At 38.0% G+C, this 288,358-nt stretch overlaps 4 protein-coding genes across 4 annotated transcripts; 2 read left to right on the forward strand and 2 right to left on the reverse strand.

The window, feature by feature from the left end:
- Positions 1-22,608: 22,608 nt before the first annotated feature.
- NPY1R (neuropeptide Y receptor Y1) lies at positions 22,609-23,901 on the reverse strand (the record flags this gene model as incomplete). Its single annotated transcript, XM_081999787.1, has 2 exons — positions 23,188-23,901; positions 22,609-23,067 (listed from the first exon to the last, which is right to left on the reverse strand). Exons 1-2 carry the CDS (start codon positions 23,884-23,886, stop codon positions 22,609-22,611), a joined length of 1,158 nt encoding a protein of 385 aa, XP_081855913.1. The 5' UTR covers positions 23,887-23,901.
- A 9,259-nt stretch (positions 23,902-33,160) lies between these two features.
- Positions 33,161-41,319, forward strand: NPY5R (neuropeptide Y receptor Y5; the record flags this gene model as incomplete). The annotated part of the gene is made up of 2 exons (XM_081999121.1): positions 33,161-33,286; positions 39,976-41,319. The coding sequence occupies 2 exons, from the start codon at positions 33,161-33,163 to the stop codon at positions 41,317-41,319; spliced, it is 1,470 nt and encodes a 489-aa protein (XP_081855247.1).
- A 31,004-nt stretch (positions 41,320-72,323) lies between these two features.
- TMA16 (translation machinery associated 16 homolog) lies at positions 72,324-94,759 on the forward strand (the record flags this gene model as incomplete). Its single annotated transcript, XM_081998896.1, is given in 8 exon segments — positions 72,324-72,407; positions 73,343-73,455; positions 82,696-82,733; positions 83,526-83,610; positions 84,705-84,853; positions 92,486-92,528; positions 94,172-94,303; positions 94,305-94,759. Coding segments are annotated over 8 exon segments (690 nt in total). The 3' UTR covers positions 94,351-94,759.
- Positions 94,760-104,234: 9,475 nt separating this feature from the next.
- On the reverse strand, positions 104,235-196,171 carry MARCHF1 (membrane associated ring-CH-type finger 1; the record flags this gene model as incomplete). Its single annotated transcript, XM_081998763.1, has 6 exons — positions 104,235-105,301; positions 108,986-109,133; positions 125,229-125,409; positions 139,263-139,342; positions 151,732-151,782; positions 196,070-196,171. The coding sequence occupies 6 exons, from the start codon at positions 196,169-196,171 to the stop codon at positions 105,000-105,002; spliced, it is 864 nt and encodes a 287-aa protein (XP_081854889.1). The 3' UTR covers positions 104,235-104,999.
- Positions 196,172-288,358: the final 92,187 nt, after the last annotated feature.

A 288,358-nucleotide genomic window follows, 5' to 3' on the forward strand; every position in this document is an offset into this window, starting at 1 on the left:
GTACAGGCTTCTGCGACGTGGCCAGTTATCCCAGAGAATTTTTCAGTAACCTAGTCTGAACTACCGACATAGGTCAAAGTTGGTCTGAACCAAGTTGCTAAAGATCAGCACAGCCCCAAAAAACAAGCTGCCCTAAGTGGGACTGATGTCAGGTTAGCCCCATGTCCTCACTAGTGCGTTTGCAGTTGGTTAAAACGTCATCAAAGATAGATTGGGAGTGGGGGAATTAAATCAAGGGAAGTTTATAACAGTAAATACAACTGTTCCTCTTTATATCCATTGTGTGTTAAGCCTTTCTGATACCAAAACTAGTTATCTTGAGAAAACATTTATTGAATGGGGAAACTAATGTTGCTTTTATTTACAAATTCAACAAAATTCTGCAGCTTTTCATTTTACCAAAATTCTGCAAAGCCAGATAGGTGGCCAGTGTTACTGAAAATACCATAACCTTGAGAATTTATTCAAACTGGCATGTCTTGGTGCTGGGTATTACACAGGTATCTGGAAGGGCTTATTTCAACACACTGACTGTGTTAGCTTTTGGATATATCTAATTATACACCTATAAGTAAAATGAGGATCATTGTTAACGCATAGTTACCAACACAATCACTGATGAAATAGAGGCAAACTCATGCTGTGGATGGTTTGGCTTGAAGCCTTGGATATCTTATGAAGATTTAGATGTCATTAAGAAAAATCCATTGTTTTCAGAATTATTATTTTCCTGCTGAGGAAACATCCTCCAGTCTGCAAAACCAGCATATTAACTTAGCATGAAAAAACAATCTTATGACATTTATTTCCACTAGGATGCTAGAAACTCTAATGAGAAACCAAATGTGCAAAGATGTTTATTGATGGGAACAGGCTTAGAGAACAAAACCTTTTTTTTTTTAAGCAAGTTATCAGGAGTTTCATGTAATTCCACAAACACATACTGTTTAATAAGGTATTTAGGTTACACTGGAGTAAAAAATAACTTGGAGTGTTCCTGGCAGTTATCACTGAGAATTTATTTTTCTTGGTATAACACAAGATTGAGATTTGAACTACAGACTCTTTGCAGGAGAACACTAGAACCTTATGCACCCGTGTCAAGGCTGGCAGCTGCTTTCCTGAGATACACTGGCTTACACAGGCTAACGTGTATTGCTCTGGATCCGCTCTCCTTTGGGCCCTTTTGACCCCTCTGTATGTGGAAACAAGAAAAATAAATGCCTCAGAGGCAGAAATATCTGTGCCTAACTCCACCTTTGGTCTGATGGATGTTGCACCTCAATCCTCTCTGATGTTAGCCTACAAACATGACAGAAAAGGCTGCATGCGCTGCATTTTTTAATTTTGCTGTGCTGTTATAACCAATTATTCCAAACAGCAGTACCAAGATTCATTACAGCATCTACTTTGAATGGAAAGTGATTGGTTTTCAGTAATAGGAGCAGTAGTGAAAGTAGTTAAATAAACTAAATGCTTGAAAAAATTTTAGTCCTGGACCTGAACTCCTGTTTTCATTTGCAGAACAGGAACATGCGAAGGATAATACTTCCCACGTAGTCTCTATTCAGACTGCCTTGGGTTGTTTGATGGGCTTTTCAATTGCATTGGTTACAGTCCCAGATGGGGTGATCAGGCAAGACAGTCTCTGAGCACATAAAAACCTTACCCTTTTTTCTGAAACATCTAGTACTTAGTCTCAATCCTAATATAGAAAGCTTTTTCCTACAGGATTAACGGGAGATTGTTAGGTGCTCAGGGATTTAATTTCTCTAGTCTTTGCATCTTGTGCCACTTACATACCTTGAGCTGCATGCTGAAAAATAATCTTGTCAAGATGTTTCCTTATGTATGAATCAGTCTACGTTTAGAAAGCACGTGTTTTGCAAGCAATATCTTCCAGTATAAAAGGCAATTAGGCACCTTGGTGAGATGCATGCCTGTCAGACTGACTTGAAAAATCTATACTTCAAACAGGAAATAATTTAGGATCATAACCATTTCAAATATGAAATGTAATCAAGGAGAGGGCAGCTAAGATGAATGCAATTTATTTATGATGCAGGCAGGTGAGACAGTTATATTATCTCCATAAATTCAGCTTTGCTCTTTTCTATGAGTTATTCAAGCTTTCAGAAAACTTGTAACTTAAAGTAGGAAGGAATACCTGTGGAAGTGCTGGGCTTTGGGTGGTTTTCTTTTAATATTAAATTGTTGGGAGCATGCTTTCCTACCCTTTTCTACCTAAACATTAATACATTCATGAACTTAAAAAATTAAGATTTTGAATTTACTATCTGAGTAGTCTAAGAAATTGGAATTTATGTTAAATTAAGATTAATTAGGGAAAACAAAAAAGGTATGCATTGTTAGATCAAAATCTTAACTTCCCTTTAAAACCTGAACTATCAATTTGCTACTTCCCATGTATCAGTCATGAGCTATTGCCCCAAAAACAGCATCACAAAAGATTCCATGTTACTCAATCTGCAATGAATCTCTTGTTGCTTTCAATTCAAAGGGCTTTGTGGGGGTGGGTGTGTGTTTAAGCAATAAAAGATTTGTGAGGAAATTATCTAGATTATTATGATACACAATAATAAATGGTAATTGCAACCTTGAAAGAAAAGCAATAGCTATTTTATTTAGACTTTAAAAAACAGTGTGTCATTCTGTCAAAACCAATGTAAAATATTGATTTTGGGTGGCTAACTTTAGGAAAGTTCCTGCTGTTCATCATCAGATCAATCATTTCTTTTCAGTTAATAAAATTGAGAGTATCTGAATATTGGCCATCTGAATTCTGCGCTGATAAACAGAGAAAACACAATTATTCCCCTAAATGGGCCTGATGGACTCATAAGCAATTATTTTCACCACACTTGGCAATCAGTGTCCTTGTTGCCTAATGGCACCTGTCGGTATACTGAAAACTGTAGTTTGATGGAAAAAGGGAAAAGATCACCTGCGGGTCCACAAATAAAGGAGATAAGAGGAAGAAAAACAGTAGGTTGGACATATAGATATTAACTGTCTTTACTGACGCACTACACACACAGTAGCCAGGGAAACAAAGGAGGCGAAGGAACAGTTCATTTATTTATTTTAGTAACTGACAGTTCTGGTTGTGTAAATAATCATTTAAGTCTAAGCAGAAAATAATACTATAAAAATATGTACTTTCCTGAATTAAATTAGGTTACACATTTACACGTGTTCTTCTTGAGTGCTGATTATAGCATTATTATGGCATCTGAATGTCTTCCAGCAGCTCACCAGCTATGTGATTAGTACTTGTTATGTTATATTTTATTAGAGAGCTTGATCTTACAAAATGTACGGGCTGCATTTGGAACAAAGATAACTGACCATTTGCCAGCATCAAAATTTCAGGAATGGACTGAAAAGTTCGTATTTTGTCCAATCTGTTACATTTCATTCCCCACACACATACACATCCAGCATAGCCTGGTTCTCTCTCCCTTTAAAAAATTGAGGGAGAACTTCCAGTATTGTAAAACTGAGGACTTCTGTCACTTGTTGACATGAACTACAGTGCTTATAGTGCTTAATCTAATTTTTCTTTTCAGCTATCAGACAGAAATTAAATTATTGGTAATACTAAAGCAATTTGTTCTCTTTTAGCTCCTTTTGATTACTTCCTTCACTTTTGACTAAACTGTACAATTTATAACAGCCACAGAAATTCATTCCTACATCAACAGGAAAGGTTCACACATAGACCAAAGAACAACTTTACTATGGCAGAGGACTTGAATCAATATCCCAGGTGGTGTCTTCTGGTATTGTATCTGCCCAAAAGAGCCCAGAGGAAAGCACAACAGCTTGGGAAACTGCATTTTTAGGAATCTTGTACTGCAAATTTTTTCACTGTTATTAAACAAATCTAAAGAATAGCAACAGGTATGGTCAAAATTAAACAAGATGCAGTAAACTAGCCCTTGATCTGCAGTGCATTCAGTTTCCAAAAAGAGTGATAACTAACAAAATAATCATTACAGTTCGAAAATTGTTCTTCAGAAGTTTTTATGGTGGCAAGGTAATCATTCAATGGGTATTTGGTCAAACATTGGAACAGGCTGCCCAGGGAGGTGGTGGAGTCACCATCACTGGAAGTGTTCAAAAAACATGTAGACACGGTAGTTCAGGACATGGTTTAGTGGGCATGGTGGTGTTGGGTTGGTGGTTGGACTTGTTGATCTTAAAGGCCTTTTCCAACCTTAATGATTCTGTGTGATTCTGTGATTTAAAAGTATTATCTCTGTACACAGCATTGCATTACAGGGTTATGCAGCCACAGTTATTAGACTAAAAGAAACAAGAAAAACTCTTCCATCACGTTGTGTGTATACACACACACACTTGTATGTATGTATGAGGATATATAAAATCATATAGTCACCTTTATTTTACTTGACTAATGACTGAAGCCATTTTTCCACTAACAAATCATTATTAGTATGGCTCAGCTTTAAAGACAGAACATGCATTTTTTTATGCATCCTGTCAGTTGCTTGCATACAACTAAATACTTTATTAAATAGTTGAAAGCTTACCAATAGTTCCATGTACAGTCCCAATGGGAATGGTAGCTTTCAGTGAATTAAATTCAATTGCATGCCTGAAACTAAGCAATGAGTAGAAAAGTGCATTGCATTTCTGCATGCGAAACTTGAAAGTAAAATTAGCTGTTAAGTATCTGCTGAACAAAATTGACTTAAAGCTTATAGCTGAAGCTAACAAAACTGTTGTCAAGAAAGACTGATAAAGTATTATGCAGGTATTCTCCCTCATTTCTTCCTCTCTTTTTATCTTTCCCCTTCTGTCTCGGTTTTTCTTCATTTTCCAGCGCCACAGGATCTGTGTATTAAGCTTGATGTGGCTTGCAGAATTGGGCTGTAAATCAACACTCACTTGTTCTTTCATTGTATGTTACATTGAAAGAGAGAGAGGAGGAGAGGAAGGAAGGAAGGAAGGAAGGAAGGAAGGAAGGAAGGAAGGAAGGAAGGAAGGAAGGAAGGAAGGAAGGAAGGAAGGAAGGAAGGAAGGAAGGAAGGAAGGAAGGAAGGAAGGAAGGAAGGAAGGAAGGAAGGAAGGAAGGAAGGAAGGAAGGAAGGAAGGAAGGAAGGAAGGGAGGGAGGAAGGGAGGGAGGGAGGGAGGAAGGGAGGGAGGGAGGGAGGGAGGGAGGGAGGGAGGAAGGGAGGGAGGGAGGAAGGGAGGGAGGGAGGGAGAAACATAAAACAGAGGGAAAAAGAAAGGAAGGAAGGAGGAAAGGAAGGAAGGAAGGAGGAAAGAAAATTTGAATCTTAAAAATCTTACAATGGCACATGGCAAGTTTAAGTTCATTGCCATAGTGACTACAGCTTATTTTTCAAGCTTAGTCTTTCTACAATAACAAAGCTATCGCCCACACATCTCTCAGCTTATTCTTCCTCGCATAAACATTCTAATACATAGCACTACAGAATAAGTACAGTAGATACTGCACTTTGTTTTTTTGGTGAAAAATCACAGAAAAGACTGTGAACTGCATGTGTGGTAAGAACTACTGTGAAAAAATGTACAAAGATAGGAGTTAGCTTACTGAAAAGAGAACTGTCATTTGCAAGGGATTCATGACTTTCTCTACTTTTCATCTTATTTTTTTAAAAACATTTCTAGAAACATTTGGAAAATGAAGTTATATCACAATTTTTTTCTGATTTTCTGAAGTCATATTGATCTTCGGCAATTTGCAAATTTGTTTTTTAAAGCAACAAACATTATTAGAGATTCTAAGATGAACGTGGTCTAAAAGCCATGCTCCCAAGCTTCTCTTTTGTTTCTCCTTTGCAGTGCTTCTTGTTATGGCTGTTTTTTCCTTCAGTTACCACCTCCTCTAGGAAGAGGAGGTGAAAAGTTACAGTGCAGACATTCTGTATCCTTTTCTAATTCTCCTGTCCCATTCTGCATAGAATTGTCATAACGGGACTTTATAGTTCCATGCCATTATTCAGATGATACCGGATGCTAATAGGATATCCAGCTATTTAAAGTTTTGTATTTCACAAACAGTTTCTATAATAATACAATAATATTTTAGCACCCACAAACATGGCATGCAGGATAATTCATGACAAAAAATTATGAAAGAAGACAAATGGTTTTCATTTACACTAAAAGTGTTGTAATTTATTGTGAAGTTACATGTAACATCTAGGATGTTGTGAGAGTGGGTAAGAACTGGATTAAGCGCTATCAATGCAAAAAACACAAAACCACCAAAAATGTAATTTATTTGGAACAATGTTATTCACAAAACTTGACTTCATTCAACCAATATGTTTTTTCTGGGGGGAGGAGAAGATTTAAAATGCCTCTTAGTGCTTAATTTCATGGTCTTATCAAAATATAATGTTTTATTTGAAAAAAACTGAAACAACTAATTTTGAACATTTAAAAACAGTATGTAATTTTCTTGTTTCGCAACAGCATTTTTCATTAAAATTTTACCAATACTTAGAGAAAAACATGTTTGAAAAGGTTAAATAATGCTGAACAGTCTAAAAGTCTTTTCATTTTGGTTTTTTTTGTTGAATAAAATCCAAAACTGGAATTCTCACACAGTCCAAAACAGGTATTTCCATGATACTTTTTTTCTGTTTGATCCTGAAAAAAACTTCTGTTATTATTTCAACATCAATTTCAGCATCCAGTGAAGCTATTACACATTTTCCTTATCCGTTCACTACACTGGATCTTTACCAAAGGATTTGCAAGCTCTGTTGCCTCTATTAGCAATCTGGTGCCTGCAGGGAGATAGCTGCAAATGTTGTTTCTCCCTCTAAACCATAGTCAAAAAAGTGCTAAATCAGAAAGTTTATTACGAAAGCTACTTTTCTTCTTATCCTCGTTCCATCAGTTTTTTATTGATAACCACCTTCATTGACTTGTGAAAATTTTTTGCCTTATTTTTCATAGAATTGTCAAAATGGAGCTTTATGGGTTCAGTGCTTACCTGGCAGGTTGATCTTACTCATCTCACTTGGATGTAAAAGTATTTTTTCCAGATACAAAACTTTCTCAACTCCAGATTCATGAAGAAAGCTATTATTTCAAAGGCAGGCTGGCTGTGTGGATACCCTGTCCCTTGGAGAACTATTCTGTCCATCAGATCAAGATAGTATAAATCACCTATGTATGGAGAGAGCTCCCATCTTGACACTTCCAGTTGTTGCCTATTACCTCCATCATATTTTGAAGGCTCATTTCCCAAATTGTACCACCTGTACTACTTCAAGAAGTAGCAGACAGACTGGCAAGATTTCAGAGCTATAATTGCATTTAGTTATTAGGCTGTAAGAAAACTGCTTGTATTATCCAGTACTCACTACAATCGTTTCTTTGGTCTTCACAATATTAAGAATATTAGCTTATGCCTTATGGTATAGGTTGCTTGGAATAATTCATGCTAACTTTAAGATATCTAATGTGGGTGGTGTTAGTGCTGCAACATAGAAACATATGTATAAATATCACAGTGACTTATCTCAGCCAAATTTGGAATATTTCTAACCAAGCTGAGATGATTTATTCAAGAACAGCATCCTGCCAACAGGAATACATACACTTATATGACGACCAGGGCCCTCACAGAAAAAAATTTGAAAAAAAAAAATCTGCAGGATAGTAAAACCTATAAGATACAATAAAAAGCTAGTCTTGTAAGTAGTTTTTACAGCAGAAGGAATTGTCTCTTATCTTTCCCAGAAGATTCATCCTTTCCAGTTTTGTTTGGAGAAGGGCAGCCCAAGGTTTCTTCCAAAACCCTGAATCCAGGGATCTGCAGGGCCGTGCCCTAATTGTCATTGATTGAAAGGGAGTCAAAAAATTCTGAGCAGGTTTTCTGAAATTATCGGAACACAAAAAAGTGTAGGATGCGTCATGGAGCACAGCTCATATGCAGCAAGAACATTAATGTTCAACAAGGTAAAGAATGCACATCTCGTGTTGCAATGAAGTCTACTTTCCTATGGATTTTTGTAGGCTCCACAGCAGGACCCTGATATTTAATACTGAGTCAATCAAATATAACCTAATATTACATTTAAGACTCCCAGTATCACAAATTATAAATTCAAAGCAACTCTAAAAAGTTGCCAGAGGGGATCAGCAGGGAAAAACCTAAGACATTGATTTGAATGGCTAGTGATGACAATTGTGCTGATCCCACATCAAGTTACCATATCTGAAATCTAAAGGAGGTTTTATTTCTATTTGAAGAGTTTGGGGGCAGGAGGTGGTGGGGAACAGACAGCATGGGTATAGAAATGGGTCACCTGTTTTGAGTTTGTAGGATGGTTGTCTTAATCCCCCAGGTTACAAAAGACAAATGTAGCAGCTGTTAGTGAAATTATCTGCAACATATTTGCAGCACAAATGGGACTGTCCCAAAGACAGGCAAGGTACAGAGCTGGAGGTAAACACCGCTGCACCTCTTACTGCGCAAGATACACCATTTTGAGCTGTCAAAAGGCTTTATGCTTCTACAGACATACATGGCACCTAAACTAGGTTTTTAGTGATAAATATCTGCTTAGGAAATTGAAGGTGTGATTGCAGTTCATGCTGGCTTATTTCACTATAGTTCTCCATGCTCGTGACAGTGTGGGTTATTCCACATGTTAATACTAATGCAACAAACATAGGGAAGATCTTAGGGAAAGGCACCTGGATGATTATCCCATGTACAGCATTTTGGTCATTGGCCTCCGTTAAGCTGTCATGATGTCCTGCTTTCGGCTGGGGTAGAGTCAATTTTCTTCATAGAAGTTAGTATGAGGCTATGTTTTGGATCTGGGATGAAAATAATGTTGATAACATAGTGATGTTTTCAGTTGTTGCCAAGCAATCAAGCACAGCCCAGCTTCTCGTGCTGGCCTGCTGGGAGACAGCAGAGCTGGGACAGCTGACCCAGGCTGGCCAAAGGGATATTCCATACCATACAACATCACGCTCAGTATATAAAGCTGGGCTAAGAAGGAGGAAGGGGGGACATCTGGAGTGATGGCATCTGTCTTCCCAAGAAACCATTCCGCGTGCTGGAGCCCTGCTTCCCTGGAGATGGCTGAACCCCTGCCTGCCCGTGGGGAGTGGTGAATGAATTCCTTGTTTTGCTTTGCTTGTGTGCGCAGCGTTTGCTTTCCCTGTTAAACTGTCTTTATCTCAACCCACGAGTTTCCTCACTTTTACTCTTCTGATTCTCTCCCCCGTCCCACTGGCATGGAGTGAGCGAGCGGCTGCGTGGGGCTTAGTCGCCAGCTGGGGTTAAACCATGACACGAGTACAAAAGTTAGAATGGTTCAGGGCTAGAGACTAACAGAGATAAACGTATTCCAAGGTCTTTTCTAATGACATTGGACAGGTTACTTTCTGCTTCTTCATCACTATAATGTTTATGAGCAAAAAGAATTTCAAATGCATGAGAGAGATAGATACTGTGTTTTAATGAGAGTTAGGTGTCTAAGTCTTTATTATGTCTCTGAAAACTATGCCTTTAGTGCTTCTGTGTTAGCTTTCCCATTTTTATACATGCTGACCACAGTATAAAAATTAAATGGACCCTGTAGAAACTCTAAGTACTGTTCAATAAAGAAAGAACAAAATAAGAACAAAGAACCCAAAGTCCCGGTACTGGGAAAAGCTAAATTCCTTCTGTAAAATACTGATCAATTTCCTCTCCTAAAAAGTTATTGTAATACTGTGATGGGTTTATTTCATACATTGTTATTTTTCATGACTGTCCTTAAATCCATCTTAAATTTTAAAAAACTGGCCATCAAATTCTGTTTACGTTGTGAGAGAGCTAGTATGACTGGGCAGAAAAAGGAAGTTATTTTTAAAAGCGGAACAGAACAGAAGGAAAACAATGGAACAAATTCGACAGAAGAAAAGGAGAACACCTGGGAGTATGCCAATGTTAGCACAATAGGCAAGGGACATAAAGCAAAACCAGCAGCTCCTACTACTCCTTCCTCTGGTAAAACCAGAGAGGAACTCCATTTTGATCTCTTAGAGTTTATCGATCTTACGAATTAGGACAATTTACTGAGAAGAAAGACACTGCTCAAAATACCAGGCTATCGTGGGTTCTTTTTAGAAATATGTTTTCAACTATGTGACAGAATGGTCTGCATCAAAGTCAAGTTCTATCTTACTGTGAAACTTCTGAACAGTCAAGAAGTAACACTATTCTAAAACCCTATAAATTTTTACTTCAGTCACTGTCCTCCTATTCAAAGCAATCTTACCTATCCATTTAACGATGGATTTGTATGCATTTATTGTAATAAAATAAATTTTGCATTTACGTGCAAAAGTTATAATGTCTAATCCAGATATATTCCTCTGCAATTATTTGTTAATGCAGTCAGTTAAAAGATCTCAGCACTGGGTATTAATATAATGTGCACATCTATATCTTAGGAACTGGACTGAAACTCAGTTAAAACAATTTCACATTCCAGATTTTAGGTATTATTTCTCTCTTTCAAGAAAATGCTGCTGTTCAAACTTAAATATGTAATACCAACCAGCTTCAGTGAGCATAGTAAATAAATTCACACTCAGAAATAGGCTCTCTGTTTATTAGTATCACATATCATAGTCTCTGAGCAGTTTACAAGGGAGACAGGATGAGTCATACATAGTTTCACAGGTCAAGCTTAGCTAAATCAAGGCAATTCCCTCTAAGTTAGAACTTTGAAAGTGAGCTGAAAATGAGAGTTCACAGTGGTTCAACACAGTAATTGCTGGTAAAAGTATCCCACTTGGATTTAAGCAAGACAGTTTGAACCTACTTGCATACCAGAACATATTTGGGAAAGCTCAAATAGCAGGGCTAGTGACATTGCTTAACCTATTCATCAGACAGGATCTTGACCACTGCCTTTTCCTGAATACACTTCTGCAGACTCAAGGGCATAACTCTTTCTTTACTCGTTGGATGTAGCCCTGCAGCAATCTGTTTCTTCCACGTAGTTTCCAGGTGAAGAAAAAAAAGATCCCAGAATACCAGCATTTGCAATCCAGAGAACCACACTGTGGGTCGCTGCACATGGTTGTAGAGTTTACTAGAAAACACCTATTTCCATGATTATGATGTTTCTTGGAACAGAGCTAACACCATCTACAGTATAGTATGCATGGAAGGTGGTTCTGTATGGAAAGACAATAATGGCTGTCAGCATGCAAGGCTTAAGTCAAAAGGCAAAGCGCAGGCTCATTTAAAGCAGTAAGCGCTTGAGGCTCTAAACAAGGTCCAGTCAAGTCATTTCACTTGGCAAAACCTGCTGTTCACCTGATGGTGGCCGCCCAAAATAATCAACCTCATAGCAGGCCAGAGCTAAAACTGATGGATTAACAAGTATTTTCCGTAGTACAACTTCAGGGCACAGTTTGACTAGCATCTTTATGTGGCCATGCCAGCCTAAGCGCTGTGCATTCCCATCCTCAGTCATTCACTCATTCCCCCCATAAACCTCTGCCCTTCACATCAGAACAAGTGTTTGTGTACCCAGGTGATAAATTGGACCAATTCCCTTATTCAAATCCCCTCTGTATTGTTAGGTTTATTGTTATTAAACTGGATCTATGCTGCAGCTTAGTTTACCCTTCAGTGTGACGAGTAACTGCGATGCGTAGGCGTGGGAAGAGAGGAAGGTGGAGAGAGGGATTGCTTAATCCTGAACCATACCTACAAGAGGTCTGCGTGATCATCATGTCTGTGATTGCAATATTGGCTGCTTGCAATGGGAATAGAGAGGGTCAGTGTAAGGAGTTACAAACACAACACTGAAAGGAAACAGATCGAGCTGCTTAAACCCTGGCTCACTTGGAACTTGTCTTACAGTAAGTTTCCTGTTGTTCTGGAAACAGTACTCTGTTTAAGATGTTTCTAAACAAGCGTTGCACAAAGAATATGTTTTATCTCCATTTCTGTCTAATTAAAGCAGTCCTATCTGCTTTGAATTCTGTCTAACTACTGGGGCATAGTAGCAGAATAGCTTGAGGTCTAATTAAATACTCCTGCTAGCAGTTGTCTGGATTCAGAGAGCATTGGAAAAGCAGAGCAGCTTTCAGATTGGGTCAGTGTGGGTAGAGGCCTTCAGTGAGGTTTTAAAAGTTGTCAGAACTCTCTCTGCTACCCTGAATTAAAAACACAAGTTGGAGAGGTGTTTGATGGAGACAGGGGAGGGTTTAAGAGATCATGTAAAAATATACTTTCTGAGCAGAGAGTTTTTGTTTGGCTCTTTTTTTTTTTTTTCCTAGCTGCAATCATAGTCATTGTACAAACAGTGCCGCATTTCTAAGAAAACCATGCGAGAAATCAAATGGCAATACCCAGTGTGACAGGGCTAGCACCAATTTTTAGTAAAAATGTATGAATAACACTTGTGTCTTTATTATGCAGCTAGTAGTATTGCATATATATTCATCAGAAACGCTGCTTCATCTGTATCTTTTAAAAAATATATATATAGCAAGTAAGCAAAGTGTATTAGAGCAATCAGAACTCTTTCAAATTCAGTTGGCTTTAGAGTTGCAAAAGAATAATTTGTAACGTCAGCACCTTCACCAACAAGTTCTCTTTCTAACATAGGAACTGTGCTAGACTAGATTTTATTATTCAAATAATTGTGAGCTTTATTTAAAAAAAGATGCCCAACACAAAAACTGTGACAAACACGTGTACTGTAGCTTGGCCTAGAGAAACTGATAATTATCATAGATTTCCTACCACAGGTTGTTCTAAATAACAAAATTAATAAGATTTGGATTACATGTCTCTATGTTCTGTATCTGCTCCTCGGCCCACCAAATTTGCCTCAGCTCTCCCCTCATATTTCCATGCAGACTAATGCTGCAATACTACAACTCTTGGTTGTGGTCCACAAGTTTTGGACCCTGTGGTCCTCCTTCCCATGTTGCCCTGCCTGGCTCTGGTGTAAGTGCATACTCATTGCCTGGATAATGCTGGCCAGCTGGCTACTGCCAGACATAGCAGGCAAGAGTGAGTTTTCTATTCTTTTCCTTACTCAGGCACTGATAAAAATGCTTTTACCTGCATAGTTCACAGTCTTCACCAAACCTGTAAGAGTACAACTGTACCAAGTTACTCTTATATTCAGTGAGTATATAAATCAAGTATAGTTTAACAGGTCTGTCTAAGAGTTTATTATACCACATTTGGATATCAGAGTGGAGTAAGTGGCAGTACTTCTGTAGAAGTGTAACTTGGATCTTGCTTAATGGATTAGCAAAAGAAATACATCACTTAATGTGTTAGTATTGAAATGTTTACAAAGCAAGTAAAAAGGCTTTTTCAGAGTCCAGTGTCTTTTAACAGATTGGTGAAATCAGATTGTGTTTTTCAAGATGCCTGAAGAATTGACATTTGAGAACATTTTCTGTGGTGGTGTTATAACACTGGAGTAAAATAAATGGAAAGCTAACAGTAACTACAGTGTAGTAAATATGATTGCCAATAAATATGTTTTAGAAACACACAATAATTCATAGCTTGGAGATAAAGACAGCTTCTCTGAGAGCTTTATTTGAAGAGAGAAGCAGCTCTGATTCTGATGCTGTAGTCCACAGAATCACAGAATGGTTGAGGTTAGAAGGGTCTTTTGGAGGTCATCTAGTCCAATGCTCCCCTGCTCAAATGAGGCCACCTAGAGTCGATTGCCCAGAACCATATCTAGATGGGTTTTTAATATCTCCAGGGAGAGAGACTCCACAACCTCTCTGGGCAACCTGTGCCAATGCTCAATCACCCTCACAGTAAAAAAGTGTTTCCTGATGTTCAGAGGAAACATCCTGTGTTTCAGGCTCCTGTGTTTCAAAAGCCCTTCCTGTTGCCTTTCTTGTTGCCTTGTTGTCTTGTTCCCTCACCAGATTCAGCTCCAGCTGGGCTTTGGCTTTCCTAACTATGTCTTCGCATGCTCAAGCAGTGTCTCTATATTCTTCCCATGCTACCTGTCACTGCTTCCTCCTTCTGTATACTTACTTTTTATGTCTGAGTTTTGCCAGGAGCTCCTTGTTCATCCATGTAGGCCTCCTGGCATCTTTTCTTGACTTCCTGCTCATTGGGATGGACCATTCTCGAGCTTGGAAGAAATGATCCCTGAATATCAGCAATCTTGCCTGGCCCCCTCTTCCCTCCAGAGCCTTATGCTATGGGACTCTCTCAGGCAGATCCCTGAAGAGGCCAAAGTCTGTTCTCCTGAGTCCAGGACTGTGATCTTTCTTTTTGCCCCACACCCCCATTTTAGGATCCTGAACTCCACCATCACTGCAGCCAAGGCTGCCTTCGATCTTCACATCCTTGACAAGCTCTTCCTTGTTTGCAAGTACGAGGTCCAGCAGAGCATGTCTTTTCATTAGCTTCTCTATCACTTGTGTTAGGAAGTTGTAATCAATGCTCTCCAGGAACCTCCTGGATTGCTTATCCCCTGCAGATATCCAGTTGGTTAAAGTCCACCACAAGGATCAGGGCTGGTGAACATGAGGCTATTTCTAGCTGTCTGTAGAAGGCCTCATCTACGGTTTTCCTGATCAGGCAGCCTATAGCAGACACCCACTACGGTGTCATCTATACTGGTTTGTTCTTTAACCCTCACCCATAAGCTCTCAGTTGGCATCTCATCCATCTTCCGAAGAGCTCCATGCACTCCAACTGCTCTCTCACATAAAGGGCAACTCCACCTCCTTGTCTTCCTGTCCTGTCCTTCCTAAAGAGCCTGTATCTCTCCATTGCAACACTCCAGTCATGAAATCCATCCTACCACATCTCCACGATCCCAAGAAGATCATAATCCTGCAGCCAGACACGGATGTCTACTTACTTGCGTTTATTCCCCATGCTGCATGCATTAGTGTACAGCACTTCAGAGAGGCACTCTGGCATGTGGATTTCCCAGGGAGGGTCTGGGGATCTTTCCTTGCTTACCTGCAAGTGCTCAAGGTAACCCTATTTAAGCTGTGTTTTGTTGGTCTTGTCTTTGCCTTCATTCACACCACTCCAGGCCCTTTGCTTGTCAGCCCTGTCCATCACTGCCTCACAGGCTGCTGGTAAAACTCTCCATCCCACATCACTACCAGTTTAAAGCCTTTCTTACTGGGTCAGCCATCCTGCTGGCCAAGATACCTCTGCCTCACTTAGTGAGGTGTATCCCATCTCTCCCAAGCAGACGTTGATCCTCAGACAGTCTGACAGCCTCCACAGACTGATCTCATTTACCTGCTGCATGTACGCCATAATCTTCTGAACAGTGCCAGAGATGTTACCACAGCATTGGACTAATATGAGTGAGACCAGCCAGGCTCAGGCTTTATAATTTCATTAAGTCACTGAGTTATCTGAATGCATAATTACCAGCATAAAAAGCATTAGTTTTTTAATTCAAGTTTCTATATGTTGACCTAAAGATGTCCTTACCCAATTCTGAAGATAGCCTTTTGTAAGCAACTATTTGCAGTGGTTTTCTTCATGATTGCAGATGTTCCTGCTGTAGGAGAACATCACGAGATAAATCCACAGTCCCTGCTGCAGGCTGAGATTCCTTACTGCCTGGAGTGAATTTTAAATGTAAACTATGCTGTCCGGGTGTTAGTGATCATTTTTTATGACAAAGTGGAAAAAGCAGCAGCAGCAGTAGTAATAATAATAATAACAACAACAACAATCAAACCCCACACTTTTAGTAGTGGAAATCTATAAACATGAATGTAGTCAAAACTACATTCAAAATTGCTAGTTCCCTCTTCAATTTTCTGTGAAGCAAATTGGTTCAAATCAGTAAGCCAGACAGCTTGGCAGATACATTTAACTTGTAACTATGTCAAGAAAATGCATCAGAGTAAAACTTGCAGAAGACCCTAAGAGGACAACCTTACTGTAAGTACCAGATGAAGATGACTTTTTGGTATGTCCCTTGGACTGACATGGAAGACTGTGGACTTGTGTCTCTGCTGAGTCCACACAGGTAGAAAAATGTTACTTTTTATGGCCTGCTGCCCTCTCTAGGAAGCAGATATTCAGACCTGTATCACACCTCAGTGTCAGTTGAAAAAAGGACTTTAACCAAAGCTCACTGAAGTCAATGGGAGGCTTTCCTTTAACCTTGCAGTGGTTTAGGTCAGGCTTTAAGGGTCTTACTTTAGCACCAGTCTAATTATAAGCCCATGACCATGGTAACTGACATCCAGGGGACTACACCTGTGCCAAAAATTATAATCAAGGCCTAATTAAAGAGCCTCAGACATTAATGGAAAAAATCAGAAAAGATTTTCCAGTCCTATCTATTAAATATTTTAAATGTACAACATTTACTAGTCTTAAAGAGAAAGAAGTGTGCCCTTTCACATATATATCGTCAAGTATATCACAAACAATGAGAAGCTTATAGGCAATCATGAAGGCCATAGGTAAGGAAACAAGTTGTGTTACCCAGCGTCTTCTACTAGCTGGATGTCTCCAGAGGATGGTGACCAAGACACTAGATACATCGACTTAGCTAACATTTAGATTACATTAATTAAATTTATAACAAAAGCCTTAAAAGAAAAGGGCAGAATAACAGTATGCAACAAATGTATTTTCTACTTCTCTACCTGCTGAAACATCGTCACATTGCCAGTCACATTTCTACAAACCCTGTATGGCCTTTCAGCCATATGTTCAAGCACACATTGAATAGGATCTTTCAAGAACATCTTTTCACAGAGAGCTTTTATTAAGAAACAATATAAATAGCATAATAAAAATGTCATAGCTTATGGGGGGAAAAAAAGGATTGCAAAGTGAAAAACAGCAGCACAGTATCAGCGTGAACACAAACCAAGAGGGACAAGGAGAGCGTTGTTGATCAGGTGGCTCCTCCTGCCATAAACAAACATTCTCCATGTTGTGCAGAAGTGAAAGCAAATGGACTTGTGTGCTGTGGGTGGGTGCAATGAAAAGCTGTTAGTTTTCGACTGGGCCAAAAACATTTTGTTTCCTTTGTGTCAAAAAGAGATCTAGATTAATCTAAGGTGAAGAATCTTAAAATACATTTTGAGAGTCATTTATAAAGATCCATATCCCTTTTCTGAAAACAGGAGCAGAGAACCTATTAATCACACATCATTTTTGACCACCACTTTGCCCAAAAAAACATTTGTGTATCAGTCTGTTGGCCCCCAAAATAAATAACTGAGTCCTCCTTGTAGTCTTTTTGTGTCTATCTGACAGAATGCATCGAGGCTTCACCTAGATCTTCCGCTGTTTTGCTGCTTTCCAAACTCTGTGTGTCTATTTCCCTTTATAGCTGAAATTTTGCATAATTTGTGGCAAGTTAGTTAACCATGCAGAGCCTCCCTTATGCAGCAATCTCAAACACATCCGAACCTGGTGCAAATCTTTTGCAGCTAAGCCTGACCTATGTCAGGTAACCAGATCATCAACCCAGATCTTTGGAAAACATGAGGCAGAGTGTCCTGTAAGTTTTGCTGCAATTATATTCTTACACAGAGTGCAAATTCCGAGAAACTTGCCTACCAGAAACTTGCCAGAAGAGAATTTTAACAGAAGAAACTATTTAAAGCTGAGCACATGCTTAAAGCACTGTCCTGAATAGAGCTGAATTTTACCATCTACTCGGGCACTTCACAAACTCAGAGTACAAATGCCCGTAACTTCCTCAGAAACCAGCTGCCAGGGGTGTGAAGCATGAAGAGAGAGCAGCGGCACCGTGGAGGCTGGAGGAAGGGAGGCAGTAGTCACTGCGCCTAGTACTGGCCCTGGAAGCTGGACATCCCTCAGCATCCTGTACAGATAACGGAGAGAAAGATGTTTTGGTAGCTGCATAGCACCTGGAGTGGAGCAGGTGTGAGTGCCCTTGGGCTGCCACTGAAAAGGCTAGGAAACTGCCATCCTCCAGCTGAAGTTAGCCTTTGTGGATGCTCTCCTTAATCTTTGAACTATCGACTTCAATTGGACCATTAATAGTGTTTTGCACGGGCAGAAATATTGAAGCTATTTCTGGCCACAGGTAAATTAAAGTGTAAAGAATCTAAAGCTGGTCCTATTTTTTCCCTCTTACATGTAATCCTCAAACATTTTAAATTCTGCAAAGCATGGATAGAAGAAAAGAATTTTCTTTCACATCAACTTTAGTAACGTCTTGGGTATTTAGTAATGACTCAGGGAGGCAGATACCATATATTGAATAGCACAGGAATGAAGAAGACATGGTAGAACATAGAGTTGTATATATCCTTCAGCTGAGAACTGGCTGTCAAAAAAACTTATAATTTCGTTATAATTATTATTTCTCCATCCTTTCTACTCAGCTGAATGAATTTGATCTGTTGCAGACAGAGGTATTATTTAAGATCATGTTTCCTACTGTTATGTATGCTTTAAAAATAAGAACAGAAAAAAAAAATTCCTTATTGCCTTCATTCTCTATGCACTAGTTTGGTAAATTCTTTGATCCAATGAATAAGGAGACAAAGCCTTACACTGAAGCACTGTCAGGCACTGGAGTCCAGAGAAAATCCAGAGAAAAATCCGTAGGACAACAATATGCCATTAATTTATTTCTAAAACAAGCTGTAATCCAAAACCTGATTTTTAGGAAAGAATGTGATCTGCCAGCCAGCAGTACACTTTTGTTCAGTAGAGTGCCTAGGTAAATGATCAACTTTAAGCAAATTCTCCAGTTTCATTGATCTCAAGAACATTTTCCTAAGGTCAGAATCAGAATTTGATGACGACACCTGGAATGAAACATACGCTGATTTACAGTCTGAATATGAATTGGTATCAAATTTTGCTTTTAGGATCCATTAATAATAGCTGGTACTATACTGCAAGACAGCAGAGGCAGAATATATGAACCCTTAGCTCTTCACACTGTCATCAGTGACAAGATGCAGTCAGCACCAGATCAAGCGACCTCATGGGGTTCAGCCATGTTAATTCCTTTTCCTGGTTTAAATCTGAATTTTTTTTACGAGGTGGAAAAAAACAGGATTGCCTTTTTTTTTTGTATATCCATCTTTTTCCTAGCCTACCAAAAGCAGATATTAATGTCAATTAATTGCATCCTTTATTGTTATACTTTTTTTTATGAAGATGTGAAAGTTGTGGATTACCATACATAATGACAATGACACAACAAAGAGATATGTTGAAAAAAGCAATGTGGGAATACAGAAGTGCTTATTAAGATGATTTACAAATATGCTGGTGTGTTTAGATTATGCAGAAGCTTTAAATGTCTGTGGTGCATAAAAGTGACATTTAAGGTGATAAAATAACTGACAGAGGAAGCAGACGCTACCGTTTATTAAATAGTTACCTTTGTCATTTAAGGCTGTAGACTCGACATGAAATGTACTGCACATAAATAGTAAGAAACATTATAGATCCCTCTCTGTTCTGTTTTTCTGTCAGTAAAACTTTTCTCTCAGTCTGCAAGAATAAGAGGGATCTTTGGGCTTTTGAAATAGGAATCAGCATGTGCTGAAGTGTGGGGAGTTTGACAAAACAGCACATAGGAGGAACAAATACCAAGCGAGAATGACTGAGAAATGATAGAGGAACATGAAACCCAACAGCTTACCCTGTAAAGAAATTTAGCATACAGAGGATGAGAAGCCATGCTGGGGCTCTGAAAGTGAAAAAAGAGGGTTAGTGTTGTAGCCAGGCATCAGGAGGGGAAGGTCTCCTGTGGCTTTTGAGGACTCCAGTGTCAAGTCATGAAACCAAAGACAAAAACACCGCTCTCAGTAGATGTCATCTATGCCCTGCAGACGTGAGGTCAGCACCTCGGAGAGACTACTTTTATCTTTGTCCTCATAAAGAGCAACAATTTGTCTTCTGAAATTCTCCAAATGCATTTTCCTGCTGAACGCTCTGTACACCGTGTTCATCCCCACTGTTGCTTCAGGCAGCATCCCCTGTGCTGCTCGTGTGACGATGTTCTAGCCTGCATCCTTAGCAGAGGCTCAGAAAGGCTTCTTGCAGGGAGGTAAGGAAACGTGTAAGAGAAGCCTGATCCTAGGGCAGCAGTGCAGCAGAAAAATGGCTCCTGAGCTTAACACAGATGAGCCGAAGGAATGCTCCTACTTCAACTTGTGTGTCAGGCATTGGTAGGCAAAAAAACACCTGAGACATTCTCAGGTAACATTATGAGGCGGTGTCAGGTGGGCTGTATGATTTGAGACCGTACCTTAAGCAGGAGAAATTAGAACATAAGAGAAATTATGTTGCTACCCCACTGAAGACCTCCGAATCTTAGGACACGCTAGTTTTAGTTCTCTGGGCACCAGCAGGTTCCTCTGAAGTTGCTGCAATGCCTACTCTGCATAAACACCTAATTCATCCTGATCAAAAAGTTCCAGCAAACTAACTGGAAGCTTTCTCAAATAATTCCATTTTCTTCTTCCACTGGATTGGAAGAAAGTGCTTTTTTCAAAAATGGGAAAAAAACCCATACAATTCACTGTGATTTTTTTTTTTCTAATGAGAAAAACCCACTGTGAAATTTTTAATAGCTAAGCATGGCTGGGTTTCTACATTGTATCTCCTTGTGAAAATACACACCCTTTAGCATATGAAAATTATCGCAGAGTGACAGGGGAATAATTTCAGAAGACTCTTGTCAAATTATTAGCAACATGCTCCACAGAGAACCACAAAGAAAAGGGAAATTCAAAAAATACAAAAGGGCAAAGCTCTGAAAGAAAGTTCGATCTTATAATTCATTTTCTACATTCCCTCTCTCTGTTCTCAACCACAGAAATTAATTAAATTACCTGCCAGTAGAGAAATACATGGAATTATAACGCACAAGAACACATTGCTACTTTAATATTCTACACTATTTATAAGACAGCACAAGGCACAGTTTTTTACTTCTAAATACTGGCAAACCAAATAATTGTCATTTCTTAGGCGTTTATCCATGTCAAGTTTAGAATATATTAAATTCACCATCACATTCTGACATCTGTTTGCTCAGATTTCCATTTGTGATACATTAACATTTATATGTATTTTAAAGACCCTCTTCTCTGCCAAACTGTTAAAAGAAAGCAGGTTCTATAGTGCATTTTTAAAAGTGGATTATTCAAAAAGGCATTGATTATATAGCAAAGTACACTATATGACACAGAACTTCAGCTGGCTGATACTGTTGTAGTTTCATTTACAGCAGTCAAGTTATGCAGGTTTCCCTCAGCTGGGGATCTAGTCGTGTATATTTTGTGTAAATAGAGGATATATATATATTTTAAGCAATAACACACAGACCTCTATTGTATATATTTGGCAAATATTTCTGCACTTCAACCAACTGTGGAAACTGTGAGTTTGGAAGCTAAACATACCAATTATACCCAGACTATATCCATATCCTCCTTTTAAATTTTGAAGATCTTGATTAAACCATCGATTGTCTTGGAGATAATCCAGGTTTATACCATTGCATCTGAACACAGAATATTATGAGGCTATACATAATTTATATAGATCAGCACTAATTATTACAAAAAGACTCAGGTAGCTAAAGCATATTTTTTTAATACCAGACCTGATTTTCACTGTTACCTGGAAGGATGGAATGCACCTTGGACAGACAGTGAACAGTCCCATCTCCCTTTAGATTCTGGACATAGGTCTCAAGGAGAATTTACATGGTTCATAGGCTTGGAATGGACAGTACATTTCATCCCAGCAACATTATCTCCTCTCATGAAAATGGGATTTGTTTTTTTTAAATTAAAAGGCCTTTATTATTAAAATCATCTATAATCAGTTGGGACTGAAGGCCCGTTTGTGCTTTCATTTGCTGTAGTGAAATATAAGGGTTATCCCATTGTGCTGTGTGGAGTTACTGTAGGTTTTTTCCTTGTAAATGAGAAGAGAATTTCTCTCTAATCCTGTCTTTGAACCTAAGTGATTACAGCCTGAATTGCCTCTATGAACGAGACAAATGCATGCCCCCGTTTAAAAATTTCTACAGGTTTCACAGAATCATTTTCTGTGTGCCTACACTGATTTTACAGCATTTTAACATCGAACAAAACCTGGATTTAAAAAAAAAAAAAAGAACTCTTCAATGTCCTAATTTTATGCTGGGATGGGTGTCCTCTGTAGTGACAGCCTCCCTGGAGTTCGTATTGTTTCCAGTGGTCTTAGACGGACACTCCTGAAAACTACTTCTTTGAAAAACATCAATAAATATATCTTTGTGCTAAAGCGCATAACTGTACAAAGAAAACAGAACAAAAGACAGCTGATGTAAACCATAGGTAGTAGCAGGCCTGACTATGTCTTATAATAAGATTCAGATATGGCTGCTGCAAACATTAAAGCAGTAAAAGGGGCAAAAATGCACAGCGTACAATTTCAAAGTGACAACAATCAAGGTTCCTTGGAAAAAGAAGCAAAACATTACCCATTTTGTACTTGTTATGTAATTGTGCTTGTCCTTGGACACATTTCACCTGTGATCACACTTCCAGCAGTTTGGGGTAGAATTTTTATTACCTCCTTATATTTTGTCATCATCGTCACTATTTATTTTTTTAAATGCAACTGGACTTGCCTGCTTTAAAGAGGTTTTTGAAACATCTGTGTGCATGGTGGACATGGCTATAGTCTCATAATCCTCCTCACGGGAGCGGAAATGACAAAAATGAAATAAAAACTGCAGGTCCCTTTGGAAGTTCTTATTGAGAAACCCGTAGAAGATGGGGTTCACGCAGGTAGAGATCATGGCGGTGAGGTGGCAAATGAGGAACAACAGGTTGTGGCTGCAGGTAGCGACAGGCAGAATTTCGTGATTCCAATCAAACACAATGTTGAAGATGGTGAGAGGCAGCCAGCAAACTGCAAATGCGACCACTATTGAGATCAGCATGATGTTGATCCTTTTGGTTTCAGAGGATCTGTACTTATTGTCTCTCATCTTGTCCATCATGTTGTTCCTTTTTTTTAATCGTATGTATATCTGCAGGAAATTCAACAAACAGAAACGTGTGGGGTGATTTAACCTACAACCATCATCTCTGCAAGGATAAACAAACATCAGACAGAAAGAAGTACATATCGCAAGGGGATTCTCTCTTACCTTTAAGTAGCAAATAAATATAAAACAAAGTGGTCCAAAGTATTGAATCACCAAAAGCGTCGTGGTATAAGAAAGCCTGGCAGTGTCCAAGGGGAACAGGTCCAAACACACATATTTGTCCTTATATTCATCAAATGTTATGTTTCGGAAGGGTTCATCTGTTAACACGTGGTAGATCAGGAAAGGCAATGAGGAAGCTGTGGCTAAAATCCATATGGCAGCAATCCCCAGGTAGGCATGTCTGTTGTTGGGCCTCCAGCCCCGGGGATTGATGATCAGCTGATGGCGTTCGATAGCAATGAGGACTAAAGAAAAGACCGAGACGGTGATTGAGGCACATTGCACGAAAGGATTCAATTTGCACATGGCCTCCCCAAAAATCCAGTGGTCCATTAAAGTATACACAAAGGTAAAGGGAAGACACATGATGGTCACTAGAAGATCAGAAAAGGACAGGTTGACAATGAGGATGTTGGTAACATTGCGCATCTCCTTTTGTTTTAAAATAATGATAATCAAGGCCAGATTCCCAGAGACTCCCAGAATTATCACAGTCCCATAAGCCAAGGCCAAAGTGAAGACCATGGCCAGAGGCACGTGGCAATCCTCATCCTCAAACTGCAAGATCTGCGAGTTCTTCTCTGAAAAATTCAGGTGGCCAGAAATATTTCCCAGGGGGGTGAGAACCGAAGTATTCATGTTGTTTCCAACTCTCTGTACAACGTTCACAGCCGCCACCGCTGCTTCCATCCAAACCGCTCCCGGAGTTCAAAGCGCGCCCATCAGCCCGTCATTCAGGAGACTCTCGGCCGAGTCCCGCTCCTCGGTGCCGCATCTCCCTCACAGCACCTGGGGAGAAGGCAAGGAGCAGGGCCGGTCACCCCCGGGCACGTCGCCCGCCCCAGCCACCCCCACGCCTGCTCCTCCGGCATGGAGCCACGGCATGGCCGGGTCCTGCGTGGGGAGGGCGGGAGCGGAGCCACCCCGGAGCTCGCCTGCCCGCGCCACCGCTCGCCCCGTGGGTGGGGATTTACCAGCCCAGCGGCCGGGAAACCCCCGCAGGAGGGCTGCGGGGAAGAAAGGCAGAAGGCAAGATCAAAATGCAGGTCTGCCAGCGGGGGATGTGACCCCTTCCCAGCCCCTTCCCGCCGGCACAAGTTACACGAAATAATGAGCTGAGAAGCAATTTCAGTCTTCCACCCGTGTAGCCTTTACTTGATATTTTACATCTCCTTTACATCTCTGCAAAGGTCTGATTCCTCAAGCTGCTCTAACTGGAACTATATCCAGCCATCGCATGGGGGGGGAACCCCATCTGACTCATGTGCGGGGTGGAAAAATTACTCCAAAAATTGCTGCATTCTTTTTTACCTAGTACATAGACTTGATGTTGAGCGGCTGAGTGCCCACAGCAGCACTGGCACTGAATCAAAGGCAAATGAGGAACTCTGAACACCTTAATCTCAGCTAGCAAGGCTGTGCAGCAAAGAAAGAACAAAAGAAGATGAAAGACAAAAAACAGCAAAAATTAAACACTGCAGAAAATTTCTTTACCTGTGCAACACAAATAGGCATGCCTAAATAACCACCCCTTTGCAAGGCCTTGGATTTTAAAATCAGAGGACTCAGGCATATGTGTTCAGGAGAAAAAATAAAGAGAAAAAAAGAAAAGAAAGAAAAGAATAAAATAACTTGACACAACTTTACTCCAACTTGCCATTAGTGGCATCCACCCTGAATCTGCCTGCACTCCCATGAGCTAAATTTATTGTTCACTTAACCTTAGGTTATGGTAATTAAAGTAATGCAACTAAAAATTCAGACAAGTAGGTTTCAAACCCAGCTCCATATGGCAGTGATCACAAATGCTGTAAAAACTTTGCCCACTAAAACATACTTCATTAAAAGTTACCCTGAACGGGTAAGCTTTCGGTCTTAAATGATACACAATATAAATCTCAGTGCCATCTAAGTCTTGGGAGCAGAATCATCTTTGTTGCTGGTGGCAGACACCCTTTTAACCATCCACATGCTGGGGACCATAGCCAGGGCTGCCTCCTCACTGGGGCAGAGCCAGTGTGCGAGAGCTGGGCTTGCAGCTCTGGCTTCTCCTGAGGGTCAGCCAAAGGATGACCATGCCAACGTCATGTCTTCTCGCTGGCATCACGAGCTCACCTGAGCTGGCTTTGCTGGCTCTTTATAATGACCACATGGCTACATGAAAACACGACAGGTGATGTGGCTTGCCTCTGAGTGACATTTTACTGTCAAAGTTAACATCAGTGAATTCAGACAAAAAGCATCTCTGCCTGAGGTTTGGCTACTCTGATTTTCAAGCTAGCTAGGTGTGCACCTGAGCATTATCTCTGAGACCTGCTGCCTCTGCTAACTAAACTTATCAAGTCTCCCTAGTCCACAAAGTCTGTTTTAGGGTCCAAGAAAGAACTTCCCACTCCCACAGCCTCTTGAAGAATAGCTTCAGCCAGAGTCAGAAGCAGGTGCTTTACCCAAAGGGCAAGCCTGTGGGTGATGCAGAGAGCCAGGACTACTCGATTTCAACAGTATGACTTTACCCCAGCCCAAAAATCAACGTCTGGATTTAATCATGATCTCCACTGTCACTTGTACAGCATGAGGCAGGCAGTCCAGCCCTGGGTCTTGACAGGATGATGGCAGGAGTTGAGTGGGTGAGGAGCCACGTCCTGCAAGGAGAGAGCTGGGCAGCTTTTCTCGCTAGCTGGGACCAAACTGCACCCAGCAATGAGATGGCCTAGGTTTCACGCTCTTGGTTTTTCTTTTCCCTTAGCCAAGCTCTGTTCTTGTTTATTTATTAAATATCAAACTCAAAACCAGAAAATGCCACTGCTCCCCATAGCAGAAATGGAACCTAAGAGCATGGCTGGGAACCAGATCAGAAACACAGCACTGCTGGCAAGTGACAGAGAGTCCTTCCTCCCTGCCCACCTCACCAAAATGGACCAGACGTCAGGAGAGGATGAAGTTGCATCTCCTGGGCAGCTGCACTGTTCCCTGTCCCCTACCCCACCAGCGCCCAAGCCAGGAGGAGGATCCATCCCCATCCTGGGTGCTGACGTGGGCTGGGGAGAGCCCACAGCTCTGCAGAACCCTCCAGGTGATTGCACAGTCTCCCCCACCACACATACCCCTCTGACCCTCCAGGAGGATTTTGTTCAAAAGTTTAGCACTAACAGACAGAATGGGTGAAATAACGTGCTGTGAGGTGAGAGGAAATGCACTGTAAAAACTATTGGAGCTCTTCAAAAGGAAGCACAAAACGCTGTCAACCCAAAGCCAATGGTTCACCCAGCCACCCACAAGTCCAGCCTGGTGCCTACTCCTCCCTGGGATTTTGTCATCTGCACCTAAGAGAGCAAGCAAACGCCAGTCTAACGGGCACGCAATGCCCATGGTGGTGGGAAAGCAACCGTGGGGGAAACTCACCTTGCAACTGCTCTGCCCGTCTTTGATGTGCCGGGGGGCTGGCTCAGGAGGCTGGAGAGAGAAGAAATAGTAGGGAAAGAGGAAGGATCCTCTGGTATTCCTCCAGCTGAGATCCTAAAGATTGGTGAGGAAGGCTGGAGACTCCCCCTTAAAGCCGAACTCCACCTTATCCCGGTATCACATGATGATGCTCTGCTGAGCAGATCCTGAAAATCTCACTGCAAGCACATCACCTTTAAATTACACATCTGGGGGTGGGTTGCCTAGTAATACCGAAATAAATGCAATTAAATATTGAAACAAAAGAGGAGGGGGAGAGCGCAGGGAAAAGCTTAGGAAAGGAGACAGTTTCAAATCGCTGTCTGGCTGTTTCAGCATTTTGTCTGCAAGTTATTGCCATCTTGTGGCCAAGCTTAAGATGGAAATAAAAGCTTTGCTGGAAAGGGGATTTTAAATATGAGTGAGTTACAAAGTTCGGCGTTGGCTTTTTAAACTAGTACAACTAGCTTCAGGTCTGTATTTATCACGAAGAGCTATGACTGCATTAATAAAAATTGCCAAGTTGCTGTTCTTACTTTTCTTTTTTCAGCTAGAAGAAAAAAGAAACTATTTTAAAAGTAAATTTGAGTCAATAAAGTATCAAACCTCAAGAAAATACAGCTGTCACTGTGGCCCTTGTGGGTACTTTTATGATGCATCCTAGCCAAGGCGTTCACCATCCTGCATGGTGTGTGGAAAAAGAAGGGCATTTCTGCAGGTTCATACACAGCAGTGGAATATTCCAGGGAGTTGGAAGGAAAATGGACCCCTGAAAATGAAGAACAAATCTCCATAGTGAGATGCAGAGCTGGAAAGGTGGTGGTTGTTGACTTGGCCAGCTCTTCTACCTCTTTGGAGAACTCCAGTTTCCAGCAACCAGACTTTTTCTTTTTTACGCAGCTGACATGAGTAGCTCTGCAAACTACCACCAGCTATAGGAGAGTAGTTTACTGTTTACTGGAAAAATTCATAGCAAGCAAAATGGAAAACTTTATTTTACATTTTCTCTTTACATGATCCTGAAATACCTTGCTCGCTCACTCACAAAAAGCACTGCTGCAGAAAGTCTACTTCAGTAGGCATAAAACCCAGTGAGTTCGGAAGCTGGTACAGAAGTCCCAGAGAAGTTACCCACATAAACTTAAGCAGCACTTTAAAAATGCCCTGACAAATCCTGCAGGCTGTATTAGGATTTTGGATTTCTTGGAAAACAGACATGCCCTAACTCTTCCAAGGCTCCAGATTTCCAGATTAATTTTTCAAGTGTAAGGAGTTACAGTGTCATACATTCTCACCTTCAGGGAGGATAATGCTCAAGTGAAGAACCACGTTAATTCTAGCTAAAAAATGAGTTGCACATAATAAACGATTGTAATGGTTTTTGCTTCCTGGGAAGGTTTCGGAATCCAGCACTGAGGTTGATGTTTACGCTGTATTTCCAGGAGCTGGTCTCAACTGCATTGTAACTGCAGTCTTTGATGTGACGAAGGAAAGTGCAGGCATACCTCAAGGTTGCTATAAACTGGTAGCCAGGGCACAGATGACATTTTAACAGCAGCAGCCAGAAGGTAAGTGCAGGCTGTATATAATGCCCGTCGAGAACTTCAGTCACACGTGGCTCATTTAACATGCACCAGAATCCATCCGAGCAGAGCAAAGGTAGATACACTCAGGCAGAGATCTGATCCGAAGATCCCATAAAGAGCATATTTCTGTCTGAAGCAGTTACACACTAGGACATGTAGAACTGAGGACTCTCATTGCTGTGGATGTAGAATGATCCATTCACATTACAGAAAAAGAGAATTATTGTACAATAATTTTTAAGGGCAATAGATGTATTGCTAGGCAGGAGAAAAGTCTTTTTCTATGCCAGGATGATCCCACTACTTCTGTGTAATGCTCTTACCTGTATGGGCAAGATGACTATTTTAAAAATTAAAGTAAGCATTCTGTGATACAGAATTGTAGTACTCTGTCAGCAGGTATCCAGAGCAGAGATACATTTTTAGGACCAGTTCAGAATAAGACGATTGGGTTTACATGACAAGATCTCAACACCAAGCTGAGCGTCTCCAGCTGGAGCACCAAGCTTACAAACATGTCACATGCTTCTTCAATAACACTTACTCTATTGATGACCACTGTCAGGACATGAGAACACCGGAGTAGCAAGATAGCCATTGTGTTAAACATGATCCTCTTCCAGGGAGTAAGTTATTTCAGTGCATCAAAGGCACCCTGGACTGTATGACCCTGTTTGTTTGTGTGCATATGTTTATCTGTGTGAAGGTATGACGAAAAGAGAATAAGTACAATAAACAGAACACAAGTAACTCAACTACAGAAATAGAACAGCTTGAGTAAAAGAATACAGGATTTCTTTGAAGCAAAAGCATTGAGAAGGGAACAAGATATTTTTAAGAAACACATGGAAAAAATATGCCAAGAGATAACCCATTAAAATACTCTCTCAGTGTAACTCTTAAAAATGGAAAAGAAAAGATGTCATAAAATGAGGTTGTCACTTTCATTACAAAGTATTTTCATGTGTCCAGGCAATGCAATCCCTCTGTAAACCTTAAAATACCCTCAGTGAAAGACCCCCACAAGAGTTGTTTGTGGTTTCTACTGTATATAAAACAAACTGAAGTCACCACTATGGAAATGAATGGAAACACTCTCTGAAGGTTTTTTAAACTTTATTTTTATTGTTTTAATCTTCTGGTAATGAACTTCAGTACTGTTGAAATACTTTCATTTCACATTACGCTACTCATTGATAAGGGAACTCATGCTCCTTGGGGCAAAAGTCTGTCATCAGCAGACTAAATAGGCTCTTTGCTGTTGAGTACAATGACAATAGCAGCAAATTTTCTGTTTGGCTAAAAGCATGTTTATTCTGCAATGACTGCAACTGACACCAAACATAACAACACTTCATTTGACTGCTACTGTCACAAACCCAAAGATGCTGTGTGAATAATTATATGGTTAATCTCTGCTGAGAGTCTTGCTGCTGCAGTTCCATTTTCATACAGCCAAGCTAACTAGCTGAAAGCTATCCTGATCATATGCAATGCTGCTTACAGACTGCTCGAGATATAAGCTAAATTATGTCCACCCACCTAAAATACCAAGTCATGTTTCCTGCTACAGCCACCCCACTCTGTCCATTTGGGGTTCAAACTCACGTGTACTCATACACAAGCTCTCATCTGGCTTCAGATGAAGCAGAAATAAGCCCTGTGCTTCAGCATGATCATCCAGAAGGGGCATCAACAGTTAATGTGTATAACACGAGCCAACAAATGTGATGAAACATGTTAGGCAGCAAAAATGATCAACTACATGCTCAGCCTTGGAAGTATTTTATTAGCTAACTGTCAGATGTCCTGCCCATCATTGCAAGGACATCTCAACCATTGCAACCTTTTTAGTAGACCAAGGCTTGCTGCCTTCATGGCCAGCTGCTTTATGTGAGGTAAGAATCTGTGGAAGCAATGGGCCAAATATACATCTACAGAAGCCAGACATAAGTGGTATTTTTAACAGTATTTTCTAATTGTATTTTAAGAGTATTTTTGTGGGGAATGAATAGTTGGGTTGATGTGTGTGAAAAATTTCAACCAACAGAAATACTTTACATGTATCTCTCAAAATGCCTTACACTCTGTAGTAGCTATGTCCTACCATTTAGAGCATGGGCACATGCTCTGTTGGTAGCACACTTTACAATAACATTAGATGTTGATTCATGGCAAGCTTTGACTCAAGGCAATCGACTGCAAGCTGTGGAATTTGGATGTTAGGTGGTTTAGATCTTGATTTTTCATGGCATTCATCAGTTTTCACCAACTTCAGTTTGAGCCTTCATTTCTTTCACCGTTAGCCTTTGGAAGGTAAATTTTCAAAGATATTGGACAATACTCCCAGAAGAAAGATACATTCAGAAGAAACATGTCAAAATTAATTTGTATTATTATAACCACAGAGTTCCTTCCTGCGTTTTCTGTTGTGCCTTTCTGACTCAGGAATCCCAGCTTTCTCTCTCTCTCCAATGCACCATTTTTCTTCCCCAGCTCCTCCACAACACCTATCTTTCATCACTACTGTCTCTTACTTCGTCAAGGACTCCTCCATGGTTTCAACAACCTTACGGAGGCTGGTTTCTAGGGAACTTGTACTATTATCTATTGTCACTCCTGACATTAGATACCTCTAATGACAGTAGCTTTCCTATCTCTAGATCACCTATTTTATTATTCAGTACTATTACTGGCAAGACAGAAGTACATAAACAGTGAAAAGGAAAAAATCATAATGGTCTGAATAGTAATTTCTTCTGATGTGTGCAAGTATCAAGCGATGAATTGTCCATGCACAGCTGAGAGAAATCTGGTGTTATCTACAGGTCCAGGGGGAAAAAACCCAAACTCACACCTGCCAGTACATTACTGGTTGATGAACTCTCCTGAAATAAGACAACTAACAGAAAAAGTATGCTATTTTGTTCTTAGAGAAAATTGCTTTGAGGAGGAAACCCTTGTCTTACTGACTGCTCTTGCTAAAAAGCATGTCATTTCTGGAGGCTGTTGGGAAACTGTAGTAGGTGACTGCCCACCTTAGAAATGGTCAACATGGAGGTAGGACGCTTTACCTTTACGAAGGTACAACAGCATCCCACATAAATCATAGCTGTGCAATGCAAGAAACCGTAATTTCCCATTTGTGGGCTCTGCCAGCAAATCTAGATTTTTTTTTAAAGACAATCGCAGTCTGCTGTAGCCAGAGGTTTCCATAGAAAGACACAGTGCCTCTAAAACTTCCCTCTTTCCAGGAACCTCTACTTCAAGCAGTGGGGTCAGCAGTGTGGGAAGCTCTCCTGGAACAAGGGACATCCATGTAAATTGGTGCCCTGGGAGATGGTCTTAATCCCCACTGTAGCAAGTTAGAACCAGGGTGGGTTTGTATCTTCAGGTCAAATATTTGCATGAACAGCTCCAAAGCCATCAGTGTTAGGTGGGAAGATGGTCGAAAATGCTAAGAAGAGCTACTCACCCCTAAAAAGGATTAATTTTGTTCTCCTTTGTGACTAACAGAAGAGCTGTCTTAAAAGGATGAGATGGATTGGCACGTCACTTCCACTTGGCAGCTCCCTGTGCTCCACTTGCACATGCAGTGATTCACCTGCAGTGGGTGGTGAATAATGCAGAAGCGGGCGAAAGAAGACGGGACGCAATCTTCCTCACCATCCTGAGCTCATCCGCTGAAGATTAAGGTTTACTGTTCCGTGACCACTTACCCTAAAATGTATTTTTTTTGACCTAAGTTAAATAAGGAACCTAGCTGGACTTTCAAAGTTATTTTACAGCTGACCCAGCTGTTTTGTCTTTGTGTAGTACAGACTTTCACAGGCTAATTATACTGACAGCTTTTCTGCAGTGCTGTGTTAATGTCAACTGTCGAAGGAGTGCCTTGGCAAATGGAAAAGTCATTACATTTTCGTGTCAGATTCTGCCACTTGTGCTCCCAGAGACCTGCACGTCACCCAGTTCTCCAGTAGCCCTGTAATTGGACTATGATCAATGAGACTTCTTGTGCTAGCAGATAGCAGCTAGTGAGAACAGCAGAGTTTGTCTTTTCATGCTTTGTGCTACAACATACCCAACAATTTTTAGGCTTTAAAATGTTGCTCACTTAAAAAGAAGTGCCCTGCCTTCCCACTGATGGCCCAGATAAAATTAAAACCACCCTTCAGATATTTGCCTCTGTTAAGAACAGAGTCACTCAACTCAGAAAGGAAAACTGTTTGGGGGAAACCCGTCACCTCCCACCTCTTCCAGAATAACGGTAAGACAGTAAAGGGTGTTCGCGTAGTGGGGATAAATACCACCAAAGCTCCGCTCCAGCCGAGGAGAGGGGAACCAGGCAGCGCTCCGGTCAGTGCTCTGCGCCTGCCTGGCGATGCCCACGCTTTCCCGTGTCCCGCCACGCGTGGCGCATTTCACCCTCGCAAAATGCCGCGCCCCGAATTCCGGGTGAGAAACTGAGAGCATCCCTGAAATACTGCCCGGCGGGGGGTGTTTACAGTCTCACTGCATTTCCATGGAAACTCCCACTGTCACACCGTGCACGGCTGAAGTAACAGGCTCCAGGCACCGCACGGAACAGCTTCCCGAAATGCGCCCGCGCGGCGGCTCCCGCCCTGACCCCGTCGGCGGCCGGGCGAGCAGCGGGCGCGGCCGGGCGAGCAGCGGGCGAGCAGCTGGCGAGCAGCTGGCGCGGCGGCTGGCACCGGCACCGGCACTGGCACTGGCATCCCGCCCCGGGGCCCGGCCCTGCGCCGCAGGCGAGCCCTGCCGCCTCCGCGGCAGCCGCGTAAGATGCGCCGCCAGGCAGCCCGGGGGATGCGCGCTTCCCCCCGCTCGCGGGGAGCCGCGCTCTCGTCACCGCGGCCCCGGCTGGGGCTATGAGTGCCGCCCGGGGCTGCCCGCCTCGCCCTGCGCTCCGCACCCGCGCTCCGCACCGCGGCCCTTTCCGCCTACCACTGCCGAGGCGAAAGCCCGAGGCGCCCGCTTCCGGCAGGCGCGCGCAGGTAACGCTCCGCGGGGCGCGGAGCCGCCGCGCAGGGAACGCCGCGGCGGGGCTCCGCTCCTCTCGCGGGGCGGCTGCGCAACTTTGCGCGGGGCAGCGCCCCGCCAGCAAACGCGCGGAAGCCGTGGGGTTTCGGGGCTGCGGGCGGGGGACGGACGTCGGGTTTCGGGCGCAGGGCGAGGCCACCCTAGCGAGGTGGGGAAGGGCAGAAAGCGGCCCTTCCCCGTTCGGTGTGTTGGGGTTTTTGGTGGTTTTTATTTTGCAAGCCAGGAGCTGCTGTGCTGCCTGGCGTAAGATGTAGTCGTGCGTTTCAAGTTTTCTGTTCTGACCAACAAATAGCCCACCACATTGCGTAACTTTTCCCTGGAGCTGGAAAAATGATCCTAGTAGTAGGCTTTTGCTTATTTTGGGAAGCTGTATTCTTGTTTTCCAGGATAACGTTGCAGTTCTTCTTTTAGTTAGGCAAATAAAGAGGCATACCATTAACATCCACGAAAATCCGTTTTTTCTGCCCTTCTGAAGTAATCTCGACCTTTTGAATTCTCCCAGGGTGTCGGACTAGTTTTTGCAGTTGCATGTAATGAACAAGAACATTTGAAGCAGCAGCATTTCATCTGTATCTTCTGTTGTGAATGTGACTCTTCAGTGGTTTCAATTTCTGGCTCGGACGTTATCTCAGTCTTTAATGATAGGAAGGCATAATTTCTCAAGTCGTAACAACATAGCTCAGTGTTTTCCTTAAGCTTAGGTGGTCAGGCAATTATAGCCTGTCATATTAACTGTTTACAACCGTGTAGAAGTTTAAAAAAATCTTTCTCTGCCTTATTTTCTATACAGTCCTGATACTACTTCAGTATTACGGGGGCAGGAAGGTTGTATTTCTTAGGGAGTCGTCACATTTTGCTTCCTCCCTGTATATATTGTTTGTTTTTAAGGTAGAAAAATGTCTCCTAAGACTGTAAATTGTTCACAGTTGTAAAGATTAATTGTCCTGTTCCATGGACTGAACTGACTAGATTATAGAGGCACCAGCCAGTCAGTTAACTTAATAGGTATTAATACTGTAGGATATGAGGTCTTATCTATGAATAAACCTAGCTATAGGCATCTTATCTAATAGAAGGAAGATTTTCTGAAAGAACAGTTGCCTTCAGAGGAGGATGGTTTCCTGCCTAACTTTTGGGTTCTTGAAAATTTCCCTTGAAATAAGTAAAGAGAAATATCTAGCCTATTTACTCTCATAAATTATGATTTATGGATTTTGTATTTTAAACAGTAGCTTTAAGTGGAATAATGAGATTATTTTTAAGATTTTAAGCATATTAAGACAGCATATTTTCAGTTATGTGGTACCTCTAACCCAGCTAGCCCTGAATAATAGTTCAAGTTCTCCCTGTCACTCTCAGGCCTTAGAGCAACTGAAAACTCCTCTGAAGCATGATTTTGGTGAAAATAAGAGTCACACCAGCCACTCACACTGAGGTCTATCACAGATGAATGTGATTTGAGGAGGCGTTACTTGAAATCTTTCAAGAACATGGTACATCAGCTGCCATAAAACACATTTTAATGTAAAAGTTAACCAAAAATACTCCTCGTATTTAATGTTAACTGCATTAATTTGATTCTTACAGTAAATATACAAATCCACCCTGGATCCTGCCACAAAACTGCAGTCCCTCCTGCCTTGTGCAGCTTAGCCTCCTGTCTCAAGCATCCCACTGAAACGAAAGGAGGCCAAAGCAAAGCCATTTAAAGCTCATGGGGTGTGAGCTCACACAGTGTGAGCACAGTCTCGGGGAGCGTACGCGGGAATACGAAAAGGGGACCTCATTTGCTTGACTGATGTAGGAGATGAAAGTGATCCACCTTTTGGAGCTGACAGCTAGAAAATCTCCATCAGGTACCTTCAGATTGATGAAATTTGATCTTGAAAACAGGCACAAGAGCACACTGGCACTGTAGTGCATTCAGTTTAGAAATACATTTCAAATATGAGGAGAATGTTTTCAAAAGAGGCTACCTATATTATTTAATTCTATTTCCCACAATGGGATTTTCAGGAATTTTCATTTCCTTGAAAGCTATGGCCATGTGCTGCACTGGGATTGACCAACCGACAGAGAGAGAGTGAGCAAATCCCCAAAACCAGAAGCAGATGTTAGAACAAAGCAGGAAGATAAATGCCAATAAGTACCCTGTGAAATCAGTGGTACGCTAATGCGAGTTTGGGGACTGAAGATCAATGATATGGGAGGAACACTTCTGTTTGCATCTTTACTGCCAGTGGTACTCAAGCTTGGAGAGCAACTGGTTCCTTTTGAGCAGGAGAGGAAGCTTGGAAAGCAAGAGATCCACTTGGTGATTTTTGAAATTTTTTGGGAAAAATCTGCTTTCATTTCACACATCCAAAATGAAGATAAAATTCTCTTTGGGCATTTTGCAAAGGCAACTTCTTTCAGCACAGCAGTTCTCTGTGGTAACCATCAGCTTAGAGTTTTATTCCCTCCCTCTCTGTCTTTCTGTCACTCTGAAACTGTGACTATAAGGAGATGGTGTGGAAGTGGCTTCAGTGCACTGTGGACTCCTGTGGTGCCCCACATGTCCAGCCAGGGCCTGGCCAGAGCATGCTGTGGCTTCGTCCAGTGCTCCTTCCTCAAGGAAATCGGGACACATGGTAGGGGAAATGGCACCTGCTCAGCTCTCACCCAAGACAGAAGGCAGCCAAGCCATAGCACAGGGGGGACGGAGCTGGAGAGCCTGCACTGGACTTCGGAGGCTCTCCTGCTAAGCTTTTTCAATATCGATGCGTCTCAACAAAATATGTCTACTTCACCACAACCAGCATATTAACTTTTTGTTTTTAAAGAATTCTATGAAAATCATGGTGAACAACTCTGCTAAAGGCGTACTGCACGAGCTGTGTATGAAGGTGTAGAAATCCACGGAACCTGGCAACAATCTTTCAATTGAATTTTTAAGAAGAGCTTGGTAAACATTCATTTAATGAACATGTTCCAGTATAACGTCACATAAAATTTTGTTCCTTGGCCCTAGTCTTAGCATTACCTGTATGGAATATAAATTTCTAGAAGAGAAAATAATTATGGTGCACCTGACTTGAGAGCCTCTTCCTTTCCACTTTCAGTCACCCAAAGCTGAAAGTGGCAGTAGGAAATAACAGCAACACCACCAGATTTTTTTCAGTTCTATTTGATTAAAAGTAAACAAAATTAAATGAAAATGTACAGATTTCTCTTCAGACCATAGCACATAACTGAAATGGAATGGAGTAACCCGATAGAGAGCCTTTTCTTTCGGTAGGCATGCCTGCTTTTGCTCCATGCACTGATGCACATATGGCCTATGGTCAACTTTTTCAATGACAGCCAATATCACCAACTAGTCTAGGGAGGAAGCTGCAGTTTTTTGGTACAGGGATCAACAAAACCTTCACACATACACAGCTGTCCTCAAAGGCTTGCTGTTGTAACTTAAGCACCAGTGTGCACTATCACTACTCAGTGTCTGTACTTTCGTACAGATATGACTATGTGGGAATTTAACTATTACTGAAAACACCCATAGATACTCTAAAAGCAATCCTAATCTCCAGGTTTCTGAGAGAGAAACAACATCTGCAGTCTGTTTCTCCTTTACAGGCTAGTCCTTCAAGTTAGTATCAGTTAAAATAGAAGAATGTACAGAATGATCCTTCTTAGCAGGCAGTTATATATGTAGGCACATGTAATAAATTAAAAGCTCCTTCCTTCAGAGTCATCTTCACTTAGAGAGCATTGTAAGAGTTTTTGAAGTTGGCTTTTTTTTAATCTCAAAATGCTACTGGATTTCCTTCCCTCTTTCTTATTGGTCTTCCTATTCTCAGCCAATGACTGGCTGGTCAGTAACCAAGATTTGGGCAGATCTACATCTTGAAAAAAGTTTCATTTCCCTTTCTCAAATAACTCCTCATTGGTTTCAAACCTGCTATCAGGAAATGGGTTGCTCAACTCATAATGTTCTCTTAATCTGTGGAAGATACAAAATGGAAAAGGAAGGTGTCCAAGCAAAAAGAAAATTGTCCAGAATTACGCTAATGGTTTTTTCATTAACTCCTGAGTTATATCAAGGGTTTTTTCTACACTTCTCAGCTAAGATGAATGTGGTAGTGCAAAGATAATGGAGTGTTCACCCTGAAAATATTAGGCAGATAATATTTCATATTGGAACATAATCACAGAATCACAGAATCACAGAATCACCAGGTTGGAAAGGACCTTTAAGATCATCAAGTCCAACCATTAATCCAGAACCACCATGTCCCCTAAACCATGTCCTGAAGCGCCACATCCACACGTTTTCTGAACACTTCCAGGGATGGCGACTCCACCACCTCCCTGGGCAGCCTGTTCCAATGCCTGACCACCCTCTCAGTGAAGAAATTTTTCCTAATATCCAATCTAAACCTCCCCTGGCGCAACTTGAGGCCATTTCCTCTTGTCCTATCACTAGTTACTTGGGATAAGAGACCAACACCCTCATCGCCACAACCCCCTTTCAGGTTGCAGTTGAAATGGCTTTCATGAATCAACAGAGAGCCTGCAGATTACAGATGCGCGCACACACGGAAATCTGCGAAAGCATCAGTCATAGCAAAACCCATCGTTCCTCCATGCTGAACAAAGGGGGGAAAATGATACAGGTATGACATAACAGGGACGTAATTCCATAAGACTGAGGTAGGGGAATGTATTTTATCCAAAGGAGAGTCCTGCTGTGGTTTTCTCAGGGAAAAATTACGTTGAGATACATTTAGAGAATAGAAAGAAATTTCTGCTGATTTTGGAAGTCACTGTGGTCTGCAGATCACACTGTTTTCAGATGATTACTAGCAACTCAGAGAAATTAACTCAGAAAACTTAAGTAAAAAAATATTTACTTCTTTAGCTAATAGTTGTATAAAGAGAAGCCCACCAAAATGAAAACTTCTGATAATATCAATATAGAAGTAGAGAGATTGGATCACTTACAGAATCTCTAGTCTGCTCCTTTAAAGTTGGTCTAGAGGCAAAGATAGTCTCAGATAGTGTTGTTTGTCTATTATATGGTTTTCCACCACCATTTCACTAGAGATTGGGAAAAATTAAACAGAAATAATTTTCATTAATGCCACCCTGCTCATACACACGCAATTATAACACTAGATTATCTAAATTCACATATCCAATTCTTACTTCTATTTTAGCTATTAAAAAGCACTTTAACTCAACATTGCAAGAAGTTGGGAAGTCTTAGTTCTTTTCACCTCTCCGCAACACATTAGATGCAAGACAGAAAATAACTTACTATTTTTTTTTTAAATAAGTATTTCTAATCTTACATGAGGGACCTTTCCATCACAACACACTGTCAGTGAATATTCTGAGGGTGCTTTGTAGTTTGAGCTTCCTTTTGGCATCCAACAGTAGGAACACACATGTTGTGAAGGAAGGAGCACATCCGCATGTGTAGAGGAAACCAAATAGTACTGCACTTTGAAGAAGTCAGCAGGATACAACTCACTGAGGATAGATACATTCTTGAAAAACCTGCCTTTTTTAGTTGACAGGTTTAGCCTTCTGTTCAATTTAGGTATGTTTTGGTTTTGTTTAGATCTTTTTGCTTTGTCTTGCCTAAGATTTCTAAACATTAAGCAATTTTGCACAGGACATTGGCACTTTGGGGAATTCTGACTTTGAAACTTAGTACCTGCAGGTGTTTAAGGTAAACTGGAGTTTAAACTGAATTCTCTTGTCTTTCTGTTTTTTCTAAAATGAAGACTACTATATGAAGATTCAGTAGACAGAATAACTTTATGCTGAGCTAGGTTTTAATGTTACATGTTTCTGTGCTGACAAATTATCAGTTCCCTGAATTTTCAAATGACTGTGTGGGGTTTGCTTCCAGTTAACACTATCCTCTCTGCATTACAACAAATTACTTTACATGTTTTGCAGGCAGTTTTCCCTTCTGCTTGAGCAACAGTTAAAATATTTTCAGCACTTAATAGAAGATGGTTTGTATATGCACCACATTAGGAATTCCGTCGTGGATCACCAACAGCCAATCTCCTTATAAACTGATCCTTTTTGAAAGCTCTTACCTATTTTGTGTCAGTTTTCTACTAGCAGGGTAAGAAAGACTACTGCAGTTGTTAGCATATGTCAAAACATCATATCTTTTCAGGTGCTCTCATTATAATTTGCTGTCATGTAATGATTAGGCACATGCCCAGATGGTGATTGTAATTTCCTTACTCATATCAATGAGCTGTTATTCACATGAGTAATCTCACCGACTCTAAATGGATTGCTTTTGTAGCTAACTGCTCCCTCATGGAAAGGCTGGCAATATGGTCTAGAGCAAAGCATAGTTAAAAGCCAGCTTCATAATGCAGAACCTTAAATTTTCATCGTCCCACGTGAGCAGGCTGGTGGGAGGCATAGGTGTGCTGAACGCCGCCTGATAAAACCTACAAAACTAATTCATGTTGACCTGAAGTTATGCGGGATCTGCCTCATGGTAGAATAACACCACTATTAATTTATTTGCATTAAGTTGATACACGGTAAATTTATATTCCTTTACATTCTGATTAACAGCAGTATCATTCTTCCTTCAGATGCTAATTAATGCCTTTCTCGTTCTAAGCAGGACTGTAAAATGGATTTAGGATTCAAAGACCGTAACAACAGGACACCTACCAAGAACACCTCTGCTACTACAAAGAATTTTTCTGCCTGGGAAGACTATAAGAGTAGTGTTGACGACATACAGTACTTTCTTATTGGGCTGTACACACTTATAAGTCTGGCTGGCTTTATGGGAAATCTGCTTATACTGACGGCTCTACTAAAGCGCAAGCAGAAGACAATAATAAACATTCTTATTGGTAACTTGGCCTTTTCTGACATCTTAGTGGTGCTGTTTTGTTCACCTTTCACACTGACGTCCGTCCTGCTTGACCAGTGGATGTTTGGCACCATCATGTGCCACGTAATGCCCTTCCTCCAGTGCGCATCAGTTCTAGTTTCAACTTTGATGTTAATATCTATTGCTGCAGTCAGGTACCGTATGATAAAATATCCCCTTTCTAGCAATTTAACAGCAAGACAAGGCTATTTCTTAATAGTGACCATTTGGGCCCTCGGCTTTGCCATTTGCTCCCCCCTGCCAGTTTTCCACAAAATTGTGGACCTCAGCAAGACGCTGAGTTTAGAGGCACTGGAGAACAGGCTCTTGTGTATTGAGTCTTGGCCTTCCGATTCCTACAGAATCGCCTTTACGATAGCCTTGTTGTTCATGCAGTATATATTGCCACTGGTGTGTTTAACCGCTAGTCACACCAGCGTCTGCAGGAGCATAGGTTCCAGACTGTCAAACAAGGAAAACAAGTTTGAAGAAAAGGAGATGATAAACCTAACTCTTCATCCCTCTAAGAGTACCGGCACGCAGGTGCAGCCCTCCAGCCATTCCAGGTGGAGCTGTGCCTTTGGCAGAAAGCACCACAGAAGATACAGTAAAAAGACCTCAAGTGTGATGCCAGCTATTTCAAGGCATCATCAAGATACTCATTCCAGACACCTCCCAGAAACCTCTGGCACAGAAAAAAGCCAGCTCTCTTCCTCCAGTAAATTCATCCCTGGGATACCCATCTGTTTTGAGATGAAACCAGAAGAAAATACAGAGATCCGGGACATGATTACGGTATCCCGATCCATCATCAGAATTAAGACAAGATCTAGGAGAGTTTTTTGCAGACTGACAGTGCTGATACTAGTTTTTGGTTTCAGTTGGATGCCTCTTCACCTTTTCCACATTGTGACAGATTTTAACGCCACTCTCATTTCTAACAGACATTTTAAATTAGTATATTGCATATGTCATTTACTGGGTATGATGTCCTGCTGCTTGAATCCCATCCTCTATGGGTTCCTTAACAACAGCATAAAAGCCGATTTAATGTCCCTTATTCCATGCTGCCAAATACCATGATTTTATGTGTCCCAAGATAAAACAAAACAAGCAAGTTTGGCTTTCAAGCATACTGACGTGTATTGCTGTAAAAGCTAAATTAGTTTAGTTTAGTTAATCTGACTTGGTTGTGATTAGTAGCATTTTGTGCGAATGGATATTTCTACAGCTGCATGTATTTCTTGCTTTGGGCAGAAATGTATAAATATACTACAATATTCTCCTGACTATTACACACAGGAAATCATGCCCAGTGTACAAAAGCAGAATAGCATTTTCATTACCTGACATACTGTCAATCTGTACTTTGGAGTTATACAGAATATATAATGAGTAATAAATGTAAGACTACTTAGACATATCAGTATTAACTGTCATAAAACTATAATACATACCGTTTACTAAATAACTATTGTTGAGACTATTTCAGTGCCAACTTTGACTGTTTTCTAAGATAATTAAACATCTGTTTCCGAATGTGATTAGGAAAATATTTTTCCTTAGCTTTTTGGCTCATACTTTGCAGTATCTTTGCAAAATGCTTTTGCTGCTGGTTCCCAGATTATTTTATTCCCTGGAACAGGTTTGTCAGTAGTTGTTCTTGTCTAGATTGTTTCCATCTCACTGTGTTTACCCAGTACAACCTACCTCTGATTTCCTTAGCCAGTTTTTACTCTGACTTGTCACTTTATGTAATTTTCAGCCAGCCCTGAACTTACCTATAGTTACGCCTTTGTTCTTAGAGCGGTGACTGCCCTGCACGTACAACATGCTTCTGATCAGAGCAAGCCTTCGCTAACTAAGTAAGGGACAGTGGAAAGAAAGAGAAAATGGAAAGACAGCAGCATTTTTTTCTTTTCCTTTACCAAAAAGCAAAAGCTTACTGCACTTCATTATAGGTGACCCACTTGCTTTGGAGAGCTGCAACAGCTTTCAAATAAACGTGCACATGTGTACGGCGCGCGCACACACACGCGCTTTCTGCATCTCCCTCCACTCTCTTCTCCTTTTTAACCAGACCAGTACTTTTTCTTCCAAATTTAAATCACATGCACCTTCCCTAAGGAAGTCATATTACCTTTCACAGCACAAATGCAAAGGGGGGGGGTGTGGTGTGTATATACACACACACACAAACATATTCTCCCCCTCCTCCTTTGTGTTACTCTAACTTAATAACCCACCTCCGCCCTCAGGATTCAGTAAGCGTACAAAGCCTCTGCCCTGAGTTTTACGCTGTAGAACCTCTACCCAGGTCTAGCTGGTGATTATTTCCTTTTCTCCACTAAGATTTCTAATCCAATAAGCTTTTTTACATAGCCTTTCCAGGCTGAGAAATAAATGTATTATTTTTATAAATGAGTGGATGGGAAGGGTCATTGTGCATTTTTTGCCTCGAGATACTTCCCTTCCAGTTAGTCTTTAAAAGTGAAAGCAGTTCTTTTATTTTGAGGAATTGTCAAATTATTTTTATCACAATGTTACAGTTCTGAGACCTTTTCTCCCCAAGCCATCATATGCTAAGGAATTTATTACATACCAGTTGGTAATATCTTTGCTTCTATCATTAAGGTATTTCCCTGAAGTCTAGTTCCCAGTAACCCATTGTTCTTTGGGTTTGCTGGTGATATACTTTAATAGTTTCTTCCTAGACACTGACTACTGCATTTTGGAGATTATTATCTCCTAAAAACCGACAGTATGCCATTTTATAGAGTACAACTGGTACAGAATACAGAATATTGGAACAATAGATTTTAAAAAAGCATTTAAAAAGTTTTAAATAGTTTAATTTAAAAATATTTCTAGCTAACCTTTGTACATAAACTTCAGAAAAAAATAACTAAATCCACAGCCAGAACACAACGATGTAGTTTTACAGAAGTTACAGCACTTTATGCTCTGTTTATGACATTTTCATGTCATTGTAATATATCATTTAACCTTGCTTATTACCATATGAAGTAACCAAATAGTATAAGAGAATAAGAAAGCAGTCGCTTCCTTCCTACTTGCTGTTTATTTTCTATTCCTTCCTTTCTCTTATATAAATTCAGATTTCAGCCATTTTTAACTCCTACACTTAGGGCTGTTGTTAAAATATAAAATAACTCAGTAATTACTCTTTTCAGATCAAAGTCTACTCACTTGCACTGTATATGATACAGAATCATGGCAGCACTTGAGTAAGTGCTACCTCTCATTTCTGAGGTGCACAAAGATTAGTCTGTACACTGGTGATTTTATATGAGCCCTACCCATTTTCCTGGATGAAGGCAATAACTGTGCTCCCTACTCTTTCTATTGATCAAAGCACAGCAAATTGTAATTTGGCAACAGAGAATTAAATCCAGAAACTAATGAACTTCTTTAGTCCTGTGCCATCTAAATCTGTTGTTCTAAATCACTTTTTTAAGACTATCAATGGTGGGAGAACGTGGAGTTTTTTGTAGAGCCATCATCAGCATTACATTTTGACATCTCCAGAATGTCACTGTGTTTCCACTGAAATGTTAAATAAAAATAAAATAACTTTTCCACCTTCCACCTTCCTTCAACAGCCAGCGTGACTTGGTCCCAGTATCAGTAAGAAATACATACAAAGCAGATGGGAGCAGTAGCAAGTTAAATCAGAAGGCAGAAGGCGATTCCCAAAACAGCAACTTCTGTGAGTGAGAGAGGAAACAACAGAACCATGCATTTAAGTTTTTTCTAGTCTGGAACATTAAAAAAATATATACTTCAAACCACAAAGATCCTCTTACCCCATGCTTGTGGAGTAGGCCTAATCTAGTTTGAGCTGCAGTAGATGCTCCTGTGGGCTTTATGGACAACGGTGACTAGCAGTGTGATGTTGTCTCCATTATGCATGTCAATATATCTTGGGAAGATGTATCTCACCACAATATCCAATGACATTATGTCATTCTCATATGTATACAGGTATATGTACTGGTACAGATATAGGTATGTAGACTTCCTAGAAAACAAAGCATGTTACAATGGATAATCAAATAGCACATTTAATCAAGTCCTTAGGCCAGCTAAACTACTATGGATTGATTCCTTCTGTAACTAAAAATCTAAATAAACAGGAAGGTAGGAGTTTTGTTTTGATAGCATCTGCTAAATGCAATCGGGACATGCCAATTGCAGAGCCATCTACCCATTGGACTTAGAAGAGTGAAGGATCATAATGGTACAGTGATCCCTCTCTATTAATAAAAAAAAAGATTGGAAAAAACCCTCTCAGGCAGCTGGTCTTTCTGTATGAGGAATGTTAATACTTTTATGACTTGACTCGTATGAGGAAAATAAATGTTTGTTTTCACTTCTGCAAAATAGTATCATTGACCAAGTTGACTTTTTGTAAATGTCAGCAAAGATTAAATGTCATTACTAGCTGGCCTTTGTCCCTCCTTTTTCAGCAGAGAAGAAACAGATGTCCATTAAGAAGTGCTGGCGTGGCCAGGTCACTCCTGAGCCAGTGTGCCTGAGGATGCCAGGAGCTCAGCATGGGCTAACACTGGAGTATATCTATTTCGGTTTTGGGGAAGAGGTTGGAGCCTCTGTGGCCCTCCATAGTGCCATGGCAAGAGTGGCTGAGACAGATGCATATGGCTCCCATAGGTCTAGAGTAGCTGTAGTCACAGCAGGCAGTGCAGGGTCCCCACCTGGGCCCAGGGCACTGCGTCCCGGGAAGCTCCTTGGTGGCTGATGGGGGAGAACCAGCCCTGGGCAAGGGCGGTGGGCGTGGGAGAGCCAGCGGTGGGGACACAGCAGGAGAGAAAAACCGCACTGCTGCTGTGTTTGCTGGGGGTTGCAGCCTTTCCAGGCGCATAGCCCTGTTCCTGGAGCCTGGAAGCTCTCCTGACAAAACATTTCCCTCTCAGCAGTGTGAACACCTGAGGAAAGGAAAAAAATGCATCCACCGATCTGAAGATATGCAAGAACCAAGAAGAGGAGCACAGTCTGGAAGAAAAATGTCCGTTCTCAATCATGCTGAGAATAGGCTCCCGCTCTCCTTTTGAGAAGTACAGGACAGGTGGCATGGAAAACTTCCCTACCTAAAGGTTATTAACAGATCAGAAAGCTCTTCTGTAATCCATAGGGGTCTGTTAACTATCATTGCACTTTAAAAAAAAAAAAATCAATAATTTTCTCACAGTAGTCCCAATATTTGTGCAGCATACAAGAGAAACAGTATTAAATATCATAGTCTCCAGGACGACATCCTTTGTAAATATTGTTGGGTCCAGGAATTTAGCCTTTGATTTTCACAGAATCACAGAATCGTTAAGGTTGGAAAAGACCTTTAAGATCATCAAGTCAACCATTTTGATGAAAGCCAAATTATGCCTATGCTATTTACAATAAAAAGTCTTAGAGAGACGAATGTATTGTACCAATACATTGGTACAATCTGGAAGTCAAGAGTTTTTAAGCTTGAGAACTGTCTTGGGACAGTGACAGGACTTGAATCCTAAACAAGTCTCTTCTTTTTTCCCCACACGACTGCAATAATGGTATAAAATCATGATCCTCATGGAGGACTTTTATAAAGACTATTAGGTAGATTTTCAAACCATTTTTTACCGTGATATATGGTGTATAATCTCCGAGATCAGGTTTCTTGTTCTTCCATTTAAAGTCTTTTCATGTACTGTTCAATCCAAAAAAGCCTTCTTTTCTAAGGCATATAACACCCAGCACGTAACGAAGATTCCTGAAGTTGCTTGGTTTTGATCCAACAGTATATATGTTTATTGGAGGTATATCTAATTGGTTGAGAGTTGCCTTTCCACTGAAGGTAGGCAGAGCTGCTGTTATTGTTCATACTCAGTTGAAGTGACTTTTGACAGGAAGAAAAATGAAAGACAGCAAGAGAAATAAAAGCATACCCACAGTAACACTCGCCAGCCATATCTTGCCAACCACAAAGGAACCTGCCAGAGCCAGACCCTTCTCAAGTGTCTGCCAGGGACAATGAGCTTGCGACAGTACGACTGAACTTCGCTAATCCCATGTGTGGCTAAGGAGCCTATTGCAAATTTTTGAATCTGGGGAAGCAATAGCTAATAAATTAGTACGGATACACATACCCTTGCCCCTTTCAAAATGTCTTCATAAAGTAAAAGCATTTTCTTTCCAGCCTTTTGATAAGGATAGTTTTGCTTGTGATCGCTCATAATGCATCATTCGGTGCTGTTAAGACAATCTGTGCTGTCATACTAGGGTATGATGCCATCCACATGCCAGTAAGTCTTACCACAGCACTTTTTAAACCTCTGCAAGCTCAGAGATCTAGCGACATCTGCTCTACTCCAAAGGTTACCATGATCTCCTGGCCTCCTTATTAAACTTTGTCCTATTATATATAGTAAAAAAAAAAAAAAGCCTAATATAGCATGTCCTTGGTAAAAATAGTCTTATTGCTTCTGACACAAATTTTGTCAAAAACCTGATTTCCCTAGAAAGAATATCACTACAGAGAGGAAGATGTGGTCACAGTGCTTTTCAAAAAGCTGAGCTGTGCATTAAGGGTACAACTAGCACCATTGTTATAAATACAGTATAGCTATACAAGTCAGATTTTTATTAATCTTATTTGCTTTTGAAAAGAAAATATTGCAAAGTATTTGAAAGTTACAAAATTACTTAATTACATGCTAATATTAGGAAATATTGTAAAAGAAAACACTGACACAACCCAAATTAATTTCTTTTGAACAAATATGAAAGCTTCGTTTTGCCCTTATAGTCACATTAAGATGATCCTTTTAATAATAAGGCTTAAAAATACTCCTTTGGGAAATTATCAGAATAATGATTTGACATTCAAGACTAAAATAGATTGGCCCTGCTCTTGCATCCAGCTAAACAAATGTTTGCTTTGTCTTAGCAGGAGAGGACTTATGTCTATATTACTTGAGTGCCACATTAATTGAACATTTTTCAGCAGGAAACATTTATTACTGTCCATGTGAACAAAATAATGTACAAAAGGACTTTAAGGGCACTTCTGGTGCAAAATTTCTTCAGAGGAGTAACTTGGTGGTAAGCAAACAGTTGTCTCTTCAGATTCAGTTGGAACCACAAAGGCACAAAACCCATTTAATGATAGACCACAAGGCCATTAATTACAATTGTAACTATAATTTTTTTTTTTGAATGGCCAGAAAAACAGCTAAGCAAGGAGATAAATAATACCATTCTTACTACAATTTTTGTAGTACATCTTTGTACTACATCTTTGTACCTTACATCCACATTTACCTACGTGGAACAAGATGATAAGTCTTACTCTGTTTTGACTCCTAGTAATTCCCTTGGCTTTATGAGGCTCTCCACCAAATTAGGATTCATTTAGTATTCAAAAGGACTTTGGCCCTTTGGCCTAAGGATTAAGGAGCTGCGCAAGAGGTCAGAATACAACCTAAATCTTGTCTTTCTGCTGATTTTGGGGTTTTGTGGTGTTAGCAAAACTGGGAAAAGTGCAAGCTGTTTACTGCAGGAAAATTAAACTCATTTTTATGTAACTACTGGGACCCAATAGAAGCAAAACAATTATGTATTTTTTTAAGACTCCATCAGTTCCAACACACATCTCATAAAGGTAATTGTCTGAAGCCTCGATAATGCATTGTCTCAACAGATACCCTAGGGTACGAGAGCACATTTCAGACAGCACAGTTTCATCTGATCCTCACAGCAAATCATGACGGGTGACATTCAGAACTTCATTGCTACTGCGGAACCAAATTGCAATATGCCATACTTGAGATTGCTTCCTAAAATCATTCGGGGACTGAAGCTCATTCAGGGCACAGTTGATCTCTTACCGGTTTTGAGGGAGCCCATTCTTCAGAAAAGCTGCTCCAAGGCCACTTATGTCAGACAAATTACAGTTCGTTCCCAGGAGCTCTCAGGGGCACCGAACACCAACCTCCCCCCTTGCACATCATCACACCTGCACTCAGCAGGGGCCCTCGAGTGCTGTTGCTTTCACAGGAGAGAGGAGATGGCTGAAAAAGCAGTGAATGAGACTGCAAACTCTATGGTACTTGTTTTCCCTCTTGATCTGAAACAGTCTAAAATTGGACACCTTCCAGAAAGGTGTAGAAGACACCTGTGCGAGACTTTTTGGAGAGGGAATGAGGTATCACTTCCCAGAGGTGAAGTGGAATGAAGAAGTCTATCAGTGCAGGACTAGCTGATTAATTCAATACACTCAGGTTCCTAGGGCCTTACTAATAGTATGGGGGGGAAAAAAAAAAGTTGAGTCTGCAGGTTTATTTTCTCCTATTAAGATCAATTCATTTTAACTCATTGGAGGTAGACTCTGGAATGTGCTCTGACCCAAGCAACTTCGCATTGTAAGACAGCTCCAACACCATACTACCCTTTGCTATTAAGGTATTCCCTCCATTTTTATTGGTCCATTACATGGCACAATAGATCTGACCCTGATAAAAGATTTTGTTGAACTACTACCATGAAAATGATTAAAGAGAGTAGCACTAGAAAAAAGGAGCACATCTGTCAAAATGAGAAGTTGAATAGATCACGCTGTCCCTAAAAAGCTATGAGAACACTGCAGCATATTTCACTGACATATGTTCAAATGTGTGAAAAGTAAAGGTTTCTTTTCCATGATTTGGCAGCTGTTTTTGCTGAAATAGAACATCTGACCTGTCCCTTTAATTATGAACACCTATAAAAGACATGACCGTACTAAGAATTTTATGAGCAACAACAAAAGAAAAACAGGCTAGAAAAAACTTTTATTTAAAGAACACACCATAAATTAATAATAGTTTGTTTTCTTTGCTTATATTACTGACTGCATGCACTGTAATAACCTGTTTTCTACTTTTGATGCATGAATTTCATAGGATAATGCTGACACTAGATTGTAAGCAGAACTAAACCTGTAATTTACCATGATAAACAGGAATTAAAAAGCAGAGTTCATTTAACCGCAGTTAGAAATACAAATAACCTTGCTTTATTTTGTTTAAAGCAGAAATGAAGACAGCATCTGTTACACTAGTTGTGCAATAGCATTCTTCTCCCAAGTAACTAGTGATAGGACAAGAGGAAATGGCCTCAAGTTGCGCCAGGGGAGGTTTAGATTGGATATTAGGAAAAATTTCTTCACTGAGAGGGTGGTCAGGCATTGGAACAGGCTGCCCAGGCAGGTGGTGGAGTCGCCATCCCTGGAAGTGTTCAAAAAACGTGTGGATGTGGCACTTCAGGACATGGTTTAGGGGACATGGTGGTTTTGGATTAATGGTTGGACTTGATGATCTTAAAGGTCCTTTCCAACCTAGTGATTCTGTGATTCTGTGATTCATATAAAGATTTTACTACATTTATTTTTAAGAAACAAGAGACATAATAAGAGGTGGTACAGCCTGGCTGATTCTGTGTTTGTATCACAATATAAACTTACCCTTCATGATGCACAAGGTTATTTGAAGGACAGCAAAAAATTATAAACAATAGGCAAAAAAATTTGCTGTTTTCTATCTAAAATATGAATTTCTATTCCCCTAATAGTGATTAAACCATATTAAGCACCCCAAAATGACGAGACTTCATAAGTCTCTTGAATTTCCTTGGCAAAGCCAAGCACAGAAGTTTTAATCTGCACATTGGTGGTGGTGCTGTTTACAAAGCTGATTTCTATACTACCATTTAAATGCTGTTTAAGAACAGCCTTATGAAGGGGAAAAAAAATCAAGCTGTGTTGCAACAGCATCCTTGTTTTTCACTTTTTTTCTAAAAAAAAAACATTTAAGCAAAATCCGACATATTTATTTAAGTTTTACATTTATGGTATCTATGGCACACTGATGCGAGCAGTTCTTGCATGAATTTTTCTGCAGCTACACCTTTGGGTCTTCAGGCGCCCAAATTCAGTACTATCAGAAGGCTGCGGGAGCCCTCTCCTGGCGAACGCGATTTATCTCCCTCCGGCTGCTGCTTCCCGACCAGAGGTTACGGTGCGGCCACTCCAGCTGCAAAAGAGGATCGTTTTTAGAGCTTTTAAAGTTATTTCCCCCCATGAATGTCCTCTTAAGGTTTTTTAAAATTTACTTATTAAGACCTCTTTAAAATTAAAAAAGACCAAAACCAGAGGTTCTATTTTTCAAACGCCACATTGCAAAGTGAAGCAGAAAGTCAAGCAAAACAATACTCAAACCACCAGTATCTGCCAATAAACACACGCTTCAAAATACCGTCGCTCCAGTGCAAATTTTACACCGTTAAAACTGACATCCTTCTGGAAGTATTGCAGTGTTTTAAATAAAGCTACTTCAAAGACTCGTTCATTTAGCGTCGGGTGTCGAGAAGGTTGTGTGCACGCAGAGCTTCGCCGGCCGGGGAGGGAATGAGCAAGTGCAGTGTGAAAAGCCCGTCACACCTAAAGGGTGACCTGGGGTCCTCTAAGAAGGGCAGCGAAGAGGAAGGCTTTTGGCAGGAGCACTTTTTTTTTTCCTCTGTAACAGACAATGTGCTGGGTGCAGAGGTTATTCTTTCATGCTAACAAAACTGTATCTTTTCCTACATGTTCCCCTTCACTCCTAGCGCATGTACGAGGCAGGCTGCCCACGTTCTTCAGAAAGGGGGGGGGGCACAGAGTATATTAAACACCATTTATTTTCCTGTAAACCATCTTTCCCCATCTGCAGTTACTTTTATCAAATTTTGCACTTTGCTTAATACCTATACCTGTAATATAAATTTGGCTTATTCTCCTGCTCTGCTCTCCCCTTACACTGCAGTAAGCACTTAATTTAGGTTGAAACACTGAATTCAAAAATGCAGTCTCTTTCACTTGCATTTGTTGTGCTGCCTACTTTCATATATAAGGTAGGTGATTTACTGTATTAACTCTAAGGACACTGTGTCTCACTGTTCCATCACTTTTGAGGCCCTGACTACATTAATTTTAAGTTCAAATCAGACTCAGTCAATGAACCGCCAAGTGCGCTTGAGTCCAGCTTAATATCTAGATAGTATCTCAGTCCAGAGGCAAAGGAAGTTTAAATATGTCAACACAATAAGAATACATACATGCCTAAAGCCAAGTTCCTAGTTTGAGAGCTTCAGGAGATATAGAGGCAACCAGCAACCTTCAATTTCAGTGGGAACTAAGCATTAGGGTAGTGATCGTACCCCCACGTGTTGGGGAGCAGGAGACTGCTCACAGCAGTTTCCCAAGTGCTTCTCTGGGAAGCAATGCTGGCCCAGGCAGCCTAAAATGAACTCACCGTTCACTTGCATCAAATTCATCTCACCTCAGAAAGGTGAGCTTTAGCCAAGTTAAAAGCATCACCACTTTTAAGATGGTTCTTCTTAAACCAGAGAGGCTTATGGGTCTGGTTTTCTGCTCAGCAGCTTAAATTGTATTGGCTTATCTGAAGGGTCTGCATGGAGATGGCAGGGGCTGGCTGTGTAGCAACCGCCAGGAAAAGAAATGTTCAGAAAACAGGGAGTTTAGTATATGTACTTTGCTTTTAATATTGACATATGGCTGATTAAGGTGTGGTGTGTAGTCACTTTAGCGAGTCAGAAAAGCTATATACAACTGAAACTATTACACAGTGGATAATTTTTATGATATGCAATTTGCAATCAGTTAGAAAAACAAGTGTTTCACAATGTAAATTTTTCTGCCTGAAAAAGGAAGGTCTAATTTGCAGCTAGAAAAACAATTGTTTTCCTCAGAAAGAAGGAAAACATGAGCAGAGAATTAACACGTTGAAGAACCTTTGACGAGTTCAGAGGCAAGCATTCCCAGTTCAGCTTGCACTAGCACTGCTATCTATTGAAGAGCTCAGAAAAGCTGAAATACAACAAGGCCTCCTTGTTAAAAAGGAAATGCTTTTATATAAATATGTAGCTTAGACCTCATCTCAGATGATCTAACACAAGATCTTAGCTCCTCTGCTTCTTTTATAGCAGCAAAGCACATTAACAATGCTCTTTCTAGCTTCAGTTATACCAGCTAGAATCCTGCATACCAAGGAAACATAGGGGCCAACTGGGAGAAGTAATATTTGGAGGCAGAGTAGTGCTAGCCAAGCAGATCCCTAGGCTTCTATGGCTGAAATGTGCTGTCAAGATTCAAAGTGACAGTTAGAAAAACACTTCCATATGAAACAGACTTCAAGATTGCATTTTTTTTGTTTCATTCCTCACTGCCTTTTTTTTACCCTAGTCTTTTGCTTAAATAAAGCAAACAAATATATTTTTGTCATAGAATTCAGATAGTATTAAAGGTAAGTTCAAATGACAGCAGTAAGTAGAAGAGCTCACTGCTTGTCTGGAAATGACTAATTATTGTGTAATGCAAAGCAAACCAACTGAGAGCCTTTCTACTCTAAGACAAGTTTGGAAACTGGGATGTATATCCTGAAAAGCTAAAGGGACTGGTCTGAGGACTTGTATCACTAGGTGAGAGAATTCAAGGAGAATTTTCTGGCAGCCATTGGCCAGTGCTGCTGCATCAAAAAATGTAACAGACCACTGATAACGTTGAAGGATTGATTAATTATCACAGAAGCCCTAAGGATCCTAAATTAACACATCTAAATTAGGGCAAATTTTCAGAAGTGGTGAATACTCTGCAGACACCAGTGTCATCAGGGGCAAAACAAAACAGAAAAGCCTCAAAAGGAGAAGATGTTTCTTGCTCACCTCTGTTCAGGAGCTGTGAAGAAAGCTGCTGGATCTCATCCTGAGGAGGGCTCGGCTGACTGCCACTCGCTTTTTTGAGCTCTGCTTCCAATTTTGCCTCACATCAGAGGCAGCTAAAGCAGGGTGCACATCTTAGCTTCCACTTTTACCTTGAGGACCTGAAGAAAAGATAGAGCTGTAGAAGTTTTGTCTTCTCCCTGTTCCTCTCTGTTGCTATAGTACATCTAAGCTGAAATACCTGGGAGCACTTCCCAGGGCTGCGCACACCTTCTTGTCACATCCCCGTGTCAGACTGGAGCAAGACCCAGGCACACAAGGTGATTCAGAATAACAGAACAAGACAGAAGGTATGATTCCTCAGACACCTGATGTGCCATTTCCAAGTACAGCCAAGAAAGCTAGTTCCAATCCAGTTTATTTTCTCTAGCAAAAGACTTAATCTTTTGGGTAGATCGGTGGAAGCAGCAGCTGACCTAGGCAGCACGTTTAAAAAAACCAAACTGGCCCAGCTCCTCCTCTAATTCAGTAAACTAATGACTTGTGAGGTGTGTCATTTTAGAAGGTGTTGCGTTAAGAGGCAGAGCAATTTGGCAGAAACTAAACCCTCTTGCTTTCCAGTCGATTCTCAGATATCAGAGGGACTGGGGACGGCTGAGCTTAGGTTCTGAGTGATGCCCAAAGTTAGTGTTAGTAGTCCGGTCGCGCCCAACACCTTTGTTGGACTATCACGGGTCCGGATGCACTACTAACATCGCAGTACCTGCTCAGCCGGACACCTCCTGAACTAACACGGCCGCACTCAGAGGTACGGTCGCGTTCAGGGACCACACACGGCTGAGTCAATCAATAGTGCGATTTATTGAAGCAACAGATATACAGGTTCTTTGGATTGCCGGTGATAAATTCACTACCTATAAAGCACGTGCAAATGCTAAAACTACGAGGGACACTACTTGGCTATAAACGCGTTAAAAGATGTAAAGTGACTCTATATAGAGATTTCTAAGTTTCCCAGGGAGGCACTTGGTATGACCGAGGGTTCGAATCTTACCCAACGGCGTCCCGATGGGGGGAAGAGAGGCTCAGCCCGTCGACTGATCCCAGAAGTTAGAGTGGTACATGACGATGGTATCTTCCCTAATATCCAGCTCTTAAAACATTATTTTATAGTGTTTTACTTCGCAGGTGGAGCTTGAGTGACTCTAGTCATACATACCTTTATCAGGATTGGTGCAGAATTCTCTTGCTTCGCGTTTAAAGGTACAGACTAGGAAAAATTCAGTGCACACACTCATTGAGGAGGGGTCGCACCTTGGGGGGGTGGTAGCCTTTGAGAAGGGTGTGCGTTTTAGTATTATAATGATATTATAATTAGCAAAGTTCACTCTAAGTACAGCACTTCTTCAAAGTTGACAGGTCTTTGGCCAAGGACATTGTAAGCGCAGCTTATCAATGTACATCCTGTGCATCCCTAAACTCCCCTGTTCACAGAGCGTGGCCGCGATGTCTCCACTCCGCTCCACCCTCCATGTAATCTCTCCCAGAGTCAGCACACCAGGCGCCCCTGATGTTGCCAACATCCAAGGCCGTTCAGGGAGTCTCCATGTCACAGACCTGTTGTACACGAGTGCTACGTTCCACCTGGTTTCAAGGCTGTTCTTAGAGGGTAAATTTCCAAAGTACCCCTCAGCGATTACTCCACAGAAGGGACTATACAAGATGATTATTTTTAATTGGCTAAGGTGTGGCAAATAAAATAATGTGTCATGCAGTTCTTTAAATTAATGGTATGCTTTCATCTACAATTGCATGTATCGTTCTGATCATCTGTATTTAAACAGAGCAGAAGATGATCAAAGAATCAGATGATCTCCAGATGATGAACACATTACTAGCAAAAATATAAATTGGTGAACTTCATAAAAAACCAGCTTTAATGAAAACGTAATAGAAATCTCTATTAATCCCTCTGAATCATACCTGCAAATGATTTTTTTTTTTTAAAATAAAAAAACCAAATGGGCTTTCTTGGATGAACTGAAACTGCAGATTGTAAAAAGACATTATTAACACAACACGTAATTAATCTGTAACTTTGTTGTCAAAAGTATTGCAAAGGTCAGAGCCTTGCCAAACTGTATCGGTTGTTGACAACATAACCAGCACTTTCACAGAAACACCTTTTTAGACCTGCTAAGTGATAAAAGAACTCAATCAGGAGGCCACAGACTCATCTGTAAAATAGATCTATTTTAAAAAAATGTATGAACAAAATATTGTGACTGCCACTTGTGAGGCTCTGAGCCACACCAGTCCCTGGTCTGATCCATCTAGAAATACCTACAAAATTCCACCCTGAAAGTTTAAGTTTTAAGTCAACACATGTTAAAAAAAACCCACCATCTCTAATTCTTTCTGATATGATGCTTACAGAAAGCTAACAATAAATGATCCAGAGAAAAACTGTAATGATGATAATGAATTATTTCTGCATGTATTTACCAGTTCAGTTTCTCTCAACCAATTCACTTAAGATAATAATTATGCAGATACTGCCATAAACAGCTATGCTGCTCGTGATACCTGCTTAACAAGACCTGTTAGTTTAGCCAACGATTTAAAATTTAACACTCTAGAACTAAAATAATTCTAGTTCTAGAGTAAAACAGGGCACAAAGGTACATCACTGACAGTTTCTTTATCTTGTGAAAACCAGAATAACTGGATGCCAGCGCAACAACTGGATAAAAGGAATCTAGTATAAGATTCTCATAATTATCATCAAGGTAATTCTGAATTAGATTGAGGTATTGTCCTGCTAATAAAAAGCATTTTAGGTTTAATGTCCAGTAATTTTGGTAACAATTAGGCACTGTAATCCAGACTTTCAAATAGGGATAACATTATATTTTTGGAGAAGTTCTAGATCTGTCACTACCACTAAAAATCTTAAATAGCTTAAAGCTACAATGATAGTGGAGAGGGAAAAAAACCTTATCAAAGATCCAGCTAAAAACATACTTGTGAAAGTTCACGCAACAGCAATCAAGCGTGTATGAGAAAAGACAGCCCAATTTTCCTACAAAAATTGCTTCATTACAGAAGAACAATAGCACAAACAGGAAAAAAACAATTTCCCAGAGAGTTTCCCTCACACAGTAGATAACATTTTTCTTCATATCAAGACTTTCACTTCTTAGTTGACAGACATTTCAGGTCGCTTCTTCCAACTATAGTTCCCCAGCGAGAAGCACCAAGTAATTTCAGAGAGCGCTTCAGCTTGTCTTCCCATTCCCCCCACTGAAACGTGTCCACCTCCTTAGCAATACATCTGTGCAACTGAATTGCTCAACAGAGCGTCAAGGACCAAGCCAAGGCAAGGCACAGTGTGCACGGCAATGCCTTGTACTTTAGAAAGTTATTCCTTGGTGGTGCAAGGAAGCCACAAAGCCCTCCTGCCTCCTCGCGCTCACCCGCGAGCTGCAACGCTAACCTCGGCCCAGCCGCCCAGCCCACCCTCTCCTGCTTTCCCCTCCCCGAGCCTTCAGGTTGCACACAGCAACGCTACCTCCCTCTCGTGTTCCTCGCTGCACCAGGACCCGTTTTAAAAATCCACTGTATTTTGGAGTTGTCGCCTTCCCCTGTACCAACTCTGAACAGAATTTTTGCCAAATTCTAAAGTTGCTTAAAGTCTGCTAGCTGTTATTTCATAGAAGTTGCAACCCTCGAGGCGGTATTCTGCTCATAGCATTCGTTAAAGCTTTTCTTTCAAAGTGCCTGCTCTTGCCGTATTCTTAGGTAGCGTTTCTTAAATTAGCTGTTGATAAATGGGCTATTTTTTGAAGTGTCAGATGAACTGAAAGAACAATTTTATAATGAAAGCAGCAAATACCCACCAAGTATAAAATTGCTTTTTAATACATTAGACTTTTATAAAGTAAGCCAATTCCTCTTGATAGAAGTTGTCACATTTAGGAAAAGAATTTCTCTGGAAAGTCTGAAGAGGAAAAGATCGTGATCTGTCAAGGATGGTAAAACCAAAATATTCCCAAATATCCCAATATTTTTGTGCTATAAAATTTAAAAAGAAGGCAACAGATGAAAAACCAAGAAATTACTAGGCAATTATAAAACCTGCATGACATTGTGTGAAACATTTTACGTTTTTTCTCTATTTGCAATAGAACACCTGCAATGCCTTTATGCTGATTTTACTGCCATCAGGAACTCCTAAAATCACGCTGATAAGTTGTCTCAAGAGGATTTTATTTAACAGACAAAACAAAATCCAACCAAATTCCCCCCTCCAAATTCACACCCCTCTGCACAAAAAAATACTACAAATCCCTTCTCTTTCAAGTCAGGCATTAGTTCGCCAGAGGTTTTTAAAGAGTACTCCTCCGTCATAAAAGAAAAGCTTGTCTGTGTCCATCTCCTCTGACAGCCTGCCTGCAGAGCGAGATGTCAGCACCCTGTCTCCTAAAAAAGTCCTCACGACCACCCTCTAGAAGCTATTCCCCTCAGGGTACGCATACTTCTTTTCGTAATATATGCAAAATCTGATGATCGCCGTGACCGTGGGAGCAGAACGCCACGAGAAGGTCTCTCTGCCCGCTTCCCGTGTGCTGCTGTGACTTCAAAAGCCAGGAGCCGCCACAAAGTCACGAAGTCCACGAGTCGTTCTGCGTACACATGTACAACAAACAGTGATAACCCATGCACTCAGTCATGTGCCTTCTGTATTGATTAGTTGTGGGATAAACACAGTGACCACAATTATTTATACTTAGTAAGTGCTAAGTTAGGAGTGGTTGACTGAGGATGAAAATAGGATTGACCGCAACACCTGACGAACAAAACTAGTTGTATGAAATCTGCAGTTATTTAATAGTTCTCCACTATTGTCCATGTTTCCCTGGTAGCAGTAAAATAAATTCAGGTACCTCTTCTCTGCACTTTCTTTTCACTCAAGAAGCATCTCCAGCCCAACGCCAATAAACAATTGCTCTGATTCTTTCCACCAGCAAGCCCATGGACAACCTGCACATCAGCTGATTGACCACATAATGAATGCACCTACACAGAGGTACCAAGAAAGGTTCTGTGTTAATACACATCCTGATCTGGAGACCACTGTGGTCCAAGTTTGTCCACCTGACAGCCTGAATGGGTACAGGTTGGTGTTGTACAAATCCCTTTGTCCACAGGATAAACCTGCAACAGAGGAGCCTGCAGGCAGCTCCCACTCCACACTGGTGGTTATGCCACCTGCCCGGCCTTGCCTTTGTCTAAAATCGCAGCAAAAAGTTCTCATGGGAACATCCTTTAGGAATAGAGTTGTTTTCTTGTAAGGAAGTTATACATCAGCTCGAATGGCCAACAAGGGAGGGCTTCTCTCCGTGGACAGGATCTGCTCTGCGCAGCGTGGCATGAGAAAACCCCTCTGGGCTCCGTCCAATGCTGCACGAACATGAGGTGTCCAGCATCTGAGGGGACATAAGATTTATTCACGATCTATATTCCTCTTTTTATTTTGTCTCATTAAGGCACTTATCTTATTAAGCCATTTGTGGTAACAGAAAAGGAAAAGAGATTAAATTCTGAATGCATGCAGCAGGACGTTACACTGAAGCATAAATAAGCAAAGGAACATTCTTTTTGAACACTGAAGCATAAATAAGCAAAGGAACATTCTTTTTGAACACACTCAAATCCTATTGTGTTCTAAATTTTTTTAAAAGATCATTAGAGACAAGAATGGCAGATTAATTTAGCTCCTAGATTCCACATGATGCCATGCATAAAATTTGTACCTCCCTGCTCTGGCGCTGTTTCACTATAAACTAATTAAGACTGCAGTATGGCACATGTCATCCTGAAATCCTTCCAACTTCCTCTGGGAAACTGAAGAAAAATAAATGTAAAAGAAAATCAGAAGGAGATGAACTGCTTTTTCTTATCATTTTTGCAGTACCAAACTTACAGTTGGACTAATTCATCTGTTTTGCTTTTCTGCTTATACAAATGAAATTGCTTCCAGAAGCTCGTTAGGAGGAGTAGCTGCCGGTAAGCAAAGGGAAGGAAGAGTCAGCCAAGGTGACTGGCCTTACCTATGAGGAAAAAAAAAGTGTGAAATTCAGTTTTATCTATGTAGATCCACACTTGCCCACACAATTCATTATTTAATAACAACATTTAATAATTAGTGTAAATTGAGTAGGTTGTACACTTCGTGTACCTACGTAGACAGGGAACACTGATTGTACTGTCAAACTACTAGATCTGGTTGTTTTCATGAAAAACTGCCAAGAGTTGTACAATTAATATGTTTCACGACAAATGTCATATTTGGGAAAGATTCAGACACACAAGGCCGATTTCACAATAAATGCCTCTGTTTCTCAGGAGCTCTGAATTTTATTCCAATTATAGTATAAACTGACTGCACGAATACTTCATCGAAGACTTCTGTGTCTGTTCCACTCTCAGTAAAGCAAAGAAAATTATGCCCAACATCATGAAGTACTTCAGCATTTCTGGAGAACAAGAAGACTATGTAACTCAGCCATTGAATGGTGGACACTCCAAAATGGGTATGTTGTTCACAACATCATGCCAAATTTTACAGCTGGCAAAGTTTCAAGCCAAACTTGTGCTACAGCTTGAACTTAGGTAATTTTGATGCATAATACTTCAGCTAGATTTATGGGAGACAGGGTTATTTTTCTTCCCAATATAGGAAAAATACGGTACCAATTTGTTTATTATTTAATAAAGATGATATGGAAGTCAGTATAGTTTGGAGATATGCAGTTTTCAGGGCTCTTGACACATCAGATCAGGCCGGGTCACTGCTGCACTTGCACTGTTTCTTTTTAAGGCTTGTCCTCCATTGGTTCAGGTGGTGCCTACTATGCTACAGTAATTCCCATAACATGCAACTGAAATCATGGATTACAACAATTTAAAGGTATTTCCATTACAATCGCCACCCCTGGTCCATTTGGACCAGACCGTCGGGTTTAACACTGCAGTGAACTCCTCCCCTTACCCCTGCTCCAGCTTGGACTTATCCACAGCCACAGATGCTTCGAGGTGTACCTTCTCCAGTGCAGGCTTATCCCTCAGCCACAGTCCCATCAGAGGTGTACCTGCTGTGGCACAGCCATAACCACAGCCACAGACGCTTCGAGATGTACCTGCTCCAGCGTGCACTTATTCACAGACACAGACACTTCGGGGTGTCCTGCTCCCACGTGGACTCATTCACAGGTCACAGTCCCTTTGACTTGAGTTCACAGTGGAGTTCCAGCCAGTAGATCAGCATGGAAACAGCAGCGATGCCCCGGCCGTCTGGCAGCCCAGGCGCATCGCCATTGCTGTTATCAGAATGTCCCCAGGCACAGCAGAGCAAGGTGATAAGCAGTACAGCAGTATGGCAAGCAGCGAAAGCAAAAAGCAGCCACTAACGACCACTAGATTCTAATGCACAGTAAGGCAAGCAAGTCCCTTGGCAAGCACAGAAGCCTAAAAATTAATAGCTAAACAGCAACGACAGCTACAAATTCAATCTAGCACTTTCCAATCAAACTTGTCGTTATCTCTAACCCTTTGAGCCCCACGTTGGGCACCAAAAAGGACTGTTGTGTTTTAGCCCCAGCCAGCAACTAAGCCTCACGCAGCCTCTTGCTTGGTCCCCCCATGGCGGGATGGGGGAGAGAATCAGAAGTCTCATGGACTTGACTACGACCACTGTTGCACAGGTTATCCACGAATGATATCTGTGTGTATATATCAAAAGACAGGAAAAGAGGCAGTGATTAATTGGAATGTATTGGAGTGTAGGACCTGGCATGAGGTAGATGGTGTGGAATAAGGGGTGGATACTGTCCTGGTTTCAGCTGGGATAGAGTTATTTTTCTTCCTAATAGCTGGTATAGTGCTGTGGTTTGGATTTAGTATGAGAACAATGTTGATAACACACTGATATTTTCAGTTGTTGCTAACTAGCAACTTATACTAAGTCAAGGACTTTTCAGCTTCCCACGCTCTGCCAGTGAGGGGGTGCACAAGAAGCTGGGAGGGGGCACAGCCAGGACAGCTGACCCAGACTGGTGTGTTGGGTTTGCGTGGCAAGGTTTTGGTAGCAGGAGGACTACAGGGGTGGCTTCTGTGAGAAGCTGCTAGAAACTTCCCCTGTGTCCGACAGAGCAAATGCCAGCCAGCTCCGAGTCGGACCTGCTGTTGGCCAAGGCCGAGCCCATCAGCGATGGCGGCAGCGCCTCCGGGGAAACGGAGTTAAGAAGGGGAAAAAAAAATGGCACACACCATTTTGCAGCCAGAGAGAGCACTGAGAATCTGAAAACAACTCTGCAGACACCAAGGCCAGAGCAGAAGGAGGGGCAGGAGGTGCTCCAGGCACCGGAGCAGAGACTCCCCTGCAGCCCCTGGTGAAGATCATGGTGAGGAAGGCTGTCCCCCTGCAGCCCATAGAGCTCCACGGTGGAACAAATCTCCACCTGCAACCCAGGGAGGACCCCACGCTGGAGTGGGTGGATGCCTGAAAGAGACTGTGATCCCATGGGAGGCGCATGCTGGAGCAGGCTCTTGGCAAGTCCTGTGGACCTGGGGAGAGAGGAGCCCAGGCTGGAGCAGGTTTGCTGGCAGGACTTGTGACCCCATGGGGGACCCAGGCTGGAGCCGTCTGTTCCTGAAGGACTGCACCCCATGGGAAGGACCCAGGCTGGAGCAGCTCGTGAAGAACTGCAGCCCGTGGGAAGGAGAAGTTGGAGAAGTTCGTGGAGAACTGTCTCCTGTGGGAGGGACCCCATGCTGGAGCAGGGGAAGAGTGAGGAGTCCTCCTCCTGAAGAAGGAGTGGCAGAAAACAACATGTGATGAACTAACCACAACCCCCATTCCCTGTCCCCGTGTGCCCCTCAGGGGGGAAGTGGTAGAGAAATCGGCAGCAAAGTTGAGCCCAGGAAGAAGGGAGGGGTGGGGAGAAGGTGTTTTAAGATTTGGTCTTATTTGTCATTATCCTACTCTGATTTTGATTGGCAGTAAATTAAACGAATTTCCCCAAGTTGAGTCTGTTTTGATAACTGCTGAATGATCTCTTCCTCTCCTTATCTCAATACACAAGCTTCTCATTATATTTTTTCTCTCCCCTGTCCAGCTGAGGAGGCTTCCATGAGCACCTGGAATCTACCCAAGGTCAAACCCATCACAGCTGGCCAAAAGGATATTCCCTACCATATTACATCATGCTAAGTACATAAACTGGCGTTGGCTTGGGGATAGGAATCGCTGCTTGGGGACGAGCTATCAATTGCTGGGTGGTGAGAAATTGTTGCGTTGTGTATCACTTGGTTTTGTATATTACATAATCATTTATTATTATTATTATTATTATTCCTTTTCTGTCCTATTAAACTGTTTTTATCTCAACCCAGGTTTGTTTTTATCTCACCAGGTTTTTTTTCCAATTCTCTCCCCCATCCCACCTAGGCGAGAGGGAGGCAAGCGAGTGGCTGCATGGTGCTTAGTTGCTGGCTAGGTCTAAACCACGACAGCCATGTAGACAATGAGTTTTCAAGTAGGTGTTTACTGTAAACAAATAACAAATTTCAGGTACAGATTTCTAGGCATAGATGTAATTGCAAAGCTGAAACCTCCTTTGCAGGAAAGTACTAGTCTGTCTTTGCAGATATCATGGCAAACTTATGATAGGGCTTTTCTGTGGATCGTTGGTATCTGCTAGCAGCAGACCCTTGAAACCTCAGGTAAACACTGGCACCTCCGGACGTAACAGAGTCTCCCGTAGTTTCCAGATGTAAGGAGGCTTACAGAGAACAAAGTATAGTGCCTACGGATCATACCTTGTTGGATACGTTTCAACTTGATGAAGACACATGGTCATATTTAAAACAGATTACAAGGTTATCACTTTATGGGGCATTAAGATTTCCTAATGGGATGAACTTAACCCTCTCAGTTCCCCGCAGCCCTCTCTTTCCACATATATTGCTACTAGACAGCATTTTGTTAGCCACACCGAACGACTCTCTGTGATCCGATCCCTGAGAAGTTACTACGCATGAACAGGTCTTCAATGATAGGAGGTAAATATGGAGGGGAGCAGGAAGCTTGTACGGGAAGGAGTTTTGCTGAATGGTGGCTCAAGATTCAGTGCTACATAATGGCTTGTAACTTCCAGTTGTATCACAGCTTGATAGAATCATTGCTATAATGCAGCAATTGTTAGTAACATTTTATACAGCCCCAAAAGACACCGTTTAATTCCACCAATTCACATTTACAGCTGGAAACAATGCCACGCAAAAATGGTTTGGTGTTTCTAAACACGTTAAGTGCCTATTTTGCTATTTCAGCTTATGTCACTGTGGTTTTAGTTGTTTCTTCTTCTTGGTTTTAATTATCCTTCCCTCTCCTGCAATCCAAGAACGAAAGACAAGGTAAAGGGACTAGCAACATAAAACTGTAATTTTATTCACTTGGGAAATACTGTCACCAGTAGCTATCTTTTAGTTTGTTTAGATCCCAAGCTATTTTGAACCACTGGAAAATGCAGATATTATTTGGTTATTTTTGTACAGTTTTATGTAGCGATACTTAATTTTAAAAATAATGAGGCTTTTCACATTGCTTTAGCCAGAGTGGTAGAATTATGTTTTCTCTGCATGTCATATTACACGATAAGTAATAAAGACCGAATCCTCAGGAGCTGTTACTTGAAATACTGGCTTCAATGGCAGCTGTCCCTGAAGAAAGAAAAGTAATGTTAAATCATATTCCAGGTTCACAGCAGTGCCAGCTTATAAAAGCTGAGGGTCTGGCTGGAAAGCCTTTAGGAACAGAGATTTTCTGTTGCAGTGTTTTGCTTTTCTCTCACCAATGTCAAACCAAGAACTTCTGGGTTCCTGGCTTAGTCATGCAGATTACAATCAGGATAATGCAGAAGTCAATACTGATGCGAAGGCTTTTGCCGGAGCTTGCAACTTTGAGGGACATTTAGCCAGAAAAAAAACCATTATGCAACCTTTTCCTTAGCATGGCAGGAAATGAATGCTGGAGGCAAGATTGCTCACGGGCGCTATAAGAGTCTGGGGCAGGGGGCATGGTTTTTCCAGAGTCCCTCCAAAATTGCTTCTAAGTCTCTGCAGCAGTGAGCAAGGGGACTCAGGGTCCTGATGTGAGTGATAAGCATCAGTGCCTGATTTTCTAGAATGTAATGTTATTTAATGTAAAGATCTTCTATAGAAAAGAGTTAAAAGTCTTTCAAAATTATTTTTACAAATAATGTCCTTTATTGGAAAAAAATATTTTTTCTACTTCTTATTCCACAAAGTTTTTGTTTTGGTTTGAAATTCAGAATTTCACAGGGAAGTGAACTAATGATGAGTAACGGTACCAAGGATCAGAGCCAGAGCCTATTGGGCATATCAGTTAGTACAGCTATCTTGTAATACTGTGAAAGTGTTTATACTCTAAATACAATTTCTTTTCATCCTGTTTTAAATACCAGGGGCTACACAACAAGTTTAACTCCAGTGAGTTTTCTTCTCCAAACTAATTTTTAACATACAAAGGAGTACAGTAGCCACAGCACAGAGAGTATCATCAAATTTGCTGTAAGCTAGCAGGAAAATTGCCTTGGATGGCTGCAGTTACACCAACTGCGGAGCTACATTGGAACGGCTCTGAATATGGAGGCAGAGTTTTCCCAGGATTTCACTCCCTTCAATCAATGCCGTTAACCTACGCAGAGCTCACTGAAGATCTTTGCCTTGAAGCAATTTTGCTTTGATACAACAGAAGTGCATTACACAGCAGTCACTACATTCCACAGTGACATAATCGCTCTTAGACTAATTGCATTCAGCAATGATTTAGATCATAGTAACTGTTAAGTCTGTGCTCCCAGTGTTTCTTACAACAGGTGGAGAAGTGCATTTAATTCACTGACTGAATCTGAAACATATCTATTTATCCAGGGTAAAATTAGAAAATTTTTCACAATGACCAGTCCAGTTACTATAATCTTAAATGAATCATAACTTGCCTCCTCTAATACCTCAATTTCTTATTTTATCTTGTGTAGTTCAGCAAATGACATTCTATCCACTGGAAACACCATCTATTTTTTCTTCTATACAGTGTTGTGTGCATTGCATGTTGCTGATGCTGGACATATGCATAAAAATGAGTTCAACACAATTATGTTTGATGAAACATATCACATGTTAATTACTTTTTCTAACTTTATATTCTTAATAAGGACTTATAAATGTAATGACCTATTTTCTTGATTAAAGATCCTCTGTCAAAGCAAGTATTACCATTAAGTAGGGTAAGATTTTTTTTTTTTTTTAAGGAATAAACACACTGTTGGACATGGGTCATGGTACTTCTCAGTCTAAGTGATTTCAGAGACTATTTTTTGACACTTTACAGAGGATGAAATGATCCAGGCTCTAGAGGTCACACACTCCAAAAGCTGAAAGCAATCCAAGATCATCATTATCTTCCTCCTCTTCTAAAAGGTTAATTTCTTTAAGCAGACAATAATGAAATCATGGAAAAAATAGAGAACATTAAAGCGACTACAGAGATAACCAGAAAAATTATTAGGATGGCAGAAGATTTACAAGGAGAAGTTATGTCTAATGAGCAAACCTAGGCAATCAGCTACATCAGTGAAACAAAATTTAAAAGGATGTAGTTTGTGATATATGTATATAGCAATGATCCTGAACACGTTTATCTAGACTATACCTAGATCACTCTTGCAGATGCAGTTTGAAACTCAAAAGTATGAGGATTCTCTAATGAAAAATAAACACTGTAGGAGAGATGCTTGCTTCCTGTAACGTGGTGTAATGCTACAGAAGTTACAGGGATTACAAGATTTTAAACTGGAAATATGAGAGGTTTGTATGTATGTATATTTTAGCTGTGCATAATACTGTGACATCCTTTGACTGCAGTAATGAGAAAGTCTATTCCAAGTTTAAAAGAGGAAAAGAAACAGTATGAACAACAAAATAAAACACGATTTGTAGCCTCACAGTCACCTGACACCACACATGCAATAAACATGCTAGAGGAGCTGGTGAAAACCTCCTGAGACCTGACGGATGACACTTGTTTCCATGAATCTCAGATAAAATTGAATTTCCAGAGTCACCTCATCTAAAATATTTTACAATATGTTCATTTAATAGCCTCAACTGCTGCAGCTACAGGGCCTGAAGTGAAGGAGATTGAAAAGGACAAGAAGGAAAAAGACCACTAAAACCAGACAACAGATAGGACTAAGAAATTATCTACTGTCACTCAAACTTTAATGGTACACAAAACATTGAGATTTCAATCATTTTACATTTTTCTGTATCACACAGAAATAACAATTTTTTAGGCTAATTCAGTAGGCACCTTCTATATTGTCAAAGATTTTTTTTCTTATGCTTCCATTCCTAGTGTATGTATAGTGAAAATATCAGACCTAGGACAGGTCTGATAAATATATTGGGCAGTAGATTCAATTCACTATTGAAAAAAGCTACAACAGCTGAAGTCTCACGAGAATAAAATTAAGTCATTACGTTGTGAATTTCAGTTGCAACGTCACAAATAGGTTGACTACGCCAGGTAATTGCATTAGCCTAGGAGGCTCTGTCAAAAGGAATAAGTCCTCTTCTGCTTCTCTGGTTAGTGACAGGAATCCATTAGGAAGAGCTTGAGTGTAATTAGAAAGGAGAGATTAAAAAACAAACAAAAATAATTAAATAGCATTTAGAAAAATCAGGAAATGCAGAAATAGATAGCATGAAACATAATCAAAGGATCATATTAGGTGTTCTTAGTAGTTTCTTGTGCAATATAGCTCAGAAATAGCTGTAAACCAGGAAGGGAAGAGTAAATTGTATAAAAAGGTACTTCTTTCCTACCTCTTCTTAGTTTATCAGCAGAGAAATTAAGATACCAGTGCAAAACACACCAGAATCAATGACAGAAGTCAAAACAAATTTGCTGAATATAAGCAATTTAAAGAATATTTCAGACAAATGCTGGAAAATCTGCTATAATCCAGGTGAAGAACACAAGTCTCAAAACAAGAGACTCTACTGTAGAGTTTAGAGTTTACTCTACTGTAAACGGTAGACTTAAACAATGGCATTGAATTAATAGGAATGTAATTTCAAAGCATAAACCTGGCTAAATTAAAAGAAAATTGCACTGTATTTATGAAATCAGGATACAGCAAATATTGAGGTATGTCTTTAAACCAGTGAATACATCCCCAGATTTGCTGAAGCTCAGTCAGTGACCTATCCGTGACAACGCTGAGCTCGGTGTTAGCTGATTTATTCTCCTAAAGGTTGATTTAAAGATTATGGAGATTGTGCATCAGTTTCAGTGACCTATCATTCTTACCCAATTTACTGATATTTAAACAATCCCTGGAACAATACCATACCATTTCATTCATACTCTCACTGCTGTGAGCAGATCTGAATTCTGCCTATGTAGGCATTCCTAAGAGCATATCATTCATCAGGAACTTTGCAATAAATATACATTAAGTGAAATGGGGAAAAAAAAACCCCTACAAAACAAAACAAAACCCCCAACACAATTTAAAGTTAGTGGTGTATTTTCTATTACGTTTACCATCGTGGGGCTATATCCTTCATCCATTAAGGTAATAGCACATACAAAAATCACAAATGTAAGACAGATTAGCTTTAAAAAATCCACAAAATAACTGTAAGCATACCTGTAATTTTCTATTTCTATTGCATTGTTTGATCTTATTGATAACATGGGATATAGTCAAGAAACTCTGCATGTGTCTTTCCACTAAAGCTCTACTACAGATACATTCCAGATTAAGGCAGATCCTGCCAAAGCTATGTCTGACTGCTTGCTGTTTCCTCACGGATGTAGTTTCCCCTACTCATGGCTTTTTTCCTCGCTTCTAAACCCAGCTGTTAATTGCTTTAACCTTTAGTTGATTCACTTGAACTCAGAAAATTTGTATTTTATTAAAACTAGGCTAACCAAAATTTTAACCTCCATTCTAATTAATGCGGTTATTACACTTTAAATGAGATTTTAAAGAATATTTAGAAATCAGTCTAGCTCTTACATGTTAATTATTCTAATACTTGCATGTCAGAATTTCTGAAAATCTGATACATGGTATTGTCATTATAATGGGGTCTCCTTCTCAGAATTGTATGGCTACTGTCTCCTAAGTACCATACTGTAGTCATTGCTTTATAATATCTAACATGATATTCCATAGTAACTAGAATTTAATAGCAAATCTCTTCATGGATGTAAGAATATTTAATATATACTTAGTAAACCTAATTTATTTTGCCTCATTAATAGAGAACACCATAGGAAAGACTATCACAGCCAGGTATCCCTTTATTTTAATTCATGCATTTGCAACGGTATCAGTAAAATTAATGCAAAAAATGCAAATTAAGATCTAGGTATCAACATGCCAAACTTGGATTATTGTGTTTTCACACACACAGAGGATAAACACATGACTTCAGAGAACTTACACAGCCATTATTCTACACAGCTGTCAAGACATTTTATGAAAGATCTTTTGTAGATGGGGAGAGTGAAGTATTAAAAAGCAACATTTTTTTTTTCCAGATTACAAACTATTTAAAGAACAAGATTGGACTAGAAATCAGTGCACATTTACAATGAATAGTTTTTGGTTTGTAACTAGGTCATCAAATTAGATGCATCATCACCCAAGGGTCTCATTATAGTCAATGGTGAAAGACCAGCTGAATATCCCCTTGGAGCTGCCCATTAAGTATAAGTACCTACAGAGCCTATGTTTCTTTCTTAATGTCCCAATTAAAAATTTAACATTAGGTAGAATGCGTCTCAGTAATCCTGCCATGTGGGTGCCTTTCAGCTCCAACTTGTGACCCAACCATGTCCTCCATCTCAGAACTAAAGCCAGTTACACACCTGTCCCTGCTCCCCGCCAGCATACCTCTGTGAAATGAAAACTAGGCAGAGACCACAGTAGTTTTTCTGTGGTATTCTGCTGGGAATAGCATAGATATTGACATTTCCAGGCATGCATGCTCTAAAGTCTCCAAGCTAAGGACATTGGTCTGCGTGAGGTTGTAACAGCTGCGAGCGGAGCCACCAGACCAACAGGAAAACGGGTGCTCACACCTGGGTTTGCATTGGGGTGCCTGAAGGAAGGAAGGACTGCAGTCACAGTGTGGTCCTGATGCAAGGCTGGAAATTGTTCATCTAAAAGCAAAAGCTTAAGTCAATGCTGTTTCTTCATCAGTGTTTTTAATTAGTTTCTTAGCAGTCGAAAACATAGCCACATTTTTGTTCATCCAAGTGAATAAAGAACCTAAAAAATTGCTTCTTTCAGCTTTGGTTTGTGTTCATGAGTAGGACCCCATAGTCCAAATGTTTTCATTGTTATTTTACCATATTGTCTGACTTCCTTCATCATCCCTCAGTTAAATATAAGTTCCTGGTCCCATGTAGATTTGACCAGTATTAAACCAGAGCTATTCCCTAGTTTGCTACTATGATTCCTGTGCTGTTTGACAGAATAACTCTAAATCTATTTACTTGGATGGATTATTTAAAATTCAATGCTCAGTTTCCTGTCTATGATTGCTACATCCTAAATTATTAGATTAAAAAAAATGCTACTGTCACTGCCTTCTGTAGCAGTTCTGTAAATCTATGAAAGAGTTTTATTGCAAGTGCACAGAGGTAGTGTTCCAAGACAAGCTGAATGAAGGCTTTGCTCAAGCTAATCACACTTTCCTTATTTGTTTTTTTAGTATAAAAACTTTGGGAAATACTGTTTAGGGACAATCATTACAATGAATATATTTCTTTAAATATTTGGTCCCCAACTTGAACAAATCAAATTTTGATGTGCCATTAGTAAAAGACAGCAGAGTACTGCCTTCCCACTTTTAGACAAATGATAAAGGATCATGTATAGTAAGAAGAACTACTAGTAGGGCGATGTTAGTAGCAGCCATGTCTGTTTGAGACTCTTTCTCCTGAAAGCAGACATATTCCACTAAAAAGCATGTCTCCTCCTATGAGACACCTTCTCTATCAGTGTTACTATTTCACTATTTTTTCTGCCAAGTCAGCTAAGAAACTGGATGAACTTAAAGACTTAGTTTTTAAAACAAAATGACTGTCCTTTCCACTTTCTTTCAGAGACAAGGATGAAAGAAGTACTATTTAAGCTGGCATAAGAAGGTACAATGCATGTGGGCATAAATCGGTGACAGACACATTTGTAATGAACATTAGAAAGTGTTTAAGCATAAGAGAAATGTCATCCTGGAAAATGCCTATGGGAGGACATAGAAGCCCACTTCTAGTACAGCAATGGGCTTTCCAGTATTAATAGCACACCATGTTATGAGACCAGACTGTAGATTTTAGCAATTGCTACAAGAGAAGAAAATAAGTAATGAGAATATTTTGCCTGACAGCTCAATGTTTAGTGTTTCTGTGTTTCTAATACTGGAGCTCTTACACATTTTTATACTATAAACACGTTTGACTGCTTCTGGTAGCTTGAACAATAGCACGTCTCCAATGGTGGCACATTACCTGGCAATACTCAGAACTATAAACTACATTCCCTGGCCTGTCATACTATCAAAGATCGAAGTAAATCGTCATTAAGTTGAACAATTCACTGGTAATTCAAAAAGTGAAAATATTTCAACCTAATAGGAATGACCTTGGCCCACTGAGAGTCTTTGACAAGTGCCATTGAGATGTTAGAGTATTTATGAATTATGTCTATGGAGAATTATATCTCAGTAAGAAACAACCAAAATCTTGAGGCACTACTATATTGTAAAATGGACTTTTATTCTGCACTTCTGCATTCACTGGTCTTCACAGGGAACGTGAAATAAAGCAGTATGAAATTACTACTTAATACCTCAGTATTAAGCATTACTACGTGAAAATAATGGCACACGCAGGTGCCAGTGAATTTTTAATTACCATTTAGAAGCAGATCTTTCATACCATGGGCAGAGGCTTTGGTAGGTCACCACAGCGAAAGAAAACATCCTGTCTTAATATAAATAAACCTTCAGTTTGGAAAATAATGTTACTGTCCTTTTGTGGGTAAGGAAGGTGCCTGCAGAAGCGGGGCTGGAACAAACGCAGCCTGCTCGTGGCTGTCAGGACCCCCTCAGCGGGGCAGCTCGGGAGGACGCGTGGACCCGCCTGCACAGTCCCGCCTTCAATAAAACCTTCATCTTGTACTTCTACAGTAGCCCAGAGAAGTAAGGTTTATGGGGAGGGATAAAGTCTGTCAGCCTGTGTGATGAAGTTGGCAAGAACAGGGCAGTTTTGGGGCACAAAGTCCTTTATAAAGGAGGAGGCCTTTATATCACACAGGCCAAACCAAAGGACGTCTGATCTCCAGTGCTTCTCATTTAATATCATAGAAATGAGTTAAAACACTTGACAGAAGAATGTTATCGGTGCCTGAAAGGCAAGATGTAAAAAGGCTTAAAGATGGTGGCTCTACTGAGTCTGTGATGCTCAGAGCTGAACAGTCGCAAATGCTTTTCCATAAGCCCATGGGCTGGGTGGTGACTTCTTAACACAAGCCTGCTGGAAGATGGCACTGGTGCAGCTCCGCAGCCCGGGCCAACCCGCAGCTTTGTGCTCTTTCTCTGTTTGTTTTCGGGGGTGGGGAGGAAAATAAGCCACGCTCACAGCAGGTGGAGCTGCTGGAGTCAGGAGGCTGGTGGCAACTAGAACCGCTCCGCCACGGAACGCCCGCCGCGCTGCCAGCGCCCCCCGCCCGGATCTTTTTGGCTGGTGCACCCCGGCTCGCCCGGATCCCTTTGGCTGGTGCACCGCGGCGGCGGAAGTAGGGTCGCTCGCCATGGTGCGTGTGGTGGGATGGGGATGGGGATGGGGATACGGATACGGATACGGATACGGATACGGATACGGAAGCCTCCGCCTCTAGGGGCGGTGGGCTCCTCAGGCGGCGCTCCCGGCCTTTTCCTTCTCGCCGGGATGGCCCCACTGGCCTTCCTGGGGAGGCCGTGGGAGCCTGCGGCGGGTCCCCTGAAACACGGCGGGCGGCCATGGGGGCCGTTTACGGCGGGAAACCGACGTTGCGTTTAAAAGCTGCGCTCTCCTCGCCGCTGTGTGGTGCTGGGGGGGGGGGGGGGGGTAGGGTTTTGGGGGAAGAGCCCCGAGTGGCCCTGCCCGTCGCATGGGCGCCTTGCCGCCCGGCAGGATTTGCGTCGTTTTTGGCCTTCCCGGCAGAGTAGCCGCCGGGCCACGGCAGCGGGGCTGGGTTTGTGCCTGTAGCCGCCAGCGAGCACCTCCGTATTGACGGGAGGAGGAACTGAGGAGCGGGGTTGGTGTATGAAACTAGTGCAAGGTGCCTCTTAAGATTTATTCAGGTGTTCAGGATAGTTTATCTTTGACTTTATATTTTCTTTTTTTCGTAATCCGAAATGCTGATGCTAACACAGGTAATATGATGTACTAAAGTATTTATTTATTGATTGCTGTTTCCTGCATCACATTTGCACACTTAGCCTCCTTGCTTTCAGGTGTTTCTTTCACATGCAGTTAAAGACTTTGAAGAAATTAAATTGCATGTTGTTTGATAAAGCCTTTCGGTTTTGTTCAAACATTTTTCACCAAAAAGTAACGTAATTTAAACTAGTGTTACAGTATTTTTAAATTTGTGAGTAGTATTTCTTCTCTGTGCTGCATGAAGGGCTAGAGAAGGAAAGCCTCGTGACCACCTGGCTGCTCCCTGGTGTGAGGCATTCTTATGGTCTGTGGGGAGGGACAAGAAGATCCTTTTTGTTAGATTGTACAAATGACATATGGCCTTTGTCAGAAACACAGATGCAACAATCAGATAGAAACCTGAATGGGGACATTTACTTCAAAGATACAGAGAGGTAATCTTAGTTTCCTAGCTGCAGGGTTCAACAAAATAGGTATTTCGAGAGTAGTCACTATGTAAGATTTCTTACACCATTTTTTGTGCTCCAGTAGTTTTGTTACAGTATGTACCATGTTCAAGTCATTTGTCTGTCACTGGGGAGGGTTAAGATCTAACTGGTGGAACTGATAAGCTGCGACTATAAGTTAAGGGCTTTCTGAGATGTTGATGCATGACCTTCTAAGTCTTTGCCATGGTGTTTGCTCCTATCTTCCCTTTAATGTTTTACTTACCTCCAGTAATGTATAGCACCCTTGATTTCTTTTCAGCCAAAGTTACGAAAAACCCAAGGAGGGAAGCAAGAGAAAAAAGTTATCCATCCGTACAGCAGAAAAGCCGCACAGCTTGCAAGGGAAGCACACAAACAGGAAAAGAAAGAAAAGTAAGTTGACACTGAAAAATCTGTGTACAGACCGAAGGATAGCATCACAGGAGATATTTTTTGGTTGGAGGGAGAAGGGTGGTGGTGGAAGGGGACCAATGTAACCTTAAGATAAAAGAAAGACCTATATAACGTAGGACTGCTGGTCCATGTGAACTGACAGGTTTACATTTGTGAAATCAGATTATACAAAGTATATAGTTCTTCTACTTGATTTTTGGTATTGTCCTTACAAGTTAGGTTTCTTCTTATCGCAACGTTTTGCTTTTTATAATCTGAATGGCATGGTGCTAGTGATTGCGCAGGAAGTTAGTCACCTAGTTTGACTTTACTCCAAGATTTAATAAGAAACTTAGGGTCTAACTTCTTGTGAAGAAGTGCTGAGTTCATAGAAGAGAAAACCAGAAAGCTTCTTGCAGAAGAGAGACTTATGAATAAAACTGGATAGTTAACTCCTCGTTGGTGATTTCCTGCTGTTCCATGGCAAGTTTTGTTGCTTTTAAGTTTTACTTCCTCCTTCCACAGAGGGAAAAGATAGCTGGAGGAGACTGGCCTTTAGTTTCCATTCTCTCTCGGCTTGCTAGTTGATATGCTGTGTGTGTTTGTGTAGAAAGTTATTAAAGTGAACTTAAAGCATTTTCTGTCAAAGTGTAGTAGTATATGGGTGGACCGTGGGAGCTGAGCCCAAATATTGATACATTTGAAGGTGTTAAATTGGGAATTCCTGGTACAGTTGAAATGTTCCTTAGAGACTGTGCAATTTTATGGTTGGGGATGGATGTACAACCTTATCCACAGAAAATTTGTAAGATTGCCCTAACTAGAAAGGAGCTGTTTACTAGCATAGCTGTATCGTGTAGCCTTAAGCAGAGCTGGTGCAAGAGTTTACAGTAGCATGTGTTGAGGATTGGGCAGTTTCCTAATGTGCAAGAAATTTTCCCTGCTGCTTGATGATCTTAAGGGTCTTTTCCTACCTTAATGATTGTGTGACTCTGTGAATGTTTTGTCTGGGCTCTCTGACTACTGATTTTAAGTAAGTTTTTATTGTAGATTATTTTCCTAGTGCTGAATTGACTACTTTGTCCCTTAAACTCTCTCATCTTACCCTATAACTGCCACTCAGAGTGGTTAATCACAAAAGATAACTAAATCATATTTGAGTTTAGTGCTTACATCTGTGACTTTGCCATAAAGGAAAACACACATAAGAAAACTTACCGAGTGGAGTGATGTACTGATGATTCGTTATGACATGACACACCCAATCAAATCTTATAGTGATTGTCTCTGTGGATAGAATTGTACTGATATAGATATCTTTGCTGACATTTCTTATTAGGGTGTTACTTTTGGTTCCTCTTCTAATAGCAAGAAGTTAAAGCAAAGAATTCCCAAACTCCCACTGGAATAGTATTCTCCCATTTAACTTGCTCTTTAATTACTTTTCTTCATGGATAAGGTGTAGTTAGAGATTGCACAGGGCAATCTATTTTGTTGCAGGTAAGAGAGTACCAAATGCATCATTCATTTCTCTGCTTAATGCATTAATATTGCAGTAATTAGATCATCCTTTCCATGAAAAGGAATGAGAAGATGCTGGCTTTGTACTGACTAGGCTTTGTTACTGAGGCAGCTAGATTTGACAAGTCACAGTATGTCAGTAATGTTGCTTAATTCTAACACAGGTGCTTTTTCTGCTAAACAGCTGGGAAGTGTACTGCTTTATGGGTATTCAGAGCAGTGTCGGGTGTCTTGGGCTACCGGAGACACCTTTGCGGCAGTGGACTCTTAGTCCACTGCTAACATTGTCAAGTGAAGTCTACAGAGAAAAATATGGAATCAAAATTGTTTTAGGAGCCAAAGGCTGCGAAGTAGTTTTGAGAACACAGGGTTCAGTAAACTGGAAATATTAATGATTATTTTTTAAACCGCACCAGTAATTGCAATACCAAAAATGGATTTGTTGGATTGAAAAACAGTTAATTTCTCAGTGCTAGAGAACAGGTTATGCAAGGATGAATTGAGGGTGTATGTTTAGGGAGTTTACTTCCTCTGCCTTGCAAGTTACACCTTGTCTTGACTCGCAGTACATGTAGAACAATTGCTACAGTGTCTTCCTTCTCCTAGCACCTGTTACCACTGGCTGTTAAAGACAGCTAAATGCTCCTTGCCCTTCATTTAGACTCCAGTAGTTTCCCCTGTGCGCAATGACAGGTTAATCCTCTATGAAAACTTTTTTTGAGGATTTAAGTTTAGTTCAAATGCTTTTGCTAACACCTGTTAAGTCTACCATGTTACTTTAGCCTTTCTTTATAAAGTTATTTGCTTTTTTAAAAGGAATTTTACATAAAATAAACAAATTTATTTATAAATGATTGTTTTACCTGTTTAAGAAACAGTGGTCTTTATAGCAGTATGGTTAGTGTTCCTGTTCCTTTCCTCTGAAATGTAGCAAAAGGAGCTAGTCATGGCAGCAGAATCCTCCCAAGTGAAACACGCAGACCACCTTTTGGTATGTGTCATGGGTTACCTGAGGAAAAGGTGCCATTTTATGAAAAATGATTAAATATGGGCAGCCAAGCAAACTAATAAAAGGTGAGCTTCAAGCAGCCCAATAAAAGAGCAGATGGTTTATCCTGAATTCCTCTGGGGATCAGTGAAGCCTAATGCTTTCACAGAACAAAAGTGCTTAACAGAAACTCAGTTTAAGATTAGAGAATGCAGATAGCTATCCTTTCCCTTAGGCTCTCTTTAGAATGTTGATAGTTACCCTTTTTAGGCCTCGGAGAGCAGAGATGCTCTGTGGAGAGAAACTCAGTTTAAGATTAGAGGATGTAGATTGCTATCCATTTCTTTAGGGTCTGTTTCTTGACTTCTGCCTTTTCTTTTCCAAGCTCACTTACTATTTCAAGTGCGAGGCCTCTAGGCTGATGCTCAAAGATGTAACCATTCATTTTGCATAGGGAGACTGTTCCACCAAAAGCAGTGTGTTAGTCTGGACCGTCCAAAGCGTATTGTGATAGCAAAATTATCTATCTATAAATAAGATTTACCCATCTTGCAGTTCTGGGACCTAAAAAATTAACTGGTGGTGTTCATAGATCTGCACTTTGTAGATCTCTTTTGTTTTGGTGTTCTAAAAATAATTTGCATTTAAAAACATCCTTCAGTTGTCTGCATTCTATTTTCTGTACTGTCTTGGCTTGAAGAGCAATTTAACTCGAAAAACTTGAATAACACTGATTTCTTTTCTTCCCTAGTGTCTTTAAAAGTCTTGTTAAGTGTTCCAGTTTCTTTTGGGTCTCTATTATCTTAATGATCAGCTTGTTAAATCTTAAGATCTTTTTTTTTTTAGTATTGGGAGTTAAGCATGTGTTTAAAAGCAGTCCGTTTAGCCACTAACCAGTCTTTATTAGTGTAATTACTTAGTTTTGATTTTCTTTAATAAAATGGTGGAGTTTGGGTTCATTTTGTAGAGCTCTGAAAAAGACAAGATAAATTTCTGGTGCTGTGGATGGAGGAAAGCTTTCCACTCCTATGCTGAGGAAAACGTAGCCTGCACCAATTTTGTTTTTTCTCATTGCTTTTGCAGGCCTATTAAATGTCTTCCCCCCTCCCTCCAGTGGCAGCTGATAATACCAAATAAATGCTCTGGCATTGTTGCTTCCAAATTTGTGACTTAACTGTAATAAGTTCACTAAAGACTTTTTCACTGGAAAATGACTTACTGAAGTTGAAATATTTGCAGAATTTACTTCTATGTAATGACAACCCTGTTCTCTGATTGGAAGGTTAATATGTCCTTTGGTGGTAAATAGGAGAAGCTGCCTTGTAATGTCTACAGTATTTTTTTTCTTAATCCCATCTACAAATCTGGTACTTTTTTGACTATGCTTCTTATCTTATGGAAATAAGTTGTCTTAAATGTAGGGAGGGCCCAAAAATGGAGTGAGTATTCTCAATATGATCTCACCAGCCCTGAGTAAAGGGGATCATTTCTCAGTACAGGCTAATGCACTTCTGCAGCATGGAAAAACTGGATCAGAGACAGTCAATGAATCTAGGAAGTTCATACAGTTAATCTGTATTATTTTAATTAAGCTGTGGATTTACTTGCCAGAAGATGCTATAATTGTGGTTGGCTAAATTTGTGCAATAATACCTTTTGAACATACGTACATTTTACCTGTTGGTTACTATTCAATACAAAGGTATTACCTTGGCTGTAGGAAGCCCTTGAACAGCATGTTACTGGAAGGTGAGAATGTCTTTTAGAGAAGTAGCAGTAGATGTTTGCTTTTGTTTTATGTGGTTTGTTTCTTTTGGGTTTGGGTTTTTTTTCCTTTAGTACCTGCCTGGAAACAGGATTCAGAGACAGTTTAGACTTCTATTTACTTTTTGACTTGTCTATATGCCCCTCTACTCCGCTCTGGTGAGACCCCACCTGCAGTACTGCGTCCAGCTCTGGAGCCCTCAGCACAGGAAAGACATGGACCTGTTGGAGAGGATCCAGAGGAGGGCCACAAAAATGATCAGAGGGGTGGAACACCTCTCCTGTGAGGACAGGCTGAGAGAGTTGGGATGGTTCAGCCTGGAGAAGAGAAGGCTCTGGGGAGACCTTATTGCAGCCTTCCAGTGCTTAAAGGGGGCTTATAAGAAAGATGGGGACAGAATTTTAGTAGGGCCTGTAGCAAAAGGACAAGGAATAATGGCTTTAAACTGAAAGAGGGCAGATTTCGACTAGATACAAGGAAGAAATTTTTCCCAGTGAGGGTAGTGAAACAGTGGCACAGGTTGCCCAGAGAGGTGGTAGATGCCTCATCCCTGGGGAACATTCAAGGTCAGGTTGGATGAGGCTCTCAGCAACCTGATCTAGTTGATGATGTTCCTGCTGATTGCAGGGGGGTTGGACTAGATGACCTTTAAAGGTCCCTCCCAACCCAAAGATTCTATGATGGAGGAAGAGAAGTAACTACTGTGAACATTCCTGCTCATGTTAAACAGGAAAGGAAATTACATGTAGTTATGAGATGCACGTTCAAGTATCGTTTGCCCAAACAAGGTAATAAAAAAAGGAAGACATTACCCACAAGGAATTTCAATACTTAATGCAGCACTGGGAAGAAGTAGGGAGAAATTCTGCTCTAAATTGCAGAAGTCTTTTACAGCCTCCATTGTCCAGATACTCTTCAATGCAAGCATTCTCAATGAAATGTGACAGTAATAATAAGCTTATTGTCCAGAAACTGTAGCTGCACTGCAAAAGACCAATCTTGATCGTAATAAGAGGAGACAGACCAGTTGGTCTTAGAAAATTGTCTACAATGGTAAGTCAATTTGCTCACTTGAATTGCACCTTTTTCTTGCCTGCATCCCTGTTCTCAGTTCTCCTCAAGGTCTAATAAGCAGCAACAAATCCCAGTGTATTACTACCAATTTATTCGCTCTTAATCTACATGTGAATCCTTATTCCTTGTAGGCAACTTGTTTGCTCTGTTAAATAATTGTAAAGATGTTAGAGACGGCAATAGCTGGTTCACTGGCGCCAGTAGAACACTGCTTTTTCTACACTTCAGGAAACCAGACCATAATGGGATATTCCTGGAACTTTTCTTAGCAGTGTACCAACATCAGTCATGTTTTGTTTGCAACTGCTGAAATCTCTGTCTGGTTTTGGTAGCTAAAGCTGATCTAGCACTGGAATTTTTTTTTTTCTGTCTTTTTCACTGCTGAGTCTATCGTGCATATATTGTAAATATTTTCGGAGTGTGTGCGTTTTCATTATAAATATACTAGTCTAATGCTGTCATGCTCTAAGATATGAAAGCTAAGGAGTTTTTACAGTATTTCTTGATCTGGCGTGATCCCCTTAGGAGTAAGTAGTAGCCTTAAAATATCTGCTTGTGGAGCTCTTTGTTGTCTTTGTAGCTTTTCTGTTGTCTAACCTCTTAATCTCCCTTGAGCCACTATGTGTCTAGTTGTGCTATTTGCAGTAGTGATGCTTTGAGATGTACTCTTGCAGATTCTTTATGTGGAACTGAAAAAATGTTAGCTCTTAAAATTACTTGTTTTGCTTACAGAAATAAAAAAAAATCAGAACTTCTAATTCTTATAGAGGGATTTTCATATGGAAGTATCCTAAAATGCGTAACCATGCCACTAATTGGTGTGTGAGGTAACAAAAACGGACATGTGTGAGAAGTATGGAAGGTATTTAGCAACCTGAAACCAGAAACAAGGAAATATGTACTGTCAACCATGGTTGTTTTTTTTTTTTCTTAGTGAAAGAGCCTATCTGAGTTCTCAGAGCTATAGGTGGTGTTTGTATGTGTGGATATTTTTATATATATATATATATATATATATATAAAATTATATATATTTTATATATATTATAAGGAAAAATGCTGAATTGGTAAACCAATTTGGCAAATATTTATTCATTGTTAGTGTTTAGAGTAGAACAGTTCAATACAATACCTGCGGTGAAGAGGTGCTGATGGAGCATGAAAGGCTTTTACCTTTAAGTACCTAGTAAATATCAAGAAAACTACTAATCATTATTACCTATAATCAGTGCCTGAGCAGATGATTTTTTGGGAGGCAGGTGGAAGAGAAAATCATTATGAAGCAACAGCCTGCCACAAGACTGTATCCCTGTCCTCATCCTCTCTTGCTGTTGAGCAAAAGGTGTTACTCGTGTGGAAGGAGATGAGAGGAACTTTCTTTGACTTACCTTATCTGTTTTGCCTCCCTGCTAATACTGTTGTCTTCTAGCAGTCATTGAGGTGAAGTTTTTCATGAAAACTACAATAAGGCAACATCTGGTCCTATCATTTGTTATTTCTCATAGTGAAATAAGATACGTACACCTGGAGACTGAACATTTTTCTTCCAGAAGAAAATCCTGGTTATATACTTCATTGCCTAGATAAATAAACGATCCTTTACCCTTGCAGGTGCAAATGGTAGTTTATAGTGTTTCAAAGCAGAGGTACATGACATAATTTATGATTCTAATTAGGCAGCTTTTCTAGATGGCATTGTAGTTTCCTCCATGGCAATGCCTTGCAGATGTGCTTGGCTGACTTTATTGCCGTGCAAGGTTCACAGCAGGGACTGCTTGGTGTGGAGTATGTGTCCTTTTCTTGGTTGCTATTACCCTTCAAAACTCCCTGCTGTAAGCCCTCTGTAGGCTATCTACCACAGTTTTTCTTTGAATACACCTACAGCTGAGTTTTAAAACTGACTTCTAATCTAACTCATTTTTTCTTACTATTTTACATAGTCTCATCAAGGTCTGTCCTTTAACCCACAGGAATGAGAGTAATTTTTGTTTAAACACTAAAATCTTTTAATTACTCGGGTATGGTAAAACTCAAACCCCATGCTTGACCTCTGTAGAATTTTGCATTAAAAATGCTTATCCCAGATGCCGGGGTATCTATAGAAGTAAAAAGACTTTTCTTGAATGTGTTAGTGGAATTCTGAGCAGCTCACACATGCTGTGCATTTGCTATTATGTGGCTTCTAGACAGTCTTCAGAGGGTGAAACACTTCTTGAAAAAGCTAATCTTTATTTTAATAACGTAGGTTGTGGCAAGTGACACAAGTATGTTTGTCTCTGGAAAGTAGGGCTTTCTCTTTTGATCTGAATTTTTCACGGAATCACAGAATCACTAAGATTGGAAAGGACCTTCAAGATCAAGTCCAACCATTAATCAAGCGCCACCATGTTCCCTAAACCATGTCCTGAAGCGCCACATCCACACGTTTTTTGAACACTTCCAGAGATGGTGACTCCACCACCTCGCTGGGCAGCCTGTTCCAATGCTTGACCACCCTCTTGGTGAAGAAATTGTTCCTGATATCCAATCTAAACCTCCCCTGGTGCAACTTGAGGCCATTTCCTCTCGTCCTATCACTAGTTACTTGGGAGAAGAGACCAACACCCTCATCGCCACAACCCCCTTTCAGGTAGTTGTAGAGAGCGATAAGGTCTCCCCTCGGCTTCCTCTTCTCCAGACTGAACAACCCCAGTTCCCTCAGCCGCTCCCCATAAGACTTGTGCTTCGGACCCCTCACCAGCTTTGTTGCCCTTCTCTGGACACCCTTCTTTTTGTGACAGGTAACAGACTTCTGTGCTCTGAGTTACTTCAGTTAACTCTAAAATGCTCATTAAATTCTGTACAGTACAAGGAATTTAAGGAAGGAGCACATTAGCTTTGAACTATGTTGAATTCTGGTGTTCTTTGTTCTTTGTCAATGATATCCTTTATGATTTTCTTTATCCTTTATCAGTTTTCTTATTAAATAATAGGAAAAAAGTCAGTTTTATCAGAGGTCCTTGGATATATACACTGAACATGTATGGCTAAAATATTTTTTTTTCCAGAGACAAATTTCATACTTATTCCAACAATACATTATTTTCCCTTCTGGAAATAAAGTGGCATTTGGCAATGTTCACTGCTGCAGACTGAATCCGACAGCTTCAGGACAAAAATGCATGAGGCAGTGTATTACCTGTTAGAAAACTTGTGCTCTCAGAGAACTGATCAATAGGATGGGAATTAATTCCAAACTGTATTGTGTACGCACATCCCGTAGAGTGCAGAAGGCTTCAAGTATCCCACCAGAGATTGAGGTGAAGTGAAAAATACTTTGAGATGGATTTTTTTGATCTTTTTTTTATAAAGTTGTTAATTTCAGTTTCTTATTAGCCTATACTATTCACTAAGCAGAAATTTTAATTATTACAAGTTTAGTAGGTACTAGAATGGTATTTTTCACATTGTATGCTTCATTTGCAATGTTGCAGTACAGTGAAATCTTTTGTTCTTGACCTCCAAACTCATTAAACATACCAGCAGATTATTAGTAATACTTAATGAAATTACAGCGCAGGTCTTTTGTGAAATTCTTTCTGCTGTCCTCTAAGAAAAGTGTTCTGTCCTATTTTCATCCTGGTTGTTCCATTTAATTTCTTCCAAGAAACTGTTTAACTTAGTAAATTAAACTACCTACATTTCAGGTAGTTGTTTTAACAAAAGGTAGAATTTTTAGATGAAGCAGAATGAGTTTTACATTGTTCTGAATTTGGCAAATATTTCTCTTTGAAATTTTACCTTGACTTTCATTCTGACTCCAAAAAATGATTTTTTGGAGAAAGAAAATGAAGACTACTATTTGTGTGGTACTCGTTCCTGGTTAACATACCCTTTTTTTTCCCTCTGCTAGGTTGAAGACTGACAAGGCTTTGCGTTTGAGTATCATTGGTGAGCAGAAACTTTTATTACTGAATATAGTACTCAACTTTTTAGCACAGATTTTAAGTTTTATCAACTTTATATATACTCCAATTATAGTTTCTTTCTCTATAATCTGACTCTAATCTTAAAATAGACTTTGTTGAAGTGCTAAAATACTTCATACGTTCACTCAAGTAGTATATACAGGGTTGAACTTGGGGCTGAGTATAGCCTAATCTTTATTCAGGACAGTATAGACCAAATGTCTATTTTGTACAGCTGTATACATGTATTTATTGTACTTGTCTCCATGCTTTTTTTTAATTGCTTGTAAAAGAGGATGATATTTGCAGGTCAACAGACACATTGTGCTAGCAAGTAAATTCAAAACTTTGAGATACAACCTGGAATATTTTTCTTTTTCATATGATTGACACTGTACATTTTCAAATTAATCTGTTTAAAAATTGTGATGATCAGAACTCTTGCTCAGCCATTGTGTTGGGTTTTTTCCTCTTGGGGCCTTTAAGTTTCCATCTTAAGCAACTGATCCAGTCATATTTTAAACGCTAATTTCCTATAAAGCTAAGTGTAGCATCTTTTTTCTGTAAGGAAGACATAAAATACATCTGAAATGATGTGAGAATGTTTCTATTACAGCTACCTTCATACCTGGTACATGCAATATCAGTGAGTCTACGATGCCATTCAGAATATTGAAAAATGGGGGATTATTTCAAAAACTTTGACGATCTTTGATCTATGTTGATGCTACAGTGATGATGTATTCTCATTAATGATAAGTTTTTATTCTTGTAGGAGAAAAGTTACAATGGTTTCAAAGTCACCTTGACCCCAATAAAATTGAGTACACAAAGAAGGAAGCTGGTGAACTAATTGAAAAGTAAGACTGGTGTTAAAAACAGGATTAAAAAGCTTGATTTATCTTGTAAAATAGTGTTGTTAAATAACATCTGTAAAGTGATGATGACTCAGAGAAGGACTTTTATATATTACTATTAGTAATATCAAATAGTTGATTTTGTTGCAACTGAAGTTAATTATATATTGAAAGATGTATATATTCACATGAGTTACTGAATCAGTTGTGTTGTTTGGTTGGTTTTTTATAGCTTTAAGTATATCTCTGCTTTTGTTGTGGGTGGAGGACTCTAAATGATTTGGACAGTAGTAATTGCATGAATTTGCTAGTCGGGTTATTCAGTAACACTTAAATGCACAGATTTCATTCTGCTTACGCGTTTATTTAATTTTCTTTGCTCAGATTAAACAGTACTCGGGTCAATTTTTAAAGGCAAGAAATAACAAAATTGAATCTGCTAAGAAGGAGCTCAGTTATTTCTGTGCTGATGTATGTACCTGTGGCTTGTCACCATTTTTCACCTGCTAGCTAAATAACATAATATATATGTGTTCTTAGACACATGTACGATATCAGTTTCCTTTCAGAAGCTGTGACATGTTTCCTACACTGTTCATGAAACCTGTAAACTGCTAATCAACACTAGTGATAACTGCAAAGACAATAAAAGGTTACCTTTTGGATTTGAGTTGGGTGTTTGTAAGATGATGTAGAACACATGCCAAAGAAGAGCTTTACTTGAAAAGTTATTGAGGTGGTGAAATTCAGCAATTAAGTTAGGAGTAGTTAGATTTAACACTGGTCTTCCAGAGCAAGTGAATTATAATAATGTGTTTGGTTTTGTGTTGTCTGTTTGTTTTATGCAAACATAGTTTAAAAAAAAAAAAAAGGCAAATTAAAAAAACAGTCCTTCTGTAAGCACCAGATGATTCAAATGAAGTTCTGCATCGAGCTTCCACTTTGAAGATTAAAGTAATAGCTCAAATTTATGAAACATCTCTGACTAATTTAGAAAATAAATAACAGTTAGTAAAATAACTTCTTATCAAAGTAATTCTGTTTTGCAAAAGTTTTGCATGATTGCATCTAGCATACAGGCATTTTATCTCTTTCAGTTATATGTGTCGATTCAATGCTGAATTGGAGCAGATTGAATTACAAAACAGTATTAAAGGTAGACAAGGAAGACAGCATGGTTCACGGGAAACTGTCATCAAGCAGACCATAGAACGTGAAAGACAACTCTATGAAGGCTATGGAATAGGTATGTAAAAACATTAGAAATAATCCTGTGGTCACATCTTCGGCTGCTCACAAGGCTAGAATCCGTAAGTGAAATTTCTAGGCATTATCTTTATTTTTCTCTTTAGAGGGATTAACTAACTGCTAGGTATTTATGCCTTGCAGAAGAGTTTGGGAGGAGGGGCAGGGTGCAGAAAAGGAAAAAAAAAAGGTGTAGATCTGGCTTACGTATTTCTGCTTTACTACTTTTCCTTTGTTTATCTTTTAGTACTGCCTCTTTAGTGCAGGCATATATAACATAGTTTTGAAACTAAAGTGAGATTTAATGCACCTGTCTCAAATACAAATTCTGTTCAGCAGCTTGCTTGGACCTTCATTATATACAAGTATTTTTTTATCTTAAAGCACTTCAGTGGGTGTGCATGTTTAACATGCATTAGCACAAAGACTTCATTTGCTCATGTGGGGAATAACCGATGTCACTTTCTCTACAAATTAATTTTTTTTAGGTGGGCTTCATTATCTGGATTTGTGCCAATGAAGTCTCTGTACACAGCTTCCTCTAACATTCTTTTGATTAATATATAAACTTACTGTTAGGGCTAAACCTGTGGCCTGACTGACTGGGGTGCATTAAGAAGAGTAGGACCAGCAGGTCAAGAAAGGTTATCCTCCCCCTCTACTCTGTGCTGATGAGGTCTGGGCTCCCCAGTTCAAGAGGGACCGGGAATTTTTGGAGAGAGTCCAACGGAGCGCCACAAGGATGATTAAGGGACTGGAACATCTCTCATATGAGGAAAGGCTGAGCGACCTGGGGCTGTTTAGTCTGGAGAAGAGAAGGCTGTGAGGGGACCTTATCAATGTCTATAAATATCTGAAGGGTGCCTGTCAGGAGGATGGAGCCTTTTCAGTAGTGCCCAGTGATAGGACGAGGGGCCATAGGCATAAACTGCAGCACAGGAAGTTCCACCTCAACATGAGGAAAAACTTCTTTACTGTGAGGGTGCACTGGAATGTATGCATTGGAGCACTGGAACAGGCTGCCCAGAGAAGTTGTGGAGTCTCCTTCTCTGGAGACCTTCAAAACCCGACTGCATGCATTCCTGTGCAACCTGTCCTAGATGATGCTTTAGCAGGGGGGTTGAACCAGATCATCTTCAGAGGTCCTTTCCAACCCCTACTGTTCTGTGATTGTGTGATTCTGTGACTTGCCCCTTTCCACTGAGGTGGACCAGTGGCATAAGGAACTTCAAGCTTCATATCATGAGAAAGGGCTTTAGGTTTTATGAATATGAAGAGAACCAAAGCCTCTGAACCCATGGGCCTAAAACATCTTCAGAAAGAGACCCGTCATTCCACTAAGGCTGAGATCTATTTTGTGTGGGACAATGATTGCAGCAGAAATTGTAGTACAGATGCATTTCCAAAATTTTAAATTTGTGGAGTGTTCCTATTAAAATTTAGGTAATCCAGGAAGAAATCCTGGGATACTGTGACACATCTACTCTACAGGCTCTATTCTACAGGCATAAATGATAACCCACCTGTAGAAAAACATATTTTTTTCTCTTGTTCTTCTAAAGCAGAGGAGTTATGCTCCTTTCTTTGACTTTCTTTGAGATGCTGGTGGAGGGATTGAAAGTGCTCTGTGTGTGTGAAGGCCCTACTACTTAACCTCTTAATAATCAAAACCCCGCAAAAACTCTGAAAATTTAAAACTAAAATTTTTGTAGATAAGAGCCTAGTTGAAAGCACTTTGAGTTTTTAAACATTTGCCTTGGTCATTAGCACATGTTTGAATAAAATCATAAAGCTGGATATTCTCATTGACTTTTTTTATTACCATTTATCTTCCTTTGGGGTAGCCATCTATGCAAGCAGTTTATCTAATGAAATCTTCTGTGGAGCATCATGTGTGAAAACTGCAACATAAGCATTGGAGCTGAAAATTTCCTCTTAAGAGGCATAGTCTTCCTTAAGAAGAAACACTTAAACTCCTTTTGACAGTATTTTTTGGTTTTGGAGGTAGCGTACAGAGGCAGGCTACATGTGAGAAAGAAATAAAAGGATGAAAATTTGATAGCTGGAACTAGCCTGAAGGGAAGCAGCAGTAATCTGGTGAAATAAGGGAGAAAGACAAAAGGATAATAGAAGTGCAAAAAGCAAAAAGTTGTTTTGAGGAGAGTTAAGTACAAAATACTAGTGAAATTTATGTGTTTTTTTCTTTAAGAAATAAGCGTGTTGGAGTTGGTGATGATCTTGTCTTTAATGATAAAGTATTATTCAAAGGCAGTTAGTCCTTCCAGCAGTAAAAGTATGTCATAGAAGACGTGAAAAATCTACATTGTTCTGTGGTTAGGATACAAAGCACAGCAAGGTTTGGGTCATGTGTCATACTTCCTTTTCCATCAATTTGTATTTTACCAATAAAGAAAATGAATGGCTCTGAAAATTTTGCCAGTGTCACTTAGTACTTTCACATCCTGCAATGGCAGAGGAATTCAGGAATAGCTGTGTGACTGTGTGTGTAAACTTTGATTTTTTTTTTTTAAAAGGGGAGGAAGAAGTCATAGGAAGATGAATGTCATCGACATAGCTCAGTTGTAGAAAATCTCCTTTTTGGTTTTGCTTTTAAATTTTAGTTCTTTTTTTCCTTACTGATTTTCTTTTTTTCTGTCAGCTTTCCACAATAGGACTAGATAGAAAGATGTCAAATGCACAAGCACAACATAAAAATAAAGAATGCAGAAATACTGTAAGCAAAATTTGAGGTTATTATAGTATTAGTAAGTAAAGCATTCAGAGAGCATGGTGCAACTTCACATACTAAATACACTCTCAAATCATTCATTATTTGTTATCACAGCTGCTGCAGGTTTTTCTCTGTTTAGGACAGTATTCATTCAGAGAAAATTGTTGCTGCTAAATACTGTAATTAGAGATTGGGGATAAATGGAAATCAGCTGGAAACTGCTTTTATGCTCTAGCTCATTATTACCGCTGGGAGCTGTAGTGAAGGGAGCTTTTATAATTGACTTAGAGTTTTTTGTTTTTTTCTCCCTATTCTTGAACTTAGTTATTTCTTGTATGCATGTGCGTTTGCTGTGAAGAGAGTACATGATACAAATTGTTTATGTTTAGGGAAGTCTCTTAAAATTTAATGCTATGTGTGTGTATATATATCAGATATATGTAAATAAAAATTAATTCTTCTTTACTGGCTGTTTACAAAAATGGTAGACATCCAAAAGCATAGTACATTTTAGTCTTTTTTTTTTTTTTAATTGTACCTATACAGGAAACATTCAGTCAATCTGTGAGGCTGTTGAGTTTTGTTAGCAGCATCTTATCACTTCCTTACTCCTTAAGTACATCTACATTCATTTTACTGCAGTTTTCTTCCTGATGTTGTCATTTGTGTGAGGGTTTTTTTAATCTTGTCTTATAAGTTTATAGCAAACCTATTGAAAGGGAATCTTAGATATTTATAGGATATGCCTTTGGAACTCAGAGTTAGCGTGCTTTCACTTGAAAAGCATCATAATTATTTCATCTGAACATCATACATTTTTGATAATTTGCTTCTAAATAACTTTGCATGTTCTCTTAGAAGTATAATGTTAATCTTGGGGGGAAAAATGGCCTTCAAAGCTAAATGCACCAGTTCTATTAGTTAATTCTTGAAGCTTCAGGATATAAGGAAATATATTTAATTCAGATGAAAGTTGTATCATTTACATGTATTTGCTAGTGTAACTACTGTACTGTTAGCTGCTGTTTTCTGTAGTGATTATTATTGTGTAACTGAATGGTTCTTTATCTAAAGAGCATCTAGAGTTTCTAACATCCTTTTCCTTTTTTAACTTCAAGCTGCAGTATCATCCTTTGACCTGACTTGGGCGTTTCTTTGTATGACAATTCTAATGGATGTGAGATATATGCAGCCTGCGTTCTGTGCAGAGCACTGTCAGAGCAGTGACATTTGAGTCCTTGTGAGATTTAGGTAAATCTCTAGTGCACATCTTTGCTTTGGGAGAGAGGAATGGTTACCACTTCTGGAAGGAAATAAAACATCTCAGCAGACCGTCACAGAGCACTTGGTTAAAAAAAAGTGCCGTGGGACACAGCTCTAGAAGGGCACTTTGACACTGGGATTGTCTCCTCTATCCCCTTTTTCTCTAGTTATGCTTTGAAGCCTTCTAGCCCAAGCCTGTGCACAGAGGCAGGGTCACTTAGACCTACAGCTGGCAGGAGCTTTTTACTTCTGATGCCCATCAGAAATTTGAAGTAATCTGGTCTAGTGTTTCTCCATCTGAACAGTTGGAAAGATGCTGACTTTACTGTATTTTATGCAAGTTCTGTGTTACAAATTAAGCTCAGTCACTTTGTCTTTTTCCTTGTCATAAATTGGTGTTAAGCACTAACATCTTTATAACAAAGCTTGAGAGATAATGTGCTGTTTGCTCTTCCTCAGAAGAAAGGTAGGAAAATAAAACATTATCTGAAACTATCAGAAACATGAAAAAAATCCTTACTTAAGTTTTTCACTGCTGTTTTATTATAAAATGTAGGTTCGTGAATACTTCATCTTAGAAATGCGAGACCATATGTGCTCCCCAAAATACTGTCTTTTTTTTCCCTCACTAACCCTTGTGCCATATTCCTTCATCTTCCATTTTTTCCATCTTTAGTTTAGAAAACACTCTTCTGTGACTTAACATTTTTAAAGCAAGCTGTGGAGTTCACAAGTAGCACCAAAAAAACATGACGCTGGTGCATGCTAAGGAGATACTTCTGACTAAGACAGACAAGTGTTATTAATCTGAAAATACAGCAGCCACTGCAGCTTTCCACCATAATTTCAAAAATCAGTTACTGTGCAGTATATAATTACTTATTTCTACACACAAACCAGAACTGGACTAGAGTTTCTAGTTCTGTTCTTAATCTGGCAATGCTGGGATTTGTATTGTGTAATATGTTGCAAACACATGTGTAAGCAGAACTTAAAAATTTTGCCACTGCCAAAGCACTAAAGATCAATTCGGTTCCAAATCTTGGTTTGTCACAGAATCTCCCCACTCCAGAATCCCTGCTTTCTTGTGACTCTGGAGAGAGACCTGGATGACAGGCTACATAGTTCTATTTGAATATTCTGTTTGTAAAATGTCCTATGTAAGTTACTAACAGCCATTAAATGCTTTCCAGTGTGTTTTTTTGAGCCAAAACAAAGCAGTTGAAAGGGCTTCATTTGAAAGTCTTGTCATTTAGTCCTGGTTTGTCTGAGAATAACACTGAACCAAATGTTGGGTCAGTGCTTTGATAGAAGGAACAAACAGAAATCTCAGCACATTTCTGGGGCAGTTGGCCCAAATTAGTATAGTGCTACTTCTGCCACGCTCACTCACTAAGCTCTGTCCTAGGAGAATACTGAGTAGGTGTTGCTCCTTGCTCAATGTCTGAGAGAAGGGAAGACCTCCTTTCTCATGTGGAGTAGGACATTGCAGCATTTGGCACTCTGCTGCCAAGAGTGCAATTCAAGTGATTACAAAGAAAGCAAGAGGGACCATGGCTTTGTTTCAGTGCTTAGTTGGGAAGGATGGGCCTAATGTGGCATTGGTGTTTATCAGAACCCAGGAATTGGCAGACAAAAAAAGATTTAGGTATGTTTCTTTGCCTTGCCTTGATTGGCTCTGAGCAGTATCACTGTATCTATTTACCAAGAAGCAGGCTGCAGAAATCAGTGTAATTGGTATCAAAAACTGTTTGTATATATTATTGTTCTTCAGTTGGTAACTTTGTAACCTAATGTGAAGGGAAGAAATAAGTTCTGAATAATAAAGATTCTATCTGGCCACAAAGATAGTGACAGGTACCATCATCCTACATTCTGTAGTAGCAAAATGATCTATAATCCTGCATTGATAGCATCATCTGATTTATTACTGTAAGACTTGGGAAAATTGATAGATGAACAAAGACAGAATTGTATGTTCAGGGTTTGCTCAAGGACAGTATAAGAAGTTCTTGAAATGTCATGTTTTTAAGAGCTAAAATAGTGAAGTGTATTTAGTATTACAGTGGTAACAAGCAGTCGTCTTTGTTGAGCAACCTGCTTGCTGTGAAATCTGTACACTTCATAGACAGCAATAAGGTATTTTATACCATGCAAAAATTTCAAGGCTCATAAGGGATAAATGTCTACAAATTAGTGAAGATGTTAAACAGAGGTCACTTGTAATACTTCAGGACTGACCAAGAAAAGACTGACACTGAATCAAGGCAAAGCAGCTTAGGTGTCCTAGATAAACTTCTGCATGAGTTCATAAACCACACATCTAGTAGGAATGTTTGGCTACTCTGGGCGAGGGGGGAGGCGGGAAGGGGTCTGTCCCATAGGTGTCTGTACAAGATGTTTGCCTCCTTTCTACTACCAAAGGTAATAAAGATTTGTAGTGAGTATATGTCACTTATATCTGTTAGCGGGGAAGACTGAAAACTTTCAATGATTAAAACTATTAATGTTTGCTGCTGCTCAACTGAGAGGACATTAACTCATGAGAGGAGGCGGGTGCCAACAGTCTGTATAAATATTATGTTGCATTTCCTGCAGCATGTAACAGGCATTTCAGCAACCACAGAGTGCTAGCTTTGCAGTATTTAGTGGTTTATAGAACAGGTATTTAACAATGGAAACTAAAATTGCATTGCAGTGAGACTAGTTGTTACCAAATAGTCATTCTTTGCTCTCAGACTCTCATTGCAGGTGGAAGGAAGTAGTATTTATTCCAAAATCCAATGTGTTCTATTTAAACACCTGATATCTTACTGTTCTCTCCCCAGTGTTTATGTTTTTAGAACACACATGCACACATATATTGGTGTACTGCATGGTAAATGTTATGAAGTGTATTTAATTGTTTGTTACATTTTCTTACTGGAATTATCAGTTACTTTCCTAACTCTACTGCTGCTCTGCCTTGCTTGCAGTGGTGATTTAAGTGCTTTGAAATTTTTTTCCATAAATATTTCAAAATACGTACGGACCACTTAGTACTCATTAATTTGGAGTGAAGTTTGCATATTTAGGTCAACTTTGAAACTAAGCTGTATTATTGTACCTTTTTATCTGTCATGCATATACATAGTAAGTTCTGCAGAGCAGAATTGTCTTTTTGTTGCATGGGTGAGTGAATGTCTGTTAAAAACTAGCATAACCAGACCTTGATCTTGGTTCAGGATGTTAGTTATGCTTTTAAAACAAATAATAAATTATTTTCCTAGTTTCTTCACTGGACTTTTTTTAAAGGGAAACTTTTAAGTGCTTAAAATTTTAAAATTTCTCGGTTGTGTCAGTTTAGAGAAAATGAAGCACCTTTTTTTTATTATTTGTCAGGGTTGGATTTTCAGTAACTGGTACATTTGAATTCTGTAACAGTTAATAGGTGTAAGTTCCTTTTCTTTAGCAGTGAGAAGTCTTCCTGTTTATATATTGCTCTAGAAACTTTCTGATATGAGTCCTCATTCTCATTTTCTTGGTCTTTTAATCTCTGAAATAATATGCTCAGCCCTTTAGTTCACATTTATTTCTTTGAAATGAGACTCACTTGAATAATGTAATGCATCTAATAGAATTTAATTTCATTCCAATTAGAAATCCCTGACATTATGAACAGAAAGCATCTTAAATTTTTCAGGTAAGTTCCTTTTACTATCACTACTGATCTGTTTATGCAAAACAGTGTTTCTGAATTTGACATGTTGTATGTCTTTTTTCTTAAAAAAGAATTTATGCAAAACTGTCAAAGAATTTGTCATTTGAAAAAGGAGGTGAGGTATGGTGTTGCTATTTTGGCATTTCTTAGCTGTTACAAGCTAAATGCAGGTGACAGTTAATCATTAAAACGTTGGAAGGTTTAGAAAGCTTCAACAGTTAGAATTCCATTTCTGTAACTTAAATATCTTTTTTCAGTATTCTTAGCGAATACTGTCTCTTTCCCTAAAATTCTCACCTCAGCTGTTCACTGATTTACACAAAAAGCATTAGCATTTACCATTGGTGTTTAAGGATCAAGACATATATTTATTGATAAATGGAATTACACTGTTTTCTTACCTGAAATGAGATTTCAGATGGTAATTGTCATATTGTCATATAACATAGTGACCTAAGTTATATATAGTCAGAATTTATAATTAAGTATATAAAATAGCACTGAGTTTTTAGTCATGTTTTCTAAGATCTGACTCTAGGTGCAATACAGTCTGCAGCAGTGTTTGTCTGTAATACTAGTTGAAAATCTTCAGTGAATTGGTGACTTGCATTCAGTTAAAAGATCTCGAGCTATGAAACTTGCCACTAGCTCATCTGAGACAGCAAGCCAGTATGCCTTGGTAATGGATTGAATGAACACTCTTGCTGACAGCTTTATCAAATGGAAAAAGAAAGACTTATGACTGCTTATGTTGCCAGGAATGATATACCACTAACTTTTAGGGGTGGTATGTAGCAAGAAGTCATACATCTCGGGTTTTGGAATAAAGCCAGAAATGTCAAAAAAGAGACAGGCCTCTGGCTGCTGTGTCTATAATAAATACACAATTGACTTCTTGTACTGGGACATCTGATAGAAGTGTTGTTTTATTATCTTGGTAGAGCAAAACCACACCTGTCTTATAATTGGCAAATACTGTCTTTGCCCTTGAGAAGAATGATCCATGAAGTGCACTTACTATAATCAAGCAACCATTCTATTAATTGAGTACTGGATTTGACTTGTGATATTTAAATGAACCCTTCCTCCATTGTGGAGCCTTTTGAAAGAATATACTTACGTGAATTAATGTTTACTAACGTTTCATGTCCCAAGTCAGTAATACAAGATGTTAACAGTTAACATAAATCATAATGAAGGGCTTTATGTACATGTACGTTAACTCTGCAGATTGAGCATCCAGATGAAGAAGCTCTTCCTAAGTGCTTTTCCATTGCTCACAAGACTTACGTGAATTTAGTGTGTCAAACCTAAAAGCAGGTGGCCTAAAGTATCTGAGGATACAAATGGTCTGTGGGAATAAAGTGAATCATATATTTTTTTGTTCAGCATGTCAAATCTGAAAGTATTTAATTCTTCACAGCGAAATTACAGCTGCCATAGTGTACAAGATCAGGTGAAAATGTTGCTGTTTATTCATACTGCAGTGTGACTGATAGTATAATTTAGAAAAGCAGCCTCACTTGAGTTAGCATCTTCTGAGGAAAGGTGAATTAACTCTGCCATTCCTTCTTGCTATTTCTGTTGGTAATTGTTCTTCATTACTTTTTTTTTTTTTCTTTAAGAGAATGGGATGGTGATCTGAGGAAACTGCCAAACATTAAAATGAAAAAGCTCTCAGCTAGGGATGCTGCTAGCAGTCACCCTGAGGTGGCAGATGTGGAAGCTAAAGAAGAATTGAATAAAGCAGAAGAGGTGGCCTAATGAGCACCAGCTGATTCAAGAGCTGAAACAGCTGAAGTGAATTGTAAGAAACCTATTTTAATCATCACTGGAAACAAGAATAAATTCTAACTATATTGGCAAAGGCTTTCCTAGTTGCATTTTTATGAACTCACCGTGTACCGATGGTAAAGAGTAAACAGTGTATTATTGTGTAAAGATCTATATTACTGGATAAAAATTTTTTAATATAAATAAATACTTAAAATATTGTGTCCTTCTCATACTGTACCTTCCCTTTACGATGCAGGCTCCTGAGTTGATGAAGCAACTGTAGTTTATATCTTGAAATCCTGACTAGTTGAGTACCTCTTCCCTGGTCATAGAGCAGTCAAGATTCAGAACCTGTTAGAAATACTTCGTGGTGGGAAATCCTTACCTTTTCCTGGTAATGGCAAGAATGTATGTCATTTAGTATATAAATAGCAGGTATCCTGGTAAACGGTGGGCCCAGCTAGTGGCAACTATTACCCATCTCTTGTGGTGGTGGCTGAGATGTCTCTAGGTGTTTTGTGGAGAGCAGTCATAGCCCTTGTCGCAAAATCCTGTGCTATGTGGCATGGAACACTCACATTGGGTGTAAGAAGTGCTTTCCTGTTTGGTGGAAATGTATATCCAGAAGATGAGATACGTGGAGCATCAGTTAATCATGAAGAACTCTCCTCTCATGCCTTCTTTTGTCTGAGAATCTGTGTCAGGAACATAGAGAGCTGAAAAGACGTCAATAAATTATTGAGTATTTTATGTTTTGCCAAAAGGATTTGAGAGAATTACACTGTCTTCACCACCTGTATTGAAGAATTCAGATCAGAAGCCAATTAAAGTCCCTACAGTCTGTTTTTAAATATATCTTTTGTCCAAATTTTTTTTCTGATTCCTCTGTTGAGGAAGCTGTGCATTTTCAAATTAAGTTGCTTAGGACTTTTAAATGGCAGGCTTGCTTTATGAAGCAAGGCATTTTAATTGCCTTTAAATGTGTCTTTCAGGAAGGTTCTTAACAGATTCTCACTTTTAATACCATAAAATAAAATAAAATAAAGAAGGGAAAAAAGAGCGAGGGCAAAGCCAGGGATCATTTCACAGTAGGCATTAAGTAGGACATCTGTTACTGCGGATTAGATTGGGCACAGAAGTCACAGTTCAGATGTACTGTCTGTACGCATTGTAACAGCCACAGTTCAGATGCCTGTTAATTATGTGGAAATAATTATTCCTGGTGGATGATCTTCATAGTACTTGATCCCCAGTACAGTTCTGTGTGTTAAACAACAAGGCTTTGTCATGGTAACTAGTTATGTGGGTTTCCCAGATTTCTTCTGCAGATATCCAGGCATGTATTTTCTTGGCTGTGCAGTGTGTGTTACTAGTGAGTGTTACTCTGTTAACACCTATGTTAAGTTTTTCCCTCTTTACAAAATAGGCTTGTGCTATCCTTTCATGTTTTAGGAAACCACTTTAGGTAACATAGAATTAACCATTGTCCTCCTTAAATTAATCTAAAGAAGAAATCTCAATAAACCTAACAGACCTGAAGCATGTGTGAGTGATCTAATGCATCTTCAGGTGGCCTGCAAGTCTTAAACCTCCCTAGAGGTCTTAACCTCTGATACCAGCCATATCACTAGGCCCTCACATCACTGCTTTGGGTTTGTGTTTTAGAAATAAGTGTGCTGAAGTTCAGGGCAGGCCTTTGGTATTTTTTAAACTTTGTTAAATTGAGCTGTGTTCTTGAATTGAGCTTGTTTTAATTTATAAACTCGAGGTGTTAAGCTCTGGTGGAAGCTGAGCCAGGGTAATTGGTCTGAACTAAAGCTGTATGTGTGTGTGTGTTCAGTGGTTTGAACAGATTTTTGCCTTTCAGAAGAGTCATCTTAAATTTTTGCTTCTGTGCAACGTCTGATGTGCTTTGAAGTTGTAAGTAGAAACAATGCAGAAAAAGTCACTTGCCCATCAGGGAAAAATAGAGAGATGTAAAATAGAGAATGAAGCTGGGCAGTAAGTAGAAGGTTTAGCATGTCGCAATAATGACCGTATATGAGGCTGACATCCTGGTGAATCCTTTAAAAGAGATTGTCACATAAAGTTATGGAGGATGACATGTTCTATATTCCTTGAAACAATTCACTAATAAGGCATTATAAAAAAGTAATTTTTACTTGTGTGGTTTATGTGATAGTCAAATATTTGAAGTGATTTCTTTTTTAACATTTGTTATTCACAGTTCAAGAACTTGTTTACAGTTTGGACTTCGGTGAGTTTGTGGATTTTCTCCCTTGAAGTCCATACATTCAGCGCTTGTTTAGCTGGCTTTTAAACTGTCTTGTTGACCTGCTGCATAAGTAATGAAAAAAGAACAGTTTCTGTGTGTGAACTTTTTATATTGAATTATCAGAAAACAATTATATGTAGCTGATCAAGTGTTCATACTTGAACTGAAAAGTAATCTAGCCTTAAGTTGATAATGTGCAAGACCGATTTACCAAATGAGTTTTGTTGCAGAATACTAATGTGGCAATGGGAAAACAAACAAACCAAACCCCAAATGAAAACACAATGCTATTTATTTTTGATTTCTGTGCACAGAGTTTTTTGTGCTGAGAGGCCTGGAGTGGGGGGGATGTAGAGAGAGTCTTTTGCCTCATGTGTGTTACTGAGACAAGATAGTGGAATCTCTTCTATCAGTTTCATAAGCCAATCATGCCTGTGCTTTAAAGCCAGCTATTAGGGTTCTGTATGTCGATGAATTTCTTCCCTATGGTGGAAAATGAGGAGGAATGCTCGCAAGAGGTCTGAATTGTTACTCTGTTCCTTTAAAATCCAGAAAGTAGCTGCTGTAAACAGTGGGAATGGGAAATACTTAAATGTGATGCTCTCCATTCTTAGAAACGTGCTGTAGGGAATACCTTGAAATCCTGTTCATTTGTAACTAAGGATTACTGACTTTAATGTTAAATCCTCTATTATAATTCTCTATAATTGACAGGGTTTTTTTCTGGTTAGAGATTAATTTTATGGAAGATTTATTTCATTCTTAGCTTGTAGATACAGCCTCACACAATGTTCCTTTTTTTTTTTTTTTTTTTAGTTTTTAACTGCAAAGTTTCTGTAATTTCTGCAAAATTTCTGTAATTACCAGGGCTCATATTAAACATACAAAATTTCCAACAAATAAAGTAGTATTTTAACATGGAAAGCCACTTTTATGTAAGAACTTTGGGGGTTTTTTAATGTACTTTCTAATTTGTTACCCTACACTTACAAAGGTACACTTCTACTCCAGCCAGCCTTGGAGAGCTAAGACTTCTCTAAGGAACTGGCTGAATTACATTCAAACTTTCCGTAGCAGATGAGTTGTTAGGTTGTGCTCTGATGCTGGAAGTTACTCTGTTGGTGGTCTCAGCTGGAAAGAACCAGCTGACCTTAACTCCAGTAGCAGTATGATTTTTTTCATGTAAACAAAGCAAATGTTGATTTTTTTAAAATTTTTTTTTTAAACAACCAACAGAAAACTGTATCCTTCTCAAGGCTGGTTGCATGCAGTGGATTAATTAATCTACAATTCTTTAGTGCTGGAAACAAATATGACTGAATTAATAGAACTGTTCACCCTGGCTTTCCAATCTGCTCCACAAAGTTGGTTCTGAAGGGATGAGACTTCCAACATTTGTCATGTGGAGAAACAGTCATACAGTGAAGCACTTGGTATTTTTCCTTTTTACCTCTAGTAAACTCCAGTATGTGCAGTGGGATGCAACATGTCAAAAAGGCAACATACATGAACCGCTTTCTGAGCCATTCCTAAGTAGTTCAAGGAATACACTTAAAGAGTATCTTATATGTGAATTATTTTTTTTTGCAATAGCATGTGTACTCATCTCTGTGATGACACTGCTGTATGTGAGGACAGAGTCTACGATTCAAAAATGTGTATGTTGGAGTCCAACTTTTAAAAACTCTTTTTTTGCTAGATACCTGGCAGAAAGTCGAGAGTAGTAAAAAAGGGTATCGTTTTTTTTCCGCAGAAAACGTTCTCCACTTAAGGAATCCTCTAGGCTTAGTTTTCTAGTACAGGGCCAAGAAACACCTGCACTTCAGAAGTATGTCAAGTTGCCTGGTTTGGTCAGCCTCAGCATGATGCAATGCATATGTCATTTTTCTATCTTCCGGCTCTTTCAAGGGTAAAATTCATTATAATTGACTTCCAGACTTTCTTCCCAAAAAGAAGTAAGTTTTACAAAGGTAAGAAACTTTGCTAATGAGGTGTTGTGATTTATGCACTGCAATTTGAGCTACTGCCTTAAATGCTACTAGCAAGATCCTGCGCACAGTGCCTATAATGAAAATCTAAAAATAAGCTGACAGTGGGAGTCTTACTGTGGTGGTCCTGTAATCAGGTTCCCTAAGCCTTAACTGCTTGTATTGCAAATACTGCCCAATTTTCTTGAAAGGAAGAGTTTAATATGTAAGTAGTTACCTGTTATAAATGAAAAATAAGACTATTTAAACTTTCAACTAAGCTATTAAACCAAAATGCCATCATTACTCTAAAAACAGAAGCATTTTCTAAAAAAAATACAGAAAGGTGGCAGCATTCCACTAACGTCAGCTCATATTCAAGCTCGCACATAGTCAACTAAGACAGTAACGTGCTGATTTGAAAATGTATAAAGTGACAATGCCCTGTTGCCAGGACATGAACTGGCCAAAAATTCTTACCCATACCTTTTTAATGAACTATTATTCTTTTTCCCCAGCTCTCAAAATGTATTAGCAAACCTAGTGATAAAGTGGCACTTGAAGAAGATTCAGTAAAGCCTTTGCCTGAACTTTCTTCTAGACTGCGTTCTTCAGCTCTCCTGTAAGTAGCAGTTTGGCTTCTGAGAGCCATTAAGATTTTGTTTGTGTGTTGTTCTTTTCTGAGTTTATTTTAATATAACCCATCTAAATCTTGCTACTTTACTCTTCACGTCTATGCTGTTTGTGAGCCATTATTAAATTTTGTAGAACGTGTTATTTACCTCCCGGACACATGCATACACAGATGTAGTGATCTATGCTTCAGTGTAGCCTTATTTCTTCAAATTATAAGTTGCACAAGGTCTAAAAAGGCATTGTAACTACGTGGTAGTTCTGAAGAAAAAAACCTAACATGCCATTTATTGAACTAGATGACCCTAAAGAAACAAGAAAAATGTTGTCCTTTGTGTCATACAGGCTGGACAGTTTCCATGTGGCTTTCAAGAGAAATTATCCATTGCTAAAACAAGACCAAATTTAGCTAACACACTTACTTAAAAATTACTGTGACCAATCTTTGTTTTTTACTTGGAATAGTGCTGACTGGTTATTGTATTTTCATATATATTACCTTTGAGCTGTTTTTAAAGAAAAAAAGGACTGTGATTCAGTTAGTATCAGTCATAAGTACTTGCAAGTAATTCACTTCAGCATATGGTTTAGTGGGCATGGTGGTGTTGGATTAATGGTTGGACTTGATGATCTTAAAGGTCTTTCCCAACCTTAATGATTCTGTGATAGGAGGGCAAGTTTCCCTCTCCATCAGACTGTAATCATTCTGTTCTCAACCATGGTATAAAACATATCCGTTATTTTCTGAGCTCCATGTCATAGGCAGTGGAAATGTGGTACAGCATTCAAAGTACTTGAGTTCTTTGTTAGCTGACGAATGTTGACTTTTAGATAAAGCTCATGAAGAGGGGCCTCAGTATTTTATTAGGGGAGGAGAGGGTATGAGTAAATACCATATAGCATGTCTCCTTGTTTATGTGTATAGAGAGAGAAGACTGAACAGAAATGTGTTTTGTGTTCTGATGATACCCTCTTCAAAGAGATTCGAACTCCCGTGTGCAAAGCAAAAAGGCATAGTGAACTATACCTCTCTTAATTCTAAAAACAAATTTGGCTCTATTTTCCATATGCTAATAAATGGAAATGAATGTATCTTTATTACTAGATTTTTTTTTTTTTGGTTATGTTGTTTCTTCTATATTATATCTTATTGGGATGTAATGAATCCATCTTTGATTTTACATTGTGAGCTGGTTAGGGCAGCTGTTACAAAACAAACAGTCTGCTGGCTTTGGATGTAGGGAATGTAATTTATTAGAACACTTCTGTTGTGTTTTGAACATATACTCTTAGTCACCAGCCATATAATGACTTATTCCAGATAGAACTGTGAGGTTTCAAAATGCAGCCCACTCTCTCCCCAGGTGACAATCTAGGATAAAGATAGGCGGGGGGTAGATACAACCTTCTTTAGAAGACGAGATGTGTAGTGTGGTTGGAATGCTGGATATTAAGATAGGATGCTTTCTTTGTTTTACACCTGACTTAAAGTACACACGTTCTTCTAGAATGCAAACGTACTATTTATTTTCATCAAAAAAAGCATTTATCTTTAGGATTTTTGGAAAAGGAGAAAATATCACCAAGTAGATGTCTAAAATATCAAAAAATTCTGACAATCTAAGGTGAGATTAGCTTTATCACATACTAGTCCATTTTGCTGTGGATGTAAAACCAGTTGTTTTCTGGGAGTTCTTTATGTAGTTGAAGCCTGTTCTTATAGATCCCCTTCCCAGCCTTCCCTTCTGCAAGTTAAAACCACCATAGTTCTTTACAAATGTTTTTGTACTGTGAGGTATTTTCCCAAGCATTCTATCAAGGTGTGGTACCCAAAACTAGCCCCTCAGCCAGCAGGTTTATCAATTTTAAGTATGCAGCTGAATATATTGTTCATCTTTCTTGCAAGAGTGTGGTGTTGCCAATTCATGTTCAGCATGTGATGCTCTATATAACAAAGTGACAAATATAGAATACTACAGTAATTTGGATCATTTGTTTAATACAAATACAGTTTTTCACAACAATAAGCAGATATATTACTTTTGTTTCCCTTACCTCCTGTCTTTCAGTACACATTCACCCACAAAAACATACACTTTTTCTTTTGCAAAAGAGAGGGAGTTAAACAAGTAACACAAACTTGTAGTTCCAATATTATACACAGTAAAATATCTTCATCATAGAGTAAGTTTCATTGCATTATTAGAAATTATAAATGGTTTGTTCTGGTGATGGGGAATTACTATTTTCTTCTACACAACAAAAACAAACACTGCTTTCAGATACAGCAGCGTGTGAATGGCACAATTGGACTAGTTGAGAATCTTTGTAATGCTAATGATAGTCAAAAGTGGTATGTTTATGCCAGTTTGAAATAAACTTCATAATGCTTGTAACTTAAAACAGGAAAAGAAATGTGCATGTTCACAGGTTAGGAGTACCTTGTTTAAAATTCCAGACCAGATCTGACACCAGATTACTTCTACCTACCTTCATTAAAACTTTGCTTGAACAAGAATGCAGGTTAAGCTCTTCTTGGTAATGGCAGCTCAGAGCAAGGTTCTACCCTTGTGGGCTTAGCCGGGCTAAATTCCTCTGTCAGCGCGTTTGCCTGAGATGCACTGTGGCTACACACAGGCAGTTTGATGTGGATCTTTATTTGATATGTCATTTTCATTAAAAAGTAGGTGTATCTTAAAAATTCCAGTATACTGTTTTTGCAGGATAGAATCCTGTGGTCATTAAATAAATATAGAAAATTGTGCTTTGTGTGGGAATGAAAAAACAGTGGTTGGTAAGCAGATGCCTAGTGCCTGTATTTGTGCACCTTCCTTATTCATGCAGACCTGTATCCAAGGCATGTTGGTGTGAATAGCTCCTTGCCCTCTCAGAGAGGTCCCTCCCTGCTTCAGAAACAAATTCCAGTCCTGCATTAAATCCCTGAAAGCTCTAGAGTATCCAGTGCACCTAAGAAGAGAAAGGGATGCACAGGCTAATACTGTAATGCTTTAAGAGGTTAAAGAATGCTTCAAGCCTGCTGTAATCCTTCTTGCTGCTGACTTGTCTCATTGTCTGTCTCAGCAGACACTCTCCCATTTTGCTCCTTTTCCTGCTGTATACATTAATATTTCAAAGGGAAGGGAGGGATTTCAACTGAAGTCTTTCTCCATTCTTATATTTAACTAACTGTAAACTCAGTTGCACATGTAGTTGAGATGAGTGCCAAAATAGTGTCTTGAAGTTGAAGTTGTTAGTATGAAACTGTTGCTGACTCGTCAGTGTATTTTTAAAAATGTACAGTGATCTTGGTGGATGCTATAAATCAGAAGCCTCAGGAATTTTTTTTCTTTGAGTTGAATTTTATACTTGTTCAAGGAAAAAACAATGATGTGAATTAGTCTCCAGTAAACTGTCAAAATAGGGGGATAAAGTACTTTCAAGGGGGTAATGATGCTACAGCAGGACAAAGAACAAGCTGGCTAAAGCAGCAGGGTTTCTGTAGAAAGCTTCAGAAAGCTCTTCATTATCTTCCATAGTAAAGTTCCCTGTCAGTCAATTTTGCTATGATTCGTAAGGTTTTATTGTAAACATCATTCCAAACATTTAGATGCAGCTAGTAATTTTAAGTGCCTAACTTCAGATATCATAAAGATTTACTTTTTAGCAAGTAGATTTACACTTTTTGAAAACCATGCCTTTGCACACTAGCTTAAACACATGCAGTTATGAGGCAGTCCGTGGTACTGTCCTGGTTTTCTGAAGAGCTTGTGAAGTCTCCTCCACAATTATAAACAGAAAGTGTATCTTGTATGTGATTTCAAATGAGACGCTGCTACAATTTCGATTCACAATTGTATAACGGGAAAGTTATTTTGTGTGAAAAGTGCATGTCATTATGTGAAAAACTTAAACATTAATCCGACTCACCTGGAGTAACTTAAAGCAAATATTAATATGTATTTAGGGCCTGTTGAAGCACCAAGGTTTTGTGTCCTGTCTAGCCAGATGACAATCACTTAGTCACAGCCAAATTACATGAGCAATTCCAATATATAAGAACATAATGGTCTGATAAAAGACACATTTCTTGCTAATACTGCTACTTCCAGTATTCTCTGAGGCTTAAGCGAGTAAACACATTCACAGAGGAATACCTAACATACAAAATCCAATACACCTTAGGCTCAGCACCCTGGATATCTCCAAGAATGGGATTATTCTGTTATTTAATTGCAGATATTTGAGTGTGTAAAGAGGAAATTTACCATTAGAAACTGCAAGGCTTCTGTAGAAGCCCAATTCACCTGTAATTGTGGCAGATTTCCTCCTTTGGATGAACCTGTGCTCTACTATCCTCTTTACTCTGGTTCTTTATTTGCTTGTTTGCTTTTCCTCCTTTACCTAAATACAAGATCAAAAAAGAACTTTTAATTTTTTTGTAAAATATACATTATGTTCAGGCCCCAGACTTGCCATGCCAGTACATAACTACTCCCAGTCAATACTTGCTGTTGTGTCCTGATGGTAAACACCACAGGTATGAGAGGTTAATCACAAAATTGGTTCTTAATATATAATTCACCCTGTTGGACACAGTATTACATCTACATTCATTTATCTATTGCACCCTTTAATGCTATTCACACTTCATTTTTATATGAGAATGCTCAAAACACGAAGTTCACAACTGAACTGTTGAAACTCTAACACCTCAAGTTTATCTGTACAACAGAGGGAAACCATTGATTTATTTTTTCAGTCAGGAAAACTAACTTTTCAGAACAAGGAGATGTTCTGTTAAGATACGTAGGTGTATTCTCTTGTATCTACCTTTCTGTATCATGAATCTTAAAAAATAAAACCAAAAATGGCTTCCATCTTCCTTAAGTCATCCTTTTTCAGACCTTTGATAATATGCAATTTACTTTTGTGTGATTCTGCAGTGAAATGCATTTTTTCATTTACAGTTCTGCCTTAAAACTCTGTGTATTGAATTAATGTATAATTCACTCTTGCAAAGTAAAATGAACAGCATACTGCTCTTCTAAATGTGTATCTACATATTCTCTCCTTCCCATACTTATTTTGCTGACAGCTATACTTAAAAAAATATCTGTAGCTTATGGAGGCATGAGTTTATACTGGATGGAATTGCTTACTTTTCAAAAATTCAGGCATATTTAAAAACAATGCTACCTTTCAAAAATTTCAAATATCCATAGTTAACACAGCTCCCCATTCAGGCTCCACTGCTGTCCCATGAATATGTGTTACCATACGAGGCTTAGAGAGTGAGTGCTGTGATACAGCTCTTTATACTTTAATTCAGTTAATGCATATAACTTGATTGGTACCCTTCTGAAGTGTATCTTTAAGAAGATAAATAGCAAATACAACTTTTAGTAGTAAACAGCTGAAAGGTTTTTGTTTTCTGTAAACAAAATGGTATCAGGTCTGTTTCTACTTTCCCAGCCATCCAATTTAAAAAAAAAACAAAACAAAACAAACTCTTGTCACATTGGTTTGGCATTGTCTGTTAAACCTGTTCTCTATTGCACTTTCTACACTTCCACTTTCACTACACTTGCTGACTAGTTGAGAAGCTACTTCACGAACGGTCACATTCCATACAGTAACAAATTGCTTTGCTGGATCCATTTTCCTTGTAGGGTTTTGGTTTTTTTTGTTTTTTTGTTTTTTTTAACTGAAAAAAATGCACAGTCATTTCTACTCTCTTTTAGCATTTGTAGTGCAGAAAACACTACGCCTTACTCTGCAAGGAAGAAACAGTGCTGTCTCTTGTCAAACTGGCATGACCTCAGATGTCGTTTCTTCAGCTGCCAACTGAGAGTTTGTACCTGTCTGTGCTACTGGCACCACCACTGCGTCCTTGACGTCCGAGGTCTGAGTGCATGAAGAGTTCTTCTCCTCCAGTTTTTTGGTGGTATCTGGGCAGTTCTGAACAAAGATCACTCTGTTGTAGGCTTTCAGCCTGCGCCACAGCTGAACATAAACCTTACACTGCACGTACATGAAGACGAGGCCCCCTGTGAATCCAATGGCCACCACAACGAGTTTTGTCCAAAATGGCCATTCGAGGACACCTTTGAAATAAAACATTTGGATTTCTTACCATTGTTATACAATGCATATCAAGTACTGGGTATGAGTAAAATATTTTGAAAAGAAGCCACTTGCTAAGAATTGCCAGGTACGTACAGGCTTTTGGGGCAGTTGTGGCTCAAGCAGGAACAGCAGCTGTTTCTTATCCCATAGGCCAGCCAAGAAACTACATCTGCACCCCCCCAAATAAGAAATAAGCATTTCAAATAAGAAATTCATGGCCACTGTCATGAAAGCAGCATAATACTTGATACAGTCAAAACCAAACCAAAACATTTTACTGTTCTTCAATAATGTCCCCGCATTCAGGAGCTTGCTTAAGCAAAAAACCAAGTACCAAAAGCGAGATAACTGGATACCTAGAAATATGGTGCACATCTTCAACAATGTCTGGTTTTTTTCATTATGCTCGAAGCATGACACTTTAAGGTACCTGGAATGCCCAACATTTACAATATTTCCTGCTCTTAGCTTCAACCTGAAGCCAGGGTACAGTAAAAAAAGCTAGTGGAAAGGGCTTTATCTCCTGCATCACCTGCCTTCGATGGCCTCTTTTTCCTGTTACTCTCTCTGTGCAACAGCCCTGAACACACCTGTATCAAAAAGTAGAATTTATATTCCTGTATAATAAAGGAAACAACTTTACAGTTTTTGGTGTATCTGATCTTACTTTTTTCATTGTATTGATATTTACAGAAAATATACAGAATCACAAAATAGTTTGGGTTGGAAGGGACTTTTAAAGGTCATCTAGTCCAAACCCCCTGCAATGAGCTCCTAACACCAAAAAATTAGAGATAAGAGCAATTGAACATGGTTATGATATGAATAATGTTGAAATTATTTGCTTTGGCCTAAATGTGGTCTTAAGGTTTTAACTGAATGTTGTCTTAAGAACAGCCTTCTCGTTAATTCATACCACTGCATTTGCTTTTTTTCAACCGTTCAGTAGCCTTACATAAAGGAACAGCTACCAGCCTTCCCATTGCACTTTGCCTCATCACATTTAAAAATTAAATGCTACACACAAGATTCAGACCTCTGTATCCGTGCTTAAGCTGTCAGTCTGAACAATCTGAATAGGTTTGTTGGTTGTATATGGAAGGTCTTTGAGTAACGTATTGCTCACTGAGGGTAGTATTCAAGGTGCTGTGCAGATGCTGTATTCACGCACTGGTGATGTATTACAACAGCTTGATGACATTTCTGAGCTTTACCCAAGTTTTACACAGGGAAGAAATTTTTGCCATGGGCAGGAAAGTAGTCTGCATTCCTTTGGGAATCAGCAGAAAAGTTTCAGTGAGGAACCAGTCTCGACTCCTAGACCTGATAACCTGGACTCCTCAAAAGCAAGTCTTTACTTTTAGCCAGCTGTGTGAGTCTCACAAATCTAAGTATCCCCTTTACTGTTAAATATGTAGGAACTGGGCTTTTAATTAAGTAAACAAGTAGAGACCAAAAGAACATTAATTATTGCAAAAGCACACAAAATGTTTGCAGTAGCTGTAGTTTTCCCTCTTACGGTAACTGCTTAGTAGTACTTAGACATGGTAACAATGTATTAGCTGATGGTGTGTGCCAATTATTTTTTTTAATTTGCAGCAAAATGAAAGCATACAAAAAACATGTAAATCATTTTGTGTCTCCCTCACCCCTATTAATCTGGTTAGTTGAACTTGCCAGGGACAAATCCTTTTATATTTGTTAAATTTGGTCACAAAATATTTGTCAGGCCTTTCTTCAGTCCCTCGTTCCTGGGACAAAAAGAAATAACAAAGAATAGTTTGCTAAGGTGTCATATCCAGGGATGTGTTCCTTTTTTTCCCCTTTAATAACTGCTCTTAGAAATCACCATCTCTTTCTTGCTCTTAATTATGAAAACAGTATGCTTTGCATCTGACTAAGCCCCATCAGTGGGTAATGACATTTAGAACCAGCAAGTCACAGCTGGAGTGCTGAGCTCGGAAGAAAGCGGCTGAACAAACAGCTCACCTTCCCCCCAGAGTTTCTTCCACCTCTTAGCAGTAAAGATGCTGCTGCTTCTTCCATTATAACCTATCTTCCGTATAACAAACCATTATTATTCAGGGCTTTCAGTTTTTCTCCTCCTCAAAATATGTGTATAAATTTTTTTCCTCCAGTGTTCAACTCTTTTTTTCCCAGCATCTCCCATTTAAACAGAGAGAAAAGCAAACTACATATATGTCTTCCCCCCTCAATATATGCGTGTGATTCTGTAGAAGAACTTTTTTTTCCCCCCAACAAGCAAATTTTGGGGCAAAAGTTCACTTCACAAACACTTATTTTTGCATGTTGTAAGTAGCTCCAAGGCATCTCTTTGTCCATTTTTTAGTGTGGCGACTCATCCACTACATTTGGCAAACTGAATTCTATACAAATCGTAAATACTTTTTGAGCCTACCAGGATTAATTGTGATTCTTATGCACTCTGCATAACAACAAAAATTCATGTTAGCTGTTTTGTTGTGTAAATCCAGCTAATCCACAGACATACCCTTCCCTTTTTTAATGAGTAGGGTGGTGTAGTTGTACTTATAAATAGAAGTTTGAAGCCATTCCTAGTCCTGTCCTGAGGGCCATTTTTTTGAGATTAAAAACAGGGTTACCCACTTGGAAAGAATGCAAAACAAGACTTTATGTTATGTTATATTCATCTGTGACTTACTGAGGCTTCTTACATATTTTCCCCTCATAGGCAAGAAAGACAAGCATCAGGATTATCATCAAATATTTATCTAACTAGCAAGGCACAAAGCTTTGCCTGATTTGTTCTCCCTGATAACTTCAGGGTATAGCTCAAAGCTAGAGACCTTTGTCCCTCTACTGTCTAATGCTTAAAGTCAATTCAGATAAAAACTCAAAAGCTTCTTATCCTCTTCATCATCATGATCATATTTAAAGCTAAATTTAAGACTTAATAGACTTAGATTTGAAATGGAAAACATTAGTTCAGTTTGCTATATAGTTTCCACATACGGTACGTCTAGTCCAAAAAGAAACCTACTTACGTTAAACACACATTTTGTTACGCATGTCCAGCTGGGGTTTCATTATCTCCACAGATGGAGACTCCATGACCTCTCCGTTCTAGCGACTGACCATCCTCACAGTAAACACAACTGGAATAAGGACATTCACAGCGAAATTCTGTTCGAAGGCATGCAGGAATGGCTTTCCGTGCTACTGAAGTCCCACATGAAGGACGAACACAACTGGAACATGGTCTTTTGGAAGTTCACGTTAGGAAGCTTGTTGATGAAAGGGCTCTATTGTGTTTTACTTGAAGAGGTTCAAGTGGGTAATATAAATAAGTTGCTGTTTTATGACCTGAACTTGCACTGAGCTGTTTCAGTTTGACTTATCTTTTTGTCTGAGCTTTAGAAATATCTAGATAATAGGAGATTAACCTAAGAAGAACCGCGAGGCTGGTTAAGCTGTTGTAATGATTACACTAAGTAGAGGTCTCTCTGCAGGGGCATAGCATAAGCTTTTAACACTAATGCATTCATTTGATGTAAAGCATTTGATGTAGCCATGTATCAGTGAGCTGTTACTTAAGAACAGAATGTGACTGTTACATAGCTGCATCTCACATCCATCCATTGCATTATCAACAAGATTGAAGAAGATAAAAAAATACTTACCATTATCATTGCCTTGTTTAATTTCCTCAGCGGTTCTATCAATTAAAACATACAATGACCAAACAACACAGGTAATTGCAATTACGTGGAATGTGACTGAACAGACTATTTTCCTCCTCTCGCTTGTTGTCATCTGTAGTTTCTCCCACTGTAATTAAAAAGTAATAAAAAAAAAAAATCAGACTTGTAAAATTTTACAATAAACTGATTGGTCTTTCTGGCTCTATCAAAAAAGCAAGCAGTAATCAAAATAACGAATCCTTTTATCTTGATAATACACATTACAGTAGTATGTGCATTGTCACTTTAAAATTCATAATTGCTCTCATTTTCAGAGATTCAGAGGAATGAAGAGTTCTAGTCTGTTTCTGTCTGCTTGCAAATGACACCTAATTTCATTGCAGAACACCCATAACACATTAATAGACAGGTAAAAAGCTGAATATTTATTTTAACTTTACCTAATGCACGCTTCTGGTGATGAGAAAAGAAAAAAACCCACACATTAGCTTATAATACTTAAAATATTCTCATCTATTCTCAGTTGCTTAAAATTAGAGGAACACAGTTGTGGAACAGTCTTCCCTTAAAATAAAAGCAGCAGAAATGCAACTGCATTGAGGATTAAATTCAATAAACTTGAAAAGATGATTACATGGAAATGATAGTACATGATAGCAAACAGCCTCAGTAACGCAAGAAGGATCTTTCAGGCATATGCTTGTGAATTACAGCACTAAATCCATCATACGTTTGTGAATTATGGCACTAAATCCTAGCTTGTGTTAAGGCTATTTTAAGATGAAATAGGCCATTCTCTGCATTGGAACAACGCAACTCCTGAGGTGGTTTTTTTTTTTTAATCTGGCCCGTGAAGATATACTTTTTTTTCAGCACTTATTTAAAATAAAACCCTTCTCTACTAAAATGCTTGTAGATGAAAGAATATGACATTTAAAAGCAAAATGCCCCAATTGGGATGAATAGTCTCGGAGTCGGTCGCTAGCGTCTGAGGAATGAAGCGAGGACAAACCACAGCACGAGAGTGCCACCTCTCCGCAGTCCTGCTCCTGCAAGACTGAACTGCGGTTCAAAATCCAAGCCATAGCATTGACCACCCGGACAGAAAAGCTGTTCCTCTGCATACATGGACCTTTGGTCTACACAGGCCGCGGCTCCTAATAGTCTCATGGTGCTAAGGCTGGATCAAAACACCTGACCAACTTTGAAGGTAGGCGTTTGACTTTGTTTTTCTGGTGTGTTTTTTTTTAATTTTTTTTTTTTTTTAATTTTGTTTTGTTTTGGGGAAATACCAAACTGCCAAAAATTGCTTATGGCTAATGTTGGAGATAGTGTCCAACTAGATGCTTAGACTTTAACCTGAACCAATATGGCCATTCTTCTATTCTGAACACTATTTGCTGCCTGGTCACGTTTCGAAGGAGCGCAACTGCGGTGAAAGCTGAGGAATGTCAATGCAATGTCACCCAGGGCTAGCTTCTTCCTGCCATTTGTTTTAGGGCAGCACATACTGGTGGTCCAAACAAATTTCATTTTTTAATGACAGTTAAAGCTTGCACATTTCAGAGCTGTTGCCTCAAAATCCCTCTGGAGCATTTTCTAGCCCTTGCCAGAATTTTACAAACACAGGCTTAAACAACTCTTCAGAATAACTGAAAAATTTCCTGAGCAGTATAAAAAGAAACAGAGTTAGCAGTTTATTTAGCAAATGATACATCATTTGTGTTTCTGAGACATGTACTTAGGAGGGAAAAGTAAGCTTGCTGGATTTTGTATGGCAGTCATGGGAGGCGTTAAAATAAAGTAATAAAACAAAAAACCAGAAACTTATGTTCATTGTACTTCACGTAGGTAGTATGTGGCGTTCAGACCAGATAGACTGGGGCATTATCATTACAGTCTTAAGTCATTACAGTCACCAGGTTACACAGCATTTGACCTGGAGACCTTCATCCTTTTTGCAGCGGAAATTCAGTTCAAGCCTTGCGACAGGCTTGCTTTCCAAAGAGGAAGTTGTCTGTGCCCAGGCGGAAAAAAAGATTTTACCTTAACCCTTCGCTTCGCTTTGGAAGCTTGTGGGAGATCGATGTTGAACATAAAGACGAAGGAATTGTTTTCCTAAACAGAGGTTTTCTGTCATCTCACCTCTGCTGCTAGACTTCTTGGTCTACTGGAGAGAAAATTCTGTGCTGAACTTTCAGTGTCATGTATACCTGTAGTCTCATTATAGCCATTTTATTCTCCATCACATACACAAAAGCCTTAGAGTGTTGATCGGAACGCCCCATCAAATAAAGCTTTTCCTCATGGAATGTTAAAGTCAAAGGAGGAGGATGCTGGTCTCATTACTCTAAACATTTTGTAGGTAGAAAGAAGACGACAAACACAAGCGAGCGCCAGGCAGGATAGGTAAGTAAAGGAACAGCCTCACAGACGTTTGCAGAGATTTGCGAGAGGCGGGTACCAGGAGAGGGAGCCAGCAGCCATGGGCTAACACGGGCCTTCAGTGCTAGCACCCCGTGATCAAATCCAGCCAGAAAGCATGCCGAGGCCTGCCGGACTCTGCTTCCTCTCTCTGGGCCCTTTCTTCTCCCACAAGACAGCACGCCTGCGTGTCTACTCCATCCACGCGTGCGGTACCACACCAGAAATAAGCTGGCTGGCAGGAGACTGGGAGAGGCCACCAGGGCACGGGTGGTTATGGAACCGGAAGACCGTGCAGAGCACCTCGTACTCCCGGTTGGGATACAAGAAAGGAAGAAGACTAAGGAGAGGCTCCCGCCCACCCGGACGGACGCTGGGGGATCGGAGTGCTTGGGAACGTTTTACAGCTCTTAATGTCCCCCAACGCGGCGCTTCTGTTTTGCCGAGCCCGAACTGCGGGCTCAGGTCTCCAGCCCTGGCGGGCTGAGCTGAGAGAGGGAAATTCAATTAAACTTTGTGCTCTGCTCCTGGTGATCCCTGTGGTAGCTGAGGCAATTTTCTTGTCCTACTCGGGTATTTTAGTTTGGCGGAACAGAGGGTACTATGTGACTACTGTCGCTCTCTACTAGACAAGTGATGTTAGTAGATAAGCCAGCAATTTAAGTTACCCTGGAGCAGAACAGTGCTACTGCTATTTTAGGATTTTTGCAATAGGTTTAAATCTAGAATTTAACTGTTACTGTTAGCACAGACTTGCTTGGGTAAAAGGAGAGTTATGTGAAGAAAAGACTGCTTGAGAGTCCATAGCAAAGGCTATGAGACAACAATGTATTGAGCAGCGAAAGCATCAGCCGCTTCCACTTGTGCTTTGTAGTTCAGGACTCGATACAGCCTGAAGTTGGGTGGGTAAGTTTGGCAGCTGCTACCATGCCACACAGTGCATTTACGCCTGCTTAACCGCTGACAGATTCACCCCTGCTGTATTTTTTGAAGCTTCTGCAATTCACATGGCTCTCTATTTAGTACATGATGGCAAGATAAAAATAAATCGCATCACGTTTTATCATCTTCATCAGTGATCTGGAAAACATACAACCATCAGGTTGATGACACTGTGACATGCCATGGATAGAATATCAGATGCGACCAAGAACAGGAAAATAACACAAAGGTAAATGCCCAGATGCAATTTTCCTTGGAAACTCCTTCTTAAGGTGTTCTAGGGACTGGAAGGAGAGAAAGAAATGGAAGACTGTAACAGCCAGAGGAGACATTTATAACAACTTGCAAATTACTGGGTCGCTTAATTGCTAGACAAACACTGTAGTTTTTGCCCAGCCTCCTCTGAAGCACCCCTTCACTGTCGTACATCCGATTGTCACTACCCGCAGATTCCTGAATTCTGGCAGCTATACAAACACAGACTGGAAATCATCACAGATGCAGATGGTTTAATGTCCTGCAAATGCAAGCAATCGCGTGAATATCATCGTGCTCCACAGAACAGGTGTGCTAAAACACTTCGGAACATCTAACAACCACAAGACCTTTCACACAAGTCACCAAACAAATCCACAGTACAACAATATGTATCCCCAGAAGAAAGCCTGAAACATCCCCAAACCCTTTTTATTTTCTGAGTAAGCTTTCTGAACACTACACTTGTACTGTGCTCTTCAAACCACTGGAGGGAGGTAGGAGACCGTCTCCCGGCTTCAGAGGTTGCTACGAGAAGCCAGAATGAACTAAGTATCAAAGGAAAGAAGCCGGGTTGTAAATGCAGTGAGAAACACTCCTCCCACCCCAACTACTACTTACAGCTGCTACTAAAAGTATGTAATAATCTGTGATCGTGGCAGCTGTAAAACTGCACCCTGTTCTAGGTTTCTACCTCGTGTTTTGGTTTTGTTTCTTAAAGACTATCTTGCTCTGAAACTCAAAGGGAACGGTTACTGATTTCATAACCACTCTTCCAATTATAAAATGTAGTCATGAGTCTTATGGGGAAAGAAGAAAAAAAAAAAAAGAAGAAAAAAATTGAATAGCCTGCTCACAGGGAACTTCTTAATCATATGTAGACAACCACTTCCCTTTCCTGTATCATAGTCTGAGAAAATCCCTGATATTTATTTTAAAGTACCAAAAATTTGCCTCCCGGCATGTCACTTCTAATAAAAGCTTGGCTAATCAATATGCAACAAATAAATATGGACATTTTTTAATATCCTCCGAAAATGTTAGTGGAATCTGGGAATGCTGGTTCATAGCCTAGAGATCCCAATACAGCCTCTCTTCTTATAGGCAGAATTAAATCTGGCCCAGTGCAGAACCAAAAGCTTCACACCGCTCACACAAAAGCTGTTACCACACCAGGGAACCGCACGGTGCAAACTTTGCTGCTGATATTCCTTTTCCCCACCTTCAGATTGCAGGCTTACTGCCCGCCTGCCCCATGCCCATTTTGTGTCCGCATGTTGCCTCCCGCTAATGGTAATTTTCTGTCACTTTGGCCACAACATTTTGTCTACTCAGGTTTCCTGAAGCAACTCCGTATCTACTGCAGGTTTGCAGATTCACACCTCTACCAAAGAAGGTTTCTCTCCCGCAGGGGCTCATCACTGAGGGTGCGAAAAGGAAAGTGAAGTTAATGGGCTGCTTTGCAACCTGCTATGAATGCTTGGACTTTGAACTACTGGGTATTTTCAGGAGCCCTATTTTTAAAAATTGCACGTAAAGAGGCCTGACAGGGGAATCTGGTATGGTCATGACATTGCCAGTAATTAATATTTTTCCTATTCTGACATTTTTCTCCCTATCCATCATTTAGAAAAAAAATGACAATGCATGTGATGTAAACAGCACCCACAGCCGGAAGGACTTTCTTCTGTTCTCACCTAGAGCTAAAGTCGTCATGCAACGTTTTCTGAATTCCTCCTACTATCTAAAGAAAGACTTTGAGCCAACCTCTATCTTCAAATAATCATGCCTGCAAAATGAAGGCTAAAATTATTTTCTAAGGGCTGTTGTAGAAACTGCACGCTGCACGCAGTCTAGGAATACAGAAAAAAGCATCTTTCTTACCTCAAACCAGGCCTGAAGGACCTAGCCAGCACTTGTGAAAAAAGCTCTTAAGAAGTAGAGCGTTGTATGATGAACTGAGCCGAGCAGTGAAGATATGTTAGTAGTCTGAACATGTAGCTCAGAGTTATTTATTTTCTGTGGTTTAGGGAGGGGTCTTTTGCTCACTTGTTGCAGTACTAATTGGCTCAGGCTCCACAGTAAACCGTTCACTACCACCAACCTACCAGCCGGAGGAAAGCAGCTGCAACGGTAGTTTGCAGGAATGGAATTTGTGCAGCGGGTGGCGGAGGAAGAAATAATAGTAATAAAGGACAACAAGGGCTCCACACATGTTGGGAGAACAAAATAGCTTCGTGCAGGTTTGAAGTGTTGATCAGAGATGAGACTTCAAACCTTGTAATTTAAATAAAAGAAGCTTGGGCCACTCTGTGCCATCTAAACAACAGGTGGTTATAGCCTGTGCCTGGGGGGCTGCACCTTAAAGAACAACAAGGCATGCCTCACTGCCTCCTGCTGCAAGAAAAGAAGTGCCCCTCATACAGTCCAAGAGAATGTGACAGGTCTGATGGCTGAAAAGAGAAGGGTTTGGGCCCTGAAAACACCTCCCTCACCTTCTTTTGCAGAGCACATTCAGGGAGGAAGGATTGAGCAGATTCACAGACAACATATTTGTCATTGTCTTTTGTCAAAAGATGGATCCCAGAGAAGAAACTTTTGTAAGGATCAAGAATAGAACACCAGAATTAGACCCCTGCTACATTAGCCACTGAACACAAAAATAAAATAAATTTTTTAAATCCCATGCTGTGAGGTGCATCATGCAGCCATACCTATGCACAACCTTACCCTGACCTAGTTAGCTCATTAGATGAGCTGGTACAAATCCTTCTCTGGCAAACCTGTCTGAAGCTTACTCAAAATCTATTTCTGTCCCTAGGTGACACTAAACAAACCTGTTTGGAATTCAGATTAATGTCTGTGGTGTATTTAAAACACCTATTAAAAGTTTAAAACTTCCTTAAAAGAGAAACAGGTGCATTTCTAGAGACAAACACACTTCAGTTCACTCTGATGTGTGATATGCATGTCTAGAGTAATAAAAGAACTACGTAATGAAAAAATCTCACTTTGATAAACACCCTAAGATTATCATCTGCAAAAAACCTAATAATTCAGTTTTATCAAAATCAAGACAGCACTATATTTCTTAAGTGACAGTTAAAAGAACTGGACTCGAGTGATATAATCAATATGCACTCTTCGCAAACATCTGCAATTTTTAGCTGTGTATGTCATCAATTAGCAGACCCTTAAAAAGTGTAAAATATGGGTATTAAGTAATTTGAGAAGATAATTTCTAAAGTGAAGTAGCTGTTTTTGCAATCTGGAAGTACTATGGAGAATACTTGTCTTTTACCAACTAGAAGAACTTCACTACCTGCATCCTAATCATCCCAACACATAGTAAACAAAAAACCGCTACACTTTGGAAATGCAGGAATAGCCAGACCTCATGTCCCTCTCATCCAGTGCTCTGTCTCGGACATGTCTCACCATATGCTTCAGAGAAATGTGCAAGAAACCCTGTGGCAAGTAATTCTAGCATAATCTCTCCGTATTGGGAGCTTCTTCCTAGCTCCCATCTGCTAGAATTTATTTTATATCAATATATAGAATGCGAAAGTACTCTACAAAGTGTTTACTTTCCAAGCATCCTCTCTGAATGCTGGAACAACATTAACCAAGTCTTTATTCAACAGAGGTCTACACGATCAGCCTTCAGTACTATCATGAGCTTCTCTTTTAAGATGCTGTTTCTTTTTTTGCCTTGTAAGCTATTTAAGAAAAGGATCACTATCTCCTGGCACAGAACGATTCAGCTACCTTATCTAAAGAGATAACCCTGACAGATAAACTGCAGGTGAAACATTAAATCACTGGTCGGGAGTGAACTATCACCATAATGCAAAACTATGAGGAGCCTCTGGTACTAAGAACAAGAGGCACATATCTGGAACTCTAGAAAAGATTTACTTGAGGTGCATGGGCATATTCCTTTATTTCTCAAAAATCAGGGCCCTTCAGCATCACGTGTCGCAACAGGAATGGAGAGAAGTACAGCAGCAAGAGGAGGAAGGAAGGGTACAAAGCTACCTTCTCATGCCAGGGAGCCTTGTGAGACCAGGAGTACAGTTAACTGGAAATGGAAAGCAATCATATTTGAAAGTCACTGAACAAAGTGTAGCCATTTGGTACTGTTGGGTGAACCTCAAGAACATCCTGTGTGTCCTTTTATCTCATTTTCTATCCTTCACTTTTATAGATAAAGCATGCTCTTACCAATTCTCCCCTACCCATCACTCCCTAAATTAATAGTACAAGTGAACCTGAACACTAATTCTTTTTATATGGTCACTGCTTTCTTCCTGGAGTTGTAAGAGCAACTGACCTATATTGTATAGAAAATGTAACTTGACTCCTGAGCTTCCCTTAACCAAATCAGTCTGAACCGTTACAAAGATGTGTCTTGGTTTAAATGTCCTTGTGTACCAAAACCCTGGTATTTTTAAATACATTGTGTCTAAACATATTGTCATTGTAGGTCAGTTGCTCTTACAACTTCATGCATATCTTATTTTTATAACTATATATACAGTATATACACATGTCTGAATTGCCACGTAACCGAGATTAAAAAAAGGAGCTGATGTGCTTCATTATCTATAAATACGACTTCAGCAAGAATACTGATTCCCCAATGAATAGCCACAGTTACTTCCTCTGTCTTTTCCCACAAGAGAGAGTCTTTTGATCCAATTAAATAAAAATGAAATAGAGGAAATTTGTGCTGAGGAAAGGCTGCAGTAATTAATACAGAACTGCAGCCTAGTGTTCTGGCAAAGAGCTGAGGGAAGCTATTCATTCTAAAAAACCTCCAACAAATGCCATACATTCCAATTTTGCCACACAGAAATTGGAGCAGATGAATAAAGATCTGAATAATTCCTGGAGGAGAAGTTTATTTTTTTCCAAGTAACTTAAATAAGATGCTACAGGAATAAAATCAAATTAACACTAAAAATCGTAAAATACTACTGAATAAACGGATAATTATCCCATTTGATCATAACTTAGATCAAGTACTGTATTGCTATGCTCAAGAGAACATCACTATATCCAAGAGAAGCCATTTACTGCATGCATTCCACCAACAAGCAAGCATCAGCCTGTGAACTAAAACTCAGCTCAGACCATTCGCACATCAATAGGTCCCAGGCAAAATAAATATCAGGCAAACATCACTGTAAAATTGTACGTGTTAGTTATATGAGAGATTAGTACATGCATTAATCAGATCATGAACAGCAGCCCACTCCCATTACAGATGGTAAAATCCCTAGCTTCAAAACAAAACAGTAACAAAATGGTATTTTTATGCAAGTCCATGAATAGCAATAACTGGTTTAGGTCAATGCTTGGGTTGATTATGCCCTTTAAATTTTATATTACTAGCTATACATTTTGTGTCAGGGCACCATTCCATTTACATTTTCTTTAGCTGTAAAGCCAGTATCAAGAGATTCTCTTCATTATTTTCAGTGCTTCAGCTACCCAGCCTCTCTTCTGTTGTAACTATTGATGAGGCCAAGCTGTAAAATGGAACACCAAAAGGGCTGAAATAAAAATTTAGAAGGAGACCCCAAGTTCTTAAAAAATAAGTGAGAAGCTGGTGAACTGCAGGATGGGGTAGGACCCTCTAAGTTGCATCTGTAAAACAGCTCAGACCAAACTGTTTATTTCAGCCTCAGAAAGCACAGAAGCATTTGTACCTCCTAGAGCTCATGTTCATGGTTCCGTGCAATAGTGGATAATATCACTAATACCCAGGGCTGGACAATCTCCTGAATCCCCTTTGCTTCTGCAAATGCTACCAAGCAGCAGAAGTAGCAAATTTGGTTACTAGCAGCTAATTAGAAGAGGAAACAGTTTTCATTTCATTTTCTGGTATAAGATTTTTTGCTCGCTTCTTAAAAGAATGCAAGTTCAAAGCAATGACAATAAAATCACCCTGTTCTGCCTCCAGGAAGATGCTGTACATGGGGGTGTCCCAGCAAAGTACCCTAGTAAGACAGCTTTTTGCAAGCCTGAGGGTATGTTATGATGGTTTAAAGCTATGAGGCACAAGAAGTCAGAATCTCTCGCCAGAAGCCCATGGGAACTGGCATAGCTGTGTGAATAAAACTGTGTTGAATGGAAGAGAAAGAAACATGGAGAGGGGAAGCTAACCCGAATTCTACCACTCTCAGAAAACTAAGATCTATTATTCTTGTTATGGCACAACATGCAAGACCACATTACTCTGCAAACTACAGCATGTTATCTATATACAGAAAAATTAGCAGTAATGCTTTATTACTCTCTCTCAAAAATTAGGAATACAACTGCCTGAACAAAGTAGTCCCTCACATCCTCGAGGCATTACAATAGGATATAAATGCTATAGAATTATTTCTACTTTAAAAGCTTTAATATACACATTCTCCCCTGAGCACAAAGTTATTCACTATAATGACATGATAGCCAATGAGGAAGTAATAGCTTTGTGCCTTTGTGCTTACTGGCGACGTGTCTGACCCCACATATTACAAGAAATGATTTGAGGCTAGCGATGTTTTGAGGCGGTTTACTGGAAGAAAGGAAACACTGGAGCAGGTTGCCTTGACGACGCTGTGTAGCTGCACCAGAAATCAAAAGGAAGGGTAGGATCTTATTCTATGTTAAGGACTGCAAAGCATTCACCAAATTGGGTTAAAAGAGAACTAATCCCACAGCAAGTCAATGTTACCTGACCTATGCGATATTAGCTATCACTTCCTATCATGAGCCTTATTAGAAAACTGATGAAAAAGCCAGATGGTTCATACTTCACAGCACAGGACAATAAGAATTAAACAGCAAGTGATACAGTAATAAGTACTCAAAGTTTCTTTTTTTTCCTGGGAGACTCTTGCAGGTCACTTCTGTTTCTGAGAGTCTGCTCTGGTGGGAGAAGTGGTTTCTAATGGTGCCAACTTTTGATTTCAGAGCAGGATTTCACAAAGATGTCTCTGCAGGCTAGATCACTTTTGTCAGTGATTGCCATATTCTTAAATAAGGAATGTAAGTAGAAATTATCCAGCTACCATTGAGCCAAAAATAAATCAACACCCTTAACATAGTTTACTGTCACTGAATTTATCATGCATGCTACCAGATTTTATGAAAAAAAAAAGACTTATCCACAGAATCACAGAATCATTAAGGTTGCATAAGACATTTAAGATCATCAAGTCCAACCATCAACCCAACACCACCATGCCCACTAAACCATGTCCTGAAGTGCCACGTCCACACGTTTTTTGAACGCCTCCAGTGATGGTGACTCCACCACCAGCCTGGGCACCCTGTTCCAACGTTTGACCTCTCAGTAAAGAAATTTTTCCTAATATCCAGTCTAAACCTCCCCTGGTGCAAGGATCCAGTTATTAATTAATTCCTCCAGGCAGTCATATTTTTTAAGATTTACTCTTTTTGTAGGACTACGTTGAGCACAGAGAGGAGAGATGAACCTGGCACGCTCACACATTAGCTAAGAGCTCTAACAACTGGATTTCGAGTAGTGCAGGTGACTACTCTTTTGTAAAAAAAGGCACCCTATGCAGTTTTAACTCCAATAGGGTGAGCAGAAGCAGATGTGTCGCTGCTCCAGAGCGACACATTAAGTCTGGGAGAGAAATGGAACTTTAGACTTTCCTTTAGCTCTCAAAGCAGCATTCTGATTTTCTTTTGTTGCTGCCATAGGTGATTCACTTTTTTTTTTTTTAAGGACCCTGTGGAATTACTGATTTCTCCGCCTTACAGGTGGGCATTACCCCACAACTTGTTTGTTGGCTCAGACCTTACATCTTAATTGGTTACACAGCCCCTACTCCTGATCGGATGGTCTTGTTGCAAACATAGTATCTTTAACCTACTATAGTAAAACTAAGTATTTGCTTTTGAGCCAATAGTTAAATCAGCGTCATACCAAAGAGTTGTAATCTTCCCCAAACTGATTTAACCAGTTATTCACTATTCCAGCCACAAAGGGGCACTGATTCATATGGAAATGTGAGTTAGCCGGTTCCATAACTTCTCTCCAGGACCTAAATACCCTACTCTGGGCAGTAGTGAACCACGTATCTCCAACTGGGACTTAAACCCTTGAATCCTGTATGGGAGTTAAAGCTGGCATGGGCATTTTGTCACTTTCATTACAATCTGGCTATGTATAAAATAAATGATACCAAGTGGAGAGAGAGCATTCCTTTCTTCTCCTCTAATGAGAGCAGCTGGCTACATGAGAAGTTCCACAGAGTTCAAGGGTGTAGAACCCAGACCGTTGCACCTCATGACAGATTTAGAAGTGCTTGTTTATCACTATATAAACAAATACAGGATACAAGAGGAGTAAACACTTAGAAGATATATGCACACATTCAAAATAAACAAGAAAATCAAGTTTCTTTCATTATCCGTATTTTAAGATTGGTTCTGCTTCCGTTTAATTTAACAGAAACTTAGCACTGTTCTAAAAGAACACTCCCGGATCCTCTATTTTTAAAAGGCAGAAATTCAGATACCTTTTCAATCAGAGGGCAAATCAATCTCAACTGGTCCATAATGCTTTCCTAAACAAAAAAATCAACTCACTCTTCCTTAATGACCAAGAGTAACCACATGGTAACAATGTGCAATATCACTTATGCCTCACATAAATAAGACATCTGTAAATCATTTCAAAGATAAAACAAAATCAGGAGAGAAAATAGACATATCTGACACCACAGAATAATTTGTTGGGATAATGCATCACAGTTGAACATCTCATCAGATACCAGACATCTTAAATGGACAGTGAAATTTAAATATGAAAAGTATTTTGAGGAGTATAGCGAGATACTGTGGAGAAATCGCATTGGAAGACATTTCTGCATTTTAAGCGCCTTTTAATTAGACACTTTAATCCATTTCATACTCTCAGTATTTTCATTCAGCTCCTGTTGCTACCATGCTTTAAATACCAAATTCAAGAGATATGAAATGCGGGTGTTACTTTACCAGGATTACATCCCTTTTAAAGACGCGATTTTCTCAGGATGAAGCCGTTACCTGAGTGAGCTCAGTAAGGAACTCACACAAGCTTCTTGCCACTTTCTAATTGCTTCCATGATAAAACAAGTCACTTTATAGATGAGAAATTCTGCATTATGGACTGCAAATGCTGAAAGGTAAAGCTACAAATGCAACTGTATTATTTATAACCATAGATAGACATAACAGAGACCACAAGAAATGAAACAAACACACTAAGCAATGCTTAATATTTAATCTCTAAATTTATATTTAGCCGAGTAATTAGACTTGCTCAAATATATGAAACACTTGCAATGCCTGTTGATCAATGCTTAAAAGGATTACTTCAATGCAAAGACTCATTAAAATGACTAAACTAAGTTTTATTTCATGTCTGGTGCTTTCAGGGATTCTGTAATTAAATAATTGTTGTATATTGGCACAAGCCTATTGATTTAATAGCGGTATCTTGATTTATGTTAACTTAGTATGCTGCACATTGTCACTTATGGGTGCTAACAGCTATGACATAATATTCAAACATGATTTTACTATAAAACTCTAGACTTTGATAAAAAACTGTTAGGAAACATTGAGCGTGCATTAAAGGCTGAGGAATGAATAAAGATGGTAATTCACCAGCTGAATCAAATAGTTTGTTTTATATTTAAATTCTGCTACTGCAAAAACACAAGTATAGATACCTGTAATTAAGTTCTATGGTCTGTAATTTTTCCCTTCCAGAGACCAGCAGTTGGAATGTCAAAAAGGTATTATGATAAAATTCATCATAACAAAGCAATGCACAGTCAAGAACCAAACACTACAATGTCACATCATGGGTAGCTAGAGATTAAAAATCAAAACTGGTTGAGAGATGTGACCTTTTCACTTGTAGAATGTCACTTCTAATCCAGGCCTAATGGCCATGGAAATGGCATTAGCTCAAGCTGGACAGAAACCTTTGCTTTAAGGGAAATTTCCAGGGGTTTTTTAAATAAAATTAGTTCCTTATGGAAATGAATAGGTACTCTTTTGTTGGAACGAAATCTTTAGTCTTTTCTTTAAGAAACACTGAAATGGAATCTATTTTCAGAATTCCTCAAAGTTTATTAGCAAAATCAATTTTTTTGTAAATTTTGCTGTTTCCACTCAGCATACAGCAAAGCTGACAAGAATTGCATCATTTTCAGATATAACTGCCACTGCTCATAATGTCCCTGCCATTACAACCAGAGGATATCTCATTTTCCATCCTTAGAAGATTTGGGAAATTTTAACTCACTGCTACCAGGCTGGACTTAGTGCTGGAGATTGAAGGCTCTCAGGGTCTAGTCCATACCCAAGCCTTAGCGAAACCTAAAGCTCTCAAGAAGGTCTGGAAGTCCTAGAGTCTGTGTAGTGACTTTCAGATCCTGCCGCAAGGAGACAGGATTGTGAAGAGCTTCAGGTTTCCGAGCTGCCTGTTCAACAGCACTTTGGTCTCTGGTAATCAGTCTTCATACCATCTTCTGAAAACCTGGACTCCTAGGAAATGCCCCACAGCTGAGGTTCTGGGCTCCGTAAAAGCTTGCAAGAAATTTGGCAGTGTTTCATGGGAATTTTCCACTTTTGCAAAATACTTAAGTTTTAACAAAACAGCAATTTCAGTGGCTTTTTATAAAAGATTGTTTGGGTGGAAAGCTAACAGTCAGCTGTACTTACGCGGCAGGTCTCTCTGTGATCACTCCTTCCTCCCTTACCATGTCTTTGCTACGGCTGTCAAAATGTTTGGTTTACAAAACAGCTTCTCAAACTGTTTAGTGTTTCATAAATTTGTGAACGATGGCGATGATAGTGCATACAGTTATTATGGATGATATATTTAGTTTAATATAACATATGAAGGGTGTCACAGTTGAATACTGTAATTGCAAAAAGGTTAACTAATTTTAACTTTGAAGACTTTGGGTTTCATTTCTGAAATGGATGTAAATTGGAAAAAAAAAATCTGTATTTAGGTGCTGGGTCCATACTATACAGACAAATATTTGTTGCACTGCATTTGAAGGGTATAATGCTGCCAGCATTTACTGTCAGGCAGATAAACTACATTTGAGTACTGCTTTGAGCAGAAAAAAAAAATACTCTGTCTGAAAGAAGACGCTCATCTTTGCTATGCTGGAAATCAAAAACTTACCTGAGAACCAATGATAAGATAAATAAGGTGGTAATCATTCAATTAAGACAGACTTACAAGAATTACATTACCACTCTAAATCTGCCAGTATTGCATTAGATTTTTTCCATTACAATAGAAAATGGCAGGGGGAGGTGGCAATGATGAGACGCACAGTTAAAAGTGCCTAATTCTGATATAAACAGTTATTCACATATGTGCTTGTTTCAGACAGGACATATTTCACTTCTTTTCACTTTGGATACTATAAATTTTATTTCAAGTTTTTTAAAGACATTCTATTATCTAACACAATCAGGAAAAGGCTTTTGTTAAAAATACTGATATCTGTATATTCTCTTGGGGAAAGTGGCTGTTGCAAGTGTATTTGTTAGATGGAAGATCAAAGCAATTTGTGTTGAAAATAGAAACACATATATAGAAAGAAAACCCAAAAGATATGCTACAGACAGGGGATTTTACACAATTACCTCCTTCCTATCACATTAGCTAAACAAAAACAAAATGTCTTTTCCCATCAAAACACTACTACGTATGCATACACTAGTTATAAACTAATTGTTTCTACATGTTTTTCAAGGGCTCTCACACTGAAATTTATTTTAAATCAAAACATGCCCTGTTCTAGATTGACTCGAACTTCAAAGATGCAACAATACCCAAAAAGGACGAGAGTATTTTTAGAGAAAATTTAGAGGAGAAATGATTCACTCCAAAGAAAACAGCCCACATATGTTTAACAAACTCTTCACCTTTCCTACATTGACAACTTGTGTACCATTACATTGATTCATCCTGTAAAACAGATGAGTGCAGATAACATACGTTTGACTTTCAGGATGCAAGGTCACCCTGTAGTTTAGATTCCATTAACTAAACTTAATGTACAAGTGATTAATTTGCCCACAATGTAACAGTTAGAACAGATGCGGCTAAATTGATTGACTGCGTTACTTCATAGTTGCTGTCTCCACATCAGTATAAGCATCATTCTCAACCAGAAGTTACGGTCTCAATGTAAAAATTACTGGGTGAACTGGCCTGAATTATTCAGGAGCAAAAGACGATGACAAATGTTTCTCTGTGGCTTAAACTTAAGCAGATCAGCCAACAACAAAAAGCTGAAGATAAAAATTCTAAATACAAACACCTATTATTTGTGCATTTATATTGCATGAGTGGTGAAAGAGTTTTTAGTCAAAATCCTCTGCTGCTGTAAATTAACTAACTTAAATGTAGAAATAAAATCACTGTGACTGATTTAACAGCAGCAAACACAAAGTCATTTTGGACAGGCAGATGTTTCTTTAATTGCGCCAGTTTTTTGCGCAGCCATTCTGGCCATTTGACACTCAAGGATAATTAAATTCAAAAGCACCATACCTTCCGAAGAGGTTTGAGCTTGGTCTCCATTATAAAGTCGTACTTGCAGAGTTCACAACAGCGCGTGTCTGAGCTCTTAATCCACTGGTGCAGGCAGGCCTGATGAACAAAGCGCAGGGTCCCTGTGCAGCGACATGGCGTGATGAGGGGACTTTCATCATCTCCCTCACAGTGACAGATCCTGACAGGAAGGACAGCAAGAGCTAGTGAGGGAATTTGCCAACCAGCAGTGCAAAGGCACTGGTTTATTTACACTGCTTTTTCCTTTTCAGACTTGACATTCAGAAGATGCAAGTTATATGACCTTTCGGATTGAGGCTCAGAAACATACTTCTTGTTCCTTTTAGTAATTTCTCTTCGCTTAGTTATTTCTCTTCGAATTTGGTACGTGTTCTGAAGGCAAATCAATAGAAATAACACTGTTTCTCCCTTTTATACATAGCAAAACATTTAAGACAAATACCAGTGCTCTTTCTTAGAGCTGAGTAGTTCTTGGTCTGTAAGTAATGTCAATAAAACACACAAAGTTAGCAGAATCTAACCCCAAACTAGAAATATTCAGTATGAAAAGTACAAAAAGTTTCTAGGATACCTCTTTGGAGTTACAAGGGTTACAGTTAAAAGGGTAAGAGAACAGTTTTGAGCACCCTGGAGTAACGCGTGTGACACAGCGTACACACACATGCACACACTTTTTAGGAGGCAGGTGTTAAAAAGTCATGGTTCTTCCTCTTTTTCATTCTTCACTGTCCCTTTGAAGAAGATAGTTGCGTTATCTGGGAAAACAAAAACTACAGTCGTAAGCAGGGTTTTTTCACCCCTAAGGTAGGGGTTGGTCCCAGAACTGTTGTTACCTTATAATGGGATACAGAACTTTCAACACTGCAGTTTTGCATAAAATGATCAGTGTTCTAACATCACAATCTGATAGTTTTCTTCTGCGATATTGTCAAAATGTTTTGGTGACCTTACCCTCTTCCAAACAGACTCCTGATTGTATCAGGAAAACATTCACTTATTGAAACCGACGCCATCTTTATTGGCAAGCGTCTCTGTGAGGGCAGAGGAAGCTCTATGGTGAGCAGAAGGCTTAACCAAACACCTGAAGTAACGGAGGTTCACCTCAATGAAGAGTAACTCCCTCCCATCCCTAGAAAAACACAATAAAGCACCCAAGCCCTAATGAATGTCCTAAGAGTTAAATTGGCATGGAAAGGCAAAAAAAAAGCTGAAGCTTAAGGAATGTTATTTCAAAATAGAGAAGTAGCAACGACAGATGCTGGTGTCATGCAAATGAAACCTAGAGCTTAGAAACTCAGTACTTAGGAAAGGCACCCTCAGATAGATGTGTTCAGAGGAGGTTGAACATGTCTGAGGCTGAACTTGCCCCTTTATTGCAGAAAGCTGTGGCCACACTGCTCCTGGGGTAGTGTCCTGGTTTTGTCTGGGATGGAGTTAATTTTCTTCATAGTAGCTAGTACGGGGCTATGTTTTGGATTTGTGCTGGAAACAGTGTTGGTAATACGAAGATGTTTTCGTTGTTGCTGAGCAGTGCTTACACAGAGCCAAGGCCTTTTCTGCTTCTCATACCACCCCACCAGCGAGTAGGCTGGGGGTGCACAAGAACTTGGGAGGGGACACAGCTGGGACAGCTGACCCCAACTGACCAACGGGATATTCCACACCATATGATGTCATGCCCAGCATATAAAGCTGGGGGAAGAAGAAGGAAGGGGGGGTGCATTCAGAGTTATGGTGTTTGTCTTCCCCCGTAATGGTTATGCATGATGCAGCCCTGCTTCCCTGGAGATGGCTGAACACCTGCCTGCCCGTGGGGAGTGGTGAATGAATTCCTTGTTTTGCTTTGCTTGTGTGTGTTACCTATTCAACTGCGTTTATCTCAACCCACGAGTTTTCTCACTTTTACCCTTCTGATTCTCTCCCCGTCCTACCTCAGGGGAGTGAGCAAGTGGCTCTGTGGTGCTTTGCTGCTGGCTGGGATTAAACCATGATCTTGAAAAGGGCTGGGGAGGGCCTTGTGGTGAGGTTGTCTTCCCACCAGCCTTGTTTGGGAAGAAGTGTGACCTTCTTCACAGACAGCACAGGAGCACCTGGTGTACGTCAGGAGGCAGCCTAGCAAAGACACCCTGTGAAAGACTGGCTATAGCACAGCACTGAGGCTGCCAGGTCTACAAGCAGGGGAAGGAGGAAATTTCAGCGTCTAAGTGAAAGATCTATGGATCAAAACCAGCTGCTTCACTAATACTTCTGTGGTATAGCCTAGAGCCATGAGAAAATGAATCTACAATAATGGAAAAGCAGAGCTAAGCTGCTTTGCTAGATATACAGAAAGAAACATTAAAAAAATCCCGAGAACAACAAAAAAAAATGAAGCTCTGGAAACCTGCCACACAAAAGCCATGTTTTCAGTGTCTGCAGTGGTGCCTGTACGCTAATCAGCATCTTCTACCCCATGGGAGTGGGGAAGAAGAAAATGCCCACAACTTCCATTTTGCACACGTTCATGTTTTGAGACATGCATTTTACAAGAACTCCATTTACAGTCTTTTCCCTACTAACTTAGCCAAGCTAGGTGCATCAGTGGCTTAGTTCTTAAATGGAAACTGGCTGTATGCTGACTTCTTACTGAGCCTGTAGCTTAAGCAGAACTAAATTTTCAAAACAACAAATAGCTATTTTGCTAACAAATACATTCCCATCTGAGGGTTACATAAAAACCCATAATTTTCTTTTTAAATTAAAGCCATTTCCCAGAGAAAAACTAGTATTCTTTGTTCATTTAAATTCAAGCTATACATAATTTATTTTACAGGCTTAGCATTTAAACGATTGAGAAATTAGACAACCAAGCTAGGTACCCAAGAGCCTTTTTTCTACTGCTGGCAGAATTGTTTAAAATTATCTTAAGAGCTAAAATACAAACCTAAAACTCCACTGGGATCTTAAAATAAAGTGACATTGCAAATTTGAAATGAATAGAAGTATTCTTTAGTAGAAATACTTTTACAGAAAAACACTATATGAATTATGCATTCTATTTGTGCTTTCATTGTACAGAAGTTACAAGCTAAATATAAACAGGGTGACATTAAGAACCTACATTATACAGAAGCTCGAACTAAATAATCTAGTGGCCTCTTCTAGCTTTCTAACCGTGAAATATATAATGAGAATAAAAACAAACTTCGAATGGAATTAAAGTCCAGAGAAAATAACTAAAGGCATTGTTTTCATTAGCTTGAATGCTCTTTGGTGCAACTTAGCTCTTCATTATTTGTTTAGCTAGAAGAAATTAGCTTAAAAGAAATTTGTGCTGCCTGTAGTCTTAAAGATATGTGGGTGCCTGACAGCTATTGAAACAGGATGTTGGCTAGCTGCTTAAATATCTTTTAAAGACTTGGGCCAGATAACTTGTAATATATTGCTCAACCATGAGTACTGAATCAGAATTCTGTGCGTCTTTGCCTTTTGCTGTATTTATCTATCATGTACACCATAACTATCACAAATTATAGAAAATAAATTGTAAATCATGGTTTTGAAAACTACGTTGTGTAAACAGAACTGAGGTAGGGATACAAAGCATAGATTTATCTGAACCGTACCTAAACCAAGTCAGAGGCAGAGAACTGACATTCCAGTGTGCTATTTTCACATGATCACAACTGTTCAAAATTTTCACCCATCAGATTGACTATTTAGAGGCCTGAACTTATCCTGAGAGTAAAATTTGCTCACATACTTCAGAAATTAGCTGAATTAAAAAAACACTCTCCACTATAAAGGAAAAAAAAAAAGTTTTTAAATTGCTAAATCTATACTGATTTATATAAAAGTTGTAGTACAGCACTGATCGTGGTTAATGGCTGTTCAGCTGTTCAGACACACCTACAGAATTTACATACTCAGCTTGTTTCAACTGTCTAGTCCTTTAGTAATTAAATGGCCTTCATTATAGAGCAATACTTTTGACTATCTGGAAATGGAGGGAAGTCAGCTATTTGACCAAATCCCACTAGTTAGAATCCTGTTATAGTCACAAATTGAGCCTGCTTTTTTTTTTTTTTTTTGGTAGGTATGACAGTTTAGTGCTTTAAAGATTCCTGCCTATGAACAGGACCTTGCTTGCCTAGGGGAGAAGATGAGTACCATGGCTGTGCTGAGGCCAGGCTCCAAAGGAGCTTTTGCTCTATGATCATGTGTACACCAGAAAACACAATATATACGAGCTATTAGATGATCTTCTGAATCAGATATATAAACCTTTTGTGTGTGCATGTAATATACACCTACAGACATACCCCTACACATGAGATCACAGAGTATTTATTTTTCTTTAACGAAAGCTCACTGTGCCACTTTAGAAAATAATACTCTAACAGTGCAGTCAATCTTATGCTTAAGTTTTTGATTCATATGCCAGTATTTTAATTACCCAGCACATATTTCTCTAGCACAGAATTGTTTCTACAACCTTCAGCACAAAAATTCACCAAACAAATATATGCCAACACTGTGCATATATCAGACAAAAATCCATAAAAATTATTTAAAAGACGTCCTTACATAGCAGGTTCACTTATAAGTAAAAAAATTAGCAAAAACAAAAAACACTTTTCAGGAAAAAAAATAAAAAATGCTAAGCTGAAAACAAAATTAGTCTTTGTGAAAGATTTTGCATAATTCATATAAAAACTGTTGCAGATTTCTTGTATGTTCCCTACACAAAACCCAATTCTGAAACAGAAACAGAACTGTTCAATTTAGAAAATTCTTAAAGAAAGATGTATGTAAAAATGAAAAGTTAAAGAATTTTAATGACAACAGTTTAGAATTGTTTTTCAGTATTTCTTTTTGTTCAAAGTATTACTTGAATTCAAGGCACATTCAAATTATGCTGAGAAATTGTGTGCGACATATTAAACTTTGTACCATAATGACTATGCAAAAGGAGTAACTAAAGTTGCTAGTAGTTTAAGGTATACCAAGGGCATATTGATTCCATATATATATATATATATATACAAATGAGAGAAATTTCTTACTGGATTAAAATCAAGAGATGCTGGTAAACTAAGCACTCAAAGTGAGGCATCTTCACCATTCGGTATTGTTGCAGTGTCTTTAATTCCATGACTATGAACTGTTTTCTCTTCTTTCCTCTGTTCATTGCAAAAGTCAGAACGCAAGAGGGGAAGTATGAAACAAGACAGCTACAGTTTGTAGACATTCATGTGCTAATTGGATTTAGGCTGATTTTCAGAAAAAACGCAAGAGCTATCCTGGATGACTGTCCTTCACTTCTCATCAAATTAAGTTGTTTTTTTTTCTATACAGACAAACATTTCTTACATAACCTCATTTTAAAAGGTCAACTAAAACGAGTATGAAGCAAGGAGTTCACATGGAAAATTTTCAGGTTTTCCCAACAGTGATTTAGTTTGGCAAAATCATAGCAACCAAAATTACAATCTAGATGGTTTGTCACCATCTGAGCTGCTTATCGCAAAAGATTCCAACAGGTTTGTAGCTTTTCCTTCACACGCAAGGTAACAATTTTACTCATTATAATCTGAATTCTCATTGGAAAAAGCAATAATCCTAACCTGTCTTTCACTAATCCACTTTACTCTTTGGTAATTAAGAAAATAGGCCAATTTCTATGCCACTGTAGTGAAGTATAAAGCACACTTATTCTGCAAGAGTCTTGTGTGCATTGTGAAACTTAGTGCTCTACCCTTCCCCAGTTGGCAAGTGCTCCTCTATGACGGTATCTGTACAGCTGATTTCCACAGATTACTATTGTCAAAGGAAGGTGACTAAGGATAAGAATGAATTAATATGCCCCTGCTTGTGCTTAAGGCCACGTAACAGCCTTGTCATTAGGAGCAGCGCTGGTGGAAAAGAGTTTGCAGCAATTCTGCATAACCAGAACTCCTTCAGTCAATCCCGTATTAGAGATTGGCATTGCATCTCTGTACCTAATAAAATTTTCAAGGATTTTGGGCCATTACATATAGACAAAGGGTTTAGCCACAGCAAAGTAGTGCAGATAGCTTTTATAGTATCCTGTAAAAATATACCAGGCCAAATTTTACCCTTATTAACAAAGGTACGAGCCAGGGGAATGCATCCGAAGCTTTCAAAAATAGAAGATTATATGAGGGCATGGACATAGTAATAATGATGATGTACGATAATGTTTAAGGGCTATAACTGCCATAATTGTGTAAAAACTGTACTGTACTGTTCTCTAATATTGCTGGGTTCTATGCAACTATGCCTACGTTAACAAGTATTGCAGTACAAGTGTAGCAACTCTGTTGAAAAAAACTAGCAAGTGCTAAAAACCTGATGTCTACACCAGGGACATCTTGGTGGGGGTTGCTTTGATTTGATACTGATTTGAGGTTGGACCAGGAATACGTCTTTCAGTTTACTTTCACTCAAAGGGAATACACTGGGAGAACCCTGAGACCAATCCTGTGTGGTCTAGATCGTGGTAAAAGTAAAGGTGATCAGATGTGCTTTAAAAGCAGGCTCTTTATCTGAACTAAAGCACTAATGGAGACCCCTTCACTGACAAAATTAGGAGGAGCTACTGCCTTGTGACTGTGACATGTTTACATTGCCACTGTGATTTGCAACTTCTGTGCATGGTGAACTAAACTAATGCAGATGCCCAATAGCCATACTCTCATTTTCTTGGGGATGGAAGTATACCAGTAGAATAGAAATGCTTACAAACTTTCAACAGATCTCCCAAATAAAAGGGGGAAATATCTTCTCCATATACACATGCTCAGGAAAGATAATGCCTATTCCAAAGAAAATTATTTTTGGTGGGAAATTATTGAAAAGGCAATTAAAATCTTGACCTTCACTGGAAAGCATGCCTGCACTCATAATGATTATGCAAAGATAAATTCTTACCCTGTTCAGTGAGTACCTCTCATTGCTATATCTCAGTATTACTAAAGGAAGCTTAGTCAGGGAGAAACAGCATAGCTGGAAAATATTGGACTAAGTGAATCCCTGGCTTTGGTTTTTGGCTGTGAGGATTATTAGCGGCTGGCATGAAATACCATGAGCTCCTAGGTTATCTTAATTGGACCAAAAGGAACCAATTCCACATGTTTGCAAAAGGATAGACAAAATTGCTGTCTCTACTGTCTGATAATCTTAAGAAAACTGTTCTCCTGTCCAAAAAAATGGCATCTCCTCTTTCTGCCAATTTATAAAGCGCTTGCAGAGCTTTTAGATTGTTAGAACCTAAAATTAATGCAAACCACTTTATGGACAACTCACAGCAAATAATTAACTTATTTATAAACAGAAATAAAAAAATATCAAACTCTGCTACTGCATAATTTCTCAGTTGGAAAAAAAAGAAGTTAAATTCACTAAATATGTTCTCCCTGCAATAGGGTACAGCATGTCATGTTTCCCTTGCTACATTTTGCAGGGTTTTTTTTTTTAAAATCTCATTTCCATTCTTTCCACTGTTAAATCATAAAGTAATCTAAATGACAAATTGGTCTTCCTCTCCATTTAAACATGGTGTGAATGAAGCACATTAATTCTCCATACCAAATGTAATCAATTTGTATACCTCTTCCCTGTCACTCCTGCCCTTCCATTATGCTATACAGTCAGCTGCCTTTAGATGACTACAGGAAAAAACCATTTTCAAAATGTTGCACCACACCAGTGGAATTTGATAATGGTCTAGGTAAAGCTGTCTCTTGATTTCTGCAAACGTGATTAGGGTTTGTGAGAGACCCAAGAGTAAACAACATTAGCAAAAGCACACTAAATCTTTTACTTTGTCAACATTTCTTGTCCTTCTATTAATCTTCCATTATAGGTGATAAATAGGATATCTAACCATCTAAAAAGTTACAAGTAATTCTTGCCTCAGATGCATTGTCAGTGCAACTCAAGATACGTCAGACAAGATTTACTGCACTGAACACAGTTCAAAGAACTAGGGACTGTGTCTCAAAAAAAGGATTTAGATTTCCTCCCACCTGCCTAGTGAAAGTCAAAGCTTTAAGTAACTGAACTCCCTATAGAACATATGCAAGCTTTATGTATTTAATAACAGGACCCTTAAAACCAAGAGTCTCCTCTCACCCAAACTTTCTAGCAGGAAGTGGTGCCATTTTACTTATTTGCGTTAAAAATAATAGGTTTTGAGAGAAAGAAACAGAAACTAGGACTTAAGTGATGCCGTTAAGTGACCCTAACCACAACAAAGACATGCTTGCCTTGTTTTGGCTCTCCTTGCATCCTTCTGAATCATGGAGAGCTTCCAGAAGAGACTGCATAACCAGATGGCTGAAGAGGTGACAGATGGGGCTTTGAACCATCAGGCAGAGAACAGAATTAACCAGGATTTCATACTGCTTCAAAGACTGATGAACCACTAGACCATCATACAGAGGAAGAGATTCCTCAAAAAGCAGGAGATTCCTATCAGAAAGTCACCTTGCAAAAAGAAGGCTTTCAACAGGAAAGTAAGCAGCAGTTGCAATTCTTTAAAAGGAAGCGGTGAGGAGCCAACATGCAGGTCAAGATTTAGCGATTTAGCTCCTAATGAAGGACGTTTCACCCTGAGACCCTGAGGAAGGCACTAAAATCCCAGGGAGAAACAGGTTAAAAACCCTCTTCAGCCAAATGTTACAGGCTGGCAGTTCACCATCCTCCCGTGTTTGGTGATTATTTAGAGGGCTCTGGATGGTATTTCAAGGCTACGTATTCTGTACTACAGTTTAAATTATTTACTGGATCCAACTTCATGATTTCAGTATAAATATTTAAAATTAGCCTTACATTTCAATGGTAATATTTAAGCCTACATATCTTCTGTTCACCTTTCTCTTTTTTCCTCAAGCCCGTGAGGACGTGTTTTCTCCCAAGAGGTTTTCTCTCTGCTGATTTTGTGAGCACTATTACATGAATATTTCAGGATGTAAGTATTTTCAAGATGCAAGATACTACTTTTTCAGGTCCTGCTAAATAGTATTATGAAAAAAAACTTGTTAGAACAGTTGATTTCACACTGAGAAACTAAATAATAATATTGCCTCTTGTCAAGTTGAATGTACACTATTTCTTCCTATCTATGATTGTGTTAACACATAGAAATACCCATATTAGTCTTTTCCTAAGTTTATAATCACCTTCTAATTAATACACTAGCTTTTTAAAAAAATTATACTTTAAGTAGTTTCTGCAGATTTCACTAATCAACTTTATCATCTCCCTTAGTACTTCTCCCCATTCTTATGGCTCTTCTGGCATGCCCTACTCTTCTATTTACTCCTCAAATGAGGGCCTTCCTTTACCTCACTACATACAGAGTCATTCATGGAGTTCACCAAAATCTAAATTCTATATCCGATATGCATTTTCTTAAATGAAGAAGCTCCATCATATGTGTGTGTCTTTCAGCTTACAGAATTGCAGTTCAGTGTTATTGCTGAAATGACTGCATCAGTGCTACAAAAAGACCTTACATGAAAAGCGTAACTAGTCAAAAAGAAAATATCTTTCAATTCTCCCATCATAAATAATAAAAACACCGTAACATTAATTTACAGTCAATACACAAAGCACTTACAATACACTAGTGGCAATATCAACTAACCGCTTTTCTTTCCTTAGTAATTCCCATACGAAAATCCACGGGACTAAATCCTCACAATCCATTCACTTTATTGTGCCCAACACACAGCTTTTCCCTTCAGGGAGATCCCCCATGCAGACTAGAGAAAGATATTTCTGAGGTTGTGCCTCAAGCCACATGGCAAATTCCAGAATGAAGTATATAGGAAGAAAATAGTAGATACAGGACAGTTTAGGAAAAGGGGGATCCAACTGTAGGATTTAGAAAGAATCTCAAAAAAAATTAGGTGCCAAAACAACTTGGCATGGTCAGAACTTAGATAGTTGTCCCTAACCCCAGAAGCAGAAACCTTGCCTTCTAACGGACGCCAGAATAAAGGTATATGTTCAGGGAAAAGATTGTAAAGATCATCACTGATGTCGTGGCATTGTTTCACCATTTTGGAAATAGAGAAACAGTGACACTAGAAGGAGAAATGTCTCGCTTCAAGTGAGCGGGAGGCCTGCGTTAGACTAGCTGAAGCACACCTTGCACCGTGGTATTGTACTTTATCTGCCCGACTGACGAGCTTACACTAGCACAGGGCGTGTCCCATCACATTCCCCCTCATGCAGCTAAATGCACATTGAGGAAACTGCTTACAGCCTTATGCGCGTATATAAATGTGTTTCACTGCCAGTAGTTCATGAGGAAGTAAAGGGAAAAAAATGCCTACCCGAATGCTTAAAGAGAAAATAACCAGCACCAGAATATGTTTAAGATCCTTGTTCCTCTGCTATTTCCACACAATTCCATCTAGGTGAGAGCCATTCCTCTCAGCCAGTTTTGTCACATCAACTAGGAGACATGAATACGTAGGGTGAAAAGCTTGAAGAAACATCTCAATAAAACAGACTTTCCACATCACAACCAAATATCTTAATTCCAGTCTTAAAATATACATCACAAAAAAAACCTTTTTCTATTTCTCATGCAGAAAAATGTTTACTGTCTATATGGTATTTCAATGAAGATGTGCGTTCTTTTTTTGCTTCAGAAACAAGATTGTGCAAAACATGCCACTGATCACGAGTCAATTAAGTGCAAGGACCTGTCCTGAAAAACGGAAACTACAGTCTATACAAGACTGGTAGTAAAAACATGCCTTCCTTTCTCTCCAGCTGTCTGCAAACTGATTAAGACAGACAACTTACCAGCTATGAAAAATTAACATTTTTGATTTTGTAATGTTCTTCCTAGATGTATTATCATCACTATGATACACCTAGTAATGACACCAACAAAAAAAATAGCATTACCCCTGACATGGAGAATAATTGCAATTATGACTCTTGACAAATTTTGCACAACAGGCCAAGTTATCAACTGTGTTCAGTTTTACACTGGTTGTTCAAAGAGCACCTCCACTGACAGTGAGCCTAGGGACACATACCTATGAAAAGTTTTCAACCTTCCTCTACTAAACAAAAGCCTAGCTAAAAAGTTTGCATGCACATCCAAAAAGTCCATCCTTGAACCGAGCTCCAAGTCTTACCAAAAATGCCTGAATAATTATAAAAAAAATGAATGGGTCAAGAAGACAGATAAAAGACCGGAGTCCAATTTCCATCTGAAAGCAAAGTCTAAGTCTGGGGACTTTGGCAACAGTTAGGATTAATCTACATGAGACAATTACAAAATTCTGACTTTAACTTTTTTTTTTAAATATGGTATAGTTAAGCCCGTATAAAGACCAATACTGAAATAATTTATTTCAGTTATTGGGTAGCTCATATTCTTAATAATTATTAAACGTCCCTATTATGTATGTACTGTGCCTACTACACTGGATGTTCAATACATGCAGGCTTGGTGATTCAGACATTTAAGACAACTTTGAAGTTGCTGAAGCAGTTACCTGTGCACATCTCTGCATCATGCCATGCAGACATACTTCAAGTGCTTCAGACAGTTACCACTGCTGCTGTTTCACTGTATTTCTTTAAGGGGAAGAGGTCCCAAGACAGGGGTGTGGTCCTGATGTACAAGCTGATGTACAAACACAGCTGGACTTTTCTCTGAAGAATCTTGAATTATCATGATAGACAGCGGTTGGGCAACTGAAATGCCCATTCTTACTTTGTAAGTGTAAAAAGGAGTGCATAGCACTAGCTGTATGAGTAATGGCTTATATCTCCTGCTGTGAAAAAAGCACAATGCCTGCATGTTACCTTTTTTCTTTGTAAAACTAGGATCTTTGTAGCGTGTTACTAGGTTGAAGTATACTGTGAAACTGCATGATGTGGCACCGTGAACTTCCTCATTCTGACTGTGTTTACATTTCCATGCAAATTGCTTCCCAGCAAAGAAAAGTGAGAAGTTTTGGGTTACCATATCAAGAAACTAAGCCTGATCCTCATTTACACTTTGTAGACGAGAGCCAATGCTGGCGCACAAGTTTGGGGGGGAAAAAAAAAAAGAAAAAAAAAGTTTCAGTTCTGCTAAACTTATGGGATGGTGCATTTTCATTTACGACTAAATTAAGTATCTCAAAGCACCCAGCTGTCTACTCCAAATTCAGACATAGCTCAGACATGGCCAGCGTGCTCTCATTTCCAGGGGAAACCTCTCAACATCTGTTTGTGTGCTTCACACTAAGGGTATCGGACTATCAGAAGCCTGAACTTCTGAACGAGAGAGAACTGTTGGTGTTGCTTTTTCCTTCCCAAAGCTTTTTTAAATGCTGATTCTGTCCAGTCACCCTTTGTATCATTCCAATCCTTGCAACAGGTACCGAACTAACAGCCCCTACACCTTCACAGTTCAGAGGTGTTGAGCAGTGCAAGGTCCTGTACAACTTATGCCTGGCTGGAGAGGGTATTTTGCAGGCACCATCCACCAGATTGCTGCAGTAATGGCAGCTCTAGAGGACACTGAACCAAAACCATAAATTTATTTCACGTAAGTTTATGGAAAATGAGAAAGAGGGACCAAAGCTGGATTTGAACTGATCACTAAGGAGAAAAAACTCCATATCCCGTTGTATTGATCTGTCTCACACTCTGCCTCATTCTACGCCTCCGGCCGGATATTTAGAACACAGTAATACTCTGCCAGAGAACACAGTGTGTCCATCATCATGAAGAAAAATGGAGGAAAGAAAAACATTTGGTTCCCTTGTAGGATTACTGTTTTTAAATAAGAGAAGTATGTCTTCAGATTGAGATACGCTAACTTCTCTGTAGCAAAGGTTTTTCTGTTACTTCTTATGGCCTGCCTAGCAGTTTATTACTGAGAAATGGTGACAGAAAGCAGTCAAGAGAAGGGCAGTCAGCCCACAGCAGTGAGAAAATTCCTTTTAAGAACACTAAATCTTTCTTATTAGGGACTAACCTGCATACTTCTAAATCATCAGACCAGTCATCATACAACACTGGAGACTTCTGAGCAGCATCAGTCACACTGGGCCCTGCCCCAGCAGGTGCTCCGTTATCTGGGACTGCCAGAGCATCGCTGCCAGAGCCTGCCTCCGCAAAGCAGTCCTTCGTATCTTTACTGTGTCTAAGGAAAGACGCAGGCTGCCGATCTCTGTAGTAGCTTTTGCCTTTGCTTCTCCCACATTTTCTCGCAGAAATCCTTGCTTCCTGAGATGATGCTGAAGACTGCAGTTCCTTAAGCCTTCTTCGGCGGTGATTTAAAGTAGGATTCTCAGGGTCAGATACCTCTTGCTTCTTTTTCCCCATTGTCCCCAAGGTGACAAGTTCAACAGCATTATTGTTTGCGGGCCCATCCTGGTTAGTGCACGATCTATTGTTCCTTCTCCCTCTCCTGGGCATTCTGGCCTTTTCTCTTGCTCTCCTCCTAGCCTGAGCCCACTGACTCTCATCCGAAGATGATGACGAATCAGATGTGTTCCAGCCGGATCTCGCAGGCTCAGGGTGCAATTTAGAGTCTTTCCCCTCTCCTTGCTTTTCTGTATTCTCACCATTGTCTCCAGTCTCTCTTTTCCGCCTAAACCTTCGTTTTACTTGTTTCTTACCAGACTCCCTATTAGAAGGGGTCAGCACCATGACAGGGGTTGCATGTTCAAGCTCATCTTCTGACAAATCATGCAAGGCAGTAGATCTAGACAAAGCAGTAAGCAAAGGAAAGGGATGGAAATGGTAAGGGTGGGTGGAAAGAGAGAAATCACAAAAAAAGGATGAAAATGTGAACATGAATTTTAATAGAAAAACATGAGACTGAAAAGCAAAAAGAGAACCAAAACAAAAAGAGATCAAAAGAAAACTGGTCTATGTAAATTATGAACAGTGTTAAGCAGAAGCAAGAGCTACATATTATTTAATAAAGACAACAACTAACAAGTATCAGCCAGATTAGAGTATATTTTTCTCAGCACATACCTACAAATGTCCTGAGTGGAAGGGCAGACAGACAACCGTGACTGACTCCTGGGAGCTGTTCCTGTTGTAGGACTGCTTGCCTGTTGAAATAAGTTAGATAGTTTGGAATCTTTGTCCATGAAATACATTGCAGATATTTTACTGCTTTGCCACATGATTATAAAATTAAAGTAACTGTTGCTGCTGTTCATAGTGCACTGTTGAACACAAGCAAGCTCACAAAATACAGGAAGCCTGACCAAAAGCAAAACCTATTTGTGGAACTAAATATGACTGAAGTGTTTCGGCTCTCATTTGCTCATGACTACGTTTTGTTGCTGTTTGAGGAAGCAGCTTTCGACATTTGAATTTGCATTTTGGTTTTGATCTACTGTAAATGTCTGATGGGAAAGGATGTTGTTTTTATTTCATGCAATCAAACAACCATGATGATTCCTTTCAAAATGGAGTGAAGTGCATTTACATTATGCTCAGTGAGGAAGAGCACAAAGCTAACCTACGTTGAGTGGACTGACAGAGCAGCGAGAAAATTAAAGTAATGTTTTAAAAGGTTTTCAAGGCAATCAGATCTTCTAGAAGAGCTCAACATGTTAAACTGATGAGCTTGAGAAGACCAAAGTGCAGGCTGCATCTCTACAGAGCTGATCACATTCTCAAACAGCAGGAGAGATATAAAACATGTTTAGTATGTGACATTTTGCTCATAAGGCTGCTGCTACGAATTGCAGACTCGGTTGCTCAGTACTTCCACATTTTGATGGTGTTAACAGCAAACCATTTCAATCTGCCTCACAATCTACTGGCAGCATAGCTGTATGGAATCCAAATTTAAATCCAAGGCTTTGTGATTCTTCAGGATCACACACAAGGTACAGTACTGTGGGGAGAGGTTTAGGACAAATAATTCTTAATGCTATGACCTTCCTTTAGCTGATAAGGGAATTTGCTTTTAGTATGCAACCCTACCCCATTATGAGCACCACTACCAAATGGAGACAAAATACTATAAGCGTCAGACTTCCAGAAGATCACGCACCAGATGCGGGGCAAGAATCTATTAAGCAAGAGTACAAAGTATAAATAATACAGAGATGTAAAGGCTGCCATCCCAAGTTTTCGTACTAGCAAATCAAATGCGGTCACACAGAGTCCATAATTAAAATTATTTCTAGCTCACCTTTCACAGACATTTTTGTGGTGTCAGTTTGAATATTAATAGTACAAGCAAAATAAATAAATACAGCAAGTACCTGCTGACACTTCACTTTTATCCAAGGTTCTTAATATCCATTATATTTCACGCATAGATCTTTTGGAAACATCAGTCACCACTATGTGCATTTTTGCTTTTAATGAGATACCAGCTGAGACTTAAGAATGGTACTTTTGCATGAAAATAATCTTCTAGCTTTTGGAATTCACGTTGACCTCTTGATGTATTAATATCACAACACCAAAAATATTACTAAGAAATGAAACTCAGAAGTATGAAAAGTAAGCCAACATAGAAATTAAATTGATAAAGCATTTGGGCACAATCCATATGTTCATATGGTTTTTCAATGCCGGGGACCACCAGGCAGAGGAGAAACATTAAGAGTGTCTGCAGTCTAATTCTGGAAAAAAAGGACAAGTACCAGTGGAAGAAATTGTTTGGATTTCATATCTTTTTTTCTACAAAAGCAATGTTTCAGTTACAGGTACAGTGAAGGAATATGAGTTGTTTTCACATACGCATTAAAAACAGATGGCATATGCATGGTCAGGTATATAATATTTTCCACCTCAGCCTCTGTGATTAGTTTTAAGTGATTAGGCATAGCTTAAGCTACTTAATAAGGAAAGATGTAGACACCAGCATCAGAGCCACGTTTTTGGGCTACATGCTGCTGCCATGTGAAAAAACATCCCTCCAGACTAAACCCAAGGTGAAGGACTGCTGAAGAAATCCAGCCCTAGACTTGAGTGGGGACTTCTGAATTCATCCCCTGTGACCAGTTCCCATTTTTTCCCCCTCACAGCTGCAGGACCATAACCATTGCTTCTTTCAGTATGTGTGTATTACAGAGGGTCTTCCGATCTGAAGCGGTGGTCAGGTCATCCCCATGCTGTTAAATGCAAGATTTATATCGCCTTCTCACAAGCGCTACCCACTGAAGGGATAAGGAGAACAGGTAAGCTGTCCCAGTAACCGTAGAGTAGGTCTGCATAAGTTCAAGAAACTTTCAGCAGCTATTAAAGCAGGAAGTCAGCTAGACAGTTATTAAGAGGGTTGGAATCAAGCCAGGAATTAAAACCAATTCTTTGAAAAGCTTTTACACTTATTATTTGGGTCTGGGTACAAGTACAAATCTAATTATTTTAAGATAAAAATTACATTACCAGTTTGATTACTTAAAACTTACATTTCACTCTCAGCTGTAAAGAGGTCTGGACTGTTTCAGCCCTGCTCAGTCAAATTTACTTTCTAGTTCCCCTGTACTGGCATAATGATGTTATGTTTAGTTGCACATAACTCAGACAAAGGTTTATTTCCTTCTAAAATAATTTAGATCAAACTCTTTTAAAAAAAATGAACGCTTTTTTCTTGTTTGTCTAATCCAAATTGGAGCAAACCTGACATCTGGGCAGGCAAAAAGCCTATGCACAAATTAAGTCCTCAAAAACAAAGCAAGAAAACTCCAACATGACAAGTTATGCACAAGATAGTTCAGATTCTCATCTCTGAGCAAGTTTCATTCAATAGGTTTCTACAGCTTTTAAACATCAATTTGGGTTTTATCTACTTTAAAGTAACTTTCAATCATAAAATGAATTGATGGAATGATTTTTAAAACCAAGAAGTTAGTGTTTCTAATATTCATTACCTGATGTTTACTTATTGACCTCACAGGTACTGAAGGGCCTTATTTTGTAAATAATTCCAATCTTACCTCTGTAAATTAAGTAGGAGTGGAAGGACCTGTCAATGTCAAAGCTGTCCCTGCCACCACATGTCATATGAATATAATTGTTCACAGATAATCAAGCTGTTTTAAAAAACTTGTAAATTCCAGCTGGAAGCCTATTCCAGACCTTTACCCCAAAATCCCTTTGCACTTTCACCCTACCCACATCTGACAGCATAAACTGCACCTGGGCTTACTTCATTTCTTTCTGTATATTCCCTCTTAGCCATCTCCTCTACAAGCTATACATCCGAAACTACGCTTTTTAAAAAAACATATATTCTCCTAAGTCCAGTGTCACAAGATACCTAAAGCCGGCATACTGCGCTGCCACGGAACGCAGCATTAAACACGTCCGTCATCCTGGCTCATCGTATATGCTTTCTATTGTTTTTAATCACCTTTACTGCTACAAAATACAAAATCCTTTAAGTGGCATCAAGTTTATTTTAAAGGCACATCTGAGAAACCAAAACATGATCGTTCGAATAGATTCTGCTCATGTCGTATCAGCCCAGCTCTTATGGGAACGTGTATACAACAGGTATTGGAAACAGTCTCAAGCACACAGATCTTATTGCTGTAATTGCCATCGCATTGCTATGTTGCTGTTTAGCACACTGAATAGTTTGTGGTACTGTATTTATTGAATAGAGGGGTCAGATTGACGCTGCGGACTCCAATTCCACTTGGCAAGCAGAATAACGATTTTATTAAAAAAATAGTAGTCCTTGAACAAATGTCTAATTCAGATGGTTATATTGTACAGCTCATTGGCATGGGAAAACTAAACAAGCACTGTACTGATTTTATCATAGCAAATTATATCAGCAGCATAATTAAATGTGGTAATTCAAAATAAAGTTGTCTCACAATTCATTTATAAGCAAGGCAGCTCATTTCTCTATGCCATCAACACAGACGCTTGAGGGATAATGCCAACTCCAGCTGATTAGGTTCGGCATTTCAAAAACATGGTTAGTAGAGTGAGATTCCCCAGTCACCACCTTCTGCCGTCTTGGCCGGTTTAGATGAACTTTTTTGTCAAGGATACGCAAATCAATTAACGGCCATGACAGGGCACTTATCCATAATTATTTTTGATATGTTCAACAGGAGCTGGCAGTATGCTTTTCAGACAGAATACTGGTAAATACGGAGTTTTCAGGACAAGCGAGATAATAATTTATCTGACACAAGGGGACTTCAATGTCACACACATGTGTCCGTGTTAAAAGACTGCAGCAAAGACAGAAATGAGGGACAGAATGCAGTTCGACTGATGAAAACAAGAAGAATTTCAAATGAAGATTGCCTTTACTTTGGTGTTCAGGATCTGATAGGATTTTCCAGATGATAACAAAAAATGAGAGCCCTCACTGACTGTCTACGGCTTAACACTGCATGTTGAAACTAGCCCAGGAACATGAGACAAGCTGGGCTCTTGGAGAGAAGGGTTCTACTTTGACCTAACAGAAAGGCTGAGTAATAACACGTTCCACAAGTACAAATAATTCATATTTGAATGGAGGTAAGCTTTAAAATAACAAACCAGATGTAACGGACAGCTGCTATAAAATGGCTTCACAGATACCACCAGAAAGGCTAAGGGATCCTCTAATGCCTCTGTTCTGAATAAGGAAGGCCAGAGGAATTTCCAAAAGATGCTCAGCTTACAACACTGCTTAAGTAGAAAGTTGTAGAAAATTGAGGGGTAATAGGTCAGACAGGGAATATGACTAATGCTTTTATTCTACTACCAAGTATGCTTTACAGCAGCGATGCATCACAGAATCCTCCAGATCCCAGCAGCCAATATAGTTAAAAAGCTGAAACTCTATCCTATTAAAATAATGGCACACCAAGGAACGGATACCTTAGAAGATTAGAGCAGTTTGCATGGTAATAAGCTCAGCAGGAGATCCAGTCTGCATATTTTCAGCTGAAAATTCTGCTTTGTAAACAATGCAACTTTTTATGGAAAACATCCATCTTTATAAACTTTTGTGTGGATAATTTCTTAGGTCTAAAAAGATCAAAAACATGGTGGAAATGAGCCAACCCAGGTGTATCTCACAAAGTGTGTCTTGATGGCAACTGAAACTTATGCACATGGGCTTGGGGGAGGGCGGTTTCTTGGTGTTTTTTTTTTTCTTCTTTTCTTTTTTTGGTCTTTATGATTGAGTTCCTGCTTTGTGCTCAGATCTCAAAGTTGTTCTGATCGATGGCTTTTCAGCAACTGTTAAATTAATCGGTAACTCAATTTCTGCTACATTTTCTTTCACAAAATTCTTTTTGCAAATTTTTCCTTGCACATTTCTTCCCCAACCCTTTTCTTTCTCTTCTGTACTCCTTCCCCTCCTTCCACCTGCCTCTGAAGAGAAAAAATAAAGGGAAAGGTAACAGAGGAGGAAGGAGAAGAAATATCCTTACAATTCTGCTGAACAATACCATCCAGCACCTTTGAAAGTCAGTATGATCCTCATATAAAATGGTTTGAAATCTAAGTCACTAAAGCAGGTTTACATTTCATCAAAGTAAAATCAAAATTGCAAGTGGCAAATTTATCCTACTATTTAAAAAATGAGGCCAACAAAAGCAATTACAAAGCAAAACTTTGACTTGTAGATTCAGTAAGCTTTTTAATTTCTTTTCTCCTGTCTTACTGAGCTATGTTAATCTTTATTTTAAAGGTAGAGTTCCTACTCAAAAATCCACTCTTTGTATTGACGTAGAGGCACTGCTAGCTAAGCTTTGAATCATCAGATGGATTATAGTCTGCAAAAGTCTTTGTACTGCAGCAATGCAATATTTTTTATTCACAATTCTCTTCAAGGGTGCATCTTTCTAGGCATTATCACTTTCTTAATAGAAATGTTTTGTACTTAGATAAAAATATACAGATGTAGGCAACTGAAACAAAGGATGTCCTGGTCTTTATACAAAAGGTGCAGAGCCCTGAGACCAGCAGCTTTTGACTGTCTGGAAGGCGCTACATGCAAATTTAGCCTGTAGGAGAGGTGAAGCACAAAACATGCATCTCCTCTGTTACTGGATTTCGTAGTATTTTACATCTGAAGGTAGTCAGTATCAGTATTCAGGGAACATAGTTTAGACTTTCTCTTACAAAGAGGGCATCTGTTTCCACATATCCCTCTATCTGCAAGACTTAAAGCCTCAAAATATTTCTATATACTAAAACAGCTTTCAACCATATGACCTTTCTGACATTGTCCCATCAGTGCATATGTATGTGAGTGCACACACTCACTGTATCCTTCGTTTGGTCTGATGGGCTACAAAGGATACAGGCTGGATAAATTCCCATCTGTGAGGATATCACTATTATATTTGAACAACTCTACTCTGGTGTGTATTTGATATCTGTTTATTCCAGCCCTAAGGAAACGAGAAACCTAAATGTGCCAGAGCAAAAGAGCTGTAGAAAGAATATTGAAATGCCTAAGCCAAAAGACAGTGAAACCCTGACAATGCATCATTACAAAAACCAGGAGACACCATATTTTTATGAAGTGTAAGGAACCTCAGACTGCAGGAAGAAAAAACCCCAAAATGTTAGCACTGCAGAAACAAAGTTTGCTTAATTGAATTATTTTTAGGACAAAGACCTGAAATATGCTTCTGAATGCCATGGTGAAAAAATAAATGCCATATAAAAATTTCCAGGGGTATATATGGAGTAGGTATGTTACAGACAATAATTCTTACTGAAAACTAAACAATAAGCATATGTCATAACTCGCATATCTTGGTTACTGAAAACAAATCAAAGCTACTTCACCTGGATCGTATTGCATATCATAGGATAGGACTGAAATCAGTGATTACACAATGTCTTTACAGTGATAACACAATGGCATTACACACAAAGTAAGCTTGAATAAACACATAAAGTTTGTGGTACTTAGTATATTTCAAATATATATGCAATTTTCTCTGTCTGTGGACATGTGGCACTTTCAGTTATACTCAGAATACGCTATTGGTAAGAATTGTGGACTTAATAAAACAGAATCTGTATAATTGTATGTATTATTGTACACTGTTATATGTATTCTCTCTCATTAGAACATGAGTTTAAAACAGGTCAAGTGTATCCAAGAATACATTGAAAATGTATTATTTTCTACCGGTTGTCTGCTGGAATTGAGATGTATTTAATGCTATTTTATTCAGAAGTTCAAATTTCAGGCAAACTTAGGTAAATTCTGCAGTCATGGCTTCTGTTAAGCTTGTTGTAAATAATGAATTGTATGGACAAGCCACAAAGTATTCTCTAGAGAAATAAATCAAGCATTTACATCTAAGAGGAAAAAAAAGTGCAGCAATCGTTATTATGCCATTCTATCTAGTTCTAGTTTTTTGCCTTTCTCTGCTTTATGTTTTGATGAACAAAATACTTTTCACTAGCTTGTTTACTTTGTGCTGTTGTTTTTTTCAGGAATAGAATCATAATGAGAGTTAAGTGCCAGGTTAGTCTTCACCTTTGATATTAATGATTCTGTTTATGAGCAAAAAGAATCATTTAGATGACTAACATAACACTTAGACTCGTAATTTAATGCCGGTTTTGTGTACATGGTATTATTCACTGTAACAGCACTTTTGAAGGCTGACATTTTACACTTTACAAGAGCAAGGACTTGTTTTTTTTCTTGGTTTATTTTCTTATTTGAAAGCTGTAAGTTTTTTCTCAGTTGCTCATTATAGTAATCTAGAAGCTACATTTGGAAAGGATGGAGCTACATGGTTCCTTGAAAAAAAACTACCACCAATCTGGAAGAGAATTGCCATTTATGAATAGCGTGAAATTGGCAGTACGAACAACAAAAGTGGATCAGCTTGCAGCACTACAGTCCCCTGTAGCAAAATGCAAGGGGCCACACAATTGTTCTTGAGGATTCATTCGTGCAACAGATATCCTGGAGATGCTGCAATCCTCTCTCAGGATATCAAAGCCCATGATATGAACTTCTTTAAAAAGAATTTAAGTTCCTTTATGGTCTTTCCACTGTAAAACCTACAATTTGTGTTTATAATAATTCAGACAGAAGATACTATGCGTTCTCTGTTGGTATCACGGCCAAAGACATGGTGGCTTGCTTACCTATTAAAAAAAAAGATAGTGTGTAATAGTGACTTCTGCTTCAAGTTGTGCGTATCACCGGAACTGTGATACAGGACTCTTCATATATTCACCTCATACTGAGAGTCGATGAAAAATTAAAGTATATCAAAACCCGTGTGAAAGAGCATTCCATTTTAATGGAAGAGATTAAATGGAAATTTATAATTCAAAAGGATAAAATATTATATTACATATTACATAAATTGATACTCAGTTTGTGAAATACATTTCAAAATCAGCAACCAAGTAGCTCAAATCAACAATCAATAAATTAGCAACAATAAATTTTTCATCTAAAACTTTAGCAGGCACTACTTTGACATGCTGGTGCCTTTTGTATGTTACTGAGAGGAGCCCGATCTGACATTAAAAAAACAGTATAAAAATTGCATAAACTTATAGTAAAACCAATTCTTTCCTTCTTTCCTTTCTCTGTTGTTGTTCATGTTCTGAATTAGGCCAATGAATATCATCACATTAAATATTCTGAAGTGATCACCTCACTCCTTCCTGATGTAACTCAACCGAGTTTTATTAGATGGATGCTTCAGAGACTTTTAAATAAAAAGTGTTCTAACACCTGCTCCAGGCTTTTGAGAAACAATTGAGCCAAAACAAAAATCAGGCAATTTGCTCCAAGCCTGAGTTTCTCTGCACTGAAAAATATGCCCAAAGTTCCTATCACAGAATTTCAAATCTTACTGCTGGGAGAGCATTCTTCTCTAAGGAGCTCTTGAATTATAATTAACATGCAGAAAGATAATTACAATGTGTTAGAAACATTTCTTCCAGAAAGCGTTTTAACATTACCAGGCAGCCTGAGAAACACATATAAGCATAACCTCTACGGACTGTAATTCAAACACAAGATTTGTTCCATTGGTTAACCGCAACAGAAAGAAATGAATCCACCAGATCCTTCTCAGACTAGCATTCCCCTTAATACACATATTTAGGAAGACATAACACGTTTACTGAAAAAATCTACAGTGCAGGGAACTAAGCAGTGGAAATAGGTAATGAACAAGGTCAAGTTTTTAGTTTACTCGGATTTTAAACACTCCCAGGTAAGATAATTCTAATTCTGAAATCCAGAGCTCTGCACAAGACTCTCTCTTACAAAGAATAATAAAGTTGTCTCTACTACCAGCACCATGGAAAATGGGCGGGGGAGAGTGTCTAAGGGGTAAAAAAAAAAAAAAAAATTAAAAAAAAATTAAAACAGCAAGGCTGGTTCATAACTCACATTTCCAATACTTCTATGTTTTTATTTATATGTATTACAGTAGACAGGTTTTGAAAGCCATAGTTAGTAAATAGGGCTCCACTTTGTCACTTGAGCTAATACGAAATACAGATCAGTCCCAATTATGATCTATTACTCCCAGTGCTAGCAGGGCAGAAGGCAAGAAGTTCTGCTTATTGATTTATTGATTCTACAGGAAAAATCTAGGTTACTACCAGAAGCGCGGCAGAAATGAGACACATGCATTTTCGTAATTGTCTCTGCTTGGAAAACCAGCTGAAGAAGCTGCTCTTGGAGTCCTAGGGAGGTTTTAACAACGTACAGGCTGAAGCGAATGGACAAGCGTCCCAGGCGGACGTTCACTGAAGACAGCCAGGGTTGGCTGCCAGTCAGGAGTGGCAGGCAGGCAGAATTGGGCAGAGTACAGAAGACTGAGAGTACAAAACGATGCCAGATTACTTTGAAAAACCGGCAGTTAACTCAGTGGTTGCCCCACAAATGGGGTATTTAAGGCCACCGTAATGAGCTGGGGAAGAACACCGACATCAATCAGCAAAGTAGTTTGAGCAAATGCTCCCTCACCCTCCTACCTGCTGAGCAAAATGGTGCTGGCATGGCACGGGAGCGCCACGGGCAGGGGGGTGACGCACAGCGTCCGATGGGGCAGCGACAGCCACGCTACACTCCACCGTCAGCGTCCAGCTGCTCTCGCCCGCAGGTAAAACAGTACTTGATTTAGTGCTGGGTCAGGTTAACAGAATGAAAGTGCAGGATTTTGCCTTACTCCTGCCATATTGATTGTACTTCCTTATACAAGTAAAAACAAATTCACTTTGACAGGCAGAGCTGCATAATTTTATAGTTACGTGAAAATAATTTGTAAATATTCCAGGTGGCTTAATGTTATATTAGTACATGTACAGAAACATATTGGTGAGCCACTGTTTTGCTTACTTAGGAACATGTATTATAGTGGACTTCACAAATAATTTTGTATTGAAATTGTATCTAAATATTTTAAGTTTTGTCCTTTCATTTGCTTAAAATAGTTTAATACTGAAATTGTTATCAGAAAGTTATATTCAACATCAGAAAAGTCTTTGCAACATGATAAATTTCCATTCTCAATGGACAGCAAAAATGAATTGTACGATTGAAGTGGTGATTTTTTTTCTTCCTCTCTAGGGAATGTTGGATTTTTAAATCTATAGATTGAATAGGTATATTCTAACTAGTATCTGGTAAATAACAAACTACACCAAAGCCAACAATTTGGTTTAATCTGTAATACCATATAATTCAGAGTTTATGTACCTAGTGTGCAAAATTGCCCAAGCACACACTGCAAACCTCAGATGTCCTCTCTGAATAAACAACTTAAGAGCATTATGAAATATGAATCTGTATTTGCAGAATCTTTGCTATACTCCATTTCACAAATAAGGTGGTACAAAGACCAGTTATATAAGGGAATATCTACTCTGCTCTGGATCAGGAGCTCCACATACCACCAAGGGTGGCAATACACAGTAACTAGTAAAATGTTACTCTCTATTTGACCCCTTTTAGCTTATTCATACAGGGAAGTGAAAGTGGTAAAAGACACAAAATCAAAACAGTATTTTGATGACTGTAATTCTTATTTTTAGATAAAGACTTTCCAATTTTTCTGTCAATTGAAATTTTTATTCTGTGCAAGATCCAACACCACACAACAGAACTCAAGTCTTGCCTTTGGTATATAGTTTACATCACCTAGAAGCTTCCAAACTTATTTTGAGGTGCCATATTTGTTACTATTATTTTGCCATGCAATATTAATCTGAAAAGTCAGGTGTTTGTTTTTCTGTGTTTACACACATATATACCCTCCCTCCCATTTTACAAAAAAAAAATTTTGAAACAGACAATAAACTGGAAACTGGCTTTCCAATGAAGCATCTTTCAGCATTTGAAAAGCTTCAGTGGCAGGTAGCTTCACATAGAAAAAATGATCCCAAAGAAGTTAAGTGCATGCCTGGAAACCTTGTTTATTAATGTATTACTTAAAAAGATGCAAGTACCCCTTTTCTACTAAGTACCTACACTGATTCCTGCAGAAATTACAAAATAAATGTCAGTCACTGCCATGTGTCTCGTGTCAGTGAATGTATTTATGCTTTTTCACAGTGTAACCCACACAACCGACTTAAAGCAGAACAAGTAACATCAAATCCACATAGATTTACAGTAATTATAACTATAGACATGCACTTAAAACTCTTAGTGAAAATAATTTATCTAACTCACTGTGATCAAGCTTGTAAGTATATAACTATATATACTTTTGAAAAATAGGCAACAAGTCAGGAAGACATTCAGCCATATCCTACAATAGATTGGATTTATTCTACATGATTTCCCCTGCATTTTTTTCCTTCTTAATGTAAAAGAGCAGAACCTAACCTGTATCTAGTTTCTTTAACTAAGAAATCACAATCACATGGCAGATGTTTAGGCTGGGATTCAAACAATTATTGAGTTTTTAACTTTTTACCTCCTGTTTATCCTGGCTTTTTGGCATAGATTTCAGCCACATCTGAACCAAAAATACAAAAAAAGGTGGGTTAAAAACAAAGAACTCCAGGACAAATCACATTTTGCCTATCCCTACAGTTTCCCATCTCTGCTTCCTAGAAACTAAAAAGCATCTAGATATAAAGTCCTGGCTTCAGTGAACCATAAATCCCTGTAAAAGGAATTCAGAATTCAGTCTGAAATGATGGCATATTCATAGCTTTACACATTACAGCTGTTATTATTTGGGTAGGGCAGGGGGAGAAAAATCAAGCAGTAATTCTATCTTAAGATAAAGCATTACCATAACATTAAGCAATTGTGGAAAGCAGGTGAAAAAAGTGAAACTGTTATTTACTTATCATTACACATATACAATGACTAATTGTGTGTTTATACTTTAAGATGGATTTTACATTGTAACCATAATGTTAGGCAGCAAAAGCTTAAAATCTGATGTCCATAAAGAAAACATCAGAATATACATATATGGTTAAATAAAGTACTGTATTATATTTGATAAACATAGTTTTCTTTAAATTCTATGCAAAGGAGATAGATTTCACATACCTTTGAAATGTTACTTGATCGACTTGTGGAACGCCCTGGAGATTTGTCATTCTGGAAAAGAAAATCAAAAGATGAAAGAAGTTATGTCATTTGAATTCTACCTAAGAAGAAGCTGTACTCTTTTTGTGATTGTGAGTGCAACAGAGTTTCTCTTCCTCTATTTTTCTTCAGTATGGCTGCTGACTGTACAATGGAAAACAGCTCAACAAATAAACCATTACAATATTCATGTGAACTACATCACTAAATGTTGAAAAATGTTCTGTAAGAAATTAATGTTAGCACCTAACTACCGTTGGTTTATTTTACAGGTTTTTTTTAACATTATTTTGAGTGAAAGATTAATGTATCATCACAGCTTCTCATGAAAACAAGTACTCTTATATGAAGAGGGACGTTTCATGACGACAAATAATAAAATCAACCTAGTTACACTGGACACATCCCTGCTCAAAAAGTTGAATTCATCCTTTCAGGAAAATTAAAACAGTACTAGATGACTTCCTGGTCAGACATGTTCTAAGAGCAACAAATTGTAACCAGTCATAGATGTAGTTCAATTTAACACCTAGCCCTCCATCCTCTCCCTCTCATGCAAAACCACATGTACATAAAGCAACACCATAGGCTGAAATCCATTCATAAAGTGTATGTTGAATAGCTACATTTCTATAGCACAATGTTGGGTTTTTTTTCTGGTAATCCAAAGAAGGAAGTGAAGCAGTGGTTCAATCATTTGTTCAGTATTTACAATTCCCCAGTTTCATTTACAGCGAAAAAGCAAAAGATATTTTAGAAACAATGCTCATCCCCTTGGTAAATGCATGTTTCTTAAGGACGTCATGGAAATATTTTTCTCAGCACTGAGAATGTAGGTTCTAACCTACATTCATTCAGGTGAAATATTCATATAGGCAAGATTGATTTTTACCTAGAAAGGGTTGAACTAGATACCATTTGTGCAAGTTCGTTAGATAACCTACTTGAGGGAACAGGAACAAAACCCAAAGCAGACCTTTCACCTGTGCAGCTTAACTTGCAATGCATGCATCACTGTGGCAGGTAGACACATACATTAATAATACATACATGTCCACAAAAGGCTTTCAATGTGACTATGACCCACCTCTCCTCATCCTTCATTTAAAGAACTATGGAAAAAAAGAAGCTGACAAAGAGGTTAAATTTCCTACCCCATTAATGCACACATCTAGTCTAGAAATTAGTATTTCCCCAATAATGTGTAGCACAGAACATTTTTGCAATGGCAAAATGACCAAAAAAAAAAGTTAGGCAATTTGTCAGCAAACATTTAGGAAAAAACACTTTGCCATTTTTATATTTAAAATGTTGCTTCAACCTCAACACCAGTAAGCACAACCATATGAAAAACAGTTTCAAATCTACTTGTTATTTCATATACCTGCTGTATCTCTCTTCCTTCAGACTGTAGGTAGCTTATGTTTTTGTTCCTCAGCACCATCAATTTTTTGCACTGCAAATCTTAATATACTGAACTCTCTCTCTTTTTACTTTGTCTTCACTAGAACTAAGTAGCACAATGAACTCTTGCCTTCAAAAAACCAGTATCGCTGAACTCCCTGACCATACTTAAGTCCTGAGAATTAGCTGGTAATACCAGCTAATTCTCAGGACTTAACCATCTTCAGGTTTGTGTGTCAGAATTTCTTCTTTTTTTAGGAAGAAATAAAAAAAGAAAAAATTGAAGTTATAAACTCATTTATTGTATCTTGTCCTTGAGGTTGGCCCTGCTTTGAACAGAAAAGTGAACAAGATGATTCCTTCTGACCTGAAATATTCTGTGATTAAAATATTACTTCTGTGATATATTAGCTTCGGTAATAAATTAATAATTGCTCATCCTTTCTAGACAACATTAAATATATGCAGTTTTGAACATCTTCATTTATATCCATAGGAAATACACTTTGGATATTTTGCATCAATGTTCAGAGAAGCTCTGCTTTGACCTCAAAATAATAGAAGTTATAGACCTATGAAATTCATTCCCCTTTTGTGGTTAGAAATTATGAACAGGGGTCATAGCTGAGACACTCCCTGCTAAAAGCATGCAGCCTTTATCCTCCATCACTTGGACTAAAGAAATATTTTGTATTTTCTGACGGTGTAGTGAACTCTGGAACTCTAGCTTCCTTTCTTTTAACAATCTGTCATCCAAGATTCATTTTCAAAATCCGTTTCCTGTCTACAGTTCTCTAGGCTTTTTATGTGATCCATTCTTCACTATGGCACATACCTCCTTCACTTTGGCTACAACAAGCTCCTGACTCCTTAACTGAAAACTCCTAGCATCCACACTCTGCAAAGTACTAGCTCATACACCGAATGGTCTAAGCTGAGAGAGAGTGCTAGCTCTACAGCTTTTCAAAAAATAAATGAACAAATAAATTTAATCATAATTTCCAAGTTCAGGTATTTCATGGTGATTTATCCTGAAGAGCATATAAATAAAACACAAAATGTTGCATTAAATTACCGTACATAAATCCAAGATAGAATTCTTCATTCAATTTCACATCGAATGTGCATGACTGTTCATACAAAGAAAGAACAGAATAGAGAAGTTATAGCAAAATCTCTTTTGAAATGTGTCCTTAAGGAAATTGTGTGCTTTTATTTTAATGGTTTATGTTTACAAAGTACTCACATTGTTAAGAATAACTGATTCCTTTTCTTACTATAAGTGAAGAGGAACTATCTTTATTGAAGGATGTTTTTCCTGTAAGCTTGCTAAACAGTAATAAAAAGATGGGTTTTTTTTCCATACATTCAATATTAATTTACATTTGAAAGGTTATAGCCAAAGAAATATATGTTCAAACATCTCTACATATTTTTGTGCATCAGGGAAATGTCTCATTATGTCCTTCCAATCAGACTATTTCAAAGAAAGTAGCATTCACCTTACAGAAACTGTAACTATTCCACTGGAATATGAAGAAAAAGCAGTCTGTGTTTGTAAATTTCCTATGAATTCAGTTTTACCAAGATCATTTACAAGGATATCACTGAAAATGCAATTTAGCCTTCAATATAAATTCTGAGAGGAAGACAAAAGAAATAACGCCATGAAATTTCAGATTACGCATGTCCATAAAACTGCTTTGGGAGGAATGGTATACGCACCTATCCCACCACATTATACTAAGAAAACAACTCTGTATGTAATAAGGAATTAAAATAATTAAAAATAAAGTAATTGCAAAATCTGTTCTTTTTGTGACAGTAAATCACCTCCTAAAATTTCATTTCAGCACAAGACTGGGTTCTTGAACTGATATTATTTGCAGCGACCAGTTTAAATTTAAGCCCATTAAACTTTCTGATGCTTAAAGTTACAGTTTTTCCCAACTTGCAAATATGACTTACATTGTTTACAAACAGATTTTTACTAAAGCAAGAGAATAAAACTCTGGTCCGGTAGAGGAACAGGGTAATAATAACAAATTCCTAAAATACTGCTGTGAACAGTTCAGGCGCTCATTCTAAAGAGGAAAGTGATAGATTAGCTGGTTGCTTTCTGACTCACACTAAATATTCATACGCAAAGTTAATGATTTTAAGTCTTGTTGGGAAGCAAAGCATATTTCAAACTAACTAATCCATTTGTCTGGTTTCTTTCCTTTAGCTGCCCCTTGCTCTGCTCTAGCTCCGAGCATCACTCGGGCTGACCCGGGCAGCTTGCTAACGGATTGGACTTCATCTCTCTGAGGAGAGCACAATAGCATCAAGAACTAATCACAGGATCTCAAAAGCAGCAACTTCTGTCACACACATACACCCAACCCCCCCGCCCCAAATAAAACACCTTTGCACAAAATATTTCTCCTTTGTTTTCTTTTCTGTGGGCTCTAACCTTTGCTGCCCAGCGGTGCAACGTGCCGCTTCACACATCTGCACGCAGTCCTCAGGCTCGGAGCTCTACCCACGGCTGTAACAACGGAGTTTGTTCTAGAAGTCATGTCACAACGTATCACAAAAATAAATGTCTCCTAAACGTAAGCAAAGCACAAGCCAAACAAACGCGGTTTTGCCTGACTGAAGACCCCTTCCACCTCGCCCCCCCCACTGCAGCCGCACAGGAGCCGCCCCTTCCAGCACCTTTTCACTTCTGGAATTTTGAACAGGAGCGGAAATGACTTTCACTTTACAGCCCGAGCTGTCAGATACGTAGATGATCTCAGTTAGCAATGCCAGTGGCTGGAAGTCTAAAGAGCGGGAATTAACGCTATTAAAATTGATGTGTGGACTCGACATATTTATTTCAATACCTTAACGTGAAAATGGAAAGACAAAAACACAAAACAGGCGACATTTGCTTTAACCGATAAGCAAAAACGCCATAATTAACTAAGACATAAACACACTGTGTAATTACTGGGCATCAGGCATAATTTGACTGTGAAACCCAGAATGTTCTCAATACCAAAGAACAGCTGGGTTCAAAGTGCCAACTCACAGATGAAAAGTCTGCTGGGAATACTGAAGACTGAATTAAAGCAATACCAAATTAAAATAATAATGAAATATAAATAATAATAACTTATTAGAACAAATACAAGTATATACATATTTATTTATGACTATTTGTACGAAGATGATAATGACAGTGTTACTACTGACAGAGCATACAACTTGCCTCTTGGCCAGTTTGGACTTGGACAGCCTTTTCTCTAGGGGAAAGGAGGGGCAGGGGGAAATCAGTCGCTGGTGATTAACAACTTTCAGAGTAACTGGCAATTTCTAAACAGCTTTGATGTGGGGAATTTGCGTCCTGGAAGGAACTCAAAGCAGACCTTAGCCCTAAAAATAATACTGAGAAAGCAGCTCACCATGAATTGACAGTTATCTTTTATTATTAATGGAATTATTTTCTCTGCTGTTATATATTTTAGCTAATTTTTTCATACTTTCAAATATTCAACAGTTAGCCATATAACTCCTCTTATAAATGAATTATACCACTAAATCGCCAAATATAGAATTATTGGTAGATAAGTCTGTAATTGAAAATGTAAGAAAATTTATCTCCCTTCTTTGTAAACAAATAACTTGCCATTCTAATAAATTTTAAATTCACTAAGAAGTTCAACATTCATGTCATATCACCTACGAGGTCACTAGAGAAAAAGCCTGTGGAGAAGGTAAATCTAAAGAGACTGAAGGTCTCTATTGCAAAGCACAGCTGTGCAAAACCAGTCGATTATCACAAAGCTTCTGAGGATGCCGAAGCATTTCAAACATGCCATTCTGACTATCATCTGTGGAAACAGACTATATAACACAGCCTGACAAAGTTGTTAGTTTTATTACCCTAGAAGTTGACTATCTTCCATCTTTATATGTGGGTGGAAGAGTATATAGCAACGATCAAGGAACCTCCTTATTAGCAGTCTGTTGGGTAACCTTACATAAGAATAATATACAGGTGCTTTACTTGTCATATTCCCTGTAACTTATTTTGCACCTAAGATACCTTTGTGGCCAGATTTGCAGCACATAAACCCATAAAAATCACATGTTGTTACTTTCACTGCAATAAGGTTTGGAGTTAAACATTTTAGGAAGTTAGGAAGCTGCAGTGTAGCAGCTTTATTTTAGCATAAGCTGCTAATAAGCATGATTAATCTATCAGAATCTGATCCACCATCCTTTTGATTTGCAAATGCTAATTACAATTTAATAAGGCTCAGGGCAATTTCCATCACAGGCTAAGATGAGTCAATAGCATGCTTGCTGTTACAATATAAGGGTTTCACAGTGATGCTTCTACCTGCAATTACATGGACAACTTCCATGTTACACCATTCGGTTACTTTCTTTGTATTGCACAGATGTACAAGGTCAATACTGTTTTAGAAATGGGAATAAATACACCACTATATTAAAAAAAAATCTAGCACTGAATCAGCCTTGAAACACAGCACAGGCATGCACAGAATAGAGTCAGAAAGTTGGAAATAAGTTCAACACAAATCAGTAAACAGACAATGTGTGTCATGTAGCTGCCCTTGACTGATCATGAGATAAGAAGCTAGCCGGAACCTTTTATTGGAATATTATTTCTGGAAATGCCTAATACTAATGAGAATAAGGTTAAGGGAACAAAAATGAAAACAAAAAAAGAAGAGATTTCAGAAGATCAACATATAAGGGTGAGCAAGAGTCTTACAACAAATAAGCCATACACAGTAGTCAAAGGGTCTTGCTCATTAGTACCTCCTGCTTTCTAGGAGCAAAGTGAACTTGTTCCTACCGCATTTAAGATAACCAAGCACTGAGGGCTGGAAGCGGCTCTGATTTCCTTCTCTACCTGCAGACCAAGAGGAGCCATTTAATTCCGTTCAGAGGCTGAATACCATCATGTCCTTTCCCTCACTGAATGCAAGAAAAGAACTTGAAACTGATCTAAAAACCATCTTTCACATTTTCCTGCTGCAGATTACATACTTATTCATCCAAGTCAACAAAATGCAGTGCAACAATCCATCCCCAGCCCCGCATGACTCAAGATCTGAGAACTTGAACAAGTTACCGCAGGGGAAGTTTCCAAGGTAAGCTATTTTATGAAGTTCCAGCGTATAAAAAAATATCACAAATTGCATACATATCCTTCAGCAATAGAACATACTTTGGAAAGTATAATTGAAGCAGACAAGATGCTATCACACCCTGACTTGAAGTATGATACGTTTCTACGTCCAAAGCATCAAATTATTAAAATACCAAAGAGAATTGAGGGGATTTGTAGAAACAAGTGTGAATAAAAAATACTGGTATTTTGCATTGTTCAATACAGTGCATCACAGTTTTGATAAATCTCTCCACTTACCTCTGCTAGGAGGTGAAACATATATGTTGCTCAGGATAGACGTGGGCAATAAGCAACACATGGTTGTGTGGCAACAGCCGGGTGCCAGTGGATCTTTCTGCCTCCTTGATCTAAGGCAATACAGCAAATTGCACCTACTGGCCAAGAGGTTCATGGTACTCTTCTTTTTGAAAAGGAACCAGTGTTGTATCAACCAGCTCATTTTCAAATGACACCATCCATCGGAAACTATGGACACCAATATCCTAACCAGTGTCTAGGTTAACATACTGTAACAAAACATAGTTTCACATGACTGGTTTAATTTCTTAAGTAGATGTGAAATTTCCGTGCACTCCTACTTTCACCCATTGAATTCATCAGCTGACTGACAGTATCAAGATTTTTTTTTTTTAAGCTAACCAGGTTTCATTTACCCTTTTGATTACTTTATCGTTAAAGAAAAATCACAAGCATTTAATCCAAGGTTGTTCTCTATGATTAGGTATTCTAAATCACTCTTAGTATGCAAAAATACGCATCTAAAATAGCATCTGTCCTTTTCAACTCAGGAACTCTTTGGTGAACACCAAGCATCAAACATAATACAGCCTGAAAAATCTACTGTAATTAGCTGCCTTTGCTCTTCAGTTTATATCTTGGGGGGGGGGGGAGGGGGGGGAGAAAAAAGGCTGCCAAAATGATAGTTCTTAGTACCACTTTTCTAACAAGATACACGTGATTCCTGTCTTTATCCAAAGCTGACCACATAGTTAAAAATTAAACGCTACAAAGACAGATATTGAACAAGTGAAACTTGTCATTACCTTCTTATTAAAAAGTCACAAGGAAAAAGCATAGGAAGACTATAATTTAAAAACCTACAAGCTGCTGGTCTGTACTCTAATAACATACCTTGGTTATTCCTTCAAAACAGATGGAATACTATTTGCAAATGGAACTAAAAGAAAAAAACGCAAAGAGGGATAATATTAATAATTAAAACTGAAGAAAAAATTACAAAAATAAGTAAATAAAAATAGAGAAAGGCAAATACAAAGGAAAAGAGATGGAATGAAAAATAAACATGGGAAAACGTTTTCCCCATTATGTCAAAATATGGAACCACATAAAAAGTAAAATTTTTCCTACGCATACATGCATTTAAAATGGCTAGTTCTTTGGAGTCAAAAGAGTAACCTACAGGGAGGGAGAGTAATTGCATGAATCCATTACTGTTAGTTTTTCACCAGAGCACTGTGTGCCTATTGACACAATACAAGGCTCTAACTTCTCTGACACAGCATCTATAGATGATTTAGTTGTCACATTTAGAAATAAATCTTGGCCTACAAACATCTTACTGATGTTTTTGTTTTCCACTGCTATTTGCCAAGATACCTCTTTTCAGCAAAAATAGACAGCTTTTTATTATTACTATTGTATCAATGTCTAACTACAGCTTGTTTTATTTCTACCATCTCACTACATTAATCAGAGCACCTTAGTTATAACAGGTAGCAATATCATTTGTGACAGATTTCCATATGTCAAAACCACCTTCTGCTGCTTGGTTGCTAATGTCTAAATTTCCTGGCAATTATAAACAACCTGCATGATTGCACTAACACTTGACTTACATTCATTTATTACTGGAGACATACTATGGGAGATTTTGTGTTTGTGTGTTGTTGATAAAGATACCTCACTCTGGAAAATTGCAAGTCTTATTTTATAACTTTTTTCTTGGCATTACTCAGCTATAGAAAATGAAGACAAGCACTAATTTCTACGTTTTTTTTCCTATAAAATACAAATGCTGCAAACAGCCTGCAGGCTTTACTTTGTCAATCTGTTTTGCTAATGTATGACTATCAGTTCAGCTTTGCTTTATTGCTTCTACATAGGTGTGACACATATGTCACTGTACATGTCTTGTTTTCAAATATGAAAAAACCAACTGTTTAATTATCACATATTTTCACATGGTGTTATCCTCCTTGAATGAGTTTGAGACATGGACCAAGAAAGTGACATAGAAACCTCCTCCCTATGACATCAAATTATCATTTTGTCTCTCTCCTAAGATGAACAGAAATGCAACACAATAAATTTAACTGCAGCACTTAAAACACTTTCTTAAACCAAATGGTTCTATCATTTACACATAACTATCATTTACAGATAATATATGAATATATTTAGGCATTTCCAACCTTGATCAATAAAGATCTGTTTTTTCATTTTATCTTGTACAGCACGATAAAACCTTAGTACACTAGCCACTAAATTTATTTTCCAAAGCTCCTAGTAAATAATGAAACTTTGCTTTTCCATAAGACTCTCAGTGAGTCTAAAGAGAAGACCTGGTCTTTTCATCACCATGTTGAACTTCAATCAATGTTTGTTCCACTAGCAGTCTGAATGGTCTTTATTTTTCTCTTATGAGTGACATTCTTTCCTCATTCTTCAGAATGTTTCCCCAAACATCTGGTCTTGGCAATTCATAGTACGATATGCACTCAGTTTTCTCTTTGTTAAGTATGACTGTATGCAGATTTTTTTAATTGAAAAGACAAACTAACTTCTTTCAGAAGCCGGAATTCAGAGGTGACTCTGTTGTCTGCCAGTTATTGTGACCTACTGGATTCCAGTCAATTAGTACCAGAGATGAAAGACTCTGGGTGGCCAAGTACTTGTCTAAAAGCCAAATATATATCAAAGGAAAAAAGATTAATTAAATGCACAAAGTCAAAATTCCTCAATTCAGAGCTATAAAATATACCTGATTATGTGCTGTTTATTGAAATATCGCTATTTTTATACCTTTCATCCAATTACAAGTTTTAGGTCTTCAGTATCCATTTAATTCAAACTCCTCCAAGTAAAAGGGAAAATGAAAGGAAATAGCAATTTCTCCAGTCGTCTGAAGGATATCCCAGCATTCAAATCTTTTAAAGTACAGGTGCTATTTTTCATTGGCCAATGTGATTCATTATCGAGCCTAAACCCACTGATCTCCAACTGCAACAAGCATAGGAGCAAAACTATAAATAATTAAGTTCTTGACCATAACCACTAAGTGTTAAGTCACAATGCTAAGAAAAAAAATAATGGAACAGAACTGGACAAAGAACAATACTGTTTGACTATCCACCTGGCTTCTGATATGCAGCAAACCTGTATCTCCAGGATCTCCATGTGCATCACAGAAATGTAAGCAGACCAGTAGAGCTCATAGAAAATGCTGACATTAGGTAAGAGTAGAATTAAGAGAATTTATGTTGAACCCTGGTGGTCAGGGTTGTTACTGCCGGATGCAGCTGAAAAAATCAGAAATAATACAATCACAGAATCTTTGGGTTGGAAGGGACCTTTAAGGTCATCTAGTCCAATCCCCCTGCAATGAGCGGGGACATCTTCAACTACATCAGGTTGCTCAGAGCCTCGTCCAACCTGACCTTGAATGTCTCCACGGATGATGTGACCAGCTGAATAATTTAATTCTGTATGAACAGGCCCAGATTCAAAGGCCCGTAAGTCCTAGTGCTACAGTCTAGCATGTCTGAAACCTTACAACCACAAGCTGAAAATAACAAATGTAAGGACATGAAGGAGTTTCATGCCAGCTGAATCTCAGATGTGCATAGATTCCACAGATACATTCATCAGCATCTTTCCTACATCTTCTGGAAAACTCAAAATTCATCTTAATGCTAGATTAACTGAGGTTAATAAATAATTAAACAGTTTGGGGCTTATAGTTTAAATTAATTATCTACCTATTAGTTTATTCATTAGGTAGTTTGTAATTTTCAACATAAATTTTGAACATTGCAACTCATTCCTCTTTAAACATCAAAGCAAAATACAAACTTTGTTGCCTGAATGACAAAACTCCTATAAAAGTTCTTTTCAATAAAGCTCTATATGAAAGTTCATGGAGTGATATATTTATTCACACTAAAAAGTGTAGAAAATTTGGAGGAAAGACAGCTTCAAGTTAGAATACACATCTACAACAACCTCTCTGCTTTAGAACTAACACTGAAGTTAATTCAAATCTTATTTCCATGTACTTTGATCCAGTGATCGCCATCCTTCATAAATGATGGGATCCATCATCAAGGTAATACAAACTTTCCTACTGTGAAGTTTTCATATACGCTATCACAAACCTTTATTACAGAAACAATCATTTTTGTTTACAGGTAAGCTTTGTCTGATACACATCTCTGAAGTTACTGAGTCTTCTCATAAATTAATAGTAGTATATTACTGCACAAACCCAGAAACGTGTCATTTACTACAGTCATAGAAGCTCTTCAAAGGACAAAGAGTAGATCCTTGTTTCAGTTACATCTGGAGTATTTGAGTACAGCAAGGTTCAGGATCCAGGCCGCAATTATTTTTTTCCTCTGCTTTCTGAAATATTCAGTATTTTCATTAAAGGAAGGATTCTGTGGAAATTACAATTAAATTGGGCTGCTTCTTAGAACTCACAAGCCTACCTATTGCTATATATTCATTCATTCAGAGGATGGAGAGAAACTATTATACAAAAGGTTTTTTGTTTTTTCTTTAGAACTATGCTAATGTTTAATTAAAAGGCTAGATCTTGTTCCTATTTTCAATGTAAAATATTGCAAGTAAAAAGAAATGTGGAACACAGGATACACCTATTTCTTAGAAGACTTGACTAGCAAGTCATACATATTCATGACAGAAGCTTTCTACAGGTCTTTTATTCCGTCAGACGTGACCTACATATTCAGTCTCAAAGCTCTGTTGAGAGATGGACATGTACAAAACATCACTTACTGATTACTCCTTCTTAGCAGATTTTGTTATAACAGAAATCTCTCGGATGGGAAGAGGAACACCAAGGCAGAAAGAAGGAAGATGGTTGGGGAAAATGGATAATGAGGGGACTGTCCTGGGGAAGAGAAAATGCTACCCTAGCTTAGGTAAGGAAAGATTTTATTGTTGAGAGCACAACTTCTAATTCCAGATGTGACTAATAAATGAATGGACAGAAAAATAAAACTGAAATATAAGAAGCTGCTCTGCCAGGGTATCTGATTAGCAATAATGCAAAGACATTGTAGGTAGTTGTTAATTGCTCCCAGTCAGACCTTCATGCCTAATAAAAAAAGTCCTTGGCATAATTAGGACAGATAATAATTCAAACTTTCCCAGAGTGGATATAAATAACTACTTACCAGAATAAAGAATAGACTATATTTATTTTATTCATATCTGTTAATTACTGCATAGAATTTAGACTAATGTGTTGGGAGTAACATCCTGACACTGTAATTAACTTGAGTATTTGCACACAATAATCTATGCATTTACGTATGTCTGTCTTCAAAGGCTCAAGCTGTTAAAAACACCACTGAAATTATCTAGTCTCTTATTCATGAAACATTTTAATTACCGTCTTAGATATCAGTTAATACCTTATGCTTTGCTTTTCTTCCATTACTGGAGGCAACAGTGAAGCATGTGTGATTCCATTCTATTCTTTTCTGTGCTTTCTCACCAAGGAATCCTGCTTTTCTTAGTCACAACACATAATGTGAAATAACACTACACACAAATCACTATTGTCATTTTCTAAACAGATAACACACTTCCTCTCATTTCACTACCGCAGGGCCTTCAATTGATAAATGCTTGAGATTTTGAGTCTTCGGTGCACTTCCAAATTTCCAGCAGTGCATGTTGGAAAGGACTTCAAGTACAGTTATACTATCTTAAGAAAATAAACAATATTCTGCCACTTGTATCCGAGGCAGGTATTTAACTGGTGACTTAGCATCAACTGGAACCAGGTCCACTGAAGATCTGGCTCATTCCTCTCAGGTAGTGGTCCACACTTTGCAATGTGATGCTCACAGGATGTCCGCAGCAACATGTTATCTTTCAGATTTTTGGGAACCAGGCCTCCCAGCTCTAGCATACTTTGGCTTATGCAGCTATAAAAATGCAGATGGTATTCAGGTGATCCTCTTTTAGATCAAAAACACCCTGAATTTTTTCCTCCTATACAGAAACATTGCTCTTGCCAACTATTGCTACAAAGCAGCAAAACAGGGCTTTCACAATCTGAGATCCTAGAGAAGAAATTATTACAGAGAAGGGCCTCAGAGAAAGGATTAAGGATTCAATTTTCAGTCTTGATTTTTTAATGAAGCATTTAACTGATTACAAATGCCGACTGATCAAGCAAAGACAATGCAAAGGGATTAAATCTGGTTTTCTTTCTTTATTTGCTTCCAGAGTTTAGTTTCTCTTAAAATAGCACACAAACCAATTCCACAGAACTTGTTTGTGTTTTAACTTGGAAGGGCCATGGAAGACTACCATAGCAAGCTGGAAAAGAGGACAGGTTAGGGAAAATGTCAATAGAGAAGCAGATGTCTTTGCTACTCCCATTTCACAATGAAGACAAAGTATGAAAATGTAATTTCAATATTCCAATTTTGGTCTACCTTAGTTCTTTCCAAGCTCAGCTGTGTGCTTCACTGCTTCCGTAATAAACTTTTCCTTTTGTCTAATTCTGGACAATTCTAATGTTTCTGGATATCAATGATCCACTATTCCTGCATGGCTCCTAGTAGTATTTAAAACATACGGTTTCTTGAATATGTTTCAAACATGTATCCTGGTTGGGAGGTTAATTAAACTATGATTCTATCTGTTTTTCCAGTTGTAAAGGTCAGTATCCAGATTTAATCTACATTGAAATGAAACTAACCTTTTGCATTCAAAGACAACAGATGTGCTAAAACCACTGAACTGTGTTACAGCCAAGCACTACAGCACATAACTCTGCTTACTCATCCACATTAGAGACCAGCCGAGGAGGGCAGATAAGGACAAACTGATAGAAATTCTGAATGTGGTGCCGATTAGCAGGATGAGGAATATAATCTCATACTGTGATTAGATGAAGAAATTTTACTCGCAATAAAAGATGAAAATCTAATCCCCAATAACAACAGCTCTGATATGATTTCTCTTTTAAAATCAGTGCATCATAGTTGGAAAGGATAGTGAAAGTCCTCTCCCCTTCACAGTGCATGCAAAAGACAGTCACAACTACAGTCGCTGTGAACATGAACACCTGAGCCATCCAAATTCTCTCAGCCTGTACAACTCATAGTTAACACGAACTGAGATCACTTCCTTCCCTACACTATGCATTATGCTTCCCAGGGAAGTAGGATTAAAATATGCTCAGAAGGCCCAGATAAAAGACAGAAGATTAAGTGTTACACAGATAAAATACGTTAAGCCTCTGTGATGTAAAGTATCTATAAGGCAAAGTACAATAGCTCTTTATATAAGGAGATGCGTGTGGGAGAGAAGCCATGTAAACGTCCCCAGCTCTCCCTCATACAAAAGACAACGTTATATCCCTGGAGCCAGTCTCTCACTATGATATGTTCTCGTGGTGCAAGTAATTGGCCTCTGCAATTAACTGGAAGGAAGAACTAGCACAGCTATATTTTCTTCCCTTCTCAGGTCTGCATATGAGCTGCTCAGCAAGAATCTCCACAGCATAAGGAGAGAGAAAGTGAGATTAGCTCATAATTGCAGAAACATTAGGGGATGCTTCCAGTTAAAAAACCTGAAAAGAGCCTTGCTGTCCCTCCATTCTCTCCTTTCAAGAATCAGCACCAGGAGCTGTGAATGGGCTCTGGAAGATGCAAGGAAGAAATCCCCATCCTGTCTCTGAGATGCTCAGTCAGCAGCACGAATCTATTCTTCCACTTTAAACATAAAAAGAAATTATATTTTTACACCACTTCACTTCTGCATTGCACTCCAAGCTGAATTCCTGCTCTTTAAGTGCCACAGCACATGCAGCTTTGAGTTCATATTTATATTAACCTTCCAGTTCAGTTTTATAGTGCACTTCTCCAAGGTCTATAATTGGTACATGTTCTTTTGTACTATGAAAACATGAAACATGAGCAGAGAATGAAAAACCGTATGTCTTTTACATGTACCTACTGGAATCTGAGAGGAGATGTTGGGATACCAGTAACTTCCCTTGCATCCTAAAATAAATATGTTCCAATCCCTATAGTTTATTTAGCTACTTAATATAGTCAAACATTCACTCGATAATCCATTAAGGTGCTCCCTTTACCAGCAGTGAGTCAGGCATCCAAGTTGTGCACTGATCTCCATGGCAACAAGCTTGTATATTTGGCAACTAAAAAAACCTGGCAAATCAAGGGTAATTTCCTCTCCTCTTTTACTCTCAGGCACTTCAAAAAGCATAAAAAGGAAATAATGAGAAATATAGTAAATGGCTCATGATATTTTTTGTGATGAAAATGGCACAAACCAGAACCACCATGAAAACGCAGCATTTTTCAGAGTAATTTATTTCAATGAATTAATTATGACAAGAATCATACCTGTCAAATGAACGTTAGCTGATGAATTGCGCATTTGCAATGTACTGTAAACTGCCAGCTCTGCTGTAACAACCACTGTAGAGAAAATCCACTATACAGTATACTGTATACTCAGGCTAGCCAAAATTTAAAAAAAAAAAGCACTTTTCTCCCAAAGGTTCGTTGCCTTTGTCACACCTTTGCAAATTCATCTTGGCCACCATTTAAAAATTATTTTCTTATTAACCATTGACCATCTGTCTTCTTTTCCTCTATCATGGTTCTTAAGCTTCCTGTAAGACAGTTTATCGATTAAGCTAACCAAAGCAAGCAAAAACTCTTTTCTGAGACATTTCTCTGTATTTAGCTGATAGAATAATTGTTGAGCAATGGGTAACCTATCCAGGTCTGACTGTGTCTCTGCAGCACTTCATATTCTGTTTAGCACTGACAAGTCAAATTCAGATATAACAAAAAAGTACTATTAATCTAGGCTGTACATATACCTGTTCAAAAGTGCAGAGAAATTAATAGTAATAGTCATCCCTATGAAAATGACTGAGTTTTGTCTATACCCCTTTGGAGCTCAAATTCTTCAAGGCGAAATTCTGCGTCTTGGCTCATGAAGCAATTAGACAAGACATTTTTTTCTTGCCTTAGTGTCTATATATTGTTCCAGACTTCAAAATTTGAGAATTTTGGGTAAATTTTCACACTGCATTTAGTACCCTTTAGTGTTGAAAAAACTGAATGTACAGCTGTGAAAGAATCCTACAAAAAGCTGAAGTTGTGTCCATGTGATAAAAATATGAAGAAATCCACCCTCTGGGTGATTATATTGAAAAAGATATGGGGCGGGAGGGGAAGAGACAATGAGCAACAATTTGCCAAAGGCATAAACATTCACACTGATCCTCTTTATTCCTCCAAACACAAGAAGAGCGACAAGTGTGCTGGAAAATTTGTATGGTCAATAGATGGAGTGGCCTCTGCACAAGAAACAACTAAATAAACGATAACCATTCAAACTAGAAGAGGGACAACTGAGTTGAAATGTGATAGAGGGCCACAAAATTGTAAGAGGCATAGAAAATAGGAAATTATTTTCCAGTCTACTAGTACAAGAACAAGAGAACATCAAATCAAACTAGCTGGAAATAGGTTCAGAACAAAGTAAATACCGTAAGTGGCTAATGTTTAATAAGCACATCAGAAATTTTTAAAAGCTTGCAGAGGATCAAAAAGTGACCAGACAGACTCGCAGAAGAAGGGGAACTGTTCAAGGGAAACAGATAAAAAATTACTTCTTGGCCAGGAATTCCCTGAACTCCAATTTACTGGATGCCAGGAGAATATTCTGGGGAGCCATGCTAACAGCTGATGCTCTTACCTTATCCTTCCTGTAGCGTTCACAATTAGCCATTGTCTGAGATAGTACTCCGGGCTACACGGGCTTTTAGTTTGTCTTCATTTGGACCTTCTTGCATTGATAAGCATAGAGTGGCTAATTCTAAGACTGAAATTTGTCATTTCAGTTACCAAGATGAGAACATTTCACACTAGTCAATAAAACTGTTGTACAATATTACATATGACAGTATTTCACTAATTCATTCCTGGAAGATATCTTTGCAAACGTAAAGCAAATTATTTAGCTCCCACTAACTTAACTGTGAGGACACAATTTTTTATGTAAATGTGAAAACTTGCAGTGAATCATAGATTGCTAATTCATCTGTATTTGGGAAAGTTCCTGGGGAGTATAAAGAGTCTGTGTATAAAAAAATTAAAAGGACTTGAGATTTAGTCCTTTGTCCATAGCTTTGTCCACATTTTATTCCTCACAGAACAAGTACAGAGTAAATTAAACAGTAAGTCTTTACTTTTGCTGAATAACATTTTGAAAAAATATTACCATTTATAAGGAAACTAACTGAATTATTCACAATAGCTGTGCAAAAAAACCATATCCTATATAAAAGGGTTATAAATACCACATAATGTAACTCAGATTATCTTTGATTATGTTTTTAGTATTTAGTTGTCCAATTTGTCCTTAATTGAAAAAAAAAGATTAAAAACTTGTTTTTCATTTAAAAAAATAAACAGCATCATGCCAGCATACGATATCAGACTAGTAGCGAGAAAAATATGAAAGTATCTGAGCATCCTCATGACACTTATATTTTTACCAAGTTTCAAAGCTAGTATATCCTCACATTCTGCTTAAGGTACCACTTTACACAGCATGTTCCTGCTCTTTACATCGCAACCCCAAAAATATCAGGTATGTAAAGTAGCAGACAATAATCCTTTTAGCACTGAGGTACCAAAACCAGAACCTAAATCCCCAGTTGTTATCCTAAAATTCACTGGTGCACATGTAGCTAAAGATTTTTATAGTAGCAGGCCTTATTCTGCAGGTTCTAAATCTTTAATCAGACTTTGTAACATTTATTTAATGGGAGGTATATAAAGAATAACTCAACTTTTCCAACATTCCTGTGATTACAATGCAGAAGTTAGTCAACAGAAACTAGCATAAACACCTATAGATACCATCACACAATCATATTACACACTGTCTGCAGTTATTAATAGAGATGGTTGAGATTTTTTTTCAATTTTCTGTTTAGTATTCCTTAAAATAAAATCATTTCATACCCATTAGTGTTTGAAGAAAACTGATTTTGGAAAGGGTTCCTACTCACCTAACGAGAGGTTAGTAGGTAGAATTAGCTTATCCAACTGTGAGTCTTGGATGCTACTCCCTGTTGTGTCTGATTCAAACCACAAAACTACTAGCTCTCCTGGGGTAATGCTAGTCTGTTTCTGGGGAAGAAAAAAAGGGGGGAAAAAGAAAAGAAAGTCCTATTTTCACCCTATTCTGAATATGAGAATTATTTTTGTTGTTGTCAGATGTAGGTAGGGGTTTTTTCACACAGTACACTTTGAAAAACTTCACTTGCCACTCCAATATAGTTCTGAAGTAACTTGCATTTAGACACTTCTGATATGTTACTTCTCCGTGAGATAAAGGAGAATCATCATCAGAGACTGTATCCATTTAATAAATTGCTTGCTAATGGGCAGGATAATTAACAGTAAGCAGTTCTCATTCTAATTTACAGGTCACATATATGCATACAGAATACTAGTGTATAGCACACTAGCAGCTACCTCCTTTCTTCCAAGAACCTTAATGTGCTGATTTGTTTATCAAAATTTTCAGTAAAGTTTATTTAAATCCTTTGACTTTTATAAAGACTTTTGATGAAGGATTATCACACAGATAAACAGAAACCTAGTAAAGAATAGAAGATTGCCAGATACACTTTGAGAAATAAAACCAGATGCTAAACAGTGATGTGGGAATATAATTTTACATGCTGCCACCAGAAGGAGAGGGAGAGGGAAGCAGTTATGCCATGCATACTTCATGTTCTGTGACTCCTGAGAATAATTATTCTGAAAACCCTGATGAGTAGATTAGTGCTATAAAAGGTCATTAGACATTACACTGAGTATTGCAGGAAACTTGAAGGAATTAAATGAACAAACAAGAAATCAGAACAAATAAAATAAAAAAATAGCTCATCTCTATTAGTTGTACAAACTTAATAGTCCTAATTCATAGCTCTACAAGCCCCTAAGATGGAAAGAGATTTCAAAGGAAACATTTAAAGAAGGATGCACAGGCTCAGTGGTTTTGGGGAAATAGAGGGAACTATAAAAAATATGGACAATCATTAATTATGTCTTAGCAGTCTCTTGCGCCGACATTTGGTTTTTTTTCCAGGAAAGAAAGGGAAGAAGATTTACTCCACATGAGGCAGGGAAAGACCTCCACATTTTGGTACTGGCAAAATGATAATCCAGCCCAACCATAAAATGAAATCATGCACGCGATACAGTGCATCACACTTGTCCTTCTGGGAACTGAATGATACCCCGTTAGTCAACTTGTCCCTTCTGGAACTCTAAATTTTTCCATCGTTCCCAATTAAGTGTCATCTTTACACTGTTACTCAGATCATAATGGAAAATACTGCATTATGAGAAAGTTATAGTACTCCCAAAACAGTTCGCCATGCCATTCAGTATGTGTATCATTTTCTGCTACTTCTGAAGTAACATACCTTTAACTCTCCTTGAGCTGAACTGTTACTTCCAATTTGGTTACTACTTTTTTTCTCAGGCTTTAAAGATTAAGCTCAGTCCTCAAGATTTAATCCAAATCTTTTTGAGTCACAATTTTTGAAGTGTGGTCAAAATACACAAAGCATTCTACATGTTTTCTCTAGGGTTTACTACTGATTTACATACTGTCATTACAGCTTCTGCAGTACTATTTACTCTCTCATTTAATATATATATTCTCATGCTTATCATTTCACTGAATTTAGTTTTTAATCCCAAGGATGATTCCCCTGAGGAGTTCATAACAGCACACTGACCACTTTTCTGAAAGAGTTAGTTCTGGATGCTGTAAAATCTATTTTAAATTCCAGTATCTAACTTCCAGTATTTTCAGTGGTAAACAGACACAAAAACCCCCAACTAAGTGGCTTTGCACCATCCTTTCTACTTTTTATATCACGTAACAGGAAGCTCCTTATTGAACTTTCAGCTTCTGTACAAAGCAATTAATTTCTAGCTGATAACTTTATTTCTTTACTTCCCTGCATCCTTCGTTCTTTTCAAGTTAAAAAGGGTAATTGCTGTTCTTGTTAAATGATACATTTGTTTTAGCACAGTTTTTTGTATAAGGCAACTTTTAATCCAAAGTCTTCAATAGCAGGTTTCTTTATAATCCTTTACTTTAATGACACTAAAAGGAAGACGAACGCTTTCTGAAAAGTATCAGGAAAATGTTACCGTTGTTGTGTTAGGCACTGATGAGATCACATCTCGAATAGCATGTACAAGGACAGACACATAAGAAAGATTAATTGAAACTGGAACAGGGGCAGAAACGCCAGTAGAATCATTAGAGAAATGGAAAGCCTACTCTCCAAGAGAGGCTTGAAGAGTTTGACTGCTTTAGATTAGCAAAATGATGCCTGAGATGGGATATTTGCTATGTATAAATACTTCTGCAGTAGATAACTAAGGACAGGAAAAGTTAAGACAAGCCACAGTTTGCACAAAATAAATGGGTATAAAGTATCCCCAGGGTATATTTAGACGAGACACAGAAGATTCTTAATTGTTAGAAAAATAACTTCCCAGTAAAAAGAGAAAAAAATATACCTGTTTGACAATCAGTTTAAAAATACTGTGAAAATTATAACAGCGGGTGACTGAACTCAATAATGGAGAAAGTCCCCACTAGACATATATCTTACCGTGGAAAGAATGTTTTGTAGTTTTCATTAGAGAAAGTATGTCATTTTTTTAACAAAATGGTTGCTTAGTAGGAAAAACTTTTCTTAAACCAGTCTGCCTTCCAATGGAAAAAAATTTTTTTTAAATTTTCAAAGTATTAATGCCAACAAAATAAAAAATTTTGTTTTAAACTTGGCCAACACCTACAATAATGAATTGCCTGTGGAATACTTCCAATGAAAAAAATTACCAAGCTTCAGTTTTGGAAGTCCTATGAAGCATAACATGGCATAGGCACTTTATTGCCATCTGCTCTCAAGCAACTCTGTGAAGTTATGCCCTCTCAGACTTCAGACTGTGTGTATCAAGACAGCTCATTAAACATTTTGTAAGATGTAATATGCAAAATGCAGTATAAGGCAGGCAGTCATAGAGACTAACGTGAATATGAAAAACCTTCAAGAGGCTTGAAGTTCCCCTGTTTCAAACATAAAAGCTCCATTTTCAACTAAAAGCTTAGATGCGCTTTTATTAAAATCGGTAGAAAGAGCTCAGTTTTCAGGAAGACCGCCACCTTTTCTAACACTAGACATTTTAAGAACAGGCTTCAGGAACATGATAGAAAGTTACATACTATAGCCAAAATGTAAATCTGGTGCTAAAAGGAACCTGAGATTAATAGTTTGGGGTTTTTTTTCTCTAATCTATTACTTCCTTCACACTGAATAATCTCTTAGTATCAGCAGAAGTTATTATCTTCCTTAGTTAACCAGTTTAATTGTCCTCTTTTGACTTGATAGAAACAAAATAATTAACAAACATCATTTGCATAATCCTTGACTCCGTATCTCCTGAACATTTTCAGAACCACTCAAGGACCTTATTAGTCACAGAAAAGATTTGGGCTTTTCTAAGCTGGCATTTCTCTTCGCTCACCTATAGGCTATTTCTATGCATTATCACTTTTTGCTTTCCCAAATACATTTTTGAGTTTTTCATCTTGCCTTACTGACACTAAACACCACAACAGAACTGAGCTTTAAAACTGTGTTTGTGGATAGTCACTCCAATGCAATTTTAAGTTTAGGTAGTTTAACTAGGATTATGCCCAAGAGTGACCATCCTTCCTAGACATCCTACTAAATAATTTTTAAGATTTGAATATACAGAATTATGCATAAATTTTGGAATATTTCCCAATACAGAGTCGGCATTCGCATCAAATAAAAATCTGATCTAAATGCGCATCAGTCACACGCCTTCTGAAAACTAAACCAACATCATTCAAATCGAACTTCTACCGAGACACTTTTCAGGTGGGAGTCCTGCTAGACACACGCACTTGAGATGCAAGTGCAGAACCACCACATCTCACTGATCCTGGGTCGCAGGCACCACAGCAGAAGGACCCACAGAGCTGTAGTACACGAGGCAAGGTCAGTGAGACCCAAGCATAAAGCATTTTTTCATACCAGAGTAATACATGGGCCCTGGCTACCTGAGGTAGGGATTGCTCACTGGCTTTTAGCATTTGTTTTATTCCGACACAGCTGCTTAAGTTTCATTCGGCGCACTTCAGTTGGCTTGCGCAACGCCATTTCACAAGCAAATGAAATATATCTGCGCTTCTCCTTACGTATTGCTTCTGCTGGTCTCTAAACATGGTATGTTACTTCAGAGGATTCAGAGAGATATTTAGCAGGGTCTCAAGTGTGATTTAATTACATTATACTGTTGGCATGTGTACATTAAATGAGTCTGGTACTTTCTGCCTTGTAAAGTGATGTTCTGTTAAATTTTAAAATTAATTAATAGTATCTGTAATAAATATCCATTTTTTCAAGTTTTCTTTAGAATAACTGTCAATAAAACTATTTTTATTCAGATAAATACTTGCATTTAAAATATTCCCTACAACAAAAATCTGTTATTCCTGGCTAGGTCATGACACTTGCACCTTGCAAGACATTTCAAATAAAATTTTATAATACTATGAATCCTTGACTGCCCTCCTCTTTTTAAAGTTAATTCTGTTATTCAAATCTTACTCTAAAAAGTTAATATTAAAAGTATAAAAATAAACTAAATTCTGTCCTGCTCATTTTTAAATACCACAATTCAAGTAAATATGACAAACTGGACTGACTCCTCCATTATTTTTAGTGAATTTTACATCTTGGTATTACTATAAAACTTTGAAGGAGCACTATTTTCAATTCAACCCATGGGAGAAACTAGGCAGTAAAAAGCCTGTAAGGGAGACTTGATTAGACAACATTCACCTATTAATAAAAAGATGTGTTTTATTCATGGGAAAAGGTTTCTTCTCCCCTTGCAGCATTTCTATACTGCACAGATGATTCCACATCTGTCGGTTCAGCTGACATGAAATTACAGACAACACAAACTATTCCAAAATCTGTACCACACTCACAATCTTATTGCCTAGGATTCATTTATATTCAACTGTCTAATATGTTGCAAACACCAATATACATCTGCTTTGATTTTGTAACACCATGCATTTCACTAGTATGTTACTATAAAACACGTCTAAGTTGCAAGCTATACCATAAAAACCTGTATCTTAGGATACTGCAGAATATCTAAACTGTATTCTTTGTTTATTCTATTGAGCTTTTGGATGTAGCATTGGAATTCATTGTTTGATTTGGGTGCAATGATGAGCACCCAAATAAAAACAAAACAGAACTCTGACATACTGTTAGAACTCTGATTCACCCAACCTAAACCAGAAATTGAGAAACACACCTAACTTGTGACAGCAGCACAATGTTGTAACCAACAAAGTTTTACCTTCCAAATGAAACCATGCCCAGTGGCCTATGCATTATGGCACTCCTTTAAACTGGCAGAATACCAAAATCAGAGTCTGACAAATAATCAAGTTCAGCTAATTTCATGGTTTTGACTACCCACTGCTGACATGAGATTGTGATGACTTTGCAGCATACAGTAAGGTAAAAAGTTGAAGGACGCCATGTTTTAGTCTTCCATGAATGAAGAAAACCCAGCAAGGCTGTAGCAGGCAGCACCTGAAAGGAACATGTTCTGGTTTGATCATACACCTTCCCTTAGTTACTAATGAACAGGCAGGGAGAAAACACGTTTTCTTCTTTTTTAAGAGAATCTTGCTTACACATCCACAACACAGGGACTGGCTCCGCTGACATGTCCTGGCAGATTGCAATGCAGGACACATGAAGATTTGTACATTAGCGTATTATCTCCTCTCTGTGCTCAGCATTCCGCTTACTGTTATCAACCAAATGCAATGGTGCCACTGGTGGTTCACTCAGACTCGATTTACAATAGAGAAAATAACATCTAAAATTCCCATTCAATTGGTAACAACATCAAAAGCTTTAATGCAAATCTACACATTCACTGTAAAGCCTCAGCTTGACTGATCTGAATTGCCTATCATTTTGGTTTCATTTATTTCACTAGTAAATTGAATCCTGCTATGTGGGCATGGCTATGTAGCCACATAATTGTAATGAAGTCATTGTAATACTGGAAATACAAAAATTAATAGAAAGTGCCTGATCATGCGCTCATGATCAGAGTGAATGCTACCACCAGCATTCATTATGAGTCCTGCGCCAGCCTATTGTCAGAAGCCTGGAACTTGAGTGTGCCCTGAAAACTCTCAGATCTATTTTTAAGTCAACGTCTGTTTAATAAAAAAAAAATAGCAACCCTGCACATACCCTAACCCCTAGCCAAACAGCCTGGGCATGCTTAGGGCTACTAAAATAAGAATAATAATTTTAAAAGTGGATTTTTAATATTAGTTTACCTTTTTTGTAAACAGCTCGTTTTGCTTCTTCAAAAATTCCATGTACTTGAATCACTCTGCAAATTCCTGTGCTGACTGAGCTTAAAAAAGTAGGGTATAATATGGCAAAATTATTCATTATTTTTATGGATAAATTTGGGAACACAGGTGCTCTTGCTGCGGCCACGGGAGACTTGTTAAGTTTCCCATTAGTCGTAAGCAATGTAAAATTTGTGTCTCGGCTTATTTTCAAATACTTCAGTATTAGAAAAGGGAAATCATAAAGAAAATTAATATATACCTGAATAGTTTAGTTACTGTGTTATTTTTAAATTACTGAAGTATGACATGACCTTAAATAGAAGGTATTTGATCATGCAGCTGGAAGTAGCTTTACTTATACTGCAGTGCTGACATTTTCATACACACAAACTACCCAGTATATGTTCATATTTAGCAATTTAACAGAAACTCAGTATCTTTTTTTCAACTCACTAGATTACTGGAATTAATAATTTTTTATAATCTAATATCTTACTGTGTACCTGATAAAATTAGTATTATTGTTAACAAGAACCTTGACAACTTAGCTTGGAACTGATGAAACCTAACATACTTCAGCACAGTATGCATATAACAGAGCAAGAAATTCTTAAATAGTTATAGAAGTATAAACATTATAAAAAACATACATTTTATTGACAACTGTAAACTATTTACTAGATAACTGGTTGAAAATGTTGCATTTATACATCCTAATGCCTGTGTGACAGAGAACAGCAAAAAGCACATTTAACTTTCCTCCTAATATATAAAGACCCAAGCTATTTCTAAAACAGGTTTGAATGCTTCAAAAATGCTTGAAGATTCTCTGACAAAATCCAAGCAGCTCGTTTCTAAAGAAGTGTAATTCCACTTAGAAATCTTGCCACAAAGTACTCTGAGGCTGCTGTTATAAGATACCAAAGAGATACAATTAAATAATAATTTAAAACGAATAGAAGACATAAATAAAAAATATGCTTCTAAATGCAAGTATACTAGTTAAGGGACTGCACAATTAAGAACAGGCACAAAAAATAACATAAAATATGGAATCATACAAAAACTCTGCCCTGTGACAGTATATGCATTGCCTATGCACTTCTAACCAAAAAAATAAACATCATGCCTCCAAGTGAGGGATAAATAAGTTAAAGAGTGTAAACGAAACAGGTCACCTGTGGTCCTAGCTTCAGGATTAGTCTGACAATACTCTGCTGCTTTCACATACAGCCTGCATTCAGTCCTTTCCCCTTCCAACAGCTGCCCATCTTTATCTCCACTCTTTTAGCTCTTCATCACATTAAAATCACATCAAAAATGTTAATTATTATTCTCCAGTGAGAGAGCTTCCAACGATAGTATGTGACTCCAGTAAAGCCTTTGAACATAAAGCCTTTTCCACCTTTGCATGATAACTCAGCTGTCTGCATAATTCATGAAGAGAGATGAAAGACTACTTCCCATGTAAATATGTCAGGCAGAAAAATAACTACTTTGAAATGAAACTCAAGGTAAGATGTAGATCAGACTCTTGGAGTTAAAGCAGAAAGCCAAATTCCTGCCAAGTTCTACAGTGGTTAGATATCGCTAAGGGTCTGCATAGATTACAAATTCTACCCCATACCAAAATCAAAATTTGACTTAGCTAAGTGTACAAGAATCTAGTATGCTGTAAAAGTTATATAATGCTAAGGCATCCCAAAATGAAGTTGTGAGGCACATCAATTACTTTTGAAACACATATGATCATTCTACGCTGCTGAATTTACAGAAACAACAGGAGAGCATCTGTCTTAGCAACACTTTTTGTACAAATACAGCTCCATGTCTGCAAATCACCGAAGATCTGTCTTCAGGTAGAAACATGAACCTTTCAGTTTCACCTTTACTTATGCCTGATTAGAGAAACTCTACTGCCAAATACCTAAAGAACCAACCTGGGCACAAAGTTATGAACTGCACTTCTTTTGGCATCTGTTCAGACAAAGCTTTTCAAGAAGCGGTATCATCGTGTCTGGATGGCAACCCCGGACGAGCATTCTGACTGCTCATCACGATGTCCTTGCCTCTCATTTCTGAAGTAACTAGGCACAGCACCAAGATTGCGGAGAGCAGTGGGATCTGCCAAAATGGAAAAGTTATTGCTGCCTTCTACTCTTCAATTCAGCTAAATTTGCAGCACCTATAAACATGCTAACAGATTTCATCCTCCTCTGGCTATTTGGGAATCCAATGACGGGAAACCTAAAGTGAGGAGTAGCACCTGATATGCTTTTGAAGGTATTTCATATTCTTTAGACTTCCAGTAAGAACAGGTGTCTTAAAGCACCTTACTTTGATTTCTTTAACTGTGGCTATTGAAGGTTGCGAAGGCATAACCTTGTGGAGGTAGTATCAATAAGTGATAATGATTTTTTTTTTCCTTTGCAAAATTCACACAGTAGCCTCAAAATTCTTCAGACACAGTAAATACATGCTAAGCCCTCAGGGAGTCTTGCAATTTTTTAATTTGGGCTATGAAGGAGGCATAAAGGGCACTCTTTCTAAAGAACCCATATCAGATTCGATAATTTACTTCAATATGCATCTAAGTAAGAGCCTAGGGATTTCTTTAATAATAACAACAAGCAGTAGTTTTTCATGCAATCAAGTAACTAAACATTGGAACTCTGCCAGAGAAACTGGTCAATGTTAGAAGTTAATGTTCAATGGATATTAAAAGGAATGCAACTGGTGAAATTAATGAAAGAAAAAACATCTATCAAGGGCTGTTAAATACCCCATGCTATCCCATATGGATAAGGAGGACCTGTGACTGCATCTCTCTTCAGATCTGAGGAGCATGTTACAGAAATACTGGTATTTGTGTTATTCTACAGGCATCAGTTGTCTTCGAAGGAGACATGACATAGGGCTAGATGAATCCTTTGGTAACCAAATAACCGGATTTTGAATGAATCTGGCTTTGGGAACCATTTTTACATTCATCTTTTTTAAGTGGACAGAGTTCAAAGGCTCTCAGGTTTGAATTTCGTTATTGCTTTCTCATTGTTCAACACTTTGACAACAGAAAAAAAATTCCAAGAGCAGCATAATATTTTAGTTTTAGGAGTACAGTGAATAATACTAACCTTAGTCATATACTACAGTCCTTCAATGCCTAAAATATAGTTTTTGGCTTACTTTATATAGTACTCAGCATCATATAAAGACATTCCATTTGCAGCTATTGGAAGAAGTAAACTTAATTTGAATTACAAACATATCTGCATGCTAGGTAACATTGTATACTCTTAAGTGTTTATCTAAAAGCTGTATCTACTATCCAACATGAGAACAAGAAAATTGATGTTGTAACTGCTGGGTGTCAGTGATGAATGGCAAAGTTTCTTGATTTTCATTTTCAAAACAATGCACCTGAAAAAGAGAAATTAAAAACCACAGAAGAATAGCATCTGCTGAAAAAAAAGAAATGAAATTGTAACAAGAAAAAAGCTATCTGTTCTGCAGACCGACATTTTTGTCCCTTGTTGATCTCTAAATACTGCTTATGCCCAGGTTTGCTTATCTTCCAAGATCTGACAAGATCACACCTCCTGGCAGTATAATGATAAAGGATCAGTTTCCTTTGTTAGTGTGCTCATTGCTACTCTGAGGAGCGAGATAAATGGAATAGGGAAAAATAATTTTTAAAAAATGGTAAAAAAGTACTTCAGATAGGTCCAAACTATCTAGATTTTCTCATCCCTAAACTCACAGGTGCATACATATTTTAAAGACACACTATCGACACACTATGCTCTTTAATAGCACCATAATCGATGCATGTGGATATATTTCTCATTTTAGGTCTCTGAGTATTAATTAGTATGATTACAATGTGACTAACCTTCTTGCAACCAAGAGGACTACTCAGATAAGAAGAGTTGGGTGCACTGTCAAAATCACCCATGAATCTTTAATCACTACACCTTCTTCTATAGATGATTTTTCTACATACTGGTTTTGCCCAAATCTATTCTGATATGAAAATTAGACAAGATTATGCAAATCAGAACAAAAATCATTCTAACATGCAGTATTTAAGCTTTGATTACAAATGAGGCTCACCTAAAAATGTATTTCTGTTAAAAAAACAGCATAACTGTGAGTTGAAGTATATTTAAAAATGTATCGTTGACAAGGTGAAAGGTAAAATAGTAGAAAATTGTGTTGAGAATCCTTCTCTGCAAAAAAAATAGAGACATCTATGCTGACCATTACTGAGGCTTTGAAATTTGAAAGGCCAAATCCTACAATACTTACCTCCTAACTTACCAGACCTTTAGTACTGGGAATGACAGATGTGTATACCTGCGAACGTATTACACTATGGGAAATGGAAGAAAATAGTAAGGACACTATAGCTTATATATACTCTGACCGTAATTTTTGAGTCTGAAAAGATTGAAAGGTTTTAGGTATTATTATTAAAACAAGAACCTAGAATCATTCTGAAAATTTAAAATAAACCTGAAATGTTAAAATTAAATCCAAAAAAACCAACTTTTCTAAGCAATGGAATTCAACAATCACTGGACTTTCATTTATTAAAAAATAAAGGAATTTCTTACAAGACAAAGGAAAATACATTTTGCCTTCAAAAAATGAGCGTTACAAAACACAATCTCTTCAAAACATAGGTTTTACCGAGGTTTATAAAGCAGTTTCAACTACACCGTTTTCATTAATGTAACTATCTCAGGCCATCCCAAGCCAGAGGCAGTGACTGGAAGGCTATTAGAGGACAATAATAAGCCTTCTTGAGCAGACGTGTTATTCACAGACATGCTGCTGAATCTTTTTATATATATATTTTCTTTTAAAGATAACCTACAGGCCAAATGCACTGAAATACATTCAGTCTTCACTCTCAGCTTTCTAAATAATGCATTTAAAAAGCTGGCGTTTCTTAGTCTTGGACTTCATTTAGTATTGGGGCTGAAGGGGAAAGGAGTGAATATGTAACCATTTTCAGTTTCCCATAGCTGATACCCTACACGCTCCCCATTTAGAGAAAAAAAAACATGTTTTCTCTACTCATTCTTTATTATGGTAAAGGAAATGTAAATATTAGTGATTTCCCAAGGTATTTTAAAATTTAATAATATCAAAATAATAATGCAAATGGTATAATAATGATGATGATGATACATTACATCTCTACATTGTACAGAACGTAGAGATGTAATTACATCTACATTACATCTCTACATTGTACAGAACTGTATTGCTACATTTTTAGTGATATGGAATGAAAAAAACCACATTTTACATATTATTTTAAATAAGGCTACAATAGGAGTTTATCCAGTAGAGTCTATTCCTTTTGACTTTGGTTTTAAACTTCATCTAACAAAAATGCATTAAAATGCTCAAAAGTACATTAATTTAATTAAATAATGGTGGGAAATAGTGAATATATTAACTTTTTAAAGAAGTTCTAACAGATTAAGTTAGAAATTATATTTACTTTTCCTGAGACACCCATGCTGCAAGTTTGACTTTTTAGTTTATTTCTCTGAAGGAGGCAATCTGTATTAAAGCAAAATACAAGTTCATAATCTGGAAATAGACTCTCAATTTAGAAGAAAAAGCATAGAAGTTATGTCACATTCATGCCACTATACTGCCTTGAAACTAAAAAAATCACTAGTGAACCTGGTCTGATCCCCTATGACCTAACAGAAAGCAAAATTCTCAAATATTCTTCCACCTGTATACATATTTTGGTAAATAAAGAGTTTGCCTCTACCATGCAGTAATAAGAACACAAAACCCCCATGGCAATGGCGCCTAGAAACAAAATTCCTAATAATTTGAGTAGAACTCTAGATGACTAAAATTTCTGAGAAACAAAAGAGGCTCTTTGCTTGTAGGGTGTTTTTGGTTTTTAATTAAAGTACATTCTGGTCCCAAATACACATTTTTATGCAGACAATTTCATTGTCATTTCTGAATGCACTGATACATAGATAGGCACAAACATCCCATTCTGACTGGCCTTTATGCAGTTAATTACACCCCAAAAATAAACTAAATACATAGACAATACTGGATTTTCTCATGTATGAAAATAAACTGCTTTCAATTATTTTTTTTTTATCTGCAGGAAACCAATTGCTCTACTAAATGCTTTGAACTGAGAATAAATATACCAAATTACTAAGCTAATTGCACATCTCACGTATCTGAGAAGCTGATAAGCAACACATTTTCCATGACAGGCACTGGTTGACCAAAGCATTAATTCACATTACTGTGATCCACGTTATTAAAAAAGTATCTTTTTGCAAATGGTTCTTCAAATGCTAAATACCAAGTTGAAAAAAAACCCCTACCTACCTACACCTAAGCTCTAGTTTATCAGCTAATTCCAAAGAAATTGTGGGTGGCAGATGGAATCTTTGTGCCAGTTTAAATTCAGAGCAGCACATTCCTGACAGTAAGCAGAAACAGCCATGCAACAGTCTTTCCCTCTGCAGCCCCACGCAATTTGAAGTCATGGTATGTTCCACAGTTCAGTGACAGAAAGGACACAGTGGAGCAGCAACGTGATGATGCTGCAGTGGGTTAAGAATGTAGGGCTCTACCTTGTTCCCTCTTCCTGAAAAAAGCCAAACAAAAACATCTGAGCAAGGAAATCGAAGACAGTAACATTAGTTCAGTTACTTATGTCATGAAAATGGATTTTTTTAAATATTGCTGAAATCCTTTCACATCTCAACTACGACAAGAAAGCTCCTCTAAAAAGGTTTTTTAAGAAAGAAAAACAGACCATACTTTCAAGACTGGTATTACAGTTAGCATTTCTTGATTCAACCCTATGTGTAGACACTACATGAAAGTTGTTTGTACATGTTAAACAAAAACCTTTAGGTCACTTGCAGCATTAAAGCAAAGTTTTACTGTTACATTTGCAGAATGCTTTGTCTTTTAATCACTTCTTCAGAGCCACGGAAACACATGTTTCCAAGAAACACATATGCAGTAATTATGTTATACTGTATGCTCTCTATGTCTACCTTTATAAAGACAGGATGATCAATGTTCAGATGAATCAGGAAAAATGAATAATCCTATGATTAAAATACAGAAATCAGAAGCAAGACAACTACTTGTAGTTCCTGTCAATGATGGTGCATGTGAAAACTCAGTTTCCTTAGAACAGATCTTCAAACCCAGCAAATTAATGATGGATGTCTCCAGTTTTTACACAGTGTATTTTAAACATACTTGCATGCTAAAGGCAGGTACCCAAAGAACACTTCAAAAAAATGCAGTTATTTGGAAGTGTCAACTTATAGCGAATATACAGTTTTGCAGATGCTATCAGCCATCAATACATAAGCCAAGGTGAACTGTGAATATGGTGTGATAAAAAAAGGTATTTGGAAGAAAATGAACTTTTTTTTTTTTGAGAAGAAGCGAACTCATATTTGTACAAGATATCAATCAAGTTGGAGCTGACATCTGTATTTGTACAGAATTTACTTTTTCCTATTTTGTTCTCCATTCTCTTCCTCATTTCATTTTTTCTTCCCTCTATGGAGAATTAAACATAATGGAGAAAAAAAAAAGAAAATGTCTGTCTGGATCATCCTCTCATTATTTCAAATGCGCAGAAGTGCAGAACCTTGATTACTGCAAGGTTTCGGTAATGGCAAATTTTCTGATGCTATGTGAATTAGACCTTGCATCTAAAAATAACACTTTGATAAATGACCAAACTCTGAGATGCATCACTTCAGACATTGTAAGCATATAATGTCAATCGGTTCCTCTGAAAGTCAGCCCATTTTTATTGAAATCCCAAAATAATGATTTAAAAGCAAATTTTAGGTTCACATTTTTGAAAGCATTTCTTTTGACCCCAGAACAGGATTTTCAGAGATAGGGAGCATCATTAGCCATTTAAAGTTACTGCAAGGTTAGCACCTCTTTAAAAATGACATGAGTATCTTGAATTGACTATCCACAAGTGGAGATCTTCAGGATTTTGTTTTAAATAAAATGTCCTCAACCCACATCAGCAAAGGAACTGAAGTAAAATCATACTTAGTCTGTATAAAATATTCAAACTATCTCATACTACTGTAGTTCAACAGACATCATTATTGATGTTTTGACAACTTAGCAATTATCTATGCAGTTATAAAATCAGTTTAAATTGATTAATTGAATTGCTCATTTTTCTGTATTTTGTTTTTATGAGCTGTTATTAACATTTCATGTGCATTAATATTTATAGATTACAAAGATTACAAGAAGCAATTAGCACATTCTGAAATAATATTACCCAGAGAAAACAAACATCAAACATGATCAAATTAACTCAGGTTTCCATAACAAAAAAATAAATTCAATTAATTCAGCATCAGGAAATACTGTCGTCTAATTTAGTGCCACTCACCAAGAAGAGTATATGCCTAAATCTGAATAGGTAAAATGGTATTTCCCCACTACGCATGAAGTCTGAGTACATGGTTTTGATGCACCACACTTCCAGAGCACTTTGAGAGCTCTCGGAAGCATTTGTGCTGCCTCTGTGGTCTTCATCTACAGTGAGATGAGCCCACTGGGTGGACCAACATCAACATGCCTCCCGGTTCAATGATCTCCTTAATATAAATTTCACTACACACAAATTTATTCTACCTACCCTCAAACTCACGCCAGGCTGAGTCTGTGGCCTAATCAGTAAATGAGCTTTTACTGCAATCACTTTTTCTTCCACAATACACATTTCCCTCTTATTGACACATTTCCCTTATATATTTCTTCCAATGGTTGTATTGAAAATGCTAATTATGGACTGATTGACAGCAAAGATAGCCCCAAAACAGAGTACTGATTCTTGCCTGGGACCTCAAGACACTGTGAGGAGCTAAATTATACCCAGGAAGAGTAAAATGGGACAGCATTGAGTTAATACAATCTTCTACGTCCTTCAAATGAAAAAACTCAAACATCTGTGTTTTATAGAGATCTCTCTTCTCTCTCACAGCAGCAAAAAAGTGCAGTATTCCAATTTAGTAATAAAATTCGAAGTACATTTCGCATCACCTTTACATATTACTAGAACAAGGCACTTACAGCCTGAAAAATAACAACGTAGACTACACATGCAAGCATACCTAAATGCAACTTAAAACATTCCTGTCCATGAAACAAATACCATATTAAAGTTAAGAATAACAAAAAACTCAAAAATTAGGTGTATCATTTCTGCATAAATGGTAAATAAATAGAAAACAAGATTTCCTCTTTGTAATATCAAAACAACTATTAAATCAGTTTGTGTCATGCTCTTCCTCTTTTCTGTCAGATCATTCTTATGTCGTAGATCATAAAATTCTCTTTCTCCAGAACAACACAAAAGAGACAAAAGTCACAGCAAAAAGGCGGCACTATTTTTCTCCCTCATCCATTACAAAAGAGAACCAGTGTTTAACTTTTGGGTATAAAAATGCTAAAAGTCTGGCTACATTTAGTGCCTCTCTTCTTCGTGTAAGATAGGCCAAACTTAAGACCCTGTTTACATCCTTATGAAAAAACATAGCTCAGTTCTATAAATTACAATCTACATGGTTAACGAGTAAACATTGTTGGGGTCAGTACAAACTAAAAAAGAGAAATATTTGAAATATGAGGCACAGAAATAGAAGACAGACACTTTACCACAAAACAGATCTTCACAGAGGAGGAAATCTAAACACTTCTATTTAAACAATGCTTTATGATTAGACAAATCACAGTAAGTTGACTGATCTGCTACAGAAGTTGTACCATTCGTATCATTGATTTTATTAAGGATTTCATTAAGGATTACATGGCAAGAAAAGCTAGGATGTGTTTCTTTTAGAAACAGGAAAAAAAAGTACATGCACAGAAAATTGGAGACAGGAAAAAAACTAATACAAATATCCCATGCAAATGTTTCCACTCCAAATTTCAAGGATCACAGACATGGGATCCCTGTAACCCTTAACACAGAATCATATAGGAGCCTAATTGTCAAGAGTATGTTCTTCATATTCAGTCTAAATTTCCCCTTCTTAATCTCATCCTATTACTCCTATCTCATACTTTATGAAAGGACAAGGGGGAGGGAGTAACAGATTAACTCCAGATGTAATTAGTTTAACAAGGTCACAGGCAGCTTGCTTTCACAGCCAACAGGGTTGACAGAAGTAATACGGTCATCATCCATATACAGCCATCTTTGACAACATATCCATTTTTAATTGTATTGGTATAATTGGCATTTCCTACAAATCCAGACCAAGATTTAAACACCTCTGAAACTGCAGCAAGGTACCTGGTTGATGCTGTTATCTCCATCTCCCATGGAATGAACACTAAACCTCAGCCTATCTGTTCTCTAGAAAGCCACTAAGTCTTCTGCCGTATTTTCTCCTCCTCCTTTGTATTAATTTTACAAATTTATTTAGTCCTTCCACTATCAACCAAGATAGGACTAACGCCTTTGTCTTTAAGCACCTTACAACTGTAAGTGAAATTTTATTCTGAATGTTATAATTAGTTCACATTAAGGAAGCTGAAGTCACAAAGTAGAAGTGACTTTCACAAAATTATATGGAAGTTACATACAGTGCAAGTCAGCTCTTTAACCTACACAATAATTATGATTTTTTTTTTCTGTTTCGGTTCATCACTCCAGCACTTTCTGTTGCTGTTCTTTGGGCACCACTATTACAGTTGCAACAGCAACTACTCAGTGACATTGCCATCTGGAAAACAGAGCAGTAACAGTAGATTTCAGAACTTTCCCACAGAGTATTTTTAGAATAATCCACTTATAAAGGTTATCTTTTATTTGAAGATCTGACTTCTCCCCCAGACCACCTCCTAGCTCAGTGCCCCATCAAAATATTATAAAAAGGGTAACTCATACATGCTGCAGATTTCAAGAGGCCCTACTTAGAGGAAGAATGATGGAGAACTGCAACGAGGATGCAAACTATCTTTATACAAGCTAGATGTTCACAAGACAGTCCAAATACATTCAGACTCACTATGCTGCAGGAAAACTAGCCCAGCTGGGTGGAACACAGTGCCAAATGTGGGCTGAAATGGCTCCATGACACATCAACATACCATCACAGCAGAAGAACAGCTAGCCAGAGATATGGTGCACTGCGTAGCCTTCTATGTTACAAAACACCAAATCATTTGTAGCATTGGGAAGCCTCCTACTGATGATAGCGTAGCGGAAGAAAATATTAGGGATGGATCTAGGGAGACATACAGCTCCCAGCCATTGACTACTTTCTTCCTCTTCCATGCCTGTCTGTAGCAAAACTTATGTACTAATATGAATGCATGAAATGGCTTCTATACGTCCACATACAACCACATTTTCCTATTACGAATATTTGTTGGAGTATATTTTGCAGCAATAATTACTTTGTAAACCACTTTATAGTAAGAATGAATCTTGCTGTGGAAACTGCACAAATTTATGAGATTAGGTACAATTTAAACTAGCAGGATTGAAAGAAATACGAGGGAAATCCTGATTCTTACCTTTTTCTATCAATGCTTTGGACTGCTGCTGCACAAACTTATATGCACATAACTTCACTCTAAGCATGCAAATGGTATCAGTATAGACTTTTCAAGCAAATTATACATATACCTTTGTGTTTACAAGACTGAGGTGCACAGACCATAGTAGTGAGCACAGTAGAGAGTTTATCCTAAAACTGGTTCTGGATTTTGTAATCCAAGTAGTACAAAATACAAGCAAAATACCATGCAACAAATACAGATCCTGAGGAATGGGAGTACTATGTAAACTTGTAATTTTACTTAAACATTTAGTATTACCATGAGATTTTTATGCAATAAAGTAACAGAAACATTTTCCATCACTACTTTTCTTTGTCCCTTTTTTCCTTTTGTTTTTAAAAACATAATATGCTTTCATAGATTTCCTCACTGGTATTACTCTGGCAATAAATGAATTAGCAGAGACGTTTCTTTGATGCTTACTGTCATCTTGGCTTCACCAGTACAGTGTAGGTGTTCAGTTAATGGTGGGACTGAAGGCTTCACTGCGGTAAATGAGAATAACCCATTTCATCTTATCAAAAACTTAGATTAATTACTTGGCCCTGTTTGATTTTCTCATGTTCTAGAACTTATTTTCCAGATAGAAACTGAACGGTGATCTGGTAATCCCCTTCTTGTTTCAGGATCTAATAACACTATGTCATACAACCTGGAACTTTACACACTTTAAACTAAATCTAAGATTTTTATGGACATATTAAAAATTGCTGGAAAAATAATTCTTGAGATTTCAGTCAAAAGTTATGTGAACAGGTCTAATACACTGAAACATAACTCTTCTCTCCAAAACTAAAAAAAGTTAATACATTTTAAACTCTACACTTAAAGATGCCCCTTCTTCCTAAGTGAAACAGACTAACAAGACAGCTTCAACTATACAAAACAGAAATAAAATATGAATAACTTACATGAAGTATATTTGAACCAATCTTGTGAACACACATTGCTATGAGAAACAAGGTGCATGAAATATTTTTGGGAAAGAATAAAAGGATTGAATTACAATCTATTTGAACAGCTACACAGATGTTTAACAAATATTCATTGTCAATGTCATCTTATAGTAAATTGATCTACAAAAAATAATTTCTTGCAAATTCCACCAGCAAAATTATCTGTAAACGTGGACACCTAACACCTAGAAAACATCAATATCATCTAAGTTATAAAGCTAAAGAAAAACTGCTTTTAAAAACGTTAATAAATAATTATGATTGATGATGATTATTTGTTCGTATTGAAACCAAGTATGCTTTTTTTTTTTCTCTCCAATATTTAAGTTCTTGTTGCTTCTATAACTGCAAAGTAATAGTAATTTCCTTCATGGCCTCCATTTTTGGTCAGGAAATATGTCATCCTTTTCCCAAATGAAATGAAAATTATTTAAATGAAGACTGTCATTTTAAGCTTACCACAAGGGAAGCCTAACTGAAATCACTGGTCAAATAAGTTAAAATTTGACACATCTGCCTCGCTCTTAAATTATTAAATGACACTGGTATGCACTGAGGAAGAAATTGAGCACCAGGGGAGACCTACCCAGAAGTTTTCGCTTACATCTGCCCTGCTCTAACAGTTTACGTATGCACAGAAGAGAAGCACAAACAAATTGTTGACAGCTTTACATCCTTATAACACATTTGTGGTGAGAAGCCAGAAGGTGATAGTAACCTAGGTAACGACTGCTAATTGGCTTTAAACATAGGGAAAATCAATGAGAGTGGCCTGGGGTAGCATGACTACTGAGGCCACTGACAGCTTAGGCTGACCCTGTAAATTAGAAAGCAATAAATAGTTAAAACAATTGCCCTGTGGGGGAGCATGCAGATGATGAGCCTGATGTGGAAGATGACGGATGAGCCCAATGTGGAAGAACTACATCACAAGCAAAAGTTTCCATAGCTTAACATTAACAGATGCTAAAGCACTTACTAAATAAAAAGCTAAAAGTTAACCTGAAGTAAAATGCTAAAAATGAACGTGCACCTAATTAGATACCTTCTCAGAAAGCCTTAGAGCATCTGAGGAAAGAAAAAAAATTAAGTGAATCAAAAAGTATAATGAACAATAGCAACAAGAATTTTAGCCCAAAAGTATCAGAACAAATACTGGCTTTAACTGAAATGCTGCATAAGTTTCATAATGCCCATAAGAAGCAAACATGAAAAGAAGTAAACAGAAAAACCCAGGCAGTCACTTAGGATACAGCTTCTTAGCACCAGACGAAGAGGGAAACAGCCCAGCTGAGATACATCAGAGAACATGAGATATTTAGGACCCCCTCTCCCCCCAAAAATGTATTAAGACCTCATCTATTATTACATAAGCTACGCAACACAGAAGCCAGGAGCAGTACACCTGAACCACAAAAGGTTATATTCTCAACAGTTTCTTTTTTCAATGCATAATTAAACATGCTGCACCGAGCTGTATTTTCATCCTTTTAGAAGTACAGATTAAGAGAAGGATTCAACAGCATATAATTTATTATACCAGGTGAATAATTCTGCCTCTTTTGAAATTACATTTCTCTGTAGAATCTCTCTTCCACAGTCCAATCCACATATACATGTTGTTTGGCTACTATATTAAAGTTACTACTAGATTTCAAAAAGCAGCGTCTATAGAGAATTTTATAGGTACAGTATCATCGTTTTCCTAGCCAGTTCTGCAGCCTAATTAATATAAGTTTACTTAATAGTTATGCAAGTAAGAAGATAATTCAGATGAAACCAACTCCATATTCTTAGATAATTACTCTTTTCTCATTTACATCTAGTTTTTGAGTATTAAACTACACAATTGTCTTATAACAAATTAAACATTCCCTCAATACCTGTCAGATTAACAATAACAGGCTTGCACTGTTAAGAGAAACCTAGAAGGATCCTATTCCACAGGATTTTCAGCAAGGAATTACACTCCCTGGATAAAAATCTGGCAGCCAAACACTTCAAGCTCAGATCAAGGGATATTTCTTGTTCTGGAATTCAATTTTGGTTTTATATAAAAGTCACAGAATGGAATGGTTTGGGTTGGACAAGACCTCTAAAGATCATCTAGTGATGAATCATTCCTACGCTATTCAGAACTTTGATATAACTCACAGAACTTACAGTTAAACCCCAGCTTCTCAGTTTATCATCACTGGAGGAAAACTTGTAATGGTATTGGCTGGAATACAGTTAATTTTCTTCATAGTAGCTTGTATGGGGCTATGTTTTGGATTTTGATGAAAACAGTGCTGATAACACAGGGATGTTTTAGTTATTGCTGAATAGGGCTTACATGAAGTCCTTTTCTGCTTCTCACACCACCCCACTAGCGAGTCGGTTGGGGGTGCACAAGAAGTTGGGAGGAGACACAGCCAGCACAGCTCACCCCAACTGACCAAAGAGATATTCCATACCATATGATGTCATGCTCAGCATATAAAGCTGGGCTAAGAAGGAGGAAGGCAGGGACATTCGGAGTGGTGGTGTTTGTCTTCCCAAGTAACCGTTACGCATGATGAAAGCCCAGCTTTCCTGGAGATGGCTGAACACCTGCCTGCCCATGGGAAGAAGTGAATGAGTTCCTTGTTTTGCTTTGCTTGCGTGCGTGGCTTTTGCGTTCCCTACCAAACGGTCTTTATCACAGCCCATGATTTTTCTCACTTTTCCCCTCTGCTTCTCTCCCCCATCCCACCTCGGGGGAGTGAGCAAGTGGCTGTGTGGGGCTGAGCTGCCTGCCAGGTTTAAACCACTTTCTGTTGTTTGTTTAATTATATTTTGGAATGACCATTGACTACTATTAACTTGCCCAGTCAACATCTGTAGATCAGATGTGGCAACCTGGGATCTGTCTATGTCAAACAGATAATTCATAAACATGTCTTCCTCTCTGTTGGAAAGGCAGATGGTATCATTTGCTTGCATATAAAAAAACCCCTTCCTTAGAGTTAAATTAGATGCTTGATCATTTGCCATGACTTCTAAATTTCATTTGCATATACAAACATAAATTACCTAGTTACTCACATGACTATACTTCCACATACATTCACCCTTAATTGTAGTGGGGAATACAACAGGGAAAAGTAGTATGTACTAATGACTACAATTCAGGATTAAGTATGTGCTCGTGTCCCATTAGCTTTACGTGTTTAACATTATGTACTGAAGCAAGGACCAGTCCATACCCTATGCAGAACAGACTGTATGTAACTGTTAAAAACAGACATTGTGTTAACACTCAACTTCTGAATTAGGGCCCCAAGAAACACTAGACACTGAGCAAAGATAGGGAACTGCTTCTAGTCAAACTGCTTAATCAATCTTAATACATATTTATGTATTTCCATCAAAATAATTTCAACCAACCATACACACATATGCGTACAGAATCACAGTATAAATAGATACTGTCAGTACAGAGACAAGAGACTCATGAAGAAAGAATTTAAAATTGCACATTTTCAATTATATCCATTATCCTTTCAGAAGACAAAGACCTGCAAACACTACTGCATAGAATTATGAACCTTCAAGATCTGGATTTTTTTCACTTAAGGAAAAAAATATTACTATTCTTTCCCCAACTGTAGCAAAAATCAGAGAAAGGGAAAAATGAAAAAGATATGACTTGGCATTTAAGAAAAATAAAAACTGTAAGGAATAATCTGAACATCTGCAGGTTTGTCTGAATAAAATGTAATAGATGAAGCCTACATGAAATAGAAAAGCAAAGAAACATACTAAAAAGTAATGAAAAAAGGTAAGAATTACCACGGGTGGGGAAAAAACTCCAAACGCAGAGTCAAATTTTCGCAAAAGTAAGTTAAATAGGAAAAGTTTTTTTGTTAAATAAATATAAAAAACAGTGAATGCAGAAGAATGGAGGAGCAATAATAAATTGAATTGATATAGTCTTTATGTACTGATCAAAACTTAACATAGTTTAAGTTTGGTCTCAAAACTAAAATAATAGGTACAAAAAATACATCAATAAAGTGATTTTAAATCAATGCAGCATGATAAATGTGTTACCGGGTAGGGAATAATTAGTGTCACAATTTTTAGCAACAGCAAGCTTAATCTGGACTACTATTTACAACTGTTCACTCATGTTCAAACTGGAGCAGGAATAGACAAGACCTTTTAAGATACTCATGGGAACATGGAAACTATTATGAGAAGGGAAAGCGAAGTTGAAGTTGTATCACATGTCTCTACAAATAAATCTTATGATGAACATTGGGAAGGATGAACTTTTAAAGTTTAGAAACAATGTATACAGGGACAAACAAGCACAAACTGATAATAAATTTAGTTTGAAAAATAGATAATGATTTCTAGCTATCAGAGAAGCAAAGTCAATTCCAGCTTTATGTCCCACTACACAAAGTTAACAGATTATATGAAATTGTTTTGAGCATTAAAAAAAAATTAGGTCAAGTCGCTGTGAACCTAAAGTTATCAATACAAAACCAAAATCCAACAAACTGGAATATTAAACAATATTTTTGAGAAATTATGCCTCCTGTGTTTATAGAATGACTCAAATTTTTTGAGATATTCTCAGAACCAAGAAGCTAGAGTTGCACCTAAAATTGAACACAAAATAAAGTAGACTGAGGTGATAAAGCCTGGGGATAATATGATAATTAAGTTCAAAATAATAATGGAAAAATGTTTTCAAGAATATTTAGTTGAGTTTTGCTGAAATATTTCTGAATTTATTTGATTTGGATGAAACCAGAACATCTTAATATCAAATAAAATGAAATGGTATGACTGATTTTATTAAACTCTTTAAATTTATTTCACTGTTTTCACGAGTTAATTTTTCTGTACTGCTGTTCAGTACTGTTCCATTTACTTGCTTAATGAAAAAAAGCAGTTTGTTAATGATCATAACCTGCTTCCTACTCCACAAGCTTCCTTCTTTTTTTCACTAAGAGAGAAAAATATTCCTTTTCATAAAAATTAATGAGACGTACTTGCAATTTTCAGGTCATTCCCCTTTGGGAAAGTGGCATTGTGAAATTACCTCTTTGCGTGTTTATTTTTAAAGGGAAAGAAAAGTTTTATTCAAAAATCAACCCCCACTAACGGAACCAGGTCCACAGAGGAGCTGCAATGCACTGAAAGATGAATGTTCCTTCAGATAGAAGGGACCTGAATTGGTCATTGGAAGTGGCTTTGTACACTTACAACAAATAATTTATTATATTCTTTATTTTCTGCTGTTTCACTATGTTTCATTTTCCAGTGCCAAAGTCTGTATCTCCACTCAACACCATATGGAAAATTTTTCAAATTTGAAAGGCTAAGACTACTAAACAAAATCAAAGCTGATTTGAAACAGGATTTCAGATTTAAAATGTTCATAAGGAGAATAAGGATTTTCAGCCTACAGCCCACAAGTTGGAAAGACACTGCCAGCAAAAGCTTATTCTGAATGTCATTTACTTCAGAAGTGAGGGATATAAAGAGTAATGGTTGAGAAAGCAGGAAGTGAAGAAAATGAAGTGGAAAGCTTCACAGGCCTCAAGAGATATTACTGCTTTTTTTCCTTTGTGAAGATTATTATTCCATAGTCAATCATGACATTAAAGGGCACATGGTATTTTCCTAGCTGTTTATATTCCTGTCTTTTTTACACACTTCATCAACTAATCAACAGTCTATACAGTTTCACACAAATCTGTTTTTGAAAAAGTTTTACTTTTAATATGGTTAAAACATACTAACTCTACTGATTCAATTGTTATGAACTATATTCCTAGTTCATCATTTCTATGTCCCATTTGGTAGATTGGAATGCTTATCTTTGGAATATCAAACTGAATTAAATGTTGACTAGCAGTCAGTCAGAAATTAAAATACACAAATTTCCACATAGCTAAATTCCTTAACAGCTATCACTTATTACTAGCAATATCTAAACATTAATATTAATTAAATAAAATTTAAAAAGAAAACAGTAATAGTAATTAAGGGGACAATAAGCTTGAAATTTCTGGTTTCATGACTCATTGCATTTTAACTTCCTTTTAAGTCTCTAAAAGAAAATAATTCCAGATAAAAGTGAGCTATAATAATAGTAATAATAATATAGAATATTAAGTGAACGATAAGGTTTGCAAATTTTAGTGCTTTTTTGTCTTCTCTTTCTTAGCAGAAACCTACCAAATCTACCATTGAGCAAGATAATTTTGCCACATTAAGTCGGGGCTTTTTTCACCAGAACTACAGCAACTTTCAAACAGACCACTGTCTCTTCATTTATAATTCTCTTTACACTCTTTGGAATACCACATTTCATCAGTGGTTATAAACAATTATTCACCTTTCTGCTTAGATGTCATCATGTCCATGTTTCAGCAACTGGAGAGCAGTACTTCCTGATACCTCATACTTCTTAAGATAGGAAAATGTTGTGCCTATTTTAAACTTAATAATGAAATGGGACCAGGCATGTTTAACTGAATATGTTTCAAATCATCAGCTTTCCTGTAGTCTAAAAATGTCAATACAGTTCAAGAAAAACAAGTACATACACAGTTTTTCCTCTTACATGCGGGGCAGTCTGAAGCCTTCAAGTATCAGTTCTTACTCACCTTGGGAGGTCTACTGATGTAACTGGATTTATTTGAATGAGAAAAAAACTGCAGGATTAAAATTCTTGTTGATGAGTCACTTTATTCAACTTCATATAATCCATGATAACTCCACTATGTAAATTGTCAACTTTACATTGCAGGAACATCTACTATCAATAGCTGCGCATGCAGAAACTCAACCATCTTTTGTGGCATCATGTTAAATATATGAAGATAATTTTAAAATCCATCTCTATGACACATGTGCAGACATACTATACCTTGCTCCTGTTACAGACAGGAGCAAAGAACAAACAAGGTACCTTTAGATAATGTCCTGCTGTATTAATCAGGGGCCAAATGCCATATCATTGATTAAGATCATAAAGAGTGTCAGTCATTCATATTAGGACATTTCCTGCTTAAAGACTTTACCATTCACAAAACATCAATACTGATTTATAGACATAGCATGCAAGTCAGAATGGACCATGCATAACATAAAAGATGAAAAAATAGCAAATGGAAAGAGTAAATAGCTATAATGTCAAAGGGTTTCACACACTGAGGCAATGCAATCAATGGCAAACACTACATTTTTTAAAATAAATTTAACACCTCTGAAGTTCATCTGCGCATGCCACTGTCATGAAATGCAACTTTTCACTCACCAAAGTAGAGTTATGTGAAGCATCACCTGAGACCTCGGGTGTTCTTGTGCTGTTTGGAAGTCTGTGAGGGTTACGAGCTATCGCTTGGCACCAGCCCAACATTTTCTCCTTCCACTTATCCCTTCTCAATTTCTGAAATTCTGAAAATAATTTAGATTCCCTGAAACATTGACACTTGAAATTTATTGTGTGCATGTCTCTGGATGCATGCCTTTAAAAACAGTTTTTTAAGTTATGTATAAACAAGATAATAAACATATTTTTATATTTAAAGTACTCCGAAGGGCTATGCTACGCAGGTTAGAAAACAACTATGCACTTTCAGCACACCTTACATGCATTGATACTATTTCAGTGTCAGCAAATTCAGTGCCTTTTCCTCATGTTAAATCTTTCTCAAGTTGCCACTTTAATTAAAAAAGTGCCGTTCTAAACAAACTTTATTACAAAATAACAGTGAGACTAGCACCGTTCCTAAAACCATGAAACATTTGGATGCAATACCCCACATTCCCTGAAACAATGAGAAATAGCCCTAAAGCAGTAGCAGATATCAAATACAAATCAACAGTAAGAAAACACACGTATGTACTCACGCTCACACACATGAATACCTGGCTGGTCTTGTAAAAAGCTAGAAGGAATGAACACATACCAGCAATAAATGCTACATGCTACAACTGTAAATTGCATGTGAACTACTTTTTAGTTTGTACAGTAACAAAATACCTTTTAAGTAACACTATAACATTCTGGAAATAGAGCACTAGTAAGGTTTTTTTAAGTGTAAGAAGCTTTCATAGGTATTTTTAAAATGTCACAGTCTACTTTTCCCAGTTGAAATAGGTAACCATAGAATCATAGAATAGTTTGGGTTGGAAGGGAGCTTTAAACATCATCTAGTCCAACCCCCCTTGCAATGAGCAGGGACATCTTCAATTACATCAGGTTGCTCAGAGCCCCGTCCAATTTGACCTTGAACGTTTCCAGGGATGGGGCAACTACCACCTCTCTGGGCAACCTGTTCCAGTCTTTCACCACCCTCATTGTGTAATGTAGGTATTCAGTGCTAATTCATTACAGAAAAATAACTTTGAGCAATTCTTCTTCTCCTCAACATCTGAAGCAATTAATAATCTGGTGGTTTATAACATTTTTCAATTTAAAACATGTTATTCTGTAACATCATGAAACAATAAACAAACAGATTAACCTACCAGATTGAATGCCTACTATGCCAAACAAGGTTAGTACTATAGACTGAATAGATCTGGAATGGACACAAAATAATGCTAAAGGCCTTACATAGTACAGTAGCACCCATTTAATGTCATTGAATACTACATACTTGTAAAGTAGGTATATTTTTTCTGCAATACGTCTCCATGCAGTACACAAGTCATGCTTGTGTTTACAGCAGGCTTTCATCTTCCCAGGTTCTGCTTCTGACAAACTACAGCCCCTTCTTGAATAACTACAGCTCTACCGTTTCCACACTTACCATTAATACATAATTTTCAAAGCGTGAAATGCATAAAGCTGTATTTCTCCATACAACCTCACAGAACTGACAGTAAAGAATAAGTGGGGACTAGCCTTAGCTTTATCACACTGGAGATGATTAGATGACTGAGTCTACAGGTGAACTGATTCTTACTAATTTTTCAGTGTCTTGAAACCTTAATATGAGATAAAAATGTATGCCAATAAAGCATTAGTAACATGAAGACTGCCACACAGTCTGTTGACTGTCTGGGGAGTCAAATCTATTTTTCCATTATAAAAGATTTCTGTTGTAAGACTGTCGAGAACCTGGTCCTCCAGGACATGAGTACAACCCAGCAAAGGCTTCACAATGAGAAATCTAACTGAAGCACTGACTAAACTCAGTGTCACCAACTTAGCAGCAGTTACAATGTCCAATGGATCACAGCATCCACTCTCTCGCAAGCCCTACAAGACTGTTTATTTTCCTTAATTCTGTGAATGCAACTAGCAGAACTTTACATACCAAACTGATTGTTTTTAAGAGTAAAGTAAGTACCAGTAAACAGCTTGTGTATTTAAACAACCTGTATACAGATACAAAAAAAGCATCCATGTTTTAAATGCTTTTCATTGTATATCCAACATACCATGAAATACATATAAGTAAAACTGGAGAAAATCAGGAAAAGTATCAGAAGGACATGTCCTCCTCTGCAATATGAGACAACCGACCATAATTTTTATTTTTTCAAGCTCCTACTGCAAATTCTAGGTAATTTCTACATCATTTGTACTGAAATACTATTTACCAACTAAGCAGGACTGAAACTGAGTCTGACTTCTAATTAAACTCATCCCCATCCTGTCACCCACACACACACACACTTTATAAATGGGAGCACACAAAATCTTCTGAGAAAGTAAAATGTATTTTCAAAACTATTCCGATGTCTCTGGAATTTCTGGTTTTTCATTCAAATTTTCAAGCAGAAAGGATTTCAATATTGTTTAGACTTTTAAAAATGAGACAAACCATTGGTTTCTGCTGGTCTGGAGCCCGTCATAGTGGTTCCTCACACATTGCCCAGTAAGTAGAGTTTATGAGCAGAGGAGTTGTATCAGGTATGACACTGGTCAACTCTATTAAATTGGGTGAAAAGGTATGAGTCGCTGCTGCTCTGTTTATGACTGCACTTGGGGCTTGGCAAAGAGGTACCGCTTGCTTTACAGCTAACAGGTTAAGTTTGGAGAAAAGACACTGAGGCAATCTTTCATGCCACATGAACCTTCATAGACAGACAAACAGCTGTGAGGAAGTGGTTCTCCATTTTGGGAAAATCAATCAGTAAAATGTTTCACTACACACAGGACTTATAGGCAGATTTAATTTGTTGAGATTGCTCAATTGCATTCTCCTATGATCAGTGAGTTATTGTTGTACTTCTTTTTGTGCAGATGCCTGGAAACTAGAGATTAATGCTGGCTAGAGAAAAAAAAATCCTAAAACTTAAAAAACTAAAAAATGCATATTTGTAATAAACGTAAGAATTTTTTGAAGTCTCCCCCAGAAGAATACTATATATGAAGATTACAGCCCAGAGGAATGTATGTATAAATTTTTGGCTTGCTATGTCTGAAAAGATCTCAGACTTCACTGTTCCTCTGAATGCACACCACGAACAAGGCAGCTACATGTTCAGCTGGTGCAGCTCACTGCTTGGGAGCCCCTTACCACTTTGGTTCTTCCCTGACAAAAGAATATGAACTTGAAAAAATAAAAGCATGTGAATTTTAAGAAAGTCTTTGCTCTGATTTTAAAAGAGTATTTCAATCACTATTTAAAACCTCATTATTTAATACTTCTCTCCAGAACACTGTTCAGATGGAAAACTACCTGACCATTGTCGCACAGGAATATCCAGTCTCTCTACTACTAAAAAACCAAAATAATCCATTAAAATGGTCACTCTCACACTTCCTTCTCTGAACCGAATACACAAAAACATGTTTTTGCAAAGGCAACCTAGTATATTTAAGATAAGTGGTTGAAAAGATACCGTAGGAATAAAACGTATGTTTCCCAAGTTCTTAGAGCTCTAAGGCCAGATTAGAAGTCTGCTACACCTACTGATGAGCAGCTGCTCACATAAGTAGTTAGCTGAAGCTTCCTTTTGAACCATCACACTCTTGACCATTTATTAAGATGGAAAGCTTCAGGTGTTCACTGAAGATCCTTTCTAATTATTCTATTATTTCTCATGAATTATTATCTTACCATTATTTTAGGCTTGTATTTTAATATAGCTTTATGTGTCAGGCCACTTTCTTTGTTTCTGATTGTTTACCAAATTTTGAAGTAAACTTTTAGCGGAAATTAACCTATATTGCTGCATGTTTCAGTATAGAGTGAATTCTTCCAGAGATGTGTTTTGTGTAGAAAAGTAATGCAAACTCCACCATCTATAGTCTCATGTACTCCTCATCCTTGGGGTGGCTGTAAGACAATTCAACCTGAGAATACAATTCTATACATCTGCCATGGTTTAACCCCAACAGGCAACTAAGAAACACAGCCACTTGTTGACTCCCCCATGGTAGGATGGTGGAGAGAGTCTGAAAAGTAAAAGTAAGAAAACTTGTGGGTTGAGATAAAGACAGATTAATAGGTAAAGCAAAAGCCCCACACTCAAGTAAAGCAAAACAAGGAATTCATTCACCACTTCCTATTGGCAGGCAGGTGTTCAGCCATCTCCAGGAAAGCAGGGTTCCATCACGCATAACCATTACTTGGGAAGACAAACACCACCACACTGAATGTCCCCGCCCTTCCTTCTTCTTCCCCCAGCTGAACATGACGTCATATGGTGCAGAATATCCCTTTGGTCAGCTGGGTTGAGCTGTGTCCCCTCCCAGCTTCTTATGGACTCATAGTCTATGAGCTGCTGGGGCGGTGTGAGAAGCAGAAAAGGCCTTGACTCTGTGTAAGCACGGCTCAGCAACACCGAAAACATCTCTGTATTATCAACACCGTTTCCAGCACAAATACCTCATAGCCTCATATTAGCCCCTATGAAGAAAATTAACTCTATCCCATCCAAAACCAGCACAACATCATATATAAGCATACAACGTGTTATACTACACAGTTTGGGTTTGATCACAGATGAAGTGAAATAATAGCTTAGTCTAGGGAATATTCTACAAAATCACTCTGCACAGCTGGATACTCCTGGTACTTAGAACTGACAAATAACATAAACCCCAAGCAACAGTTTTAGTTCAGTATGACAAGGGTAAGTACCTGAAGTCACTACTTTATGAGTTTCTACACAGTCGAGACAGGTATACAGCATTTTAACAATTTTCAGAAGAACCTCTATAACATCAGCCGGCAAGAAGACTAGGTTCTCAAAGTTTTACAACCTTTTAAAAAAATGTTAGTTTAGAGCTCCACAGAGTCTACCTGAGCCACAGGTATAGTGAAGAGTGGATGCTCAAGATCAGTGCATGCCATCTACCTGCAGCAACAGCCCTCCATGAATCTGCAAGGAGATCATTCCAAAGAGTGACACCACCATCACCCCTCAGTAAGTGATCAATCAATCCGTAAGCTTAATTCAGGAATATAACTAGATTCAGATAACAAAGGCCTCAACAAATGCTGAATTAAGATGAAGTACATGAGAAGGTTATGCTTTTTCAGTCCTCACCAGGATCTAACAGCTACCATAGCACAGCAGGAAACTGAACACAAAACATACTGTTCTTTATCTAAGCTAAATAGTTTTATGCTCTTTGTTCAAAGATTCCCAACAGCAATCAAAGTGATGGTATTTGTCCAGCAACTAAACACACTGCATGACTTGGCAGATCATCAAAATATTCCAGGAGTAGAGCTGCAGGAATATTGAAGTGTAAATAGCCTTCAATTGCTGAGATCTGGTAAGAGAAACACAGTCCCTGTTGTTCTTTGTATATTTCTTGTGGAGTCAAATTATTCTAATTTGAATACAAATATAAATTCATGGGATGGATGCACTAGAAAGCTCTGATAGCTTGTGCTATTTTTGTGTTACAAGTGAGTCAGGCTTTTCTCAACCAGAGAGTCAGTATTATCCTACAACCGCTGTGTTTCATAAGAACAGTTCAACGTAGCCATAGCATAACAGCATAATGACTCTAACTCTGTCTTTTTACAAATAAGAAGCTCAACCTCAAGTTTGAAAATTATCTCTATATTAAAGAGTCATATTAGAATATATGTGAACATGCCAACAGCTGCAAAATATTCCAGTCCAGTACAATTCAGTGGTGGCTCTTTAATGTCGGGGTAGAAAAAAATAGTTTCCACATACAAATTTGATAACTGATGGTAAAACTTTTTTTTTCATCAAAAGTGCCACCTGCCTCTCCAAACTGAGGACTAATTTTGCAAGAAACAGATGAGTCCAGTACTTAATTACTATAACTTGCAGTGTCAGTAGCTTCAAAGGCCATCAAGCTAGTAAAATGTTCCTGATTAGTACCTGCAGCAATTAGCTAGAATACATATGTAATGTGCTAGCCTCATTAAAAAAAAAAAAAAAAGGCAGAGACCAACAAAAAACAAGCACACTTGCCCACAAATTACTCAGCTGACACTTAGAATGACGGTACCCATAAAGATACCAGTTTTCCTGTACAGCTACTGCATATACACAGTCAAACTCCTCTGCAGTGAGTGGACGTAAGAATGTGAATTCAAACATGTTCCCATATTTATTAAGGACTGATTTCAGAAGTGCTTCTAGGGCACTACTTGAAGAGTAAACCCAATTATGCAGAAGTAAAAGCATTTCTCTAGCTGTAAAGACATAACAGAGTTCTCATTTAACTTAGTTATGCTTACCAAATGTGTCACTTCAGCAGCTCTTTAAAAATATAACCACAATATCAGCAACCCCCTTTAGAGTACTGGAAATTTTATTATAATCAAGTTTTCTAGAACTTGCTTCCTTTGTTTATTTAAGCCTGCAAAGTGTCAACTATAGTATCTTCTTAAATTACTACCTATATTATCCAATCAATTTTCAGAGACTATAATGTGGCTATTTTGACACTCTTGTACCATAATTAACCATATAATTATTTCCAACTAAAGCCAACCTATGTTTTGTTCTTTTCTGTTACACTGCTAATATGTATTTTAAGTTGTCCTTAGCCCTTCAAGTCTTAGATTCCTTTTTGTCATGATCCTTTGGAAAGGATAAAATTTCACTCCTTACTTAAAACAGTTTTAACATTGAAAATTAATCAATTTAAGATGACTGGTATAAAAATTATTACAGCTTACATTGCTTTGTCTAACCACTCCATTACCATTACACCTAAAGAGTGACAAGAAATCTTTAAAAGCTTTCAGAGAAAATAGTCTTTTGAGTTACTAAAGATATAAAAATTGTTGGTATGTTTGTCTTTATAGTCACACTCTTTTTTTTCTCCCACAATCAAAAGTATCTCTTGTGTAAAATGGAAAACGATTTTAAATCACTCAAGGCTCTTTAGAGAAACCATGACAGGTTTTTTTTCCCCCATGGTAAATTTTTCACATTGTAATTCTACCTCTTTGCATTTGTGAAGACTGCAAGAAGAAAATGTTGAGAAATTAGGAGAAACCTACACTAGATGATGGTCATCAGTGCTGGAACAAAGGCATATCCCGTTGCTTAGATACTATTGCTCTTCATAATGCTATCTGTAACTACTCTATTGCAGGACAGGCTATATCAGAAGGCTGCTGCTACTTTATCTTTGCCAGCCTCTTAAATTTTTCTTACTTAATTTCAGATAGTTTTCAGAACCTCTTTTAGGATGAGTAACATCAGAATGACAGGAAAACAATCACTGCACCTCAACTAAATTAACAGAAACACTCTGTGAAATTTTCACCTGTCCCAGTAGGTTCATTTTGTATATAGAAACAAGCTGAAACAAAACTTTTTTTCTTTCAAATAAAAACTTGATAATTAAGTCCATTATACCCAGCAAATTTTCTGCACGTATTCTCTGCTGACCCTTTAAGGATGAGAGAGAATGTGGTTATATACCATTGTCAATTATTTTTTTTGATTCATAGTGCTTAAATAAGTGGTTTATGTAGAAGTATGTTTCATTATTGCTTTTGATTCTTTCTGCTTATTTCCCATTCATCAAATGGTGACTGGTAGGTTAACACTTTAAAATTATATTTCTTTGATATTTTTTATGTATTGCCTCATGTTTTAAAAAGTCCTATAATAAATTAGGTTCAGATTTAATTTGAAACAGTTTGAAGACACTTTTAAGAATCCCACTAATTTCAGTTTAGAGTGCCATACTGATATTTACCCAATCTTCTGGCACCTCTCCAGATTTATTATCTGTTCAGCAAAACATTTCTATTTATTTCACTGAGTTAACTAGAAACATAAAAATGAGAAGGGCTACATAATCGTTCAACTTTTTTTTTTCTACTTAATTTCTCCAAGCATTTTCCAATTTACTTTTTGACAGCAGCCTGAGTGACAAGAATAATTGCTTCCAGTAATTATGCCACCATAACTATTATTGCCTAATGAGAACCTCATTTAAATAAAGTATTATTTCAGCTATTTGAGTCATACTCTTGTACTTAGGCATTCACTTCTAAGGCCTACTTTTGTATTTGTTTTTTGGAAATTGCAATCAAAAATTACCCCAGTAACATTATTAAAAAATTTATTGATATAATTATTAGCTTTTAGATTAACATATACTCTACTTATGTAAGGGACTAGTTATTTAAGCTGTTATCAGTAACTGCAGCATTAGGCCAGTAGGCCAGTAATTATTTATAACTTAACCCGAATCCGTTTATCCTGAAAAACCCTGAATAGGCCATCCGTCATGATCTCCTCCTAGCATAGTTCAGATCTTAAGTCATGATCTTCATAATATAGATCAAAAGCGGGGCGGTGTATGAAAAAGGATTACTTGCAAACCGGATATTTCAGTTAATTTTCATCAAATGTAATCTGCCTTTTATATCAACTTATTAGGTAGTATACCCAGTTAATCCTTCACGACAACATAAGCCTTCTTCAAAATACATTCATTATTATAATGCATACAAGTGTTTTAACAAGTACCTCCAAGAGAATATAAAATTTCACCTTCTTCTAACTAACAAGTCTGCAGTTGTTAACAAGAAAATAGCTGCACCTTGGTTTCCAAAGGTGACTCTGAATTTCCTGTCATCTAGCACTCAAAAAAACTATTTCATGCGTATTCATCAGTCACAGGATACAGAAAAATTTGTAATGGTGGATATGACCATATTTCTCACTAATAAGCAGCAAATTCCTTACAAACATTATTTATTAAACATAAAAGTAAGCTAAATGCAGCCAGAAACCAAACAATAATGCTTTATAAAATTATCTAACAGAATATGAGGGCAAGTGACTAAGGGTACTGACAGCTGAACAAAAATAAAACACCATAGTAACTGACCACAACGATTTACTAATTATTTTCCATAGAGAATATTGATTTTTGCTTCTTTGTGAGATGCAAACAATACAGGACACGTAGTATAGCCACAACACTCGTGGCTGCCAGCAAGCCGAGATTCATGCAGATCACATGCACATCACATCTATAATACGCCACTCTTCACAAACCATTTTAAAAAAAATCACAGACGCAGTATTTTTTGTGTTTGCTAATTAAAGCATAAAACTAAGAACAGCATCAGTTTCTCGTATTTCAAGATAACACTAAGCACAAATTAGGTATCCACCTTCTTGCAAGTGTTTCCAAAGAACCTCAAAGAAAGAAGACATTAGCAAGCATAACAAAATTTAAAGCTATAAAACTGAGAACTTGAGTGTACAGCGGAAGACAAACACAATGCTTGATGGCACAGCATTGCTCCCCGGCGCTCTCAGTGACTCGGTGAACACACAAAGATTTACAACTCTGCCAAGGCTCTGGTGCAGCAGATCAGGCAGCAAAGTCTCATCTTGTGCAACCCAGAAGGTTTGGTCTCTGCCTCTGACAATCCCCTGAGGCATGTCATCTTGCAGTTATAGCCTCCTCTGACTTTGCTACCATCCACACAGGTTTTCTTTTAGGTTATACTGAACAACCAGTGTTGAAGTTGAGACCATAGTACACAGTATAGCGTGGTGCAGAGATGCCCATGGCAGTTGTGGGATGTGACCTGGCACAGCTACATAACACGGTGCAGTCCTGTACAAGGTCCTGTTCCAAAGCTGTTAAACCTCTGTACTGAAGAGCAGCTCCACGGCTAAGCCATAAGCCTTGCCCTCATGAGAACTATTGCACAGCAGTGCGAGATCTCCTTAAGCAGTCACAAGGCTTCTTGGATAAGCTCAGTGCTAACTTGAGTAGCTCTTCATTAAATTAACTCATTTAATGAGTTATCTTCGTGTATTTAGTGTGCCTGTGCCCCGTAATACCTGAGCACCCCATAATTTTGAATGATTTGTTTTCTCATCATCTCTGTGAGATAAAAATGCTATTAGCTCCTTTCTACAGAGGAGATGTAACAGAGACAAGTCTTAGCTTTCAAAAATACCTTATATCATTGATGATCTGCATTAAATTCCTCCTAAAGGGTAACCATGTTTTTGTTTCAACAAGATCTGGAACCAAACCTTCCACAGCCCTGACAGGCAATGTAATTCACTGACACAAGAGTCTGTTGTGTGTGGCTGGCTGTTTTTTTCAGGTCTTTTTTCCAATGCACTGTTTTTTCCCCATTTTCTGAAAATTTCTCCTCCTTCACTTACCAAGTCTGGATTCTTCTGTCTTCAGCACCAATCTACATACCCTTTTTGTTCCAATCACAAAAGCATATGGCATTTTTCCTATATAAAATAGCCTCTTGAGCTGGTTGGTCCATACGTTATGCCTCCTTCCTTTAACTGCCCAGTTCCTTGAAGTTCAAATTTTATTCATTTAGACATTTTATACTGAATTCAGACATTTTTATTTCTTTAAGGTTTAATTAAGGTTTGTAGTACTTTGACATTTCTAGCTCTGTTATACCATTTATTTTCATATATATACAACTCTAATCACAGCATTTTTATATGAAGGTGCTCTCTCATTTGAAGTAAGCAAGCAAGCAACCTTCCATTCTAGCACTAATGTTTTTATTCTCTTCAGAATAATATGTTAAAGTAGAAATGTTTGTTGAAAGATTTAATAAATAAGAATTTCACCAACAAAATTCTGGCAGGCTGCTAGAACCAGTATGTTACAAAATTAAGCAAGTACTCGTGAAAGCACATCTACAGATCCATATAACTTGAACAACATTATCAGGAGACTTATTTACAATTTTGAAATATATGCCATGCTACAAGTCTCAATGAGCTAACTGGACTAAGTACACTACTTCCCAATACCATTCCATTCTCTCTTCCTCAGTGCATGAGTGGACTGAGAATAAACCTGTCAAGTAGTAGCTCAGCAGATGAGATTTTATTAAGGATCTTTGCTCTGTATATAGCTCCACAGAAAACAAGTTTGCCTCAGGAAACATGAAATAATGGAAAAGAGAGATGAATGCAAAAGCACATGTAGGTAGTTGGCCTATATTCAACTTTACACTTACTTAGAAAGCTAAACAGAGATAAACTAACTTTGAAAGTAAAAGTGGTATTTAACTGCAGGCCAGTCACCTGCAAAACTAAGGGATATTTCAAGAAGCCTTGCGGGGAAAAAGAAATGTGCTGGTGAAAATAATTACATATAGGCTGGTTTGTTATTGCTACTGAAGTATTTATTTTAAAAGACTCCAAGCACAAAATGAAGATTCCAGCCCTTCCCTCAGCTTTTGCAATATCTGGGGTATAGCAAATCCAGGTCAGACCCCTGATAATCGTGTAGAAATGGATAGGAATAAGTGAAAGACAAATAGAAAACAGACAAGATACTCAAACCGTATCAAGATACTCAGTGAGTCAAACACGCTCATCTGTGATGTGAAAAATGGGAAAATGAAATGTGCACAGAGCATGTACTAAAGCAAAGCAGCAGGAATAGGACTCTCATAGCCCAACATGACAGTGGTCTTTGGGCACTTTCTTATAGTTGAACTTCCATGGGCATGTTTAAGGGCTCATTAATGCACTTTGCAAATCTTTATGTTCGAGTTAAGAAGTGAAGGACAGTCTGTTAATCTTGTGTCTGTGCTGAAGCTATGTCACATTTTGAAGGATCAGGACCCCCCTAGGCTGACAGAGGAGATGTGCCAGTATGTTTAGGATGATAACCCATCTATCTGTGCCAACAAAGCACTATGACATCGTATCCTCAGGAAGGAACAGACTATTCTCAGACACAGAATATATTGATTCCCTACATATACATTACTTAATTCTTTAGTGATAATCCATGGGACTGCAGTTTGCTTAAAGTGTTAACAGTTGATGTTAATACAGATTAATAGTATGCATTATGTCTTACGTTTCCTTCACTGTAATAGAAAATACATTTGCACTAAAAAAATACCTCTGCCTGATATCTAAGATCATGTCATGAAGCAAAACAGATATCATTTTTATTTTTGCTTTTTATTTTCAAATGACATTTAAATGAAAGTTCCATCATAAGACAGAAAGAAATACAGTTTTCAGTTATCATATATGCAAAATGTCATTGCAGAAAGTTCTTTTCCCAGCAAGTAAAAAGCCCACATGAGTGGCAGTGTAGAATGAAGGCGCCAGCTCAAATTTGCTTTTTAGTAGGTCTACTACAGAAGGAACATTTTTTACAGTTTTACAGAAGGCACCATATAGTCCTTAAAGTTACAAGAGTATCAAATAAAGTCCTGAAATAGAAACAACGCTGGGAATTAAAATATGTTTTGCTTCATGTAAGCTCAGTACAAGTATGATGAGACATGGTATCAGAAGTGTGAAAATTACACATTTTCTTTGCTTGCCACTAGCTGCTGCCACACTAAAAAAAAAGTACAAGAATGTACATCTCTCACATTCTGAGACTGGTAAAATAATCAAAATGTACAGAGAAGAAAAATGTCAAGTGCACCCTTTAAACACTATGGGAGTTCACTAATTAGGGTCTTCTCCAGCACAGTCACCACAGTAATGTCAGGAGATGCTGATTACATAATTCTAATTAAATGTTAAAATGACACTGTATTACATACTTTATTGACAACCAGTACTCAGTCCAGGCAATTTATCAGGTCAGCAGAAAGCTACCACAGGCTTATAGTGTTAAACATACAGTAGTAGAACAGAATAGTTCTACTAAATAGTCTACTAGCCAAAACATGAAATACTTTATGCTCACTCATTTTTGTTCCTCCTCTTTGGAAGAAAGATATTTGAAGTAAAATTTCTATCATAAATTAATTCATATATAGTAGTGGCAATTCTGGGTTCCCAAATCTAAATCTTTTTTTTTCCAAGAAGAATGAACCGGCAACAGTCAAAGATGCACTAGCATTCCCAGCACAGCATTAATTTAAACTCCCTGCTAATAGAATCACCACTCAGTCTATATTTGTACGGAGTATTTCATTTCTTGCCTTCATTGATCAAGCAGTAGGTAAATATGTTAAATATTCTTCTGAAAATGAAGCAGTAGGTCAATCTTCTGATATGTGTCACTTCGCTAGAACCAAACCAAGACTGCTTGGTAGGTCACAAGCAAGACAGGTAGATTCTTATTCACTGTAACTGTGCCCCACTGACTTTTTTGCTGTTTCTCTAGCCTTCTGGTTTGTGACTGTCTAGTTAAGAACAATAGTTCTTGTAAGGAAATCAATTAGGATCTTTTAAATATTTCTAATCTACTTACAGAAATAACCCATAGTTATCACCAAAAACTTCTCTAGTAGATTTCAAACTAAGCATATATTCAGAATTGAACTACACATTGCTAACAAAGTATGATTAAAACATTGTACAATAAGTCATCACAGAGCTATTGTTGTCACAGATCTAATTTCAGTCATATGCTTAACCTAATTCTGAAGATCCAGTATATCTAAATATTTGTATTGCAAAATCTAGTTTCCAACAAGCATAAATTAAGATACCCATAAACTATGCTTACTGTTTGTTTTATAATGGGGAATCTCAGATTAACAGAAAATTGGTTAGATCAGCTTTGAACTTAACAGAACTGTTTGCTAATAGTGAAGCTTAACTATATTCACAACAAACAAAAGCTGCAAGTAATTTTTAAGATATTCTGGACTATTGCATGGTGTGGTTTTCCTCAGTTAGTACTCACAGAGATGAAATCTGGCCTCGACTCTTTGCCTTCACATAAGAACTGGAGGTTGCCTAAGCAACTTGTGCTCTGACTACCTTTAGAAAAAACACCAGTAATAGTCTTCAGAATTAATAAGCCAGGCACCTTCAGAATGAGCTAAATCTAAAACAAAACAGGTAACTATGAGGTAATAGGGAAGAATGGGTAGAATCTTATAAAGGCAAATCCTGCTTCTTTGACCTCTCACACTTCTTGGTGGAAAGTCAACAATTTAATGACAAAGAAAAGAAATTATTATTCACCTGAACTCTCAAAGAACTTTAGGTCATAGCTTCCTGAAAAAGATACCTAAGTAAGTAATCATGAGCAGCAGGTAAAGTACTGTTTCAGTTGAGCAACAGCAGACAGGACTAAATGAGCTATTTCTATTGTGAAAAGAAGACAGCTTGAAGGTTTTACACTAGGGTCTTCCAATTTTGAAAATTAGGAAGTATCACTTGAAGGAAGTCACTGAAGTTGACAAATCAAACAATAAGTTGAAAAAAACACCAAAATTATAACAGCCTGGTATATGTGCACTATAACCTCATTTAGTTCTAGGGTCACATCCTGCTTTTCCTTGTATTACTTCATATACACAGTGGAAAATGATCACTTAACAGAGAGGAGAAAAAAACAGAACATGAAATCATGTTTACTGTACTGTCCAGATGCTCATAGGTTTTACTATAGCGTTAATAAACACACAGAAAACTCTCCATTATCCACATGCCATTAACCATACAGGTTACAAATTAGTCGTGCCTCTGACACAGCCACAGAGTTGGTCTTCGTGCGGAGAGCACCTGGCTTTGAACACATACTGACGTATGACATGATTGCAGCCATATGGGTTACAGGGCTAGAAGCAGGTTAGGTGTGAAATGGTTATTAAGCAAGCCCACATCCAAGCTGACTTCTGAAAAGCCACATGAGCATTGCCCTTCCCAGGAGACACAGCCTGTGAAAGTTTGCTAGCAAAGCCACAGCATGAACATGTGAAGCCAGCTGGGGCCACACCACATCTAAGCAAAACTTATCTGACACTTGAGGCACCAGAAAATTTTGTGAAAGGATGCCCAAGTATTCCTGTATCGATCAGTCTGAGTGAAGATGAGATTACTAATTCTCTGCAGGCCAGATACCTTTATGCCCTGGCATTATCTGGGTTTTCCATTATTGCAGGCAATGAAAAACTGATTACCACTTGCCAAAGTTTATGTAAATTAGTTCTACAACTTCACAAAAATCATTGAGGTGACAGCTCAGAATTAAGTTTCTTTTATTTTTCTGATTATTGTGAAATATATATGCCTACCTCTTTCTACTCCTGTACACCTTTTAAGGGAAAATGCTTCTAACAAGTAGGTCTCCAGGATTTATACAATAAGGGACCTTTACTGGGACTGGATGGAGTGAGAATTAGGAAGGAAAATTTCCTCCCTCAAGTATTCTCTCTCTTTGGCTCTTTTATTGGAAAAATATATTAACATTTATCCTTTAATGACATTTTCATTAATGTTAAAGCATTCATTTTAAACTTGTGACATCTATAAAGTTTATTTGTGATGTCTTTCATAGATACATGACATTATTTTATTTTTCACCTCTGCAACACACAGTAGTTTACACTGCAAGGAAGGAGAATAAAAACCGCTTCACAATAACAGTCATATCTTTCTACTCCTACCATATTCAGGAGGCTAAAGCAGTCCTGAATATAATTTACACAGCCTAAAGGGGCTGGTAGACTTGCAGTTTTGTTTTGCCCAACAGCTTTGTCCTTGCCAGTTTGCAACGTGTCATTAAGAGATCTCACCTGAGCTGTTATGAATCCTGCAGTCACCAATAGAAATTTAAAGTATTGCGGCTTTGAATTCCCATTAATCCCTAATTCTAGATTGAAATCTGGGTGCAAACCCTTAATATTATGCTATTTAGTGCCACTAAATCTCTGAATCTTTTACTGGCTTTGTTTCCTTTGAACAGTTTTGCACAGCATGAGGAACATATGGGCTTATGCATTCAAGAAGGGTTTCTAAGTTTGAAAAAATAGAAATCTCATATTTCAAGATTATGTTTCACCTAATCAAGCAAATCTGTATTATTTGGTTCAAGAACTGACTCAATGAAATCTGTCATTCCCAGAATTTCAAGGATCATGCGAGTAGGGCATTTGAGTGATAAACCCATTGGAACACAGCTGATGATTTTACAACAACTTTTGAAGGCTATGAAAAGTGTAAACTTCATCACCTCTACCACATCCTACAATTTATGTCTCACATAGAAGACAAACATCTGCTCCAGAAATAAAAAAAACCCACCAAACTCTAACCCAAAACTGCACAATAAAGTTTGTCAAGAAATTTCTCAGCTTATGCAAGAGAAATAAAGCCAGTAACCAATCTGAATAGTCTCTAGCTTCAATAACTTTTACACCTATTTCTCCCTTGTTGCATATCCTGACTATGTTCTTCCTTACACTCATGACTACATTCACATATACATTAGATGGAGAGAAACACAAACTTCTGGGTGGACACAGAACAATGAAGGAAAGGGAAAAAAGATGTAACATTTCTGTTAGTGCACAGTGAGATGACAGTTTGGAGTAAGAAAAACAATAACCAGAGTTTGTGGGAAACCTGTTTTTCACGCACTTTTAACAATAGTATAGCCACTATATAAATGTAAGGCAAATTTTTATAGATACTAGAGTTCTAAGTGTATTTTAACACTTCAATAATTTACAGATGATAAAATTCATAGCATGTTCTGTATGAACATGTGTTGCTCAACATTTTGTAAGGAATGGAGAAGATATGAAACCAAGGAAGGAAGATGCAAAAATCGACTAGTCCAAAAATCACAGAATCACTAGGTTGGAAAGGACCTTCAAGATCATCAAGTCCAACTGTTAACCCAACGCCACCATGTTCCCTAAACCATGTTCTGAAGTGCCACATCCACACGTTTTTTGAACACTTCCAGAGATGGCGACTCCACCACCTCCCTGGGCAGCCTGTTCCAATGCTAGACCACCTTCTCAGTGAAGAAATTTTTCCTAATATCCAATCTAAACCTCCCCTGGCGCAACTTGAGGCCATTTCCTCTTGTCCTATTGCTGGTTACTTGGGAGAAGAGGCCAAAACCCTCGTCACCACAACACCCTTTCAGGTAGTTGTAGAGAGCGATAAGGCCTCCCCTCGGCCTCCTCTTCTCCAGGCTGAACAACCACAGTTCCCTCAGCCGCTCCTCACAAGACTTGTGCTCCAGCCCCCTCACCAGTTTCGTTGCCCTTCTCTGGACACGCTCTAGCACCTCAGCATCCTTCTCATAGTGAGGGGCCCAAAACTGAACACAGGATTCAAGGTGCGGCCTCACCAGTGCCGAGTCCAGGGGCACAATCACTTCCCTACTCCTGCTGGCCACACTATTCCTGATACAGGCCAGGATGCTGTTAGCCTTCTTGGCCACCTGGGCACACTGCCGGCTCATGTTCAGCCGGATGTCAACCAGCACTCCCAGGTCCCTTTCTGCCGGGCAGCTCTCCAGCCACTCCTCCCCAAGCCTGTAGCGTTGCATGGGGTTGTTGTGGCCGAAGTGCAGGACCCTGCACTTGGCCTTATTAAACCTCATACAGTTGGCCTCTGCCCATCGATCCAGCCTGTCCAGATCCCTCTGCAGAGCCCTCCTACCCTCCAGCAGATCAACACTCCCACCCAACTTGGTGTCATCTGCAAACTTAATGAGGGAGCACTCGATTCCCTCATCTAGATCATCTATAAAGATATTGAACAAGACCACCCCCAGAACTGAGCCCTGGGGAACACCGCTTGTGACCGGCCGCCAGCCGGATTTAACGCCGTTCACCACAACTCTCTGGGCTCGGCCATCCAGCCAGTTCCTCACCCAGCGAAGAGTAAACCTGTCTAAGCCACGAGCCGCCAGTTTCTCCAGGAGAATGCTGTGGGAGACGCTGTCAAAGGCTTTACTAAAGTCCAGGTAGACAACTTCCACAGCCTTTCCCTCATCCACTAGGCGGGTCACCTGGTCAGAGAAAGAGATCAGGTTGGTCAAGCAGGACCTGCCTTTCATGAACCCATGCTGGCTGGGCCTGATCCTTTGGTTGTCCTGCACATGCCCTGCGAGCACTCTCAAGACCAACCGCTCCAGAATCTTCCCCGGTACAGAGGTCAGGCTGACAGGCCTGTAGTTCCCAGGATCCTCCTTCCGGCCTTTCTTGTAGACAGGCGTCACATTGGCAAGCCTCCGGTCTTCTGGGACCTCCCCTGTTAACCAGGACTGCTGATAAATGATGGAGAGTGGCTTGGCAAGCTCCTCCGCCAGCTCTCTCAGTACTCTCGGGTGGATCCCATCAGGCCCCATAGACTTGTGGGTGTCCAGGTGGTTTAGCATGTCCTTGACTGCTTCCTCCTGGATTATGAGGAGTATATAGTGCTCTCCATCCCCATCTTCCAGCTCAGGGGGCTGAATACCCTGCGGATACCTGGACTGGCTATTAAAGACTGAGGCAAAGAAGGCATTAAGTACCTCAGCCTTGTCCTCATCCTGGGAGACAATGTTCCCCCCATATCCAGTAGGAGATGGAGATTCTCCTTGCCTCTCCTTTTTGTTGTAAATATATTTGTAGAAGCATTTTTTGTTATCCTGTACAACCATGGCCAGATTGACTTCTAGTTGGGCTTTTGCCTTTCTAATTTTGTCCCTGCTTGACCTAACGAGACCCTTGTACTCTTCGTGAGTTGCCTGCCCCTTCTTCCAGAGGTGATAAACTCTCCTCTTTTCCCTGAGTCCCAGCAAAATCTCCCTGTTCAGCCAGGCCGGTCGCCTTCCCCGACAGCTCTTCTTGTGGCACATGGGGACCGCCTGCTCCTGCGCCTTTAAGATTTCCTTCTTGAAGGCTGTCCAGCCTTCCTGGACCCCTTTGTCCTTCAGGACTGTCTCCCAAGGGACTCTCTCAACCAGTGACCTGAACAGGCCAAAGTCTGCCCTCCGGAAGTCCATGATAGCAGTTTTGCTGACCCCTCTCCTTACTTCGCTCACAACTGAGAATTCTATCATGTCGTGGTCGCTAAGCCCAAGGCGGCCTCCGACCACCACATCTCTCACCAGTCCTTCTCTGTTTGTAAACAGCAGGTCCAGCAAGGCACCTCCCCTGGTGGGCTCACTCACCAGCTGTGTCAGGAGGTGTGTGCTTTTTCAGTTAGTGATCCCATTCAGTGGATGCCTTCCACGGTGTTCCTCTATCACTCTCCATGCAGGATTTATTTAATACGTTCTCAGCAGTAGATGAACATTGCTGAAAACAGGATCTGTAATGCACTCCACAACTTGCAATCTGGTTTCAAATTTGGCATGCTGACAGCAGCAAGCCAATCCTATAGTGAAAGTGACTCTAATTTTTTAAACTCTTCCTTCCTCCTCTTGAGATATTCCACTACTGAAAACATTCAGATGGCAACATTGCTTGGTTAAGTATCATAAATTAAATAGTTAAGTAGTACAAAATTTAGTTATACTGCAATTTGTTTCTGATTAGTGGCAATAAAAATTGTGCTGCAAGCTCAGCCTTTCTTTTTCAGTGTTTGCTATGAAATGTTGAATACTACGTAAATTTTCCAAATGCAAATGCTGACAAATCAGCCTAGGCTTTGTAAAGAAGCTCCCGTCTTCTCACGTATTATCCAAAAAACCCAACACGTTACAGAATGCCCTCCCTTCACACCTTTGCACTTCTACTGTTTCTCACACAGATGAAAGTGTCTGGAATTTAGTAAAGAAATATTAATTGCACACAAAGACCAGAATCAAGCCTATTTCTTTGTAAGTCTTCTGTTTTAACTGTGCAATTAAAAGTAATAAAAGAGGAATAAAAAATAAGGAACTTGTCTTCAAGTGTAAAACTCAATGGCATTCCACGTAAGTACAATAAACCACAAAACTTGGCTCAGAAATGAGAGATTTGTGAAATAACAGTAAATTACTGTGTGAAAAAAGATTGCATCATAGGTAACAGGTAAGGGAGGGAGCAAGTACAGACTGGAAAACATATCGATGCAGTCATCCCTATATGTGCAGGAACAATTATAGGTAAGCTCTGAGGTTTGACTCGTGCATTCGTTCTCATATGCCTATGTAAAGTTGTCACGATCAATTTTGACTTCATAGTAAAAGGTACGCAGTTGACTGAGTGGCACAGCAAGTATTTTAAACTATTTTTAACTATTCCAAAGAGCATTTTCAGATATTTCTGTATGTTGTTTTGTATGTTCTATATTTAAGATAGGATAATCCCACATTGCTCTCACACAGTCATGAGTATCAGTGGCAGGGAATTAAAGATGACAAAAAATTATAGATAACAAAATTATTACCATCATGATTGATATATAGCTTACTCATTCAAACACAAAGCAAAACATAAGGCTACAAATAAACTCTTCAAAAACACAAGTTCATTATTCCAAAAGTCTTTGGATCATGTTAGCCTTTCAAATAATATCTCCCTCCTGTTCTAAAGATGTAGTCCACCAGAAATGAATAATTCATCTTATCATTCAAAACTACCAAAATATTACTGAAATTGCTTAATATCATTGACATCTCCATCCTGTCCTTCAAAAAAACCCCAAACCATCATAAACACAGATGCATCTGTAAATGTCTTATTTCCTTCATCACGTCTTACACTGTTTCTCATCTAAATGCGGTCACAGAGAATATCTTCATCCCCTAAGAAAGAGGTGAACTACCAAAAGTGAACTTCTCTTTTTTTAAATATAATGTTGTAAAAGCAAAGCAAATATTGAAATCAAAGGAAGAAACGTTCACATAAACTCCTTGCAGCAATGTCCCAAAATTTTTATTCCCAATGTCTTCTGAGAGCATCAAACACACACAGAAATATAGTATTCTGAAGCAATAAAGGCAGTAGCTCCAAACACAGCAAACATTGACCCACTGTAATATCTGAACATCTCTTTTGAAAAAAGAAGTGTTTTCCTTAAAAGCCACAACTTGAAATTAAATACAAAAACCAGTGCTTTGCAAAACAAAATGTCTCACAGACCTTACACTGAAATTAGACAAACTGAAAAAATATGCAATCCCATTTGAGGGTTACTATTGTTGACTCACATAATCTTTGGTCAACTCTTGTACAATTCTGTAGATCTAAAAAAGACAACCCTTCTCAGCAAAATTAAGAGACATGATACAATTCTTCTATATTTTCTAGTATTATCAATACCTATTGCTGTCAATAGTATATGTATATACTACGAACTATCAGAGAAGTCAGAAAGAAAGCTGGTTTTAAAGGTTCAGTCCAGCTCTGTCAGAATATAGCTGCTTCTTAAATAAGCATATGTATATAATCAAGATCCTGGATTTCAGCATCTCTACCCAGAAGGATCCATGAAGTTGTAAACGCAAAAGTTGTAAAGGCATTAATATTAATGATTTACCCTCTGCCAATCCAGAGTGCTCAAAATAACTTCAGCTTGCACGGAGCTCACTGGGGAAGGAAACCATCTTTAAGCTGGTGAATACATTCTGGGAGAATACATCATGGAAGACTGCATGTCCAAGAACTGCTTTTCAAATAGGCACTCAAAGCTGTTGTGGAATTAATGAAATGTGCTAATAAAGAAGTGTAGCCAATTTGAGTGGGTTTTTTGTGGTTGCGGGTTTTTGGTGTTGCTGATTTTTAAATCAAAACAGGTTTTATTAGTCCTTCCTCATCAGACCAACACGATTCATCCTAATAGACTCTTTATCATTATTTTTGTCATTGGCCATATCACTAAGCACAAAGTAGAATGTCAGGAAAATATGTAGTCTAAAATGTATACCACAAACAAAATATTTCCAAACCTGAATGCCATTTTTTATTTCAGTGCCGGGTGGTGGTTCTTGTACTCTTATTTTATTCAGTAACTTTTGTTCGAGACACCTATCCGACTAAAAGATTCAGACATGAAAAAGCAAAAGCTTCTGAATGGGTTAAATCCTACCAAGAAAGATGAAACAAAAGGAGACAGCACTTGTAAAGTCTTCATGTTTGTCAGATCACTAAAACTGGCAGTGCTAAAACCTAGACAAATAAAAATAGAAAAAAGATCTTCCACTGAGCCACTGAAAGACATTTCAAGAGGTTCACACATTCCTGACAGTATTGCACTCATGAGGACATGATGAGTACATGGAGAAAATGCTTTCCTCCTTTTTAATACACATCAGGTAAAAGCCGTACTCAGGATTTAATGAGGGGTTTCTTGAATATCAAAACCTAACCTGCTCTTTTACTAATAAATGTTTACATGGTAACATCATAGAGAAATTTTGCAATCAGCATGGGACTTTACACATGCAATACATTTCCCAGTCATACTAGGTTTTTCTCAGAAGCTCGCTTTGCCTCACTACAGGAAAAAAAAAAAAAAAAAGTATAAAATCATGATTCCTCTCCTCCTACTGCTGATTTCTACCAGCAGATTGACCAGATATCATCAGCTGCGCAACCCTCTCTCCAAGAGAAGGAACAACTCAGCTATTCACAACACCTTTTTCCTTCATTTAGAGCAACCAAATACCTGAGGCCAAGCTAGTGGGAAAATTACAATTGCCCATAATAAGTTACATCAAAAAGAGGACAAGGAAGAAAACAATATTCCAGGAAGAGTGGTATCTCTTCTGAGTCTTTCAGTAAGAAAACACAAAACCAGGAATCTGTGTATCTCCTATGGTTCACCAGTAGCTTTACTGTGAGATGGTATTAAAACGTATATTATGTAAGTACTCTAATGGGAATAAGAGGGTTGCTTAATCTCCCAAGATAATTATATCTAATCTAGTTTCTTGGAAATATGCTACCACAGACCTATTACAGTATGTTCTCAGTGGTTTTCTGTTTATAAAATCCCTTCAAAACGCCCCTTCAATATATAATCTGCATTCTGAACTACTACTTCAACAAAGAAGCAAATGTATTTCAGAGTAACCTAGAAATTAAGAACTTAGCGTCCTGACAAGCATTACTCTTTCCTTAATTATTCACTCTCTTCACACTTTCTGGTTGTTAAATTCTTGCAAATGTGAAAAGAACTATATTTTGAGCACTGTTAGGCTTGGTGAATGTCTCTACAGAATTCAGTTCATTATCTAAAAAGGGAAAGAAAACACAACTGAAACTTATGCCTTTACATAATAATATGAAGTGTCTCCAAATCGTTATGGTTATACCACAAACTCAGATTTTTAAAGGAATTTAGTACCTAAATGTCAGTCAGAAAACTTAAAAGGCATTTGGGCACCAAAATATTTTGTGAGCCAAATATGAGCCAAACTCTCATCAGTTCCTGAAAATGGAGCACAGTTATAGTTAACTTAGCAATACAAAGTCAAATGATAGCCTTACACCTTCACTATTGCAGGCCCTATTTACTCCTCTTACTCTTCTGTTTGGGTCTAGATTTTGGAGTCACATAACATCCTGAACATAGGGCAGCAAAATAACTGTCACAGGCCAGAACCCAACTGTGGTCCAAACTTCAGACTTTCGGAATCTGCACTTTGGTGCTCTTGGCGAGGCTGCAGAAGCTGAATTCTGCATTAACTGTACAAGCATTTTTCTGCTGTTACTTCATTCCATATTGACTCTATGTGCACACAATCATAAACATCCAGAGATCCACCCACTTGATTTTGAGCAGACAACTGAGCTGCTTTCACGGCTATGTTAGAAGCAACAATGAAATAAGGAGCACAGTCCCACGAAGGATGGAACATGGGTAACAGCGTACTTCCTAAGCAGCAATGCTTGAGGCACAACAATGAAGTTGTTAACAAAAAGCTGTTACACTTGCTATATTTAAGGTAACAGTAATAGAGCAATTGCTATGTATTAATTGCAATTAGTATTTACAGAAGGTGGCATATTATTGGGAAAAGAAATTATTGTGGATTACAAATACCAATTCAAAATGAAACTAAAACCAACAGAATAGAAACACTTAAGGAGTGTTTTTTCCCCGATTTCTACTTATTGCTTACTCTGATCCTTCAGGGATTACTGAAGATTCCCTTCACCTGCTTCAATAAAATCATGCTGTTAATCAAGAGTGGAATGAAAAAAGATGTTGTTGCCATTGATTCCCAAAGATGCTGACTGATTTATTTATTTATGTGTAGGGAGAAAGAAAGGAATCTTGTAAATTGGTTTAAGATTCATTACTTTTCAAACAAGCTAATTGAGAGTCACCTTTTGCAACAGTTATTTTCCAATAGGACTTCAATCTTTTGTGAAGGAAAGTAATATTCTTGAACTTGACACCATTACTTTTCTCGGCTGAAACATATCCTTTAAACAGTGAACTTTCATGTTTTTCATCCTTTTAATTAGGACAGTAAGTTACTGGATGGTTTAGTAGCAATGTGTCGTGATTTACATCTTGATGCTTGAGAGCGTTTGAATTTTAAACAGAAAATAGAAATCCTTATAAAGAAATGGCATAAGCAACAAATTCACTAAAACTAAGCCTATGCTTAGTACAAATGTTTTGGATTGTCTTCATATAAACACACATTCACATTTAAGAAGAAAGAATGGACCCTGTTAAAACAAAGACATATAAAATTGTGTGAATTGCTGTAATGGGTCCGCTTTCCCTAAATTGCTTTTTTGTTGTTGTTGCATTGCTTTTTTCCCCTCATTCTTTCCTCATTAATTTTCTCTATGTTTCTGAGCAAGTACTGCTTGTATTTATCTTTATGTCATTCTACTTAGGTAGAGTGATTATAAATAAAGGAATATGGTTAAAACATGTGTAGTATCAACATTATCATATTTGTCATTGGATATACAGGAAAAGAATTCAGGGCATTTAAAAAACTGTACTTTTTGTGTAGAAGTCTAATATGATCAGGAAGTTTCTTACTGTCTAGTTTAAAGATTTAACACCTTCTATTAGTTTCTCATCCAAAATAGTTTCTTTCTTCAGTATCTGGTTTTTAGAACCCATAAAGGATTATTTTTTTTTAACAGGAATGTACCTTTATGCACCTGTTGCCTATCTAGACCCCCATAAGTTTCATATTTAACAAAAAATATTAAAAGGCAGAAAAACCTGCTGAAACTGTATTCTCTCTTTTATTTACTGTAATTGTCATTCATGGTAAGGAACTGCTGCAAGGATTCTATTATTACATTCCTAGTGCAATACAATAAAACCTGTATCAGCCTCTCAGATGTGTCCTCCTCAGTTTATTAGGGCTGTAAATTTTGCTACTTTACCTGTCCAACTACATTTTTATTGGTTCACTCTTAAATGGCATAATGGTCTTTTGCATTTTGGAAGCCAAACATATTTAAAGTTTTTGAATAACATAAACTGTGAAGAGCAAGACAAAAGTTTTACAACTATTGATACTGAAACAACTTTAGAAGTCACACAGTATTTCCAAATGACTACCCAAATACTTTAAGCTTTTGTGTAAAATAATAGGGTGAAGCAAAAATAAAAACCTGCACTCCCTGCACTGATCTGCACACTTCGAATTTTAATAGGCTTCATTTACAACTTCTTCACCTGATTTTAGTAAGGAAAAAAAAAAAAAGATTAAGTAAAATGTGTATAACACCAAATGTTTGCTGGCTTCTGTCCTACTGCTACAGCCTTTTGCAGCAGTTATTGGAAAGAGGAGAGAAAGGATAGGGGAATCAGATATCATTTATGCTAGTCAATACCTTTGATGTCTCACAGATGATGAAAATTTGAAGTACCAACCCTCAAAATTCAGTGAAACTAAAGCTCGTGTTCTTAATCAGATAAAATTCCAAAACTGCTGTTCTCTATTAGAAACCAGCATTAAACTGTGTCACTAGACAAAAATGGAAAATGAGGGGTCTCACTGTAGAAACGAAAACTGTGAAGCTACAGTTGGGTATAAAAAGTGCTTGAAATGGAAGACCTATGTCAGGAAACGTATGTGAATAATAACCACCCATTAACCGATTACAGATATATTGGTATTGCTTTGTCAGCCAGTAATTTATTCTTTACTCAGTAGATATCACCATTGTGACTTAAGAGCCTTACAAAACTGTCTGCATTATCAGAACAGCCAATATACTGAAATGAAACCAGGTACTGAAGAGAGAAACTTTTAAATAAAGACTAAATTTTGGCAAATTATTTACTACAATTAAATGAGAGTAAAGGGATAGCACAAAAATACTCAACCATATCTAGTTCGTACAATAATCTTAACAACATTACTATCTTAACAGCTGTCAGTCATTGTCACACACACGACTTACTTCAGTGTTAAATTATTAAAAAAAGACAACTACTAAAATTGAATGCTTGCCAGAAAAATCAAAAAGGCATATATCTCAGTAGTTGCAGAGATAATACTGCAGGAAAAAAGTAAAGAAAATACACCTGGGGCTGCTCACTACCTAAATTTCTCCCCCTAAGGATTTAGGCATTTAGGAAACTTCAAACCAGAATAATAATCATGACAGTATAATTCATTACAGAATTAAAATTTTTGACACTGCATGATGAAACCAAAAAACTAAAAAAATCAATTATTATTAGTGACAAAAAGTGTGCAAAGACTAGGAACTCTAAGCATGTTTTTATCTTAAGTCTTTAACACAAACTAAACAAGCAATTTCCTAAGTTTATTCAGGGGTACACCTGTATCGTTGTGTCTGAATCTTTTCAGTTGAGAGACAGTACAGAGCATTTGGGTCACAGAATCACAGAATCACTAGGTTGGAAAGGACCTTTAAGATCATCAAGTCCAACCATTAATCCAGAACCACCATGTCCCCTAAACCATGTCCTGAAGCGCCACATCCACACGTTTTTTGAACACTTCCAGGGATGGCGACTCCACCACCTCCCTGGGCAGCCTGTTCCAATGCCTGACCACCTTCTCAGTGAAGAAATTTTTCCTAATATCCAATCTAAACCTCCCTTGGCGCAACTTGAGGCCATTTCCTCTCGTCCTATCACTAGTTACTTGGGAGAAGAGACCAACACCCACCTCACCACAACCCCCTTTCAGGCAGTTGTAGAGAGCGATAAGGTCTCCTCTCAGCCTCCTCTTCTCCAGGCTGAACAACCCCAGTTCCCTCAGCTGCTCCTCATAAGACTTGTGCTCCAGACCCCTCACCAGCTTCGTTGCCCTTCTCTGGACACGCTCCAGCACCTCAACATCCTTCTTGTAGTGAGGGGCCCAAAACTGAACACAGGATTCAAGGTGCGGCCTCACCAGTGCCGAGTACAGGGGCACAATCACTTCCCTACTCCTGCTGGCCACACTATTCCTGATACAGGCCAGGACGCTGTTGGCCTTCTTGGCCACCTGGGCACACTGCCGGCTCATGTTCAGCCGGCTGTCAACCAGCACCCCCAGGTCCCTTTCCGCCGGGCTGCTCTCCAGCCACTCCTCCCCAAGCCTGTAGCGTTGCATGGGGTTGTTGTGGCCAAAGTGCAGGACCCTGCACTTGGCCTTATTAAACCTCATACAGTTGGCCTCTGCCCATCGATCCAGCCTGTCCAGATCCCTCTGCAGAGCCCTCCTACCCTCCAGCAGATCAACACTCCCACTCAACTTGGTGTCATCTGCAAACTTACTGAGGGAGCACTCAATTCCCTCATCCAGATCGTCAATAAAGATATTGAATAAGACTGGCCCCAGAACCGAGCCCTGGGGAACACCGCTTGTGACCGGCCGCCAGCCGGATTTAACGCCGTTCACCACAACTCTCTGGGCTCGGCCATCCAGCCAGTTCCTCACCCAGCCAAGAGTAAACCTGTCTAAGCCACGAGCCGCCAGTTTCTCCAGGAGAATGCTGTGGGAGACGCTGTCAAAGGCTTTACTAAAGTCCAGGTAGACAACGTCCACAGCCTTTCCCTCATCCACTAGGCGGGTCACCTGGTCATAGAAGGAGATCAGGTTGGTCAAGCAGGACCTGCCTTTCATGAACCCATGCTGGCTGGGCCTGATCCTTTGGTTGTCCTGCAGATGCCCTGTGAGCACTCTCAGTATGAACCGCTCCATAATCTTCCCTGGTACAGAGGTCAGGCTGACAGGCCTGTAGTTCCCAGGATCCTCCTTCCGGCCTTTCTTGTAGACGGGCGTCACATTGGCAAGCCTCCAGTCTTCTGGGACCTCCCCTGTTAACCAGGACTGCTGATAAATTAACCAGGACTGCTGATAAACAGGTAAAGTTCAGCAAAACTATTAGCAACAGAAAACATCTTCATAATGGAAAGTGCTGAGCAGCATTAACTATGGATATTACTACCTGCCAATTCGTTCACACTAGCAAGCTTCTTTAAAAGAAATACATACATACACATACGCGCGCACACACGCGTATGCATGTATGTCATGAGGTGACACTTACCTGAAGGCATCGCTCAGATAAACTGAGATCTGAACCATACCTGCCCACCAATTAGATAGTAAGTTGCAAAAACAAAGGTAACTGTCACCAATAACACAGATAATTGCCATGGGGCAGGCTGACCCAAACCTCTGCCAAATGAGAGAGTCTATCCTCTTCCATGGATTAGATATGCATGGAAAAGAAAACAGTCATACAAATTTATGTCCCTGCAACATATTTGTGGTGAAAGGCCAGAAAGTCATAGTAACCCATGTAACAACTACTAATTGGCTTCAGATACCTCGGGAAAAGTCAAAGAGGTTATCTGTGGGCTACACAGCAATGAAGCCATTGGCAGCTTAATCTGACTACCAAAGTTAGAAAGCAATAAAAAGTGCAGAAAAGAGCCCCTCAGTGGGAAACCATCTGTGGGTGTCAGAAAACATGCAGAAGGCCGAGACCGAGGAGGAACAGCTGGCTACTCGAGGCAGCCAGCTGCAAGCCAGGACTCAAGCACACGGACCCTTTGGAACAAGTGTCCTCTCCCCACAGCCTATGGCACTGTTCAACTGGCCAGAGGGGTAGGAGCCTTAACCGGGGGTGTCTATCCTTACAGAACGCTCAAGTTTCATAGAATTCAGAACTTCATAGAAAAGAAATCTTACAACAGAAACTGCTGTCAACTCACTATAGCCATACTGTTTAGCAATTTATTTTTTTTACTAAATCTTTTCCTGCCATAGTGCAGTTCTGCTCTTGCAGGTAACACCCCCCTACTCCCCTGCAGAAATACCTATTTTTCCTCTCTAGAGGGTTGTCTATATTATGTGCAGAACTTCCCCGTATTAACCCCATGTTAAAAATATCCCAAATACATAAAAATAAAAACGTGCACTCTCGGGGACCTCAAAATACAATAAAACATTTCTTCCAAAATCATTCAGGTTAAATACGTTTTGCTATCACCACATTTTAAACTATCCTCCTGAGAAGTGGGAGCCCACTGGACCATCAAATGCTATGATCAAGAATCCTTAGCATTCTTGCCCTATTTCAAATCTATAGAGTTCTGCAGTCAAAAGACATCTGGCACTGAAAAAGCAATACTTAGTACAACACTGCGTGCTGTATTACTATTCCGCATTTAAGAGCTATGGAATACTTCACATGTAATGTATGCACTATTCGCTCCCTGAATCTCTGAAAACTAAGAATCTGAAAACTCAGAACATACTAGGTATCATGAAGCTTAATTTCTAAAAGTCCAGTAGGAAGAAAGGTACAGGCTTTATGCAATCAGGAAGAATACATGAGGAGAATGAACAAAAAATAATGATTTGATGTTTAGAGATACTTGAAAACAATTACACATACATCAATTCCGTGTACCCTAAGTGAATAATACAGAAAATCTAAATGTTTGATCACAAGTTTCAACATTCTTCTCCAGTTGAAATGGGGTTTACAATCAATTCTTAATTATTTGATGAGTTATTGCTTTATTTTTATGCATAATTTCAGTCTTTCTTCAAGCTAAAGTTTCATATTAAAACAAAAAATCCCAAAAGGTAAAATGCAATTGCAGAAATACATTCAGATGCCCATGACACCAGGAAAAAGTAATTATGTTAGATAACTACTATATTCATTGACCCATGCCAGAGACTTCTGCAGACAGAAGTCAGACTCTGGAGACTTGCAGGCACACACACATATGTCACTCATCCGGCATCTTCAAGTCACAGACTCTTGCTCTCCAATAGTCATAAAAGTTGTACAAACTCACAGTAATAAAATGATCAGTATGGCCGCTTTTGTCAAGGGGCATCTTCTACCAGCTGCTCAGCTCTCCGAAATGGGGATTTTTGGAAAGCTTTTTGCTTTAAACCTTTTGTTCTTACACGGGAAAAAACCCACATATTTACAATTAAAGGCATTTCTGCTGCACACTTCTTTATGGCCCGTGCACTTATTTCCTTTTGTGTAAGATGAATTTTATGGAGCATCTACTCAGTGTGCTAAGTGTTTAGAATTGATTTTCATAGTGACACGCTCTGCTGGTTTTATATCCACAATTTTACATGCATAGCAAGTAATTGCTATTCAGACATACTATTTTCAGGTGCAGAAGTGAAGGCCAATGTTTCATAAAGTGGTTTTTGGTGGCCCTAACATCCTACTAAATGCAACTGACTTTATGAGGGCACCTGGCAAAAGTTCCCTATTGCTTTGTGCATAAAGCAGAACATGTCCTTAACCCTGAAACAGCCACCCTTCCTCCAGTTTTTTCAAAACCAGTCTTTTTACATCAAACAAGCAATGAAGTTGGGCAAGACTTCTTACGGGGTTCACATTTTTAAAAACTTCATTCTCTGTCACTCACAAGTAAACACTGTTCATACAAACCAATGATTACCTTGGAAGTGCTTTTATTCCATCTCTGACAGCTTCAATTTGCTACAATCTTAGAGAAGTTTTATTACTAGGTAGCAGGGATTAAAAGAACCCTTTGGGATTACCATAAAAGACAAGACCCTACAAATAGCTGAAACAGACAGAAAAAAAATCCATATGCCATATTAAAAAATACCCTTAGCATAAAATAGACTTAACATTTCTCATGGAACTAACTTTACAGCCAAAGCAGCTCCTACATACAGTACTCAATAATAAAAAATGATCAGTCTCATTAGATGAAGCAAAAACACCGATGATGTAAAACGGCCAACACCCATTGGGGGGGGGGGGGGAAAAAATCTAAACCCTAACCAAAACACCTTTCTAACTTTAGATAGAACAGTAGTCAGAAGATTACCCTAGGAAATGTGAGAGACTCAGTATCTACAGAACAGAAGCTGAAGCAGCATGCAAACTTGTGTTTCTTACTCAAACACCACTCCTTAACCTTCCTGGCTAGAAAGACCTCAGCCTGTCTTCAGACAAGATTTATTTAGTTGAAATATCAATGGGGACTTGAGTCAGGGGTTTCTTAAATATCCTCATTTGAAAGTATCTAGCATCTCATTGAAGCACTCAGTACATGGTGAGATCAGTTCTCATAGAAAAACAGCAAAAGTAAGTGTTTTGCTATTTCATGAAACAGCAAACTTCAAGATTAGGCATTTATATCCCTTTTAAATACATTTTCATATTTTTATTCATATACCTTTTACCAAAAATGTCAATAGAATGTTCATGATAGCTTCCTGATGAGATATGGACTTACGTATTCTTCTCACATCTCCCCCTAATAAGATGGTTGAAACCATCTACCTGCTACAAGGTAAATGCTTATTGAAATACATCTTCTACAGTGTACAAACCTTCTATGTTGCACTTAGATCAGCTTAGACGAAATAAGGATCCCATATCTGTTCCATGACACAATCTCTTTCTAACTCAAGCTCTCCTGTCCTCAGGAGAGAGATTGTGAACGGATCAGTGTCCTAAAAGCTGGAAGTGTTGCTTGGTGGTTGTTCTGAAGTGTAGACCCTGAATCACTGGGTCTCTGATGGGGAAGGGCTTGGAGCAATGCCCCCACACACAGATGCAGAGCCAGGTCATCACTTTATGGACTATAAGCTGAGTCTTAAAGCATGGATCCCAAACCGCCAAGGTTGTGAACACTTTCACAGTTTGAGAATTCCTTGAAATCTGCCAGGGTAGGCAGGCAGAGCTAGAGAGCCTCAAAAATTTCTGTTTGCTCTCCATGATACCTCATTGCTTAAATTACTGCAGTTTCAATATTCCTAACCAGAAATTTGGAAGGAGAAAAAAACAGTAGGATCACAGGAAGAACAGAAAAAGCTTTGCACTGTAACTCCCCTGCAGGCCAATGGAGAATTTACTTTTCCCTTATAGATCACAGGTTGTATCCTCCTTCAAGGTGAAATCAAGTTTTCAGGAAGTTAGTCCGCTGCAGATACTACATTACAATTTTTTTCTTTTCTTTTTTTTAATAAATAACCATTTTAAGGTTTCAAAAAAAGCCTTTATTTAAAAAAAAACTAATTACTCAGGCAGTATATTGATCACAGCTGCAGCAGTCAATCTAGATCATACAAGACAGTACAATTAACAACTAAGAAGCCCCCAGCACATAGACCAAAATGCAAAGCAAATAATGAAACAAAAAAGACAGCCGAATCACCATGAAAGTTTACTTTTTTCTTCTTCTTCATCATGGGAAGGACAGTAAGTGAATGTTTCTATAAATGACACCTCAAACAGTAGTTCAACATTAAATATCTTCACAGCAATTCAGGCAGAGTAAGACTGAAGAAATACTCTTTAGGTTTTTTCTCATTAAGCTAAAGTAGCATAAAATTGGCAATAGGTGTTTGCACTACAGACTTAAGAACTCTGACATCCTATTATGTCACTTATACTTCCATGAGATAATATTATCATTTTCAGTGTTACTAAAATGTTATTATCAATAATGTAAGGATATAGAAAACCTATTTTGCAGTCACAATGTTTGATTTCAAAGCTAAGTATACTTTGACTAATTACTTCATAGAACAGCTAGAACATTAGCGGGGTTTGCTTGTTTTTATTTTAAAGAAAGTAATACTTCATGACTAGTAGAAGTAGAGCATTTGTTTCTTAAATGTTCCACTCTTCTGATTCTACCCAGTGCCAAATGCTATTCTGCCAGAAAACAAATGGCAAACAAAATATGCTTGTGCACACCAGAAAGTATCAAGTCTTAATGTAGGGCTGCCAAGGGAAAAAGAAACAGAAAAGAACAGAAAGATGTCACACTGAATATAAAAGGTTTAGTTAAACTTTAGTCAGACACATTTAACATGCATTTGACTTATCTGCACATTAAGTTACCACACACAGATACATATATTACTTTGGGTAATCATTTTAGCAGAAAAACATTGTATGAATCAACAGTCCAATCATCAGACATTTAAATTTTCCCTTATTTCTTATTCTAATTCAGGAAAAAATGTCTTCAGCAAAATGCTGTAGGTTAACCATCTTTTTTAGAACGGACACTAAAGTGATGCCTCAAAGTTTTATAAAACATGTCCGTCACTTGTGTATTGCAGCATTGTGAACTGTACTGCAAATAGCGATAGCAGAGTAACTATTCCCAGTTATGTCATAATCTATTTATTTGAGTTTAGCCATTTGACAATAAAGGTTACATTAGCTTCAGAGAGAAAATGGATTCTGTCATACTTCTCCTATAACACCTGGGCAGCAGCAGTTCAGGAGAATAGAGAATTCTATATTAAGATCTCAAATGAACTCAAAATTTTCCATCCAGGCTGGCTGGTGGCAGATGCTGAGACTATGAAGTCTCTGAAAGTAAGGAATACAATGCTCATTCTTATAGTCGTGTTATTAAGCAAGAATGCCAAGTTTCCCTTAAAAGCCATTGTCTTGCAATTATGATTGTAGAAAAAAAGCTTGATAACACAATCGTGAAAATATACAGAAACCATTCTGAATGGTTTGACTTTTTTTTTAGTTTTAAATGTTTTGAAGCAAATAATTCAAAATTACAATCTCTGAGCCCACCATTTTTCATATGGTGATTCTTTTTTCTTCCTTGAATGTTTGGAATTGACAGCACTGTCATGACCAGTCTACTAATTTTTATCAAAAATGAACACCGTGAGCCTGATTGGAATACCAGAATCTCAAAATAATTTATGAAAGTACGGTAAATTGCCCTTCTACCTGTCTGCTAAACAGAAGACCAGTAATGTGATTTATAGCGATATAAATAATATAGAACAAAGACTGTATTACTAAAGAAAATCCTCAAACACACAATCAAAAATGCACCAGAATTTTCATGAATGAGAAATTATACCCTGGAGGCCATAAATACCAACCGATATGTTACATAAGATTTAACAGTTCCGCATCAAATTCTATCATTATTTTTCCAACCTCTTCTAACTTATGGTTTTAGTTCTTATGTGATAATATTCAGAAATTTTAAACGGACAACGACACCAGTAGTCCAAATTCTCAACCACACTCAACAAATGCACAAAAGATAAGTGATTTACATTTGTATTTTAAACTAAGCTTAAAATGGAAAAAAAACATGAGAACTAAGTTGAGACAAGCTGCACCATTTGCACAGAACTTTTATGATTACGTGGGAACTGTAAAAGGGTCTGTTGTTTCCATGGAAACTTTTTACCTACAGAATCCACCCACAGGAAACAACACAACGCATTCATATCCCTTTTAAAATGGACTTCAGTGGGGGATTTCGGAATGTTCTATGAAAGCAGAAGGAGCAGTGCCACACTAATTTCAGATGAGGAAAACGAAAGCACAGAAAAATACATCTAGAATTAGAACCAAATTCAGAGCACTGTGAGGTGTCCATCAAATTCAGTCTTTGTTATAATGACTCAAAGAACAGCATCATAAATGATGGAGGGAGAAAAACTACTATAAAAAAGAACACTATCTTCATGCATTAAATGATTGGCCATGGAACCTGTAAAGAGGACCATCAGAGAACCAGTGATGACTCAGTATATTCACTGCAGCTCAGGAGGGCCAAACAACACTACCCGCAGACATTGGCTTACAGTGGGGATTCCGCACTAATGGGGCTTGAAACGTATTTCAGGCAAGGCATGCAGTTAGTCTGAGCTCACAGCAGCACTACCCCTATGCATGCTGTGACCTCCTTTCCTCACTGTAGGAGACAGCAGCAGCATTAGAGGACTTTAAAAGGCCTTCCCATTGCTGGCTATCTGTAACAGTGATATAACCCTGACCCAGTGTTTGGGAAAGCCAATTCACATCCCCACCTGTGTCTGATCTCTTGTATTCAGAGCAAAATGCTGGAAGCTGTTAGAAAACTGGGAGAGAGCAGTAAAGCTTTCACAACACTCATGCAATCACTACCCCATGCAACTCAGCATCTTTCTCTCTCTCACCCAGCACTATAGATATAGTGTCCTTCCAGGTACAGAGAGTCTTTGCAGTTATCAAATCAACTCCTCTTTGGGCCTTGTACGCTGTCTAATTACAATCCTCTCTACCTACATCTACAGTGTAATATGGCATACCCAGATATCTTGGTCCCTACTCACCAGCATGGTACAGTTCACTGCAAAAAGGCAAACATCAACAGCATGCATTTCACCAACAAAATGCACTATTTTCACAAGGTTTTTCCAATTAACCATTTGCATTATATTAGTCTTGCCTACCACTGAAGAAGTCATATGATTGGGAGTGCTACCAAGCATTTATTTTTCTCTCAAAGATAAAGAAAGCGAGTCTCTGAAGTAAACAGAAGTAATATGCTCAAAGTAGTTAAAACTCAGAAATACTAACAGTGTATTGCTGTCTGTCCCTTTCCCCCACTTCATTTTGTTCTTGTACCAGGTACTTGACATTTACATCCTAGTAATTTCTTGCCCAGAACCATAAGCAGTAATAAGAGGGCAAAGTGTTAGTTATATCCTCTTTACTGAACAAACCAACAAAGCCAGTGCAACAGGCTTCTGCAGAAATGGTAGAACACAGAGTGGGAAAAGTCTTCTTTTAAGGCTTTACAAGAGTTTCTTTAAGTAAAATGACAGTGCACAGCATGTGTGTTTCGTTTTTTAATCTGTGTTTCCACTAGAGAACAATCTCTCTAATAAGACAAACACTTCTTTAAAATCAATGAGATATTACCTCAAGTACTTTAAAATATTTCAGCATGACAAAGCCGTAAAATTCGGCTGCAATCTCAAATACATCCAGCAAATAAACTAAAAAGGGTTTCCTTTTAATCATATGTCAATGGATCAAGACAATTCATCTACTTGCTGCAAGAGACAGTTTTCTTACTATCGTTGCCAAAACAGTCCCATCCTTCTATATTCACTAATCCTATGACTACATAGCTGGACAAATTTGGCTAATAGTGAGCTAAATGAAGGTACAGGCTTCATGCTAATGACTTAGAAGTTTTATTCCACGACATGGATAGAGTTAAGAAACATATTCTGACCTAAGAAATTCTTCCATTGTCTGCACACTGTTACTGCTGCCAAAATTTAAGAAAATGGAGCTGATGGGGAAATAAAGTCGCGAACCTTGTGTACTCAAAGCCTTGGAGAAGAGCAGAGAGATCTACTAATAATTCAAAGTAACCTGAGAACCATCCTCTATCTTTTTATTAAATTTAAATCATCCCGTCCTAGAACATGAAACAGCTGATATTTGCATTCCCATTAAAAATAAGGTTACACTGTCAAATTCCACTCCCCAATACATAATCTTGCCTTTCTCTTGTCAAAAATAATACAAAATTCAAGGAATAATACCCAAAAATAATAAACATACAAATGTAAATATTAAATGAGAGTTAAGAAATGTGTGTATTTCACAAAATTAGAGACAAGAAGAGCCTCTGCAGGACAGGGAAGGGCCAGGGGCTGCAAAAGATCCTGGGCGCTGTCCGTTGTGCTGAAACGAGGCACAGGGCTATCAGCAGGTACAGAATTCAGCAGATCTACAACAGCAGCCTCATTTTAAAAAAGGAGAATAAACAAGTTTCATGACATTTGAGTAGTTTCTCAAATATGCACATGTGTAAACTAGAATTGTATTTCTAATATGTTTATAATAATTAGTGACGTCCGGCATAATGAACACCTTTTCCCTTCCAAAGCTGATGATATGAGCTGAAAGTGTTGTCTGTGCTATACAGAAAAGAATTTTTCACATTCACAGGAAGAATGAACTACATTCAAAGTGTCTTTGAGAAAGACCTTCAAGCTGAGAAAGTCTGCTCTACCTTGGGAACAAAAAAAACCAGGTTAAATTCAGTGTTATTTTGTTCATTATTATGAAGAAGAGTTAAATATTACTGTACATAATAATTTTATATAATTCTATGTGTAGGCTATGTACCTGAATACACTGGCTTTTTTCCTTCAAAATTTTCTTGTTCAGATAGCTAGATTCAGACAAAACTGGATACACCTGTAGGGCCAGCATCACAAGTTTTGCAAAGCTAGCAGTACACTCAAGCAATTTGAGCCTCTGTGATGTTACTCCTTAACTAATCGAATAATTGCAATCAACCAGATTTCAATGCCTAAGAGTTGTCTTTAATCAGAACAAGTTTTGTTGGGGTATATGTGACTATGGAAGCTGCTTTTTAAAACACTGTCTAGATTTGAAAGCAAAAGTCTTTGTCATCAGCAAAGCTTGTGTTCCAAGTTCTGCATTAGAAAACATTCATTTGATCTGGATTTGCAACATGTCAGCCCCCAGAAGAAAAGTATCTGCAACAGAGGGAACAGTTCACAAAGCACTGTTCATAATGGAAATCAGTGTGAAAGGTACCTAGAGCAAATCAGTTTTTCAGCCTCCTGAATTGTTTACAGTTGCAGATCAGCCCCATTCAGCTACCATGTTTAGGTACTACAACACATTCTGGAAACTGTCTCAATTACAGCCGCTGCTTCAGTCTAATTCAGGACCTAAGTAAGTCATGAAACTAAGTGAGCCATGGAAAGTTATAGCTGAAGACAAGACAAACAACCACTAATTTAAAAAGATAGACTTTTTTAATGTGTGTGTGGCTTTGGTTTGTTAGGGTTTTGCATTTGGTTTTAGAAACATAATTTATCAGGAAAAATTTACAATAACTTTTTAATATGGCAATGCTTCCTCTGTAAAATCTCAGCCTAACATTAGAAGGAAATCCAAATGCAATGAAATCTGGAGTATAATATTTAAAACTCAAAACCATTTTAAAGTAGGAGAGGGAAAATACACACACAAGCTCAAACTTTCAGTTTATTGGAACTGGGAATTCCATAGATAAAAGGAATTATAAAAGCTTTCTTCATGAGACTTGTAGTCAAACTTCAATAAAATCAGAAGACATGCACCAGCAGATTGTAAGCATTGGCTAGAAACATAAAGAGGAAGAAGGCTACTGAGATATGGAATCTTAAGCTTCAAATCTTTTATCAGTGAAAAGACCAATTTTAAAATCAATACTGGTATTTGACGCATAGTCAATACACAGCAGCTCAAGTTGGTGAAATATGCTTTTACCATCTTCTTTTCACAAACACCCTAACAATCATACCATGCAGCCACTAGCCTTCACGTAATCTTATCAGGAAATGCAGCCTGTAAAGAACTAGCATTATCCTACAGCATGCTAATAAAAGCACAGCAAGCAATCTCTTATTTTCTTACTGGTAGCAGTCTCATCGTTTTTATTCACAGAAATATGAAAGAGGAACAAGGATCCAAAATTATTAGAACAAACCTAGCCTGTATTAGGTAACACTTCTTTTTCTCACTATCATGAAATTGCCTGCCATAAGAATCACATGGCAGACCAAAATAATAACAGTTCCCAAACAGGAGTCAGAAGACTTACTGATAAAGAACTTAACTTTCTAAAGCATCTTAAAGAAAACTAAGCTCACTACAGGCTGACTTACAGCTATACTTCCGGAGCACTGCAACCATTAAACACAATAGCAATCTATCACCACAAAATTACAGAAACACTTCATCAGGAAGCAGTAAATGTCCTACAACTGCAGATATAGCTGTATTTCCATGTAAACACAGCACAGAAGTCCAAACCGTGGTTGTGTCAAGAAAAGAAAAATAACCTCCCACGTCTTTTGAGAAATACCAGACAATATTGACAATATACAGGATTAGAGATTTTGTCGTACACCGTATGTTACATCATGTCCAACGTGAGCTTTACATTAATCCAAACTATGAAGACAAAGCAGTATGTGTCAAAGTACATCAGGAATCTGATTTATATGTTAGTGCTCGCCCTCCCCATTCTCCCACCCCCACATCTCTTGGTGAACAAAAAATTATGCCTCCTAACAAGACCGCAATTACATGACTCTTCTCAGGCAGCTATAATTGAAAACAAATAACCTTACACTACCTGTAAAAAAAAAAAAAAATCCACCTCTCTGTTAGGTAATAAATGACCATATCTATTTATCTGTTAAATTATACCTAAGAAATCTTAAGAGAATTTAAGATAATCAGCAAGAAAACCACAAACATCTGCTATTTGGCTGAAGAATTATTTCATGAAGTTCCTGGAATTCTAATGCTTTTGTTCCTTGCACCACATGCCTCAAGCCATCCAGAGAAGAAATATCTGCTATTTTATTAGCAGTAGTATAAGTGAAATTTTCACATAAGAGGAGTTACTCTAATTTCACCTTTTGATAAAGTGATCGAAGTCACTAACAAATTTAACTACACTAAATATTGCGCCCCCATCTAAAAAAACAAAATGCAATGCCTTGCTTGATTTAAGGTTGTAAGGCAATAAACCAACATAAACAGACATGTAAAACCTTTACCTTTTTTCATTAATTACAGACATGTTTCAAGCACCAAATATCTCTGTATGTACTTCACAACTGTCATGAAAATAATTTAACAGAAATCTATAAACACTGCTTTCTTTGTAGCACACAAGAAAGTATATGCCTTTAGAAGTATTTCATCTATCATTACATCTATTTAAAGTTAAGCAAGCAACAAGTGAGATGATAACATAGGTAAATGTAAAAAAAAATCATTCCCATCAAGAACATTCAGCTATTGCCTCTTCCCTTAAAAAGCATGTCAGTGTCTCCTAAAGAATTTACAAGCTTTAAGGTAAATGTTAGCAGTAACTCTAGTCTGGCATTTAAAATAAATGCTAGCAGCTATTCTAATGCAGCATTTGAAATAACCATTTGGTTTCAGTCTCAATTCTGACTTGAAGAGAAGATCTGCGTACAAAAAAATGCATGCTCTTCACAATAAATGGGCATACATAATTTCAAGCAACATATTCAAACTATTTTTAAAGGTACAAACTGTACAGCAAAACCATCAAGTTTGAGTCTAATTCACCATACTCTTTCCATAAATGTCAAAGTATTTCCCTGATAATATTTAAAGCCTCAAAAGTTGCAGATCTCTTGCTGTCTTGCTGCCTTTGAGATGGCAGAACATGAAAACACTGCTGAAGAACAGACTGAGGTCCAGTGTTTCTTTCTCAGCACAGAATTGTGCGGTATGCAGAATTAAATTTCATGCCAAAGTATGATAAACTTTGGGGTGAGGATCTCACAGGGAAAGGGAAAGACATTTAAGCAGGTACATTCAAAAATTAATGTAGCAGCACTTATTTTTTGTACTACTTGGAGAAAAAGAAAGTTCCTCCTTGCACCTTATTACATTCTGTGAAGGAAACTAATATTCATCATCACCTCTGCCAGAACAACAAAACGTATTAAGATTATAGAAACATAGTAGGCATATGTAGAAAACCATTCACCAGTAAGTTATGAGCAAAGAATCAAAACTAAAAATAAAGCAACAATAACATGGCAAATTCATTACTTGTTAATAGTAACTAAAGAACATCAAATTTTGTAACACTTTTAGGATATTGAGTTTAGGTCAACGGACATAAGATTCATCACTATAACATTCAAGTCATAGTACCATATGAATGTGTCCAAAAGCCATATTATAGTTTCAATGGCCTTTCTTTTTTTCTTTTCTTTTAATGAAAATTCTTGCAAGGTAACCAAATCAAGATTGACACATATTTGTCACCACCTTCCTTATTAAAATATCTTGTACTCTGAAATTATTACACTCGGATAAACAGACCTGATTTTTGCTTCTCATGGACAAGAGCTCATTATGATAATCATTTTAAAAACAGCATGCAAAGTTTCCAGTACCACATTTTGAAAAATAATGGTTAAGCTGAAAAGGTATAGTGTTTACAAATTCAGTTTGGCAGCAAGGAGTATCTTCTCTGCCATATCATGACATTCATTGTTGCCTTTTATAAATGTACTCCTACCACTCTGAGTATACAACATTCAAGTCTGTTTTCCCCCAGTTGTCATGGAAGTTTATTCTATGACCCTTGCAAAATCTAGGTTAGTGTTAGTTAGTATTTTTGCCAAGCTTCGCTCAGTTGCCCTGTCCAATTTTCTCTACTGTATGAAAATTTCTTTCTGTACTTACAGAATCATAGAATCATGGAATCGTTAAGGTTGGAACAGACCTCTAAGATCATCAAGTCCAACCATCTTAACTCACTTTAGAGTAATAATCCATGCCTGTACACAAGACAGTGTAAAGAGAGACTACTTTATGAACTTCACAGTGCAAGTTCATAAACAAATAATAAAATTATCAGCTGAGGCAGGCATTTCATTAACCATATTCTTCAGGAGTCAAATAGATTTCTTTAGTGTTTTTTATTACAGTAGAGAAAATCAACCAGAAGCCCAGCATAACTGTTGAAATATTATATTCATATAAAATGGGGGAATATATTAATATGGCACTGGTCTCAAGGCACTGAAGTCTATGTTTTCAAAAACTTAACAGATTTGGAGTCCTGATGACATAATTTGATTTTTAGATTACTGATTTAATTCACTTTGAACAACACTTTATTAACAAACTGCTGAAAACAGACACTCAAGTGTTTTTCTCCATCACAGAAACACAATTATACATTTCACTGTAAATTTATAATTTTTCTCAAATATTGAAGAAAGCTGAATTAACTACTGAATATCAAAAAAGTCCACATCATGTTGTGAATGCACCCTATACTCTATACGTTGGTCTTTGTTTCTGCAACAATCTTTTTCAACAGCATTACTAAAAGAAAGACAGACAGCTTGTTCACTTAAAGGTTTTGGGCAAAACAAGTAGCATTAATGACTGTTACGCCTTCCTAAAATCAGTGAAACAAAGTAGCAGAAGATTACACTTGCATATGGAAATGTAGTGCAGAGCTGCTGCAACAAGTTATAAAGCACCTATGCATTTTCATTGCCTCATTATGGAAAAACCCTACATCTTTAGACTACAGTCAAAGCAGCTCTATAGTTACATTTGATGCAAAATCCATTGTTAGCTACAACTTCTGCTAATTATTGTGGCAAATTATGCAAAAATTACAGGAATAGACTGCACAAAAGTTTTTGTTCCCACAAAGGATACTGCATAGGAAGATTGCCTTAAAAATTTCCCTCCAGCCATTGTTATCATGCCTCTACTCCTAATAATAGTATTCTCAAAAATAGAACAATATTTGACAATCATCTGTAAGTGTGCACAGACAGGTATTAAAACCTTCAGGTAAAGCATGTCTAGAAGCATCTATAATCACAGAAAAGCATTACAGAATAAGCTGCATCATGAATCATATGCAACTGAGGTTCTTAAGTCAGCCAGATTTACATAATTCACTGTGAACTTGGAAACAGTTTACTGCAGTGAGCTCTGCAATTAGACAGATGAACTCATCTTCATAAATTTTAATGCACTTGTAAGGACATTGTATAAAATTCTCTAGCAATAACAGAATTTGGCATACAATCCTAATAATTGTTATCCCAGCAATTGGAAGACTTTTCAGACATGTCATTTTTTCATGTCTTCCTGAACCAGCTTGATGCTCTTACTGCTCTAGGAAGCTCATTTAACTACTTTATTTAGCTTTCACCTCAAAATGCCTGCTAACGGAAAGGCAAAGGAAGCAGGTACTCGCAGAACCAGTATCAGTGGATACCATGAACCCAGAAGACCCTCACCAACATAGACAGAAACTCTGAGTACAAGCAAAGAAGTTCGCCTTTGGGAGGCCCATGCTGTGTAGGAATTGCAGGGATAGAAGACCATCTACAGAAGACCATCACCACACCAGCTACAGAGCAACCTCTGTCTGGACAATAAAAAGGCTGGTTCACTACTCCCAAATTACATCTACTTGAACATCATCATAATTTACATAAGCTGTAGATACTATGTGAAAAACATTAGTCTTTACCACTTGCTCTACGATCTCTATCAATAGCATTAGCAAGTTTTTACACTGTGTAAGTCACAGCCATAAACCTTAAGGGATGAGCAAATACTCGAGCAGGATGATTACGCTCTGCCCAGCAGACGGCAGTTCGGAAAATACATTTCAATGAGCAACAGGTACTTTAAATTTGGTTGGGAGTTTTTAGAGTTGGTTTTGGTGGGTTTTGGTTTTTTACATTCATTTTAGACAAGAATTTTCATGAACTTAATTATCCCGGCCATTTTTCTCTTTTCTGTTTCTACAACTCTCAAGAAAAGACTGTTTTCTGAGACACAGGACCCTTGCTGAAATGATGCAACCCAGCCCTCATCGGGAAAAACTCTAGAAAAGCAAGAGATGATTCTTAGATTCAGAAGTTCCACACTTCCACCACCACCCTAAATTAACTATCACATTTATCTGACCCCTATGTGAATGGTGCATGTATTCTTCAGTTAACTCTCATGATCAAATTAAAACAAGAATGCCAGAGAGCAATTTTAAGCTAGGTAATACTATATACTTCTGCTTTAAACATCTTGAGTCTTAATACAAAGAACAGATTCCACCTGAACCTTCATCTTTAACCAATCAATGGAAGAAAAAACAAACCAAAGCAATTTTTCCATCTCAGAACACAAATCACTAGACATGAACTCTGACAACAGTGCTACCAGTAAGCAACTGGAAACTACTTCCAAGGAAGGACACTGTTTATACACAGGCACTCAAACAAAAAACCAGAATAATCACACCCAGCGAACTTGTCAAAGCCAAATATTGAGCAAAAAAGGCATTTTAAAAAATAAAGCCTGCTAGCTTACAATATTTTTCCACAAACATGTTATGAGTATCCATCATCTGTTGAACTTATTTTCCTGAAAACTACATAAAACAAACCATAAAATGAAAGTTAAAACACTACTTCTTTCAGGGATGCAGTGTGTCACACGATCGCTTAGATAATACTTAAAAGACATCATGTTTGTTTTCCTAATAGTTCCTTATTTTCCATACAGCAAGAGGGAACAGAAAAACACAGAGACAAGAAACACGTCTGTAAAAAGCTGATGTCTATGTTATGTACATTTACTGCTACATCTATAAACAGACTACTTATGTTTTGGGATGGAAAGGGATGCCTTTTTTTTTTGTGTCTTGCACAATGCATGTTTAATCCATACATAGCAAAAGAGATTCCTACAGGTAAAAATACCATTAAAATTGCACAAATTTTCTTTATTTTTTGTTCTAACCATTGATATAATGTGAACCTACAGTTTCTTCTTAACTGGAAAACAACAGGATGTGATATTTACTGATGGAACAGCACTTTTGTATGTTTATGAAAGTCGGTCAAGGGATAAAAAACTAAACACTGATGCCTTTTAAGTTATAGAGCTCATGCCTACATTTGCTATAAATAACAAAGCACAGAAAGAAAGGCTTTAGCATGGTACTTTTTATGTTTTTAAATAGAGATAAGAATCTTATTAAAAATACTTTTTCATCCAACCTATTAAAAAGAAACTGCTACCTGACAGCTTATGAGGAACAGTGATTGTCTGCCAGTGCTAACAGACTGCATGCCTTTAAATTAAAATGTTGAAACCCCCTAATACAGTTTGCAACTTCCTTCATTTTTATTTTTTTCCCCCAAATACCCTCCTTTTTTCTGTAATGCTGAGATGTTATCACAGGAGATCGCTTCAGTGTGCTAAAGCATGCTGCACCCATGTGTACTGTGTAACACTATGGCACGCCGCATCCTGCTGAGCAGCCAAACCCACTGGCTACCAAAGGCAGACTCGTCCTACTGTAGCAAATCGAAACCTTCCTCTTACCTCGACCTCCTTGCTCTTCTCTTTGTTTCTGCCCATTGAACTTCTCCCATTGCTGGCAGTCTCCCGCGCTGGAACTACAGAAATCTGTTGGAGGGGCATTTTTACAGTGCTGCAGGTTGCCAGTACCTGTTTGGATGCCTTATATCTTCACTCCCCCCGAGTAGCCCACCTGTATAATTGTTCATATCCTTGCTTTGCCAAGCTCAGCTCTAAATAAAAAGGGGAAAATAATATTTGAGAAACCATGTAGCATATGCCACAGTCTTCCACCAAAAAAAAAAAAAAAAAAAAAAGTAAAGCAGAGCAAATTGCAAACACAAACAAGAAAGAGCAAACAAAGAAGTAAGGCACAATAATCCAGAGAGTTTCACATGCTTAGAGTGACGAGTTGCTGCAAGTCGTAACTCCTCTGCTGTGCCCCTGGAGCACCCCCTTGCCCCCCTATCTCCCAAGAGCATTGTGGGAGACAATTCAATCTCTGTGTTACCTAATAACTGTCATGGAAACCAAGGAAACCTGGGTCTCGCAGGCCCTTATTAGCAATCGCTTCCCTCTAATGGCACAGGCTCCCACATTTGCAGCGGCTGCCACTTCTGCTTTTGTTTCCCATCTGATTCCACAGGAGTCCACCAAGCACCCGGAGACACGCCTCGTGCTGACTAGGTAAAGCAGCATAAGGCTGAAAAGCTTAGTGCCCTATTTTGGAGCCAGAATCTCCTCCTTTAAAAGCACGGATAGCTTGCTGTGTCCTTCATGCGTCTACAATAATCTGCTTAGGTCAAAGGATCTGCCTTGAAGTGAAGAGCAGCGGTGAGCAAATGAGGTGTAAAAAGGAAGACAAGACTGGGAGGAATTGCAAATGTGCCTTTCTGAGGTTGATAGTAAAAAGTTAACCCTTTGTTGCGCTCATCTTTTCCCACGACACCACCAGCAGCAAGCTCAGCAGGACAAGTCAGAGGCAGACACTCACGTGTCTTTACAGTAGTCACAAGCACTCTGAAAATGCTTCTCCCACCCAACAGCTTCTTTTCTCTCAGTTACAAGAAAAAAAAAAGCCCAGGAAAACTGTTTCACCATCTCCCCTCCCCCTAAAATGGAAAACAATAGAAGAATGTCCCAGGTGCTGTATTACAAAAATGGATATGAAGAAAGGAAACTCTTAACACTTATACTTCTTTAAATGTTTTATTATTCTTGATAAATACTAAGAACGCAAGCAAAACTCATTTTGATTAAAAATACTAACAAAATAATTAAATCAGAAGTCAAATTCTTAGCACTGTATAAATAATACAGGAATGAAAGCAGAACAAAGAAGCAAAAACAGAGCAAACACCAACAATGTTTTAATACATTGTCAATTAAAAAAAAAGTACTAGCCAGGCCTTGAAATAAATCATCTTTATTTCTACGTGTATGCAGTTGCACTTGGAATTCTAACAAGAAATAATGGTATTATATACAGCCTGGATTTTCTTACAAAGCCATGTGTGGAGGATTTAAAATACTGTCGATTCACTACTCCACTACTTTAGTTACCATTTCCCAGTCTGAGTTAACAGAGTTTACAAGAGGCTAGCCAGAGCTAAATTGGGATCTGGTTCACATTGCCATCCTAGTTTTACATCATTGGTTTAAACTAAGATATACTGACACACTCTAACATAAAGGTTTATCAAAAGCATTAACAAAGAATCATAATCTGTACTAGGAGTTTAGAGATGCTGCAAGACATGTGTGTATGTGTGCACATATTTATATATTTATTATATATATTTTATGTATTTTTATGTATATCCATAGTCTTAAAATAGATTTACAAAGAATAAAATGAAGTCTATTGCCATTTACACAGTTCCTTTACATATTTTTAGTTATATTTTACATGTTTATTCTATCTTTACTCTCTGATACTTCAAAATTAGTTTGAATGTAAATTTAAACAGCTTCCAATATAGACTAGATTTTTCTGAATTTTGTATATAAATCAGGAAGAAAAAGACAAGCTCCTGCTTACCAAGACAGCTGTATACAAAAATCTATTCTAGCAGTATTCAAAAGACAAGAAATGCCATATATCAGACCAGAAAAGTTTAACTATTATTTTTAAACTATACTGTAATGTAACAGAAATTCATTATCCATTTAACAGAAAGTTTTAAAGCTACAGACAAACTCTTTTTCCTCCTCTGAGGAACAACCAGATTAAGAATCCCTAAACCTGTCTCTGCTTTGTCATGATAATCACTTACCTCTTTGATAAAAACACTGATAGAAAACTAGTGGTGCTGAGGTATTAAAATGGAGCTTTTCTGTAGTGTGTATTTCCATGTCTAGTTAAGCTTAAAAAAGTCAACCTGCCTTTTGACACTGTGCCAATAATTCTGCATTATAAATCATCTGAACTCGAGATTCAAGTCAGAGATTTCTAGGTTAACCAGTAATCTCTTTAATCCCATCTATGTCTGTTTTAGCCAGAAAAAAGATCTTAAAGGGTGTGATGTGCATAGCTCTTTTTAAAATTATGAAGTCTGGTGGCCCCTTCCCCCGCCCAGTGAAACTATGCCAATATAACAAAACAAATAAACAAACAAAAAAAAGGTCCAAAGCAAGGGGTATACTTTACCATTAAATCCATGCTTGCATTCTGCTGAACTGTTTCACTAATTACATTTTCTTCACCATGTGGAGATTTCAAATTAATGTGCAATTGCCCTCACTGTACATATGCTGAACATGGCTCTTCCTACCCTGAGTGCTAAAACAATTTGCAAAACAATCAAGCCTCATACTGCTATATGTTGAAATGTGGGGAGCACCACTGCTTTGTGGTAACAAAGCTGTTTGAAGATATGGGACATATCTTCAAGGATAAAAAAGTCAGCAGCAGAGGTGGGGTTAGGATCATTTTTCTCTCACACACTTTAGTTTAGTGTTCCTTTTTTGCTTTTTCAAGTTTACTATACAGAATTATAAAACTTAAAGCTTTTGCATAGGTGTTAATACACTTTCAGAAACAACAAAACTATTGATTTCAATTTACAATGTGTTTTTTGGTCTCAGAGTCCCAAAGTACATCATAACATTTAGAGAATGATTTGCAGGCTCCTATGTTCCCTTTGGTCACTTCCTACTACATCTCTGTGTGGTCATCATGAGCTGAACACAGCCCTCTTACAAAATAGGGAGCAGTGGATGAAAGGTGCAAGCCTGAGGTAAGCTTCAGGTAGACGAAATATGTAAAATTTCAGGTCCGTGTCAGATCTCTGTTCTTCTCTCCCTTGCTGAACAGGACCTTAACTCTACTTACCCAGATCCTGTAAAGTTATAAATTACCTATAAAGATTCTATTAAAATTCTATAAAATTGTAAATAAAGTTATTTTATATAATATATATCATGTATATACTCACACTTCTTAGAAAGTGTGATAACTTCCACTCATTTCCCATGATGATCAGTCTGGGATATTCTATCAAACCACACTAATTTTGGTAAACGTACCACCCAAAGAGTCAGCATTTTGGTGCCACATCTCATCCAACAGACAGCATGACAGCTGCTTTGGTGAAGTATGGAGCTGCCATACAATGCAGCTAGATGGGGTTCAGCCTTGAGGAGATGACAGTAACAGAAGAGAACTGGTGACGTGGAGCAGGTGAAAATGACGCGTCGGAGGAGACAGCTGTGTCTTGGGTGAGCTGTAGCTGATTTAAGTTACAGAAATATAATCCATAGCTGTTGAAGCAAGTAAACACAGAAGAGAGAAGTAACCTACTATGGTTTGAAACGCTACTAATCCCGATTCAGAGAACCCAAAAGATCCAACTTAGTTTTTTGTCACACAATATTCTCTCCTCAGTCAGAGCCTGGTGACCGTGAAGGAAATCATAGAATCTTTCGGTTGGAAGGAACTCTTACAGGTCACCTAGTTGAACACCCCCTGCAATGAGCAAGTACATCATCAACTAGATCAGGTTGCTCAGAGCCTCATCCAACCTGACCTTGAATGTTTCCAGGAGTGAGGCATCTACCACCTCTCTGGACAACCTGTGCCAGTGTTTCACCTCCCTCATTGTGAAAAATCTCTTCCTTGTATCTAGTCTGAATCTGCCAAAGAAACTGTTTTCCTGGTGTTTCACAACGTAGGTCTGCTCCCTAGCGGAGGACTACACCCTGTGTTTCTGCTCTAGACTGCCGTGTGTGCAACCTCTTTGTCTATCCCCTCCACCCTTGGCTCCAAGGCTACTATGTTGTCTCTCACACTCAGAACATGTACGTTCACTGTACAAACCATCCCTGAAAGCATTTCTGTAAGAGTCAGACAACAAAAAGGGATCAGAAGTCTAACCCCACATACACACACAATGTTTTTATTCTCATTTAATAAGGAGCAAATGTTCTTCTCATCATACCCATTTACAGAAGCCTAGTGCACTGAAGTAAGAAATGGATCTGATCAGCTATGGTTAATGGTCCAACCATGGTGATGTAAGCATCAAGAAGAGAATGAAAAACAGTGATACAACCCCTTTGTGACACAATTACAAGGAAACACTGTACTGCCAGCTTACTGGCAGCTTACATATAATCACTCTGGCTTGTTGCCATCACTTACAGAATCTGACAAGTTTTTGTCAGATTCTTGAATTGAAAAAAACGTAATAATAAGTTTCCCTGCATAAATAACATTTTCTTTTATCAGGAACATGTAATTCCAATTCTTTTTTAGACAGCATAAAATAATCTTTAGGTAAGAGGTATTCTAGATGTGATCTTTAAGCCAAAAACTATACTGAATTTATAAACAAAAAGTGGACATAAAATGCTTAGAAGTTGGTAGGTTGGATTCCACATTACTTGTCAAAAAGATACATTGGCTATGAATGCACAATGTACAAAAAGGTACAGACCTATAGCCTATAGACCTGAGATCTAGGAATGAGTTTCACTGTCCTCAAAAATAATACAGAAAGGTTACATACACTGTATATACTACACTCCCTTTACAATCTAACTGGGGAGATTTAACACCCTCATAAGTGTTTTCAGACCTAACGTGCTTTCTATATACTCCAAACATCTTACCTGACCCTCTAGTCTATACCTACCGTGTCCTCAAGAGTCACTTTTATATATTGCCTTCAGCATCTATATTACCTTAATTTCCTTAATAAGAAATTTATGAAGAATAAGTATAGCTCTACCACCTCATTTATTCTCATCAGAACTTTATCTAAGAACACAACAAAACAATGTGGTTTTATGAAAAGAGGTTGGACTGGGTAATATTCCATTACTGCACTCAGATGCACCACAGTCCTAGATATATCCCTGTATAAAGTACACAGCCATCTGTAACCCAAAATTTTGGCACAGGATCCACTCCATTTCCCTCTGATATTAACAAGTGCATCACAGCAATTGAACGTCTCACCTCTGACCTGCACTGATGACAAAACTACAAAAGGGTAAAGCATGGAACAATCGCAAACAATAATAACAAGGGGTATTGTCAGAAGGCAGATTTCAAAAGAATTTATAGGTAAGTCCTAAATAAAAGAATCATGCTTATAATTTTAAATGAAATTTTGCTGTCAGGCTATCAAAACTGTATCAGCGCATAGCTAAAAATTAAGGTTGCATACCTTATTTATTTAAATACTTTATTTAAACATATACACACAAATATATATAAAAACTTCCAATAACACACTTTAAACACAAGTTTTCCCTTTTCTGCAGATATTTCAGAATAAAGCAATCTCCACTTATACAATCAGTATAAAATTTAGTATGTTATACTCACAAGTAAAAGACAGAAAAGAGTCCACTGTCACTCACAAATAGTTAATGTGCTTTTCTTTCTCTTAAAATAGCAGTTACTCTATATAAAGTTTTGAGAGGAGAAAAGAAAAGAAAAAACAAATCTCACCAATATTAGCAAATTTAATGCAGGCTACCTGTCATGACTTTCAGCCTGTGTTCACATCTTAGCTATAAGGAAGTGAGTTGGATCATCACAGCAGCTGTGGAATGGGTAGAAATACTATCAACTAGGATAAGTGCAGCCACTTTAACTAGCAGAAGCTTCTAACACCTAAATTAAAAATGCAGCTAGCAGTTGTCTAATGCAGTCCAAACAAGATTGATGTAAAGCAATCGTGTGGGCTTCATAGCATCCTCAATTTGCATGACACTAGAACCAAATGAAATTTTTAGATAAATTAAAAACTCCTTTAGATATATTTCCATCCCTCACAGTTAAAAAAAGAAAAAAAAAGTTTAAACCTACTGCAGTAGAAAGTTAGTCATGGAGTTAGAGCAAACATGAGAGAGATCTTTAGCCAAACAAAGCATCATGGACCAGTTTCCAAATATCTTTTCCTCTGAATGGGAAAACCTGTTGTTCTCTGCTATCTGGACCAGTATGTCTTAAATACTGTTCTGCACTGTGGGCTGTCTTCAAATGGAGGAGGCTCAGGAATGCAAGAGTGTTAGGCAGAACTCTTGTGCAAGTTAAGTCCTCACCAGAAGCAAAATTTAAAAGCTGTTTGAAAGAGGTGAATAGAATTTGTCTTATTGACAAATTAGAGCAAATGGCTGTGAGATGTCATATTAGAATTCACTGCTGAAATGCTATATGGACTTGATTTAGACTTGAATGTAGCCATCAAGTAATTAGATCCTCAGGGGCGGCTTTGTGGCTTTCCTCTTTGCTCACCTTTAGCTTCGTAATTGAATGAAGTGCTGAGAAGTACCACATAAAGTAACATGAATATAGCTGTATTAAAGGTATTAAGGAAGTTATCAACTAAAAATTTTAAATTAATGTCTTTTGATATTTTTTTCAGTTGCCTTTCATAGGATATTGCACTTTATTACACATCATTTCATCAGCAGCATTACTAAACACAGGTCATCTTTTTCCTCTATGGAGAAACTCAAAGAGAAGTCAGTGCAAACGTAGAACCACCTATTTGCCACTTGCATAGTCTGTGCAGATACACTGCCTAAGCATTTTTAGAACATCTAAAAATCCATGGTCATGGAAGGGTACAAGTCAAAAAGCAAGTTAAAAAATTAAAAACTAATAGCTGAGACTGAACTTAAATATGCCTGGTGCATCAAATAAGAGTTTACCTAGCTGAAACAGATTTGATGAAAGTGAGATATGAAATGACAGAATAGTGGTAAATTCGATAAATGTGGCCCCTGGCTGTTAAAACAAATAAAATTATCTGCATTATCTCCATCAAAATGCAGCAAGCGGAGAATGCCCCTGCTTAGTTTTTGGTTAAATGCTGCAAACTTGAACCCACAGTTTTAAAGAGTCCTAGCATTATTTGTAAGAACAAACTCAAGTTCTTGGCCAAGATTCAAAGCTATCAATCAATACAGAGAAGGGTCAGGGCACAACACAGGAAGACCTGGACAATATTCTAGATGAGAGCATTAAAAGCGGGATGAAGTTCAGTAGTACAAGCAGCACAGTTATGGCACTAGTGGAACAGGAGAAAAAAGTTGGGCAGCAGCCAGGAGCAAAGGCTGATAAGAAGGATCAGCATATTTCTTAACCAAAGGATGACTGGAAAAAGCTAATTATCATCAGCTGCAAAAATGTAACTATAGTCTCAGCGTGCACCAAACAAGTTATTTCCAATTCTTCTCAGTCCTGAACAAACTACACCAGTGATTTCCTCAAAAATTACACTTTTCACTTCTCAGACTTCTGATAACCTATATCAAGGAGATGTTGAACTCAGACACAGTGGGAAACTGTTCTGAGAAACCTGAACAACAGGAAATTATTATTTGCTAACCCACTTGCTCCTGTTACTGGCTACATATAACTAGACTGGAAGACCAGGTTCATTTGTTTGTTTGTTTTTAATGCAGATATTCGGGTGCTCAGTATATTGGAGATTACAATATGAACTGTGCTCTCAATCATTATTTGACAAAGAATGAAGACAGATGCACAATTTGTGATTAAAAATAAAATCTTACAACCAGGTCCGTCTGTGTGAATACTGAAAGTTTACTTTTACAGATTTTCCATGTTTGCTAAGCATTATTTGCTTGTGAATCTCAGCTGCTAGAATGTTTAAGGGACATGAAAAATGCAAGATAATAATTAAAAAATGCAAATGAGTATTTATCCAAAACATAGTGTATTTTTATAGTGTATTTCTTCTCAGCTTCCTACAGGTGTCTATTGCTTATTATACTGTATTCTTCCCTTTATTTTACAACTCTATCTTATAAGCTTATAAAATACTGCCATTTCCCTCCTATTCTCATCTGCTATGACCCCTTCCTCTTCCTTTGTTTCACAAACACCTGGGCAGAATTTTATCTTTGGCTAAATAGGCATATTCCAAGAATTATAATTTCTCTATTTTTTTAATATTCTGCTCTCTAATCAGCTTTATTGAAAATAGCTTAATAAAAGAAATCTAATTGAACCAAGTTTTTAACCTTATGTCCAGTCTTCATATTGTTTGGCTTTGAAACTTCTCCCACTGCTTTAGAGAGAGGACAGTTCATTGCCAGTATGATATGGATCCCATTAAATTACAACAGCATGAAGTTTCAAGGGATCTGTGGAAATTAACATTACAGAAGTGGAGAATTCACTTTAAACATGCTGGTGGTTCACTTCACCACAAAGTCTCCTAGCTTTTTTTTTAAGACTATACATAAGTGAGATGTATTATGCTTCTCTTTAATGCTATGAAATAGCTTAAAAGAATTCTGACACCAAGATTCCTTTTTAACTCAAATTGTAGTTGAGCTGCAGGATTAAGTTGTTTTGAAAACACAGACTTCACATTATTGAATAATTGTTTTTAATATCCGAATATTTCCTAAGTTTAAGATTCAGCACTATTATAAGTGGATGCCACTCCTAAATTACTGCCACCCACCTATTGTGCGGTTTATACGTAGAAGGAAGTAATTCAGTTTTATTTGCTTACTCTGTTACTCAGTACTTCTTTCTTTATTTCACTAGCAAACTGAAACTGCTGGGAATTTAAATGCTGGTGTTTCATTCCATAAGAAAATTATTGATGTTTTTCAATTAAAAAGTAAGCCCACAAGGAACTGATGCCTGACTGATACCTGGGGTCAGCAGCCTTGTTTGCTTGAGTACACAGGTACTGAAGTAAAGCACAGAACAGAACTTCAATGTAAATGAGCCACCAGGGGGAGCTCATCCAGCCTTCTGGGTATAATAGAACTATACTGACACTGGCACAAAGTTAATTAAACATTTTTATAGGGGTAGCTGACTGAGTTCAAAACAAAGCACATTCCCTGGCTGGATCTCTACACGCCTGAAAAGCTGAAATCAGAATGAAATCAGAAAAGGTTGTTTCTTTAACAAACATGGAATACATTCCTGATTAAATAAAGATTATTCACTTTAGAAATGTGTGATACACCATTCTCCTACACATATGCATATACACAAGCCTTTTCTTTTTCATCTCTCTTTATTTTGTCCAGATAAAGAGAATTCCAAAGTGTTATTAAACTACAAGACAAAAAAATGAGATTAAGTTCATAATTTCACCTAAAAGCTGTGGAAGTATATCCAATAGCAGAGCCACATAACTACGAAGAAGATACTAATTTCTGATCAAATACTATTTACTGTTATGATGCTTACCTAATTCTGTAATTAGTTATTACACTTAGATGGACATTGCCATACTAACTTTGAGTTTACTATCAGAATACAGCTCTTCCATTTTAAATTGTAGTGGACCCAGGTTCAGAAAACAAATCCCTCAAGCTCCTGAAGCATCCAATGGTTACTACCAGACCCATGAACAGTTTCTCTGAAAAGGAGTACGAAAACAAGAGTGACTCAGGTTTTTACACTGTGCTTATTGATCAAGAAAGAGTTTTGCAGGGGTTTGTTTTGTTTGTTACTTTTCCATGGAACCAGGTGTCTAGCACTGATAATTCAGATGGGGGGGCAGGCAGGAAAAGAAGGACAATAAAATTATTTCTAAAGGAAGAGCAACTTTCAACATAAACACCCAGGCAAATCAATGCAACACTCTCTACGTATTTCTGCAGATTATGTACCTTAAATATTAATTCCCAATTAACACAACTTTATTAGATATTTAGGTCATGTATTTCTTTGTGTTATCCATTACCAGCTTTATAAACAGTGCAAGATTAATTTGATTATACTTTCATCTTACCTCTGCCTGGATGCTTTGTTTAGAAGATAAGAATAAATGTAATGTGCTATTACATTTACCTGTTCTTTCAAGAGCAATAAAAAACTGAATTCTCTTAATAACGTATAAAAGGAATAACTTTTATAGTGAACTCCTGTGCAATGTGAGGGTACTATGAAAAGCACTTTGTTCTAATCGCACCAATACTTAAGCACTGGAAGAAAATCCAACCTGAGAAGACACAATACTAGTTACAGTTCCTTTAACTTCTACTAAGTGCTTCAGAGTGCCAAGCTTCTTCGCACAGCAATTTTACCTTTGGTGAGCACAATTTTTCATCATTTGTCCATATCAATCAACAACAATCAGGAAAAAAGTTAAAATTGCTCTCCAGTACACCTTCTGAAGTCATACTTCCCAAGAATATTTTCAGACATAAGTAAGTTTTTTCTTGTTTTTCTCACTGAATAACTGCATTTTTAAGAGAGTCAGAAGAGGTTATTAAGAGCCTAAATTAACGAAGGGTCAGATTTGTCAATCTCCTGCTTAAAAACCGCTAATAAATTCATTCTCAGGATTGAAGTAAGATTTACCACCCCCTGCCTTGTGCCATAAAGCTAACCAGTTTCTTCACATCACATACTGATAAAAAGTTGATTTTATATTGTTCAGTGTCTTACTACATTAGCAATCATCGCATACATTTTTACAGCAGAACAGTTCTAAGATTGTCCAGGAATGTGGGGTGTAAGATAACATTTATAAAAACCTTTAAAGCCTCTGATCAGTATATAATCAGTAGCTAGAAAAGGACAGAAGACACTTAACTTACAACCGTTTTCTTCATATGTGTTCACTACAGGGTAAAATCTATCCCTGTTCAGAAGTCAGTGTAAGAAGACAACGTATACAGAACATATATATTCTATAAATATATTTTTATATATATACAGAAACCTGAATTTCTTAGTTCTTCAAAGTATAGCATAAGAACTACTTCCAAACATTACCCACAGATCATGTACCATTTCTAGTCTGCAAAAGAAAACCCACCTTTATAAAGCTCAGCTTTATGAAAATAAGATTGCTTTCCAATAGTTCACATTATTCTCATCATCATAGTACCAGGGACAAACAGCAACTTGGAAAGTGGACATTTATGAAGCTTATTCCGTCTCCACGTGTTAAGCAGAGAGTATTAGCTTATTTTATTGTAGGACTGCAAAGTACATCAATGGCTTGTGCATGCTAGTCCAGATTGCAAGTCTGTATTTCTCATTCTCTCAGCAACATGGATACCCCAGAAATGTAGAACCAGACTGTAACACCTCCAAGATGTGAAATCACTCCCATCTACCCACTTCTGAAAATCACAGCCTTGGTGCAAGCATCACATGCTTCTTACACAGCATGTAAGGTCCACCCTTAAACGCAGTCACTGCGTGAATACACGCATTGAAAATGATGTAACAGGAAATTGTCATTTGTGTTTGAATTCTGAGTAGAGCTTTTTCCCCCTCAAGAAACTTTTTTCACTGGGAAACTACAAAAAGCTGCACGTTTCAAGGCCATTTACAGCATAAGCTTACAGATATTTTGTAGCAATAAACATCACAAGCAGGGAATAGATCGTCATTGCCGTTAAAGTATACAGTGTGGCAAAAACACAGGGTGGCATCCGTCTCAAAGCAGACACTATATGCAGATATCAGACCATGTTACACAAACTTCAGCTAACATGTGTGGAAAACATGTTTCTTCAAGGCACAAAAATATTTGGTTTAGTAACTAGGCATACACGTTGGTGGTTTTAAAACTGTCGAATATAACAGTGGAAAATTATTTGAAATTGCATAGGGAAATCCAACCGATACTTTGAAGTAAATACTTTTAAATAAAAAAACCAAAACAAAACAAAAAGTTATAAAGCAAGTGAAAAAAGTGTCAAAATGGAAAAGAACTGTGGAATATGAATAAAGGCTTTGAGCAATATCACTATTGGACATGACACATCACTGTGTCAATTTAATAGGTACATTAGAAACAAATTCTAGCTGCAAAGTAAAAAAACAGCTCACAAACAATAAAATCAGCCCTTTCCTAAGAAAATTATTTCTGAATTTTGCACTAAAGACCTTCCACCATGGGTACTACTTATTTACTGCCTAAAACTGGGATTAGGCTTTCAATTTCCTGAAGAGTCTAAATAAGTTAAAAGCCTTGTGCCTGCTAAATTTCAAAGGCGATTTGGCACCAAATTCCTTGGAAAATCCACTACAATCGCATTTGAAAACTGTATCCTTTTCATTTACCGATGGATTTAATCTACACTGAATATCTTTGAAAGGTTTTCTTCATCTGTCCTTGATTTTCTTCAAACGGAACTCAGTGGAATTTTGGTCTTACTCTAAAAAATACACATTAGATATAAAACGTGTTTCATGACAGCAATGAACCAATTCAGGTCAAAATAAAAGAAATCTAAAAAAAAAAAAAAGTATTTTTGAAGCAGAAACTGAACATTTGCTGAAGTTAGCAAAATGACAAAATCTCCGCTTCAGCCAAACATTAGCTGGGGGAAGCACTGTTAAATTCCTTCAGGAAAGGAATCATACATAACATTTCCATGTTTCCCAGAAGGACGGGTCTCAATGCACCTTGAACAAAGCCTGCACCTTTAAATATTCACGAAAACTAATGAGGCACATCTTGTTCTGATTACCACTTTTTCTAATAGCATCCACTGATAACCACTTTGTACATTTTAGTATCTTAAGGATCATATACCATAAAATAACATTCTATCTCATAAATAGATTGTATAACTTTCTCCTAGCTGGCTCTTGCTCACCTCCTCCAATATTCCTCAACTGCCCAATGAGATATTTTATCACTTAAATCTTATCCCACTGGCTTATTCCAGCATAAGCAGTAAACTTAAACCAACTTAACTGAAAACCCATAGCTCTCTTATCCCACTGAAATTCTCATTTCAGATAGAAAATGAGGTTAAAAAATGACTCCTTGCTAGATGTTTTTTCCCTCACTGATACCGAAGAAAACTGAAGTGACACAACAGAGAATAAGACCTGTAATAACAATACAGTAACATGCATTTACCAGAAAGACTAAAAAGCTGGTGTCTATGAGACACAAAGCAATGAATGAAGCAGCTTTGTTCTCTCCTATTACCCAGCTAAGAATGAAATACTTTTCAGCCCTGAGATGTAGCTTTCTTAAGCAAGGAGGAGAGCAACAAGATTGTGTCAGCTAAGCCACAGCTATTAGTGGCACTGGGTCAAGAGTCTCATTACATTTGTGACGCAAAGATAAAATTTTCCTTTTCTGCTGCGTGCTGTGAGGTCCACTCCTGGATCCAATTAATAGCAGGTACAAACCTGGTTTTAGATCTAGCGTCCTACAGTTGCAATTTTTGGAACTGTTTGCTTTAGAAAAGTGTTGTAATTCCCCACTGTTCCCTGAGCACAAGTCCCTGGTGGTACATGAGTAACAAAAAGCTGAGAAGGGCCCTCCTTTGAATTACATAGCCCAGTTCACTCAACACAGCAGATGACTACGAGTATGACGCACGTATGAGTGTCTGCCTTCGTACACTGTCTGTTCAGTTATGACTGCGATTTCTTCATCTAACCAATATTCACTATTTTTCTGCAGTGAACTAACACTTCATTGCAACTTTCCTTGTAAGCTGCTTTGTAAGGACTTTCTTTTAACTGGGACACAAGGGATAAAAGGTGAAGGAAATAAGCTATGTTTAATGAAAATGCTACAACTGTAAAACCTTATTTTCAATCCATGTGTTTTTTGTATATTTAGACAGTAGGTTTCCTCCTACAGGAAAAGGATATTTTACATTCACTTAAACAATACAGAATCTACAAAACTTCCTTCTGCAGAAACACAGATGAAAAGGACAGATAGTTTAATTAGAAGAGACAAATGACAAAGAACAAAAATGAATAAAGTAATGAAAGATACATAGAATAAGTAGATTAAGAACTTTGTCGGGGCAGACAGCAAAGGTCTATTTAATGAAACTGTAAGCAAGAAAATCCATAAATTGTAAAAGGCTGGAATTCTCATAAAGCATAAAATTAGAGCAAAGAATTCAGTTGCAGGTTGTGGTTAAGGCCGCAATGACATTAAAAATCAGAAGATGACTAGACATTTTATTGAAAGAAGACTTTCTATGATACATTAGCAAAATCCAAATTTAGGTCTCAGATGAGACTTGTAAGAGCTAATGAAATAATAATTTTTAATTACTACTGGTTATGAATACATCTCTCTCAATGGGTTCATATCTGCCTACTTCAAAGTGTTTAACATGGCATCATTCCACTTAATAATAATATTAGCATTATTATTATTACAGAAATACTGAAATGTATATCACAAATATATTAAAATTATTACTCATGGTAACATCTTTAGAAATCGCTTTATGCAGACTATTAAAAAAATTGCAAATTAGATAAACCTTCCAGGAAAAAAAGAAAAGCTTTCCTTTTGTATCTGTTTCTCCCATTATAATTCTGCCTCCACAACACCCCTTTATTTCGTATATGTAGCTCACACAGAGTATGGTATGCTTAAGAAGAACAATGCCAAAAACAGAATTTTAAAGAACATACAATCTCTTCCAAAACAAAAAGCTCAGTTAGTCCTGGCTCAGAAAAATTTGCTTTCATTTTTATTTTTGCTATCTTAAGAACTGAATATCAACTTTAAACTTTTCTTTGTGACCAGTCCAGCTACATTTTGTCATCTCAGGAAATGTCTTCATTATAGCATCCTTACACAAAAACAGTTCCACTACAACACACACATACTTGCATTGAGAAGGCAGTATACATGAGGACAGAGGCACTTTACAGCACTCCTTAAGCTCTAACCTTCAAGTGTCACAGCTGTGCTCCTCCATATCAGAAGACTCAGCTACTGTCCCTTCTCAAGGGTGTTCGTGTTTGAGCAGAAGGAAGTCGGGCACTCAGACCTGGTGAAACCATGACAGACTCCTGGTGGGAATAGTTAGGAAACCAAGGCTGTAAGGATCATTCCAGGCTCTTCCTGCCCCCTAATGTCAACTGAGCCAAACTGAGTCATTATAGATAATTTAACCTTTTCAATAGATCATTTGAAAATGGAAGCCAAGTTCACTTCAAAATCAAAGTGGTTGTAATCCTCTTTTCTTTGACTGATATACACAGGGGAAAGAGCCAAAAGGTATATATACAATCTAATCTTAGCCACTTAAGAGTGTGTGGAGTCTACACTCCAAAGCAACTACTCTCCACTATTAAGCCAGATGTCTGGACAAATTTCATACTCAGTTGTCATGGTTTAACCCCAGCCAGCAACTAAGCACCACGTAGCTGCTCGCTTACTTCCCCACAGAGGGATGGGGGAGAGAAACAGAAGGGTGAAAGGGAGAAAACTCATGGGTTGAGATAAAGACAGTTTATTAGATAAAGCAAAAGCTGCGCATGCGAGCAAAACAAGGAATTCATTCACTCCTTCCCATCGGCAGGCAGGTGTTCAGCCATCTCCAGGAAAGCAGGGCTCCATTATGCATGATGGTTACTACAGTTTATAACTATTTATTTTAGCTATTTAAGCACACAAAGACAACCTTTCAGCAACATTTTTCCGCTTTTATCACTAACTACAAGATAATTGAATATGGACAGGCCCAGGATTGCACCACCAATAGCTATGCAATAGTAGTAATGGGAAGTGGCAGTAATACACAAAACCTTGTTTCCTCAAGATCTTCTACACAGCTCTGTACACTGCTGGACTAGTCAAGCAAAAAAAAAAAAACCCCACAAGATGCTAATACTTACTAGCTCCTAGTTAACAAAAAGCTGCAAAGAGCAGCACAGATAAGTTTTGCTCACTTATTAACTTTTAGATTATTGACTTCTTACTGTGATTGATCACAAAAATAGAAACATACACAGGAAACATACCAGTATTCCCACTTTCCTCCTGTCAGTTTAACAGCCATTTCTGATGTTGTTCTTTAGTTTATTTTCTGCTTAAATAAACCTGCTTATAGTCATGGTCACTTTGAAACCATTCACAAAGCAAGAGCTATGTAAAAAGGATATATTAAAGCCTAACAAATACAAAAGTCATACAAAATCTAAAAATACAAGCAACCCATCAGAGATTACTGCATGGTTGAAAGGCAATGCTCTTACACAGAACACACAATCTAAAATAAAAAAAAAAAAAAACAAACAACAAAACCTTATAGCCACATAGGCCCTAACATTAATGGAGAATTAGTTATTTGTGGATCAAAAGCACCTCTTGACATTATAACTCTGTTTTCCAGGTAGTAATTTCTTAAGATTCATGCAGTGTAGGTTTACCTGAAATAGACTACAACAATATACTGCAATCAAAATAATTATAGAAGTACAAATTTGCTTCTCCTATTCAAGTTTAGAGCCAAGAACTCGTATTTGTTTTCCAGGAAACTACTGATGTGGCAGCAGAAATGGAGAATCCTTAGACCCGCCTCACATGAATCAAGCCACAAAAACAGTGCTGTCTTTGGTCCGCTACATTAATAAACACTCATAGTTATCATCACTAGCTTTGTGGAAGGTACAGAGGGCCACAATCATTACAGTACCACTGACTGTATCAGTAGGCTATGGCAAGAATGACCCTGCAGAATGCCATTTTCCGAGATGGTCACCCTTAAACCTGCCTTCAGAGGAGGGAGACACAATACCCAGTGACACATCAACTTCTAGGCAATGTGAACAAAGAAATCGTAAGTTGCTTTTCTAACAAGATGAGGTTTTTCAAGAATGTTCTGCTTTCAGTGGGTCAAAACAAGCTCCTCCTGCAGGTCCACAGAGGTGAATGTCCTTGTGTGGGCATTCTGGAAGTTCTGCTGTACCTCTCTGCGTCTCTACAATGATGCAATCCCTCCACACTGCACAAATTATTGATACAGGAGCTGAACCTTTTATCTGCTGGGAAGCTGAAACACGATGTTTTTGCCTGAAGCCAGGTAGTATGGGATGTAGATGTACAGCATAACAATACCATATCTCACCTAAAATTGCTGTACCTGTTAAGTGGTATGAATTAAGCTAAAGAGAATTCTCTTTGCACTTTTTCTAAGACCATTATGACTCTTGCTTTAACATCCATTAATCTTGTTTGCAGGACAAACAACTATTTGCAAACAGACTCAGCAAAAACAATTTTCACTGGCTTTTAATCCCAGGTGCCCTTTCCTGGCAATGGACTAATTGTGGAGTAATATCCAGTAAGTGTAAGAAGCAGGTGAAGTATAAACGACAGGCTATTTAATGGCGCTTATTCCTTCCCTTCCAAGCTACTTCTGTAGCATAGTCAAAATAGTCACCTCAAAAGGGAGGGATGCAGGCTCAGTCAGAGGGAAGCTGTGAAATCAAATCTTGTTGCATAATTTGGAAGCATATAGTATAACTTCACCATGTTACAAAAGGGAATCAAAGCATTTATAATTCCTACCCAAATCTTCTGTAAATCAACACATAATTAAACAGAAACTTATTATTAATGATAAAAAATAATTACAGAATTAATTAATGTATATTTTCACAAGACTGAAAATAAACTAAGAAGTTGTCTTCCATTGGATTTGAACAACATTAGACCAATTAAAAATAAACTCTATTAGTCAGAAGTACTCACCACTTCTACTGTTCCCTCCCATCTCTCCCACTGGACCTCAAAATTGTTTTAATTCATCAAAATGGAGTGCCTTATCCTCAGTTCCTGAGAATTGTTTGCATTTTTCTTTTATTTGTGTGTCTTTTATTTACTTTTTTTCACCAGCACTTTTTCAATTTTTGCTTATTGCATGACGAGCTATCAACTTCTTAAATGTTGTGCTCACACAATTCTCCAGTTTTCCTTATGTTCAGCAGCTAATGAAGCCACAGCTGGCAGCTTATGAATGCTCTGCACATGTTCACTAGCACCATTTTGATGCCTACATGTGCATTCTGACACTACCTGAGATTTAGGAAGTTTACAACTAGAGCAAAATATTGACTGCATACTGACCCAAAAGATAAAACATTTTGGTTTCGTTGCACTCTTCCTGTGTCATCACAATTAACCTACAGGACATCTTTCATTGATCACTCCATCAGTACTACTGGTGGAAATTTGGTATCATATATTTTTAAAAACAGAGAAGTTTCACGGAATCTGTCCCCTTATTTCACCTTCAGCAAATCATAGTTACATCTGTCTGATTTTAACAAGGCATGAAATTATACCTCAGCAAAGTAAATTAACAAGCAACACCAGGGGCAGCTGTTTTATTTCTTAGTGTCATCAGTTCAGATGTATCAATTTATATTCTTCAGTATATCCTATATTAAAAAAAATTCTACATAATAAGTAATGAAGAAAAAGATGAAAGCCCTTCACAATAATTCTATTCTCCTTACTCTGCAAGATAGCTTTGTACTAGCTTATGATCAGGAAGATGATTACAGTATGCAAAAACACAACAATTAAAACTTGTATTGCCCTGAATATATTCACAAAAGTCAACACAAAAACATACACCAGGTAACATATGAGATAAAAGTTCAAGTCTAAGTTTAGTTCACAAAGACAAAAGAAAGGCATGAGGAGAGCAGAGGAAGATTCATCTCCAGTGATCACTGAAACATTAATTAGAGCTGTGCAAGACGCTCCTTGGAAATTAATGTGCTTAGGGTCTCAGAATCTTCCACAAAAACAACAACAAAAAAATCTGTGCTATTCTTCACCAGTTTCTACATACATAATGTAAATTGTTACTTCTGATTTTGGTAGCATGTTTTTTGTCTTTTCAGCTAGGTTAGTTTCACCTTTTGCAATACTGCACTGGACTCTTATCAGGATCTCCAAATAAGTGACCCAACCCTGTATTCTCCGTAGAATCAAGAGAAGGTATTTCAAACTTTTTTCAGAGGGCATGAGAAGAATAGGCGGAAAGCTAGGTGCTCCAGAGATACAGCAAAGGAAATATTCAGAGAAAATTATGAACTCTTGCTGCTCTGCATCAGCAAACATGGCTTTCATAAAGAGGAAAAATTTATCATTTTGCCTGTGTAAACAGAACATTTGTGCTCTTAAATTTCTGTCAAAATGAATGGCTACCATATTTAGAAATTCTGCTTCTGTAAACATACACAAGTAGACTTTGTGCTACTACTTATTTTATACAGAATATATTAAGATACCTAAAGTTTTGGTATTTTATAAGCACAGGACAGAAATGTTAATTCATTTTGATGGTCACTAGCTGAACACAGAACAATCCAGCTATGGGGAAAAAGAGACAGAAAAAAGATTTCTGTTTTCTTATTTGTTCACTAGCTAACATTAATAGAAATTATATATGCAAATTCCATTTGGAAGAAAAATATAACTACAAAATAATGAAGTAATTGCCATCATGATCTACAGATCTCAGTAAGTTATACAGTTGTCTGTATATCACGACAGCCAGTTTTACAATACTGATTAATTTATTTGGATACTACTAGCTACACTAAATGTAAAATAGAAATAGTTTAATCAAAATCACAATTGACATGGAATTATTCCTAGCAAAAAAGGCCTGAGACAAAGAAGTTAGAACTATCTTATAGTTCAAAATGTTTAGATTTCTCTCTCTTGCATCAACCTGTGCTCACAATATATAATAATAATAGTATCTATTTTTCTTTCCATGTTGTCCTTTCTCTCTATACCAATATGATGCTTGAATATGTGAATTATAAAATCAATTGCAGCCTTCAGTAGAAAGCTGCATATATGCTTTGAGACATGCCTGTGTGATACTGGTCCCCACTTCCTTAACAAGAAATGAATAGATTAAGCACTAAATATAGAGGTGTATAGAAGGACTTGAAATAAGCCAGTCCAGCCATCTGTGAAAATACAGAGTGCTGCCATAGCTTCATTAACTTATTGACAACCAGTTCAAAAGAGAATTCAAAGAAAACAGAACCAGAATTGCTTGCCTACAGTTCTCCAAACAAGATTTAATTGGTTAAACAGGCCATATTATTCCTTCTGGCCTACATATAGTAGCAGTCAGAAGTTATCCCAAACAGAAACTACTTTATTACTTCTTTTATTAGGCCCTTATTAAATCAACACTCAATCTCTAGAACCTTTTCTCCTCCTCTTCTTAGTATTTCTCTCTGAAGCATGCTGCCAAAGTAGGCGGACTTAATGAAAAACAGTATGTCCAGTGCTTGAAAGAAACCTGTATTGACTGATGTGAATCTTATAAAAACAGCTATTACGTTTATCTAATCAGTGTTTCCAAGTTTATTCCTGTTATTATCCCATAAGAATTGTTTGAAGAAATTGTCAACAATATTGCCAAATGCCTATGGTCAAAATGCACAAATAAACAAGAAATTAAGGTCCTGACAGCATTTCACTACAGATATACCAGAGGCAAAAGTACATCCTCCTCTATAATGGCACTGCATATGATCCAGATGCAGAAAAGAGTACAAAATCAGTGTATTGGCAAAGTGATGGAGTAAAGCCTTTGCTTACTCTTGCCAGGGCATCAGACAGCACAAACACCTCAAATGAGATTAAAGATGCATAAATGTTCACTAGTGGTAAGGACCAGTGACAGACCACTATCTTTCTGGAGCAACAGGTTTAAGAAAAAAAGGCTGATGCCTGTACTTCCTACAAAACAAGACAGTTTCTTGGCCCACCTGGTATCTTTGATGTAATTTATTAATGCCCATACTCTGTTAGTATCACATGTATGTGAACATTCACTCATAATACACAGCAGAGAGAGGCTCACTGGCACTTGGGAGGAATAGATACAGGATCAGTTCTTAGGCCAAGGGAAAAAAATATGCCACCAGTTCTCAAACCAGGCTTCAGAATCGTCTATAACTATATAGTAACAGACAACATTTTAGATCAGAAAAAAAACCCACCCCAACATATTTTCTGCTATTGTGTCCTCCAACACAGTCACACTATTAAAATCACATGGAATCAACATATTTGCAGGACTCCAAATAACACATTTATTGTCTAGGAAGCTACAAATACACTTTAGAGTGCTCAATATGCAATATGGCTCTCAACCCTTGTCATCAACTCACAGCATCCTGTCAAAGACTTTTCTCCATGTTCTCACCTAAGATCTTCCAAGTCAAGTCTGTACTTTTGTCCCAAATGTTGTCGTATCTTGAATGAATATAAATATCTCCAATTGATACACACATGAGCACACACGCATATAGCTACACATATACATATGTGTATATACATACACATATAAAATACTTGCATTTCTCTGAGATACATGAAGAGATGAACACAGCAATTGAAAGAGAAGATGAAGTTCAAATAAATTAGCCAATTCTAACTCAATCTTACATCTCTGCAGTTCATTTGGGTCTTTTTAAGGCTACTGTTATGATACTGGAAATCCACTTGCCTGACGACTGCTAAGTAATTAAGCCTACCAAATAATACCGAAAATCTGACGAGTTCAGTTATTAAGGCAGCATTATCAGAGCAGCAGTTTGTGTTGTCTCTTCCCTGACTAACCATAAAAACCTCCTTGAAATACCCTGGAATATTCCCTCCAGATTCTTTAATAAAAACAAAGGAAATAATTAATCATTTGAGTAATTTTAATACATTTAGGATAACACAGGACAATTGCTGAAGTTTCACCAGTACTGTGTGAATATTAATAAAGACAATAATGTTCAGTTTTTACTTTACAACACAAAGTGCAGAACTAAGATGCTAATTTCTAACAGATTTTCTTGTGTTTGCACTTAATTTGGTGTTGCTACAGCATCTCTCAAGTTTTATCAGAGCAGTAAAGAAATACTAAGACAAAGTAGTACTTTTTGGAAGAAAAATCAGAAATAAATATCAGAACATGTTCTGAGACTTCATAAGGAGCTTGAACTGTGGAAAACTAGCATTTGCATATTTTACTTTGGTTGCAGTTTATGTCAAATTACTATGCTGCTCAGGTATAGGAGTTCCTACTTCTTTTTAAAAGAGAGTGCTAGATAAGGAGAAAGTCTGGAATAGTTATTTTTAAAGGATTAAACAGCTACTATCAGTTTTGAAACACTCTTTGTTAATATCTTCCCCCTTGTATTTTTCAAGAACTTGCTAATTAGATGATGCTTAAACTATAATAATTATATAAACAAACGAGAAAATTAATACACTCGTTAAATTGTAACTTGTAAACTCCCAAACTCCTTCAAGATGTACTTTTTTGACACATTTATATATGATACCTAGGTAGGAAGCTTTTCTCTTCCCCATCTCATAGTTTATTTTCAAATTATTATTCTTGATTGGGACTAAGAACTTCTGAATTCTACTCTCAGCTCTGCCACCAGCTATGTGAATCTGCAAAAATCAACAGTCAGTCTAATGCTTTTCGTTCTTTGTGTAAAATGGAATTTTTCAGTGGAAAAGTTTCATACTTTCATATAGGTTTGGATGTTTTCTACCTTTCATTGTTTTTTTTAAATCATTTCTGAAAAATAAGCTATTGCAGTTTAGCATGCATCACAGTGGATTAATAACTTATAATGATACAACATGAAAAACTTGCTCATTAGATTCAAAACCTTAATAGAAGAGGAAAAATGTTTGTTTTCTCTTCACTAAAATATAGCAAGTTAATAATAGCAGGCATTAAACATAAGGCACTTGGCAGGATTTTCTTCACGATCAAGCTGCAAGTCAAAATGCCAAAATAAACCCTTTTTTTTCCCAGTAGCATGAATATAATTTAACATTTAACAACAGAAAAGAAGAACTTACAGGTAAAGCAACCTTTTAGCAAATTTCTGCTATGATAGAGCTTCACATCGCCTTTTACATTACTTCCTGGGTTCATTTCCTAGAACAAACAGAAACAAGACATGTGTGAAACCAGTTATATCATGCTGAAATATTGTATACCTACACTTAATAGCCTTAAACCATGTTATGAACCAAGCTTTGGACAAATTTTTTATGCTGGAGTCTTTCAGAGGGTATAACCTAAAACAAAACTTCTGGACTTGAAAGGTAGTCTTAAATAACTTTTATCAAATCCTATACCAGATATTGGTTCCCATTCATCTTTCTGTAGACTCTCAGATTGATTTGAGATTAATTAAAGAGTAATCCTCGATCTCCCTAAGCACAGGAAAACCATACACGATTTTACCTCCGTCAGCCACACTAGTGGAAAAACCCTTTTTGTAGCCAGCTAAACCGAATGGCACTGGCAGAATTCCATTCAAGAATAAATAAAACTTAATAAAACAAAAAAGCCAAAATATGTAATTTGTTCACTAGCAATGTTTTTACACGTTTCCTTGCAAAACATAGAGTAAAACACATCAAACATTTAACTAAAATAGTTGCCTTACGAGGCTCACACACACAAGCTCTGTCCAGCAAAGGACCCAAACCAGCTAAATCTTGAGCTGTGCAGGAGCACGTGGTGGGTGTTCACAGTGGGCAACTCCCTGCTGTGGGGGATGGAGGCCCCCAGCTGCTGCCCTGACCTGTTTTCTGGGGACGTTTGCTGCCTGCCAGGGACTCAGTTCAGGACACTGCAAAAAGGCTGCTGCAGATGATTACCCTCTGCTGCTCTTCCACACAGGCACCAATGACACCAGGGGCAATCAAGGAAGAATCAAGCATTGACTACATTGCTGTGGGGTATAATCGGAGTTGTTAAGGGCATGGGAGCTCAGGCAGTTTTCTCCCTAATCCTTCCAGAGAGGCAGAAGGGTGTCAGGTGGAGTAGACAGATCCTGCAAGCCAACAATCAGTTGTGCAGTTGGTGTGGGCAACGGTTTTTTATAAGATCACAGGATGCTCTGCAAGGACAGAGGATTGTTTAACAGAGATGGTTTCCACCTAAGTGGGGAAAACCATTTTTGCCAACAGCCTGGCCAATCCAGTAATGAGAGTTTCAAACTAGGAATAACAGGGGCAGAAGAGGATGACCAACAATCAAGCGAGGAAGTGGAGGACCAGGTTGGCCAGCAAAGAGTATGGGGCAATGTGAATAGGAGGAAATTTGTAAACCAAAAAAACAGGGCTGTGGAGGTCTCACACAAACCATGTCCACATACATAAGGAAACGTCTACCAGGCAGAATTATGGGGAAAGCTCTGCTACTTTTTCTGTGAAATCAGCATGCTTTTGTACCTCTCCAAAGAGCTTGTACACTAATGCACACAGTACAGGTAACAGGAGGAATTAAGAGGTCTGCGTGCAGTTGGACCTCACTGGGATCACAAAGACATATGTAGGATAGCTCACACAAACATGAAGGGGAAGAGGAAATGTTCCTACTGGTGTATCTGCAGCACATGGAAGACTACGGAAAATGGTGGCCCGCTGCTGACTGCTAATGGACACCTGTCGCAAAGGATATGAGGAAGGCCGATACACTGAATGCCTTCTCCATCTCGCTCTTTACTGATAAAACCATCCCTCAGCAATCCCAGGTCCCCGAGATCAGTGGGAAAGCCTGGAGCAAGGTTGGAGGAAGGATCAAGAGGAAGAAGGAGCAAGAGTCTCCTCAATGGAGGAGGACCAGGTTAGGAAACATTTAAACAAACTGGACACATGCAGATCCAGGGGCCACAATGAGATGCACCCACACATACTGAGGGAGCTGGCTGATGTCACTGTGAGACCACTCAGTCATTTAAAGAACATAAAAGGTCATGGTGATCGGGAGTGGGAAGAAATTCTGAGAACTGTAAGAAAGTAAACATTGCCCCTACTTTCAAAAAGGGCAAGAAGGAGGATCCACGAAACTGCAGGCCAGTCACAGCCTCACCTCAATCCCTGGGAAGCGAATGGAGAAAATAATCCTGAAAAACATTGCCAAACACAAGAAGGACAAGAAGGTATTTGGGAGTAGTGAACATGGATATATGAAGGGGAAATGGTGCCTGACCTATCCAATAGCCTTTCACAAGACAATGAGAAGTCTGACCAAATAGACAATGAGAGAACACTGAACGCTGCTTATCTTTAATAATGCTTTCGTCACTGTATCCTCCCTGACAAACTGATGAAATGTGAACTAGATAAATGGAGAGTGAGGTGAACTGAAAACTGGATGAACTGCTGGGCTCAAAGGGTTGTGGATCAGCAGTACCAAATCTAGCTGGAGGCCAGTCAAAGGCACACCCCAGGTGTCAATACAAGAGCCAATAGTGTTCAACAACTCAACAAGAACTTGCAAGGTGGGACAGAGTGCACCTTCAGCAAGTTCACAGATAATAGAAAACTAAGATTAGCTGATACACCAGAGGGTTGTGCTCCCATTCAGAAGGGCCTTGACAGGCTGAGAAATGAGCTGACAGTAACCTCATGAAGTTCAACAATGGTAATGGAAAGTCCTGCACCTGACAGGAATAATCGCATGCACATTGGCAGAAAAGGACCTGAGGGACAAGCAGCTATCTGTGAGCCAGCAATGTGCCCTCTCAGCAAAGGCAGCCCACAGGAACCTGGGCTGCATTAGGAAGAGTATCACCAGCAGATTGAGGGAAGTGATCCTTCCTCTCTACCCAGCACCAGTGAGCTATCCTGAATGCTGGGCCCAGTCCTGGGCTCCCCAGTACAGGAGAGACATAGGTTTACTGGAGCAAGCCCAGCAAAAGGTGATGAAGGTAATTAAAGGACTGGAGCATCTTTTGTATGAGAGAAGGCTCAGAGGGATCTTATCTATGTTTATAAATACCTGATGAATGGCAGGGTAAGGAAGGCAGACCCAGATTCTTCTCAGTGGTATCCAGTGAAAGGACAACAGGCAACAGGCATAAATTAAACATAATGACTTTTTTTTTTCCTGTGAGGATGGTCAACCAATGGCACAGATTGCCTCAAACGGTTGCAGAGTCTCCATCCTCGGAGATACTCAAAATCCAACTGGACATAGTCCTGAGCAATGTGCTCTAGGTGACCTTGCCTTGACCAGAGGGTTGGACAATCTCCAGGGGTCCCTTCCAGCCTCAATAACTCTGTGATTCTGTGAAGTGTTTTACTTAACTGGTCTCTGCTTAAAATAAATTGAAAAGGGGTTAAATTAATCACCCATGAAATCTCTTTTCTGCAATGCATGGGAGAGGGGGGGGAAGTCAACCTCATTGTGCTTTAGCTAGTGTAAAAGGCATAAAAAGGTTATAGCTGAAAGTTATCAACATATAGTAACCCTGACCCTAATGAAAGCCAACATGTCTTTTGGCCGTTTTGATATAAATGGCAAGACTTTACACTCATATATTAAAAGCAATGGAAGAAATTCAGATACTCTGATCCAATTCACTGTAGAACAGAAGCCATAAAATTTTCCCAAATAATTCCTGCTTCAAACTTTCCTTGTTTTCCCTGAAAAAACAGAATATACATAAATACATAACTTCAGGCAGATAGTCACATGTGATATTTAAAATGTATTAACAACAAATGCATCAAATATATTTTGTTTCATAAAGGAAATATATGCTTAAAAACAAAAAAACATTACTCTGACCACTCAAAAAAATTTGTTAACATGCACCCTAAAAATGTGAATCAACTTCATGGTATTCCATAGTATGGTATTTCATGGCATTTCATACTGTATGAACAACACCAATAGTTACGTGGGCATTCATGGTTTTATGACTGCATGACCCAAAGAACAGTTCTGTTGTATGTGCAGAAATCAACCCATGGAGTAAGTTTTATAACTCATTAAGAAAAGAAGCACAGACACATTGTGGATTTAAAAGTCGAAAGAAGTTTTTTACAGTCAATATATTACTTGGGGGGGGGAATCCTTTAATCCTTTAGCAGTTGAAATCATACATCTTCAAGATTAAGCTTTTATTTTTCCAGCAGCTTTTTTTTTTACAAGTTTGAATTTGAGTTGTTGAAAAGATATGACTACAAATTATATTTTAAAGTCTCTACCTACCTATTTTATTAGAGAAAATTAAACAGCACATTCCTATTTTATTCATTGCCAGGGAGAACAAAGAATACATGTTAAGCAAACATACAGTGGATTTCTGTACATGTGCACTCTTACAAAGGCACGTTGCATGTATACAGTCACATGAGTATCTTTTGCATTCATGTTGCTAAGGAAACAAACTTCTGTGCCAAAAATATTATTATAAAGACATTCTAGTTCTTAAACAGGGTGGGTACGTGTCTCTTCTTTTTTAAATTTTTTTAAGTCAAGGAAAAAAAGCTAGTGCATAAGGTTATGGAAGATCTTTCAATAGCCAAGAGCATGCTAAGCTAACAAAATTGTATCTTCTGAAATACAAAGTTTTTCCATTCCACAGTGTTTGTGCACTCAGATGTAACTTTAGAGGCTATCCCAAAAGCTTGTAAATTACACTGTGAAGTTAGGACATTACTGGTTTTGCATAACAAAGAAGATGAGGCCGATAAACCCTGAAATTTTCTTTGACTTGATGAAAACTCAAAATCTATAGGAAACCTTCACTACTGAACTATTCAGATCAGACATTCCTTAACTATACTATCCCATTTAAAGGAAGAGTAAACAAGTTTGCTATAAAGAACTGTGTTCTGAAAATCAAGCTATCAGCATACTCATTAAAAAAGGGTATCAGAGAATCAAAGACTTTTGTTACATAGATTTGAGCTCATGCTTTCCTGTTGTTTCACAGAACATTACACAATTTCTATTCAATACCTGTATCTGTTTTATTTATCTTGGTCCATCTGCTCTGCAAATGTTCTTGCAAAGCAGTTTCCCATAGCAACATCAAATACCACATAGTCCCAGTCTTCTCTTCAAGCACTTCTAAGTGATCCACTCCTGAATTTTAAGCAGCATCTTCTGCAGTACTTAAGTAAATAATAAATGGAGTATTTCACCAAACAAAAAAACCCACACAAATTAAACAAATATCCATAAATAAAAACACCTAATTAGGGAATTTTTTTTTTGTTTTGTTTTCATAATTTCATTTTTTGAGAAAATTACATTTAAATCATCTAAGGCAGGGATGGGAGATCTGTATTATAAAATAAACTGTCAATCTGTTGGTTGTTTTTACTTGACTAAAATTTCGAAATCATTATGTTACATGTAGCAAAACAAATTGTGCACAATACAAGCTTTAAAGAATAAGGTTACGTTATGCTGGAAAGTAAGCTTTGGAATGAAAAGCCAATGACTGCTTATTATGGGACAATTTCAGCTAGATATCATCACCTACAAATCACTACTAGTCCATCTAATTTTTTCATCTTCATGTTTACAATTATCAAAGAAATGTAAATAGATGGAAAATTTCTCGATACATTTTCATGCAAGATAAAAAAAAATAACAGTGATTTCCTGAAACTAACTTATATTTTACCTGAGAATGTATCTTGAGAACCCTTTCTCCCTATTTCAAGAAATACTAGAAATATACAATATTCATTTTTAAGTGAAGATATTCTGAAAAACTCTCTTAAAGTAAGCACTCAAAAAAAAAAAATCAGTAATTATCATGTTAGTTTTGAGCACACTAGTTCTGTGTGAAAATGTAACAGAAGTTTTCTTCAAGCTGTACGTTTAAGAAAAATTGTCTTAGGTTATGAAAATTGGCCTGCTGAATTTCAAAGTCTGATACCTGTATTTTAGATTGGTCTACCCAACCCCATCAGAAGCAGCTAGGAACAGGCCCTATGGAGATTTAAAAGGTAATCAAACCTTCTGGGTCAATTTTATACCACCATACTTTAGTTTATAGTAGTTTATAACCCAGAGCCACTTTAAGAACTACTACGTATTTATGCAAACTCAGATCCACAATGAATAGCTGGATGAAATTCCCACAATATTTTTCTACCAGCATCATCTCCTTTCACCTATACATTTACTTGGGTTATTCTTGGGTTTTCCCAGGCATTCTCTTCTGCTCATCATGGAATTTGGCCCAAACAGTCTTTATAGATTGGTCTAGATTGCTGGTCTGTATGGTCAAGTCCTGTACAATAATTATGATATTTTTAGGTAGAAAGGCTTCTTTGCATGTCTTAGACATAAATGACACTATGGTCTAATGTAGCAAATGTGGCATTTCTATAGAGAACAGGACGGGTCTACAACTGGAGGACGGCTCAGCTGGTCTGCTGCATAACAGCAAGTCCAGTTCGCTTTACAAACATATGCAAATGTTGCTGGACAGATAAATCCAAAATACAAATACAAGAGCCCTCTACCTGCAAGTAAGAGCACATGAAATACCTCTTTACAAAACCACCTGCTACCTTCTCAATAACCTTCTACTAACCATCAGCCAAAGCACACTGCCTACAATTATCAGTAGACAGAATTTCTGTTTGTGGTAAACAATAGATGCATTTTATCGTTACACTCTAAAAAAAAAAAACTTTATTCTGTATTATTTTTAACAGGTCATTAAAATATGCCCTTGAGTTGATGAATGATATGTTTATGATTTCTAACGCATTTTATTTCTCAAGCAAAGGCAGGTAGTAGCACTTCTGCCATCAATCACTAAGGTGATGCTAAAAACTGGAATTCAATTCCTTAACTGTATGAACCTAACCATTCATTTGTTTTATTATTCTTTACTATATACAAAATCTTTGTCTTAAGCGTGTAGATTGGTTTATAAGAAAATCAAAGGTACAATCATTTCAGCCAAAACTATAGTGAAAGCTATAAAAAGTACACTACTGCAAGTTTTCATCAAACCACCCTGTGTTTATTTGTCCATAGGAGGATTAGATTTCTACTCGTTTTAAGATACCATAGTAAGAATATCAATGATAAAATGATCAGTAATAGTCAATTTCATTACATGCAATAGATATATGTGAAATAAATTGGCTAAAAGCACAGGACATTTTAAAATATATTTTTCAAATATGCTACTTCAAAAGAAATATTCTGAACTAAAAATAAAAAAACACTTCTTAAAGGACTAACATCCTGCTTTTTCTGACAGTGTCTGAAAGACTATAAAGCCTTTAAATTATTAGAATCTATTGTAGAAATGGCTAAGCAGCCAGTACCGTATTCATTTATCCTTTGTCCTTTTAAGCTTTCAGGGTGCTGTGTAGCCATAGTAACTATGCCTTTTCTCTGTGAAATCCATTAGCTGGCTTCAATCAGGGATTCTATACTACCATAAAATCAAAGCCAAAGATTAAAAAAAAAAATGATTAAAAAAAGATGATTGGTAACAAACATTTCTTTTAGAAGCAATTTCTGAATATTTATGCTTCATGTGTAATGGCAAAAGAAACCAAAAGTTTAAAAGGACATCAAAAGATAAATTCAAAATTAATTTTAAAACTTGGTTACCATCAGGAGTGACACAATACCACCTCAAACTATATCTCAGAGTATTAACTATCTCTAATTTGCATTAAGTCAGTTACTGCTGCTGGCTGGCTCACCATCAATGAAACAGCACTACAGATGAGCCTTCAATCTCACCACCTCACTGCCCTTCTGACAGCAGACTAAGGTGCAAGTATTAGAAAGGAAGAGACACCAGGATTTGCACTGCAATTTGAACAAGCCCATGCAAAAGATAAAAACCACCTTTGTTCCTACAGTATCTTTTGTGTGACAATACAGACAAACTACAAATAATTGGTTGAGTCTATATTGTAGAAGAATTCTATCGACAGGAAATGGAAAATCTTGCACTCTTATTCCATGTAGACAATTTTGAAAGGGGGCAGGTCTTTCACAAGACTAAGACAAACTTTATCCAGTATCCTATTTGGATATGCTATTTTTTGTCATGACAGCCCTTAGCAATTTAATACCAGCTCAGTCCTGACATAGGATACAGGTAAGCTAAGCTAATGACACTGCCACTGTTTGCTTGAATCCTAATTACCAGGAGTTACACTTGGCAAATTGGAGGAGCTAAATTTTCCTGCAAGTAGGAAGGAATCAGCAAAGAGTTGGAATATATTCCACAATCCACTAATTTAAAAATAAATACAAAGACTCAAGAAGTTCTTGAGTACCACATTCCTTAACTAAAAATTTTCACTGCCTCCTCAGCTACTTAACTGTTAGTTCAACAACTTCTGATTTGATTTTATACTTCCATTTGCTTCTGCATTATATTGGAGTCAAACATGACTCAAAGATGAAATATCTGCTGTGGTAAGAAGTGCGCATGCTCGGGTTGGGGGAAGCGAGGATTCCCACTAACAAGAGCAGATGAATACACACTGTTTTTTTTATTTCTGCTTTCTAGCTCCTTATTCTGCTATTGCCCTTATAACAAGCAACAAGACTGAATGGCAAAGCCATGTTCATATAGGATAAAGAAAGATCACATGATCATTTTTAAAAGGTCACCGACATTGCAAAATGAAATCATAATTGCATTCAGTTGAAGAAAGAAAAAAAGGAAGAAAAAGAAAGATTTCACATGAGAGTTACCCGAGTCTAAAACTTCTACTTTTTCCCTTTATAATACACAACTTGTAAAATCCTGATTTCACTGAAGTTAATAGCAAAACTGCCATAAACTTCAGCAGGGCAAAGATTTCATCCTAAGTATCTTTATGACAAAGATGACATGAGGAATTAAAGGTCATGCTTTCTGTCACTATGGTAGAGGACAAAGTCATATCATCATAGTTTCTAAACCTGACTTGGCCAATGATTCTGTGATCTTCAGCTTGTCCCTGATCTAAACCAGAATGGCAGCAAGTTTTAGAAGTCACAGTGTAAAGATCAATAATAGTCCCAAACCCCTTCTGGGAATTCAGCGCTCAAGGAAAGATGCACAAAACACTATAACTGTAGTTTGATCTTTTAATATTTTTTCTAATTTATATAATAAAACTAAAGAAACACCGAAACTTGAAGCCACATTTTTTCATAGTTTCAGTTTTCACTGCATTAAATTCTAGGGGTTTAATGCCTTTAAAGCTGTAAGAATATTCTAAAAGCTTTAAATTATGAGGGAATACAAGATAAACCTCTCTTTAAAACCTGTGATACCAATTAAAGTAAACTTGGAAGAGGACTAGTCATGGTAAGTTTAATTCTCCTTTACTTTAGAAAACAAAAGAACTTCACACAAATAAAAATCCATATAATATCTTCACCTGAGGAGGCTCTGCAAGGATTTTTCTATGTCCAAGGATATTACTTCTGTCACATAAACCTCTCTCCTCACCCTCCATTCCAATACGCTGCAGTTGCCATAGTTACCACTTTACATGGCCAGAGTGTAATAACCTCACATTCAATACACCCCCAAAGGCTCCAAGTTCGCAAAATATTTCAAGATTTGTGCAGAAATTTTGCCATGAAATTTCACTAAAAGATTACAATTTAAAAAAATGTTTCTTTTTGAAGACTGGATATTATATTTGGAAACTTTCAGCCACAACAAAAGTATAGGAACTGAAACTATGGCACAACTCATTAATTATATTCTGAAAATTTAGGCATGTAATTTTAATTATAATTCAAATGGTTTTAAATAAGGAAGGTGATCCAACTGTAAGCAGATTTCCTCTTCCAAATTCCAGTAAAATCACACAAAGAAAAATTCTAAAACATTCTTAAAGCACAACACAGTAAGCAGAACCCACACAGCTTCAACACAGCTATGAGGAGCACAAGATACATAATCCGCTTGAAGGATGACCAAAAAAAAAAAAACATAGTGATGACAATCTAAAAGTCAAGCATCATGCCCATAACAAATAAGTCGCTGAATCCTTAACTACTGTCCCATAATGAACAAAATAGATATATTGGATTTCTGCATGAGGTCCCATGGCCTTGCTCTTATAGAATATAAGGAACCATGCTTGGAGTAATTCTGAACTGTGTCTGCAATCTTTTACATAATACAGATTACCATATATTGACTGATATGTAAAATTCAGGTACACATTGCATCTATCCAAGGAGCATAACTTCCTAAAATCAGAAATCAACCTGTGTTCACTGAATGAAGGATTGTCAGGCCCTACTATAAGTTTCCAAATATGCAAAGGAAAATGCTTCTTCATACTTGTCACTTAGATGAAAGCACACACGTGATTAAGGAACACTGTGACGGTCACAGAAAAAAATAAGGTAAACATTCAATAATCTGAAATACACCTTTTAACAAATTAGAAGAAACTACTTTCCATTCAGTTTGTTCTATTCAGTTAGATCAGATGCCTTACATGCCACTCAATTTTTCTTTTGTCTTTCCTACTCCCCAAATCAAAAGTGAACATGATGACAAGAATCCATTTGGATTACACTGGTATGATGCTAACAGCGAAAGGGATCTAATGAAGTTATGAAAATATCATATCCGTGCACTTATTAGCATAAATACAACTTGTACATCAGAATTTTAGTCACAGAGTATCACTAGCTCAACAGTTAGCACTGTTCACAGTGTGTGAGAAGGTTCTTTTCATATTCATCTTGTGAAATCCTGTGATCTTTCATATGCAGAGCAACATCACCCTGTACCTTATCTCTTAAAACTGTACTCTTATGTGAACACACCTGAAGATTCCACATTGGTTTTAACCTTAGAATAACAATGACAAAAAGCCATCTGTGACAACGCAGCACATTGCAATAGATGCATTTATTTCCCTACTTGGTATGTTTGGCATCTTTTTCACCTATATATGGCCAAATTTTTTTAAGCTGCTCTTCTGATGACACTGACCCTCCTATGCCTGCTGATCTCAGGTTTTCCAATGTAGACAGAAAAAGAGTGACTAGAAGGGGTCTTTCCAATATTTCCCACCCTGGCCTGGCATCAAAACAAGAGCACACTGGAAGGAAGATCAACGGATGATCTAGAGACAGATGAAACAGATGCAAGTACTTCCCATGAGCCTCAGAACTGAGGAAGCCAGGTTTCTGCATCTGTTGATTGGTTTTTTAGGTGGATCGTATTACCTGATGGAGGGAAGAGTAAGGGAGGCAGAGCCAGGCTCTTGCCAGCAGTATCCAGTAACAAGACACAGGGAAATGGGCACAAACTGAAATACAGGAAGTTCTAGTTAAACGTCAGGAAAATCTTTCTTACTGTCAGGTCGGTCAAACACTGGAAAATGTTACCAAAGCTGCTTGTGGAGTCTTCATCCTTGGATATGCTCAAACAAAGACTTGACACAGCCCTGTGCAATGCACTCCACGTGACCATGCTGTAAGCAGGGGAGTTGTGCCGAACAACCTCCAGATGTCTCTTCCAACCTCAATAATCTGTAATTCTGTTAAGAACTAACTAAAAGAGGGAAACCATTCAAGGTTTCTCTCCTACACTAAGAATCAATGTGCCTACACAGTATCTTGTTCTGATTCACTTTGTTGTTGCATAGTGTCAACTTCATGAACAATTGAACTACTATATTATCATTATTGTCTGATTGTCTGTTGCTTTGAAAGTATCAATTCTCTTACTCATCAGCACCACTAATGCCCAACTAATTGTCAAACAAAATCTTAAAACAAACAAAAAAGAACGGGAAGAGGGTTTATCGGAATAAGTATTCTGTGATTTGTTTTCTCAATTGCCTTTCAATAATAAAAGTAATAATGAAATTATTTCATACTGTTATCATTCAGATCTTAGTGTGTAGATTTTTGAAAGTGTCAGTGTTTTCCCAGTCCTCGTGAATTTTGTCTTTGATAAGTTCCAATGCCAACCACCTCCATTCACTATACAAAACAGACATTGCATTTCACACAAAATCTGACCAAAAAAAAAAATTCTCAAAGTTTGTAATTCTCTATGAAGTGAGCTCTGCCTCTCATTTCATATTTCACACTTATGAGAAGACTGTTTCACAATTTAAATGCTATGTTACTCATCCGTAACCTCATTTTATGTTCTGTTTTGATGCTTTGTGAGTAGAATATTCATCTAGCATTTAAATTAATATTTAATTGAAGAAAACTCAGTTCTGCATAGCTCATGAATTTAAGAATTCACAGTACCTAGCTGTCAAGCAATACCCAGCAAGGTCTCACGTGGAAGTACTACATGAGGATGTACTACACATCTTCCTGCTCCCATATGCTACCTTGCATTACAGACCTTCATTCGTTATACAGCTACAAGGAGCCATTCTACATCCCCCTGAAACATTCCTCCCACTTATGAATGCAGCTAGAATTTTTTTCTCAATTAAAATCATCACTAGCTTCTTTGTCTTCTGACGAATTAATTTTAACCTAGATCTCTTCCACACTAGAAGTCTCTGGGAGGTTGCACAAATTATTCTCTCTTTAGGATCAAGGAAGAAAGTAACACCAGAAGAAAAAGGGGAGAGTGCTTGTGGTATTACTAACTTAACAGTGTTTATGAATCTACAACCTCAGAAACAAAAAAAAAGCGTAGGGCAGAGTGAAGGATACATGATGTGTGACGGGGCATAAACTTCACGAGGTCACAGAGGACCTGGTGCTTATTTCCTTATGATGATTAAATACACTGGGAATATTTAAAGAGTAAGTTAGAGAGGTATCATAACATAACCTTTGGCCTCTCTACTATGATTTCTGAAAAGAGGAAATAAGATTTGTTATCCATGATGATGCTGCTCAGAAGTAGAACATTTAGATGGCAAGCTATCCTAGTGTACCCCACTGCTAAACTGATCAAGTCTTACTTAACAACTTAAGGAAAGTACAACTGGTGTTCCCCACACATTTAAGATGCACTTATAATGAAAATGTTGCCTTAAAGTTGGAGCAAAAAGTTTAAGTTAGTCCCTCGGGTAATCAAATTTCTGAAACAGGAGAAACACACATAGAACTCTTACCAGTGCTAGCCTCTCTGACTTAACATTTGCAGCCTACAATTGAGTATACTATATTATCAAAATTTCAATTGCATAAACTCTCAATTTTCTCTGCTAGAGAAGATGCATTCTTATGCCTTTACATCAATCAAACCAAGCCTCAACACTACGACTCTCCTAGAAATTTGTGCAACATATTAGTCAGACAATATGCATGCCCTGAATTCCTAAAGTGGTTGGCTAGTGTTAAGAAAAAACTTAACAAAGAATTTGCCATGAGATCAAAAGCATCTTTAGCTTAAACTTTTATTTTCCCCATTCTCAGGAAAAGAACTGAAATAATAAACAAAACCCAGCTCTATTTTACTACACACAAGCAAGGCACGTCTCAGAAATTTTTCCTAGTAAATACACATGGAATACCAGCATTTCAAACCACTGCTACACTGCATATATTCTACATTTCATAAACTCAAGTTACTATTTAGCCACTGAGAACACAACAATACAATTGTCAGTTTGTCTCTCAAAGCTTTTCCTGGAGATTACTTCAGAAGACCAAGAGGGCTTCAGCAGACTTGAAACAGGGTGTTAAAAACTACAAAAAGAAAAAAGTTAAGCTCTGCAATTTAAATGAAGGCTGGCCCTTGTTTCTCTGCTTCTTGCATAAGTGTGCTACTAAATATTGCAATGGCATATCAAATTTACCAGAGATTTAAATGGATTTACCTAAACTACTGCTTTAAGCTGAAGTTGTCAAGTACACTCAAAGGGCTTCTAAATTGATATAGTATGTTTTTCTTGAAAATGAGCTAGAATGAAATCTTGGAATAAAGAAGTTTGGGTTCTAAACGGTAAGCAGAATGAACATACAGATTGCACACAACCATCTTCCCCCACACCCCATCCCTGCAAGGCAAGCTCCTTTTTACTGGTCTCAGACCAAGCTTGAACTTTTGGCAACCTTCTGGTTTGTAACAAACTCCAGGCAGCTCCTTTTCAATCTTCCAGAAGGTTTTTCTAACCACCTTTAAAACTTGAACCCACAGAGATACAGCCTGCCTGCTTCTCAAAAACCCATCTTACCTCCTCCCTAAGCCTTCCTAGCAGCTAAGTCACAGTCTCCTACTTCTGCTCCACCCAGCACTATCAAAGCCTCTCCCCAGGCAAATCTGGGGAGCTGCTTCCTGGGAAGGAGCAGTCCCCCCCTTCCTTCCCAAGATTTCTACCCACTCCATTTTTTAGCATCTGGAGGAATGCAGCCCTCTTCCACACTGCTCCACCTATGCCCCTCTCAGCAGACGAGGATACAGAACAAATAATAAACTGCAAACAAACCACACAGACCATCCATCACACATGCTGACTCGTCAGTGATTAGGTAGATAACATCTCTACAGATGTTTCAGAATGGCTTGAGGTTACGTGCTTATGAGAAACACCCTATTTCTGTAGATTCGTTCCCACTATCTGAATAGCATTTGTGCTCTGCTACTTACTCATGTTTTTCCAATAAACGCACTGAGGCACTACATGCTGGATAACATACTCTTAAGGATGCCATAGTGAAAGCTAGGAGGCTTTTGTCATTAATTACTTCAGATATAAATTTCTGCATCTCAAAGCTCAATCACTGTGCTGCACTTAAGTAAATATCCCCAGGACACAGCATCAAGCGTATTTTCCACATCATCTGTAGAGGCTGAAAATTGTCTTCCTATTATAGTTCACTTGAAATGGAACTGAGAAATGGAATTGAGAAAGGAAATTATAATCTTATTCCAGGTCCCAGCTGTCAAACCACTGGGAAAAAAAAATTAGTCCCCTAAGAAAAGAAGAAAAAAAAACCCCAAACAAACAGCTCACCCACTAACATAGTTAGCACTAAGGCAAACCTACCTGGAATGTTAATGGAAAAGTCCTGTAGAGTCTATATGCGAAAGCAGACTTCTGGCTTCTAAGACAGAGTCCGGTCAATGGGCATGAGAGCGAGTGCGACATTGAGTGACTGCATATATGCCCGTATGAGTGTGTTTTTCATGATCCTGTGGCTGCATCCTGTGACTGGCATCATACATTGGTAGATCTCATCAAATTAACAAATACCTCTAATTCTTAGAGCTGCCATCCTCTTTTAGTTAAAGAGGAATTCATTGTTCACAGTAAACACTTTGCAAAATATTGTATCAGATACCTTGTTTCATACTCTAGAAGTCTCTCTCCAACTGTTAGTAGGAATATCCTTATTTTATCCAAATTATATTTGTGTAATCGAGAAAAAGAATGATACCATGCAACTATTAAATTGGTTCACATATGGCAAAGAGTATACTACATCCAAAAATTACATTCTGACTGGGCCCCTCCCAAAAGACCCAGTAAGCCTGGTGGACACCTGCCCCCCTACTGCCAATAGTCCCTCTCAAAAATCACTACTAAATAAGGAAAAGGAAACCTGAACATGTAAACAAAGAAAAAGAGCAATAAATACCTTCCCCTTTGAAATTCCAGATGGCTGTTTGACAATAATGCCTACACCTATAACTATTTGCTATTGATTCAACGATTAAAAGATAATAATTGAAAACCACTCATAAGCAAAATTCACAGCTGGAGTTCTGCCTAGTTACATTAAGATCACTGATGTCTGTGAGTGTGAATTTTGTCTTCTGCTCTGCATCTGGCATAACACTGAGTGCCAGGTTTTACTCCAGAACTTTAGGCGATCAGTGGTCTAGCTTAAGTATAGCTACAAGAATGTAAAAGAGTTCTGGAATAAATGAACATAACTCCACTCCAAAAGTAAAGTAGAATTGCCTTCTCCAGGAGATAGGCTTATCTGTGCAAAACTAGAGTTTCCTAGTTGTAAAAGGCTCTAGCATATACTCCTGACATACCTAGAAATCATCAGAACTGCCTCTCACAGGCATTTACAAACAACTTTTCAATGTAAGCATAGTGCAAAACCAAAAACCATGCTTCTCTATCAACAAGAGGAAAGCCAGTGCACCAACCTCCTCCCTAAGGAAAGAAAAGACAGTAATAAATCATAGACAGATGTTAGTCACTTTGCAGACTAACATCTTCAATTACTATAGCGATATGTTTGTAGAATACAATACACAAGTCAATTGCCAACACAGTTAATTTTAATACCAAACACAGAGCTTGAAATCTTTAAGTCACAAATGGATGCTGAATGAATAATTAACCTATTGGAAAACAGAATAAATAGAAGAAATAAGAAATCAGGTTCTGGGTACTGTTGAATCTAACTACTGTTTCTAGCTATTTTCGCTACAAATCACTTCATACACAAAGGACAACTAATGACAAATACAAATTAGCAACATTTAAGTCAGTAAGAAACAAGACAAATCTAAGGATATGAATTGATAACAGACAGCACCTTTCCCCCACCTCTCTCCAAAATGTCAACAGACTGACTTATGACAAAACCAAAATCTCACATATGGCTTGCTGTGACTTGATAATCCCCAATGAAAAAAAATGAAAATTGATGCATACTAGTCCAGCAGGTAGCTAGTATCTGATCTCACAGTCTTGGCAGAGACCAAGAATTTCTTTTGTCCTTCTCTTGCTTCTGGTAGTTGCCATGGACGTCATTTTTTGGTGTACAGATTTCTTCAGGGTACTACTTTTTTTTAAATTTCTATTCATTCAGATCCATGCTTTAATTATCACAGAAGCACAAACTCCAGTATTTCAGTTCTTGCTCCTTCACGAGTTAAAAAATAAAGATAGTATTGATAATTGTTTTCTTGCTGCCTGGTTGATTAAATTCATAAGCATACTGTATGGGGAGCCAAATTCCCACAGGACTAGCATAATTAAGAAGTCAAATTGCTATGCTGATTATAGACATTCTTCTTGAACTTTAAAATTCATAGTTCTCAGAGTAATCTCAAATCTTGTACACGGTTTCAGGAAATCAGATTTCCTGAAAAATGAAATTATGATTTTTTGTTTTATCAGAGTATTACAATTTTCATGTCAGAGAAAGACTTAGATAGGGATTTTTTATTTTAAATTTGCTTCCTAAAAGCATAGCTGCCATCACTTTACTCACATATTTGCCATCACACTTAACTACCAAAAAAAATTAATTTCAGTGATCTGAAATACTCTCAGAGTTTTTTGATGTAGATTCTGACTTGATATTTCAGAATAAAAATACTAAAGTTATATTTAGGGAAATCATAATAATCAAGTTAAATAGGTAGGAGAGCAACCTGCTGAGGGAGCTTGTTGCCTACCTTTATTAACATACTGATTTGGAGATTCCACATTGGTTTTAACCTTAGAATAACAATGACAAAAAGCCATCTGTGACAACGCAGCACATTGCAATAGATGCATTTATTTCCCTACCTGGTATGTTTGGCATCTTTTTCACCTATATATGGCCAAATTTTTTTAAGCTGCTCTTCTGATGACACTGACCCTCCTATGCCTGCTGATCTCAGGTCTTCCAACGTAGACAGAAAAAGAGTGACTAGAAGGGGTCTTTCCAATATTTCCCACCTTGGTTAAAGGCTTAAGATAAAGGGCTAATTCAGAAAAATTCTGCTTTCTTGCAGTAAATAGATCCTTCAAGATATAAAGTTTCTTCAGCCCTAACTTTCAGGTTTGTACAAAGCACCTAGGCTAGGGGAGACCTCATCTGTTTTCCAAGCAGTGAAAAAGTTTCCCAGAAGAGACACAGAATTATGAAAAAGAGCAAGTTTTTCCATTTAAAAAATTTTAACTCTTCCACAAACGCTATTTTACCAGCAATCAAAATCAGTGCAAGTATCCGATTAGCACAACGATTTGTGAACAAATTATTACTATTGCCACTCCACAACTTCCAATTATTTTTTCTTTTTAGAACAGTGGTGTATTCACAAAGAGAAAATCCTCCTCACATATAGAATACTGCTTCCAAAAGCTTTATATTTCACAACTATAGCTTTAAATGTAAGCAGGGTGAATCCAGCACAGAACAGTGACATACAATTCCAACACACTCCCCAAAAGGTCTCTATTAGTAACCACGGTATTTCACTACTGGACAGATAAATATACAGCATGTATCTTTTGCTTCTAAGAGTTTCACTAATAAATTAACAAACGAAGCTAAAACTTGGTTCTTCAGTCATCAGAACAGAAAAGTTTCAGGAAGTAACCTAACGAGGCAATCTATCTCAGAGAACAAACAGAAGTAAGATAGTCAGAAGAGGAAAGGATTACTCCTGTATGCTCAAACAGTACATATATAAAGAAGCATGATCTGTTATTCAGGACATTACAATGATTAGAAATAATAGTGTGAAATTAGGACAAAAATACAAATGGGATGCCAAGGAAGACTTCCATATATGGATATTTATTAGGCTATAAAAAAAATTGTTAAAAAGTATGTAGCTGAAACAGCTAGGATATTTCAAGTGTAACAAAGCAAATAAATATCTAAGACACTTTTATGCCATACTCAGGAAAGTGCAAATTACAGCTTAATAAATTTATTTTCCACCTTTGATATCTATTATTCATTCCAGCATTTTATGCTGAAGTAAATATTTGAAAAGAAGAAAAAAGGCAAAATGTCATTTCCTTATTTCATGAAACAGTAAATCTCTGTTTTACTCTTAAGTATTCAAAAAGTTATGAATTAGAATAACACATATGCACTGGGAAAATGCAGAAACACCATACTCAAAGTTTTACTACTCAAGCAGAAATTTACCGTTTGAAACATTCCAAGAACAGCATGTCATATCATTTTGAAAAGAAAATTACATTATTTTTAATTGGGATCCAAAATAAAGCAGTTTAGAACATGCGGTTGTGCAAATTTCAGTGTGTATGTTCTACAAGACAGTACTAAAGCACTGGATATCTCTAAGCAGGGAAATAAGGTAGAAGATGGCAATTTACAAATATTTTATAAGTACAGACATGTAAACATCTACTTTTCAGTTAACCAAAAAGATAAAATAAATATAGACCATTTTTGGTCAGTTAGAACAAAAACATTATAATTTCTGGATAAACAAAAGAACACAAAAAATACCTGTTTTCTCAAAGTGTTTCTTGAACATTCACCTTAGCATGCTATGTTTCAGTTTGGCATGGTGTAAGAAGGGACCTGGTTTTTTAAGAACACGGAAGTAAGTGTCAAAACTTTGTGCTATTTTCTACTGAGAAGCATTAGGCTTCAGCATTTTCAACATGAAATAGTATCTTTTTTGCTTTGTTTTTTCTTCCGCAGAAAAATGTAGGTGGTTTTCTGGTGGAATGAACAAATCACCAAAGACAGAAAACATATCTAGTTTCAGTCTACTCAAACATGACTGCTGTGAAAAAGTTACCCCTACCCAACTAGCCCTACAGAACTGACTTTTGGAGTTTTCTCAATTTATTGTGTGTGTACAGTCCAACTTTGTCAATGAAGTCACTTAAAGGGAGAACTGTCAAGCCTTAGAACTATTTGTGCATTTAAAGTCTGCGTTGCTTTGTTTTAATTATTATTTCTGGTTTTGTTTTGTTTGTTGCTTGTTTAATAAATATTACTTAAACCAGCAGGTATAATAGGCTCATTAATACTGGTTCATTGTATTGGCTTCTCAGTTGAGCACACCAGTACTTTCCACTGAATTAATAGGGATTTACTAGGAAAATTTCTTCCCCACCTCATCTAAATCCCCATGCCAATACTTCTCATACCACATTATGATTGCAAGAATCTCTTATTTACAAATTCTGTATCTATCAAATGTTAAAACAGGAAAGGAGCTGTCATTATTTCCAATAAGGAGAAATATTTCCAAGTATGTGGATTACAGGTCATTTTTATGCCTATACAGGAAAAAATTACTTTCATGCTATATCCTAGAACTACATGGTAAGTTTGATAGACAAATAGTAAAACAAACAAGGAACTAGCAGAGGAAGTCCCTTATCACACCAGCTAGGACAGTTTAGGAAAAAAGTTTCAAGTTTCAGGTGCATCAATCAGATATTCCATTATAACACTAAATGATAATTATAATATGCAGAATCAGTTGCTTATCATTCTATGACAAGTCCAAGTTCAGTCCGTGTAAGTTTCACTATTCACCATGCTTAAAATTCACACTTAAATTTTTACCACTCCATAACTATTTGCAAAGCCAAGATTTCAGCATTTCATTACATTTTTTTGTAAAAAAAAAAAAAGCCTACCTGCAAGCAACATCACTGTTTCACACAAAACTTACTGCTGATTTGTTGCATTCCTTAGACTCGGAATCTCTTAATAATACAGTCTGCAGCTATGAAGTCAAAAACTCTACCATGTAATTACACTGAATAAGCATGTAAATACAACAATTTCTTCAGTATTACATCAACTGCTGGCAAAATAATGAGAACAGCAGGCATCTCAACCAAGACACAGTCACTAAATTCAGACATCCCTCAAGAATACTCATCTGTTTGAGGGAGCTGGAGCTGGAGTACCATAGTTGGGGGACAGAAAGTCTAAAATGCACACAGCAGAACACACACCATAAATTTAGCCTCAACAACATCTTAGATGTCCAGGGACTGAACTAGAATGTAAATGCACTGATCATACAGTTTTTGTGGTATACAGTTCCAAGGCATTAAGATTAACTCTGATGTGGTGCTTATGGTCTTGCAGCGGTGTAAGACTCCGTACAGTAAGACTCACCTTTCTCTCTCTGTCCCACCTGGTTCTTCTAAGCCTAACTAGGGAATTTACATTCTGTGGTTGGGCCTATACCTTGATTATATGATTATAATCACTTAATAAACATCATTGTTACCAATGATGTTGATAAAGATCAGGACCATAAAAAAGCTGGGCATTGTTGTTGTTTTCATTTATTATACAAAAAAAGACTCATAGATCTTGTATATGCAAGTTTTAAAATCAGCATCAATGCTTTCCTGTCTTTAATTTAAAGGTTACTTTTCACCCATATAAGAAAGCAAAACAATCCTACCATTCAGTGCAACAATCATCAGGGCAATAAGTCGAATTAGCTGTCTAATTTCAAGTAAAATTAATTCAGCAGATCTTTCTGAATTATTTACCAAGTGTCACTTCCATAAAACTCATCTACAAAGCTAGACAGGGAAACCATTTTCATGACTAATCCCTATGAATTTCACCAGTCTTGCAGAAAAAAAAAATGCTGCCAAAGAGCTGATTTTGGTTATGGATAAAGTTCTACTTGCATACAAAAGATCAAAGTTTCTCAGCAAAATATCTTATTTGAATGTTTTTGCCATTACTATCAAGACTACCACCTTAAACCGAGGCTAAACAAACAAGCAAACAGTCAAAAGTATCGTGCTTCATAAAAAGTGTTCTACTACATCACAAAAATTAATATACATTGCAAGTAAGAAGCCAGCAGCACAATAGCAGCATCCTATTCTTGGAACTGAGCAATTTTTAACATTTGAAATAGCTACAGTATAGTACATATAATCTAGGGGAGAGGTGGAGAAAAATCACCATTGATTCTCTATCCCCTCAGCACTACGTAGTTGGACCCAGGAGCTGAATGGTACAGATTAGCATTAAAATACCAGTCCATTACTCCTAGCTGTAATATAACATTCTGAACAGACAATACTCTGAACAAATACATGCAGAGTTAACTAGAGCATGGAGGCCAACAGATGTCTGAATAAAAAGAGCCAAGGACTCCTGTTAATTTCAATTAGTGATGCAATTCACTCTCACTTCATACATTCTTCAGGTATCTGTACTATTTCAGCATGACAAGAAGAATCTACAAATACATGATTACAGTAAAGAAGAGCTCTGAAGATGTCCACAATGCCTACATTTTTTCCCAAGACAAGAGTTTGTGTTCAGAAAGAAAAGGGATAATCAATTATGACAGAACAGGGACAAACTCGAAGTATCTTGCAATTATTGCCCCGTTCCTGTGAGATGCCACATCTTGTGGAGCAGCTATAAAAGGCTTAGAACTTGATTCATTGCTATTTCAATTGAATGACAACAGGGTATTAAACTGAGTTTTCTAAGCAGATAGTCTCAGCTGTCAGGTGTCCACATTAAGGGTCCAGGGCACATTTGACCTCTGACTAAATTTTGGTAAGAAGGAAGATTTCAGCAAATCATTCAATGTTCCTGGACACCAATGTAAGAGCTCAAAGTAGGTTTGTATTACCAATTGCCTTAGAGTGATAGCACTGACCACCTATAATACATTAAGAGAGATCAGAGAGGCAATGAGGGAAGGAAATACAATTGTAATGGCAGATACCCATGAATATCAGGCAAGCATCACACTGGGACACAAAGCAGAGAAGAAACTTTTAGCACTACAATAATCATTTCATGGAGAGCTGGGTAGGGAAACCATTAGAAATGCAGTCCCAGACAGTATTGAATAGTATGCAGGATCTTGTTCAAAATTTTTCTATTGAAATAATAATGCATTCAGATTCAATATCCCTACAGGAGTTACAAAAGCCAGAAAATCCACCAGTTCTATGCATCTTCCAAAAGGAAAATGACACAGAAATGAGAGAGCCTATTAAAAAGATGATAAAAAGAACTGCTAAAAGAATTAAATCCCAGAGACATCACGTACATCACTGAAAGACATCGTATTGAAAACACAGCGCCAGCACACATCACTTTAAGAAAGCCTTGATTAGAAGTTAAAAGGAAATTGACTTGGAGAAATAGGCTAAGAGCCACTTTCAGAAACAAGAAAACAACTACAACAACAAAAAATCCATTCACTGAAAAGCTTAGATTATGCTCTGATGAAAATAAAAAGAATAACACACTCTGATGAATTAAATAACTAAATACAAACAGGTAAAAAAAAAATTTGAGGAGTAACTCAGAAATCAAACATACATACTAAATGCATCCTCATCCAGAGCTAGCCATCTGCTAGCACCTGCTGATGATCAAGTGTCCTGTGTCCTGGTTTTGGTAAGAAAGAAAATACAAAGAAATACCCTCAGAGGACAAGAACATTTCAGTAACATTAAAAAAAATGCTTTGCATTTCCATTCGCTACGGAAAGCACAGAGGAAACCCCTGGAAGCAACCCCACTTCTATTCCTTCATTCCAACAGCAAGATTACTCCCTGAAGCTGATGAGCCAGTATAATCCTTCTCCAGTTTGAAGAAACTCTCCCATCTAACTAGCTTCAGCTTCTAACCATTTTAGAAGACACAATCAACTTCCAGAAGATACTGCATTTCATTGGAAAGTTAACTAAGTTGGGTTTTTGTTCTATTACTCATTTTAACTTTCTATTTAGCAGGGCTAAATACTGCTTTACTTCTTTCAATCTTAATGGAAGAACAACTAAGGGCTGTCACTCTCAATCTACAATATTATGCAGCATCCAGAGAGCCTAGAAACATCTACCGTGGTGAACAACTAACAACGAACTGTGCAGATCAGGTGAACAAGTGACAAACGGACCTAGTTGCCATAGAAGTCAGGCAACAGTAAAGAGAAGAGCTGCAACTTAAATGACTCTGATGACTACCGCCTTCCCAGAATTGCTTCTGGGTCACTCCTTAATATTCTATTAATTTTGTATCTACTACAAGTAATGCATCTGTGCAAAGCTCTTTTAAAAATACTGTTTGCTATTTTATCACATTCCTAAATGTGTTCTATCAAGACATACAGTTGCTTCTGGTGGTTTCACCCTTGAAAACATTTGTCAGACAAAACTAAAAATTCAGACAGTACCTGCTTTGCTGAAACACAGAATATCAAAATGAAGAACAGTTGTCAAAGATCCAAGTTGTAAAATCTAATGAAAACATATGGCTAGTTGTAAAATTGCACTTTTGCAGAAGGTTAAAAAAAAAAGTGAAAAACCTGTCTCGATGCTAGGGGTAAGACTTGCATTTGTTTGTTTGTTTGTTTTAAGGAAAAACTAATGCAAAGTTGCTTACCCTGGTGTCTTTCTTCAAAGACTACTCCTGGTGACAAATGATATTGCTAGTGAGAACATTCATGTCAGCCTCCTCTGGTTGACAGCTTTCTAGCAATTTTGTCGTGTCTTGCAACTCCTGTTGCAAGAAAAGTGATAAAATTTGACATCTAAAGGCATTACTTAAATCAGACACCTATCTTACCCTTACAAGCATGTGGATATTTACTGTCAGATAACATGTCCTGCAGTCAACGGACTCAGTTATGGTTTAAATATTTTTATACAGTA

The sequence above is a fragment of the Phaethon aethereus genome (assembly GCF_964289735.1).
Source record: "Phaethon aethereus genome assembly, chromosome: 4".
Lineage (NCBI taxonomy): Eukaryota > Metazoa > Chordata > Aves > Phaethontiformes > Phaethontidae > Phaethon > Phaethon aethereus.